The 285,327-nt window shown below is 47.3% G+C and overlaps 7 protein-coding genes across 20 annotated transcripts; 2 read left to right on the plus strand and 5 right to left on the minus strand.

The window, feature by feature from the left end:
- Nucleotides 1-20,055: 20,055 nt before the first annotated feature.
- Nucleotides 20,056-36,188, minus strand: RAB33A (RAB33A, member RAS oncogene family). 5 transcript variants are annotated; one of them, XM_086387199.1, is made up of 3 exons: nt 35,785-35,923; nt 31,407-31,503; nt 20,056-20,643 (listed from the first exon to the last, which is right to left on the minus strand). In XM_086387199.1, the coding sequence occupies exon 3, from the start codon at nt 20,596-20,598 to the stop codon at nt 20,188-20,190; it is 411 nt and encodes a 136-aa protein (XP_086243325.1). In that variant the 5' UTR covers nt 20,599-20,643; nt 31,407-31,503; nt 35,785-35,923; the 3' UTR covers nt 20,056-20,187. The 5 variants fall into 5 exon arrangements, with proteins under 5 accessions (XP_086243325.1, XP_086243322.1, XP_086243324.1 ...); XM_086387196.1 differs by lacking the exons at nt 31,407-31,503; nt 35,785-35,923 and adding exons at nt 29,230-29,305; nt 29,555-29,957; XM_086387198.1 differs by lacking the exon at nt 31,407-31,503 and having other exon boundaries at nt 35,785-36,188.
- Nucleotides 35,435-66,170, plus strand: AIFM1 (apoptosis inducing factor mitochondria associated 1). 2 transcript variants are annotated; one of them, XM_086387193.1, is made up of 16 exons: nt 35,435-35,655; nt 42,289-42,431; nt 48,374-48,473; nt 49,709-49,833; nt 49,961-50,091; nt 51,584-51,674; nt 56,398-56,482; nt 57,066-57,142; nt 58,033-58,141; nt 58,887-58,994; nt 59,327-59,415; nt 59,868-60,008; nt 61,631-61,773; nt 63,234-63,358; nt 65,379-65,575; nt 65,902-66,170. In XM_086387193.1, the coding sequence occupies exons 1-16, from the start codon at nt 35,550-35,552 to the stop codon at nt 65,971-65,973; spliced, it is 1,842 nt and encodes a 613-aa protein (XP_086243319.1). In that variant the 5' UTR covers nt 35,435-35,549; the 3' UTR covers nt 65,974-66,170. The 2 variants fall into 2 exon arrangements, with proteins under 2 accessions (XP_086243319.1, XP_086243320.1); XM_086387194.1 differs by lacking the exons at nt 35,435-35,655; nt 42,289-42,431 and adding an exon at nt 43,483-43,750.
- Nucleotides 66,171-70,161: 3,991 nt separating this feature from the next.
- LOC147341435 (uncharacterized) lies at nt 70,162-81,059 on the minus strand. The gene is made up of 3 exons (XM_086387165.1): nt 80,902-81,059; nt 79,923-80,496; nt 70,162-73,565 (listed from the first exon to the last, which is right to left on the minus strand). The coding sequence occupies exons 1-3, from the start codon at nt 81,057-81,059 to the stop codon at nt 73,527-73,529; spliced, it is 771 nt and encodes a 256-aa protein (XP_086243291.1). The 3' UTR covers nt 70,162-73,526.
- Nucleotides 79,883-119,528, plus strand: ELF4 (E74 like ETS transcription factor 4). Of its 2 annotated transcripts, none has more exons than XM_086387191.1 (9): nt 79,883-80,021; nt 104,882-105,161; nt 109,278-109,449; nt 109,847-109,939; nt 111,559-111,750; nt 112,530-112,613; nt 112,702-112,894; nt 113,559-113,936; nt 114,764-119,528. In XM_086387191.1, exons 2-9 carry the CDS (start codon nt 105,090-105,092, stop codon nt 115,566-115,568), a joined length of 1,989 nt encoding a protein of 662 aa, XP_086243317.1. In that variant the 5' UTR covers nt 79,883-80,021; nt 104,882-105,089; the 3' UTR covers nt 115,569-119,528. The 2 variants fall into 2 exon arrangements, with proteins under 2 accessions (XP_086243317.1, XP_086243318.1); XM_086387192.1 differs by lacking the exon at nt 79,883-80,021 and adding an exon at nt 80,173-80,311.
- A 3,914-nt stretch (nt 119,529-123,442) lies between these two features.
- Nucleotides 123,443-184,654, minus strand: BCORL1 (BCL6 corepressor like 1). Of its 7 annotated transcripts, none has more exons than XM_086387188.1 (15): nt 184,571-184,654; nt 182,320-182,399; nt 164,654-164,783; nt 159,863-159,950; nt 156,319-159,594; nt 152,381-152,546; nt 151,037-151,117; nt 148,566-148,955; nt 144,352-144,575; nt 139,677-139,898; nt 137,429-137,595; nt 136,534-136,679; nt 130,002-130,079; nt 128,849-129,002; nt 123,443-125,515 (listed from the first exon to the last, which is right to left on the minus strand). In XM_086387188.1, the coding sequence occupies exons 3-15, from the start codon at nt 164,737-164,739 to the stop codon at nt 125,233-125,235; spliced, it is 5,361 nt and encodes a 1,786-aa protein (XP_086243314.1). In that variant the 5' UTR covers nt 164,740-164,783; nt 182,320-182,399; nt 184,571-184,654; the 3' UTR covers nt 123,443-125,232. The 7 variants fall into 7 exon arrangements, 6 of the variants coding, with proteins under 6 accessions (XP_086243314.1, XP_086243311.1, XP_086243312.1 ...); XM_086387185.1 differs by lacking the exon at nt 184,571-184,654 and adding an exon at nt 183,687-183,852; XM_086387186.1 differs by lacking the exon at nt 184,571-184,654 and adding an exon at nt 182,965-183,132.
- Nucleotides 184,655-223,853: 39,199 nt separating this feature from the next.
- Nucleotides 223,854-240,435, minus strand: UTP14A (UTP14A small subunit processome component). 2 transcript variants are annotated; one of them, XM_086387200.1, is made up of 15 exons: nt 240,366-240,435; nt 239,352-239,430; nt 238,445-238,515; nt 237,905-237,969; nt 236,031-236,173; nt 235,582-235,737; nt 231,071-231,190; nt 230,878-230,972; nt 230,169-230,292; nt 230,009-230,086; nt 229,158-229,548; nt 226,984-227,381; nt 226,076-226,269; nt 225,847-225,946; nt 223,854-224,286 (listed from the first exon to the last, which is right to left on the minus strand). In XM_086387200.1, exons 1-15 carry the CDS (start codon nt 240,389-240,391, stop codon nt 224,014-224,016), a joined length of 2,313 nt encoding a protein of 770 aa, XP_086243326.1. In that variant the 5' UTR covers nt 240,392-240,435; the 3' UTR covers nt 223,854-224,013. The 2 variants fall into 2 exon arrangements, with proteins under 2 accessions (XP_086243326.1, XP_086243327.1); XM_086387201.1 differs by lacking the exons at nt 235,582-235,737; nt 236,031-236,173; nt 237,905-237,969; ... (1 more) ...; nt 239,352-239,430; nt 240,366-240,435 and adding an exon at nt 234,198-234,285.
- Nucleotides 240,436-268,682: 28,247 nt separating this feature from the next.
- Nucleotides 268,683-269,550, minus strand: LOC147341439 (coiled-coil domain-containing protein 169-like). Its single transcript, XM_086387202.1, has one exon. It carries the CDS (start codon nt 269,414-269,416, stop codon nt 268,775-268,777), a length of 642 nt encoding a protein of 213 aa, XP_086243328.1. The 5' UTR covers nt 269,417-269,550; the 3' UTR covers nt 268,683-268,774.
- Between the last annotated feature and the right edge of the window lie 15,777 nt (nt 269,551-285,327).

Raw genomic sequence — 285,327 nt, forward strand, 5'->3', positions numbered from 1 at the left:
AGCAGAAACATTTTGAAAGCCAATTTTAATTATCACTTCTTATGTAGTCTACTCCTTGTAACTCATAGTCAAAAGACTTTTTAATTTTCCAGACTGATTTCCGCTGTAAATAACTTTCCAAAATTTCCAAAAGTTGCTTGTTTATGAGTGGACTTGGTGATATTCTAGTCTTTAGTTCCATATCTGTATCTTAGGATACGTTTTCACTTACCATCTTAATACCTACTTTTTTTTTACTTTTCAAAAATCATGGTAAAATTATATAACAAAATTTACCAGTTTATTTTCAAGTGCATAATATATGTGTTAATTACACCAAGTTTTAAACTTTGGCCCAGGAATAACATGGTTTTAGTGTAGGTTCTCTATAAATTTTCTCTGCCTCTATCATAGTTTACAAATATGAAAACCACATTCTTGCTATAGCAATTATTTTATTCAGGGTTGCATCTTTGTGTTCTTCCATAGGATTCTATTTCCACAACATATGTTCATTTTCTTAAAAGTATAATGCTCTTAAAATTCTGTGTCCTATAGCTTTTTTTTACTTCATTTAAATATCTCAGTACTAAGCTTGCTTATTATAGTCAGATGGGTTTTAATTGATGCTAATGAGTTTTAGCTTGACAGTCTGATCCCTTTATTTTCAGGCTATTAATAATTCTTTAACCTTATTCAGAAATAGCCATCTCACACATGAATGTGTCTTGGTTACAGCTGAATAAAAGGTGTAATTGACTTAGTTTCTATTTATCACTATTAGAAAAATGAACTTAGCTACAAAGACTGAATTTCTTATTGTTTCCTCAAAACTTTGCCAAAACACCTCTTTGGGCCTCATTTATTGGTTTAGCAAATGTTTACTGAGCACTTACTTTGTGCCTGACACTATTCTAGGTGCTGCTGGTAAAACAGACTGAAATCTCTGCCCCTGTGGAGTTTTTCAGTGTTGGAAGACAACAGAAAATAAGAGAAGTATATAGTATGTTAGATAATGAACAGTACTCTTGAGAAAAGAACAGGAGGATAGTATGGATTAGTAGTTTCTGCTTCTGCTAAGTTGCTTCAGTTGTGTCCGACTCTGTGTGACCGCATAGACTGCAGCCTACCAGGCTCCCCCGTCCCTGGGATTCTCCAGGCAAGAAAACTGGAATGGGTTTCAATTTCCTTCTCCAGTGCACACTGGAATGGGTTGCATTTCTTTCTCCAATGCATGAAAGTGAAAGTGAAGCTGCTCAGTCGTCTCCGACTCCTAGCCACCCTGTGGACTGCAGCCCACCAGGCTTCTCCATCCATCAGATTTTCCAGGCAAGAGTACTGGAGTGGGGTGCCATTGCCTTCTCCAGGATTAGTAGTTGGGAGGTTGCAATTTTAAATCGGTGGCCCAGATGGGCCTTCATGACAGGGTGACAACTGAGTTAAAGGTGTGGAGGTGAGGAAGTGAGCCACTTGGGTATCTCTCAGAAAAGCATTCCAGAGAGAGGACAGCAAAGGGGAAATTGGAATCCTCACTCACTGCTGATGTAATGCAAGATGGTTTGGGCAGTTTGGTGGTTGCTCAAAAAGCTAAACAGAATTACTGTACAACCTAGTAATTCCACTCCTAGGTGTATACCCAAAAGACTCAAAAGCAGTGACTTAGTCGTACATGCATGTTGCTAGCACTATTTCCAATAACCCAAAGAGGGAAACTGGCCAGATGTCATCAGATGAAAGGATAAATTCTATATTCATGATGGTGGTAATATTCATGGTGGTGGTTTAGTCCCTAAGTTCTGTCCAACTCTTCAACCCCATGGGCTGTAGCCTACCAGGCTCCTCTGTCCATGGGATTCTCCAGGCAAGAATACTGGACTGATGGACTGATTGCCATTTCCTTTTCCAGGGGGTCTTCCTGACCTAGGAATTGAACCCAGATCTCCTGCACGGCAGGCAGAGATTCTTTACCAACTAAGCTGTGAGGGAAGCCTTTGTATGTTCACACAATGGACTATTAGCCATAAAAAGGAATGAAGTAATGATACATGCTACATCAAAACACATGATGCTAAGTGAAAAAAATCAAAAATAGATGGTTATGTAATTATATGAAATACATACAGTAGAGGCAAATCCAGAGAGACAGCAGATTGGTGTTTTCCAGGAGCTGTGAGGAGGAGGGAAGCAGGAGGAACTGCTCAATGGTAACGGTTTTCTTTTCAGGGTGATGACAGTGTTCAGGCACTAGAGAGATGAGGGTTGCACAACATTGTCAGTGTACTGAATGCCACTGAATTGTTCACTTTAGAATGGTTAATTCTACAGTATGTGAATCTTCTAAAAAAATCTTAGCAAACTAAGAATATGAATGAAACCTTAACCTAGTGTATACCTAGTAAAAACATAGCTAGCATAATGATGAGAAGAAAAAGAAGGGCCCTGAATTGGGATCATGCCTGGCTCAAGGAAGAGCAGCAAGACTAACGGAGCTGCAGTAGAGTTGAGGGGAGGGAAAACAGTAGTAGGAGATGGGGCCCGAGATGTGACGTTGCACTATAGAGCCTTACAGGCAATTGTGAAGATTTGATTTTTATTCTGGGGTAGGAAGCCATCAGTGGATTTTGAACAAAGGAATGTTTTTGTTTTGTGTTTTTTGTTTTTTATAAAAAGTATGAAAAAGCTGGCTTAAAACTCAACATTCAGAAAACTCAGATCATGGCATCCAGTCTCATCAGTTCAGTTCAGTCGCTCAGTTGTATCCGACTCTGCAACCCCATGAGTTGCAGCACGCCAGGCCTCTCTGTCCATCAACAACTCTCAGAGTTCACTCAAACTCAAGTCCATCTAAGTCAGTGATGCCGTCCAGCCACCTCAATATCTGTCGTCCCCTTCTGCCCCCAATCCTTCCCAGCATCAGAGTCTTTTCCAATGAGTCAACTTTTTGCATGAGGTGACCAAAGTACTGGAGTTTCAGCTTTTAGCATCATTCCTTCCAAAGAACACCCAGGACCGATCTCCTTTAGAATGGACTGGTTGGATCTCCTTGCAGTCCAAGGGACTCTCAAGAGTCTTCTCCAACACCACAGTTCAAAAGCATCAATTCTTCGGCTCATCACTTCATGGCAAATAGATCGGGAAACAGTGACAAACTATTTTCTGGGCTCCAAAATTAATGTAGATGGGGACTGCAGCCATGAAATTAAAAGACGCTTCTTGGAAGAAAAGCTATGACAAACTTAGCATATTAAAAAGCAGAAACATTACTTTGCCAACAAATGTCCATTATAGTCAAAGATATGGTTTTTCCAGTAGTCGTGTATGGATGTGAGAGGTGGACCATAAAGAAAGCTGAGTTGCCACACTCTTGTCAGCTTAAACACAAATGTTACCGCTTACTTTTTCTTAAAAAGCAATTTAAAATGTAGGTATTTTGAAGTACTGGGCTTCTACTTCATTGGACTAGATGTGTACAGCAATAAGCAGGTTTTCAAATCCAGTACTTAGTTTGTGTACAAATGTAATTATGTTCATTGTGTATATATTATACAATGAGCACACGTAATGTAAGTATTAAAGGCTACTTACTATTGTTTAAATGCAAATGTTCATATCTCATTTCTTTTTTATCATGTTAAATAAATGTTGATCTTAAAAAAAAAAAAAAGAAAGCTGAGTGCCAAAGAATTGATGCTTTTGAACTGTGGTGTTGGAGAAGACTCGAGAGTCCCTTGGACTTCCAGGTGATCAAATCAGTCAATCCTAAAGGAAATCAGTCCTGAATATTCATTGGAAGGAATGATGCTGAGGCTGAAGCTCCAATACTTGGCCACCTGATGGGAAGAAATGACTCATTAGAAAAGACCCTGATGCTGGGAAAGATTGAAGGCAGGAGGAGAAGGGGACAACAGAGGAAGAGATGGGTGGATGGAATCACCGACTCGATGGACATCAGTTTGAGCAAGCTCCAGGAGTTGGTGATGGACAGGGAAGCCTGGCGTGCTGCAGTCCATGGGGTTGCAAAGAGTCAGATACTACTGAGCAACTGAACTGAACAGAGAAATGTAGTTGATACAGCAAGGTGATTCACTTATATATATACATATATGTTTATGTGTATATTCTTTTTAATATTCTTTTGCTTTATAGGTTATTATAGGATATTGAATATAGTTTCCTGTGCTATACAGTAAATCCTTGTTTGTCTATTTTATATATGGTAGTGTGTATCTGTAATCTCAAATTCCAAATTCATCCCTCCTCCTTTCCCCTTTGATAGCCATAAATTTGTTTTCTATGTCTGTGAGTCTATTTCTGTTTTGTAAATAAGTTCATTTGTATCATTTAAGATTCCACATATAAGTGATATGATATTTGTCTTTCTCTGTCCAACTTACTTCACTTAGTATGGTTATCTCTAGGTCCATCCATGCTGCTGCAAATGGCATTATTTCAATTTTTTAATGGCTGTGTCATATCCAAGTTTGTGTCTGTGTGTGGGTGTGTACCCCACATTATCCATTCATCTGTCAATAGACATTTAGGTTGCTTCCATGTCTTGACTACTGTAAATAATGCTGCTATGAAAATTGAAGTTCATGTATCTTTTTGAGTTAGACTTTTCTCCAGATATATGCCCTGGAGTGGGATTACTAGAACATATGGTAACTCTATTTTTAGTTTTTTAAGGAATCTCCATACTGGTTGTTAGTTCACATTCCTACCAACAGCATAGAAGGGCTTCCCCTTTCCCACACCCTTTCCAGGTGAATACAGGAGTGTTTTATACCTCAATGAAAAACAAAAATTCTTAAGTACAGTCAACAGGATCACTCTACTGCTGATTTGAGAATAGGACGTGGGGGACCAAGGGCAGAATCAGGGAGATCAGCTTGGAAGCTACTGTAATAATCCAGGTGGGAGATAACAGGGATCTGGGTTAGGATGGTAAGAGTACAGGTTTATAAGTGGTTCAGTTGGGGCTAGATCGTGAAAGTTGAGCCAACAGAATTTGTTGATGGTTTTAGGATGTGAGATGTGAGAGAGAAAGTGTTTGGGGAAGAGCACAATCAGTAGCCTAAGCAACTGGGAAGAGAATGTTGATATTAACTGAAATGGAAAAGGCTAAAAGAGGAGCAGATTTGGGAGGGAAGGTAGGGACTTTGATTTGGGGCATGTTTGAATTTGAGATGCCCATTAGATATCCAGTTGGGGAGGTCATGGACATTCTCATGTGTGAGCTTGGAGTTTAGGGGACAGGTCCAGGCTATCAGTAACATTTAAATCTTTCAAGTCACAAGAGTGAGATCTCCAAGGGACAGAGTAGAGGTAGAGAACAGACAGAGTCCACAGATAAAGCAGAGAGATGAGAAGGAATCGGCAGAGGAGACTGAGGAGTGGCTAGTGATGTGAGGACACCAGGGAAATGGCTGTATCCCTGACTTCAGATGTACTATTTGTAAAATGTGGGTAATAACTTGTTCTGAAGTTCTTGGGTTTTATTATTCTGTTTTGGTTATACCTATATATAATTTGTTCTTAGAAGAAAGTGAATTCAGAAAGTGTGTTCTTGAAACTCTATCTTCAGCTGATTTTTATCTGCTGAGTTTCTTGTTCTGTAAATTTTACTTCCTATTTAAACAGCTTCAAGAGATTTTCCTTGATACTAATATTATAAGCTTCAATCCCAAACTCCACAGTAAAGCCTCCCTGTAGCTTAAAGGGGCAGTTTGGTGGAGTGGCTAAGAGCCCAGGGCCTGCAGCAGACTGCCTAGATTGGAGTTCCTGCCCAGCCAACGACTAGTTTTTACTTTGGGCTCTGTGCTTCAGTTTCTTCATTTGTAAAATGCAAGTAACACTACCTACTCCTAGAGTTAAGGGAATTAAATGAGTTAATATGTGTATATAGCACTTAGACTAGTGATTGGCATACAGGAATGTAAGTCATCATTGTTACTATTATTGTTAGTCTATTACTACCATTCCTGATTTTATTTCTACCTTCTTTTATTCAGATTGAACGGCCCTAATCTTCCCCCCTATTTTTCACTTCCACCTTCCAACACCACTTTTTTTTTCTTTTTCTTTTTTATTTATTTATTTTTAATTTTATTCTACTTCTAAACTTTATAATATTGTATTAGTTCTGCCAAACATCGAAACAAATCCACCACAGGTACACATGTGCTCCCCACCCTGAACCCTCCCCCCCTCCCCACACCATCCCCCCGGGTCGTCCCAGTGCACCAGCCCCAAGCATCCAGCATTGTGCATCGAACCTGGACTGGCAACTCATTTTGGTCAACTTTCTTTTTCCTAATCCAGTACCAAGTACCTTTTCCTAACCTAGTACCTTTTTTTCCCTAACCTAGTACCCAATGATTCTTTCTCAAGAATCATTGTTCAAGCATACAGTACTGAAGGTAGGCATACCATTAGCTTTCAGTGTCTCAAACTCACCAGACTTCTATTTTTAGGGAACATGTATGAACACTCCTAGGTCTGGGTCATAATTGTCTTTTATAAATAGTATTAGGGCATTTCCCCTAAATTAAACTGCCTTGTACTTGATCACACCATGGTTCTCCTCATACTCATACTCACACACCTCGATTCTCTGATTTTGAGGTCGTTCCACAACCTCACTTCTGTCTCTTTGGTATTCGACCACCTGGAAAGTCTTGCTTTCATCAACCAACTTGGAGAGCGTACTGTGCTCCTCTTCTACTGTTTTTAATCCTTCATACTGAAAAATATCTATTTATCCATACCAGTGGATTATATGGTGGTGTGAAGGGAGTTCAGCCTTGCAATAAGATAGTCCTAGATTTAAATCCTGGGTTTCAACCTAGCCAGCTGTGTGGCCTCCAGTGAATTACCTAAATGTGTCGTGCCTCAGCTTCCTCATCAGTGAAAGGTTGTGTGTGTGTGTGTGTGTGTGTGTGTGTGTGTGTGCATATGCAAGGCATATATAGAAATAATTTGGCACTGGCCTGGAAAACAGTAGGCCCTCAATAAACGCAGCTGCTTATCCTAATACCATGAATGTTAGTGTTGTTTCTGCTTACTGGGTGGATCCCAGTAAGGATCCCAGGGTTTCCTTCCAGCAGTAGTAACAGTGTAACAGCAATGAGAACAGTCATGACAGGGGCAGCAGGTGCCCGGAGCCAACGTGAGGAACTCCGCCTGTGGCAAAAACGTGAGGAACTCCGCCTGTGGCAAAGGGATCCTTACTGCTTACCCAGTGGATCCAGGGAACTCGAAGCAGGGACGGCGTCGGTGAACTGGATACAATAGCTTTAATTAAATATCAATTAGATATATAAAGAGTAATAGAATAAGGATAGCTCAGCAGGAAAATTCAGTGGAGAAAAGAGGCTGAATAACTTGGTTTACGTGGAAAGCTAATAAAATTCCAAAATAAGGAATTTGCATCACCTACATAGGCTGCAGGTGTCCTCCCATTCTCCTGAAGGAGAGGAGACACTAAGGCCTCCCTGGTCAGATTTTAGAAGCCCAGGCATAATTAGTAGGCTTGACGAGCCTCCATGCTACAGATGGGAATTCAGCCAGAAGGTGAGAGAAAGAACGACATGGGGAGACCAAGCTTCGGTGAACAAGGTCTGCACTTTATTTTCCAAAGTAGTTTTTATACCTTAAGTTGTGCATAGAGGATAATGGGGGAAGGGGTAGGGTCAGCAGTAAGCCAGGCTTCCTTCCTGCAAACTTATTAAATGCAAAAGTTTAGGTGATTTACATAATCTTCTGGCCCGGAAGCCTGTCAACATTTTAAGATCCTTCTTTCAGAAAATTTATTTTTCTCTAAAGGTGATTATTCTAAAGTCAGGCACCACCCTCCAAAAGCATTAGAAAAAGTTGCATTCCTATAGGGCAAAGGTGTGGTGGGCTATAACAAGAAAAGAATTAACTCAAGGGTCCAAGGTTACAAACACTAAAGCTATTACTTACATTCCTATACACCAATTATATTAATCAGTACACTCCCAGGGACACAGTAGGTAAGGGATATGGAAACTTAGGAGCAAACATTGGCCCAACAAGTGAAAAACCCTTCACCAATACAATTTCCAATCAATCTTTTAACTGCTCAAAGGAATCTGCATTTAGACAGTTTAGAACATTTCATGCCTCTCACGGTTGGGAGGCTCTGAACAATCACATGTGGCCGGAAGAACCTACTCAGGCAGGCTAGAGGACTTCCAAAGGAGTTTGTAGGTTGAAACACCCTTGGCATGCCCAGGAACTTTATTAACTGGAGCTGTAAGTTAGCTCTTTTTTAGAGAGAGAGATGGTGGTGGGGGACAGCCCCCTGTAAAGTCAGAGGTGTAGGTGAGAGCACAAAGCAGTAAAGTAGGCAGACTCTGGTTTTGGGGGTAGATGCTCGAGAATTTCCAGGGGGACTCCTGAGGCTCAATCCCGCCTTTGCGTATGCTGAGCCTCCTTCCTCATGACCTTTGCCACGGGCGGAGTTCCTCACATTGGCTCCCGGCACCTGCTGCTGCCCCTGCCATGACTGTTCTCATTGCTGTTACACTGTTACTACTGCTGAAAGGAAACCCTGGGAATACATATCAGTGGAATCTTCTCATTGACAGCTTTAGAAGCAATCCATCAGCACTGTGGTGATCTGTAACTTTGGCTTATAGTTCCCAGGTCTGGCGATACATTCCTCCAAACTGTTAGGTCGATAACATCTTATCACAGAGCTTCAGTTATACATGCTATAATTCTCTAATGTTGGAAATGAGGGTAGTTATGGCTTTTCCTGTCACAACAATGATAAGACACTGACTCATTAAAAAATGAGTACAGAATCCAATCTGCTTTGGAGGAAAACATTTCTTCTGTGAAAGAATCTCATGTTTACAGGAAACTTTTTAAATGATTATTAACAGGAATTCATTTCCAGGGATCTCAGCTGCTTGTCTGAGATGAGCAGTATTACTAGTATTATTACATTATTACTAGTATTAGTATTAACTAATACTAGTAATTTTATTAAAAAGTGTCATTGTATATACCAGCAGTAAAGTAGCCTTTCCTTTGGTGGTTTAGTCACTAAGTCATGTCTGACTCTTGTGACCCCATGGACAGTAGCCTGCCAGGCTCCTGTGTCCATGGTATTCTCCAGGTAAAAATACTAGAGGGGGTTACCATTTCCTTCTCCAGGGGATCTTCCTGACCCAGGAATAGAACCCGGGTCTCCTGCATTGCAGGCAGATTCAGCCTTTCCTTTAGTAAAGCTTTGAAATGATTAAAAAGTCCCTGCTTTTCTCAGAAATTTGGGATATTTTCAGTAGATCTGGGAACAGCTCTGTTTGCCCCTTATCTCCTCCTTTCCTGCCCTCCATTTCCTCCAATGTATCTACCTGGGCATGGAACAACAGACTGGTTCCAAATAGAAAAAGGAATATGTCAAGGCTGTATGTTGTCACCCTGCTTATTTAACTTATATGCAGAGTATATCATGAGAAACGCTGGGCTGGAAGAAGCACAAGTTGGAATCAAGATTGCCGGGAGAAATATCAATAACCTCAGATATGCAGATGACACCATCCTTATGGCAGAAAGTGAAGAAGAACTGAAGAGCCTCTTGATGAAAGTGAAAGAGGAGAGTGAAAAAGTTGGCTTAAAGCTCAACATTCAGAAAATGAAGATCATGGCATCCGGTCCCATCACTTCATGGCAAATAGATGAGGAAACAGTGGAAACAGTGTCAGACTTTATTTTTTTGAGCTCCAAAATCACTGCAGATGGTGACGTCAGCCATGAAATTAAAAGATGTTTATTCCTTGGAAGGAAAGTTATGACCAGCCTAGACAGCATATTAAAAAGCAGAGACCTTATCTTTCCAACAAAGGTTCATCCAGTCAAGACTATGGTTTTTCCAGTAGTCATGCATGGATGTGAGAGTTGAACCATAAAGAAAGCTGAGCGCTGAAGAATAGATGCTTTTGAACTGTGGTGTTGGACAAGACTTTGAAGAGGCCCTTGGACTGCAAGGAGATCCAACTAGTCTATCCTAAAGGAGATCAGCCCTGAGTGTTCATTGGAAGGACTGATGTTGAAGCTGAAACTCCAATACCTTGGCCACTTGATGTGAAGAGCTGACTCATTTGAAAAGACCCTGATGCTGGGAAAGATTGAAGGTGGGAGGAGAAGGGGATGACAGAGGATGAGATGGTTGGATGGCATCACCGACTCAATGGACATGAGTTTGATTAAACTCTGGGAGTTAGTGATGTACAGGGAGGCCTGGCATGGTGCAGTTCATGGGGCTGCAAAGAGTTGGACACGACTGAACTGAACTGAGCTGAACTGAACATAGAACAGAAAGAATGCTTAAAGTTGTGCAAGTTTCTTTTTCTTGACAAAAATGTTGGGAATAGAAAGGGGCATTTCTACCTAGCAAATCTTCAGTATCTTAAGTATCCTTGAGTAAATCAGTAAATATCTCAAGCTTAGAAAATTAGGCCATTTAATCAGTTGTCTATTTATTGATTGATTTATCCTAAAGGCCAGATTGATTATTTTCTTTGCAGCCAAAGATGGAGAAGCTCTATACAGTCAACAAAAACAAGACTGGGAGCTGACTGTGGCTGAGACCATGAACTCCTTATTGCCAAATTCAGACTTAAATTGAAGAAAGTAGGGAAAACCACTAGACCATTCAGGTATGACCTAAATCAAATCCCTTACGATTTTACAGTGGAAGTGAGAAATAGATTTAAGGGCCTAGATCTGATAGATAGAGTGCCTGATGAACTATGGAATGAGGTTTGTGACATTGTACAGGAGACAGGGATCAAGACCATCCCCATGGAAAAGAAATGCAAAAAAGCAAAATGGCTGTCTGGAGAGGCCTTACAAGTAGCTGTGAAAAGAAGAGAAGCAAAAAGCAAAGGAGAAAAGGAAAGATATAAACATCTGAATGCAGAGTTCCAAAGAATAGCAAGGAGAGATAAGAAAGCCTTCCTCAGCGATCAATGCAAAGAAATAGAGGAAAACAACAGAATGGGAAAGACTAGAGATCTCTTCAAGAAAATTAAAGACACCAAGGGAACATTTCATGCAAAGATGGGCTCGATAAAGGACAGAAATGGTATGGACCTAATAGAAGCAGAAGATATTAAGAAGAGGTGGCAAGAATACACAGAAGAACTATACAAAAAAGATCTTCACTACCAAGATAATCACGATGGTGTGATCACTGACCTAGAGCCAGACATCCTGGAATGTGAAGTCAAGTGGGCCTTAGAGAGCATCACTACGAGCAAAGCTAGTGGAGGTGATGGAATTCCAGTTGAGCTATTTCAAATCCTGAAAGATGATGCCATGAAAGTGCTGGATTCAATATGCCAGCACATTTGGAAAACTCAGCAGTGGCCACAGGACTGGAAAAGGTCAGTTTTCATTCCAATCCCAAAGAAAGGCAATGCCAGAGAATGCTCAAACTACCGCTCAGTTGCACTCATCTCACATGCTAGTAAAGTAATGCTCAAAATTCTCCAAGCCAGGCTTCAGCAATAGTGAACCGTGGACTTCCAGACGTTCAAGCTGGTTTTAGAAAAGGCAGAGGAACCAGAGATCAAATTGCCAACATCTGCTGGATCATGGAAAACGCAAGAGAGTTCCAGAAAAACATCTATTTCTGCTTTATTGACTATGCCAAAGCCTTTGACTGTGTGGATCACAATAAACTGTGGACAATTCTTCAAGAGATGGGAATACCAGACCAGCTGACCTGCCTCTTGAGAAATCTGTATGCAGGTCAGGAAGCAACAGTTAGAACTGGACATGGAACAACAGACTGGTTCCAAATAGGAAAAGGAGTTCGTCAAGGCTGTATATTGTCACCCTGCTTATTTAACTTATATGCAGAGTACATTATGAGAAACGCTGGACTGGAAGCAGGACAAGCTGGAATCAAGATTGCCGGGAGAAATATCAATAACCTCAGATATGCAGATGACACCACCCTTATGGCAGAAAGTGAAGAAGAACTAAAGAGCCTCTTGATGAAAGTGAAAGAGGAGAGTGAAAAAGTTGGCTTAAACTTCAACATTCAGAAAACGAAGATCATGGCATCTGGTCCCATCACTTCATGGGAAATAGATGGGGAAACAGTGGAAACTGTCAGACTTTATTTTTCTGGGCTCCAAAATCACTGCAGATGGTGATTGCAGCCATGAAATTAAAAGGCACTTATTCCTTGGAAGGAAAGTTATGACCAACCTAGATAACATATTAAAAAGCAGAGACATTACTTTGCCAACAAAGATCCGTTTAGTCAAGGCTATGGTTTTTCCTGCGGTCATGTATGGATGTGAGAGTTGGACTGTGAAGAAGGCTGAGCACTGAAGAATTGATGCTTTTGAACTGTGGTTGGAGAAGACTCTTGAGAGTCCCTTGGACTGCAAGGAGATCCAACCAGTCCATTCTGAAGGAGATCAGCCCTAGGATTTCTTTGGAAGGAATGATGCTAAAGCTGAAACTCCAGTACTTTGGCCACCTCATGTGAAGAGTTGACTCATTGGAAAAGACTCTGATGCTGGGAGGGATTGGGGGCAGGAGGAGAAGGGGATGACCGAGGATGAGATGGCTGGATAGCATCACCGATTCGATGGATATAAGTTTGAGTGAACTCCGGGAGTTGGTGATGGACAGGGAGGCTTGGCGTGCTGCGATTCATGGGGTCACAAAGAGTCGGACACGACTGAGCGACTGAACTGAACCTGATTCTAGGGTGATATCACCAGGTCAAGCCCTGGCATATAGGATCAGCTCCCAATTAATCTACTACTTTGTCCTGGATGCAACAGGAGTAGAGCCCTTTGTCTCAGGCCCAGGAGCACAGCTTCCTTCCAGGCTTGAAAGAAACAGAGACAAGAGAAGTTAGCGATGTGGTTCTGGCTCTGCAGTTAGACTTGGGTCACCCCTGCTCTGACACTGGGCAGCGGTGTGAGCCTGGGCAAGTGACTTTGCTAATTCCATGCCTCAGAGGTTACTGTGAGAATCAAGCATGATAGTCCATGTTAAGCACATAACCGAATACTTCAGCAGTGCAGAATAGACCGTAAAGTTTAGCTGCCATTAATAATTGTCATTATTTGAGTTGGAGGTAGAGAGCTTGAAAACTGGGTGAGATTTGACATCATCCTCCCCATGGAATAATATCCCTTGAAGGACAGGAAGGACCGAAATACCTGGGTGCCTGTGTGCATGCTAAATTGCTTCAGTCATGCTCAGCTCTGTGGGACACTATGGACTGTAGCCTGTCAGGCTCTGTCCACGGAGTTCTCCAGGCAAGAATATAATGGAGTGGGTTGCCATGCCCTCCTCCAGGGTATCTTCCCAACCTAGGGATCAAACCTGCATCTGTTATGTCTCCTGCATTGGCAGGTGGGTTCTTTACCACTAGTGTCACTTGGGAAGCCCCAATACCTGGATAATTCCCCTTTATCTGCAACGTCAGGGTTTCCACCTGGGATTGGTGGGTAAGGATCAGATAAGCCAGGTTTCTTATCCACGGTTGTATCTGATGCTTCCTCCAGTACTTTAAATGTAGCGGGTCATAATACATACTTATTTTATTGCTGGAGAAGAGATTAAGTACCAACCAGAGTCAGCTCAGGTCATAAGGTCCATTTGTACCAATTTCAACTGTGTCATGGCTTAGGGGATTCTCCCTGTACCCCCAGGGCTCTCTCTTCAGGCTCCCAGGGTTACTTACTTACCTAGATTCAAAATCTATCTCCCTGGACAGGTGAAATGCTTCTCAATGTCTTCCCTCCTTCCTTGCCACCAGACTGAGCATTCTCCAGGGGTCACAAATTTCCCTTAGGAGAGTTCAGCCCAGTGACTTAGTAAGGGAGCTTAGTTCTAAGAGTAACTCATAACATGAGATCTTTACTGTGGTGCTTTTGAACTGTGCTGTTGGAGAAGACTCTTGAGAGTCCCTTGGACTGCAAGGAGATCAAATCAGTCACTCTTAAAGGAAATCAGTCCTGAATATTCATTGGAAGGAGTGATGCTGAAGTTGAAGCTCCAATACTTTGGCCACCTGATGGGAAGAGCCAACTCACTGGAAAAGACCCTGATGCTGGGAAAGATTGAAGGCAGAAGGAGAAGGGGACAACAGAGGATGAGATGGTTGGATGGTATTATCAACTCAATGGACATGAGTTTGAGTGGGCTTTGGGAGTTGGTGATGGACAGGGAAGCCTAGTGTGCTGCAGTCCATGGGGTTGCAAAGAGCCGGATACGACTGAGTGACTGAACTAAACTGAACTGACCCTCTTTACAAATTTAAAGTACTAGGGAAAGTGTTCTTGACACAAAAACTGATGGTGGTGGTGGTGGTGGTTTAATCACTAAGTTGTGTCTGACTCTTGGGACCCATGGACTGTAACCTGCCAGGCTCCTCTGTCCATGGGATTCTCCAGGCAAGAATACTAGAGTGGGTTGCCATTTCCTTCTCCAGGGGATCTTTCCGACCCAGGACAGGAATTGAACCCATGTCTCCTGCATTGCAGGAAGATTCTTTACTGACTGAGCTATGAGGGAAGATAAGTTCGAAATAAAAAAAGTGATGGATATGTTTATTACCTTGATTGTGGTGATGGTTTCACTGAGTATGTGCATATGTCTAAACTCATCAAATTATATAAAGTCAATATGTTCAGTTTTTACGTATCATTATTACACCTAAAATTCTTTTTTGGTTAGTAGCCTTCCTAGCTCCAGGTGTCCAAGTGCCCACACTGGGACCAGGATTCACTCCTTCTGTATGGGCTTCCACACCAGGACATGGTCAGCACCCATTAGACATTAAAGAATCCACCTGCAATGCGGGGGACCTGGGTTCGATCCCTGGGTTGGAAAGATTCGAAGGAGGCCTGGCAACCCACTCCAGTATTCTTGCCTGGAGAATCCCATGGACAAAGGAGCCCGGCGGGGTACAATCCATGGGGTTGCAAAGAGTTGAACACGACTGAGCGACTAAGCACAGCACAGCAAACACTTTCCAGCCTTCACTAATTTTACCAGCAGAGGGCACACAGCAGACATGCAATCTCTATTGAATTATCAGTCTTGTGTCCAGAGTGGTCCTCATAGTGTTGAACTGTTAATGCTCCAAATTAGTTCTTCACTTTCCTCTCATGGTTAAGAGGCTCTTGCCTTCTATTTCAGACAAACAGCCCAAGGACATTTGCTATGTCTGGAACAGTTTCATTTATCCTAGGAAAGGATCACCAGGCTGGATTCTGTGGTTACCTAGATCACTAATTTTGAAAGCATGGCTCAGGAAAGGTAGTTGTAAACTTTAGGGTTTATCAGGATGCCTGCGGGGGTGGAGGGGGCGAGAGACACAGAGACCTGGAGGAACATCAGAATCAACTGTGCATGTTAAAAAAAATTCCTGGGCGTGGCCCCCAGATCTAATACATCAGAATGTCTAGGCTGGTGCCCTAGGAATCCATACTATAACATGTTGCCAAGGGATTTCATACAGTCAGCTCTGAATCAGCACTGGGGACCTACTGCTGCTGCTGCTAAGTCGCTTCAGTCGTATCCGACTCTGTGTGACCCCATAGACGGCAGCCCACCAGGCTCTCCGTCCCTAGGATTCTCCAGGCAAGAACACTGGAGTGGGTTGCCATTTCCTTCTCCAATGCATGAAAGTGAAGTCGCTCAGTCGTGTTCGACTCCTAGCGACCCCATGGACTGCAGCCTACCAGGCTCTTCCGTCCATGGGATTTTCCAGGCAAGAGTACTGGAGTGGGTTGCCATTGCCTTCTCCGTGGGGACCTACTAATCCAGGGCAATCTCTGGTGTTCCCATCTCAGTCCTGCTACCGCAGCAACAGCCCTTAGGGCCATGAGCGGTCATGGAGTCAGAAGTAGGTGTAAAGCACTGAGGCCTGGACCAGCCCTTCCTGAGGGAGCAAGGCCCCTCCCACTGAGGGGATGTGGAGGGTGGCCTCTAAAGTTAAGGTAGCAACTCTGTCCCCTCTGAGGGATTTTTTAATATTTATTTATTTGACTGTGCCTAGTCAGTTACCACACGCGGGATCTTCAATCTTTGTTGCAGCATGCAGGATCTGTTAGTCACAGAATTCAAACCCTTAGTTGCAGCATGTGGGCTCAAATCCCCTGACCAGGGATTGAACCTGGGCCCCCTGCATTGGGAGCATGGAGTCTTGGCCACTGGACCAGCAGGGACATCCCCTATACTCTCAGATGTGATCAGAGAATAGCCACTGCATTTGCCACTCACAGTGACAGGAGAAGCTGAACCTTGCTTCCCAGGGAGCTCTCAGCTTGTCTCCAAGCCCTCCGTCCCCACTCTGCACACAGGCAGGGTGGGCTGCAGGCAGCTACACTTGGGGGCCAGGTCTCCTCCCCAGCATGGCTCCAGATGGCGGTGCTTAGAGCAGCTTCTATCTCTCTGACTGAAGGGTCTTCCTGACAGAGTTCTCAGTCACATTGAGCTCAGCCAGAGCCCGTCCTCAGGCTGAGTCGGGAGCTGAGCACATGCTCAGATATTGGTGGGGGAGTAGTCCTGGGGGTCCCAGTGACAAGATTCTACAGACCCAAAGGCTGAGCTGCAGAGTCCAGCCAGCTGTGTGGTTCCCAGCTACTGTCCAAGCCGAGGGCATCTTAGGGACTCCTTTGGCCCGGAGCTGACACTTCTGTCCAGCACTCGGGTTTCCTGGAGGTGTCTCATTCAGGGAGGGAAGTCCCTCTCTGGCCTCCTGGATACTGAATGGCCTCCTGTTCAGGCCTCCCTGGGTTGGGGGACTGACTGGAGGGAACATGCCATCCCCACAAGGGGAGAGATCCTGGAGGTTGGAAGGGACTTGAAGATGGTGTAACATCATAGAAAGAGGCTAGACATGAAGTAAGACATTACTACCTCGGACAGGTAAGCATGCATATTCTTATCTGTAAAATGGAAGGTATTATCCCTATCTCATAGGGTTGAAGGAACATTAAATGAGCTACTGAAAGAATATAAAGTGTTTCAGCACAGCGCCTGGCATCCAGTCGGTATTGAAATGTTGGCAGTGACTTCTCCAAGTCTTATCTCTGTAGCACAGGTGAAGACTCAAGGGTACAGGTCTGGAAAATGAAGGCGAACTGTAGAGGGGAGATGCTGGCCATCATGGATTGTTTCAGAGCCTCACTGGGGCTGAACGAGAAGCCCGCATCCCTTGAAGCCCCCTGTTCCTTATAACCCTCACAGCAACAAGGGTGTCACCATTCTCTGGATTCCTGTGTCCCCTTTCCTCTGGGTGCACCCTGGTAACAGCCCATTCGCACGTTCTCTTGCTCAGTCTGTGGGAGACCTGGGGACCACCAGGCCGGCCTGCTGCTGCCAGCAGGAAGTTCTGGGGCTGGAAGACTGGGTGGAGCCTGGGGCTTCTCAGGATTCCTGGGGCCACTGTGGGGAGCCCCTGGACTTCTTGGCTGTCTCCAGGTCTCCAAGCCAGAGCAACATCATCCTGTGTGAAGGGCCGGGATGGCGCAGGTAGGAGTGGAGAGGGCCTGCTTTTGGCAGCGAAACTCCCAGAGCCTTGGAGGGACCAAAAGATAAATGTCTGGGGGCAGCTTTCAGAGTCTGACTTTTAAGTTCAGGCCCCACCAGTGTGAAAGTGGCAGCCACACCCTCCTCCTTTCTGTTCCTCAAATGCACAAAGTCATTCAGACAGTAAAGAATCTGCCTGCAATGCAGGAGACCCAGGTTTCCTGGGTTGGGAAGATCCCCCTGGAGAAGGGAATGGCTTCACTATTCTTGCCTGGAGAATCCCATGGACAGAGGAGCCTGGCGGGCTACAGTCCATGGGGTTGCAAAGTCAGAAAGGACTGAGCGACTAACACTTTCACTTTCACTAACTCCTGCCTCAGGGCCTTGGCATGCATTAGCTGTTTCCTCTGCTTGAGGTTCTCTTCACTCATGGCTGGTTGCTTTCTTTCATTTAGGTTTCATCTCAGGTGTCCTCTCTTCAAAGATGCCTCTTGTAAGCACTCTAATATGTTGCTCTCCTCCAACTCCCACATTTTCTGTCCATTTACCCCATTTTATTGCCCTTAGAGTCCTTATCACTCTGTCAAATGATCTCATTTATATATCTCATTTCTTGTTTAGTGTCTGTCTCCTTTATGAAAGTAGGATTTTATTTTGTTCACCTGTCTATCCCCAGGGCTGAGAACAGAAGCACATAGTAGGTACTCAGTAAACGTTTGTTGAGTGCTGGAAAGGTGTTGGGTCTAAGAGAGGCAGTCCTGATGGTGAGAGAGGTTTTGGAATATTGTCGTCCTGACCTTGTTAAAGCAGAAAGGGGCGTGATCAAGGTGGGCCAGGATTCAGACTAAAATGCACCCATTAGGGTGAATGGATAAGTGTCCTCGCAGCCACTGAGAGGTGGCCTGACTCTGCAGCCAGGTCACAAGAGCCAAAAGACATCACAGCAGTCGTCCATATCCTGGACGAGGAATTGGCATCTGAAGTCAGACAAGGTCCTGGGGTGTTCCACTGTGGAGAAGCACAGTAACGAGGGTTCAGCAGGCAGTTCACCCATAGACAACAGGACCCCAGCTCCTCAGGTGAGATTTGGGGGCAAAATGTTAGGTGGCAACAACTGGACAGAAAACACTGTCTTAACCAAGATTACTAGGGAGACTCCCAAAACCAGAATCCAGGCAGAAACCAAGTCATGAGACCCAGAGTGGGAGCTGGGCTGAGCCTGAGGTCAAGTGGGAATTGGGCTAGCTGGGGAATTAGCCAGTGAAAGAGGCAGGACCGGACAGGCTGTTTGGTTGGGAAACACATCTGTGGCCCTTTGCTGTCGGGGCATGGGGCAGAGCTGCATTTGCCTGCCAAAGACAGTGCTCAGCGGCTGTCTGTCTTCAACCCTCTCCCCTCCTCTTGGGCTTCCAACAAGAGAGCTGCCTTCAGCAGCACCCCTAAGCCAAAAAATATCCTTGGGACTGTTGTGGATATGCCTTCAGAGAGACTTTTAGTTATTTTAGCCATTGGACGAGGAGCTGTCATATCCACAGGACCAGACATACAAGAAATACCTATAGGACTTCTGCTGGAGAGTGACCAAAAGTTCCCATTGGCTCAAAAAGCAATAAACTGCCCTGCCTGGGGCATGGGCCTCTCCAAGCTTGGCTCCCCATGAGGGCTGCTCAGCTGTCAGTAGGCCAGACTCCTAGTTGCCCTCCTGCTCAAGCCACAGGCTCATTCCTGCCTCCCTACTTCTGCCCACTCCCCTCTTCTTTACCAATCCAAACATTACACTTTCTTCAACAACCAAAGTAAGTTCAGTGATTTTTTTTTTTTTGGTGACCCCTCCATGATGTTGAATACATAATGCTCTCAATTTCCATAGCACAGTCTTACACGTGGTAATACTCTGGACTAATTTTTGTTCCCAAGTAGTTTCGGCGTGTACTTTGTTCTCCTAACTAGATCAGAGGGCCCTTGAACGTAGAGGATGGATCCTCCTGCTATATTTCTTCCAGAGCACCCAGCAAAGAGCTGAGGACATCATAGATCGATGTTAACTTGAACCCTGCCCTCTTCAAGAAAGGGCAGCGGGAAAGAAATATTTTTGGTACCTGGGGCTGCTCAGTGAAAAATGGGGAACAGGAGCTAAGGGCATGGGAAAGAACTGGGCCTGTTGGGTAACCTACACTTTGTATTTTTAAATTTTGGAAATAAAAGGAGAGCAGCCTAGTCTCAACATCCAGGGAACCTAGGAAGTAATGATGAGTCAATGTCTCCTTTTAGAACTTCTCTATCCCTCCCCCTGCACTGGCTCTCAAGAACCATATACCTGGCCTGTATTCCACCCCCTCTGGGTACTTCTGCCCACTGATGACACCATATGAGAGAATGAATTAATCCTGAAGAAGTGACTCAAAGGATGAGCATTTCAGGTGGCATAGAAGACTGATAGGGTGCCTAACTAGTAGGGTGAGCTGCCTCTTCTGCTCATCACAGTCAGAAATGTCTTCTTGGAAGAAAGCAAGACATGAAGGCATGTGATAATCTATACAAATTTTATTTTAATATCAATTTGTATGGAAACAAGCAGGTGTCAGTGTTACGCAGGCACGGAAAAAAGGGAAAGAAAAAACCCTCCAGTGATAATTGCTCTTGTATTTATACCATTTGGTTTCAACAGGGACAGGAAGTTTTACTGTTAGCTTCCTGTGGGAACTCCAGTTTCTGCACCTTTCCCTGCTGCCTCTCAGCATCACGATAGAGCAGAGATTTCTGAGCCTTCAATCGGCAAGCCAGGCACATGAAAATTGACTCCACATTCTGGCTCTCTTTCGGGTCCTTGGCCGACGTCTCAAATAAGAGCATGTTGTGGGCATCAGCAAATTTCAGGGCTAAGTTGGAGGGCACCTGGATCTGTTCCCTCAAGTCACACTTGTTGCCCACAAGCACTTTCGGGACTAGTGGGGGCACAGCATGCCCATTGCATTCTTGGATCCACATTTTGAGGTTGGTGAAGGAGGTCATCTTCGTGACGTCGTAGACAAAGACCACAGCGTGCACGTTGCGGTAGTAGTGCTCCACCATGCTCTTGCGGAAGCGTTCCTGACCCGCTGTGTCCCACACCTGAACCTGGAAGATACGAAAGACCAACATTTGGAGTCAGAAGAGGAAACATGAACTAGAGATAGGACAAAACATGGTTCTGTGGCACTATAAAATGAGGCGACAAGCCGTGACACAGGAAGTGGTTCTTTGATAAATTGGCAGAATGGTCTTTTTCGAAGTAGAGAGAGAAGTTTCTCCCAGCGTTTATTAAGTCTTTCTTAAGATTTTGAGTTGGAAATCTTAAGGTTTTTAGTTGAAAACCTGGAGTGTAAATTGGTCAATTTTCCTGGAGGGCAGTTTGGCAATATTATCAAAAGCTTAAAAATGTACCAAATTTTTAGAGCCTAGAATCCCATCCAGAAATGTGTACAAAAGAAATAGCAAATAATGTAAATAAGTAGTTGAGATGTAATATACAGCATGATGCCCATAGTTACCACTGCTGTATGATATATATGAACATTGTTAAGAGAATAAACCTGAAAATTCTCATCACAAGGAAAAACTTTCTCTTTTCTTGCTTTTTCTTTTTATTGTACTTGTATAAGATGATGGGTGTTCACTAAAGTTACTACAGTAATCATTTCACAACATATGTAACTAAAACTATTATGCTGTATACCTTAACCTTATACAGTAATGTACATCAATTACATCTCAATAAAACTAGAGGGGGAAGCAAAAAGAGAGAGATGCGGTCAAAATTCTGTACAGAGATCTTAATCAATTTTTACAAAACAGGAAACAACCTAAATGTTCACTAGGAGATAAACAGCTAAAATGCATGTATGCATATATACAGGTGGGCTCTTCACCAGCTGAGCCACAAGGGAAACCCATCTACACAATGGGCTATTATGCAGCCATTAAAATATTCTTTGCAAAGAATAAATCGTGTATGGGAATTCCCTGACAGTCCAGTAGTGAAGACTGTGCTCTTTCACTGCCAAGCTCCCAGGTTTGATTCCTGGTCAGGGAACTAAGATCCCACAAGCTGCACAGCATAGCCAAAAAAAAAAAAAAAAATTAAATGGTGCAAAAATGCTCACAAAATACAAGCTTAAAAAGGATGATATAAAATATTTTGTACACTATGGTCCCAATATTAAAAAAAAATTTAAACATAGACATATGCATAGGAAAGATCAGAAGTGTACAAAACTAGAATATTAATGGTTATTTATGAACAGTGGGATTTTAGGTGATATTTATTTCCTTTTTTGTATTTTCCAAATTTTCTACTGTAAGCATACATCACTTTGGGGTTTTAAACTTTTTTTGTATGACTTTTTAAAGAAAATAAAGTCAGTGTTAAAATCTCACTTTGTGGCTCAATTTATTTTAAATTCACTTCTTTCTTATGTAAAAGGTAAATTAGCTCATTGGAATTTTCTTCTGCATCTTAGTTTTTGGGATAAATGCCAATTAGCAACATACATAAAGATGTATGTAGTTCCCAGGGGATGCTCTGGAGTCTACACACATTCAGCCCAATCTAGTTTCCTTTATATATCCAAAGTCTTGGACAAGGGAAATCATGCTGAGAACAACTGTCCCAGGGCCTTGTACAATTCTAAGTTATGAAAGAGAATGTGGTAATAGTCACTAATTGACTACTATGGTTCTTAAAATGAAGTATAGCCTTTATTTGGAATTAGCAGTCAGTAAGTTTAATCTAGTAAATACAATTAAATCTTTTTGCTGGGTAAACATCTTATAGGGCACTAGAGTCATCATTCTGAGCATCAATTTTCATCATCCAGGCTTTCCCTTCATCTCCTTTATGGAGATGGGTGCCATATTCCTTTGGCACGATCTTCAAGTCATCACCTTCTTCTATTCAGATTTCCATGTATTTTGGTCAGATTCTCCTCTCCTCACTTCTGGACTACAGCAAAGTCTTTTGGATTCTAGATGCCTTCATCCCAGTGGCTCTTGCATACTGCTTTCAAATCAGCCTTCCTAAATCGCTGCTTGTATCAGCGTGTCATCTTCCTCTTCAGCCAATTCCAACAGCCCTCTACTGCATATGGTATCAAAATAGAAACGTTTCTGTCTGCCATCATTCGACCCCACCCAACCTAGTTTCAGCTACTCAGCTACACCTGGTTCATTCTGTCCTTTGTACCTTTGGGTCTACTAGTCCACCTAAGTGGTTGCCCCCAGATTGCTCTACCCAAATCCCACCCACTCTTCCAGGCTCAGCTCATATTCCACCTTCTTCCTAAAACCTTCTCCAATTTTTCAGTTCTCTTTCCTTAGGAACGTTTATTGTACTTTGAGTCTCTACCACACCATTTAGAATATATTTATTTGTTCTCTGGGCTTCCCAGATGGCTCAGTGATAAAGAATCCACCTCAGTGGTAAAGAATGCAGGAGACTTGTTTGGGTTCAGTCCCTGGGTCGGGAAGATCCCCTGGAGAAGGAAACGGCAACCCATTCCAGTATTCTTGCCTGGAGGATTCCATGGACAGAGGAGCCTGGCAGGGTGCAATCTATGGGATCACCAAGAGTCGGACATGACTGAAGTGACTGAGCACACGCACATACTTGTTCTCTAGTCATTTCATCAGTGTTCTTGGCATCCCTCCAGATAGACTGTAAGCAGTCTTTTTCTGCATCAGGTCCCTCATCATCATGCTTGTCATTAATATTGTCGTCTTGATAAAAAAGCAGTACTGGCCCAAGTCACCAAAACTACAATCCATCTGACATCCTAGGTATCTGCCAAGGATTTCAGAGACAACATTCGACTTTGGTTACCCAGAAAAACGTTAAGTCCTCAAAGGCTGATTTGCTTTGGCAAGCAGAGACAGAAGGGATTCTCATTTCTTCCACCTCTCTGGTGCTCTGAGCAGGAAGAAAGAGGAGAGCAGGCCGGGAGAGGAATGGAGGTCAGTGGAAAGAGGGAAGGTATCGCCAGAGAATATCCTTACCACTTGGCTCCTGGTTTCCCCACCCCTACCCTCCGGTAGTCGTAACTCTTGCCTCTGAATAAGGCTGAATCCCTACCAGCTCTCAGGCGTGTGGCAGATGCTTTAACACCATGAGCTCAGGACTCTAAAAATACCTGCCACTAGCAGGAACACGGGTGGGAGTGTGTGAGGTGTTTGGGGATGAGTAGGTTGGCTGTTTGGCTTTTCTAAGGTAGGGCTTCAGAATGATGCACACCACCCAAGCCTGTGGGGACTTGAACCTTTGATTTTGGGGGCTTGGAATTTCAACCCCTCTCTGGTGAGAGGGGAGCCAGGAAGCAGACTACTCACAGCAGAAAATCACAAGAACCGGTGCTGTGGCTTCAAGAGCCATCACAAAGGGAGAGCACGACAGTCAGGCTCTCTGAAACAGGAATGACCTTGTTTTGTTTCAGGGTTTGGTGTCCCAGTCCTTCTTGGCACCCTCATAAACCCCTGGCCTCTGTTGGACAGTGAAAGCAGCTCCTCCCCCTTTGGCAGCTGGCATTCCCTCACCCAGTCCCCCTCTCCCCTGTGGGCACAGCATCCACACGGTGGCCAGCGCTGGCGCCTGCCCCTAAGCCACACACATGCCCCCAGGACCCTTTTTTTCTCTCCAAGGACCAGTGGGGTTTAGTGGAGTCAAACCAACAATGGTGCAAATCCCAACCCAATCACATCCTACTAGTTAGGTGTCCTCAGGCAAGTTACTTTATCTTCAGTGTCCTCCTCTGGAGACTAAGGATAAACACAGCAATCCTGTAGGGATGCTGTGAGGATTAGCATCCTCATAAGCACAGGACACAGTGCCCAATACAGTCCCCCTTCATCCCTGGCCTGAAACCGCCACCACCAAGTCTGGCCAGACAGCTCATTGAGTGGGCACCCTTGGAAATGCAGCAGTGGATATGGAATTGGGAGATGCGGGTTCCAGCCCCTTCTTTCATTAACTGAGTCAATGACTAGGCAAAGGAAATAACATGTGAGAAAGACCTTTGCACAATACAAAGTGTTCTGCAAATATTAGTTGTTGCCATTGTCTCAGGGGGCCCATAAGCCCTGTCCTAGTAGCATTGCTCCTTTAATCCATTGGTTCTCATCTTGGAAAGCAAGATGAGACAGCTTGGCTTCTTCTTCTTTTTTTTTTTTTAGCTTGGCTTCTTGACGATGAGCTAGAGCCAAGGCAAAGGCAATCAGTGGGGAGGGGGAAGAGAGAGGAAGGCCAGCAACATGTCCTGGTGGCTGGGGTTGGGCCCAAAGTGACGGGCACACTAGAGGAGCATCGAGGGGCACAGGGGAGCTGCCAAAGACACCTCTAGCCTTGTAAACCATTTTCCTGGGGCTACGGCTGCCTGAGCAAGTCCCTTACCCCCTGCACGTGCTCTTAGGTGACTCAGGTATTTCTTTTCCCTAGAGAAGATATCTGGTATCTTTCTACACATAAGGTATGAGGTATGAATATCCTTCTGTTGGAGGCCGGTGAGGGAGGGTAGAAATGGAGAAAGGGAGAAAGTATATCTGTAATCTTTGGAGGATGCCCAAGGGGGTCACGGGGAAAGTTTAAGACAAGTCTTTCTTCAGAGAGCTGGCCCATCCCATCTGCATCTAAGATACAACCAGCTTCACACGCCAGGCTGACACAGAGAATGGCAAAGGAGGACGGAGAGACAAAAAGAAACTCACACACAGCAAGAGAAGCAGCAGTGGAGACAGAGAAACAACCAAACTGATGGCTAATTAACCATTAAGCTAACTGGCAGAAGATGGAAGCTCAGAAGCCCTAAGGAAGACATGATGTCATTCTGACTGCAGGCAGCTTCTGAGGGAACACTTAGTTCAGCCTCCATCCACTGGGTAATGTAACACACATGAGGGTGTTTTTCCAAGTGAGTGCGGAGGAAGAGAAATCCACAGTCTTGAGTGGCACCTGTCCCCAGCCATGGCTGACCGCAGGATGCCTGGTCCAGAGGCTAGGTCAGAGGGTGTGCCTGGCGTGTAGGAGGAACCCAACTGGACAGGAGAAGATGCTTCCCTGAAAATCTACAAAGAGGGGCTCAAAAATTAGAACTGAGCCTCCCTTCTACTACCTCCCCACCCCCAAACACCCAGTCCTGTTCGGCATTTTCCAATGCTTTTAGACTGAGACAGGCGCGATATGATTTAGCTAAACCTGTAAGACGACACTTAATGTTCTTTCAAGGAAGTTCCACCCTTCCCTTGGGGGTTGGGGGAGGCCTCCATCCTTCCTAGGCTGATGTCAAGAAGGCCTGTCAGTTTTCCCCTATGATGTCTCACTGTATCCCTGTCCCAGGTAACTTTGTGGGTTGGATGGACCACGGTGCTGGCCCAGTGTGGGGATTTACAGACTCTTCTAAGCCACCCTGGTGGCTCAGATGGTAAAGCGTCTGTCTACAATGTGGGAGACCTGGGTTCAATCCCTGGGTCAGGAAGATCCACTGGAGAAGGAAATGGCAATCCACTCCAGTACTATTGCCTGGAAAATCCCATGGACAGAGGAGCCTGGTAGGCTATAGTCCATGGGGTCGCAAAGAGTCGAACACGACTGAGCAACTTCACTTTCACTTTCACTTTCTAAGCCAGGCAGCACAGTGTGTGGAAAGAGCACCAACAAGGGAATTAGGAGACCTGAGTTGTAGGCCGGGCCCTGGGTGATCTCAGACAAGTCACTTTCCCTCTCTTAGCCTGAGTTTCCTCTCTGTAAAACAAGGCAGTTGGATTGGAGATGCTCTAAGGTCTCTTCCATCTCTGAACATTCTCTGATTCTTACATTCAAGGTAAGACAGTCAAGGGACAGAAAGGAAAACCTAGGTACTCAGCACAACGTCTGCAGTGCAGCTGAAGGGGGCGTTCTTGAAGGCTCATGAGTCCAGGGGCTGAAACCCTGGGCCCCTGGGATCCCATAAGGCTGGCTGCCTGGCATGCCACCTCCCTCTGTGCACAATCCCTCCCAGCCAGATATTGCCTGACCGGAGGAGAGAGCAGTGACAAAACACATGCGCTCTGAATTGTGGCTGAATGCTGGCCCTATCACAGGGAAGGCAGGACAGTGAGATGGCGCAGTGCTGGGGCTCCAGGGTCAAAGACCGAAGCTCAGATCCATGTGCCTTGGGGCAAGTTATTTCATCTCTCTAACTTTGGTCTCCTTATCTATAAAACAAGAACAGTAATAATAGTCCTAATTTCATAGAGCTGCTGAGAAGATCAAATAAGATAGTACATGAAAAGTGCCTAGCCTGGGCTCTTTGTTTCTTCAATAAATAGAAGTTGCTGTTGTTGTTATTATGATAATTGCTGACTCGCTGCAGGCTTTTCTTGATGTTCTTGTGAACCAGGAAATACTGGATTATAAATGTCGTGAGGGGGTTCCAGACAGCTGACACCAAATGGGGCTTCAAGGCCCTACAGATGGCACTGGCATTTTGTTTGGTGTTGTAGTTTGTTTGGTTTTGGGCCATGCCTTATGCCATGCAGCATCTTAGTTCCCCCACCAGGAACTGAGCCTGGGCCCCCTGCATTGTGAGTGCAGAGTCTTAACCATCGGACCACCAGGGAAGTCCCAGCACTGCCATTTTAGAGCCTGACAGCCTTCTCCTGCTGAACCTGTGGTCTAGGGCTGCCTAAGTTTGGGGACTTTTCTCTCTCTCTCAAAAAGAGAAGCCTTTGACAGTCACCTCCTAGCCTGGGTTTGGTACCCGTTCCTTGAGACACTTCAGGCCAGCCAGAGTATGGGGCAAAACTGTCTCCCCTGGAGTGCCTGTGCTAGCTGCCATGCTCTGCCATCTCCCCAAAGACACTCCGGTCTCACCTGCCAGCTTGGGCCCTGGGCTTGCAGCAGCCTTGCTGGAGGCAGGGCCCCCATCCCGCTGCTCCCACACCCTACCCTGAGCCCCTTCAGAATCTGTCCTCAGAGGGCTCGCCCATCAGCAGTGTCACAAGGTTTCGTCCTCTTGAAAATATCATCTTCCCAAAAAAGCCTGTATTAAGCACTTATCTGCACGTGGTGCTGTGCTGGGCTCCATCTCTTGTGAGTCACACTGTCACAGGCTCTGCCCTCTGGGAAAAGGTCTGGAATCTTTGGTGGACACTGTAAAATCCAGTTTGACTAAGTACTGGATGTTAGAATGGAAGGAATCTTTGCAAAATTTCCCCCAAGGCCACTGGACAGTGACCCTCTTCCACTCGTTTTCACCTTCCACTTTCTGGCTTCCTCCTCTCCTCTTCCCCTCTTCTCCCTTCCTAGACTCCCAAACATTTCCTTTTTCTTTCATCTAAATTTCAAGTGGACTTCTTTCCCCCTCTCTTAAATGTAAACGACTCTTTGGCTCAATGTGACATGATGTTAAACAAGCGACAGCATTAAATTCGAAAGGTTTTGAGGGTTTAAGAACACATCCATAAGTATATTTCTATTTTGGATTTTAAAAGGCATGTTTTAGAAATTCCAGAGTCTTACAACCTTACATTAAAGAAGTTCTAGCCAAACAGACATTGACATAAGAGCCCTAGGAAAGGATGGAGACAGATACCTACTTTGACTTTGAAAAGGAAATGTAGCAATGCCCCCCGCCCTGCCCCTCCCCCTCACCGCCTGGCAAAATGAGAGGGGCAAAAAAGATCACTATTTCAAAACAGTACCTTATCTTCCTGATCCTGGGGTCAGTTGTTCTCAAGAGCACTCCCTTATCAGTACTGAGCTACCCATCTTCCTGACATCAAGTGCCTTGGACCAGTCCCTGAAGCCATTTTAAAACCTGTTCATTTTAATAACGAAGGAGTCGGGAATCTTGTACAGTTTAGAGCATTTCATCACCCTCCCCAGTTACTCAGCCCTTCTCTCTACATCACTCAGAAGAGAGGTCCTGTGGTCATTTGGGCTGTTTGCCCAATGGAAATGGAGGGTTAACTTCACCTGACAGTGTCTGACCACAGGCTTGAGAAAAGGCCAGATGTGGCTCTAGAGGAGTTGGTCTTCAGTGCCCAGTGCCTTTTGAGGTGTCTTTTCTGCCCATAACCCTGCCCCCTCTGCTCCCCTGGCACGTGAAGCTGCCCTTGCCAGGTCCTCCCTCCCTCCATCTTCTGCACATTGAAATATTCCTGTCCTCTTGAGTTTCCGCCTTTTCTGATCTGAGCACAAATGGTCAGACAAGAATATCTGTACTTATTGACAAACTAATGAGAGGGGGGCACCAAGATACTTTCCTTAGCCCTCAAACAAGTTGCTCTGCATCTTTACAAAGGCCCACTGAAGACAATACCAACAGAATGAGTAACAGGCATTAGGTACCCCAGACAAATAAAGAAGCTATCATTTGAGGGGTGCTCTTCCAAAAAAACTAGTTTTATCTGTTATGAAGTGCCGGCAGGTAACCCTGTGTCAATTTCTTTAAAAGGGCTCATGGCTTTGTGCCAGAACCACTGCACACCACTCCTATTCCAAACCAGCCCTAATCTCAACTATAAAATTTAATTTAAAATACAGCACTTTAAAATACAGGCCTGCCCACTGCCAAGGCCTGAGGGCTTAGCCAAAGCAGGTTTCTGCAACCTATTGGCATTCACGAGGTAGAAGAGACCTCAAGATATGTGAAGTGCTTTGGGATCCATTCCACAGACCAGGACGGAGATCCCTCATACCTCCCTCTGCCCACAGGTGCCGCTGCTCCCGGCTCAGGGTCGAGGATGGGTTTGAACCGGCTTTTCCTGGCAGGAGCTGTCAGGCAAGGGCAAAGGGCATGAATGCAACCACTCCCTCCAGACCTCAAAAAAAAAAAAAAAAAAGGTGGGGGGTGAGGTGGGAACTGGGCCACTGAGAGAGGCAAAAGGGGATGAGGACTTGCGGAGGGTCTTAGGCTCAGCAAGCGGCGACACGGCCACACGCCGGACATTTACAACCACGAGATACCTCTGGCAAGACCCCCTCCCAGATCCCTCCCTTTCTGGACCTGACCGTCCGAATCACCTTGATCTTCTCGCCCTCGATTTCCACCGTCTTCTCCCTGAAGTCAACGCCGATGGTGGCTTCAGTCTTGTCCGGGAAGGTACCCCCGCAGAAGCGGAAGGTCAGGCAGGTCTTGCCCACGTTGGAGTCCCCGATCACGATGATTTTGAAGATGCGAATCTGCACGTACTGGTCCAGCGACGAGTCCAGCTCCAGGGAGGCCAGGCCAGCGGCCGAGGCGGGCTGCAGGTTCCCATGGCCCAGGATGGGCTGCGCCATCTCCCCCGGACCAGACCGGGGCCCCAACCCCCCTCGAGGGCTCCACACAAAGAAAACGGCCACGTTAGTGCGCTCGAGGCGAGCGAGCTTTGTGCGTGTGTATGTGTGTGCGTACGTGTCTGTGAGTGTGTACCCGCGCGTGTGTGCGTGCGCCGGCAACGTGTGTGCGCGCGCGCGCGCGTGAAGGGGGTGCCTCTCACCCCAGCCCCCTTCCTCCAGCGCACCCTCCTAGCAGCTCAGAGACAGTGACACAAAAGCCAGGGAGGGGACGAGAGATGGAGGAGAGCGGGCAAACCTTCTCCTTGCGCCTGTGCCCTCGGGCTTGCGATCCTACGGTGCTCCCCAGGCCGCCTCTGCCGCCACCGCGCCTTTGCATAAACCCTCCCCTGCCGGGATCCTAGGGACACACCGGAGGGAAGAAGCCTAAGGAGGAGAGGGTGGGTGGGGAGATCCGCACACGCCAGCTCGGGATGGTCTTCCTTTCTCCTTGCACCCATTTATTTTATAGCTTTCGGGCTCCCCACTCCCACTTTCTCAGAGCGCTCGGGGTCAGCGGGCTGAGAGCACAGCTGGGGAGGACAAAGAAAGCTGCACCCTCGGGCGTCTCTAGAGCACTTTGGCCCTGGAGCGACACTACTCGGCGAGGGTGGGATGTGGGGCGGAGACACCTCTTTCACCTCTCCAGCGGCGGGCAGCTGCGCCCCGCCTCCGCGGCCCCCTCTCCCAAGCCTTAAGATAAAGGGATGCTCTGTCTTATTGAGAAAGCAGGTGCGCTCGCGCGCCCCAGGGAGCCGGGGAGGGCGCTGCCAAGACACGCCATGGGTTGTGGGAGCCCGCGCAGCTGAGAGGAGGAAGGCAGGAGCACGGGTGTGCGTGTGTAGGGCGAGTTACTGTTTCTGTCACAGACTTGCCAGATGTAGGGGGGCGCGTGCCAGGCGCCAACCTCCCCTCATCACACCACGAGCACCCATCCTCTGAATGTTCAGGAGAGTGGCTCCCATTGGCTGCTGCAGTCGGTTGTGTTTGGCTGGCCAATGGGGAAGGCCCGCCGCGGCAGAGGGCCGGTGTGTGGGGTAAGGGAAGGGGGAAGCTAGTGCTGGCAGCTTCAGCAAAAGGGGACTTTGTTTCCGGGGTTAACCATGACAGGTCCAGGTGGAGGGATCCTGGGACACGGCGTAAACCTCACAGTGTCTTGCACTCCTGAGCTCTTCGTACAATCACAAATCTTTGCAGAATGGTGGAGTTTCAAAAGGAAGTGGAAACCCCTAGGAGCGTTCACCCCTCTGCAACTGAATGTAGAACAAAGTGGTTGGTTCTAATTTGCCAGAAGCCTAGATTATGCTTGGAAGATGATAAATGAACAGAACTTTCTTACGGTATTAGGGGGCAGCTTCTCAAGGCTTAACAAGCATTACACATCTCGGTCAAGACCAATTCCCTCTGCCAAAAGTGATTTGCAGGTTCAGAATTTGTTTGAAATCAACTCTACTGAGGTACAACTTACATACAATAAAATGTGCCCGTTTACATTTCCTTTTAAGACTTTATCCCTCCTCCTGCATATTTCATATGCTGAGATATTAATGACACATACCAAGAGCACCGACTTTCGAGTTATTTGCTAATGCCATCAAGGTCAGGGATTCCAGCAGCACACGTAAGTTGCCATCTTATTTGGGTGTGAGGTTGAGCTGCAGAAGAGATGAACAGGACTAAATCCATTCCCACCATAAGGAAAACAATTCAGAGCATCAGTGACAGATCTGTAAGCAAATTGGAATGTGACTGCTCAGCCATTTCCTCGTTACTCAAAATGGCTGGGAAAATGGAGTCTTCTAGTTAGTAAACTTTTTAAGCTGAGTTAGCAGATATATTTATAGCTAACTCTTTTAGCACATATGTAGGTCACCCATTTCTAAAACCCTAGATTATACTATTCAATGTTAAAACCATTTCGAGAAGGACTCAATCTTCATTGACTAATCCAAGGTCATCATTATGAATACCTATTATCATTGTATAGTGTGAATAGCAATCCTCATTGTATTTTGTTTTTGATTGGTTGATGTCTAAATAGCTTGCCAGATAATTCTCCTCTGTATTTGAAGCTAATGCTCCTGGTGATCATTATCTACAGAAGAGTAGCTATTTAAAAAAAAAAGAGAGAGAGAGAGAGATAACTATTAACTAGGCTTCCCAGGTGGTACAGTGGTAAAAGAATCCACCTGCCAATGCAGGCAACCTGGCATCCATCCCTGGGTCAGGAAGATCCCCTGGAGAAAGAAATAGCAACCCATTCCAGTATTCTTGCCTGGAAAATCCCATGGACAGAAAAGCCTGGCGGGGTGCACTCCATGGGGTCGCAAAGAGTCAGACACAACTGAGTATGCACGCACGTGCGCACACACACACAAATATATCCAGGAGGTAAGAGTGAAAGTATTCCCTGGTGGCTCAGAGGTTAAAGCATCTGTCCACAATGCGGGAGACCTGGGTTTGATCCCTTGGTCAGGAAGATCCCCTGGAGAAGGAAACAGCAACCCACTAAGATCTGCTGGAGAAGGAAACAGCAACCCACTCCAGTATTCTTGCCTGGAGAATCCCATGGAAGGAGGAGCCTGGTGGGCTACAGTCCATGGGATCACAAAGAGTCGGACACAACTGAGCGACTTCACTTTCACTTTCAAGAGTGAAAGTAAGTTTTGCTAATTATAGCCATAATTAATGCTATCTTTCTGAGAGATACAAAAAATATTACATCCACATAAGATTATTTAGATGCATGCTTCCAGCAAAAACTTGTCACTGAGTCTGAGAGCTCTCATTATATTTGTAAGGTAGAAACATTGATTTCTGGGAATGTGGTATATCAAAATGTGCCCATGCCCTAATAAAAAGTCTGTGGAGTGAGATTTTGAGGAACTTTCACTCGTATTTTTGGAGTTACTCATATGTGTACATTGTTTTTGCCCCCCGCCAAAATGATAAAATATCATTTTTTATTAAGAGGCCAAGAAAAGTACCTCATTGCACCTACTGCAAAAGTATTAATAACTTTGCTGTACAATGCCTTTTTAAAGATAATTTTATTTATTTTTGGCTGTGCTGGGTCTTCCTTGCTTCCTGGGCTTTTCTCTAGTTGTTGCGAGTGGGGGCTACTCTCTAGTTGTGGTGCACGGGCTTCTTATGGCTGTGGTTTCTCTTGTTGCAGAGCACGGCTCTAGGGCATGTGGGCTTCAGCAGTTGCAGCACATGGGCTCAGGAGTTGTGGCTCGTGGGCTCTGGAGCACAGGCTCAATATTTGTGGCACACGGCTTATTTTGCTCCTGGCATGTGGGCTCTTCCTGGATCAGGGATCAAACCCCTGTCTCCTGCATTGGCAGGCAGACTCTACCACTGAGCCACCAGGGAAGCCCTGCACAATGTCTTTTTTGTGTTAATGTTGCATCATTAAATGATCGTCTTTCAAATACACTCAGTTGTTTTCATAAGTACCTGACTGTCAAGATTTTGAGTGTTTTCCGAAGTTTCTTTCACCACCAGATAGGATTAACTTTGTATTTAATCAATCCTTGTTCATTACTGACTTTTAGAAATAGTAATAAATGTCAATGTCTGCAAGGCCTTTAAATATGAAATAAATAGAAATTTTTTACCTTATTGTGGAATTGATATTTTCAATATTTATCCCCCTCAAACAGCCCTACTTTAAAAGAAAACTATTACCTGCACTTCTGGACATTAATCTATTCTTAATGAGTATGGGGATCCTGAATAATTTTCTCCCAATAAATATTGTTTCCTGGGTTAAACTTCCTAAAACGACGTTGTAATTTCATTCTCGATCCCTAATTCCACTAAAAATAATAACTTCATCACCTACAATATTAGGGCCAAATTTTTTTGCCTGTTTGAATCTGGCCCCACCACATTCACCTGTCCTTATTTACTTTCTAGTATGTACTCGCTGCCATTGTCCCATGAAAATGTGGTGGGTTTTGTTTGTTTTATTCTTCCAAGCATTTTAAACAGCATGGTTCTTCCTCTAAGATACTTTACAAATATTAGCTCATTTAATCTTCACAACAACCCTATGGGATTGGTAGATGAGGAAACTGAGGCATAAGTGACTTGCCCCAAGTGGCAGACCCAGGATTCAACCTGGAGCAGACTGGATCCAAATTCAATGATGCTTAACCACTGAAAATATTACTTTTGGTCCAAAGTATTCACCATCTGAAACATCATTTCTTCTCCTCCACTGTCTATGTTAATTTTACTATTCATTCTTCAAGACAGAGCTCAAGTAACACTTTTTACATGAAGTCCTTCCTTAGCTATTCCATCCCGTAAGATTTTCTCTTGCTCTGGAACTACATCAGATATTATTATTTAAATGACCAATATATCTCATCTCCCAACTAGACAGTGACCACTTCTTATACTTTTCATATCCCCCAGAGCTCCTTTCATGGCACAGTCCAAGTGGCAAGTGCTCAATAAATACTTGTTAAATGAACATGTAACTCAAGGGGGTGGGGAGGGAGGCTCAAGAGGTCGGGAAGATATATATATATATCTGATTTAAGTTGTACAGCAGAAACTAACAACACTGTAAAGCAATTATATTCCAATGTTATATTTATATAATAAATGTATTGTATTTATTATATTTCATTATTTACATTTCATTATTAAATTCATATTTATTTATATCATAAAGCAATTATATTTCCAATTATATATGCCAATTAAAAATATGTAACTCAAAACTTTGAAAAAGGCATATGTTTTGCATACTGCTAAAAATATATTCTTGCATTTGTATTTTTACATTTGGTGGAGTCAAAAACACCTATTTACACTCAGTCCCTCATCCTACTCCTCCCATAATTCTTAAAATCCTGCTTAGGATTTCTCTCACAGAAAGTTGGTGAAACACGAACTCTTTGCCAGCATCCTGCTCTCAAGCACGGAAGCCATAATAGCAGGAGACTATCCGCAGCACCTGGGACAGCGTCTAAGACACAGAACTGCACGACGACAGATTTGGAAAAGAGCCGTAATGATTCCTCCTCCAGGAAACAAGGGCTGGGTGGGAAAGCGCCAGCAACTTGTAAAAGAGGGAAGTCCACTCCGAATCTGCATAGCCAGGTGCCCCGGCTGGACCTCCGGAAAAACTGGAAGTGGACTACCGTCAGAGAATCCGGAAGGCTTAGGACCTAGTAATCAGTGGCTTAAACAGAAGAACAAACTGTGCTGGGGCCACGCTTTGTGAGGTTCCGTTACAGGTTCCCGCCATCGACACAGCGGCAGCACCGGCCACCACCTCCCAGCAAAGCGGCTTCACCGGTCCCTCCTCAGACAGCTTTCTGAGCTCGCTGAGTGGAACACGGTACTCCCAGCCCTTGGAAACTTGCAAGCAACTGCGCCTGGGGTCTTGCCAAGTGTTCGGACAGCTAGGCGCCTGCGCCCAGCTTCTCCCCGTGCGGGCCAATCGCGATGCGGCCTGGAGCGCCACGCCTGCGCAGTAGGCCTCCAGTCGCGAGTCCCCTTCTCCAGCTCTGGCAGGCCGGCTTAGCTGTCCAATGCACACCCGGAGCTGGGAGGAGGAGCCTGCGTAGAGTGCGTGTGAAGGGAGCTGGGGGAACCGGTCAGGGCCCAGGGTGTTTGACCCGTTGGTACGTGCGTAAGAAGAAAGGAGAGGAGGAGGAGGTCCAGGGTAGCGGTTGCCGAAATGTTCCGGTGTGGAGGCCTGGCAGCGGGTGCTTTGAAGCAGAAGCTGGCGCCCTTGGTGCGGACAGTGTGCGTCCGAGGCCCGAGGCAGAGGAACCGGCTCCCAGGTGACTGACCCATCCCGGGCAACCCCCACCTTGAAGACCAAGGGCCTGGGTTTCACAGGCTCCCTATGCCGCTCAGGGCTCCCCCCCACCCTACCCCCATCCCTGGGGAAAAAAACTAAACACACTCACGATCGATCCTGTGAATTCCGAATTGGCGGGATCCAAACCGTGAGTTTCGCAAGCCGTGCCGACCTGACCTTCAAAGGATCTGAGTCCGGTAGTCGGCTTGAGGCCTCTTCCTGTGAGAGTTTACTGTTCAGGGGTAACAGAAGAGCTGGCTGCCTTGTATTGTCCAGTGCCACCTCCTGGCCACCCCCAGTTCGCCTTTTTAGAGCAATGAGGTCAAGTAGACTTTGTCATTTGTCGATTGTGAGACTTGAAGCAGGACACAAGCCCTACGCCTCAGTTCTTCTGTAAATGAGCATGTAACCTTAAAAACCCCAGATGAGATTCACAGATTTGAGTCCCTTGGGAAACAGAAACAGTGCAATGCAAGTAAGAAGTCTGTCCGCTGTGTGCCAGCCACCAGAAAGAGTTGGCCCAGAATTAATTTGAGTTGAGTTGCCTGGTCAGTGAAATTCTTGATGGTCTCTAATCTTTTGAAGAAACAGTTTGCAGAACACGTTGTATTTACCCCGCCCGCCCGTGAACTTGTTTCAGCAAATTTTAGAGCTGGAAGGGATTTCATGGTAAAATTCAACCCACTCGTTTTATAGATAATAAACCGAAGCACAGAGAGGTGAAATTACTTGCTCAAGGTCATATACCTAATTAATAGGTAGAGCAGAGGATAGTTTGCCGGTCTCTAGGTCCCTAATCCTCTTGCCCCAACTCCACACTGTTTGCTAAAGTTTTATCTCAAAAGGATAAATCTGGTTTTATCTCTTTGCTAAAGTTTTATCTCTTAAGGATAAATCTGGTTCCCCTTTAAGCCCATTGGGCATCAGATATCCTTGAATTTATCTAAACATGTCTTGAACCTGCCAGTTTTCAACCTGCACAACTTCAAGGGGGTAAAGAATTATCCACCAGTACAAGGTGCTTGGTTTTGTTGGTTTATTTATTTTTTCATCAATAATCTTTGAACGGTCACCCAAGGATATTCATATTAGCAGTGTCAATATAGAACTGCCTTGAGGCCTTTTCAACATGGAACTGCTTGCTGGGTGCTTTTTAAAAAGTAGAAAATATTTCCCTTAGATTGTGAGAGTCTTATAAATGTACATTTGAATAGTTTTTCCAGTTGCTATCCCTCAAGAAAATGTTTCCTGATGGGTGTACCTGAGGTGTGTCCTAAGGCGTGTTGCTCTTGAAACTTAGCACTTCTGCCTTTGCAGAAGTTTGAAAAACTAGATTAGGTTTGAAAAACTAACATCCTGTCTATGATGTCATCTGCATGGGTTTTGTGCGTTAAATTGAGGATGCTGTATTTAAGTTGGACAGAAATTTACACAGAAATTTAGGTAAGCTGAAGATTTTCATGCAGACTGGGCTTTCAAACTCTGTGTACTTATTTTGCCTAAAACGCACAACTTTTGCCAGCATTCTGAAGTCTGAACAAACGTTCTCATCAATTAAGTGTGGATTTGCAAAGATGATAACCACCTTTGGTTTGAGATGGTTGGTGATATTAGAACTATTGAAAAATACTCACTAAAAGTGTTCTTTTCCATTGCATGACTTGTTTTAAGGCAGTCTGCTGTAGAGTATATTCTGACTTCTCGACAGATTCCATCCATCTCTTTGTATACAGTTATTTGTCCTTTGGCCAAGCACCAGAGGATAACCTTATTATCTTTAGCAGTGGGTGGGGGTTGGGTTACAATTTCAAAAAGAAATGATTCTGTCGTTGTAGGAATCAACTTTGTCTTGTGGCTTGATGACTAATTGCTCTTAATCTGAATTCTTTTGCCCATAGTAGCCATAGTTTACCATATGTTTTTACATAGATCAGGGAGAGGCATGTTTGTAGATAGGCCATTTCCCCTTCCTGTTTTCCCCTCCCTCCCCACTAGTTTTTGCCAGGATTATAGCAAACTTTAAACCTACTTTGGAACATGTCATCCACATCTGTCACTATTGTCAAGTTCATTTGCATTATATATTGCCTTTTGCCTTAAAACGATAATTGCTACTATCTGGTTATTTACTATATTTGGATGCTCTGCCTCTTTCCAGAAATGATTGAAGGTAATTTATAGTAACCACTTTGTGTCGGCATTCAGAATTGAGGAGCATATGGGTTAGGTAGGTAATAGATGTTTTCTGTTCTGTAGTTTTTTATTTGGTTATCAAACATTGTGCTATCGATGTGATCAAACTCATCACTGACCCCCCGACCTGAGGGTCAGATGTTTGAACATTTTGCTCTGTTCAGAACCCTTTTCACTCTCTTAAAAAAGAAACTGGATTCCTTGTGGGCAATGATCCAGACTTCCTGGACACTGCCAAATGACACTTTTTTGAAGCCTAGAAGACAAGCCTTTATCCACTCCTATTGCTGGGACAGAACTTTCCAGAAGAAAATTTTAGCAAGTCAACATTTTCTTATAGACATTTGCTATTATTTTAAGGGAGTTGCTGTATATTGTAACTTTCATGTTTCCAAAACTTGCCTGGTTGAATAAGTTAAAGTGGAAGGCCAACCCCAACTGTACCAAATGATAATCTTTGGAAGAGAGCCGTGGGAATTTATATTTAACAAGGCTGCTGATGTAATTCGAATGATCAGGCAAGTTTGGAAGCTGCTATTCTGAATGAATAATGACTCCCTTCTGTTCCACTGACCTAAGGATTAAAAAGCCAAACTGAGCAACCTTGAATCTCTTGTGATTTGTGTCAAGCCCATTTTTCTGATATTCAGAATAGTTATAGCCATTCTCCCCTCCTAAACTATACACTACCCGAGGACAGGAATTGTGTCACATTTAGTTTTGTGTCCTCAGCATTTTGTACAGTCTGGTACATGGTAAATCCTCAGTGACTGAACCCTAGTACTGTGAAGGACTTAACTTTGGAGAATAGAGTTAGATTTTTTGTGTGTCATCAAAATCATTTTTCTTCTGGTGCCGTTCTTCGGAGTGTTTCACACAAGAGGCATTTAGCTGCAATGGACAGATCACCTAGGCTTGTCCGATCCTGTGTTTTAGACATGTCAGAAGAGTAAGTTTGATGTTCAGAAAACAAGATTCAAGACAATATTAGACCTCCTAACCACTTGAAATTTCTGGGTGCCTCAATTGTATGGATGTATTTGTGGAAAAGGGCTTCTGGGTGTATGAAAAAATAGGAGATTATGAAATCTACAGCAGTGAATTTGTTGATTTAGGTACTATTCTAATGCTAGCCTGTGGTATTCAAAACTTCTTTGCAAAAATGTCTTCAAAATGTTCAGTCCTTATCAGTAGAACTGGGGTGAGTTTCTATTTATCTTATTCATTAATTCATGAAATATTTATTGAGCAAACTCCTACAGGAATTGAATCTTTCCATGATATAATGAATATAGACAATAATATTGTATTATAGTATCAGACTTGCTAAGAAACTAGATCTTAATTATTCCAACAACTACAAAGAAATGAAAATTATATGACATGGTAGAGGTTCTAATTACCACAAAAATGGCAATCATAGTATTATGTATAAATGATCAGTTTAAAAAAATCGTAAGTGTGAGGAAGAAAGCTCTACTTTGGTACATGTGGTCTGACTGCAGAAAATCTAAAATAAGTAGATTGGTGCAATGAGAAGTCAAGGAGTAAGGGGGCTTTCCCACATTAGTAAGACAGGTAAAAAGGCATGTTTCAGTCTTTATATAAGATTTCCTAAAATTCTGAGGCTGTGGTAGGAAGGGTGTGGGAATAATTTTATAGGTAAAAGAAAACTGGAGGGAAATATGAATATCCATACCATATTATCACCTTTTACAAAATTAAAGTCACTAGATATATAAAAAGTTGGTTTGTTAATGACTGTATTGTGTTATATTTCTTTTCAAGCAATAGTGTAAATGTAAACCCATTTCCTTTTTTAAAAGTCAATTTGCTTTTAAATGTCTTTTTTTTTCAAATTGAGGCAAAAACTGCTGAACTTAAATTATTATATTAAAACAAAGTTGTTATGGTTTTTAGATTTAGGATCTTCTAGAGGAATAAGTGGAATTTTAAAAACATTTATTTTTGGTTAAAAAAAAACTTGGGATGGAGGTAAGAGACAACTAAATTCATTGTACTATATCTAACCATGTGGAACTTTTTCTACCCAGTTTCATTTTCTAAGCTCTGAGATTTGTCAGTTTCTATTTCTGATGCTTCATCATTTTTATGGACTTCTGAAAATCAAAAGCTTGCCCAGATTGAGATAAGCTTCTCAACCCTTGCCCGTGTTTTTATTTTCATGATTTGTTGTTGTTCCCAAATATAAGCCATTTTATTTCATTCAGTGATGAAAGATTCTAAAACAGGTAAGAAATAAAAACAGTAGAGAAAAATACATTTCCAGTTCTAAGAATATAGATCCATAGTTTCTTATCTATAATTTAGCAAAGAAAATAGGACTAAAAAAATCAAGTTTTTGGAACCTGAACTGGAGAGAAGTTAACTTAGAATCTTTTGTTTATTCTCTTCATTGTGATCGGTCATAGAAACATTAATGCGTGTGACTGGGTTGCTGCCCCTTATTGTGCTGGGTGTTACTTACTATATGGTATATGTAATATATACTTAGCACCTAATAATTCTAAGTTCTGGGATGCCCGTGTTCCCAAGGATTTCAGGTAAGAGAATGCAGCTGCGTTTTGGACATGTTTATACCCCTCTGAGCCCTGTAATTTTGAAAGCTGGGGAAAAGCTCCCTATTTCGAATTTCTGCAAGTACATATGGACCAGCTACCAGCGCTGTTCTGTTTGTCTTTTAAAGCTTGGTCACATCAGAACATAGCTACTTGCCTCTAGACCAGTGATTCTCGAAGTGTAGACTGGCAGCATCAGTATCACCTGGGAACACATTAGAAATGCTATTTCTTGAGCCCTATCCCAGATCCTCCAGCTCAGAGACTCTGGGGTGGGGGTGGTGTAGGTCTGGCCTTCCATGCTTTAATAAACCCTCTGGGGGACTTTGATGCCCACTCAAGTTTTAGAACCACTGCTGTAGATCAGGATTGGCAAACTACAGTCCACAGGCCAAACCCACATGCTTTCCTATGCCCCTTGAGCTAAAATTGGTTTTTACATTTTTGAGATGGCTCAAAAAAATTTTAATAGACAATTTTTTGAAAATTATTTAAAATTCACATTTCAGTGTCCACTAACAAAGTTTTGTTGGGACACAATCACACCCATTCATTTTTATGTTGTGGTTGCTTTGGCACAACATCAGCAGAATTAAGTCGTTACAGCAGAGACTGTGTAGCCTGCAAAGCTGAAAATATTTTCTATCTGGTTCTTTTTTTTTTTTTTTCCCATGTCTTGTTAACTTTGGAGGAGGATCCCATCTATCCAGAGCACCTTGATTACTCCTGTGTCATCACAAAATGCAAAATAAAATCATATCAAACTTTTTACTCAGGAGCTAATTGTTTAATGTGCTGTAAGTTGTTTTCTTTTTATTTTATTTATTTTTTTATTTTTTAAACTTTACATAATTGTATTAGTTTTGCCAAATATCAAAATGAATCCGCCATAGGTATACATGTGTTCCCCATCCTGAACCCTCCTCCCTCCTCCCTCCCCATACCATCCCTCTTTACAGAAAAAATTTGCAAACCCCTGTTCTAGGTCAGTAGTCAACATGAAGACTGTCACAAGCAGGGAAGGTGCTGGGACCATCTTCCTTCATTTGAAAATACCAGCATCCTCCTGGAGAAAGAAGTCTATGAAACTCTGACATTTCCATGTGTGAACGCTGTTACGATCCTCAGATTCTTAATAGGCATTCTGAGTTTCTACATCAACATAATCTTTGTATTATTTTGGAGGACTAAGAGCCAAGTAGCCAGTGGATATTTTAAATTTTGTCATTCTAAAAAATAAAATCCAAAATTCTTCAGTTCTTTGGGGGAGATAAATTTACCTAATTTTTTTTTGTGGTTTTCTTCTGAGATTTAGCATTTCTGTCTTCCAGGACACATTGCCTTTCACACAAGGCTAAAGTCTTTTCTGGTTAGATTGTGTTGCTGGAGTCTATGTGTGCAAGGTTTGAGCCAGCCATTTAAATTACTCCTTAAGTGATTGTTAGAGTGTCCCAGGTAGCCTGTAGTTAACTTGTTATATCTGTCTATTCAGTCATCTCTCCATGTTTGCTTCATTTACGGTGAAGATGTGAAGAGAGACGTATTTGATGAACTGCCCGGGTTTTTCATTACCTTTTCTGGAAGTGATAAATTCCTCCCTGGACAGCATTAAATTATACTTGTAAAACTCCAACAACTTTAGAGTGTACATTCTGATATCTGTTGTATTTGTGTGTACAGTTTTAAGTTTTTTTTCCCCTTGGTCATTTAACAGTGAATATGACACAGCCCAATGTGCATTTAAGTCTTTACTTGTGCAATGCATTGACATTTAGTCATAAACATGTATTAACTATTTTATTTTTGTATGTGTGTGTGTCTTAATAAATTGTGTTCCTTAGGCAACTTGTTCCAGCGATGGCATGTTCCTCTAGAACTCCAGATGACAAGACAAATGGCTAGCTCTGGTCCATCAGGGGGCAAAATCGATAATTCTGTATTAGTCCTTATTGTGGGCTTATCAACAATAGGAGCTGGTGCATATGTAAGTAGAAAAGCACCTTGTGTAAAGAAGCTGCCAAACAGCTCCCATTAATAGACTCAGTACTACTCTGCTTTAAGACTTTTACAACTAATTCTCCTTTCTCTTTTTGGAAGAATTTCCAAAGAGCCTTCTTTAGAGTGCCTACTATCTAATAGTCTGTGAGAACCAATTTGAGAATGACTGAAATTTCATCTCTCATTGATGATCTTTGCTCTTTGCACTTGTCTTTTTACTCTTTACTTGAAAGCTTCTGCGTTTCCTTAGATTTGACTAATCTATGGAATTGTATATTTTCTCTTGGATATAATGCACTAACCTATGAATAAGGTCAAAATTCATTGCAGCTCCTTAGCACAATATTTGATTTTGACCCATTTGCCAAATATTGTATTTTTCCTTGGCTTGGGATAATAAACATTTAAAAACAATAATCTTCAGTTCAGCATTCCCTGAAAGAAAAACTTATCCAGGAACCTCATCCAAAGACTAAATTCTAGAAGTAGGTCTAGTATATCTCCAGGTTTAAGATGGAGTTTGTGTGAGGTGAGAAATGTGCTTTAAACTGTTATATAGTATTACCACAATAATATCCCCTTAAATGAACTGTGATCAGCTTAGCTGGTGACAGAGGAATTATTCTGTGGGCATTTTTTTTAACTTGGCAGAGTTTACTGTGACTAAGCAGATCAGTCTAAAGCTGGATCATGTAAGGTTGAGTGAACCAACTTAGATAACACTTAGTAATGCCCTTGATTGAAGGAAGCTGTTTATTTTACTTATTGAGAGCAAATGGTTGGACAACATTACAATTTTAGTTCTTTCTACATTGGTAAGAGGGTGAACTTATCTTTGTTACTGGATCACTGCATTAAAAAAAGGGGGGGACATGAAAATTATTTGACGTCACTTAGATGATCATTCTCTGACCTAACTCCAAATGCACAAGCAAAGTAGATAGTTCTTGCCAGCTGTGAGGTGAATCAGAGTAAGAACTAGGTGAGCTCTGTCTGGTGACAGACTTTGAGGATATATACATTCTCCTCCAATCCTGGAACAGCATTTGTTTTTCTTTTTAGCACAGGGTAACCAAAAACACTTCCCTGCCTTTATATTGAATGTTTCTTCATTAATACTTAGTGCTTTTTCTATTTCCCTTTGTTTCTTTCTTGGCCTTATCTTTACCTACAGTTGTGCAGTGTCATCATCTAGGACCCCCTTCTAGATCACTAGCGTCTACAGGTGCTTCTGGGAAAGATGGCAGCAGCCTAGTATACTTCTTAATTGTAGGAGCAACAGTCACTGGGGCAGGAGTTTATTATGTAAGATACTTACACTCAAATATATTTTGGGGGTAGGGTGGGTGAGACCATGGCACTAATGAAAACTTGATCCATTAGAACATGATGAAACATTCATGGCATGTGCTTTCTAGGTATTTATTAAAGGGACATTGTCAGTCACTAGGGAGTCCTTTATTCTTCAAACTGTTAAAGTCTTACTGGAAATATCTAAAGCCATATATTTAATGATTGCTATAAATCCTTGTCATCAACCCTGTCTTTGAAACTTTTGCCAATTTCATAATTCTTTTTTTATGATGCTAAATTATATTGTGCTTTAGTGCTGCATACCTAACAAGATAGTCTCAAAGAGTAAACACTGAGTAAGCAAGTAAAGATGACTTGAACATCATCCATTTTGAATCATTTTAGGTAAAATATAATTTCTGTGTTTTGTGGGAAACAGCAAATTAACCCTACTTTTATTGTGAAAGGGCATTTTATTGAATGCTTCTGAGGAAGTCCAAAAAGCCATAAAAATTGCAGTGTTCTCCACACTCACCCCCAGCCTCTATTTCAACTAAGTTCATTTGGCAGTGTCCCTTTTGTAATCTGTATGTAATTTGGTCAAACTAGTGGCTGAAGTGGTATAAGCTAATGCATTTGTGTCAACTGCTTTCTTAAATGCCTCTCTCATTATTTAGATACTACCCTCTAAGCCTTTAACTTTTCCATTTCATAGCTCTCTCAACTTTTCCCATCAGTTCCACCCCATTCATTCAGAAATAGATTTTAGGTGTTCATATCTGATATGTTTGTAACATTTGAAACCCATTAAACCTCTGGTTCATGTTGCTGTACCAGAGTTGGATGGCCTCCACAGAGCTGGCCAGGCGAATCTCTTAATGCCAGGCCACAGAACAGGGCCATTCATACTGTTGCTTCCTCTTGTCTTAGAAATGTCTGTGAAGCACAAGTTCCTCTTAAGCCATTCAGTTAAATGCCTCATTGCCCTCTGTGTTTATCCAACACTGGTAATAATAAAGCTGCTGTATTATGGTGGTTTTAGGTTAAATGATAAGCTTTTGTCTACCTACAACTTATCAAACTATTGTGTTTTGTTTTAGATTACATTTTAAATCATTTAAAACATGATCTGAGGTGACTTAGATTTGTCAGTGAGCAGAGGAGCCTGGTGAGCTACATACAGTCCATGGGGTTGCAAAGAGGCAGACACTGCTGAGTGTGCACGCACGCGTGCACACACACACACACACACCCAGAGCCAAAGTGGCCTTTAGAATATTTAATGAGATTTAGTATTTGAGCCATTGTTCAACTGATAGGACCACATTGCCTCACTCAGAAAATGAACTGTTACCTTTCATATTCGTTTAAGTGGAATAGATGCCATTATATTCATCTGTTTAGAACAGTTGTCTGCTAACGTATTTCAGGATTTTGTAGTTTTTTTTTTTTTTAACCTGACATGTATTCATGTCACTGACTGGAAATCTGCAAACTGGGGAGACAGAGACCCTTGGGGGAAAAGTTAATTTTTATTTAGTAGGTCTGTAACTTATTTTTATATCAGAACATTTACTTAAAAGCTAAATATATAAATATATGACAAACCTCTTTCTTGTTCTTTCCCCAGTAAACCTCAAGGTATTTCTTGGTCTCCTCTTCCCTGATGTGTGAAGCCAATAGGAGGTGTGAGAGGGCCTAGGCTATTATTGGATATCTGTCTCAGTGTGAACATGACCCCAGTTTACTTCTCTGTTCACTCGCAGTGATCAGCTTAAAGCCATCTTTTTAGGTAGAAATCCCTTTCTTAAATATTTTTTCAAGGAATGAGTAAATGCTGGACTTGTATATATTGCCAAGATTTAAAATAAAAACTCTTCCTGAAATTAGTGTTACTTGAATTCAGTTTATGAATTTGATGAATTTAGTGGTAAATTCAAGGAATAACCATTATCTTTTAACATACAGCACTTAATTTTCTAATCCATTCATGTTGTATATTAGATGTTTCCAGGCTGATAAATGTCAAGTGCAAATCTGAGAATTCAGGTTCCTTAATGCAGTACATTGCCTAGTGGATTACTCTGTAAGAGAATCATATTATTCTTAAAACATATTTTTATGCTACTTCCTCTGATTATCCTTACTTTTTCCTCCAATTAATTAATAATGTGGGATTTCAGCTGACATATGGTCACTTAAATTTCTGTCTTGTTGACCCTGTGGGTTACAAAAAGAGCAAAAGTGTTATAATGAAAAAAAGTCGTTCTTGCCTACTGCTTTTTAAAATATCTTCAATAAATTCTGATGCTGAATTAAAAAAAGAAAACTAGTCAGTTCTAATGCTGTGTTAAAAAAAAACCTAGCCCTTCAATTTGAAAGGATAGAGAAGATCAGTTCAGTTAGGTTCAGTTCAGTCGCTCAGTCGTGTCCGACTTTTTGCGACCCCATGAATCGCAGCATGCCAGGCCTCCCTGTCCATCACGAGCTCCCGGAGTTCACTCAGACTCACGTCCATCGAGTCAGTGATGCCATCCAGCCATCTCATCCTCTGTCATCCCCTTCTCCTCCTGCCCCCAATCCCTCCCAGCATCAGAGTCTTTTCCAATGAGTCAACTCTTGGCATGAGGTGGCCAAAGTATTGGAGTTTCAGCTTTAGCATCATTCCTTCCAAAGACATCCCAGGGCTGATCGCCTTCAGAATGGACTGGTTGGATCTCCTTGCAGTCCAAGGGACTCTCAAGAGTCTTCTCCAGCACCACACTTCAAAAGCATCAATTCTTCGGCGCTCAGCCTTCTTCACAGTCCAACTCTCACATCCATACATGACCACAGGAAAAACCATAGCCTTGACTAGATGGACCTTTGTTGGCAAAGTAATGTCTCTGCTTTTTAATATGCTATCTAGGTTGGTCATAACCTTCCTTCCAAGGAGTAAGCATCTTTTAATTTCATGGCTGCAGTCACCATATGCAGTGATTTTGGAGCCCAAAAAAATAAAGTCTATCACTGTTTCCACTGTTTCCCCATCTATTTCCCATGAAGTGATGGGACTGGATGCCATGATCTTCGTTTTCTGAATGTTGAGCTTTAAGCCAAACTTTTTCACTCTCCTCTTTCACTTTCATCAAGAGGCTTTTTAGTTCGTCTTTACTTTCTGCCATAAGGGTGGTGTCATCTGCATATCTGAGGTTATTGATATTTCTCCTGGCAATCTTGATTCCAGCTTGTGTTTCTTCCAGTCCAGAGTTTCTCATGATGTACTCTGCATATAAGTTAAATAAGCAGGGTGATAATATACAGCCTTGACATACTCCTTTTCCTATTTGGAACCAGTCTGTTGTTCCATGTCCAGTTCTAACTGTTGCTTCCTGACCTGCATACAGATTTCTCAAGAGGCAGGTCAGATGGTCTGGTATTCCCATATCTTTCAGAATTTCCCACAGTTTATTGTGATCCACACAGTCAAAGGTTTTGGTATAGTCAATAAAGCAGAAATAGATGTTTTTCTGGAACTCTCTTGCTTTTTCCATGATCCAGTGGATGTTGGCAATTTGATCTCTGGTTCCTCTGCCTTTTCTAAAACCAGCTTAAACATCAGGAAGTTCACGGTTCACATATTGCTAAAGCCTGGCTTGGAGAATTTTGAGCATTACTTTACTAGCGTGTGAGATGAGTGCAATTGTGCAGTAGTTTGAGCATTCTTTGGCATTGCCTTTCTTTGGGATTGGAATGAAAACTGACCTTTTCCAGTCCTGTGGCCACTGCTGAGTTTTCCAAATTTGCTGGCATATTGAGTGCAGCACTTTCACAGCATCATCTTTCAGGATTTGGAATAGCTCAACTGGAATTCCATCACCTCCACTAGCTTTGTTCGTAGTGATGCTTTCTAAGGCCCACTTGACTTCACATTCCAGGATGTCTGGCTCTAGGTGAGTGATCACACCATCGTGATTATCTGGGTCGTGAAGATCTTTTTTGTACAGTTCTTCTGTGTATTCTTGCCACCAGATAGTATATTTTAAATACAGTAGTTGTTTAAGTGAGATGTTTGCCCATTAAGTATCTGAGTGTCATTAAAGAACAGGCCTTTGAGGGAAAGATGGGTTGCTCTATGAGACTAGGCTTATTGGTGGTCATGCTTCAGGACGTTATCTAAGTCCTGTGATACTTAGATAACTTGGGACATCTTCCAAGATAACTTATGGCCCAGCTTCCTACCCAGGACCCTATAGGTTGGTTTCACAGCTAGTATCCAGCAGAGTCCAAAACCTCTTTTATAAAGTTTAGCTCTTCCTAGCACTTTATTCTTCCAGTATAAAGTATTTTTCTTTTTTCTTCAGCTGTACCTTCAGAATTAAACATGAGGAAAATTCTTCACATAGAGCCTAAGGAAATCTGAAACTGGAACATTTTCATCTGTTTACCTGTATTCTTTCCACACCAAGTGTGTACACACTAAATATTTTTTTTATTTCTTAAGAAAACATTTTTGCCTTAGTGATTCTAACACAGAAGAACTAACTTCATATAGACAAAAGCTTCTCATTTAATTGAAAGATAATGAATGTTACTTATGATGTGTGCTAGCTAGCTGTATGATGAAATAAATTTTCTCCGTGTTTGGGTCTACAGGCCTACAAGACAATAAAAGATGACAAAAAAAGATACAATGAAAGAATTTCAGGGTTAGGGCTGACACCAGAAGAGAAACAGAAAAGAGCCACATCATCTGGTGAGTATGATTTGAGACTCAATATATAAAGGGAAAATTATAGACAATTTGCTATGTTTTGCAGGTATCTTGTGGACATGATGATACTGTGAGATTGTAAACTTCCAGAAACTATGGTATTACAAGTGTTTGACTGTAATTTAGGTTTGAGAATAAACTTAGTGATTAGTGATTGGTTGTTTTTCTTTATATTAAACTCTTAAAAGGCAAGCTTTAAATTAAAAAATGCAAGCTTGGCAAAGATACTTATTGGAAAAGAGATGAAAGCCTTTTTTTCCCCCAGTGAGGATATTCTTTTGGTCTGTTTTGTTCCCCTTGTGAGTCTTTGGAGTTCAGAGTTGTTCAAGATGTGTTTGTTTGCCTAAAGCATGTAGCACTAGCCATCATTTCCATCCCACACTTCTGGCTTGAAAATGAATGAAAATGAATGAAAACATTCTCAGGAATGTTTTAATCCTTTAATAAACCCCACAACTCCAGGTAGGCCATTTCCATCACTTTCCTCCATAACACCTCCTTATTCTTGAACACTGTTTAGTAATCCCCAATTGATCTGCTCAGTTTTCCCCCATTATTACTAATAAAAGGTGAAACTGAACTTGATATTTTCCTGTTGGCCATTAAGAAATTAAATGGGCAGGACAGAAGCCTTCGAATATATACTTTCTAGTATATTTGAGAAATAGCTAAACATTGAAGCAGGCAGTGGCACCCCACTCCAGTGCTCTTGCCTGGAAAGTCCATGGATGGAGGAGCCTGGTGCACTGTAGTCCATGGGGTGGCTAAGAGTCAGACACGACTGAGCAACTTCATTTTCACTTTTCATTTTCATACATTGGAGGAAGAAATGGCAACCCACTCCAGTGTTCTTGCCTGGAGAATCCCAGGGACAGGGGAGCCTGGTGGGCTGCCGTCTGTGGGGTCGCACAGAGTCGGACACGACTGAAGCAACTTAGCAGCAGCAGCAGGTTCTAGTTCTCAGAGGCTTAGTGAGTCAATGACCTTGGCCACATCATTCACCTCTTTTTTTGAGTATTCTTCACTTATCACAGGGATGCTTCCTGTTCCTGTCGTTTCAGAAGATGTGACGTTTGTTAAGATTAATGTACTTGCAGTGTTTTACTAGCTTTTTATATAAAGGATTGAGTCAAGTTCAAGGTGATTTTTTTTTAATAGTGGCAAGGAGTCATCTGAGACTTAAAAAATACTCACCTTGTCTGATCTTCTGCTTATAGCTCTGGAAGGAGAGCCAGAACCCCAAGTGAGGATACCAAGTCATGTTCCGTTCCTGCTCATCGGTGGAGGCACTGCTGCTTTTGCTGCAGCCAGATCCATCCGGGCTCGGGATCCTGGAGCCAGGGTAAGGCACACACTGTCTTGCTTGACATGGAAGGTGTGGTCCACAAGCACTTAGCCAACATGAGCACTTTGACATTTGCCTCTTAAACAACTTGGCTGTGATAAGTATCATTATTTTGTGTCCAAAGGTACTGATTGTATCTGAAGATCCTGAGCTGCCTTACATGAGACCTCCTCTTTCAAAAGAACTGTGGTTTTCAGATGACCCGAATGTCACAAAGACACTACGATTCAAACAATGGAATGGAAAAGAGCGAAGGTGTGTTCACTTATGTAAAATGGGCCCAACCAGCAACTTCAGCTGGTTGTACTGTCTCTTCAGCACAGAGAGTAAGACAGGATTTAGCAGGAACTGCACACAGCACATAAGACAGGTGACTTGGCAGCACTCCGGAGTCCGCTGTAGTACACACTTAGAGCGAGTGTATAGCTTAGAGCGAACATCAGGCTGTAGTGGCAAGAGTCCTGGATTCTGTTAACCAGTGCTACCAATAGCTGAAGTTATAATGTTGGCCTCTGAAGTACTCATGCCCCTGTTCCCAGGACCTTGTATTAGACTTCGAAGAGCAGCTCAGCCTGTGTGGTCACGTCTTCACACTTGCCTAGGCATGTCCCATAAAAGCAGAACAAAAGACACTGTTCTATGGCACTTTCTTTGACACCCCAGGAGACATTCAGAATTGCAGGGATACAGTGGGAACACTAAGGAAGAAACTCTTTATTAAAATCTTTGCATGAGAGACTTAGGAATACAAGTCAAGAAGCCCTTTCCTTTAAAAGGCTCCTTGGATCTCCTGAGTCCAGTACCATGTTCTTGGGTATCAGTTTTTATCCTTGTTAGTGGATCCCTTTGACACTGGACTAAATTTTATAAATCTACCTACCTCCCTCACTTGTATCATGTCCTGTTATCAAGCAGGATGCATACTTCCAATTATGTGTGTATGCTTAATTGGTTAGTTGTGTCCAATTCTTTGCAACCCCTTGGACTAAAGTCTCCTCTGTCTATGGGACTCTCTAGGCAAGAATACTGGAGTGGGTTGCCATTTACTCCTCTAGGGGATCTTCTTGACCCAGGGATCGAACCCACGTTTCCTGCATCTCCTGCATTGGCAGGTGGATTCTTTACCACTGAGCCACCTGGGAAGCCCTCCAATTAGGTTGTTGTGCTCAGTCGCATCTGACTCTGTGCAATCCCACAAACTGTAGCACCCTCCTCAGCTCCTCTGTCCATGGGATTCTCCAGGTTACCCATCCCTTAATTAATCCCTCATAGACGGTATCTGCTATTTGATGTGAGATCATCTCAGGAGCTAGACCAAGTTGTCCAGTGATCAGTGCCATCCTGGACAGCTTGTGTGGGTGGATGTGAGTACCAGCACCTCGGCCACTCCTCAAGCCTTGACTTTGAAAGGAACCTAAATGCAGAGCACGATTTCTCAACCTCGGCACTATTGACATGGAAGGTTGGATAATTTTTTGTTTTAGGGGCCTGGTCTGCATACTGTTGGATGTTTCACAGCATCCCTGGCTTCTACCCCCTAGATACCAGAACCATCCCTCCAGCAAAGCTGTTGGAGCCAAGAATGTATCCAGATTGTTCCCATGACCAAGATTTAGTGCCCTTGGGCACCTACTTGAGAAAATATTCCTGAAAGCTTTCCGTGGTGGAACCAATTTTTCTGAACCTCTGGGGGAAGTTGATAGCCATTCCACGTACTTATAACTTTTTCTCTCTTTTCTCTGTACAGCATATATTTCCAGCCACCTTCTTTTTACGTCTCTGCTCAGGACCTGCCTCGTGTTGAAAATGGTGGTGTGGCCGTCCTCACTGGGAAGAAGGTGAGCTAGTAGGCTGCTTTCTTAGTCAAGCTCCACCTATGTGCCCACAGGGGCAGCAAGGATGGTGACTTGCATTCCCACTGGCCCTTCCGTCTGTCTGTCACTGTAGTTCATCAAAGAAAGAGCAAGTCATTTTAAGGTTTAATATTGCCAGTCGGTACTAATTAGTGTGTCTCCCAGGGGAAAGCACTGTCTCTAGCCTAGAGTAGCAGGCTAGCTAAACCTTCCCAGGGAAGTCAGGTCATTGGAGACCATGACTCTGAGGCTGTTCCTTCTCCTGATTGGCTCCTCTGCCTTTCCTCCTCCTTTCTGTTTTTCCACACTAACATTTCTTTGGGATTATTGATGACAGGAGATTGACAAATGTATATTATTCAGGATAGTAAAAAAAATTCAGGCATGACATCAGCATGGAAAATATTGTTGGATTTTACAAAGGTGAGTGCCTGAATACCGGGGTGGGCAGTGACTGGAATACGGGGGTGGGCAGTGACTGTTAGGGTTCAGGGAGGGTTTTGTTTGCTTGCATTTTGTTTTGTGTTTGTTAACAGGAGGGAAGTCTAGAATGTGTCTGTAAACTACTGGCAACATTCCAGTAGAGAGGGAAGGACTATCAGAAGTAGCAAGGCCCAGAAGAGATGGGATCCAGAGCTTGAGTGGAAGTACTGACCTTTGATAAGGACAGGTTTATTTCTCCTATACGGGGATGTTAGGTGGAGAAGATGGATATGGGTTGGTGGATAAGCTGGTAAGAAGACTGTATTAAGTATCCCCTATGTGTAGCACACAGGCCCTGCCTTCTAGGGGCTAACGGTATTAGGCAAAAATGTGAGCAGATAATCATAACATAGATTTGGAATAAGAAAGAAATTTGGTGTATTGTGGGAATTACTGGGAAGTGTGCCCAGTATAATGATGGAAAAGCTTCCTGGAGAAAGCAGTCTCCTTCTATAGAATGGGGAATATGATGAAATGAAGTAGCATTCACCAGCTTAGAGAAAAGTGAAGAACATTCAAGTGAAAAAGAATAACATAAGCAAAGGCACAAAGGGGTGAAAAAGCGTGTTTGGTGCAGGGAAATACAAGCAGCTCGGGACTGATAGAGCAGGAAGTTAAGGAGTGACAGGAGATGAGAAAGCAGGAAGTTAGGGGCCTGATGGTTGAGCTCTGTCGTGTGAAAGATCTTGAGTTTTATGACATTGACCCTGAGGAGTTGTTGAGTTTTAGACAAGAATATAAAGCAGTTGGGTTGAATTTTAAGTAATCACTCGGTTGGCTGTGAAGAGAATGGATTTCAGGAAAACAAGACTAGAAAGAGACCATTTCAAAGACTTTTTTAATAATCCATGTGAAAGATGGTGGGAGTCCACATAAGGGCAGTAGTGCTGATGGTGATTAAGAAGAAGTAAGCACAGTATGAAAATGCTTTATGTGCGTTCAATTACATCATGGTGCCCTTCACAATAATCTTATGAGGTGGGCACTATTAATATTTCCATTTTACAGAGAAAGAAATGGAGATTTAAAAGAGGTGAAGTATCTTGCTTGAGATTACATAGTTAATAAGTAGTAGAGGCAGAATTTGAGCCCCAGATCTCTCTGATTGGAGAATTCTGATTCCAGAGCCCAAGCTCTTAATACCATCATTGTATAGCTTCCTAACAGAAAGGTGATGAAGAGTAGGGAACAGACTAAAAGCATAAAGTCAAACTTGGTGGGGTGTGGTGGTGACCGATTGGAGGAAGAACATGAGAGAGGAGAGAGGCGAAGATGACTTTCTGATTTTCAGCTTGTGTGGTAGATGGTAGTACACCCCCACATAAGAGAGACATTGCAAGAGGAAGACCTAGTTTAAGGGGGACATGACATTTCATTTGGGACTGTTAAGTATTAACTAGAATATCTGTGTGGATATGCCCTAAGGGCAGTGTTGAAGACATGACTGTAATGTTCAGAGTAGAGTTCTGGGCTCAGATATGGATGGGGAATCGTCCACGTACGAGTCAGAATTGAGACCATGAGAGTAGGTGAGGCCCCCCCATGGAGAACTGAGGTAGTCATGTCAGAAGAGGAGTGAAGGAAAGATGGAGCCCTGTGGAACCCAAATTTCAGGCAACAGGCTTAAGAAAAAGTGTCCTAAAAGGAGACTAGGAAAGAAGTATTAAAAGGGCAGGATGAGACGAGCCCAGGGCCGGGGCCAGGGTTGGAGAGAGTTTCAAGGAGGAGGATGTGAGCCAGGGTATTACCACAGCAAAAGAATCTGCTAACAAAGGAATTCTAAAATGACCCATTACATTTAGCTGTTCAGATATCATTGTGAAGTTAGAAAAGAGGAGAAACTACTCGTTCAGAAAGTTTAAATGACAAAACGGAGATGGCATTGGGCAACAGCTGGAGGAGGACATACATAGAATCAAAAGTGGTACATTTAGGATGGGGCAGACTTAAACATGTCAGTGGGCTAAGGTAGAAGATGTCACAAGAGAGATGGGGGAGTGAGTGGCTGACTAACAGGAGAGAGAGGAAGGGTAAGAGTCAGGCATAGAAACGAGACAGAAAGGCCACCTCATCCCAGTAACTGGCAGAGAGGAAGTGAAGTCTGTATTCAGGGGTTAGGAGGTGGGAACTATTATGGGAAGCTGAGGAAGTTCACATCTAATGGCTTCACTTGAGTTTGCAGTAAACTAGGATACCAGGTTGGAGAGGGCAGTGGCACCCCACTCTAGATCTCTTGCCTGGAAAATCCCATGGACGGAGGAGCCTGGTAGGCTGCAGTCCATGGGGTCGCTAAGAGTCGGACACGACTGAGCGACTTTACTTTGACTTTTTACTTTCACGCATTGGAGAAGGAAATAGCAACCCACTCCAGTGTTCTTGCCTGGAGAATCCCAGGGACAGGGGAGCCTGGTGGTCTGCCGTCTATGGGGTCGCACAGAGTCAGACACGACTGAAGCGACTTAGCAGCAGCAGCAGCAGCAGGATACCAGGTAGGTTACCTGAGAGGTTTGAGTCAATGGGTTGGATTGAGGAGGGAGCTTACCCAGGACAAATCAAAGGTGGCTAAAGTAGCTACTCACCCATCCCATCTGTTTATATCATGGCCCCCTGGACAGCTTGACCCAGTGCACCTGTCATATGTTTCTAGCACTACTTGCACTGTCCTTATTAGAGCGTTTCTCATGCTTAATTACAGTGCTTATTAAATTATCTGTCTTGGCTGCTGCACTCTGAAGGCAGCAAGGTATCAGTTTTTCTCAACATTGTGTCCCCAGCACTTAGCACAGCACTTGACACATGAAAGTGCTAGTCACTCAGTCATGTCCAACTCTTCATGACGTCATGACTATATAGCCCACCAGTCTCCTCTGTCCATGGAATTCTCCAGGCAAGAATACTGGAGTGGGTTGCCATTCTCTTTTCCAGGGGAACTTCCCGGCCCAGGGATCGAACCCATGTCTCCCACATTGCAGACAGATTCCTTACCATCTGAGCCACCAGGGAAGCCCAACACATACTAGGTGTTTAATAAATATGTCTTGAATGAATGGTCTCACTGCTCGTAAGGAGTGGAGTGGAGCCAGAAACCCCAGTCTCCCTGACTGCAAAACTCAAGCTCTTCATCATAAGGAGCAGGGTGCATGGAAATGAGGGATGCTGGCAAGAGCACAGTTTGAGAAATCTACCATTGGCCCAGATTAGATGGAATGGAACAGCCCACTGGGTAAATGGAGAAAATCAGAAACAAGGAAAGGTGCCAGTGGGACTGAGAGAAAGCTGGAAGGATGGCAGACTGTGACCAAAGAGTGAGATATTTGATGTAGAAGTTTGAGAGAGAGGATTTGGATGTGGCTTAGAGGAAAAATACGAGCCAGGTGCCGAGGACTTCAGTGACTGAGGGGTGACCAAGAGCAGGCCGGATAACACTTGAGTTGTAGGGGATATAGGTCAGTGTCCTTCAGAGGGGATGAGGGCACGAGAGTACCTTGGAACCATCAGCAGCTATAATCCTTTCCTTGTGATGGGGAGAAGTGTGAGCGAGTGAGCAATCTCTACATATGAGCTGTCCTGTGCAGGCGGGGGGAGCTCAGGTTTAGTGAAAGCTAGAAATTGGGAGAAAGCATCCTACAAGAATGTTAAGGATATGAGAGAGTTGTTAACAAATAAGTAAGGGTCCCTGGACTTTGCTGGTGTTCACCGTGCTCCCAATGCAAGGGGCCCGGGTTCAATCCCTGGTCACGGAACTAGATCCTCCGTGCCACAACTAAGAGTTTGGAGGCCACAACTAGGACCCAGAGCTGCCACTTTTTTTTTTTTAAAGAAGGGTTCCAAAGAGCCAGGCAGAAAAGTCTGTCCCTATTCTCCATTCCCACAAATTGGGCATGAGCTTTGGGACACTAGGAACTTACTGTGATGTTGGCCACTTAGGAAATTATGACTCCTTGAAGAAATTGGTACCAGTGATTAGGTTTCTTAAGGATCACTTTAGGTCAAGAAGTAACTCTTCTCATTGGGCTGATGACTGCCAGGTTCAGGTTTTTTTGGAGGGTGATGCAAGTGTTCCAGAATTATATAGTGATGATGGCCACACAACTTATGAATATACTAAAACCCACTGAATTGTACACTTAAAAATGGTGAATTGTATGTTGTATGAGTGATATCTCAATAAACATTTTTAAAGTGAATTTATCCCTTTCTGTGTGTGTATGTTTGGCGGGACCAGGTAGTACAGCTGGATGTGAGAGGCAATGTGGCAAAACTTAATGATGGCTCTCAAATAACCTACGAAAAGTGCCTGATTGCAACAGGTGAGTACTTCTGGAGATAGCTTCATTCCCTGATAGAGCTCCCTTGAGTTTTACTGTAAAGACATTACTAAGAAAACTGAAACCCAGACTCTGAAGTGGATGTCTTCCCTTGGTGCAAAGCATGGCTATCTAACTACAAGCATCTGAGCAATAGCCCCTCTGGACAGTCCTTACTGTTCCCTCTGCTAAAGGCAGGGATGGCTATTGAAAAGGATTGCCTTTCCCTTCTTAGCCTTTGTCCTCTGCCCTGAAAGTGATATAACCTCATGGCTTCATTGCCACTTTCAACCAGAAATCAAGAGAGGGGTTTGAAGCAGTTGCTTCAACAAACATGACTGTGCTTTCTGGTGAATCCTCATGAAAAAGTAGGAGAGAATGGGAGCAAAAAGTGAGGCCTTCTGGCCATCTACAGGGAGGGTGGGCCCTTTGAGGAGAGACTCTCAAATCTGCTTTTCAAAGGAAATTGATATAAGCCTACTGCGGGGACGAGTGGAAGGAAAACAAAGCCTTGTTGCGAGTTGATGCTTCTGTTGGGCCAGCTTCTGCTTGTTGGGCTAAAGGGTTTTTCTCCTCTGATTTCCAGGAGGCACTCCAAGAAGTCTCTCTGCCATTGATAGGGCTGGAGCAGAGGTGAAGAGTAGAACAACACTTTTCAGAAAGGTAATTGTCAGCTTTAGTGCTTTTGTCGGTTTTGAAGAGGTAGCATAATCTCGTGGCCCCAAGTACCCACCTGGGAATTGGGAGATCTGGGTTCTATCTATGGCTCTTCCACAGACTTATTATCTGGCCTTGAGCAAATCACTTCCTCTCTCTGCACCTCAAATACCTCACTCAAGAGTTTTGAGCTCCTAGGTAAAAAATACATTTAGCGTTTTTTATTGCTTGTTATAGTTCCTTCCGATGTCCCTTCCACAGTTGTTTTTTTTCTTTTTTTCTGATGCACTTGAGTCATTGAAACTCCTTAGAGCCCCTTGGCATTTTTCACTGCAAATGCTATTGTGGAGACTTTGGGGAGAAAAGTTAAGAGTACCTAAGTGAAAAAGAGGAAGGAGTTGCGTCTTAACACAATGTTCTACTTATGAAAACTGAAAATTTCCAGCCACTTCTATAGGTATTGGGAAAGATTTTTACTATCCTTTAAATTCTTAATACAACAAGGTTTGTCAGCCTTGGCACTCTTGGCATTTTGGACCGGATAACTGTTTGTGGTGAGGGGATGGACTGTAGGGTGTTTAGCAGTGTCCATGGACTCCACCCACTAGCTTCAGGTAGTACCTGTGACAGCCAAAAACGCCACAGACAATGTCAGATATTCCCTGGGGGAGAGGGGGCATGCCTGTCCCCAGTTGAGAACTACTGTTAATAGAGTGTTACATTGGAGAAAGAAATTTGCATCAATAAAATAGAAGCTGTAATTGAGCCACTTCATACAAGGAGAAGATTTTATGTGCAAATTACTGTTGTCAAAGATTTATCAGAAAATATTTCCTAGTATTATCATTGTATACCCCTTTGGGAAATCAATGGATTAAACTGGTGTGATTCTACAGATCGAAGACTTTAGAACCTTAGAGAAGATTTCCCGAGAAGTCAAGTCAATTACGATTATTGGTGGAGGCTTTCTTGGTAGCGAACTGGCCTGTGCTCTTGGCAGAAAGGGTGAGTATTGGGGAGTGACCTCCATTTTCTTTCTCTGGCCTTATAGCACATGCTTTTCAGAGATGCATTTGCCAGCATCAGTAGAAAGGGGTCGATTAATGTTTACATGATGAAAAACTAATCACAGAGCTTAGCTCTGATGTGGGTCACCTTAGTGATTGAAAGGCTTTCATCCAAGCAGCTGAGCAGTGCTGCTTTCTTTCCTTTTCCTCTCACCTCTAGGCCAGAACTGCTTAGAAATAAAATATTAAGGAAAGTGAGTTATTAAGATGGTAGGGGCAGTGTAGACTAAAGAACTGCATGTATCTTTGAACTGCTGCTCCCCATAAAAGTCAAAGACTTCTTTCCGACACATGATGGTTCGCAGCTTGACTTATCTGTGAGTTCCAGTTCGAATGTTTCACAGCAGTCATTTGTTTTCTTACCGTGGTTTTTCAGCTGTGTGAAATCAGAGCATCTTCTCAGGAGGGTGCATACTATTCAAGCTTGGAAGGCACTTGTGTAAGCCTGGGTGTATGTGCACCGACTTCACTGTATGTCCCTGAATCCAGGGACAAGTTCTGGCACCTGTTGTGTTTGCCATGTGGATGGATGCCCTTGTGCCCTAGTGGCCCAGAAATGGGTGCTCTGGCCCAGGTCGCGGCCTTGCCTTGTGTGCAGTAGATGGCTATCGCTGGCCCCTTTACTTCTCTTCCTGGGGTTGGCCTTTGCCTCCTGCTTTACCTACTCTGTTTCTTCTTCCCAGCTCGAGCCTCAGGCACAGAAGTGATTCAGCTTTTTCCTGAGAAAGGAAATATGGGGAAGGTCCTCCCCGAATACCTCAGCAACTGGACCATGGAAAAAGTCCGACGAGGTAGAGACACTCTTTCCATATGCTCCCACTCTTGTCTGGAGTTAGTTAGAACTGGCAGAGTTTGCTTCTTTGGGAACCCCCTGTACATAAGCCTTACCGGCTGCCAGGTGAAAAGTTTCCACCATTCTCCTGTCAACTGGCTTCATGTAGGTGTTATGAATCTGATGCAGCAGATTCCTGGAAGTGCCGGAAATGAACTGTGGGTGTGGGTGCCTGTGGCTCTCCAAGGCCGCCCGTGTGCTGACGAGTCCTGGTTTTGTGGGGGATGCCTCTCGTCTGTTGTGAGGGTGGTGGGCTCACAGGCTCAGCCTCATGTCTCGTTTGCCTTCCAGAGGGGGTTAAGGTGCTGCCTAGTGCTATTGTGCAATCAGTTGGAGTCAGCGCTGGCAGGTTACTCATCAAGCTGAAAGATGGCCGGAAGGTAAGGAGGGGAAGACAGGCTGCCAGAAGACCTTCCAACCCTGCCCTGCCCTGCCCTGTTTCCTCATTCTTACTCCTTCATTTGATACCCATAGATTAGTTGTCTTGGCAGTTGCCATTGACCTGTCATAATTTTCTGAATGAACTGTCCTCTACTAAAATAAAAATGATGGGAGCCGGCATAGACACCTGGGAACCATTTCCCATATCCCCTTCTTGTGTATGTCACACACTTTTGAGACCTTCTACGGTGGCAGATTTCTGTTCGGATGGAAGGGGGTATGTATGTGTGCAGGCGTGACACTTTATGAAATGGAACTTAGAACCTCTTTATCAGAGTTAATCAGTGATTTTTTGATAAAGCCCCAATTTTTAGTGACGTGATATACAGTTGCTCCAACCATAGGTATATGAGGAAACTGTGATCATTGACTGAATTCTTTCTGTCCTCAGGTAGAAACTGACCACATAGTGGCAGCCGTGGGCCTGGAGCCCAATGTTGAGTTGGCCAAGACTGGTGGATTAGAGATAGACTCTGATTTTGGTGGCTTCCGGGTAAATGCAGAGCTCCAGGCCCGCTCTAACATCTGGGTGGTAAGTGTGCGGTGATGGCCTGACCAGATGCAGTGCGTTGGCTCGGGCCTGGGCGCAAGTCTGCCTGGTGTTGCTCAGAGATTCAGCAGCAGCCTGCTCAAAAAGGGTCTCTGTGTTTGGAAGCTGAGGGTAGACAGCAGAAGCTTGTGAACTGTTCAGTTTACAGGATCAGGTCTGGCCTCATGCCACAGGCTTCTGGAAAAGGAAGTGAATGGTGCACATGGCCACAGAAGTAGGCCTCTCCCGGTTCCGCTGTTGGCAGCAGCCATCAGCATCCCCTTGATAGGCGTGTGTGCAGCTTTCAGACTGATCTGCTGTTCCTTTTGCCTGAACACGAGTCCAGTTTTGTAACATTCTCTGGAAAGGAAAATTACTCCATTTTCATTTTCCTTGAGTACTATTTTTAGGTGTTTTTAAAAATCTGTTACAACACAAACAGGACTATAGTATGTAAGAACATGAGGTAATTTCCCTATTGTTAGATCATAACAAGTGTATTGTGTTTGATTATGGACTCTGCAACCAAGGACGTAGGAACTTTGAAGGGTGTTTTTCCCTTAAAGCTCTTTTTTTTTTTTAAAGATACATTGTACTGGATTTTTTTACAATTGTTATAAAAGCCATACATGCTCTGTGTGGAAAACGCAGCCAAAAAGAAGAAAGGGAGTCCTCAGCAGCAGCCACGGATATTTGGGTGTATTTCCTTCCCTTCATTTCCTAGCACATAGGTGTTTTTCTTTGTTGTAGACAGTCATGGCAAGCATACTACGTATAAACCTTTGTATTCTTTTCTCTTTCACTTAACGTTCAAATGTAAGTTTTTTCCACATTGCTTCCAATTCTGTGAACAGTGTAATGACTGTATAATACTCCGTTTGGTGGATCTCAGAATTTATCTCCCCACTGCTCATATGTTGGATTTTTAGGTTGCTTTGGGGGTATCTGAATAGCCACAAAGATGAACAAAGAGTGAGAGAGCTAACAAGCCACCACATCCTCCGTGAAGCTGGCCTTGTTCACCTCCAGCCAGCAGGGGGTTCTCTCTCTGCTTGAAACCCTGAGCTCACTCACTGCATTCCTCTTGTATGGCACACCATCAGTGCAACAGTGCCACACCTTCCTCAGTGCTTGTACACTCCATGTGGGCAGGGTCTGTGTCAGGCATGTCTCTGCAGCCCAGACAGTATGATGCGCTGTACACAGTAAATACTCTGGAAATACTTGCTGAATGAATGAATGAATATTGAATGATCAAAAAAAAAATCTCACCTTGGAAAAGATTTCTAGGTAAGAGGCAGTCACATCTAAAAACTGGTTTCCACACAGGAAAAAATATTCTGCAAATCCTGGTTATTAAATACCCTGTTTCTGCTAAAGGGCAGAACCAGAAGAAAGTGCAAGCTGGAGCATGCAGAACTGAGGTTAGCTTTGAGGAAGCATCTGATGTTTTTTTAAAAATGGAAGCGTATCTGTTTTTGATACTGTAGGTATGATTCCAACCTGTGGATGGAAAATGTTAGTTAACATCACAAGCATTTTTTTGAACCCCCAAAGTTTATGTTCTGTCCTTAACTTGCTTTTTTTCTTTAATCATATGTCATGTAACATATTTGTCTCCAAAGGCAGGAGATGCCGCATGTTTCTACGATATAAAGTTGGGTAGGAGGCGGGTAGAGCACCATGATCATGCTGTTGTGAGCGGAAGATTGGCTGGAGAGAATATGACTGGAGCTGCTAAGCCGTACTGGCATCAGTCAATGTTCTGGTAATAGTTTTGTGCTTTGAGGACTCAGTCGGTTAGAACACAGAATTAATGGAGCCAGAATCATATGGTTTGGTTTCCTTGTGGGCCAGTTAGCTTCATACAGAGGGTAAAAAAATTGCATCTCATGTCTGTGCTTTCTACCCCTGAGCCATCTTCTGGTAAAAGGACTCCATTCGACCTAAGTTTGAACAGGTGAATGAATGGAGATGGCACTAGAACTTCTGCTAAAATAACTCAGAGTTGGAGCTACAGTAGGTAGGACAGAAGTGTGCTCTTAGATAAAGACAGAAGTATATTTTCTTTGTTCTTTGCTGCTGATGCTCAGGAGCCCAACCTACAAACAAAGACAGCCCACTCATGTAACTCTTAAAATAAGCAATTCAGAGTCAGACAAATATAGGCAGCTTTCTGGATAATGAAAAGTTAGTGATGGATATTCCTGAGTACTGGAGCTGGCCCTGTTTGGCCCACTCTCATCTTGTTGATTTGAAAGATGGGATACATTAAAAAAAAAAAAAAAAAACTTAAAGGTTTCAGAAACCTCTAAGCCGTTTCTGTTGAGAAAATTCTCAGCTGATGGCAGTACATTTCAGGATGATCACGCACAGTTTCATGAGTGGGCAGCAAAACAAATAATAGATGGATCTCGGGGTCAACATGTGTAAGATAATATACTTAGGAAAAGAATAGCTCTACAATTGTCAGTTTCCGTGAACAGAATCCAAGAAGTCATTGTAGACTGTTCCCTGAAGACACCAGTCCAATGAGCTTCTTTGGCCAAGAAGATAACAAAATATAGGGCCCCAGAAACAAAACAGCTCAAGTCACTGAGATGATTACAAAACCATGGCGTGCCTCTGCCACCAATATTCCATGAACTTCCTAGCATGATGATGATAGGAAAAGTTTCCAAGAAGAACAAAGAAAATAAAATGACCAAGTGAGCCAAGGTGCCTCTGTATAGAAAGCATTTCAGCTTTGAAAAAATGAAAGCTAAGAGGAAATGATGCAAAGTAAAGTAAGGAAGTTTATCAGTTAATAAAACCACAAAATATCTCACATTCTGAGTTCCATAGATATGGAGCACTCTTTAAAGTTTCAAAAAGGCATCTTTGAAAAGAGGTAAAGGGAAGTAGTGAATAGTAAATGTGGGGATGTCATCCCGCCCCAGATGTGGTGTATGGTATAAACACATGATAAAATTTTAAAACATATAGATTACAGTATGGATCTGCAATATGCATAGTGGCTTGTTAAGGAAAAATAAAAACTGTTTGGGATAATCGTGCTTTCTCACAGTTGTCCCCAGATGCCCTAGCAGGCGAGAGATCACTTTGGGATTTCTCTTGCCACCAGGTTCTTTGGTTGGCACGAAAGCATGGTTGTTGTCATAGAGAAAACATTCTGCCACACCATTCTTGACAGTACTCTGACAGAATACCTTCTCTGTCCTTCCTCAGGAGTGATTTGGGCCCCGATGTTGGCTATGAAGCGATTGGTCTGGTGGACAGTAGCTTGCCCACAGTCGGTGTTTTTGCAAAAGCAACTGCACAGGACAACCCCAAATCTGCCACAGAGCAGTCAGGTAAGGAAGCCCAGCCTCTTCTCGTGAAGAGTATTGAAAAGTATTGAAGAGTATTAAGCTGTGGTCCAAATCCTCCCAAACAAGGGCTTTCTGTATTGGCCAGGGGGAACCTGTGAAAGCCACTCTTCATGGTGTGCTTTAAAACACACCAGACCCAAAGTCCTTACTCTTCAGTGGTCTGAGAGCTGGTGAAATCAGGTATCCTGGTCAGAGCATAGATGGTTACAGTGGGTGTTATCCTAGACTCTGGACGGTAGGTAACTCAATGACTGAAAGTCTAGTTTTTCTGGATGGACTAGGAAGACTGGTGTGATGAAGAAAACTTGTACTTTTTCAGTGCCACCCCCTCTTTTTTTTGCTTCCTGCTGATCCCAAGAACGAGGCCCAAGAACCTTAGTGTGGGACCTGCTCCCTTCCTTGTGCCTTGGACAGTGAAGAACTGGGCTGAGTAGTTCTTCCATACTCAGTCGCTCAGTCATGTCTGATTCTTCACAACCCCATGGACTGTAGCCCGCCAGGCTCCTGGGATTTCCCAGACAAGAATATTGGAGTGGGTTGCCATGCCCTCCTCCAGGGGATCTTCTGACCCAGGGATTGAACCCATATCTCCTGTATGGGCAGACAGAGTCTTTACAGGGCCACCTGGGAAGCCCAGGTAGTTCTTAAGCCGCCTCTAGTTCCAGTTGTCAGATCTGAACACCAGGTTTTCTTTAGACAGGAAGCAAAGAATATCTCTCTTGAAATGAATGTCTCTCCCACACACATCTCTTTCATTAACTCCCAGGCCTCTTCTCTCTCCCTTCGTGACATTGGCTGAAGTTATTTAACCTCTGTGTCCTCCTATTAGAGGCATTTTAAGGACAAATTGCTCTTTAAGGAGAAAGCAAGACATATGGATATAAGGGTCTTGTTCATGTATAATCTAAGTGGATTACATTATTACTCCTTAATTTGGACCTCTCCTGGGAAGTGGATCCCCGGAGGAGGACCCAGGGACTTATAAACTGCAGGTCACTGCTCTGTCCACCAGGCAGTATTACCTGAAGCCTGGTTCTCAGAAGACAAAGTACCCTCTCCCCAGGCTGCTGCCACCACCCCACCCAGGAGGAAACACTTGCACTACGGTTTTTCCCTTTAGAAGTGCCTTCTGCTTTGGCCAGAGTGTCTCTAATGATGCTAAGAGAACTTTCTGCCATAGTGGCAGTGTTCTGTCTTCTGTCCGAAACATTAGCCACTTGGCACATATGGCTCTTCAGCACTTGAAATGTGGTTAGTGCAAACGTGCTACATTGCTTCAGTCACATCCTAGGAATTTCCCAGGCCAGAATACTGGAGTGGATTGTCATTTCCCTCCTCCAGGGGATCTTCGCAACCCAGGTATCAAACCCACATCTCTTATGACTCTGGCACTGGTAGGCAGGTTCTTTACCACTAGCGCCACCTGGGAAGCTCAAGAAGAAAGGCTTCCCTGACCGGGAATCAAACCGGAGCTTCAGTGGTGAGAGCAGCTAATCCTAACCACTAGACCACCAGGGAGCGTTGGGTTTCACAAATGAACTGGTTTGGCAAATGAGGAACTGGATTTTACATTTTTTGTTCAATTTTAATGAAAATTAAACTTCAATTGTGAATTAATTTTAATTAGGATAACTATACCTAACTAGTGGCTATTGTACTGACCGTAGCTCTAGGATGTTTCTCAGACGACAAGAATAAGTCTTCTGTAATTTGAAAAAGATACCAGGAAATATCCGTAGAGTCAATTTAAAATGAGATAGAAAGTTTGGGGTCAGACTGACCCAGTGCCCAGCAACTGGCAAGGAAGAGCTTTTGTTGGCTCTGTCAATGGAGAGGAGCTGGAGAAGACCAGTGTTTACTGAGGCAGCATAGAAAAACAAATCATCTAGAAGCAGCCTGAAGCAGGTGTTGAAAGATACTTGCCTTCTAGAATTTCCAAGCGCATAATAAGTGACTTTGTTTTGTTTTGACTTTGCTTGTTTGTTTGGGGGGTTGACCACAGGCACTGGTATCCGATCAGAGAGCGAGACAGAGTCTGAGGCCTCGGACATCCCTGTTCCTCCCAGCAACCCTGCAGTCCCCCAGGTCCCCACCCAAGGGGAGGACTACGGCAAAGGTGTCATCTTCTACCTCAGGGACAAAGTGGTGGTGGGGATCGTGCTGTGGAACATCTTCAACCGGATGCCAATAGCACGGAAGGTAGGTGCCAGCACAGCTCTGAGAGGAAGATAGGGGTGTGGGCGGAAGCTGCTCCTGTGACTTCATCAGCTGTCCTGCCATGCACTGTCCTCCCAGGTCAGACTGGGCCTGAGCAGAACAAGGTGTCGCCTTGGCTCAGGAATGTTTCTTTCTTTCTTTTTTTATAAAAGGAATGTTTCTTTTTCACTCAGGACACGGTTGGGTGGCGTCCTCACTTGGGCTTTGCAGAAAGCCCTTCCCACAACTCCCTCCCGGTGTGGAGTGGGGGCTGGCCTGGCCCGCACACACACGAAGTGAGTTAGACTCCTTGTTCCTCTGTCCCTCAGATTATTAAGGACGGTGAGCAACATGAAGATCTCAATGAAGTAGCCAAGCTCTTCAACATTCATGAAGACTGAAGCCCTCGCCCTGAGTAGCAGGCAGGCTCTTGGCTGTCCCTGAGAACAGCTTAGATGAGTAAAGGAGCATTTTTTTTTTATTCAGCAGACTTCCTCTGAATGTATGGGTATGAATGATCAAGTCCTTTGTGAATATTTCAACCATGTAGGCAAATTCTTAATGTTCACATCATTAAATAAAACCTGATTCTTCTAAATTCTCTTCTCTTTGAAAGGGAGCGAGTGGGTGAAGGGAGGAAAGCTGTGCGAATGAGAGAGCAGGCCAGTTGGAAGCATTCCCAAATAGACCATCTTTCTTGGCCTCCTTCTCCTTGCTTCACACTCTCAGCTTCTTTCAGTTTCCTGAACTCCCTCGCCTTCCAGACCTCTTTGTACAGACCTGCTATGGCCTCTTCCCGCAGAACTTGACCCCTCTCCCCTCCTCTGGGGAAAATCGCCATCTCTGAAGACTTTCCTGATCCTCCCAAGCCTGTTCCTTGCTTACATGTCCCCCTGCTGCTCTGCAGCTCCCTGGAAGCCAAAACTCTGGGTTTCCTGTCTTCTCACGGTTCTCTCTCCAGAGCTGGGCATAGGGCTCATAGTAGGTGCTCAGTGAAACATTGAATGAGCACACACATAAACATGTGGACTCCACTCTGCTCTACCTGGGGCACCTCCCCTGTGTACCCCCCAGCCCAGAACTGAATTGGTCGTGGGAGGGGAGAGCAGAAAAGACATTTACTGCAAACGGAAACAGAGGTTCGGAGACCAGTGCTTCAGGGCTAAGCTTGGAGTCTGACTCGTGGAGGGATCTTGGTCTCTTCAACTCCTCCACTCACTGTCCCCCAAACTAGAAATTTCCCTCCCCTATCCCCTTTTATCTCAAATAGGCTTATAGGCATGCCTCACCTTATAGATGATTTCCTGGGAAGAGAAGTCAAAGTTTCATAAATCAACTCATATTTTACATTTCAAATTACTTAACTTTTAAAAATCAAATCTTAATTTCTATTAAGAGGAAAGTTTTACTACTTTCAAGAGTCCTATTGGGAATCTTTTTCTAAAGAGAAAATAATTACCAGGCTGGATTTTGTTATCGGTATTGGGTTTGTTTAAAGGGAGTAGCAGCTATAATGAAATCCCTTCTGGACACTAGAACGGGACATATGTCCACTTTAAGAGTTAGCTGCACTAGAACAGCTTCTTACCATATATATACACGTTTAGTGAAGTATGATCTGAGGCATGACATACCTAAATCCATAGGTATAAAACTCATCTAGTATTCTGTGAAACGGGACTTATTATATAGTGATTGCTGCTTACAGAGATGGTACCAAGACACTGTAAGACCCTGAAGCATTTAAATCATTTTTTAAAAAGGTCAAATTGTGATTTGCCTTGTTTCACTGTTAGGTGCAGTTTCGTCTAATTCTTTGACAGTTGCCATCCTTGCATGGAATGTCATAATAATTCAGTTAACTAAAATGAAAGGATCTGTTCTTCTATTCAGTGTTCATTGAATACCTACTAGGAGCCATGTAGATGGCAGAATAGGAAGATGGAGAAAACATGGCTACTTCTCCTAAGGAGCTGCTGGTGGCAGTGAGGAAAGCAGACACATGAACCCAGAAGCATAATATAGTCAGTTGTGTCCACAGGAAGATACAAAAAGCCCTGTAGGCACGAGAAGAATGGAGATCAGCCAGAGCACCCGTCCTTTGTCAATCACTGCTGCTGGATCACTTCCTAAAGCATCACTTGGTCCACGTCCCCCGACCCTACAGCATAGGACCAACATACACTGACTTCCTGTCATTAGTCATATCAAGTCCCAACCTCGGCCCCCTCTGCCCTGTGGGCCACCTTTGAACATGCATATGCGCAGACACATAAACATCTGGTTTATCTCCACTTTTAAACTTTTGTTTGTGCTCTTCACATCTGAAACACCGCCCCTGTTCCCTTCTACATATCTAAATCCCGCTTATCTTTCAAGTCCCGGATGAAATCCCACCATGGTGACGTAGTACCAGCTGGACTAGTGCCCACACATGATTTCATCTTTGAACTTCAGTTGCACTTACTGCCTTTGAACTTGATTGTCCTTTAAGTAGTCTCCTCATTATTAGTGTTCACTCCCTAAATTGGCTGTAAGCTCTCCCAGAGCAGACTTTTTCCTCAGGATGGGGACAACGTTCCCTATCCCCCTCGAAAACCCTGGCAAAGTGCTGACCAAGTCTTTGGTTGCTGGATGATGCTAGATAACGGGGCTTATTGTAAAAGTGAGCCTCTGCCTTGGGGCCTCAGTTCTCTGTAATCCAGGTTATCAGACCTCCGTTACTTCACCCACTGCTACTTAGCCCAGGATGTGTTTCATCCTGGGATGAAACCCAGGATGTGGGATCCTGGGTCTCCAAGGATCACAAGGAACAAATCCAAGGACCAATTTCTGACTACAGACAAGCAGTGCCAGCTGAGGTTTGGCCCTTGATAGCTGGCCTGTGATTAGCTGGGCCGCAGAACAGGGCTGGTCACACCCTGTGAAGTTGGGGCTCTGCCAAAATATCAAGCTTTTGGGGCTCACCCACTTGACCGCAGCCTCGCTTCTCTTTGCCATTTTACAAATGATACCTGGTGGTGCCTTGGCCCCACTTCAGGATGGTGCTGACGTTTGCCCGGCCACCTGTAGGACACACATGGTGAGAGATGTCCTCGTACTTGAGCTGGCAAGATGGACCTGAGGGGAGGGAGTGTGTTTGATTGGAAAGGGGTCAGAGTAAGCCTCTTAGTGGAGGATGAGGTCAACATGTGGGACTTTCTTCTTGTCCTAATCAACAGGGCCTGTTTTGGAGACAAGAGGCTTAGGGCAGAAAGGGATGGGGGTGGGGAACCCACAGTGATCTAGCACAGGCTGCTTCCTTGAAGGAAAACCAGCAGCTCCTCTAGAGACCCGTTTATACAAAGGAACTCTCCCCTCCCTTCCACTACTGCCCCTTCCCGTTCCCGCTCCTCACTCCTCGCAAGTTTGGCTGCCACAATATCCCCTCTGCCCTTCCCTGACGCCACCTGAAGCCTGGCACCCTTGCTGCCCAAGAGATTGCTGGGGCTCCATCCCAGTGCCCTGTGCTCTGGGCAGAGGGAAAGTCCTGCCGGCCCCAGAGGTGAAGTAAGACTGCCTCTGGCCTCTGTCCCATCTTATCAGGGAATTTCTGGCGGGCACGGACACATGTAAACAAAACCACACACAGAGACAGAGCCCAGGCCAGTGATGACGTTCCCCTGCCTGGCTGGTTCTACAGATGGGTGTGACTGGGTCAGAGTACAGGGAGGGTCTGAATATTTAAATACTGGACTGCCAATTCCTGGTTGGAAAACGGACCATCTCAAAATGAACATTTTGAGAAAGAGAAACACGGCCCCTGACACCTGGAAGCTGGCCTGGGACTGTCAGCAAGGCCTTGGTGTCGCTAAAAACTCCCCACTGGGCCTGGGTGTGCTGTTGAATGTAAACAGGTTCATGGGACATTAGCAGCATATGAGGCCACCCTGACCATGGTGGATGGAGCCAAAAACAAGACTACTCCAGAATCATGTGTGAACAGGGGCAAAAAAAAAAAAAAAAGCCAAACACTGCCCAAACCACAGAAATGAGCAACCACCACCCTCCATCCTGGCTAATCTAAGTGACTATTGCTTCCTTACCAATTACAGATTGAGCCACACTCCAGTCTGCCCTCCTATTGGATATGATTTATTCAGTAAGACACTTCCTGACAGCATCTAATTCAGAGTAAAGCCTGGCTTCCTTAACCCCTCCCCCAAATCACCCAGCCTGGCCTGAATTCTACAAGTCCTTCCCAGCACCCTCTTCCTGAGACACCCCACAGGTCGCCAGGGCGCATACCCTCCCTCACTGCAGCCTTTGGCTGGTAGGTGTTGACAATTTGGTGGTAGCCCAAATACCTTCAGGAGGCCCACCATGAGTTTTGCCTAGTCTCATACTTTCTTGAAGATCTTTCCTGGTCCTGGTGGAGTCTCCAAGGTCTGTGTCAGTTGGAGAAGCCCAGGAGTCACATCTGGTGTGTGGACAGAGCTGCCTGGCTCCCAGGCAGGTTCCCACCTGTGCTCTTGTGGTATTTGCAGTGCAACACAGAAATGCTTCTGAAGGAGCACTCAATGTGGGTGTTGAATTTATGAATACATATATACATTTGTAAATGGATTTATTGGTCAGCTAGCAAACATACAGCATAACTTACTGCACGCTGTGGGACAACAGGCCCCAGGGATAAGACAATGACTAATATACAGTCCCTGCCCTCAGTGGCTTTATAACCTAGTGGCAGACAGACAGGTCATCGGGAACCATCAGTGCAACAGAGGTGCTGGGAGTGTGATGTGTGAGTTCACATCAGATCTTCATCACTCCTCGCATTACTGTTCTGCTTCCATCTACTCCAAGCTTTTCCTCTACTGACCGAATCATGGTTCTTCCTCCATTCTCTTCTTGTATTTTCTCTCATCTCTAGGAACAGAACATGAGTCTGTTTACTTAAACTCTCGGCAGCCTCATTTGTAAAATGAAGGGAAACAGATCATCCCTCCACCCTCAGCTCTAACCTCCTGTGTATGGAAAAGTCTCTCAGATGCTCACCCAGGACTTCCTTCAGCCCTCCACAGACTCACTTGCCTTTCATCTCTAGGGTCTACAGCAGATGCTAATGGGACCCCAAACCCTTGGCAAATGTTTCTGCACATTGCTTCTGCTATCCCTTTGACTCAACAGATTGTTTTTGTGGTTGTTTTAGTTTGAGGCTTATCACTTAGCAAGTTACATGTAATCAACATAGCAAGTTACATGTAATTGACATAGCAAGTTACACCTAGACCTAGGCCCTTAGACATTGCTCCTTGCCTGATTTGCTCTCCATGGAGAGTCTGACAGCCTTAAAACTGCTTCATGAAAGGTGGCATCCTTTAGCCCCTAAAAAAGGCTGGCTTCAAGCCCAAAATTGCCCCAGGAAGGCTTTATGGTGAGATTGTTCTCAGCCATGATCTTAGCACTATGTTCCTACCCAACCATTCAGTGGCTCCCGGTCCCCAACAAACACACCCTGCAGAGCTGGCTGGTGAAGAGCCACCTTAACCAAGCAGCTTTCAACTTGAGGCTGAGATAATGAGCACAGAAAATCCCCTTCATGCAACATTAAACCTCAAGTCTGAGACTAGTTTGCAGGCCCCCTTTGCTTGTTAGTACATTGCCATTTCCACATCGGCCATGGTCTTGGCAGAGCCCTGCCCCCAAATACAGCGACAAGTGGGCCAGGAAGCTTGCAAGCTTCACCACCCAACCCTTACTGTAGAGACAAAAGGAAACTGCATACAGGGTAAGAAAGAAAATCAGCACTGTGATTTGCTGGGTGGGAAAGGATGCTTAGGGCTTCCCAGTTGGTGCTGGTAGTAAAGAACCTGCCTGCCAATGCTGTAGACTTAAGAGATGCACGTTCAATTCCTGGGTTGGGAAGATCCCCTGGAGGAGGGCACAGCTACCCACTCCAGTATTCTTGCCTGGAGAATCCCATGGATAGAGGAGCCTGGTGGCCTATAGTCCACTAGGGTCGCAAAGAGTCGGGTACAACTGAGGCAACTTAGCAAGTACCTACGTACACATGCAAATAATGCTTAAGGATCTCTGTCTTTCCAGAGGGAAAGGGGAGCTTTAGGTGTTTCAGAGCAGGCTGCAGAGTCCTGCCAACTTGAAGCCTTCCCTGGCCCAGGCCTGAGGTCCTCTGCCACCTTTGTTGAAACTAATTTCTGGTGTCCCACTCCAGTGGGAGTCCTCAAACCAGCGGCACAGTACAGGGGCAAAGACTGGTGGTGAAAACAGGGAATCCTTGGCCTCAAAGTCACCCCCAATTCAGCCTGGCCTGCGCCAGTACCAAGTCATAGGAGGAAGGCCACAGCGACCTCTCAGGCATTTGATCAGCTTAATGGACGAAGGAACCAGGCAGGCTATACAGTCCATGGGGTCATAAAGAGTGGGACACGACTGAGCGACTTCACTAATGCCCGGGTCGAGGGCAGCTCAAGGCTCAGAGCGCTCCGCGTTTGTCCCCTTGGTGGCGCCAGCCCTTGTGCTGCGGCTGTTCACGGGAACAGGAGGTTCCAAAGAGATTTCAGCCTCCAAGCGAACTCCCCAGCCTGTCCTGAAGCCCCGAGGCCTCCTGCGTAGGTGAATAATTGCAAAAGGATACCCGGATGGGAGTTTTGCCCACCGTTGCAAAAGCGCACTTCCCTCTGGGGCAGCCCCCATGCGCCCCAGAAGAGCGGGGCGGGCAGGGGCCGAGCGCGGAGGTCTTCACGCGGACTCCCGCCCGCCCTTCCTCTCTCAGCTACCCCAACAGGCCCTTCCCTGGGAGTCCGGAGCCGCCCCTGCTCGCCCGACGGGGCGCAAGGAAGGGAGGGAGGTGCGGGAAAGAAGGGATGGCGGGGAAGTTTCAAGGGGTGTGCCGGGGACGGGGGAGGATTCTCATGAGTCAGCGGATCGAGCTCGGTGTGACTTCACTGCTTCGCGAGAAGAGGCGCCTGGGGCAGGAGACCGCAGGAGTGGAAGGTCCGAGCGCCAGGCGGGGCGCGGGACGGGGCTAGGCGCTGGCCGGGCCGCTCGAGGCTGGGCGGCGCCAGGAGGCAGCGGGCGAGCGAGGAGCGCTCGGGGCCAAGGAGCCGACCTCTCCCCTCTCCTCCTCCGCCCGCTCGGCCTCCGGTTCCCGCCTCGGCCCGAGACGTGGCGCGCGTTCCGCCTGCAGGTGGCGCTGCAGAGGCTCCCTGGGCGCACTGCTGGGGTCGGGGTGGAGAGCTCGGGCCCCCGCCGGGAGCCCAGGGGTGCGGGGCGAGGGGAAAGCTGCAGGGGCCGCCACGACCCCACTGTCCCTCGGGCCCGGCGCTCCCACCCGAGCGGCAGTAGAGTCCGGAGAGCCGACCAGCAGCGCTAGCGTCCAGGCGTGGGGCTGCCTGGTGCGCGCTTCTTCAGGGTCCCTCGGGCCACCTCCTGGGCCCTGCAGAGCTTGGGGAGACTCGCCTCCAGCCAAGAGACCGCGGTTTAGGGGCAGCGTTTGCTCTCCAGGGACGGCGCTCTTGACCCGCGGGCAGTAGAATGGAAACTCTGAGTCGCGTCTCAGGCGTTAGGAGTGGGTTTCCCTGAACAGCCATCCTCCAGCCTGGCTCCCATGAGACCAAGGATGCGTCTTCTGCAGAAGGACAGGCTGTGGCCGGGGCTGGGGAGCAGTCTGAGACCAGGGCTCGTGCTGGAGGAGGGACACGGGCTCGGCCTTGGGCTGGATGGAGAGCGACGGTTAGGGATTCCGTGCTTGTCAATCCGGAATTCAGCAGCTATGTAAGAAAAACGGCCAAGAGGCCCATCTGGAGCTCAGACTTGCAGCCTCGGCCTCGGTTGATCGAGCTTTGTGCCCCACCTCTGTGCAGGCCCTGAGCTCTAGAAGTCATGATGCCGCTGACCTTCCCGTGTTGGTTCATGGTTATGTGGTGGCTGGTTAGCTAACGTATTGAGAGTATCAGGGCACAAAAATAACCTGTGGCCAGACACCTTTAAGCTGAAAAAAAAAAAAAAAAGCTGTTGGGGGGCGCAAGCCTCACCCTTTCCAGAGGCTCCAGTGGCTGACTTTTCCCATGATACAACTTTACATATAAATGCCTGGGTAGAGTATGTCTCCCTTATCCGTACAAAGATGTACACCCTGTGCCCTGAGCTAGGGTTCTGGGTGCATCTTGTCCTCTATCAGTACAGCTCCCCTGCTTTCAGGATGTCCAAAACCATCTGAGAAAGTTATCTAAGGATTTTCCATGAAGAAAAGGAAAGGGAGAAAAAAAAGAAAAAACCCCAAAGGATCCTAAACGTTCCCAGGTTTCACTGTGTGCCAGGAGAAATACCGTCTGTCTCCCGCCCAGACCTCAGAGCCCGGGCCTCCTTCCTACAGGGCGGTGCCCAGCTATTCCTGGAAACCCCCTCCTTTCTACCAACCCCCTCCCCAAGGTGTCTCCTCCCAGAGCACGACCTAGGAAAATGATCATATTGTCCAAGCTTGATGTCCCTGTCCCTCTGTCTGACCTGCCGCAGTCCTCAGCCTGCCCCCTCCCTTGATGCCCACATATTGGCTTCTCCTCCCTGAGCTAGTGGGGCCTCTCCCTCCAGCCTGGCCGTGCGCCCCACTAGGTGACTGGGAGAGGATCTGATATACTAATTTGTGTTAATGTGATAATGGGTGCTAATGGGGTCACGTGCTAACCACGGCCTCAACCCCAAGCCGGGGCTGCAGGAATGGGAATTCCAGGCTGACTAATCTCCACGGCTGGCTGGAGAAGGGGGAGCGTGGGACCCGGGACCATCCCAGGGTGCTGCCGCTTCGAGCTGCCGCCTCGGTTTCAGTTTCATCCTTGGCTGACACTTTCCTCCGACGAGAGGAATTGCTTTGGTTTCCCTCCAACCCCTCTCCCCTCTGCGCCTCCCTCCCTTCCCTTCAACTGCTAGCTTCCCTCAGCCAGCCCTTCGCTTCGTGAGGGGAGAGATGGGAAGATAATTTGGCAGCAATGAGGAAAAAATGTACACGTGGACACCCTCAGATGCACAGGCTCACACACCACACTGCCTTGCAGACACACACATGCACACTCCCTCCACAAACACACGCGTGCTCGAGGGGACTTGACACACCCGAGTCGAGTGCATGTGTACGTACATGTGTGTGCGCACACACACGCACACCAGCCCCAGTTTCTCCCTCACTCTGAGGGACACACAGACTCACACATAGGCAGGCAAGGCCCTCCAGAGACCCATCCCACATACAGACCCACACGCACACTCACTCACTCACACAGAAACCAGCAGCAGCAGCCCAGTTGGATGGCTTCCTCAAAAGAGGGCTGGAAAGTTTGTTTGCTGCCAGCGAAGGGGCCTAGACATTCCGTGAAATGACTCATACTGCACCTTTATAGACATTAAATGTTGTATTTTTCTGAATTCAACAACAACAACAACAACAACCCTCGCCCCCTGTCCTGGGGGCAGGGTGGGTGAATTGAGGAGTGCCTGCAGGCCTCACGGGCCTCCGTCTAGGGTCCAGCCTGTGGCTCAGGCTTGTCCTTGCCTCCCTGTGGGATGGGGCGACCTTGAAAGGGCAGAATCCTCTACATCCTGTTACAAGCCTCAGCCCAGAACCGCCCCTTGGCAGGATGTGCAGTGGGTGACATTGGGAGCTAAACCCCCCTCATAGCATCTCCCCATCACTCTCCTGCATGTCCAGTTCTGAGGACCTGGAGTCAGGCCCAGTGTCCCCACTTCGTGTTCCAAAACAAGGCTTTCCTTTTCTCTCCCCCGCATTCAAGCACCCCTGCCCTGTGCTCGCCTGTGTCGGTCCTTACTGCCCTCTCCCTGCACAACTCCAGGGGGCGCCATTTGCCATATATAATACCAGCACCCCATGTAACGTGACTGGGGCTCCCTCCTCTCTCCTGAGCCTCCTTTCCATCTAAGGAGGGAATGCCCAGTTCTGTGGCTGCTTGTGACCCTGTCTCCCCCCGACACCCCACACACTCAAGGGCCACAGAAATCACTTGGTGCTCTCTCTGGCAAGGCCTCCACAGGCTGGCGTCCATCTGCACCTCTGTTTCACTCCCTGGTCCCTAGCAGCAGCTCCTTGGGCCAAGGCCTCCCTAGGCCCACTGGTGTTTCCTGCAGCACTGAGGGGTGGCAACTTCAGAGTGTAACTTGGAATCCCCGAAGGGCTGTGGGCACAGCAAGGTGGCCTGCCACACAAGATGGGGGCTGGGGCAGCAGATGCCGGGGGTTGAGGGGTTAACTCTGGTTCCACTGGACGATTGCCAAAAAATTCTGGATACTGCGCTGCTTCTGATAGGTGCCCCAGAGCAGGCGCCTGTTCTCGGCTTTTCTCCAAGGGACTTTTCCAGGCTGAGCCTAGGCCCCAAGATAGGGGCTAGGGACCAGTGGGATTAGAGACTCCAGAGGCCTTGCCCTCAGTTACTGAACTCTGCCTGAAGCCAGTTCTTCCTTGTTTTTTTTTTTTGCAAATGAACCAACAGGATTGGGTTCCTCCCCCTCCACCCACCCTCCAGATCTCCGCCAACCCAGAGGCACAGAATCTGTTTTCCCCAATACTAGGCCGGCTCCCCTTGCTGTGCGAGCAGTGGGGACAGCGCCTCCCAACAGCCCCTGGGCCCAGAGCAGACACGCAGAGCACTCGCTCAGGGCCCATGGCACCTCCTATGTGGGGCTGTCATCTTCCTCCAGGCAGGCCCCTGAGCTGCTGTCCGGCCTAAGAAGTGAAACCCAGCACTCCTCTGAAATGTTGTAGGGGCTCTCAGGATGCCAGGGCCTGTCCCAGTAAAGATCTGGAGGGGAAAGGTAAAGCTCTCCATTTTAATGAGAGCAGGGGTCAGGGAAGGGTAGGACTGAGACAGGCTTTCCCAGAGCCCCAGCCAAGGAAGGTGGCTGGCCAGAACATGATCTGTGAAGTTGCTCCCAACTATATCCTCCCACTTGTATGCCTGTGCTTTGACCTAGGCCCCTCAGCCCGGCTGCCCCCAGTATGAGCCACACAGGGAGCAATTTGGTATAACCTATCCCAAGGAATTCTTCTTTTTTACAGCTACTCAACAATCTTTTGAGAACAAAAACTCCTTATGAGGCCCAACCACAATCTGTCCATCATTTGCACCTAAGACCTCATCAGGTCAATCCAATAGAGGTGAATCTGAAGTTACTGAACAGAGGAACGACTGCTGGCTGTATAGAAAGGATTAGAGGGGACATCTCAGCTTTACAGGGTAGAGGGTTCCTCTTAAACCATAACTTCTCTCCTGCCTTTCAAATATGGTTTACATTCTGAAAGTCTGATGGACAGGCGACCTTCCTAGCATGTGTCTGTGATGGAAAGTAAGGGCTATGGCCACAGAGGCTGCAGCACTGTGGTATTTAGTTCTGGCCACAGGTTTGAATAGAAGTTGTTGAGGCTAAGGGATTAAGGGAGGCGGGGCGGGGGGGGGGGGTGGAGAGGGGGGAACTAGCCGGCCACCTTGTCCCCAGAGCACCTGGGGTGATCTGCAGGATAACATAGGTCATCACTCGCTGCTTAAAAGAGGCGACATAGAGGGGCTGAGGAAGTGGCCAAGGTGGAAAGGCAAGTGGAGCGCAGAAGTGGGGAGGTGGCCCTACACAGGCTCTGGGCAGCCAGGTGGTCCCACCTCTCCCCAGGGACCCCAGTGCTGAGCCTCGAGAGGATCAAACTGGGGCTGGAAAGTGAGGGGAAACAGGGCTGGAAGGAGAGAGGCTGAGAGGGCACGCTGGATGGCACAGCCTGGGCATACACAGGGAATTCCTGCCAAGTCGGGGAATGAGCGGTTGGCAGAGACAGGGTGGCTGTCGTCAGGAGTGGTGATCTCAGCCGCTGGCCCCACCTGGCTGGGGCTCACCCGACGTCGAGGGCTGGGGAGCAGCAAGGTCATCGGAACGGCAGCCTGGCTGACCTGGAGTCAGGAAGGTCATTCAGGTGGCCTAGGGCTCCCTCAGGCGAGGTCAGCACCAGGTTTCCCTCAAGGGGGTGGGGTTTGCTTTGGCTGCACCTCCCAGGTCACGGGGCTGTGGTTAGTTCCTAGTGGCTGTGGATGGTGGGAACTTCTGGGATTCCCACAAGCCATGGGCTGCGGGTCACTGGGAGGCATCAGGGCTGTGAGCAGGTCCTCATGGTGCCCGTGTCATCCTCTCTCTCTGCCCTTCCCAAGAAGACCTCTCCTCTAGCACTTCCAAACCTTGAGGCCTCGAGCTTGGTTTAAACCACAAACACTCATAGGAGGCAGCCACCATTCTCAGCAGCTTCCAGCCCTGCACACTTTCTCCCAAGAGCTGGGTTGAGAAAACCGAGATGAGACGGAGATGATGCTAAAGGCAGCTAACGTTTATTGAGGGCTTACTAAGCACCAGGCACTGCCATAGACAGACCATCTCATTCAAGCCTCCCCACAGCCTTGGGGGATAGATTCTTATTTTCCTCAATTTAAAAATAAAGAAAGTCAGGCTCCGAGAGTTTAAGCGACTTGTCCAAAGACACACACAGTCAGTAAATGGTGAAGCTGGAATAGGAACCCAGGTCTGTCTGATGTTAGAGACCTCTGAACTCTTAGCAAAATGGGAAAGCCTGTGCCCGCCCCCTCCCCCAGCGCGCGCCTGTGTGTATGTGCGTGTGTGAAGGTCAAAGTAAAGGCCCCTTAGGGATGGCTGAGATCTACCACAATTTTGAGAGGGGAGCCTCACTGGCAGGAAAATTGCGTCTTCAGACCCAGAATCCCCTGGGGAAAGTGTGTTCATTTACAAGAGAAAAGGAGTGGAAATTTTCTCTGGGCACTTCTTTCAAGGACTTAGCTTTAGGTGGCCAAGAGGTCTCAAGGTGTTCGGGTGCCCCAGTCCAGCCCCTAGGTCTTTCCTTGGAAACCGGTAATCCACAGCTACCTTCGGCAGCGTCACCCAACACTCCTGTTCCCCAGTCCTGTGCCAGGGACTCTCCTTTCCCAAGGCTGGGGAAGCGGACATGCTGGTGGCTGAGCAGGCCCCTGGACCTCAGGTCCTTAGTCCACCCCCACCCCCGCAGAGGGCCCCCCTCCCCTGGGGCCTTTTCCGCTTTGCTGCGTTCTGCGGAGGAGGGAGATGCCGGCTGAGGCCTAGCAGGGCCCCTCCTCCAGACCATGTTGAGCCAGAAGTGACAATTCCCAGTCAACTCCCTCCTAGGGCCTCCTAGATGGGGGAGGGGTGGGGTGGGGTGGGGTGGGGTGGGGGTGGGGTGGGGTGGGTGGGGGTAGGGTGGAGCGGGGGCTGGGATGGATGCTGAGGCACGTGAGAGGACAGGGTTAGGGGGAGGTAGAATGGGCTGGATTCAAATAGATACATCAAGCAGAGAAGCCTGGCTCTGGACAGAAGGGGGCACGAGTTTTTCTGCAGCACCCTAACTCGATACATTTGCACCTGCTGCACCAGCCCTCTCCCCCCAGTCCTTCCCCACATTCATATCCTCCTGGCCTCCCTCATCTGGAGCCCTAGGCTCGACCTCCCTAAGAAATCCCCAAAACTCTCTAGTCGCGCCAAGTGCACGAGGCATTTGGCCCGGGATTCCACGGTGTCTGGCATATAGTCCCCAAACTGGATCCTCCGGGCATCTCCCGGCCTCACCTACCCGCTCGGCCCGCCCTCGAGCAGGTCCGCCGCACCGCAGGCGCTCAATAACAATCGGGAGCGCGGGGCTGGGGCCAAAGCCGGTAAGCGCGAGGAACCGAGGGGGCCGGATATAGCCATCCGGAGTCCCCCGGGAATGGAATGGTTTTGTTTTTGTTTTTGTTTTTTTTTCTATGAGACACGGTGTGGGGCATCCCGGCGGGAGCTGCGGGCCCCGGGACGCGCCACGTGGGGGGCGCTGGGCGCGCGACGTGAGCTCCGCGGGAGCCAGGTTCTCGCCGGCCCCCGGGGGCCAGCGAGCCGGGAGGGGAAGGAGAGGCCGCGCGGGCCCCTGGCACGGCTCCCCCTGCCGTGCTGGCGACCGCGGCGGGCCGGGGGTGGAGGGGCGCTGTTTCCACCAAGACGCCTCGTCCCTCCCTCTCGCCCTCCTCCACCCCGCCCGCCCGCCGTCCCTCCCGTCGGTCCCTCCCTCCGGCTCTTCCCTCCCTCCCGCCCTGCCTCCTTCGCGCCCGCCCCAGCCGCCGCCTGCGGGGACGTGTGTGTCTCTAGCGCAATTTCCCCTTTCGCTCGGTTGTCTCGGCGCAGGTCTCCGTTGGCTCGCGCCCCCTCCGCGGGCGCCCCAGCCGCCCCCTCCTTCGGCCTGGCGTCTGGGCTCCCCGGGCACTCCACCCCGCCCCCCGGAGTCGTTTTATAAGGGGCGCCGTCGTCTCACCTGGTATTTGCATCTCGCCCTCCAACTTGCCATTGGCGGCGCGACGTGTGGGAGAGCCCTGCGCCTCGCCCGCCCGGACCAGCCTGCCCCGGCGCCGAGGTGAGTCACAGGCGCGGGGCCGCGGGGGCCGGCAGGCAGGGAGGAGAGGAGGGAGGGGAGGAAGGAGGGGAACGGTGGCCCCGGCGGCCGCGGGGACCGACCCGGCGCTGCGCTCAACTTCCACTTCTCCTTTCGCCGGCGCCGAAGTCCCGGCGCCACTCGCCCGGCCCGGCTTCCGAGGGGGAGAAGGCGGGTCGGCCCGGCTGGGGACCCCGCGTCTCGGCCTTCCGAGTAGGGAGGAGACCGCGGCGGTCGACCCCGGCCCCGCGACGGAGCCCGCGCAGTCTCAGGTACGTCGATGGCGCCGGTTCTCCGAGCCTTCGGGGCCCTCAGAAAGTTTACCAGAGAGCGGGAACAGGGACGCCGGGGCCCCGGGGCATTAGGGGCTGAGGGGCCCAGGGAAGGGTGGGAGAACTGAGGCGTGTTGCGTCCCGCCCTTGCCTCGCCCCACCGCGTGTGCTTTGGGGAACCCGGGCTGCCGGTCCCGGGTTAGAAGCCCAGTCGATTTCCCCTGTCGGGGTGGGGGCGGGTTTGCCCGCTCCCCGGACAGCCCGAGGTCCGTGACAGGGCCGGTTGTGACAGCCTGCCCCAGCAGCTCGGTGCCCGAGGGCAGGCGGTCGGCCTCCTTGTGGCGGGGCTGCTAGATTGATCTGGCGGCCCCTAGGGCTTCTGGGACCAGGCGCCTTAGGGTAACACACACACTCTCTCTTTTTCTCTCTCTCTACACACACACACGCGCGCCCGTGCGCGCGCACACACACACAGACACATACACAGACACACACACAGACACACACACACCTATGACTTGGATAATTGGATCGCCAAAATAGAGACCTCTTGGCAGGGGCCGGAGTTTCCGTGTGAGCCGGCCGCCAGCCTTCCCGCTCCCGCGTTCCCGCTCTCCCGCCTCTGTGTTCCCTCCTCTGCCGCCGGCTCGTGGACTCGGCAGCCGCGCAGCGCCGGGTCCCCTGCCGACCGCGCCTTGCTTTGGGAGACTGCTGAGGCGGCTGCTTTTCGGATTGCCTGTCCCTCCATCGCACCCTACCTAACTCTGTCGCCCTGCCCTCCCTGCCCGGCCCTCCTGACCAGGGTGACCTCCTAACCCCCTAATCCCCTCCGCGCCTCAGCCAGCTTCTACCTCGCCGCCCGCGCCCCCCATCCCGACCCCCCCAACTTTCCCCCCACATCCCAGCCGTGGGATTTGATGGTCCTGACCCTCATCTCTGCCCGAGATAGAGGCCTGTTTGGTCCTGCAGCTTCTTCTGGTTAATGTTTGACACTTCATTGTGGCTAATCATTTTAATTAGCTCTTAAAGTGGGGAGGAACAGTTAACCTTGGACTTCTCGATTTTGGCCTGGTGGGGCCTCATAGGGGAGGAGTGCTGGGGAGGTTGGAGCGGAAGTGAAGTCACCACCCCAGGGCCTGAGCCACCACTGCTCGGCCCCAACAGCTGGTGGGCACGCCCATGAGGGATTCACCCCCAGCGAGCTGACCCCTGGCCCTAGTGCTAGGTTGGGGGGGGTCGGTGAAGGGATCAGATCTGGATCTCTGCTTTGGGGAGACAGGATACATTGGGACTGAAAATACCCAGGGTCCCATTTGTACGACTAGAATGCAAATTCCTCCTCACAGTGAACAGTAAGGTTTTACTGGTTAGAAGGTGCTTTCTCAACCATTAATTCAGCGGACCCTTGGCAGTAACAGCCTGAAGGGGAGCTCTCTTGAGTTAAGTGAAGGACTTAACTATCCTGGAGGACTTCCTCTCCTGGTCAGTGTGGGGAAGAGGCTGCCTTACAAGTGGTTGTCTCTGGGTTCAAGCCGGGGAGGTGTGTGGGGGGGGGGCGTTGAGCAGGGTCCACGTTGCCACCCTCACACAGCCTCTAGCTGTGAGCGGGAGGAGTGGCTTGTTTGCAACTATGTCTGGCATTCCTCCCACTGCTGCACTGTTTGCTCCGCCGTTGCTCAGGAACTGGCGCCCACCCCTGGACAAACTGGAGGCCTGAAAGCAGCCCTCTCGGTGCCTGGAGCTAAGTGGTGGGCTTCTGTCTCCTCTGTCCTGTATTGGAATCTCAAAATGAGGGTGCTGTGACCTCTCATTCATGGGCCTGATTAATGGGATGTCCAAAATGTTCCTAGCCTGCAAAATTCAGGGCCTCCCTGAGAGGCCCAGCCAGACACAGGCTGAGGGGATTGCTTTCCCAGGGAAATCCCTGCACAGAAGTTTGGCCTTGGTCCTTGCCAACCCCCTTCTCTCCCCTCAACATTTTCATTTTGCCTCCTATCCCTAGAGCCAGACTGTCTGGGTCTAAATCCCAGTTCTGTTATTTACTAACTGTGTGATCCCATTTAATTGTATGCCTCAGTTTCCTCATCTGTCAAATCAGACCTACCTCATAAGGTTTTGCCAAGGATCAAATACGTCAAAACACATAAGCTGTTTATTTAGAACCATAAGTGCAAGCTAACCTTATGGTATTGTCTAATATGGGGCCTAAAACTCAGATTTAACTCAGCAACCATTTGCTGAGAACCAGTCCCAGCACTGAAAGTAAAAAGTGAAAGTGAAAGTCACTCAGTCGTGTGCGACTCTTTGCAACCCCATGGACTATACAGTCCATGGAATTCTCCAGGCCAGAATACAGGAGTGGTAGCCTTTCCCTTCTCCAGGGGATCTTCCCAACCCAGGGATTGAACCCAGGTCTCCTGCATTGCAGGTGGATTCTTTACCCACAGAGCTATGAGCGAGGGGAATGCAGAGGTGAAGAAGACACCACTGTGAACTGTGTGTACCTTCCGGTGTGGGCCAGAGTCAGGGTGGGGGATGTGGGAGAAGACCAGAGAGGATGGCTAGGTCATCTACATAAATAACCATAATTCAAAGCCCGTGTGGGGAGCCAGTTACCCCAGACTTGGAGGCTTCTCCATGTGTGGGGACCCAGGCTGGATTCTGGTCAGGATTCTACCCCTGGACAGAGGCTTGCCCTGAGATTTGGGTGAACAAGAGGGACGAGGAGACCCAATTCCTGTGTGGACCACAGGTGGCAAGCATCTAGTGCTGTGATTTGTTGGGTTCCAGGACAGGATGGCATTACTTAGGGCCACCCCCAGATGCCCCTCTAACCCCCTACTTGCTATGCCCCCAGCCCCCACCCTGAGATCCCCCACCAAGCTCAGAAGGGCCTTGGGCAGCCTTCTTCCTTCAGTCTTGGGCCTGACCGCAACCCAGGCTTGGTTCTCTCTCCAGGATTTCTAAGCTGCAAAGAGGTTTCTGGCTTCACTGCCAATGTATTCCCTTTGTGGTTCTCAGACTTAAAACTAGTTCTGCAGGGGAGAAAAGAAACTCACACAAGGTACCCAGAATCCCATGGGCGCTTTCCTAAGGGTCAGGGGCTTTTCTCATCAACACCAACCTGCCTGCAAATCTCCAGCCGCTGAGTCTTGTGTGGCCTGTAATAGCGGCCTCTCCACTCATGCCCTGTAGCTCGGACCCCAGTGCTGGTTGCCAAGGAACTGCTGGTCGGGGTGCTTATGACGGTTCTGACCTCATAGGAGCCGCTGAGTTTCAATTCAACAGACATTTATTAACACCTACTGTGTGCCCAACCCTTGCTAGGCGCTGTGGGGGAGACAAGGGAAGAGGGTGGCGGGAGATGACTAAGACATTGAAAATAATCCGAGGTGAGGACAAGCTGCCAGGACTGTGGCTGGTCAGGTGCTAAATTGTGCTCCTTGGAGCAGGGGCCAGAGGCGGCCTGGCTCAGAGATCAGCAGCAGCTGGAGGAAGAGCGAGGACAGGCTTTGTGCGGCCTCGGCTCTGAGCTAGACCTTGAAGGGGTGGGGCACTGTGGGGGAGATCCAGCTAGGCAGAAAAGGGAGAAAAGCTGCCTTTCTCTTCCCTGGCTACCTACTGACCTTTGAAGCCTCGGTAATCATTTGGGACATGCATGTCACATAAAAGATCAGGACAGCCAATGTGGGTGGCTCAGTGCAAAGCCCGAGCTCCACTCTGGGAGATACACAAAGTGGAGGGCCCAGCGCGGATGGATGAGACACAAAGGGTGGCCAGGCTTTTCCAGGCGGAGGGGATTTCATTTTGAACTTCCCCTCACCACACACAGGCCCTGGAGGGGAGAGAGGAGGAAAAGAGGCGGAGGGCAGCAAAGGGACAGGATGACTGCCCTACCACAGGTGTGCACAACCAGCACCAACTGGTTGAGTCTCACTTTCCCCAGCGTCCTGGGATTTCTCTGGGAGCCCAGAGGTTCAGGTAGAGGATGGAGATTTTCATTTTCTCAGCCAGCCAAGAGCTAAAAGGTCTAGAGAGTCCCACGTGTTTCTGTCAGGACCCCCTGGGCAAGGGCAAGGACTAGCCGTGTAGTTGTTCTGTGACTTTTGCATCTCTCCTGGCTGGACATGCCGAGGAGACTTGATCCTTGTTAGATTTAACTGGATGAAAACAGCTGGACACATGTATACCACCCCCTCCCCACCACCCCAGGCATCAGTCTTCCTCTCTCTGCTCTCTGGGCATGTGCCCTCCCCAGCACATTGCAAAACCACGGAGACACACCAGAGTACCCTGACTTCTCATCCGGGGAAACTGTGTCCTAAGGTGAGTTTCTTGGCAGAGACCTTACCCAGCCTTCTCACTCAGGGTGATGAGGAGGGTCAAGCGGCAGGGAGCGGCACTTTCCCTGGCAGATGCAGGAGGGTTGACTAGGGAAAGTGCCAGAACATTTCTCAGTCAGACCAACAAGAAGAAAGAGGTTAAACAACTTGCCCAGACTGAGGAAGCTTTGCCCTAGGTCCCAGTGCTGCCATTTCCCACTTCTCACTCCACCTGCCCTTCCCAAATCTCCCTTCCTCTTCCAGTCGAGCCCTGTATTCTTCTCAAGAATGCTATTGTGTGGTATTGTCCCGAGGAGGAAGAGCACAGGCTCTCTGAATTCATATCCCAGGCCTGTCACTTACTGGCTGTGTGACTGTGGACTGATCACATAATCACTCTCCCAGGGTTGCTGAGGGTTAAATGAAATAATGCCTATAAAGCACTTTGCATGATGCCTGGCACACGGAAACCACCCAGTAAGTGTGAGCTGCTATTATTCTGTGGCTATTATTATTGTTGTTGTTGTTCTTATCGTTTCCTCCTCCCACACCCTTGACTTTACCAGGCTCCAGGGATCAACTGCTTCTCTGGCAGTGCTGGCAGGGAACGCGATGCTCATTCATAAAAGCAAGAGGGAGATTTTCTACATCTTTCTGCTAACTTTTTGTTAACTCTGCCATCATACTAGATAAAGAGGGATGTGGAAAAAGATGTGTGTGTGTGTGTGTGTGTGTGTGTTTGTAGTAAAATATTTCTGATTAAAAAAAAATCAGAATAAAATCTTTCTCTTTACTACAAGCAGTGCTGTAGTAAAGAGCAGAAATCAAGTCTTGAACATTTTTATTAACTTTGCCATCTTTATCTCGTCACCATGTTCATCTTGATATTCATTTGCTGCAGGAATAAGAGTGAATTTGTTCCTTTGAGAGGAGGCCTCATGTTCCACCCCTGGCAAGTATTTAGCAATCATCAGTTTGTTGTTCTTCGGAGAAGGCAATGGCACCCCACTCCAGTACTCTTGCCTGGAAAATTCCATGGATGGAGGAGCCTGGTGGGCTGCAGTCCATGGGGTCACTACGAATCGGACACAACTGAGCGACTTCACTTTCACTCATTGGAGAAGGAAATGGCAACCCACTCCAGTGTTCTTGCCTGGAGAATCCCAGGGACGGCGGAGCCTGGTGGGCTGCCATCTCTGAGGTCGCACAGAGTCAGACACGACTGAAGCGACTTAGCAGCAGCAGCAGCAGCAGCAGCAGCAGTTTGTTGTTCTTACCCTACTGAGTGTAGAATTCTGGGAGCCGACTGGCCAACCACTGCTCACTTTCTCCCTTCTTTCACTAGAACTGAGGTCTTGGGTTGGGGCTGGGACCCTGCCTTTGCCCAGAAGAGTTCCTGGGGGGCTGGGAGGCCATTCCCATTCCAAAGGCCTCCCAGAAAGTAACTTGGAGGTTTCATCTGCTCGCAAATGGGTTGGCGTTTGCTTGAGGTGCCTGTGGCCACCCACAGGGGCAGGAGGCCCTAGACCACCCTTGAACCACCCCTGAGCCACTTCACTCTGTCCCTTGGTCCCCGCCCCTAGGCCTTGAGGGATGGGAGAGTGGGCAATTAGTCTTAACCTCCCCAGATTCCTGATGACCTGACAACAAGGAGGTACTTAAGACATAGATTTAGCAGATAATGCCTTTTTTCCATAATGCCCCCAGAGAGGCTAGTTTAGCTCTACTGATTTTGTGAGAATCCATGCACAGAAAACACCTGTCTCATTAAGTGACCACTTTCTTGGCGCCACCCTGATCCTAAAAAAAACACGGTAGGCCCAGGCAAATCTAAACCTGATTCTGGAGCTCTGGTCATACACATGCACTTAGCTTCACAGCAGGCAAGAGCTGAAGTGCCAGCAAGCCTGTGGCACTTAAGGTTTGGAGAATAGGTAATAATGGGTTCAAGGAGGGCATATCTAGAGGAAGATCTTTCTTCTCCCTCCTCAGCTTAATTGGGGAAGGCTTCCTGGAGGTGAGAGGGCATTTCAAAGGAGGAAAGAGCACATGGGCTGAGCTCTAGGGGCCTGGAAGGCTCGGTGGGACAATGAAGCAGGCATGGGAGCGAGCCAAAGATAAGACAACAAAATACATTCGAGTCGGCACACTCGGTAACTTCCCAGGTTCAGAATTCGTCTCCACCGGTGGCACCAAGGAATGTGTTTTCCAGGGAAGATGCGTATTCTTGCTTCTTTTGTCTTCACTGCTGTCATATGATATTACTGCATAGTTAAATTATGCAATAATACTATTTGCTAAAATTACATAGTAAATGCTGCAGTTGTTATTTTACCCAATCTGAGGACCTTTTTCTTTCTCTTTTACAGTTTTATTGAGGCAATGTTGACACACAATAAACTGCACATATTTAAAGTGTGCGCTTTGATAATATTTGACATATGTATATACTCATGAAACTAATCACCCCCAAGAGTTTCCTTGCACCCCTTTGCGATCCCTCTTTCTCATCCTGAGCAACTACTTATCTACTTATCTACTTTATGTGACTGTCGATTAGTATGCATTTTTTAATTGAAATGTACGGATCTTCTTTGACTTATGATAAAGTTACATCCTGATAAACCAATCGGAAGTTGAAAACACATCTAATACACCTAACCTGCTGAGTGCCATAGCTTAGCCTGCTGCTGCTGCTGCTAAGTCGCTTCAGTCGTGTCCGACTCTGTGTGACCCCAGAGACGGCAGCCCACCAGGCTCCCCTGTCCCTGGGAGTCTCCAGGCAAGAACACTGGAGTAGGTTGCCATTTCCCTCTCCAATGCATGAAAGTGAAAAGTGACTCTTAGCGACCCCATGGGCTGCAGCCCACCAGGCTCCTCCATCCATGGGATTTTCCAGGCAAGAGTACTGGAGTGGGGTGCCATTGCCTTCTCCACTAGCTTAGCCTAGCTTACATAAAATGTGCTCAGAACACTTATATTAAATTACAGTTGGGCAAAATCATCTAACACAAAGCTTATTTTATAATAAAGTGTTGAATATCTCATGTAATTTATTGAATACTGTTGTTGTCGTTGAGTCGCTAGGTTGTGTCTGACTCTTCATGACCCCATGGACTGCAGCATGCCAGGCTCCTCTGTCCATCACTATCTCCCAGAGTTTGCTCAAATCCATGTCCACTGAGTTGGTGATGCTATCCAACCATCTCATCTCTGTCACCCCCTTCTCCTCCTGCTCACAATCTTCCCCAGCATCAGGGTCTCTTCCAATGAGCTGGCTCTTTGCATCAGGTGGCCAGAGTATTAGTGTTGAGTAGCTCATGTAATGTATTGAATACTGTACTGAAAGTGAAAAACAGAATGGTTGTCTGGGTACAGAATGGTTGTAAGTATATTGGTTGTTTACTCTTATGATCACAGAAGATCAAAATTCAAAATTTGAAGTAGGGTTTCTACTGAATGTGTAACGTTTTTATGCCATTGTAAAGTTGAAAAGTCTCGAGTGAACCATCATTAAGTTGTGGACCGTCTGTATTTGACATATAACATTGTGTAAAGTTAAGGTGTACAGCATTGTAATTTGATATGATTATATATCATAGTGATAATTTGCAGTTCTATCGTTGTGTAATTATCCTCTCTATTTAGTAATTGGAATGATTAAGTTCTAGTCTCTTACCAAGTTTGATGACTGTTAATACAATATTGTTGTTTACATTTACTACACTGTGCATTTGAGTTCTCGGGCTTATTCAGTACTCATTGTAATAGTTTGCGTTTTCTAGAGTTTTATATAAGTGGAATCATATCGATTGTATTCTCTCCTTCTTTGGTTTCTTTCATCCAGCACATTTATTTTAAGATCCATCCATGTTGTTTTCTACATCAATATTTCATTCTTTTATTGCTAAGTAGAATTCCATTGTCTGGACAATACCATATACTGTTGATCTGTTCATCAGTTGATGGACATTTGGTGGTGGTTTTGATTTTTTTCTAGTTTTTGGCTATTACAAGCAAAGCTTCAGTGAACTTCTTTGTACAAATCTTTCTATGGCTATATGTGTGTTTTTCTCTTGGTCAAATACCTAAGAGTGGAATGGCTGGATCATATAGTAGTTGTAGGTTCAACTTTTTAAGAAACTATCAATCTGTTTTCCAAAGTCATTGTACCATTTTACAGTTCATCAGCGATTTATTAAAATTCCATTTGTTCCACATCCTTGCTAACACTTGATGTGGGCAGTCTTAAAATTTTAGTTCTTCTAATAGGTGTGCAGTGGTATCTCATTGTGGTTTCAATTTGTATTTCCCTAATGACTGATGATGTAGAACATCTTTTCATGTTGTTATTTGTCATCTATATATCTACTTTGGTGATGTATCTGTTCAATTTTCTGCCCATTTTTAATTGACTTTTTTGTTTTCTTATAGTTGAGTTTTGAGAATTCTTTATATAGTCTAGGTAGGAGACCTTTATCAGATACATGCTTTGCAAAGAGTTTGTCTGAGTATGTGCCTTATCTTTTCATTCACTTCACAGTGAAGAGCAGAAGTTTTCAATTTTGATAACGTCCAGTCCATTTTGACTTTTATGGATCATGCTTTTGGTGTTGTATCTTGGAATGCTTTACTTAGCCCTAGGTCACAAATATTTTGTCTTACAGTTTCTTTTAGAAGTTTTATAGATTTAGGTTTTACATTTTGGTCTTTGATCAATTTCAAGTTAATTTTCTCTATGGTGAGCCGTAGAAATCCATCTGATTTCTTTTAAAATATGGGTGTACAGTTATTCCAGCATCACTTGTTGAAAAAGCTATCGTTAGTCTAATACAGTTGTCCTTTCATCCAGCTTACATAAGCTTATTTCTGGACTCTATATTCTGTTCTGTTGATCTATTTGTTTATCTTTAGGCCAGTACCAATTGTTTTGATTACTGTAGCCTTTATAATCATTCTCAAAATCAGATAGTATTAGTCCCCCAACTTTGTTCTTTATCCAAGTTGTTTTTGGGACTTCCCTGGCAGTCCAGTGGTTAAGACTCCGAGCTTTCAATGGAGGGGTCGTGAGTTCAATCCCTGGTTGAGGAACTAGGATTCCACACTCTGCATGGCACAGCCAAAAAAAAAAAGAATGAAGAAACCAAAGTTGTTTTGCCTATTTTAAGTCACTTGCAATTCCATATGAATTTTAGAATCAGATTGTCAGTATAATTTTTCATTGATATATTGTTGTTGTTTAGTCACTAAGTTGTGTCTGACTCTTCTGCACCACATGGACTGCAGCCTGCCAGGCCCCTGTGTCCATGGAATTTTCCAGGCAAGAATACTGGAGTGGGTTGCATATAAGTTTCAGATGTACAACATAGTGATTCACAATTTTTAAAGGTTATACGCTATTTAGAGTTATTATAAAATACTGGTTATATTCCCTGTGCTGTGCAATATATCCTTATGGATTATTTATAATATCATGTTCTTTTAATACTTGAGGATTTATTCTATTTACATTAATTGTTATAACAGATATGTTTAGCTGTGCTATTGTGATCTTATTTTATAATCATGGATGAGCCTGATGCTACTGTCATTTTCAGAAGATGCTTAATCTTTTCATTGATATCCTTCAGTAAAGAGTTCCTTAACCTTACCATGCATTTGCAAAATAGGACCATTTATTATTTGCCCTTCATTTATACCTATTTTTGGTGCAGTGTTCCATGATTATCATTTTCTAGATGCCAGTCATATCCCTTTTCAACCTTGTCTGCCTAGCAAACAAAAGGCCTCTTTTAAAAAAAGTTATCCTTGAATCCCATTCTCTTGAATCATTTTAGCTCTTAGAACTGATCCAGTGTTTTGAAGTCTTTCCCGAGGGTTCAGTGATCAGACCAGCACCCAATATTCACGGGGTAGAAACACTGTGGTTTGTACAAAGAGAGAGTGCTTTGATGATGACCTGATTGATCAACTGCCCTCTTGATGATGTTTGGAATAAATGACTCTAGCTGGTATGTGTTTTCCTTAGTAGAGGCCTGAAGCAAGAGAAGACAAGTAATATTTAAGCCTGGGGACCTTTGTTCCCTAATTCTATTCTTGTCCCCACCCCTAGACTATAGCCCTCAGATCTAGCAGGACTCGGGGTCTCTATTCCAGAGATTTCACTTGGGCTGAGAATTTACATGGGCTTAGTTCATGAATGCCCAGACCTGTGTTAGAGTCAGGAGAAGATAAAATAGACCTTGATCCCATGAATTTTACAGCCTGTTGGGGAAATAAGACATACACATGAAATAATTAAAGAGAAATTCGAGATTGCCTGGGATTAAGAGATCTTGTGGTGGAATTTAAGGGCTCTGGGAGTTTAGAAGGGGGCCCCATGGGTGTGGGCGCTAGTTATCAGGGCAAAACCAGCTCCATGGATTTGGGGAACTTGGTTGGGACCTTGCTGGATGGGCACTGTTTGATTAACTAAAACAGAGCAGCAAGGGCCTGGCAGGCCTGAGAAACTCCGTGAATGAGCCTGGAATGTTCCCTCAGGGGACCATGAGGAGACCACTGGGCTTGAAGCCCAGGCTTGAGTTGGGAAATCATGGGAAATGAGGCTGAGTAGGTAGGGTGGGGTCAGACTGTGAAAGACCTTTGGAAACCAAGCAGATGAGCTTGGACTGTAAGGCCCTGCTGAGCATGGCTGGTGTGGCCACAGCCATAGATCTAAATGTGTGCCCTGGAGTAGGAGCTGGTGCCAGCTCAGAGGCTGGGGGAGGAGCTCAGCAGAGGCAGAGCCCTGACTGGAACTTATTCTTCCTCATGCCCAGTCAAATGGGCTTTCTGCTGCCCCAGGCCTGGTTAGCTTTTCAAAGACTTTCACATCCCCTCTATACAGCTTCCCAACAGAAACTACAGGCATGGGGAGGAGATGGGGAAGGCCTGCTCCAGAGTTAATGGTATGACGGGAGGCAGAGTCAGCAAGAAACACTCTTTCGCTCACCTGCCCCCCTATTAACCTGCAGAGCCATTCCTTAGGTTAAAGCAGGGTAGCTCCAGATGGCCTTTTAAAATGAAAATGTGTTGAGGAGAGAGGTGACACATTAACCCAGTATCACCCATTAACACATTAACACTAAATGGTTTATTATTTTTGAGTGGTGGGAAGCTGTTCCTGGGGAGGTGGGATGACCTGTGGAGCCCTGACTGCTACTAGGGTCAGTAAGCTTGTGAGGAGCTCTGAGTAGCATGAAATCTATGGTGGAGGGGGCGGGGGAAGCCCGGGGCTGTGAGAGCCATGTGACATGGCATGCCTGTGGTTACATAGCCCATTAATGGCAAAATTGCCTGAGCAGAGTTTTTCCAAACTTTCCCACCCAAGTGCCCCAAACTATTAAATTCTATCTCAGAGACCTAGAAAAACACAGTTTCATAAAAGTTCTTTGAAGTATGGCATTTTTTTTCTATACTGTGAATGCCTGAAATCTACCGCCTGAACATATTTTAATTGACTTCTCAGTGAAGCAACCGAAAGATGAGGGAGGATCCGGGTTTGGACTGTGGCTTTGATTCTGGCTATCAGGATTGGTCAGCTTTAGCAAGCAGGCTCTGTCCCTGTGGGAGCTGCCTAGGGACAGGTCAGAACTTGAAGTTTCAAGGTTTTAGCCCAAAGTGCTGGAAAAGAAATCCATCACCTCCTGCATGCTCATTCACCCAGTGGCCCCCACTGTCTCCTTCCTTGATTCAAACTCATTTAATGGAAAAATCTAAGCCGTTGTACTCTGAGGGGAAGTCATAGGACCTGCTCAGTGGTTAGCTCAGGCCTCATCCTAGCCTTTGGGTGGGCTGGAGACAACAGCAGAACCCAGGAGGCCCTCAAGTCTGTGCCCACAGTTTCCCTAGCCTTCCCGCCTCCCCGGCCTCACCTGGAACATGGAGTACTCTTCAGTTAAAAACCAAACAGCCTCAGAGCCTTCCACCCTCGTGCTGCTCCCCGCCCCGCACCGCTTATTTCTGGGTGGCTGAGAACAGAAGAGCTGTCGGCGGAGTCTCTCCAGGCCAAACTTGGCCTCCTCTGCAGCCCGAGGGCCCCATTTCTATCCCCACAGCCTGCAGATAGAGACCGTGGTAATAGAGAGAGAATGCCTGGACCAAGTGGACGGCTCGCTATGAATATTCAGGTTTCACTCTGGGAGGCCGCAAGGCTTCATCCACACCCCCGGCCTGCCTGCGGTGGGGAGGGAATCGGGGGTGCCGGCCTGGAGTGACGAAACCACAGCAGGTAGGGCCCTGGGCGGGGCGGCTGCGCCGGGCGGGGCGGGGCAGCCGATTGGGTGAGGCCCAGATTCCCCAGGCTGATAAGGCAGCCTGTAAACACCGAGCAAGAGGAAGGGGCAGAGGGCAGGCGACCAGATGGCAGGAGAAGGGGGAAACCGGAGCCCAGGCCTAGCTGCAGGAAGTGGGGCTTGATGTGGAAACATCCTGTCCAGCGGGGACTAGATTGGTGGCCAGCAGCGATCGCTCCCTCCACCGCGGAGGCAAGCTCCGCGCTAACTGGGGGTGGCCTGGGCACTCGGCCAAGAACATGGTTCACGACATCTCCAAAGGATGTGATCAGTGAGTCTTATGAAGGGCTATTCTACCACCTAGCACCGCCGGTGGGCAGGGGCAGCGGGTGGGGAGGAGTGAAATCAGGTCCAAACCACCCCCATCCCCCCATAGAGAAACCGAGCTGCGGAATCCTCAGAGAGCTTGTGATTTTCGCAGGAAAGTCCTGCTTGTCACCATGCCTGTGAGGAGCATCAGCTGGAACACCTAGTCGCAGCTAGCTAGCTCCCTGCAGCACTCCAAGAAAAATCTGGTATCCGACATGCCAGTCTCTTCCATCCTGCAGTGCTTTATAATAAGAACCACAAAGGGTCAGAGCTGGTAGAGCCTTTTGTGAAGGAAAACCAAATTCACCCACTTCACTTAACAGATGGGGATGCTGGGGTTCAGAGAAGGGCAGGGACCTGGCCATGCTCATGGAGACCTAGGTTAAAGGCCCAGCTCTAGAACATTTTCTACTCCTACCATGTTGCTTAAGACCCCGCCACCATGCCTCATGCTGCCTTGCACACTTGCCGAACTTCAGCAGTTATGGTTGCTCAGGGTTATGGGGGAGGCTGATGGGAGGAAGGGAGCCTTGGAGTCAGAAGTAAGAAGACCTGGAGTGTGGTCTGAGCAGTTCTGTCTTCATCACCCCATAAAGAAACTATACACAGTAGCAGTCACTCGCCCTTTTCCCCCAACCTCTGAGCCTCAATTTTGAAGAGACACTTCCTATGGAAGTGTTTTGAGGGGAAAAAACCCCAGCAATATCGTTTAGGCAGATGCGCTAACCCAGCTTACTGGGGGGACTTACATGCGAATAGACCTTACCACAGAGAATAGGGTGGGCCCAACGATAGGCCCCAGGCCACAGACCTGGCACCTATGAGGTGTTCAGCTCTGACTTTCCATAAATATTTGAGTAAACATGTGAACCAACACCCTGAGATAAGAACCCAGACTTAAATTATGTGTAAGTTGAGAGCCAGTGTGTATTTATGGGGCAGGGACCATGCCTAGGCCACTCCGGGTCTGGAGCCAGGAGCCCTCTGGAAACAGGCTCCTAAGGTACAGGAATAGCGGCAGACTCCTTCATCACCAGAAACTTCATCACTCCTACTCCACAGTACTTATCCTCCACAAGGGCTCAACTCATCTCCATTTGGGTGCATCTTTGCCCAGGGAATTAGGTTTCACCTATCACATGGAGCCTGAAAGGGACTGGGACATGGGAAGCCTTAGTTGAAGGATCTTACAGGGGCTCTGAGCCTTCAACCCTGGGTGTAGAATTAGGACTCTGAGCAGATGGTCACCAGCATGGGGCTGCATGGGAAGAGCACAGACATTGAGGTCACACAGACCTGGGTTTGAGTTCTGCCTCAATTCTTGACAGGCAGTGTGACACTGGTCATGTTACCTCATCTTTGCTAGGTCTCACTTGTGCTGTTTGTAAAATGGAACTATTAAAACAGGATTACTACCAAAATACATGTAACTGAAAACAAAGTTCAAAGACCACAGTAGTTGGAAATAAACCTGGCTTCAAACCTGGGCTCTGCCAGTGACTAGCTACTTTGGGATGTTGTAAGAATGAAAACAGATAGCCTATGGAAAGTGCCTGGCGTGACATCAAGCCCACGCTCATACTCAGTAGATGTAAATCTGTGTTGTCCTGTCTCCCTGTAATGGTTACTCTTTGGTCCCCTGCCCCAGAAGCAGAGGAAGCAGCCTGGAGTGATATCTGAGGGCACAAAAGGAAAACCTTGCCCGCTTTAAACAAGTACCCATGCCCCCCTGCCCCTCCCGCCACAGATCCACGGCCGAGGCCACGGCGGCCACACCCACCACCCTGGGCCCAGCCCTAGCTCAGATTGGTGCCAACCCCGCAAGCACTGGCCCTCAGCTGGCAGCGATCTCAAGCGCTTCCACCTCCTCCGCCCAGTCAGATGTGCTTTCCAAACACGTGCCACCAGTTCTGAGTTGGGCTCGTAACCAAGCCCTGGCCCTGGGTTTGCACTGCAGATGTAGGGAGGGGCTGGCAGGGGCCCAGGTGCACATCCAGATGTTGTCTCTGACGCTTCCTTGGCATCTTCCATACCAGCTGTGAAGCAGTATTCACTCCAACTCGCGGGGCGGAGCAGGCAGTCCCCTCACAGGCAATGGGTCCTATGGCAGGGGTGCTGGCTCTTTCTGGCCCTGGAAGCATAGAGGGAGAGGGCAGAGGGCAAAGCCAGATTGCTGTCTTGACAGGAGGCCTGCTTGGTCTGGACTCTTGGTCAAAAGCCCAAGAAGATGATCTCTCAGAGCCGAGAGAGGTAGCAAGACCATCTTCCAATCCATTTTTGTTGGTCTTCTCAGAGCCACCATTTCTATGGGTCCCCTTAGCTCTGCTCACTGTTACTTGAACCTCATGGAACAGTATTACCACAGGGGGCTGAGGTGGTTGCATCTACCCACTATGAGGACCTCATCCCAAGCACTGAGGCTTCTAGAACCATTGTCATGTACTTCTAACCTGTCTTCAGGAGAACTAACAACTGGGCAGACGTGCAGAGCCTCAGGCAGCTACTGCTCCTCTGACCCATGGCCTTGGGTCACCTGCCCTGGTCCCTTGTGGGCATCCAGCCCCACTGCTAGGAGCACCACCTTGCAAAGGCAACTGGGAGGCATTTACAAGTAGAAGTCACCACACCAAATCAGCAGTGGCTATGGAATGTGATAGCTTCCTGTTCCATCACCTAGAAAATGCCACCACCCTTGACTCACCCTTGACTCAGTACTTTGCTCTCCATTTTTGCCTCTGTCCCTCAGTGCTAGGGACAAAATCATGCAAAGTTACGATGTGCCATTCATTTCAGTGTCACCTGCTCCTCTGAAATAACCCCTGTGGTTGGCCTGGTTTCCCCAGGCATTCTTGCTTCAACACATCTCCCCATGTGAAGCCGCCCAGGGCTAGCCCTCAGCCCAGGTGGACATTGACCTCAGCATTTACAGCCCAGTCTTTTACCCAGCAGGCGCACTCTGCTCCCCGAGGTGATCACCAGGTGAAGTGATGAGCTCACGTCTATGTATCTGCTAACAGGAGAGGGTTTATGGAGGCAGCTCCACCTCCCACCCAGGTCCTGGCTCTCCTGGCCCAAGCAGGGTAGCAGAAGAGCTGCTGGGGCGTCCCCTTGTGTAGACAACTGTCTCCTCAGCCTTCCTGTGAGGGATCGTCCCCACTCACTCACAGGGCCCCTCCCTTCTCTGCACTCTCTGACCTGTGTGGGGCAGGGGCGGGGCTGGGAGGGCCAGCAGGCCCTGAAGGGGAAACTGCTGAAACCCCTGGGACAGGAAGTGGCAGAGAGGGGCTGTTTCCTCTGGTAGAGCAGGGGTGCGGAGAGGGCTGGCCCTGTCTCCTGCCTGTCTGCTGTGGGCTCTGGGAGCCAAGGAGAGCTGAGAGTCCCTCTCTCCCTTCCTCTACCCACCCCTACCCCCGCAGTAGAAGCTCCTGGACCACTGAGGTAGGGGTGCTTCCTCAGAGGAGGCCGTCTTCATTTTACAGGGAGAAGAATTCAGAGAGAAGGGCAGCAGAAGGGAAGGGTCGGGGGGGGGCAGGTGGGTATAAATGAGGGGACCCACATGGTAGGGAAAACCACAGCTGAGGAGGGGCGCCTTCTGTGAGGTCTTGTCCTGAGAGAAAATGATCAGAATGGTGCCTGCTCAAAAGTATGTGAGTTGGACATGCAGGACACTGCTGAGTCTCTAAATCACAGGGCCAGAAAGGGCCTGAGGCCATGCCGGCCAACACTCCCCCCACCCCCCCCCCTTGTTGTGTGGCTGAGGAAACTGAGATCCACAAAGCAAAAGTGACTTACTCAAGGTCACATCGTGGGCCAGAACATTCTGATGAAAATCTAGAGTTTGTATTTGATGTTCCACGGCTCCCTCCAGGCACCTCTGAGTCTGTGACATTCTTTTCTGAAAGGAACTTGATGAATGTATTCCCTCTGAAGGGGAGTGAAGCCTTTAGTCCAGGAGTCAGCAAACTTTTCTTTCAAAGGACCACACAGTAAATCATGTAGGCTTTATGGCCCATGGGAACTCTGTCACAACAACTCATGATGCAAAACCCACCCAGACAACACATAAACGAATGCGTGTAGCTGCGTGTCAATAAAACTTTCTTTGTGGACACTGAAATTTGAACTTCATATAATACTCCTGTGGCATGAAATATCATTCTTCTTTTGACTTTCCCCCCCCCAATCATTAAAACAAAGTGTAAAAACCATCCTTAGCTCACCAACCACACAAAAACAGATGGTGGCGTGAATTTAGCACATAAAGCATGAAGAAGAGGAGGTGGTGAGGGAGGTGAGCCTTCATCAGGTGAGGGGAGAGCAGGTAAAGCTTTGAACAGGATGTGATATTTGTAGTGCCGGATGGGAATCGGAGCTGCAGAAATTGAGGAAGGGCATATTGGGCCTGGGGGATGGTGTAAACAAAGGCGCGGAGGTGGGGAAATAATTGCAAGAGTTAACTGTGTTCTGCACACGTGTGGCCTGGTTGTTGTTTGCCAGCCCTGAGTCTCGGGCTGCTGTCTGTCACCGGAGGAAAGGGTTGGCTCTTTTGAGGCTGCCTAGAGACAATGAGGAGGAGAGGAAGAAAGGTCACCTAGGAGTCACAGCGACTAGCTGTGTGACCTTGAGCAAGTCACTTCTTCCTCAAGAACCCTGCAGCCAGATGACAGGAAGGATGGATGCGCTGATCTTTCAGGGCCTTTTTAACTTTCACATCCTGAGACTGAATCAAGGAGAGGTTTTCAGTCGTGTGGGGAGGAGTCCTAGGAGCTCACAGTGACACCGGGGCTCAAGCTGCCCTCCCTGCCTGCCCACCCCCACCCGTGGGCTCTTTTCCACCTTATCCTTTGTGCACAGGATGCTGGACTGCCCCTTGCTTCTGCTCACCTGTAAAGTGGCCCGCAGGGGAAGGAGGCATTTGGAAGAAAGCAGGTCTCAACCTGGAGCTGCCCCTCCCAACTGGGGGAGCCCTCGATCTGAGCGGGGAGCCTCTGCATTTGTTTCTAGGACACATGCTGGCAGGGACCTCAACAAAGAACACTGTCCCTCCAATAAAAGATATCTGACTTAATATCCTGTTGGTATCTACTCACAGATTGCCCCAGCTTCTAAAAAAAACCACTAGTAACTTTAATTAGTCTCTGGTCAGTGTGTCTGTCCGCGCCCCGCCCCGCCGCCATGGATCAGGTAGACTTCCTAGGGGCAGGGCTCGGATGGCAGAGCATCTTCCGTTCAGCACATGTGGCTTTCCTGCCACAGCGTTCGGAATGCAAACCTCACCAGGCCAGGCCTGTTCCTCTGGCCACTGAAGGTTCATGGAAACTCCTCCTGCCAGGGGATGTGTGTAGATGTGTGTGTTTAGCAGAAAATGACTCTCTGGGCTGTCTTTTGTTCCATCATTAATCCTGGTTTTTTTAAGATCACCCCGACTTCAAAATGTCCGAACTGAACTCATGTTCTTACCATAATTCCTGCCTTAATCTCTGTCTTTTTACCATTCTCATAGGAAGAACTGGCTGCAACCTTGGGGTCTCTACAAGTCTATATGACCCCACCCTCTGTCATTTTATCCCTTCAGGGTGGACCTGGGAGTCACCTCCTTGGTTCCAGCCACTCATCTGGTCCCCTTCCATCTCCTCCACTCAGTCAGATCAAACTGATCTTCCTAGAAAACTGCTTGTTTTGTGCCCCTGCCTTGCTCAAGAATCAACCGTGACTTTGAGTTGCTTTCTGGATCGAGGCCTATGCACTCATCCTCCTGATTTCCCTGTGGTCCCCCCACCAGCCAATCTCATACATACCCTCCCCATAGTCAAACTTGTTTCTGCTCTCTACCATGTTTGATAATTGTTGGTTATGTCCCCCTCAGTGTCCATGTCATCCCACTACCTCCATTTCCCTTTCTTCCTGTCCATCTAGGTAGAGATATCATGAATGCTTAATGCATGACCTCAGCCTGAAAGACACAAATCTGACCCGGAAATCTAAAAACACACTTGGAATGTAACAGAGCTTTCACCTATGTTAACTTGCTGGCTTTCCACGACGACCCTTTGTGCTAAGGAGAGTGTCCCCATTTCACAGAGGAAGAAGGTGACCTACCTAAGCCCCAAGGCAAAGCTTCTCGCCTGTGCCCTTACGGTTTGCAGAAACTTCTGAGGTCTTCACCTAGGCTGTTGCTGGCAGTGCGCCCCCCTGGGGATTCAGGAGCTGCCTCAGACTTGGCTTTGGCCTTGTTCCTGAAGCCTGTCCTCCCCATCACTGACTTGTTCTCTTCCCCTTCCCAGAGTACTCCGCCTCCTCCTGGTTCCTGGAGCTCTGGAGATGAGGGTGTGGTGGCTGCAGGCACCTCCAGGGGGTGCTCTTTCAGCTTTCTCAGGCCAGGCCCCTGGGAGTCAGGGCAGCTGAGAAAATAGGTTCCCTTTGACATAACCCTTCCCCCACCTCTCCTCCCCTACTGGGGCTTCTGTAGTGCTCTTCTTGCCACATAACCACAACCCAGAGGGCTGGGGCCGGGTGGAGGTGGTGAGGACAGGGGACTGGGAGCACCCCTCCAACCAAAGCTGCCTGTCCCTCCTGCAAGGCCCCCAACCTTAGCAAAGGAGCCAGCCCCCTCCAAGGTGACAGCTGGCAGCCTGCAGCCCACCCTATGTTCTAGAGCCATGGGGGCACTTCTGGGAGCTTAATGGGGTCCCCAGTCCCCTTTGGTCTCTGGGAGGTCACCTGGAACTTGTCATCTGAATGAGTGTGTTTTAATTTTCAAAGCACTTTCCCACCACCATCTTCATTCACCCAAGACAGGCTGGTGAGCCCCTACTAGGCCTGGATTCCCCTCAGCCCTCACCCACTTTAAGGATGACAGAAAGCACAGCTCAGAAAGATGGCTGACTTCTCTGTGGGCCCACCTCTTGTTGGGATGCAGCCGGGAGAAGGCTGGTGGGTCTCCTGGAGAAAGAGGAGCATGTGTCACTGTGCTTGCAGCCTGGAGCCTTAACTGCCCCTCCATGGGGCCAGCTGTGGGGCTCGAAGGCTGGAGCAAGCTTGCAGCTGAGAAAGGGCAGGGACAGTGGGAGAAGAGCTCCAGGCCTGCCCCACCGTGAGAGCTCTGACAAACCCTACAAGGAATCAGGCAGTGACCGAGGGCCAAGGAAGGAAACTGGGTTTCTTGTAAATGAGCACAGAGAAACCCCAATCAACAGAGCTTGCAAAACATTTATTTTTTTCCCTCCCTCTTCCTGATTTCATCTCAGATGGAGGGGGTGGTAGAAGGCAGGAATAGAGGAGAAGAAGCTGACAAAATCGCTGTGGCAAGGCCCCCTTCACTGGGCATTTTGCTCAAGGAGGGGGGTTCGGCTGGCTGATTGGAGTCCAGCCCTAGTTGGACCAAGATTGCAGGGGAGTCCCACACTTGGGCTACTTCTGCTTGGTCCATGGCTACAGACTGGACCCCTGGGTCTGAACTTCTGTCTCTTAAACACACGCCACTGATCACGTGGTGCCGCGTGCAAATATGCTGCTTGATGACTATTAGCCGGAGGAGGGGCTGTTTTTAAGTGGAGGGTACAGCTATTCCTGGGGTAGTTTCCACTTTGTTTGTGGTTGTGGGGGAGGGGTGTTGAGGGAGTGGGAAATGGCATGAAGGAAATTGTCACTTCCTTTCCAGAGAATTCCAGAAAGGTTTCAGGGAGGACGGGGTATTTCAGGAGTGAGGGCTGGCTGTGAGAGGACGAGGAACGTGAGAACGCTGCTCTGCGGGCCTGGCTGACCATCTGGCCCCCATGTTTGCTGGCGTGTGTGAAAATGCCACGGGTGTTATTAGCGATTCTGTGAGAGCCATTGGCTCGGCTGAGCGGCTGTAGATTTAAACTTGCTCCACGGAGACTGCGGACGTGGCTTTCACATTGGGGCTGTTTCCTGTGGAGGAGGCCCCAATGGGTGAGTGCTGGACACCGCTTGACGTGTTCCAGTGACAGCCCCAGAGAGGGTCTGAAGGGGGCCCAGCTGTGATGACGCAGAAACAGCCCAAACCACTTCTATTTTGCTATTTTGGTTTTGAAATGCAGTCACAACCACAGAGAGCCAGAGGTGTGCATTTGCAAGCCCGGGATGTGGGCGCCCTCGCTTGCTTGCTCCCTCCTGTGGTGTGCCTGCACACACACGTTCACACACACACGTTCAGTAGCTGGGGCCAGCCATATGCTCTCACAGAGGCTTTGCTTTCAGCCCAAGCAAGACAGGCCCTGGGAGCCAGGGATACTGCAGTGGCCTCAAAGGGAGCAGAGCTCTTGCCACTCTGGGCGTGGACTTTGACTGGAGCCAGCTTTGAGCTTTGCAATGAAGGGGTGGGTGGGAGGATCTCAGCACCAGTTACTACGGGTTACCAGGTGAGCCCAGGGTCCTTGTGGACCTCCCTAGCCCCCCACTCACCGATAAGGCAGTGTCCAGGCCTCTAGGCAGCTGAATCTGTGTTCCAGAGCGTCTCTGAGGACGCCAGAGAGGGGAGCCCCTGTGTGGGCCTCTCTGGCCTCCAGCAGGGCGGGCCTTCTGTGCTCGTGGCTTCTTTGGTTTCAGGTTCCTGGGAGAGGGAGGTTATTTTGAGGGACTTGGGGGAGAGTGAGTGAACATGCAAATGACTGCTCCCCACCTCTCACTTTCAAATCCTCAAACATCTGAAGGGGGAAGGGTGAAACCTTCTGGACTGGAAGGTTCCATAAGGGTGAAGGGAGAGTTTTCTTAGCCTTGACCAAGAGAGTAGGACAGCCAGTCCCGCCCTACACACACACACACACACACACACACACACACACACACACACACAGTTCACCTTAGCTTCAGACTTGAAGAATCCTGAATTTGGATACTGAGATATGCTGATACTTAAAGAAGGCAACTGGATTTGCCTTTCTTTTATTTCAAATCTCTCTTTGCATTGATGGCTAAGGGCTCCATCCAGTCTAGTGCAGAGCTGCCTTCCCTCTCCTACCACACCCCCCCTAGCAGAGTGGGCCCTGGGGGCTCACCCCTAGGATGCATGGGCCACATATACATTCCGCTCTGGCATGCTCTCCCTGGGAAGCAAGAGGATTTTGAGTTTTCCATGTCAGGGGGTTGGGTGGTGGTGGCCGCTAGGCCCCGCCCCAGCCCACTTCACCACAGCCAGCCTCTGCCAGCCGGCAGCAGCTAGTATTAGCTCGAGCTTGCCATTCTCATGAAGGCAGGCCTGGAGGAGGAGGAACCAACGACTGTGCTTGTGGCTCTGCTGGCCCGACCAGGACCAAAGCCCTTTGACATACAGAGGCTCTCACGCACTTGTCCCCACACCCGGCACATACATATATATCTGCAGTGTGCTCGCACACCCACAGGGAACTCCCTCCCCAACTCCCGCTCCTGGTTGTAAATTACCATGCAAAAATACACAGACATAGCACACACACAGGGCACAAGTTTCTCTCTTTCCTGTAAGCTAGACCACTGGACACCCACCCCACACCCAGCATACACATGCGTATACTCACAGGCCAGAGAACACACCCCACCTCACTGGTACCAATTGACCAGTGTCATTCATTCATGTGATCGTTCCACCAACACACATTGGGCATCTACCACATGCTAAGCTTCATCAGTGAGCAGCACCGGCGTCCCTGCCCTCAGCGAAGCTGCTTTCTAATGGGGGAGGTAAGGAAGGCGCCCAGAAGTTCCCCAGGCAGAGAGCTCACAAACATCACAAACACTGATCTGCGAAGAGAAGCCAGAGCGATGAGCAAACCTGCAGGGAAAGGCCATGGTGGAATGACCTTGGAGGGAGAGGGGCAGACACAGGAGTTTCATGTTTAGACAAAGTGGGATTAGGTGAAAGTGATCACCTTTCATTTGATTAGTATGAGAACGCTTCCTGGGGGCAGACAGCCGGCCTGTGGGAGGGCGGGAGCTGCGGAATGCAGGCCTTGGGGCGCTTTGGCTGGGGGAGACAGACCTTCCAAGCATAAATGGCCCTGGAAGGCCTCTCTGGGAGGCCACAGACACCCGGTCACGTGGGTCATGTGCAGGTGGGGTGGGGGTGGGCGTCGGTGGTGGAAGGCCATCCTAGCCTCGCTGTGCTGGGCCTCTCGTTCACCCGAAGGGAAACTCAGACCTGCCAGGTTGATTCGAATGACTTAAAGTTTTTTGGTTGGGGGTGGGTGGCAAGGTGTGGGGGTGAGTGTGGGGGTGGGGAGAGGGCGGAGCCAGTCCTGTGGGCTAACGGAAAGGAAGTGGAAGAGGCCTGGGTGTCTTCTGTGGGGGAGAGTGGTCATCTGGGAGGGTCATCCGTGGTCCCCCTCCCTTTCCTCCCCTTTGCCCCTCTCTGAAGTTCCTCATTTCTTCCTGGGCCAGGAGGAGGTTTTGCCACCCTGGCACTGGCAAAGGAGTGCCAAGGAGGCAGGGGTCTAGTGTGTGGCTCCTCTGGTGCATGGAGCTGGTTCTTCAGGTGCTCGTGATTGAACCAAGCTGATCATAGGCCTGCCACACCAACACACATGTGGACACCACACAAAGCCAAACCCTCGAGGCCAGAGCCATGGTACCTGGAGATGGAGAAGCCTGAGTGTTAGGGTGGAGACGCTGAGAATGCTTTGGTGGGAGGGGCGTGGGAGGGGAGCTGGGGCTTTGGGAGCCAGGCCGGGGTGCGGCGCCGACCACTTGAGAAGGGCAGGGAGCACAGGAAACAATCAGAGGCCCAGTGCCATGTGAGCGCCGGAGGTGCAGGCTATGAGTGCCAGAGGCATTCTGGGAGAGGAGAGACATGTGGGCTGCAGCAGACAGATTTCCTGGAAAAGGGGGCCCTGAGCTGGCCCTGGAGGATGGGGAAGGTTCCTGTGGGCCCCTCCCCCAGCTGGGGCTCTCCCAGGGTGACAGTTCACTCTTGAAACTGAAACCAAAGCTAAACCAAGAGCCCAAGCCACATACAGCACAGAGGCCATTGTGCCCGGCATCCCCAGCAGGTGGTGGTGGCTGGGTGGTGACTAGAGCAGGGCATGTGGCCCCCCCCCGGCCCTCTGACATCAGGCTCTCTGGAGGCGTGGCCGAGTCTGAGAGTGCCATCTGCTGTCACTGGCCCTGACAACACAACCCTTATAGTGAGAGATCACTTCCTCTGTGGAGTCTGCCCTTCAGAACTAAGCGGCCCCTACTCCCGAGGTGGACCAAGTCAGGCAGAGTCTAGAAGACCATCCTGTGTACCCAGATATCCCCACCCCAGATCCTTCACAGGGGTCCTTTCCCCAGCCAAGGGAATTGTAGGGTTCTTCACGCTCCATCCACAAGGCCACTTGGGCTGCCCTGGCTTCCCCTATGGCCACACCCTGGGGATTAATCTTCAGGGTGGAGAGTGCACCAAGTCCCGCTGTGTCTCATCTTGTCCACATGGGGCAGTAAGTGAGGGAGACTACGTATCTTTGGGGTCCGCTCAGGTGTAGGTCCCCGTGACCCAGACTGGCACCAAGGCTCAGCCCTTCTGTTCCCACTGTCTTCCCCTTTTCCTGCTGTCCCTCTTCTGGCAGTCTGTCCTGGGAACAGGACCCAAGGAAGGTGACTGGCTCACTGCCCCATCTCTCCCTTCTCCGTAGGTCGCTCCTGTGCTTGGCCCAGCCCAGCATGCAGCCTTGAACCTGGGTTAGGCCACCGCCTACTCCAGTTCTCTACGGCCCCTATTGTACTGTGACTCAAGGAGTAGGTGCTAGGCTCAAGGTATCTGAATAGCATCTTTTCATCAAGGAAACACCGCGGCTCCAGTGGGCCCTGCAGGCCCCACAGTCAGCTCTCTGAGGAGACAGCATGGCTGTTGCCCTGCAGCCCAGTGACCTGATCTTTGAGTTTGCAAGCAACGGAATGGATGACATCCACCAGGTATGGCCCCAGAGAACAGAGCCTGGTCAGCCGGCACAGATGATCAGATAGATAAAGACAGGCCGGCAGATAGCCAGTAAGCTGGCCGGCTGGCTAGCTACCAGTCAGCAAACACTGATCAAGCACCTACTAGGTTCAAGGCATGGCGGCTGTGGGCCAGGCAGACTGTGCCATCAGCTAGTCCCATGTGGCCAGGCAGTAGTCATCGGGCGGTCACTTAGTGAGCTGGTTTGGCCAACATGCAATTATAGGGCACGTGTAGTTTCCAAGTCAGCCAAGTAGCTGCTATGCACACTAGCTGATCTGTCAATCAGCAACGGGGGGCTGAGTGCACACGTGTACACTGACCTCCGTGTGCGTTCTCTGGCCACTTCACCCCATGTCACAGTGAGAAAGGTGCTGAGACAACCACACAGTAGGACGGAGAAATGCCAGCTGGCACTGCAGGGTACAGTCCATCCCCTGGCACCTTCAGACTCCTGTCCTGGCATGGTTGTCAGGCCCTTCCATAACCATCTTTTCAACCACCATCTAAGGATTCAGAATAAACTGGAAATTGGGTCCTCTGGTCGGAGGAAATTGGGAACTAGGACAGAGTTCTGGCACTCAGGCCTCTGCTGCTCCATACCTTGCCCAGCACCCTCCTTCCACACACTGGAGAAGAGGAGGCAGCCAGGTACTGCAGAAGGAAGGGGGGATTAGTGGTCCGAAGCCCTGAGTTCTCATCCCAGTGTGGCCACAGTGTCCCCTGGGCAAGAGCTGTCCCCTGCCCTACCTGGCTGCCATCTCCCCATCTTCATCAAGAGGAGACCCAGCTGGATCATCTCCAAGGGCACCCCAGCCTAGTTCTGATGCGGTCTCTCTCAGATCCCTGTGAGGACAGGAAACTTCGTCCCATCTCTAGTGACCAGCCAAAGGCTGCCCCCTAGTGGTCTTGGAGCACACGGTGCTTTCTGTCCTGCTAGATGTTAACCTGAAGTGGCTCAGTTTATCCAACACCTCTGGCATGCCTAGCCTCCTGAAACAAGGGAAGAAAAATCTAACCTTACCTGGGTTCTCAGTGTGGCTAGTCATCTTTTACTTGTTTCTAGACCACTCAGCAATTCTTTCTATTCTTCCTAGAAGCTGCTCTTCATAGAAGCTGTTCTTACCTCCTGAAGCCACAGCTGCCCCTCCACCCTCTGAGACAGCCTCTTCTCCAATCCACAGAGGAGCTCAAAGCCAAGGATGCCCTCACTTTCCCTCCTCCCTCCCTCTTAGCAACAACATCACCTGTTCTTATTTCCTTTCTGCTGGCCTGGGAGAAAGAAGTGGCCCTCTTCCTTCCAAGGGCAACACCTACCCTGGGGCTTAATCTCTTCTCTCCTGCTGCCTTCCAGACCTCACACCATCCTTCACCTCCTCTCTCTCTTGTGTCTTTCACACCTCGCAGACCTCTCCTCAACCTAGAACATCTTCATGTCCCCCTAACCCTAAGAGAAACCCTCCCTCCCTTCTGCCCACCTCTTTAACATACCGCCTCCTTAGCGCTGTTCTTCTCCCCAATGTGACCTCCATCATCTGGGTTTACATTCTCACCTCCCTTCTCTCACTGTTTTTAGGATACACTTTTTGTTGCAAAATACAGTATGAATATAAAACAGATAACCTGTAATTGAAAAGAATCTGAAAATATATATTTTTTAAGAATAACTATAAAATTAACACTCATTAACTCACCACCCAGGTTAAGAAATTAAATGTTACCAGTCTCCTAGGGGGCTTCCCTGGTGGTTCAGATAGTAAAGAATCCACCTTTAAAGCAGGACCTGGGTTTGATCCCTGGGTTGGGAAGATCCCTTGGAGAAGTGCATGACAACCCACTCCAGTATTCTTGCCTGGAGAATTCCATGGACAGAGGAACCTGGTGGGCTACAGTCCATAGGGTCACAAAGAGTCAGACATGACTGAACGACTAACACTACAATAGTCTCCTCGGAGTCCCTGATGCCTAAAGCACATAATCAGAACCTACTGTATGCCAGACTCTGTTCTAAGTGCTTTATGTACATTGATCCATTTAAACAACCATATGTGGTCAATAATATGATCACCCCAGTTTTATAAAGGAGGAAACAGATGCACAGAAAGGTATCTTGCCCAAGATCACACTGCTCATAAATGGCAGAATTTGGTCTCAGACCCAGGCAGTCTGGCTCTAGATCAGCATGGTCCAGTAGAGTTTTCTGATATTCTAGAAGTGCTCTTAGCTTCCCTGGTGGCTCAGACGGTAAAGCGTCTGCCTGCAATATGAGAGAATTGGGTTCAATCCCTTGGTCGGGAAGATCCCCTGGAGAAGGAAATGGCAACCCACTTCAGTACTCTTGCCTGGAAAATTCCATGGACGGAGGAGTCTGGTGGGCTACAGTCCATGGGATCACAAAGAGTTGGACATGACTGAGCAATTTCACTAGATTTGTGCTGTCCAGTATGGGGCCATGTGGCTATGGAGCACTTGAACTATGGCTGATGCAACTGAAGGACTGAATTTTAATCTTGAAAAACTTTATATTTACATTTAAATAGTCACCAGTGGCTAGCAGCTACTGTGTTGGACAGACAGCTCTAAAGTGAAGTGAAGTTGTGGAGTCACTCAGTTGTGTCCCACTCTTTGGGATCCCATAGACTATAGTCTACCAGGCTTCTCTGTCCATGGGATTTTCCAGGCAAGAGTACTGGAGTGGGTTGCCATTTCCTTCTCCAGGGGATCTTCCTGACCCAGGGATCGAACCCAGGTGTTCTGCATTGCAGGCAGACACTTTACCCTCTGAGCCACCAGGGAAGCCCACAGACAGCTCTAAACTCTGGCCTTAATCACTATACCCACCTGCCTGTCTCCGTCCATCCGTCCTCTCTGAGACCCCAGCACTCCCCTGAAACTGCTCTAGCCAGGTGACTGGCCAGCAGCCAAACGCAAAGGCAGTTTCATCAATTTTTATTCTTCTGGATCCTTCAGGAACATTAGGTAAAACTGAGCATTCTCATTCCTTTTTCATGAAGAAAGAATTAATAGCCCTATGAAAGAAAATTCAGAAAAGTAGAAAGGGAAAAAAAAATCACCTGCAGTCCCACAACCAAAATATAATTCTTATGAACATTCCAGTACATTTCCTTCTATAATTTTTAAACAACAGTTGGAATCACACTTATTTTTAAAATTTACCTTTGTTTGATTTTAGAATAACTATGTCCTCTGGGGGTCAAATTCTCATCCTGATGATTTTACCCACTCTCAGTGATGAGCTCATGGATACATATTTTTGACTCCTTCATAGGTATCTCCATTTTAAATATCTCAGTGGTACCTCCAACTGACCATATTCAGACACTTGCTCCCTTATCTTTCTCCAAAAACCTGCTCCTCTTCCTTCTGGCTTCCCCCTTAACAAGAACAGTACCCCCATGCGCCCACCAAATCAAGCCAGAAATCGGAACCCTCTCCCCCATCCAGGCCCTTACCTTTAAAAAAAAAAAAAAGATTAATTTTGTTTTATTTATTTGGCTGCATCAGGTCTTAGTTGTGGTGCATGGGCTCTAAAGCTCGAGGGCTTAGTTGCCCGACTAGGGTGGATCCTTAATCACTGGAGCACCAGGGAATTCCCAGCCCTTAACTTTCTATGTCTCTAATTCCTCTGTTCTTCCATCTTCATTCCTACTCTCATCACAAACTGAGCCCTAAGATGTTCATGATCTGAGCCCTTCACCCTGGTACCCAACCCTGAGCGTAGGTTGAGTCCCTTGGCTGGCTGTAGATTGAGCCCCTTGCCCTTGACATTGACAAATCCTTTCCCACTGGTTTCAGAATGAGCCTAACTAACCCTGGCCACAGCTTAACCCATAGCTGTAACCAGTTAAAACTGCCTGCCCTTGGTTGAGTGAAGGTGGTACAGAGCTAACCCATTTCTACCAATAAAGACCCCACTAGTGAGTTTGGACCCAGAGCAATGTCATGCCCTACAAAGGACAGCCCCTGAGGGATCCAAGAGTTAGGAATTGCAAGAAGGGCCAGATTCTGGTATGGAGGGCTTCCTGGGAGAGGCGGGTGGGCCTTGAACCGGATCGCTGTCTTCTCCGTAGCTAGAAGATCCCTCCGTGTTTCCAGCTGTGATTGTGGAGCAAGTTCCCTACCCCGAATTACTGCATCTGTACTCAGGCCTGGAGCTGGATGACGTTCACAGTGGCATCATAACAGATGGGACATTATGCATGACACAGGATCAGATCTTGGAGGGCAGTTTTTTGCTGGCAGGTCTGTTTCCTTCCTGGGCAGGGAAGGTGTGGAGGAGGGAGGGGTTCTGTCTTCAGGTAACAGTAGCCCACAGAGGCTTCTCGTGACCCCATGCAGCCAGGAGCAAGGCCCCCAGTAGTTGGAAATTAGACGGGGTGACTAGGATAAGCAGAAGGTAGTACCACTGTAGAGAGGAGAAAGCCACCTAAATGGATCCGTGGTCTCCTGAGATGCAGTGGAACAGTGAGGGGAGACCAGCTCTGCTGGGATGGCTGTAGAGAAAGGTGGAGAGTCAGGGTGGGAGGCACGCTGCTACCTTCCCGCTGCCCCTGGGCTCCTTAGCCTCGTTCTGGCGGCACCCACTGCCCTATGTCCTGAGGGAATTTTCTTCTCTCCCAACCATGGAACCTGGCACCAGATGACAATGAAACCACCTCACAAACCGTGTCAACCCCTGAAGTCTTGCTCAACGTCGAGTCTCCTAACAACATCCTGGATGACAAGCAGATCTGTGAGTTTGAACTGTGGCGCCTCAACTCGCGGCAACACAAAATTCCATTTTAAAGTATCACATCTGTGTATTGGACTCTCAGGGGCCTGTGTGTGCCCGGCTAATGCACCCACACCACCCCTACACCTGTTAACACGCTCTTGAGCTGTGAGTGGAGTGGGATGGGGCAGAATGGCCCCTGCGGATGAGGAAGAAGATGGAGTGACTTTTTGTAACTCTTTATAAAAATAACCAGGTTGACTGGTTACTTTTTCCAATTTTTAAATTACAGTAAAATACGCATAGGGCTTCCCTGGTGGCTTGGTGGTAAAGAATCTGCCTCCTAATGCAGGAGACACAGGTTTTGACCCCTGGGTCAGGAAGATCCCCTGGAGGAGGAAATGGCAACCCACTCCAGTATTCCTGCCTGGAGAATCCCATGGACAGAGGAGCCTGGTGAGCTATATAGTCCATAGGGTCACAAAGAGTCAGACATGGCTGAGCGACTGAACAACAAACTACACATAACATAAAATGAACCACCTTAACCATCTTTCAGTGTTCGGGTCTGTGGTATTAAGTACATTTGTTATGTTGTGCAGCCACCATCATCCTCTCCAGAACTCTGCATTTTGCAAAACCTGAAGTCTGTTCCCATGAAACACTAACTCCTTATTCCCCCTTCCCCTCAGCCCCTGGCCACCACCACTCTACTTTATATCTCAATGAATTTGACTCCTCTTGGGGCCTCAGATGAGCTGAAGTATACAGTATTTGTTTTTTGGGGGGACTGGCTTATTGGTCCGTCCACGTGTAGCATGTGTCAGAACTTCCTTGTTTAAGGCAGAATGCTATTGGCCAGGGTAACGTCAGGCCGCTCTGCTGTCTCGCTGAGCTCCCAGGATGACTGTGCCAGATGCGGCTTAGTTAGAAATGTACCGGGCTGGAGCCTCCTCATCCCTTCCCTGTTCTAGGAGGTTGGCCCCTACCTCCTGCGATGGCCCCTGAGGCAGGCTCTTCCCCCAGCAAATACCCCCATCCAGGCATCTGCCATGACTCTACAGGAAGATTCCTGGCTCCAACTGACCTTCGAAGGAGGTGCTGGGATACAGGGTGGCAAAAAAGCCATGAAGCTGCAGGTTCCAATTCCTCATCCCACCTCTGGCACTAATTTTCACTCAGGATTCAACAGATATTTACTGAGGACCCTCACATACCAGGCATGTGTGACCAAGTTGCTGTGTGACCCTGGGCACATGCCCTGCCATCTCTGGGTCTCAGTCTCCTCATCAGGGCTAAACGAAGTCTAAGGGCCCTTCTGCTTGTAAAATGAGTAGACGACTAAATGAAGGTGGCCCTTTCCCCGGGTGTCACCTGGAACTTCCCACCACCAGCGGCGGGCTGCACATGTGCATGCTGTGATTGGGGCCAGCTTGTGCCCACAGCTCTGCAGATGTTTCCTCTCCTCGTGCCGTGAGACACAGGAGGCATTTTCAGGTGTGTCCTGTGTCTGGGGCTGTGGGGAATGATGCTTCGCCCCCACCCCCACCCCCCAGGAACCCACTGTTCTCTTGAGCACGGGGAGACCACACTCCTACCGTGCCCTGGACCCATGCCACCTCAGGCCTTTCTTCTTGCAGTCAGCACCTCCGAAATGCTTCCAGAGCCAGACCCTGCTCCAGCCATGACACTGCCCAACTACCTGTTTCCTGTCTCTGAGCCCGACGCCCTGAACAGGGCTGGTAACACTGGTGACCAGGAGGAGAACTGTCTGGAGGAGAAGGTCCCCAGAGAAGAGAGCGCTAAGAAGACTGGAAAATCCAAGAAGAGAAGTAAGATAGGGGGGGGAGAGAGAGTGTGTGTGTTTCCTCAAGGGGCTGGGCAGTAGGAGAGGGCTCAGGGAGACCACGGCTAGAGGTGAGTCCCATGCTTTACAGACATGTTCAGAGCATAGCTCTCTGGTGTGGCAGAGACAGATGGAAAGTCCTCCCTTCTGGAAAGCCGGGCCTCATCAGGTAGCTTGCCTAAAGCCTGACATTTTCCAGGCTACTCCTGTCTGCCCAGCAGATATGTAAATGCTTATTAGCAAGCCCATGACCTCAGTGGATTGAATCCTGCACTGAGTGTTCAGACACCAGCCTTGGCCCCCTGGCCAGTTCCTGCCCTCTGGGGGCCTCTGCCTCTGCTCTTAGCTTCCTTCTTGGAGCTTACGGAGCCGAGACCGTATATGGTAGAGGACTTTGGGCTTTCCCAAGCCCCATGTTATTGATTTACTCAGATGATGGCTGGTCGATACTGCCGTGTCAGTGTGGCAACCAAAGCCTGGTGCCACACTTATCTGCACAACAGGCACACCTTCAGATGCCATTTTGTTTCAAAAATTAGGCAAGGCAGATTCTGTGCTTCTAAAGGTGACTCATTGGCAAGCACTCCGTGGCCCCTCATTGTTTGGGGCCTGAAATGCAGGAGGGCCCTTGGGGGGTGGAGCTACCTGAGTGCGATGCCTCTTCCTTGTCGCCGGGTGCCCCTCAGTTGGTAAGCGCCTGGGCCCTCTGTCTCGGGAGCCCTGCCCTGTAGCCTCAGCTCACTCCCACCTCCCCCCCACCCTCAGTCCGGAAGACCAAGGGCAACCGCAGTACCTCACCTGTCACTGACCTCAGCATCCCTATTCGGAAGAAATCGAAGGATGGCAAAGGTACAGCAGGGAGGCGGGTGAGGTGGGAAGGGAGCCGGCAGGGGTGGGTGGGGTCTGGGCACCCCATCACCACCCTGCTGCTCTGCAGGCAGCACCATCTACCTGTGGGAATTCCTCCTCGCACTTCTGCAAGACCGGAACACCTGCCCCAAGTACATCAAGTGGACCCAGCGAGAGAAAGGCATCTTCAAGCTGGTGGATTCTAAGGCAGTGTCCAAGCTGTGGGGGAAGCAGAAGAACAAGCCTGACATGAACTATGAGACGATGGGCCGGGCACTCAGGTAGGAGCCCCTGCCCGGAGGGGTCCCCAAGCTTCTTCCTCTGTCCCAGGAGCCCCTCGCTAAGGGGCCTCCAACTTTCCCTGGAAAGATCAGGCTCTGTGTGGGTGATGAGTAAGTACCTTGCTCCTCCTGCATGGGTCACCTAGACACTCTTCTGAGGCGCAAATTCCTGGGCCCATCCCCACAAGTCTCCTGTGACTCTCCCGTTTGCTTACCCCCCAGCCCGTTTCCCAGGTCCTATCTGGGAGGGACAGTCCTCTTCTTGTGTTTCTGTCCTAGCCTTTTCTCTTTTTAGAGTGGAAAGAGAATTTCAGGGCCTCCCCATCCCCAAGAAGGGCTTCCTTCACATTCTGCAAGCCAGGGACCAAGGAAGATGGGTCTGACTTACCCACAGTCGGTCTCTCAGGCTGGGGGATGGCTGAACCCCCATCCTCCACCCCCTCCCATCCTTCACTCACCCCATCCTCTGCCCCAAAGCAGCATGAGGGTCAGCATTGGAAATCCCCTTTCATGGACCCTTTGAGTCATCAGAGGGAGATCTCAGAAACTTCATAAAAGCCTTCTAAGTCCAAAGTGTCCCTTCCCTTGCTCAGGGCGCCCATCTGCATCCCCCCACCGGTCCTGGAGGGCACTATGTCCCTGACACTCCCTGCTCTTCACCCAGATATTACTACCAACGAGGCATCCTGGCCAAAGTGGAAGGGCAGAGGCTGGTGTACCAGTTTAAGGAGATGCCCAAGGACCTGGTGGTGATCGAAGACGAGGATGAGAGAAGCGAGGTCACAGCCACATCCCCTCAGGCCTCTGCTCCCTCCACCTCCTCTGGTGGCAGCTCCCGGAGAGCCAGTTCCCGGGTCTCATCTAGAGCTGCCCCGCAGGGCAAGGGTGACACTTCCTGGGAAAAGCCGAAGGTGCAGCACGTTGGTCTCCAGCCATCTGCGAGTCTGGAATTGGGACTGTCTATAGACGAAGAGATCCCCACTACCTCCGCCATGCTTGTCTCTCCACCAGAGAGCCAGGCCAAAGTCACCAAAGCTGTGAGGTAAGGGCGCCCAGGTCGTTCTAAGTCTTCCCCTAGGGATGGTGACATTTTCAGCTTCTTGCAAAGTTGTGCTCTGTCTCTGACTCCTGGGACCCTCACAGCATCCCTGGGAATCCAGTGGGACACTCGTGGCTTAAAAGAGGGAAAGGTGACTTGACTGAGGTCACACACCAAAATAACAAATGGCCAAGCCAGTCCTTGACCTGGGGCATCTTCTGTTGCCAGCTGGGGCTACTCCTGTTACCCCAGGGTGCTCCTCAAGAACCTCCTCTCCTGGGCACATCCCCACAAGTCTCCTCTACTCCAGAAAAGGGGTAACAGAGAACGTGCCATTCTGCCTTCCTCAGGCCCTACCAAGCCCACCAGGAAAGCTCTTGTTACTAATTGTCCACACTAAGGTCCCTCCAATTTTCCCTGAAAAGTTTGGCCTTTGTCTGGGTTATACGTGTGTACCTGTTACTATGCTGATGTGGGCCACGGGGATGCTCTTCTGAAGAGGGATGTCAGTGCACTGCAGTGGTGATGAACACAGTCTCTGGAGGCAGAAAGCCTAGGTGTGTCCCTGTTGCTGGCTGTGTGGTCTAGGGCAAGTTACATAACCTCTCTGTGCCTCTTTCCTCATGCAGGAAAATCAGATTGTTAATCTTATTCAACTCATGGGCTGATCAGAAGATGGAGTGAGATCCCACATGCGAACCATTTAAATGATCCCTGACCCAAGCTAAGGGCCCAACAAACAGTGGCTGAAACACCTTCTGCCCCATTCCCCCAGTGCCCTCCTTCCACACCTCCTCCCTGAACCAAATGTGCTTTCTGCTTCTCCTCAGTACTTCTGCCGTGCCCAGCAGCATCCACCTAGGAGTGGCCCCCGTCAGGTCGGGCTCGGCCCTGACCCTGCAGACCATCCCGCTGACCACAGTGCTGACCAACGGGCCTCCTGCCAGTACTACTGCTTCAACCCAGCTCGTTCTCCAGAGTGTTCCACCTGCTTCCACCTTCAAGGACACCTTCACTCTGCAGACCTCCTTCCCCCTGAACACCAGTTTCCAAGAGAACCAGGTGGCAGCACCAGGGGCTCCGCTGATTCTCAGTGGCCTCCCCCAGCTTCTGGCTGGGGCCAACCGTCCGACCAATCCGGCACCACCCTCAGTCATGGGAGCTGGCCCAGCGGGGCCCAGCTCTCAGGCCCCTGGGACTGTCATTGCGGCCTTCATCAGAACTTCCGGTGCCACCACAGCCCCTGGGGTCAAGGAGGGGCCACTGAGGCCCTCGTCCTATGTGCAGGGCATGATGACTGGGGCCCCCATGGAGGGCCTGCTGGTTTCTGAAGAGACCCTCAGGGAACTCCTGAGGGAGCAGGCTCACCTTCAGCCACTTCCAAGCCAGGTAGTTTCAAGGGCTTCCCACAATCCGAGCCTTCTGGGAAACCAGACTTTGTCTCCTCCCAGCCGCCCCACTGTTGGGCTGACCCCAGTGGCTGAACTTGAGCTCTCCTCGAGCTCAGGGTCCCTGTTTATGGCTGAGCCTAACGTAAGCACACCTGGGAGCCTGCTGACTAGATCCCCAACCCCAGCCTCCATCTCCCCATTCAACCCCACTTCCCTCATTAAGATGGAGCCTCATGACATGTAAATGAAGGGGGTCAGGGGGAAATGTGACTGCCAGGCAAAGTTGAGCAGCATTTGTACACGGACTTCCTCTAAGAGAGACTGACTGAAGTAGTACACCAGCCCTTACATTTCAGCAGGGTGTCAATACACCAGACCCCCATGCCACCCCTGCTTGGTGTCACCATGGCCAAGACAGGCCCAGTTGGAGCATCCCTGGTGTCAGACCATGGCTTTTAAGAGTACTAGGGGATATGCTCTTGTCGGGGTAATGGGCTGACTTCCTGATGGAGGCAAACCTTCTGAGATGTTTGTAACCAGGGCTGGGGTAGGGGCTTCATGAGAAGAGTCTTTTTACCTGGCTGTATTCCACCATCTTCGTTCCCTCTGCAGAGTATTTACTATGCCATATGTGAATATCTCTGTATGTATTTGTGTGTACTTGTGCGTCTTCTTTGGTGAGGATGGGGGTGTAGCTGTGAGGTCTTCAAGGGTGTGTGTCTCTCTGAAGGTCAGCCACAGAGATGGGGAGTTTTTTGTTTGGAGGGAAAGCATTCTCCAGTTCCCTTTGTACAAGCCAAGATTTGTTCTGAGACTGTGGGGTACAGGTTTGAGCCCCCAAATCTGGAGAGATGTCACAGAGCTGGGGTAGGTCTGGGGAGGAGAGCTTTGATGGGTGTGTTTGTTGGGGAAGACGGAATTGTAGGGGACAAGGAGAAAGCCATGTGGGATAAAACCCTGAAGAGAGGGAAGGAATTCAGCCCTGTGGAGCAGCCCCACAGGCTAGACCGAGGTCTTCTTGGGCTCAGCCTCATTGCCCACCAGTCATTTGCTAGCAGGCCAAATCCTTAATCTCCCCAGAGTGTTTTGTGCCCCTCCAGGGTTAGACTCAGCCACAAGGTCCCCAGGGGAAGGGGACTAAATAATGGATGTTTGCACCCAGGGCTTGGGCTGTAATTCTAGCCTTCACGGCCACCCTGCTCTGCATCCCAAATCCTGGCTTCCGTCTTGGTTAATTTCGCCCCTGCCATCCATTGCTGGCAGGCGGTGCAGGGGACGTCGGGTAACCACATGCTCGGGGTCTGCCTCCGTCCCTGCTCGTGCCTCCTTGCTGGTCAGCCTGCTTTCTATTCCCCTCACAGGTCTGCCCACGTACCCACTTCCTCTATGGCTGCAGTAGACCTCCTCCAGTGGGCCGAGGTCCTTGACAGCCAGCCTTCTCACTTCACCCTGACTCCTCCTCCACGAAGATGGGGCCTGAACCTGTGAGCTCCTGTCCTTTCTGTCCTTCCGCATGCCTTCCTTCCACCTTTCCTCTTTCTGAGAAGGGGGTCAGCCAGTTATCTCTTAAAGTCCACCCCTCGGCAGGGGGCCTTGATCCCCTCCCCTCTCTCTTCTGTGAATTTGCCTTTGTCTCTCCTGCCAGGTTTGGGAGCAAGGCTGAGAGCTCTACTATGTCAGCCTCAGAAACAGCGATAGGATCTGGTAAATGTGGTTACTGTGAATTGGTGCCTCAGGACCCTTGCTGTGTCCTTGACACAAAACCAGCCACTTGATCTCACTACCTCCCCTGGTTGCCCTTCTCTCTCTCTCCTTCTGGTCACTGCCAAGCCCATTATCATGCTCTGTCACCTCTTGTTCTCCCCCTTCTCCACCCTGGGAGGGAACCATGTATGGTTGTGCGGGTATATTTCTTACATGTCTCCAGCACTTGGCATTAATGTCCCTTTTTCTAATAAAATCAGCTTATGATGACAGCTTCCTGGTGGTGGAGAGCAAAACATCTTGAGAAAGGGTCACCTTTGAAAACAACTTTACACAAAGGTGCCACATGGGTTAGGAGTGGCCCTGCCCCCTCACCTGAACCCCATAGGACTCTTCATCTGAAGTCACTGATACCCTGGAGATGATGTCAAATTTCTTCTTCATAGTTCTTGGCCCCTTGTAAGTCCTCACAGCACATGACACTACTTCCCCTTCCTCTGTCACCCTCTCTGTGCCCTTTCTAGCTCCACATCTACATTCACTGTGGGCACCCCACGAGCCTCAGCCATCCTCCTGGCTCCAGTGAGGCTCTTCAGGTTGGGTATGGAATCTAGAGGCCCAGCCCCTACTCTTCTCAGCTTCTGGCTCACATTTCTCCTGGATAGTTCTACCTAGATGATTGTCAGACCCTCAAAGATTGTCCCTCTATCAAAAATGGATTTTTGGAAGTCTTCCAACACACAAAACCATTCCAGACAAAAAGGCCGTCATGACTTGCCTACTTCTGTTATTGTCCTGACCTTCTAAGCTTGACATTTCAGAGCCATCTGCTGGCCACATTCACTTGACCCTGACCCTTACTCGTTGCCTCAAATCCGGTGTGGTTTGCCACGTCTCTCCAATCCAGCCATTCTTCCACACTTGAAGAGAGCCTCCAGCCTTGTTCAGCCTCCCCCAGAGCTTATCCCCTTCCCTGGACATATCAGCAGTCCCCCAGTGTGATCTGAGTCACCCCCTCCAACCTGCCAGGGCCCCAGCTCTATTCTTCCTCTGCCAAAAAGTCTCCTGGGGCTTCTCACTGCCTACAAATGGGGGTAATACTCAAAATCCTTAACTTCCAATCTGTTCTTAGTGGCTGGGCATTAACCCTTTATTGTCTGACTCACAAGGCAATCCAGGGGTCCTGGAGGAGGGATTTGGGAGCACTTGATGGCTCAGGGCAGTTGTTCCAGGAGTATTTTGCACTTTACCATCACGTCCTAGCCTACTTCCCCATTCACCTCCCACTGCTCCCCTGACCCCTTGTATTGCTCCAGTCAAACGGATGGATTCACTAACCTTTGCACCTGCTTCTGTTGGAGTTGCCTCCCTCTGTACTTTTACTTTTCTTGCTTCTGCTCAACCACAATGCTCTTCCCACCCTGCTGCTGCTGCTGCTGCTAAGTCACTTCAGTCATGTCCAGTTAAGCTTATGCGACCCCATGGACTGCAGCCTACCAGGCTCCTCCATCCATGGGATTTTCCAGGCAAGAGTACTGGAGTGGGGTGCCATTGCCTTCTCCGTCCCACCCCGCTAGTACTCATCAAATTATACCCATCCTTCAAGGCTCAGTTCATTGACACTGCCTCCCCAGACCAGCCTACCCTTAAGTGAGTTCATTCGAAGTATGTTGCAAGTGCCATTCTTTGGTAACTGACTGTGAGCAGCCTGTGACATCGCCTCTATAATAATGACAAACTGTTACTTAAATCTTCAATGGCCTGGACTTATGTAGTCTCCCCAGTTAGTGTGTTACCTTCTGAGGGGAGTGGGACTGTCGCCCGTAGCAGGGCACACTACGAAGCATCTAGTGAGCGTCAACGGACGGTTACTGATTGAGCTGGGGAGAGAGGGGGACCAAAGTGAGGTAGGTGACCTCCGACCTCCCCTCTGCACAGACACTCACCCCGGGTGCTCCACTGCCCAGGGCCGGCCCTCCCTGGCTCAGTGCCCTCATGGTACCCCCACCCCACCCCTGGCCTTAGCACCCAAGAGTTGTTACTACTTTGAACATCCCCTGCCTCTCAAGAAACTTCCCTGTCCAGTTTCTTTCCTATTCAAAGTGTTAAATTAGCTAAGCTGATAAACTAACCTGTGCTGATGTAGTTATGGGAGAGGGCTAGAGGAGAGCCTCAGGAGAAAGGTTCATTTCAACCAGGGTCGTGTAGCAACAGCGCCCCTGCCTTTGCAATAGTTTGATGGAGTCAAGAGACTGGCTCCTCACCCCCAACAGCTGATGCATTACTCCCTCCTCTGAGCTCCCACAGCACTTTGTATATACCTCTTATTGTAGCACTTAGCACATGGTAGCGCCTTAGCTATGTGTTTATGTATGTTTCCCCTCCAATAGACTGTGAGCTCCTCAAGGACAGGGACTGTGTGTTAGTCACTGATGTATCCCCAGCGCCTAGCACAGTGCCTGGCACACAGTAGGTGCTCAATAAATGTTTATTAAAAGAATGAATGGGTCCTGTTTCTAATCATGAGATTCCAGCGCTATACTAAGGCAGGCCAGAGAGGCCGGGAAAGGACACCCACACGGGGCCTACCACGGCTTTCGACCCCTCATAGAGCATGGCAGGCAGCTGCCTCCCTTGCCCATGTCTGTGGCCACCCCAGGACAACAGGAGCCCAAGGCTGCTTCCAGCAGTGCCTTGCTGTCACTAGGTGCCTGGGGCGGCTCTGAACTGCCCTTCGCTGCTGCCTTCTTCCTGGGACAGACTCATCGCTATTTCCTCATACCTGGGTGGAAATGTCACTTGAGTGGTGGAAATGTCAGCCCCGGTAGGAGGGACAGAACAAGAAGTGATTCTCACGATCGTCGTTCCTCTGACCCCATCATGTATTTTTAAAGAGGCGGTTGCCTCCGGCTCCAAAGCCGCTGGATCCGAAGTGAGTGAACTCATTCCCCAGCCATCCCAGGCCAGGGAGGCCAACGCGGTCGGTCCTTTGAGAGCCTCGGCCTCGGCACGCCAGGCGCGCGGCCGGAGTCCAGCAGGTGGCGCTATGGAGCCGGCGCAGGCGGGCGTGTGGCCCAGCGGAGCCCGGGAAGGGAGAGGCGGTCAGGGCGGGGCCTGCGGCTCCCGGCGGATGCGGCCGCAGCCGGCATCTTCCTGTCCCTCTATCCTGACTCTGCGCCCCAAACTGTCCCTGGGCGGCTCTGGTTCCCAAGCAGGCCTTCCATTTCTCGGGAGCTTGGAACTTTCCCCTCAGCCCCCTCCCCCTCCACTTTCCAGGGGGAATTTAACAGTCGAATAGCCTCTCCCCATTGGCCGGTCGCGCCCTGGCCCCGCCCCCGTCGCCCCCTACCCGTAGCCTCCAGGACCAGCAGGTGAGCACGCGGCGGGCCTGGCCTCGGTTGCCGGCCTGCACTCTCTCCCGGGTGGCGGGAGTGAGCCCGGGCCGCAGCCACCAGCCGCAGGGCTCCCGGCCTGGCCCACCTCCCACCGCAGCCTGCCTTTAGCTACAGATACACGCAGCGCCGCTTTCAACCTTGAAATCGGAGAGCAATTGAGGCGCCCGCGACAGCCTTCTGCCCGCGGAGGGCCCCAACCGCCCGTGGCGAGACCCTGAGCTACGGGGGACCAGCGCGCGGCCCGGGAGGCATCCGAGCCCGGTTGCCCAACGCTGCGGCTTGCCAGTCCGCCTCACCGGGGAAACCCGTGGTCCAGGGGAACACGTGGAACCCGCCCCGCCCCGCCCCGCCCCATGGCGGGGTCCAGAAGGCCCGAGCACTTGGCGCCTCCCGCTGGCTGCTAAGCAGACTGCCCTTGGGGCGGACTCCGTCCTCCCTAAACACATACACGCACTTGTCTTAGCAGGGAACGTGAACGTGAAGTCGCTCAGTCGTGTCCGACTCTTTGTGACCCCATGGACTGTAGCCTACCAGGCTCCTCCGCCAATGGGATTTTCCAGGCAAGAATACTGGAGTGGGTTGCCATTTCCTTCTCCAGATCTTCCCGACGCAGGGATTGAACCCGGGTCTCCCGCATTGTAGGCAGACGCTTTACCGTCTGAGCCACCAGAGCAGGAATGGGACACAATAAAATGCCCAGCAGTCTTCCCCGTCGTGGGTTAAAGTATGCAAGGGGCAGGAGTTTGCCGCCCAATTCGCCGCCCTCCCCCAACCCAAATAGGGCTGCAGTGAAAGCGGATCGTCCTTTCTCGGAGTATGGAGACTCCGAGAGCCTCCCTCTGAACCCAGCACCTCAAAGAGAAGCACTCTGGTAAGACCATCAACTGTAGGCTTGCGACCTCAGCATGTCGGAGGAACTAACTTCAGCTAAACAGCCATGGTTACTCAGTATGTTTCTCTTCCATTGGCGGTAAATTGGGCCCCATTTGGCAGATGGAATAATGAAGGCTCGAAATACTAGGTTCTCTCTCACCCGCTATAAGCCTAGGTGGGAAGTGGTGGGCTAGCTCTTTCCCTGAGACCGCACTGAAAAGGATTAGATCATTTAATAAGAGGTGATCGTCCTCTCCCCAGTCCGAACCCGGGAATGCAAACTCATCTCCTGCTTTATGGGATTCACCCCCACTCCTCCATCTTTGGTCTTCCCACTCTGGCAGAAGAGCCGTGAGAAGGCTCCGGGAAAGGTGTGGAGAAGGGAGCCCAAAAGCAAGGAAATAAGAAACTGCTGTTTGGCGTGGCTTTCAACTCACTTCCTTTCTCCAGAGAAATAAAGGGGTGTGTGCAAGCCCACACACTCAAACGCCCAGGGCTGTCCAGGAGTCGCAAAGGACCATCACCTATTCCTTTGCAATCACTCTGACTTTGCCCACTGCATCTCCATCCTGCTCTAAATGGAAATCCTTATACCCCTAAAGCTCTCCCTTCATCCTTTGTTCTGAATCAGGCAATCACCTTTTCCCCTCCCTCTGCCTGTCCTACCTCCAACATATTTTACCAATGTATTAAAAGAAAAAGGAAAAACCTCTGTCACTACCTGGTTTAGAGTTCTCATGGTTCCCCATCACCTCAGGCAAAAGTCAAAGCCATACTCCTTGGCATGGCTGGCAGGGCTCCTACACTCTCCTTCCCCACCTGTACCTTCCAGCTGCAGTGAGACTGGAGTTGTAGTTTCCTGCACATACTACCCTTCTTCTTTGTCTCCAAGCCTGTGCTCAGATGTCCCCTTAGTTCAAGGGTTCCTCCCTGCCACCCCAATTCCCATTTTGCTACTTGTCAATTAGGCATTACTTCTGACCACCTCTGTGCCCTAGCCCATCCAGCTGAGCTCCCAAAGCATCCTGGGCTTAGCTGGATCCTCGCATTCACCACGTGGCCTCAGGTGTTGTTTGGGAAGCCTTGAGGCCTCAGGATCAGGAGGTGGGGAATGAAAGCCAATTGGGAGGATTAATGCTGCTCCTCCATCTGAGCAACTCAGGGGTCACTCCTGGGGCAGGATGGCTGGATTCCTGTTGGCCAGACAGACAGACCCCCTGGCTGGTACATGACATGGCTCTCCAGACACGGCAGCCACAGTGAGAGATCCCAAGAGCATAGCTTACAAGGGCCTCATCCCAGACCTACAGACATCCCCTTCCCTTCAAACAGTAACAGGCTCATTCTGGAGCCAGCAGTCACAAGTCACAATCATACTTTCTACTGCTGGTTTTCAGAAGAAGGGAGAAAAGTTGTAAAGTCTAGGATGGGCATCTTGCCTCCAAAGCTGGTGGGTCTTAGGAAAGCAGAACCATGGAAGGTCTGCACTATGTAGGGGGGCAGAGGGGACACCGGCAAGACAGTGAGGGCAGTGAGTAACAAGACCATGAAGTCTGCTGCTCACACAGGGCAGGAAACAGTGCTGGCAGGCAGGTGATTTCCTTGAGTTAAAGAGGATCATCCCTCACAGCCACCTCAAAGAGGGCCCCTCCCTCTGACCACACTCCTCTGGGGATTGAGCGATGTGTGCACATGTGCAGGGGCACCCCTACGCAGCCTACCAAACTGACGCAGGTACTCACTTCTCCCCAGGATTTGTACCTGCCTTTCCTTTCCAAATCTTGCCAAGGTGACCCAAATCCTCACTGGTCACTCTACCTGCTCTCAGTTGCCGTGCTGATAAGGACCCCAAACTGCAAAGCAGGGTGAGGGCTTCCCTCACTGACTTCATAAGGATACCCATCTTTTTTAAACTACAGAAAAGCCAATACGGGGAGCAGAGAAAAGAGACAGGAGACAGAAGCCCTGACACAGGTTTTTCAGTATGCAAGTGTTTTTGACTCCACAGCCAGTTGCTTAAAATGAAACATAAAGGGCAGCCAAAATACACACCCAAATGCAAAAAAGTAAAGGCAAACATAAAATAAACCACACAATACCATGAACCCCAACAAAACCAGAAAATTAAACCCAAAAAACCCCTCAACTTTATATATATATATATATATATATATTTTTTTTTTTTTAAAAAGGGAGAACAACTGTTCAAAACCAACTGGGCAGTATGGTGGAGGTGGGTAGCAGTCCTACAGAAGGGGGCCTAGAACTTCCCCCCGGGAACAAAGAACAAACACAATACAAAGAAAATAACCAACAATCCTCCTGCGAGGGTCAGGAGTCTCCGGAGAACAGATTGTCCCATCCTCAAACTGGCTTTTTTTTTTTTTTTTGCCTTTTTTTTGTCTTTTTTTTTTCCATTTTCTTCTTTTGTTGTTGTTGTTTTAGCACCTGTACAATAAAACTGTACCATCTCCAACCAGAGCCGGCCGTAGGGAGGCCCTCCTGCTTTTGGATGGTACATACTCTCTACAAGGATTGTTCGGAAAAATAGCAATTGGTAGAAAAATAAGAACAAGAGTGGGAAAGACAATGCCACAGAGGGGGCTGGGGCAAGGAAGCAGCCCAAACCCCTCCTTCTCTCTCTCCACCAACAAACCCAGCGCTGAGAGGGAGACCTGGTAGGGCCGGGCCGCAGGAAACCAGTCTCCTGCCCTCACCTAGGAAACAGCTGAGGCCTGGGTTCAACATCTGGCAGGAAATCCCAGAGCCCTCTGGAAATTCCAAAGGAGAACTGGGCGGGGGAGGGGGGGAGCAGAGGGAGAAGGAGCTGAGGACAGAGAGAAGAGAAAGGGATGCTTCAAAGGCAAGGAGGAGAGATGGGGACAAGGGTAAGAGGGAGCTGAGAGGCTCAGTATCAGGGAGGGCAAGGCCCGGGTGGGGTAGGGTGGCCAGGGGTGCAGGGGAAGAAACTGTGGGAACAAACCTATATTGTGCACTCTGAGGGCAGTGAGGACGGTGAGGAGGAGGTGACCTTATCCTTCAAGACCCATTCTCAACTCTCCATTAGAGTAACTTATTAATAACCCCTTACTCCCACAATCCTCCCCTCCCTCAGTAAACAAGCATCTCCAAACAGCAGGGCTGCTGCAAAGGGCAGGGGGGGTGAACGGGGGTCGGGGGTGGGATTGGGGGAGGGGTGAGCACCAAAGCCTCAGGATTCACCCCCAACCCCCCAGGCCTGGGCCAGCACCAACCACCTTCATTACTTTTACAAGTCAATGGCCCCCACCCTTCCCTGCCTCCTCCCCAGTGGTGGAAAAAATCCTGGGAGTAACTTTTTCAGAGGGAGGAAACAGCTTCAGAGCTTGATCAAGAAAGACAAAGAAAGGAGGTGAAGAAAGTCCCTCAATACAACAAGTTGTCTCAAATCGTCACAGTGATACAGACTTATCAGAAACCAATGAAACAATACAAATTAAATACTAATAAAATAAATACTATGGAAGACAAAAGAACACAGGGGAACGGAGGGGGCGCTCAGAGATTCGGGCTTTTCTCATTTCTCTTCCGGACAGGCCGTGGCCACCCAGGGCCCCGGGTTTGGTCTTGGTCACACACAAGGAGGCCAGTCCAAGGGACCCTGGCGCCACCTCCCACCACCCCTGGGACCTCTTGTCCTCAGACGTGGAGTTCAACTTTCCACCCCCATCACCAACCACAACAACAATGACGATGACAGGGAGATGAGAACTAACTGTAACCAAAAAAAAAAAAAAAAATCCAGTCACTAATGCTGGCATCGATAAGGCGGCTTCTTGTTGGTCCATATTATTGCCTCTTTCTGCAGTCTGGTGCTCGGTGGGGGAAAAACATGGGAGGTGGGGGAGGGGTGAACTTGGGAGGAGAAAGAAGAAAAGGGAGGGGCTGTTTTCCCGGTCAACTGTTCCAAGGCTGGAACTCTACCTCGGACCCTAGGAGCCGAAGCAGCTCCACCTCGTACCGCACCAGCTCCACAGTCTCAGAGGAGCCCGGGGCAGAGGTGCCATCCATGCCTCCAGGCCTCTCGGCGGGGGTCAGCAGCTGACTGGAGGCCACTTGCCGGTAGAACTCAGCCTTGGGCAAGGTGGCGATTTCAAAGTGCGGGAACCGAGCCTGAAAGATCCTTGAGGAAAGCTTCAGCCTCTTCAGGACGTCGGTAAAGAGAAACCAGTTGCAGGGCCTGGAAAAGGCAAGAATGAGAGTTAAGGGAGGGGGCAGAAGAGACAGGGTGGGGGGCGGGCACTGGGCGCTGGCCTGGCTACCCCTCCGCTAAGCCCCTGACTGCTTGGGTGTCGCAGAGGTGACAATTTTCTCCTGTCCCCTACGCTGGCAGGCCCCGGGCTTTTAGCTCAATGGCAAGCCCTCAACCCATGACTGACCCCTTCCAAAAAGTGGGAATAGGGGGGAACTGGGCCTTCCAGAACCATAAACCCTGAGCAGGCGTCCCAGCCTTTGCAGCCCAGGTGACCTGGAATTTACCCTCTGTGGGGACCAGTTCTGCCCCCCAGAAAGCCCTGCCAGCCTGTCTGGTTTCCCTTTGCTTGTCTCACCCCTGCTTCCCCTGCCTCCTTCTTCTCCAAGATCTTCCCCAGCAGAGGGGGAGCCATGGAGAAAGGCCTAAACTGCGGGTAATCCAAAAGGCATTTCTCTTTGGCTCTGGAATGCATTAGACAAGTTTTTTCTCCAGCGGCAGCACCATCGTTTCTGCAGGGCTGCAGCTCACGTTACAGCTACAGCTAGTCTGACTTTGCTGAGCACACCCGACTGGGCGGCAGCCTGGGGACAGCTGGGAGGGGGGCTGCGAGGCTGCCCAGGGCCAAACGCTAGCTTTGACTAAACCAGGAAGAAATGCTGCATCCCCATGTTAGTGGCCCCTGTTTCCAAGGCTGTCTTTCCTCGCCATCCGCCATTCCACTGTCCCACTTCCAGCCTTTGCCACTTTTAGCCTGGACTATATTGCATCAGCCTTCTAACTGGTTTCCCTCTGCCAAGAGTCACTCTTCCACACCCCCACCCACCCTCACTGGATCCTCAGTTACTCTTCGTTTTCTAAAAAGAAAATCAGACCTTTTCACTCGGTCACTAAACCACTTTTAATAGATCCCTAGTATCTCCAGCAAAAAACCCTTCAAACTCTTTAGCATGATTATTATGCAAGACCTTCCAAACAAACCTCACTCAATCCCTTTGGCCTTATCTCCACCCAATCTCTCTCTCTTACTCACACACAGACACACACACACAGGCTGTATACCCCCACCCCACCAAGTACCAGCCATTTAATGCAGGACAGCCCTGTTTTCTGAACTTGAAAGTCTCAGTGCCTTTGCTCATGCCATACCCTCCCTCCTTGTCTCCTCGGCAGCCCAGTGCAGACACCCTGTCACCCGTGAAGCCTTTCTCTGATGTAACCAGTTACTTGTCCCATCTTCCACAGTCTCCTGGCACTTGGTTTGTACCCCTATTATAACCCGGTAACAGAGCCCATTTTGGAAAGAATATAAAAGAAATGCAAACTGTTGTCCAGGAAGGGGAACTTGGGGGTGGACTGGAACTTATATTTTTCCTTTGACACCTTTCTGAACTATTGTATGATTAACAATAATAAATCTGCTTAGGAATGTCGTCTTTTATTAGAGTTCATGGTATACTTGTCTGTGCCCTATACCAGACTGGAGAGTCTTTGAAGGCCAGAGCTATATTCCAGCACTCTGGGTTTGACCTGGTGCAACTGCTTAAGACATGATTCTGGAATTGAATGTTCTGTACACACCTAAAAATTCTCCCCAGACCCACAGTCCTAATCTTAAAAGGCAGCATTTCTTCCGAATGACAGTGACCTCTATCATCTCACACAAGCAGGGAATGGGGTGTTCTGGGTTAAGAGAAAGGGGGTTCAGATGCCAGATCCTTGGACATAGCTTTCAAAGAATGGAGGAAAACCCCCTCAGAACACTGACAGTGCTGATCAGAATTCAGTCTTGCTTTGATGAGTCAGGAGGCACTTCTGAAGCCCACAGGGCCTCAGAGTCATCAGTATATAACACCCTACCCACCTTTTAAGACCACAAATTCTTACACGATGTCACATTTGTGTGGAAGGGCAGATTCAGAAGCAGTGCTCGAGAATGTAGCATCAAGAAAACCAGCTCTGCTGGGACGAAGCTCTCAACCAAATACCCACCTGCCACCCAGTTTGCTTACTGACGCTCAGCCCCTGGTTGCCCCTGTTCTGTCTGCACCTAAAGCACACTACCCTGGTCCTTTTACCGCCTGGGGCCCAAGATCCTATTTCAGAGAAGGAGGTGCTGAATATGTTGGAGGAATTAATTAACTGTGCAATACTATATCCCAGAGGCCCAGCCCCGCCCTCGGGGATCAGCTTATGCCCAGAAGAATAAGGACCAAAAGCCCCTGAAACTTGATCCCTACTAGTGTCATCATAGAGGCTATTTTTATTCTTATCAGGCCAGGGGGGAAGGGATGCAAAGAAACTGTGGTCTAGTGGTTATAGTCGCCAAGTGAGGGGCTCCCTCAAAGGGTTCCTAATTCATTGTCCACCGCCCCCCATTATGTGCACTTCATGTGCTTTCACTTAAAAAAACACAGGGTCTGATATTTCAAAAACTGATCTCAAAGAACAAGTATACTTAAAAGTGTTTGCAAAGGTTTTGAAATATGTGAAGACACCAAGAAGAGGACACTTAATGATGGAGGCCAAGATCCTTGGAGGAGGGCATGGACAACCCACTCCAGTATTCTTGCCTGGAGAATTCCATGGACAGAGTAGCCTGGTGGGCTACAGTCCATAGGGTTCCACGGAGTCAGACACAACCGAAGCAACTTAGCACTAGCACAGGAACAAAAGGACAGTGTATTCTGTATCCTCCTAACCAGCATGGCCATGGCCCTGCAGACTGCTGAGCTTTCTTCTGAATCATCAAATAAAGGTGACATTGGGTCCACGCTAATGCTAAGTACCACATATATTCTAGTCTTTGAAAATGGGTGATTCTCATTATAATATGTGTGGTAATCTGAGAGGACAGCAGCAATGCCATCACCTCACCAACATTAAGGCAATGAGCAACCAGCCTGTGGATTACGTAAGGACTCCAGTGGCCCCACAGCTATGGCAAACATATGTCCTGGCTTTTCCAAGAATCTCAATTTCAAATATTCTGTCTGGCTGTCCCCAGAAACCACAAAAATATTTCAGAGATTCTAATAGTTCACCAGCCCAAATATCTCCCAGATTATCTGTTACACCCAGAAACAGCACAAAAATTCTTCAGAGTGAATCGAGATTTTGGTTTTGGAAAACACACATAGTCAATGCATCTAGAGCTACTCTGAACATATCTAATCTGGGCTGGAGAGTCAGGCTGGGCTGGTCATATTTTCTCCTTCCTGTGCTCTAACATTTGTTCTCCAGGTCTCAGCTTCCTGCAGGAGAACTCCATCCATCCCAGGATCCTAGCGCTCGGTCCCCATAGACCACTCAAACACTTACCCGCGGGACACTGACACTTGGAGGTTGTAGCAAGGGAGAAGAGGCTTATCTGAGAGCTCAAACATAAAATTATCCTCTTCCACATCATCTCCTTCTTGATCAGAGCTCCCAGGAGGATTATGGAGGAGGTCACAGGCAAACCCATCTTTTTCCTCTGGAAAGACATCATATAGGGAATTAGTACTTAGCTACATACATGATACCACAGAAAAGAAATGCTCCAACAAGATACAGATCACTGGTTGGGGTCAAATGTCTCTCATCCTTGGGAGGGCATGTGAATGTTCTAGACCCGGGAGGTAGTGCTTAGTGGCCACAGATTCATTATACTCCTCCACCTTTCAACTGAGAAAAAAGCAAGGAGGTGTGAAGGATGTGCTGCCCAACTGCTGGAGACAGAAGCCTGAAGACACCATCAGCAGTCAGAGGCAAAGGAAAATACTTGCCCTTCAAACCGCAGCTTTGAAAGCTGCCTGCCTGCCTGCATGGGTCCCCAGAAACCCAGTGGCAGGGACTAGGCCTCTGACCTTTTCTAGCTGCACATTCATGTGTGGCCTGTTCTCCTGCTCCAGCTTCCCCCAAACTTAGGAGTGGGCACCTTCCTCAATCTGGGAGAGCGCTGGATGACAGCCTCAGAGAAAGGCTCACTACTCTTTTGACAGAGGAAGGCTCAGGCAGAGCTAAGGACTCGGGAGCCGGCAGCTCTCTCAGAAACTCTGTGTGCATCCTGGGGAGAGGGTAGGGAGGGATGGTAGCTACCAGAGGGGGGACTGGGTCCCTTTTGAGTGTGAGCAATACCAGAAGAGGCGACAGTGCACATGGGGGCCTCCAGCAGGGTTAGGACAAAGCAACAGAGAAGAAAGGGAGCTTGGGAAAGAGAGAATTTACAAAGTACCCAGGGTGGGGAGTGGTAGAGGGCTAATGACGGATGGCTTTGTCCAAATCAATGGCATCTCTTGATTTCGGCCACCAAGTTCTGAGTCTGGGAGAAGCACGGGCTGGAGTGGGGGGTGAAAGGGTCTGTAAGCTACTAGCAGGTGAAGAAGGGCTCCATTGGGTCACTCCTGTCTTTAAGAAGAATCAGTGATCCCCAAAGCAGATCCCATACATCTGAGACATAGACCAGGGCGGGAAGCATCCGCTTAAAGCTTACCCAACACAGAACTGCTGTAGAAGTCCCAGGAGACGCCAGGATCACCCTCTGCTCGGCCCTGGAGATCTGAGAGGTGATCTGATGAAAGAAGAAAGGGCAGTGAGAATAGGGGGTAGACGAAAAGAGGAATCTAGAAGCAAAGTATATTCATCTGGCATTAGGAGAATGGGCGATGGGAAGGAAGGACCACAAGAAGGGCCAGGAGCGACCCCAGAGAGATCTGCTATCCATCAGAGGCTACAAACCAGTGCCAAGAGCCAAATCTAGCCCACTGACCACCTGGGTTTTGGCCCAGTGTTTTAAACCTCCACAATTTAATTACCTTCTAACATTTTAAAGTTGGGAGATTTCACTTAAAAATTCAGATTTCCAAGTTTTCTTGAAAAAAAAAAATCAAGAGATCTGGCAACACTGTACCCACATTACTGCATGTCGTCAGCTGGCTGGAGGGAGAGGCGACATGTGCGTTCTCCAGCTCAGCAGGCCCCGCCCAGCCTGCCTGCTCTCTAACATGATCAGCCTGAAAGCATTTAGGCCTGGGACCCCTTCTTCAAATGATGTAGGGCATTACTCTGCAAGCAGAATCCTAGATCCATCCCAAGATTTCAGTCCCCTGCTGGTCACAATGTTCATATATCCAATCGTGATCTTGCCAATTCAAAGGAAGATAAAGGAAGCATAATTCCTTCTGTCTCGTCTTTGAAAATATGGAATGGTGAGGGGGGGGGGATGACCAAGTTTATCCTCATGAAAACCTATTGCTTCCACAGCAATACCCAAAAGAATTAAGAACAGGTATTGAAACAAAAACTTGTACATGAATGTTCCAGAGCAGATCTATTCACAATCTCCAAAAAGTGGAAACAACTCAAATATCATTCAACTGATGAAGTGAGAAACAAAATGAAGGTTAACACAATGGGACAGTGATCGGCCATTAGGAGAACTGAATGCTGAGACATGTTACCTACAGCATGGATGAAACTAAGAAACAAGGAGGCTACGGGGTTAGGATTTAGCGCTTTTTCTTTTTTTGGGTTTGTGGCTTATAGGATCTTAGTTCCCCAACCAGGAATTGAACCCAGGCCCTGGCTTAAGTTGGGTTAAGCTCCAAGTTCTAACCACTGGACTGCCAAATTCCCTCTCCCTAAAAAACCATTTCAAACAACCTTTTGCTTACACAATCTGAGAACTGACATCAGGCCACCTCTTAGCCTCCCTGTTTCCTAGTTAAGCATCATCTAGATGAATTGTTTCACCTCTTGGCTCCATGTGGACAAAAAGCAGGATTCCATGACAAATTCAACTGTATCATCTGTGGGCACATGGCCCAGTGGTTGCCAATGTGCCACGTAGTACAGGTGGCAAGCTGATTTAGCTGTGTATGGCTGCCACCTGCCCTCAAGTGACACCTGGGTAACAGGACAGGAGAGAGTCCAAAGGGCACAGGTTGGGTGAGGGTGCCCCCTGAAAAGCAAATCCCAGGAGGAAGTTGGTAGCTACTCTTAAAGGAGCAGAGCTAAGTCCCTGGATGGAAGGCACCACCACATTCCAGGATACCTTCCCTTTGGGTCACACATTCTATCAGCAAAAGTGCCCATCAGCTGTTGTGAGCAACTGAAAGTAGTTTGTTTTTTGGCAACCCCCTAGGAGATGAGGAGTTTCTTCTGAGAGGAAAAGACAGTCAGAGAGAAGCTTTCAAAGTAATGGTGGAGGAGCCAGAGTGGAAAATCCTTCATCACATATATTAGATCCTTTGAGTATTCCATGAAAAACTCATGAGGTCCCAGATGCCAGCTTATCTCCTCTTCTGTACCCTATGCCATTTGGGAGTTGGAAGTAATTTCTTCCAAAGGCATCTGTCAGGTAGGTGAGTATATTTGGTGCCTCGCCCTGCGCTAGGTGTCCTGGGAGATAAAGGAATGAGATTGTAAGTTCCCCAAAGTCAGGGACTACATCTGTCCTGTTCATCACTGTCTCCCCAGTTCCAAAGCCCAGGTGCCTGGCACAGTAAGAGCATAATAAACACCATGGGGGAAGTAAGAGCGTGGGGAAACTACTACAAGGCGAGACTATAAAGTCAAGGGCTTGTTTAGCCTGTGTGCTGGCACATAAGCATTCAAGTGACTATGGTCACCAGAGGCCTCCAGCAGAGCAGCCCTCGCTCACCATACTCCTGGGGCTCCTCTCTCGGACCTGCCTTCAGAGGCTGCCAGGCACTCATCTAATTCTCCTCACTGACAACAGATCTCTCTCACTTGCAGGTGAATGTGCCTTTTGAGATAGTCCGAAGTCAACTGGCACAGACAAAGATGCCAAAGTCAGAACTGGCCCACGAGTGGTGCACAAAAGGAACTGTCGAAGTCTGCTTGACAGGGCAGCTTCGAGGCGCATTTCCACACGTGTCTTCATGTACAGTCAGGAGGAAGAGTGAGTCCTTTTCCTTAATTTTCCCTTGTCCTCCCTGTAACTTTGAGTTCTTTTCTCTTACCCTTGCCTTCAAAAAGTACCCTCAGCCCAGCAATCCTGCTTCTAGGTATATACCCCAAAGAATTGAAAACTTGTATTCAAATATTTGTTCATGTGTGTTCACTGCAGCACTAGGTACAGTTGCCAAAAGGTGGACACAACCCAAATGTCACTTGACTGATGAATGGATAAAAGAAAATGTGATCTATCCAGATGAGGGGATAGTATTCACCATTAAAAAGATGCCACTAAGTGGACAGACCTTGAAAATATGATGCTACATGGAGGAAGTGAGCCTCAAAAGGCCTCATATTGTATGATTCCCTTTTATACGAAATGTCCAGAATCAGCAAATCCATAGAGACAAGGCAGACAGGCGGTTGCCAGGGGCTGGGGTTAGGGGTGGAGAACAACCGCTCACTGGGTATGGGGTTTCATCTGGGGGGGGATGAAAATGTTTTGAAGCTAGATAGAGGTAGTAGTTGTCCAACATTGTGAACACACTAAATGCCACTGAACTGTTCACTTTTAATTTTATCTTACATGAATCTTGCCTTGATTAAAAAAAAATATTTTTAAGTATTCAATGTGAGTGGTGGCCCTGGAAATAGAAGTTTCTCTATTTCCTAGGGTCCCATTGTACCCCTGCCCATCTCCTACAACCAAGTCACCAGCTGAGGGACATGAAAGGGGAGAAAACAAAAAACAAACACTCATCGACAGGGGGGTCATATGGCCGAGGTCTCTGGCAGGAAAAACAAAAACCTGTGATTCAGTGACCTCAAGTGGTAAACTACTAACCCTTTCATTGGTGGAAGGAAAAGCAGTCCTGAGAGTTCCTCCAATGCCCCAACCCAAACTGCAACAACTACCCCCAGCTCCCACATTCTTTGCGACAGAGGACGAAAAACCAGTCTGTTTTCCCTTGGCTAGGCTGCATATTATTCTTTTCCTCAAAGGGTCAAAGGGAAATCAGTCACATGCCTGCCTGTAATCTGGCCCAAGAAGGAGCTCTTCCAAAGGCCTCTTGGAAGGTTTGGATGGCTTGGTTCTCCAAGGACATGGATGAGAGACAAAGGGTTCACTGTCTGACCTCCAGTACCCAGAACTGTACCTGAAACTTAACAGGTGCTCTATAAACACATGGGTGAATGAACACATGAAGAAGCAGCACTATACTCTCCAGGGTCTCAGGAGACGGGGGCCTCGTGCTAAGCAAAGGCAATGGAGGAATATCCACATTGTCAACCCACATGAATCACCAGCATCTTCTGCTTTACAAAATAATTCACTACAGGATACCACTCTGCTGTGTATTTAAATGAGGATTTGATTCCTCGCGTTTTCCAGGAGAGGAGACTTGCACAAAATGAGGGATGCTCTACACGAGGCACAACCCTGATACTGGCTCACCATTTCCGCCCTTGACACCCTACAGGGACTCACCTTCATCTGCTGCCCAGTGGGATCCCCACTAGGGGAGGAAGAAGACAATGAATCTGTGGGGAATTTGGTCAGGCAAATGCTTGGGGATGAAAGTAAAGAGCTTTTTAACTACCTCAGCCAGACAGGCAAGGTAAAAAGAAATCCAGAAGTCCACACTGGTGTGTTGAGGTGTAGTGGTTGGGGAGGTGGGGCAGAGGAAGGAACTGCCTCCCCAATCTTCAACCTCATGGCGCTTCCAGCAGCCACTCTACCCAGTCATTTCTTGAGATTCGGGACAGAGGAGACGTAGGGAGCTGATACGAAACAAGAGAGACACTCCATTGGAGGAATTGAAAAAGCTCCTGGTGATGGTTACTCAACATTGTGAATGTAGGAGATGCCACTGAATTGTTCACTTCAAAATCGTTCTGTTAGGTGAGTTTTCCTCAACCTTAAAAACCTTAAGTGTTAACCTCTTATCACCTCCAACAGCCTTTGAGCTCAAGTCCCCCCTCCCGGAGCCTACTCACTGCTGCCAGTGCCTACTTCCCCGGCTGCCAAGGTCCTAACCAGCTTGAGCACTTTCCCTAATGGCCAGTCAGAGCTCTGCCTTTAATTGGCACTCAGTATTTGCATGGAAAAGAGGTGGCCCAGTTTTAACACTCCTTTCAGCTCCTGGCCCCCATTATGAAGTTATAGCTCCATGCCCATAAAGTTGAGAAACAATGTCAAGAATTGAATGAAGGTGTTCAGCCTGGAGAGGCTAGGAAGTGCCAGAATTCAGGAAAGTCTTCTCTTGTGTCCACAGCACAGACTAAACTCGAGTTAGTTTAAGGAGGCATCGAAGGCTTTCCAGTAGTTGGGATTAGGTAACAGACATGAGAAAAGAGAAAACTGTTTACTTCTCATTTTTCAAATGAGAAGTAACTACTTCAAATGGTTTCAACATTCAAACTCCTTGGGGATTTTGGAGAAGGGGTCCACGAAGAAAAGACTTTGTGACCACGGAGGTTAGAGACAGCTTTATTTGCATCCAGAGGGCCCCAAGCCCTCAGGAGGGTGGTCTCCAGCCCAAAGAGGCCTCTGGATGAGACCTTCCGGTCAGAGGAGTGCTTCATGAGGCGCTTTTATCATGTTGAGATGCTCTGGGTGTTCCTGTGTGCCAGCTTCCCCTGGGAATTGAGTGGAGTGCAGACAACAACACACATTTGTGTGGAGGAGAGTGCAGAGTGGTATGTGGGAAGAAGCCACAGAGGGTGGCCTGCCCCGAGCCGCACGCAGCCCAGTTAAACTGAACAAGAGTCCTCACTAGCCCAGAGCAAATGCCTGAAGGAGTGTCCCCACATGGCTCTGCCCTCACAGACAGGCCTGGGCCCCAGAGCTGGTGGAGGAAGGAGGCAGTCCTCCTGCCCCAGCCGGAGAGGCTGGGTCTGGCTGTGGGGCAGAAGCCTGGCTGTGGACTGGATGGGGGCACCCATGCAGGGGTCAGGGCCTCCCTGACCCATCATTCCCCTTCCTTCAGTACCTAGAAGGCCCTTCCTTCAGTACCTAGTCCTCCTTCCACGGGGACCTTCGGCTCAGGCTACTACTTCGTTTCCTCCTCCATCATCAGCTGCCTGGTTAACCTATATTCCATAAACAAATGAGCTCCTGCTTGGGAGCCTAGGACTGTACCTGATGGTGGGGTGGGGGTGGGCGTACTAACTGAGGCCACAGCCTGGGAGACAGGAAACAGCCTTGGGCAAACCCTTGGTCCTGCCAGCCTCCAGGGTAAGAGGAGCTCTACCACCATTGAAGCCTCCGAAGAGGATCAGTGACACAACCTCCAGCTGCTCCATCCACCCAACTGCGCTTAGGCAGGCTGAAGAAGTCACTGCTGGAGCAAGGGCCAAGCTGTAATATCACACAGGAGGTAGGGTTCCTTTATTCAGAGGTCAAGTCTGAGGAGATTTCCACTGAGCATGCCCAAGCCAGACTTCCCTCCTCCCACTGCCCAACTCCGTAGAGCTATCTAACTGCAGACAAACAGCTGTCATCCACTAATGAGAAAACAAATGCAAGTTGGCTTGTGGTGCTTGCCACGGGCCTTAACACTACTTTTCCAGAGGGGGCAAGTGAGGGAGGAAGAGCAAAGAACAGGAGGATGCACAGGGAACATCACAGTTACCACAGGGTGTGAGGAATAAAGCAAGTGGAATGGTCCTAAGGGCTGAACTTTGATCACCAACAGAGATAAAGTGCAGGTGCAAAAACAAAAGCAAACTGTTAAGTGCCACCTCTCTGCAACTGGCAGACCATTCAAAGCACAAGTCCACACATTTTGCCCCAAACTCAAACTACTAGTGGGGCCACTGTCCCACAGAGAGGCCTACCTCACACACGGAGCGGGAAGAGGGGGCCCCAAGGGCGACCGGGGCCCTGAAGAGGATGCATGCAGTGAGAACACTCACAGCACAGGGACGAGACGAAGCTGCCTGCTGACTTTTTAAAGTTCAGAGAGATCTCTGAGTTGCCAGAAAGAAACATGTGAGGAGAGCCGATGCCCCTCATAGGAGTCGCTTGAAATGAGTGAGATGATATCTCGGGAGCTCAGGGTCAGAGCCCCGGTAATGAGGTTTTGAGTCTGGGTCATACTCACCACTGAGAAAGCGCTTCATGGTGTCACTGCTGGCCAGCTTCATGGCTGTCTGTCCTGAGTAGGTGGCCAGCGTGGGGTCAGCCCCATAGGACAGCAGAAGCCAGATGGTCTCCAGGTTGTCGTTGACCACTGCATCGTGAACTGGCCTGCAAGGTGACACAGGGTGAGAACAGCAGGATCCAAGTGGGAACCTGGGTGTCTAGGCCTCAGGCCACCTTGGCAGGGAAAGCAAAGTAAGACGAGCCCAGCGTAACATGGGAAAGAGGGCACGGAGCCTGCCTGGCCTGCACTGCCCTCCATATTTCCCTGCCTCTTTCTCCTCCCTTCCAGTTCTCTCTCTTCTGTTCCCCAATGGCACTCTGCTGGTTGTTCTGGAGCTCAGGGGAGAATAGGCCCCTAACTGAAGTTAAACTTAAGAGAAAATTCTGGGGGATATGACTGGAAAACCCAGATGACTGCCCCAGAGCTGCTCCGCACACCCAGCAGGTGGCCCAGCAGAGCCCACAGCCTCTGACCCAAGCACCCCCCCACCACCTGGTATGCAGTTCAGGGGTCAGTTTCGCCCAGGGAGCAGGCCCTCGGATACAGCACAGGAGAATGGGTGCAGTTTCTTTAAGACACGGCAGGTGTCCCTTTTTTAAGTATATAGAGATCAAATCAAGAATCAAATCTGGGATGTATGTCAAGATCAGCCTTCTGATTCCTAAAGCCTGAGATTCTACCTGAAGACAGGTGCCAGGGATGATCCCCAGAGAACCCCGGCCTCCCACCAGTGGGCAACATGGACTGGCCAGCCAGGGATTCACGCAGCCTGGCCTGAAGCGGGGTGGATTCTCTTGAGGGAGGGGCTGAGCAGGGGAGAGGGGTGGGGGAAACGGGAGGGCAGCCTTCTTGCCTGGTGCCATCCTGTGCGCTACAGTTCACGTTGGCCCCGTGCTCCAGCAGGATGTTCAGGATGTCAGTCCAGCCCCGGGAGCAAGCCTCATGCAGGGCTGTGTAGCCGGCATTGTCGCGGTGGTTCACATCTTCACTGTCTTTTTGAAGGCAGTAGAGGACAACGTCCTGTGGGGACAGGGAGGGTGCTGTGAGCAAAGAGAGGCCAAACTCTTGCAGTCACCTGGGTTAGGCTTGAAGCTCTCCACGTGTCCGAAGAGTCTCAGAACGTGCTCTTTAGTCCAGGGACTGATGGGCAGATCTCAGAATCTATTGTCAACTAAATCAATCCTGAGGTGCCAGCTTTGGGCAGTGTCCTCAGCAGAGCAGAGACATTTCTAATGGCTGACAACACTGATCAGGGTGTGGGCTGTGGGTGTAAGCCCCTCAGAGAGGCTCACCTGCCCACCCAGAGCTCACACCCTCAGGCCTCCATGGTCTGACTGCCCGTTCCCTCGTCCGGGGCTTTGCGAGACAGCCCCAGACCAGAGAAATGAGACTTGTGCTGGCAAACACTGCCTCTGGCAGTTATTTGAGAACAAGGAAGAAAGAACTGGTGTAAGTACCATCCCTGGATGTGTATCCCAGGGCAGTCAGTTCCAGCCCTCCCCTCAAATGAAGACTGTTCTGAGTATCATCCAGGGTGGGCAGTCATCCATAGTAATAAATCAGTGTTCCTGGGCTGAGATGACAGGACGATAAGTGGGACTCCAGGCTGAGAAGCAGTCTAGCTAGCTATGGTGGATAAGCTGAGGCAGAAGGGAGAGGCAGTCCCTCTTCTGAGGGAAAGAGGCTGACAGCAGCTACCAGCGGCCTCTTGTCAGCTCCCCCAGGCCCCTGTGAGATGGGACTCAGCCGTCCTGACTGACAGCTAGCACACCGGCTGGATGGCTAGAGCCTGTGTGCCTGCGTCGGGATGCTGCCTTCTGGACACGGAACTGTCACATTGTCTCTAAGCAAGGGGTCACGAAGCCCCCACCCTTCCCACCACTACAGATATCGCCTCTTTGTCCTAGCCTCAGACACCTCCTCCTTCCCTTCCTCCTGTCACAGGCTGTCCAACCTGCCCTTGCCCTGTCCTGACTGGTTCACCTATGGTCTCCTGCTGCCTGCTTTGGCCCCAGGTAAAAAAAACTCACTTAAAGGGCAAGGGTTGGTCATCATTTTTTCTTTAGATCTCCCTTACCAGCTATCCAGGCCCCCACACTAGGTGCTCAAGACAGATAGGTGGCTTGCCAGTGAGACAGTGTCAAGGTGGCTCTCTTATGCCAACCCGCCTGGCTGGGAGTCCAGCTGTCTTTAAATGAGTCAGTTATGGGTATTGGAAACCTTAAAAGAAAAAAAAAAAAGAGGACCTACTCTATAGCCCAGCATTTCCATACTTCAGAGCAAATCCTGGGGAAATAACTGGTGTGGCTGGCAAAGGCACATGGTCAAGGAGCTCATATCCACAAAATACGCTCATATCAACAAAAATGTCCAACAATGTCATTGAATGAATCTGGCTTCTGCCCCTACCTTTTGGGGATCAAGAAGACGCTGGTGTGAATTCAGACTCATATACACATAGTGCTTGAGCGACTGTGACCACATCACTTAACACAGCTAACCCCTGATTTTCTCACCTGTAAAACAGGCTTAATAAAACCCACCTCCATAGGCTCACAGTGAAGATGAAAGGATATGAAGTAACGAGAGCTCTTAACATGACCAAAGAGGTGCTCAACAAACACCAGCTTCCTTTCCAGTCCATACGGAAGCAGCATAAGGTGGGGGTGAGCTCAACTCTGCCCTCCAATGTACTCGACCCTCCACTACTGGAGGCCAAAAGGAGGGGAAGCTGGAGGGAGATATAAAGAGCGAGCGATGATCACCCCCATTCCTCTCTGAGTGGGGAGCCATGGCACAGGGAAATTCAAGATGACATAAAACCCCCCAAATCCCATTTCTGGCCTATGAAGGTACTGGATGATATTGTCTTACCATTTCAATGCTATTCATCCTAAATTGACATCCAATCGGGTTTGCAAGCCCACACAGCACGTCGCGATGAGGCAGCCCCATAGACCATATACACAGTAGGAGGGGGCCATCCTGGACTTAAGCCCCAAACAAAGGCCTGGCCAGGCCACAGAAGAGCCAATGGGGAGAAGATTATCCACAGATGCTGGGGTAACAATATCCTGTGGATATGAGGAGGTGTTCCTTACCTTATACCCAAGGCGGGCCGCCCGCTGTAGGAGGGTCTCGCCAGCATTTTTGTTCACTATGAGACGACGAGCCTCTGGGGGAATCTGCCGGGCTGTGGGTGACTCGGAGGCCTCCTCTGGGCCAGCACTTCGGGACTTAGAGGGTGTGCATGGTTCTGTGGGCTTCGCTGGGGTGGGAGATTTGGGAGGGCGTGTCTTCTGCTGGCTCCAACGCCCTTTGCTCTGGAAAACGGAGGCACAGATCAGCACAACTCACCACCGCATTTCTACCCAGCGAGCAGATGCAGAATGGCTCAAGTCCTCAACCCCAAAAACCAAGCAATAACGAAGGGATTGCACACACAGCTCGAGGGGATATGCCAGCTTCTCTCACACACTCTGCACGCCTTCTTTACCTGCCTTGATCCCCATTTGTTGAAGTTTTTAACTAGTCACCTCGATAAATAAGCAGAAGCAAATTCTCAGAGTGAAGAGAGGTGGAGACAGCTCGCTGTGATGAAAGAGGCACAGCTGTGGAAGCCTTCACTCTGTTGCAAAAACCTTCCCCCAACATCCAGCCCTCACCAGGCTTTCCCCACCTCCTAGCACACTGTCCCCCTGGCTCACACTCGTGCCCACCTGGGCTGGTGGAAAGTGCTCAGGCTCTCAAATCAGACAGACCAGCTTTTGAATCCTGCCTCTGCCAGCCACTAGCTGCAAGACCTGGGGCAAGACCCAACTTCTCAGAGCCTCACTTTCTCCCCAACAGGGTCTTTGAGATAATGAGCTAGAGCAGCACAGAACAATGCACACGGTGGGTGCTCACGAAACATTACAGTCCTTTCCTCATGAATGACCCGTGCTTGTCTCCTTTCTTCTCCCATTTTGAACTAGAATATCCAGAACAGGTTCTCATGTCTGGCACACCATGGTTCATTGAGTCCATAGGGGCAGGTTACTTGTCTCTTTCAGATGAGAGGAGGGGACTTCAGACAGAGAGTAACTGCGTTTGAGGAGCTGTACTCAAGGAACCAGACCCAAGGTGCTTCATGTTCACCTGGATCTAAGTTTGATGATGAGATTCTAAACTTGTAGTTAATGCCGTAAGTGGACAAGACTTTGGGGGAGCCATGGGAGAGGAGGGTATGACTTGCACGTGGAAGGAACATGAATCACCGGGGGGCCAGAGGACAAGAATGCCCCCATCAGACTCTAAGATGACTGTGATGATCCCCACCTCCTGATATTCATGCTCTTGTGTAGCCCCTTCCGCACAGGAGAAGGCAGAGATGATGGTGTGTGACCTCCAAGGCCACGGCCTAAAAGATAATGTGGCTTCTGCTTCGCCCTCTTTTGAATCACTCATTCAGGAGGAAGCCAGCTGCCAGGTCATGAGGATAGTCAAGCATCCCTTAAGAGGGCCAAGGGGCAAGCAAAGGAGGTCCCCCACCAACAGCAAGCCTTGACTTGCCACCTATGTGAGGGAGCCACTCAAGAAGCAGATCCTCCAGCCCCAGTCGAGCCTTTGCATGAATGGAGCCCTGGCTGACACCATGACTGCAATCTCATGCATGGGAGACCCCAAGTCAAACACAGCAAAGCTGCTCCTGAATTCCTGACCCCAGAAACTATGAAATAATACATGCTTATTGTTGGGTTAAACTGCCAAAGCTTAGGGTAGTTTGTTGTGCAGTGCAATAGATAACTAGGAGGGCTTCCCAGGTGGGTCACTGGTAAAGAATCTACCTGCCAATGCATGAGACCCACATTTGATCCCTGGGTCGGGAAGATCCCCTGGAGTTCTCCCCTAGCTACCCACTCCAGTATTCTTGCTTGGAAAAATCTCATGTATAGAGGAGCCTGGTGGACTACAGTCCATAGGGTGGCAAAGAGTTGGACACGACTGAGCAACTGAGCACAACAGATAATGAATACATCCTACTTACCTAAATCCCTGAGAACATCAAGGGCTCCCTTAAATCCTGTCGTCTACAACACTGTGGTCCCCACTGCCCTTTCTCTACACACCCAGAACACCAAGTCTGAATCACATAATCCCATGCCTTATGCCTAACTGTCAACTTCTTTCTGTTGTTTCATGGGCAAGTCTGGCCTCCCCTGCTACATTTTAAGCTCCCTGGGGTTAGGGTTCATATTGTAGTCATCTCTTTTGTTCCTTACAGCAATTAACTTGGGGTTGGGCATGTCACTGCAGCAAACATTTGTTGACTTGATCCAGCTACACATAGAGCCCTGGGCAGCCAAAAGAGTTGCCTAGAAAGACACGAAGCCAGAAAAGAAATTGCACCAGGGAAAAGACATTGACCCAGGGCATTTGTTTCCTCTGGTAAACTGCAAGAAAAGAGCTGCTCTCTGTCCACGTCCCAAAAGGGCAGAGAGGTATACCAGCTAGCAGGAAGGCCCTGGCTATGAGGGTAGAGTGTGGCTTTTTTGCCAGGAGAACAGAGGTGTACAATGGTAATACTGGAGGATGCTGGGTAAAATGCCCAGGTTGTTGCTAAGCCAAGTGAGGAGCCAAAGGGTGATTCCCTGTCAAGGGGCCAGAGCTGGCAGAGAAAAGGGAGCCTGCCAGAGAGAGGGAGGAGCAAGACCCCCCTGCCCTGCCCCTGGCTTGGAGCCCCTGTGGGAAGAAGCCTTTGGCTGATGTGCCAGCTTCACTGTTGCAGGCGCGTCTCCGCCCCCCCTGCCTTGCTTCTCACTACAAAGCACTGTGCCATGGGGCAACTGGAGCAGGTGGTGGTGACTGGGAAAGAAAGAAAGGCGGGAGGGAGAAAGGGAGACCCTGGGAAGGCACAAAATCTCTCTGGGAGAACATTCCAGTGGACACACTGCCAGGCAGAATTACCAGACAGAAGCATCAGCATGTGCTGCTGAGTGTCAGGTGGCTCGTCACCTTTGTGTGGGATGGAGTCATGTGAGTGGGGAAGAGCAGGGGATGAGGACGTCCACCTTCCACCAGAGCTGCTCCGGGTGGCACCGTCTTCCTGCCTAGCCTCGCCCTACCCCAGCATCACCTGAATGCAGACAGAAGCCACCCATTCACAGGGTGGAGGTATATGGAAAGGGTAGGTGCTGGGGGTGCCCCAGGGGCAGCCAGGCCTGCCTCATGCCCCAGGTCTGTGACTCGGACCACCAAGTAACCTCGAGCAAGTCCCTGAAACTCCCCAAACCTTGGTTTCCTCACTATAAAATGACGACAAGAGGGCCCACCTCTGACAGCTGCTGTGGGACCTGAGTGTTTGTGTGAGCAGAGCACCTGGCCCAGAGCAGATGCCCCGGTTCCTGCCTTGGCCCCTCTGGAGTCTCCAGGAGCTGGCCCTGCTACCTGGCGTTCCTGTGTCTCTGTCCCCTCATTCTTGCCTTGGTCTAAGCTCAAGGGTTTACACCAACCTCAGAGACAGCACTTGACCATTATCAAAGCCTTTCACATCCATTGCCTCCTTTGCTCCCCTAAGCACCCTTGTGGGATGGAAAGGACTGGAAGTATCATCTCCTTTTTTTTAAAGATGAAGAAATAGGCTTGAGCACTTTGTTTGCGCTGAAATCAGATTCCAAAACAAGGATGGGGGACTTGAGCACCTGGGTCTCCTACCTTTTGCCAGTGCCACTCAGGGACCCTGCTCTGGAGCTGGAAAGAGCCATTAGAGTCACAACCACCTAAACCAGCTCATACGACCTTTTGATTTTTGGTTATCAAGACAAACACATATTACAGGCAAACATCTGAACCTGAGCCTCGCATCTCTCAAACATCCTCGCACCTCCAGGATGAGAGGATCGTGGGAGTTTCTTTTTTTCAATTGCATGGTGTGGAACTGAACACCAATGCCATGAACATCAGAACCCAAAGAGACATCAGTTTTGAACAGGGGTTCTAGTGCCCTTGCTTGGCTATGGATTGGTAGGCACTCATGAGAAGCACAGAAACTGAGGAGTGGAGTTGGGAAAGTACAGATATGACCAGTCCAAGTGGAATTCCTTCAGCCCCACCCTCAGGCAACCTTTGTCTGGATATCAACATCCCTGCTTCTACAAATTGTTTTCTACCTTGATTGACTCAGAAAAGTTCCTAATTGGTTTCCAGTGAGTTAAGCCCAGACAAAAGCTTTTTGATTGGACGTTAACAAGCTATTCAGGCTAACATTCTGCCATATTCTTTAACTCTTCCCTTACTCTAAGCAGATCCAAGGATTGTTGAGGCAAATTCATCCTGGGCCAAACCCTACAGTTTGTAGATGCTTATTATTAGCTCTGACTTCAGTACCCGTTCTTCAAGTCTACAGCCCAACCCTTCTAGAATTAGTTTAAAACACTGTAATAAATATGAGTTAATTCAATCCCCCCATGCACTCACTCGGGCTTCCCTGGTGGCTCAGACATTAAAGAATCCGCCTGCCATGTGGGAGACCTGGGTTCGATCTCTGGGTCAGGAAGATCCCCTGAAGGAGGGCATGGCAACCCACTCCAGTATTCTTGTCTGGAGAATCCCATGGACAGAGGAGCCTGGTGGGCTATAGTCCATGGGGTCGCAAAGAGTTGGACATGACTGAGTGACTTACACTTTCACTTTTTCTGTTCATGCACTTACTCACTCGCTCAGAAGACTGTTCCTCAAATGGGAAACACGCCACCCTAGCCCAGTCTCCACCCCCAACTTCTCTGGCTGATAACATACCTTTGCATCTTCTGAGACCGTCACCATGTGCTTGGTCTTGCACTTTCGTTTTCCTGATGGCTTTTCTGAATTTTCAAGGCAGGCTGGCTCCTCAAGGTTGTTTGGGAGGAAACCATTTGGTGAATCTGAGATCCCCTGGGCTTTGTTGGGCAAGAGAAGGTTCCTGTTCCGGAGGCGGTGCTCTGGGCTCTGGGAGGAAGTCTTCTGCTTACGGGCCTTTAAATCTGCAGGAAAGAATGGATGTCAGGGAAATGGCACACAGAAAAGCAACGTCTTCCTCTAAGTTGAATCAGAGGACTTTGGGGATTAGAATCTCAGGACAAAGTTGTGTAACTATTCCCTACCAGTATCTGGTGCGGGGCTGCCTATTCCACTAGATGCTTCTCGAACAGACACTGTGCTTCCACATCAATGTCCCTCCCCTCCAAGCAGAAGACAACTCCCAGCCTTGCTAGCAGGGGGCAGCCCATCTGGCTGTCCCAAAGATGAGGGTCTATTTAAAAGGAAATCAGAACTTTCCCAGCATTTCCCCCCTTTGTCTCTTTCTCCACTCCAATATGAAACAAAGCTAGCAGCTCTCCTGAAGTGAAGCATGTAGTACACTAGGGGCGAGTAAATGGGAGAAGGCGTCCCTCACAGCCTTAGCTCTACCCGCCTGTCTGCCCTGTTGGTCTCTCTCCAGGCACACAAAGATGAAAGTGGCACAGAAACTCCCTGAAACCATAAGCTGCCATAGGCCAACTTAACTGAGGGGCAGTCACAGAAACCTGCTGCCCTCTGTAGCTGGAAATCAAGTCACTGGGGCATACTGAGCAACATCTCTAGTTCTAGTCATAGCTCGCTGAAGAGAGCACATTCCAATTTCCAGAAGGCCTGCTGGGAACTCCATACCAAGAGCTTCATAAAGCAGGGTCAGTCCTAAGCCCCATGGGGTGGGGCTGGACAGATTGAGTTGATCCTTATCTCTTAACATGACTGTTACATGGCATGGCCATTAGCTGTGTGGTTGCTGAGGGCAGGTCATAATCTCCGGGAGCCTAGTTTCCACGTCTGTAAAATGAGGAGGATAGAATCCACACCATCCTTTTATAAAGTGTAAGGCATCATTACTGTGTTAGTTAAGTGTAAGCATTTAGGCAGGACCATGCCCATGTAGTCTTTATCTCCCCGCCAGGACTGGCCACCATGCCTAGTGAACAGTGAAAGATGAATATGTCTCTGAAGTAACTGCAGCCTCAGTTTCTCCAAGTTGTGAAATGAGGGGGTTGTGCAAGATCCAAGAGTTCTCAACCCACCTCCCTTGACCTTGGCTTCTCTTATGTGTGACATTGCCAAGGGCAGACCTAGATGGAGGAGCCATCATCACAGCATGAGGAATTCTCCACAGGTCACACAGAGCTCTCAAAAGGCCAGCTGTCACAGCCCCCCATTCTCCCAACTTTCCCTAGTCCACCAGTGGGTCCCCACCTCTGCCTAAGAACTGCTGTGCTGCTGTTTACAATAGCCAGGACATGGAAGCAACCTAGATGTCCATCAGCAGACAAATGGATAAGAAAGCTGTGGTACATATACATAATGGAATATTACTTAGCTATTAAAAAGAATGCATTTGAATCAGTTCTAATGAGGTGGATGAAACTGGAGCCTATTATACAGAATGAAGTAAGTCAGAAAGAAAAACACCAATACAGTATATTAATGCATATATGTGGAATTTAGAAAGATGGTAATGATGACCCTATATGCAAGACAGCCAAAGAGACACAGATGTAAAGAACAGTCTTTTGGACTCTGTGGTAGAAGGCAAGGGTGGGATGATTTGAGAGAAGAGCATTGAAACATGTATATTATCATATGTGAAACAGATCACCAGTCCAGGTTTGATACATGAGACAGGGTGCTCAGGGCTGGTGCACTGGGATGACCCTGAGGGATGGGATGGGAAGGGAGGTGGGAGGGGGGTTCAGGATGGGGGACATATGTACACCCATGGCTAATTCATGTGAATGTATGGCAAAAACCACCATAATATTGTAAAATACTGAGCCTCCAATCAAAATAAATTTTTAAAAAAAGAACTGCTGTACTGGATGGCTTCTAATGGCACTTCAAGCCAGCACACTATCAACCAGGCCTTTTAATGTAACCAGTTTGGGCTGAGGCAAAAGAGGAAGGAACAGAAGCGAGTCTTGTGAGGACCTCAGGAAACATGGGGAAGCCATATTACAGCATTCAATGCCGCAGGAAAAGCAGCAGCCCCTTCCCATGTCCTCAGGGCAGGGTAGGCTCTGGAGTTTATCCGACACTGGTGGAGCACCCTCATGGTAGCACCGAAGGGAACTGGGAGTGAAGGTAGCAGGTATGTGAGTGGCAATGGTTCTTCTTATCCCCTCTGCAAATCAAGGAGAGACCCAAGCCCAGGATGAAAAGAAAGATCATGAGGCTCACACGGGAGTTGTCTGGTCTAGTTTGGTCTCTGCCTGACTCTGTGATGTCAACCTGAAAGAGGGGAGTAATAGGAGGAAGTGGAGCTTCTGGAGAAGAGAGATGTTTGCCAGGCAATTCCTTCAAGAAGAGTTAGCATCACATATAGAGAAAATCGTAGGCCAAACCCAACAGACTCAACTCAAAACCCATAGATACACACATGGAGGGAGAATGATCTGGTTTCCAAACACTGGAGGTGACCCCACAACCAGTAGGATGCCTTGCCGAGTGAGTAGTGCTCCTATGCTTCTGGGGGTGGTTATGTTGAAGCTGTCAAGAGTGCTGTGGTTATACAAAAGTGAAGTGAAGTTGCTCAGTCATGTCCAACTCTTTGCGACCCCATGTTTTGTAGCCTACCAGGCTTCTCTGTCCATGGCATTTTCCAGGCAAGAGTACTGGAGTAGGTTGCTATTTCCTTCTCCAGGGGATCTTCCCGACCAAGGGACTGAACCTGGGTCTCCCACATTGTAGGCAGATGCTTTTACTGTCTGAGCCCCAAGGAAGTGGTGATACAAAAGCTCCTCTTTATCCTAACAGAAGTGGCTGAGGCCAACTGCTTGACAACTCACTCCTGACCAATCAATCCATCATGGCTCTGGCAGAAAAATGGGAAAGTCATCCCTACTCTCACACGGTTGACAAAAACTGGCTCAATTACTCTCTTAAGTGTGAGGATAGATATAATATACATCTCTACTTAAACAGGGCCAGAGATGAGGGTTAGCCTTCTTGGCATTATAGCAAACCCAGAATATACTACCCACTCCAACATGGTTGTTCAGTTTTCACTAATAATGAGACTGCAGATATTTACTAGCAGCTCAGGATGAATACATTATAGGAGACAATCAATTGTTGCTTCAAGGGCAGAGGTCAGAGAAAGAGAGTGAAAGACAGAAGTGTTTTCACTGAACCCAGAGATGTGCTTTTCGCTCATCTAGAAATCCACTACAGGAATGGGCCTGAAGAGCACTTAACAGAACAAACTGGTATCGGCCTTGGTGACAGTCTGTGCCTCCGTGATTGCGTATTATAGCATCTGACGTGGCCAAAGAGAGCCTGGTGTTCTCCTCGGGCTCCCCACCTTTCCAGCTCAGGTCCAACAAAAATGATGCCACCTCGGGTCATGTCAAAGCTTCACTCTGCCTCACTAACCTTTGTGGCTTTAACCAAGAAAGCCAAGTTGTGCCTGCTTCTACTTGAACTTCTTACGCTGGGTTGAGGAAACCATTGTACTTCTTTTTAACTTTAGGGGCTGGAGGCATCCCAGGAAAGGCAGCCAATGCCCTCTTTCTTCTCGGACCGAGGATTCTAGGAGAGAAAACCCAACCTCCCACGAGACCCGACTCCCTCAAGCCAACCAGAGAACTGCCTGGTAACCAAGGACATCACTGTGGCCATGCCCACATGTTCAGATTTATATATCTATATATATACATAAAACTGGAGGGCTTGGGCATACACGTCCTCAGCTCACCTGCAGGTCAGTGGGAACTTATTCAATCTCAACCCCAAGCCAAGACCTTGGGATTGCAGTTGAGTGACCCCCTCTGGCAATTGGCACTCATAGCACCAGGTTTCTCTGGGTGCAGAGGCCTTTGGCAGGTGGAGAGGAGGCAGGGGTGGGAGTACCCATGATGCCTGAGGGTCCCCAGAAGCCAGAGTCACTGTGGCTTGGGGACAGGTGACAGCAGCTGCCTGGGGCAGCAGCCCCTGGCCAGCCTTACCTGCTCTCCCTTTCCGCCGCTGCTCTTCCTCCTGCTCCGTCAGGTACTCCCCAGTCTGGTATTTTCGGCTCTTCTGCCGTCTCCGTTTCTTCCTCTTCACCAGGCCCTCCTCCTCGTCCTCCTCCTCCTCCTCATTGGTGTCCCACATTTGCCGGGCAGCCTCTGTTCTCCAGGGCATCTCCCGGGCTCGCCATAGGTGCCTGCGGCCCTGGCTTAGCAGGGTCTTATCTTGGGCATGGTGGCTGCGATACTGGGTATCCCGCTGGGTCTTTCTCACCTTTCGACGCTTGGCCGGTGTGGGAGTCACTTCCTCTTCCTCCTCTGTGGGGAAGACTTCCTGGCATCCCATGTCACTGTCTGCCATACCAGCAAAGGAGCTACAGATGCTTCCTGCGGGTGGGATGTACAGAGGACGGTCATGCATCTCTTCAAAGGACTAAGAGTTTGGTGTCGAAGCAAGTGCCCTGGATTAGGAGCCAGCAGGTCTGGGTTCGAGTTCAGACTCTGCCAGTTATTGGCTGTATGCTCTGGGAAAGTTCCTTCACTTCTGTCTCCTTGTCTATAAATTGAGAATACTGTTCTGAGCCTTACTGACCTCACAGGACTGTTCAGAGGCTCAAATGAGATAATTCACTCCAAAGCGCTTTACACAGTCCAATAGTTACACAACTGTCGAGTATCCAAACCACACACCCTTCCTCATCCGTGCTGCCCTGCCACTTTCATTCATTCCACAAACTCTTACTTAGTGCTTACGAGGTGTCAAGAGTTGTGTGAGGGGCAGGAGAGGGCCACAGGGTTTAGTAGAGGGTAAGGGAGGGCAGACTGACATGGCACCCCAACCCGGCTCACTATGTGACCCCCAAACTTGCTGACAGATCCACCCTGCGCAAGTCGAGTTATCTCTGAAGGCTCTCAGGAAAAGTGAAGCAAGGAGCCCCTTTCCTGTGACAGTCTGGCTTAGGCCCGCCCAAATGCTCCAGAGCCAGGCCCTCTTCCCTTACATTGACCCCACCTTCTATTGAGCAGCCACGAGTCCAGGGGTGGAGCTTTCTCCCCAGCTCAGCTCCACCCCCACCCCGCTGCAGCTGTGCCTCACCGCTGGGCAGGCACTTCCTCTCCTCTCACCACCACCCCAGGACGATGGGACCTTTCCTGCCCTCTTCTGCCACTGGCCGAGAGGCCATTTTCCTCTCAACTCCTACCCTCAACTCTGCTGACAAGCGCAGTCCTAAGCTGGCCCGGCTCAACGGTCCAGGAGATCTGACATCGTCCTTGGATGTGGCTCTGAGACACCACCAGTTTTCTCTTAAGACCCAGCTATTAACTCAGCAATCCCCAAACCCAAGTGAGGTCAGCAGAAAAGAAATGGTTCAAGGGAATTCCCGGGTGGTCCAGTGGTTAGGACTCCAAGCTCTCACTGCTGAGGGCCTTGGTTCAACCCCTGGTTGCGGAACCACACAGAGCAGCCAGAAAAAAAGAGAAGAAATGGTTCGAGGCAAACAGAGTGGCACTGGACCAAAGCTTCAAGTCCCTCAGTCAGACCACTTAAAGACAGCAAATGTCCAGCAAACTTTCCATTATACAGACCAGGCAGGGAACGCAGTGTTCTAGTTAATCTAATATTCTGGTTAATACAAATCACCATAGAGATCACCCAGGGATCACCAATTTCTAAAGAACCAAATACACTATGCTGTGTTTAACACTAAAATGGCAATGGCTGTAACGTAATGGCTCTTTGATGATTCAGAGGACACTTCAGGATTTGTCAAGGCCTCCAGGCTGTCATTACAGACCCCAATTACCAGCGTGCTCTCTGTGTGCGGAGGTGCTCGTTAACAGAATGTCAGATAACTGAGTTTACACTGTGCCTGCTTCTCCATTCCATTCACTTTGCCTGGATATCTGGGTGAACCCAGGCAACCATTTCTAGCGCTAAGTACCAACTTGGAGGCTAGCAGACAAGAAGAGCGCCTGACAAGAGCCATCCTTTCTTAGACACTGGGGGCTGACTAGTACAAATTCAGGGGACCAAGTGTGATTCTCCTAGCCCTGACGACTCAATGACTGTTTCCAATTTTGATGATGCTTGTCACATGGGGCAAGAGGAGAGAGGCCCAAAGATTAAAATGTCTGTGCTGGTAACTGGCCCCAATAATCAAGAGATGCCAAGGCCTGGAGTAGAACCAGTTTTCCTGAGTGGCACAGGCTTTTCGTCTTTCCACCACTGGCTGCCAATAAGAGGTGTCAAATCCCTGTTCTCAAAAGCTAAGCAAATCGTCCTAAAATTGTGGGCAATGACCCAGCTCCTACCCTAGCCTCTCTTGTCTCTGCAGAGAGCTGGGCATCTTGGCACAATGAATGAAATTCCCACCTCTCCACTTAGGCCGATGGCAAAATGGCTCCACCAGATTTCTACCTCTCTGCGGAGAAGTACCAAGATGGGCCTCAGCCTCAGACTCACTCACCAGACTGACTGCGCGTCCGGGTGCTGAGGACCACAGGGATGAAGTCACGGAAACTGCTCTTTGCTTTCTTCTCTAAGGAACCTGGAGTGGTGTGCAGTTTCAGGGCAGAAGGCAGAAATATCACAATCAGAGTCTCAGCACAGGAAAGCCCCCCACCCTTGCCCTGAAAGGCTCAGATGGAAAGCTCAAGGGAGGGTTTGTGTTCTGCCTGCATTACATTTATTAGCTCCCCCTATGCTGCTATCAGGGCTTCCCTGGTGGCTCAGTGGTAAAGAATCCATCTGCCAATAGAGGAGATGTGGGTTTGATCCCTGGGTCGGGAAGATCCCCTGGAGAAGGAAATGGTAACCCACTCAGTATTCTTGCCTGAAGAATCCCATGGACAGAGAAGCCTGGTAGGCTATAGTCCATGGGGTTGCAGAGTTGGACATGACTGAGCACACCTACATGCTGCCACCATTTAAGTATCTCTTTTAGAAAAGGAGCTTTTCCTGGCAGTTTTTGAAAACTGGGAGTTGGGTCATTTTGGCTGACACCAAAAAAGGAAATGCATGGCATCAATGACCTGGCACACCACAGAGTGGAAGGCCTGGCTGCCTGGACAACTGTGAGGCTGCTGCACCACCCCAAAATTCTAACTGAGCTGGAATAGGTCCCAGAGAAGGGATCTTGGGGGACTGAGCAAGGCAGGAAGATGGGAGCAGGACGTGGCGGATGGCAGAAAGCTGCTATATAAGAAGAGACTATAAAGGGGCAGGCCATCTCAGACAGGAAGGCTGTGAACACAGGCTACTATGGGCGGGACTACGCGGGCTTCTCTCTGCAGAGGATGCCAAGGAACTATCACTGGCGTAGCACATGCATTACGTACACACCTCCCTGCCCAAAACATCCTGTATGTCCCTAAACAATAAGGGTTTACGATTTCTCTAGCCATGCTAGCTAGTTAATTTTTTAACCTTTATAATGGGAGTTTCCAAATATACCAAAGGTAGAGAAACAGTGTAAATAATCCCCCTTCGGCCTCAATCCTCATTAAAGCCGTTTCTTCTCTGAGCCTAGACCCACCACAGGCTAATAGGCTGGCTACTCTGGGGTTGGACTGACTCTTGTGTGTCTGAAAAGCACCACTTCAGAGTGTGCCTTACTCCAGCAACCAGGGTGAGCAGCCCTGCTCCTGTCTCTCTTCTCCTTCCACTTTCAGAGGTGTTAATGATCTCCCTCTCCTCGAGTGAGCAAGCCCCACTTTCCTGGTCAGTGTCAGAGGCCCTCCTCCCCACCCCAGTCTGCCATAGGGATCCCCCTGCAGCCCAGAGAGAGGGCCAGGACACGCGCCAGGCCTACCTTCCTCATGGCCGTCAGCTCGTTTTCCTGGAGACTGGGACTCTGGCTTTGTTGGCTTCCGGTGCTTGTGCTTTACCCTGACTCCATTGTGCTCTTTTCCTGAATCTGGAGCCCCCCTGGGGCTTTTCTTGGTGGGTTCCTGGGGGTCACTAGGTGGCTTCCGGCACTGCGGAGAGGTAGATAGTGTCAGGTCCAAGGTCAGCTTCCCATCTTAAGAATGTTCTCTTAATGTTGAGCCCTGTGCCCTGATTCTGAAACACAGACATGAGCTGCCCAGGAATGGGCTGGGGGAAGGGGCAGCCCTCTGCCTTCTACAGTGGGCTACAGAGGCTTTTTGGACCCAATCCAGTGCCCTAGCTAATCCCCATAGACATCCATATCCCACCATTTTAAACAGGTCCACAGAGTCCGCATTCACAAGCCGAGTAAACGCCCAAAGTAATTTGAAAAGGTGCAAAGTCAGGCCCCATACTCTATCCGAACAGCAACAGAGAGACCGACAGAAAACAAAAATGCCTCTTCTGCAAGTTGGGTGACTACATTGTTCAAATAACTTCACTGTGAATAGTATCGACACCAACAACTGAAAATAATTCTTGCGTGGGCCAATTCAAGAAAAATTATCTATTTTCATGTATAAATTAATACTAGAAAAAAGATTCCACTAAGGCAAGAAGAAAAGTCTGCCACGGGAGCCATTCTAATCTCCCCGTACTTAGGAAAGACAATGAAAAGCCTCAGGCATTTTCAACAATGCCCCCTTACACTTTGTGGCCCTTTCACCTTTTCCAAACACTCTCTCTACCATTCGATCTGTTATTCTTAACAACTCTGCAAGGAAAAGCTAATAATCACCCTTAGTGAAGAGATGAGGAAACTGAGCCTCCAGGGTAAGAGGTTAAATCATTTGTCCAGGGCAACACAGCCCAAGGTGTCCACTTGCCTCAGGGGCCACCAGGAACCAGGCCAGCCTGCAAGTTAACTGGTGTGTGCCTGTGGTGAGAAAATGGCCAAGCTGGGACCAAGACCCAGGGCTCCTAGCACCCAGGGCAGGCCCCTTCACCTCCATTCTCATTCCTCTCTTCTTCCTTCTGTGCTTGTGTCTCCACTGACTATGCTTGGCTCCACGCATACCTACTGCCTGGTGCCTGAGACAGTCACCATGGTCATGCTTATGCACTGTTAGGATACTCTGAGCCTAGCAGTCACATATTCTCACAAGCTCTGAGATCTCTCCACGCCATCCAGCAAGAAATAGGGCAGAATTGCAGTGTCCAGGGAGTGTGGAATAAGCAAACCATTTTAACAATGACACAAGGAAGAAAGGCAGAGTGGTTTTCCCCTTAAGCAGACCTGCACACCACCTTCTAGAAGATTATCACGATCCAGCTCCAGCTAAGGGGATGGCAGATATCTTACTGATGGAGCATCTTCTAGCAGTGGTTGGCAGGGGGACTCCACAAAGTCACCAATCCCCGTCAAAGTCCAGGGAATCCTGCTATCCCATCAACTCCTCCTGCTTCTTACCTAGTGGAGGGCTGAGCTGGAAATTCAAGTTCAGTTTCTCCCTTCACTTGCTGCAAGTTCCTACAAACCAAAGTGTTAGGAGAAAGAAAGACATAGGGAGGAAAGAAGATGGGCACCAGCTGCTTCAAGTGTGCCCTTCAGGTATAGTCAGAAAACAACTCCTTCAGGTCATGGGGGATAAAGTTCAATGCACATCAATTTGAACATGTCCTATTTATTTCTGTATATCATTTTTAGCTGGCTCTTTCAAGTACAGATCATTAACCTTTACTTCCTAAGATAAGACAAAAACAAGCAGAACAGAACATCTAGACGGGATTCCTGTCTGCATGTTCTGCAAGGGCACACTTCAACTTAGGCAATAAGTTGGGATGGTGAGGAGACCATGTAAAATGAATGTTCTGGTCAACAGAGTGTTGAAAGGTTTTCTAAAGAATTTTCCAAATGATAAGGAGACCACCAGCACCAGACTGAAGGAGAATTTTCTTTGCTGATGATTCAGAGGTCCTTCAGGAGTCTCCAGGCCTTGGGGGAGGTGGTGTAGGAAACAGGAGACTGTGTTGTTTCTTTTTAAAAAATAACTTTCTTTTTTTTAGGTCACATTGGTTTATAACATTGTATAAGTTTCACATACTTAACATTATATTCCTACTTCTGTATATACTCCAGAGACTATTCTGATTCTTGGCCATACCCTGAAAGGGGCTGTTTTGAACTGACCCCTGATTTTAGTTTTGCTAATCAATGGTTTCTTCCTCAGGAAGATGGAACGTAAGAAAAGAAAGAGCCAAGATATTTGCTTTCCAGAAAAATGGACATTTACTAAATCATTACAGGCAGTTGCCAAGGGCTGCTTCGAGGCTCCTGACCCTGTAACTTTATTCTCTGCTCTCTGCATCTGTCAGTGCACCCTGTGAACTCTTCATTTTATATAGGAAGGGGTGGTGCCTGTCTGCCAGTGAGTCACCTGTGAGACATAAGCTCCAGGAGGGCGGGGACCACATCTATCCTATTTGTAATATTAACAATATCAATAGCAGCCACCAACACTTCCTGAGCACTTAACTATCTGCCAGGTACTGTTCTAAGCATCTACACATATCACTTCATTTAATAATTTTTTAACAACAGCTTTGTTGACATAATTTATTGAGATATATCATATATTAGTAATGTTTGTAATTCAACTGTTTTTAGTACAGTCACAAACATGTGTAAGGATCATCACTATCTAGTTCCAAAAGTTCTTTCCTCACCCCAAATGGAAACCCTGGACTCATTAAGCCATCTCCAGTTCCTTGTTCTCTCCAGCCTTAGGCAACCACTCATCTATGTCCTGTCTCTATCAGTTAGCCCATTCCGGCCAGTATACATCATCACTGGGTGAGAAAAACCCACCCAAACTCTATCCCCAGTGTTCTTAACCTGGAGTCCATGGGTGGGCTTTGGGGCATGGGTTGGGTCTTTGAGCCCCTTGAAATTATCGGCAAAATTATGAGGTCATGTTTCTGAGGACAGGGTCTGCAGCTCTCATTAGCTTCTCAAAGTGTTCTATGGTCCAACAACAACAACAACAACCAACTAAGAACTTCTGCACAGACAAATTCACAGTGCTCTAGCTAGAAATCTATTCAACATTCAATTTGAAGGCTTGTTAACATAACCTCAAATTGCTCCGTATCTTGAATAAGCCCTATCCTCAACTGCTTCTAGAATCTCCTTGATCACTAGTGGCCTTCAGATACTTTTTGGAGGAACACCGGATTCAGGTCAAGTCCTCTTAGCCCCGCTTTCTGCCTAGAACCCTGCCATCCTCCTTAACCTATTAAGAACCCAGATCCAGATGCTCTGGACATCAAATCTCTAACAGGCTGAAACCCAAAGCTACCACCCCAAGCATTAGGGGGATAGGAAACTGGTGGATGAGCCCAGAAGCTGAACTGGCTCTGGCCCCTCAAAACTCCAAGCTAATCCTAAGCAGGTTTACCCAGTGGTGCAGGGAGCAACCCTGTCAAGGGCTCCTTCCCTCCCTGGGTCCCAAATTCTCAAGGCCATCAGTTATCTTAGAAAAGGAAAAGGAAGAATGGCTATGCAGCAAAGGGCCTGTTATTAATTTCCCTCCCTGTATCGTATCATACTCTTCCGCTTTCCATCCTCATCTGGGACAATGGTTTCCTCAGCTGCAGGGATCATTTCCCACAGCCTATAAGATGCAAACTCCACCCCCACCACACTAAAACATTCTATATGGAGAATGTACCTTGGTTAAGTGTCATGATTCACTTTGCACAAGCCTTGCAATCACTTTGCTTCACAGATCTACTCAAGAACACTGCATGAGGTTGACATCTGCAGGACAAAGCAGACCACTGGTATCTCGGCCCTGCCCTCAAACTCAGCCCAGCACTCACCTTGGGTCCGTGGGAACTTCGGACCAGGACCTTGGCTTGTGGCTGCTGTTCCTCACCATCCTTCTCTTTGCCACATTTCATTTTCTTGGGTGGCGGAGATTCGGACGCACCATCACTCACCACAGAGTCTGGTTGCCACTTGTTCTTACAAGCAAAGACACCTATACTCTCCTGTTTCACTCGAGCCTGCCCTGCCTTACTCCGCACTTCCACTTGGCCCCTCGGGGTAGCTGCTGGGAGGCCATCGGCCCGGAAGCAGGTGGCTAAGTTGAAGACCACGTCACCATCCACCTTCTCCATCTTCACCCGGCCCAGGTCCACCTGGCTTCCGAGCTGTGGAAGCTCTGTGCTAGCGGCCCTGGCACTGCTGGGAACCACGTCCAGGATGAGCTCCTTGGGGCGGCTGTCATGAGGTAGCAAAGGCAGCTCGGGCATCTTGTGCAGGTTCTGGGGGGTGGCCAGGACCAGCTCGTGGGACATGTAGGTGGCCAGCACTTGGTTCTTAGGCTTTGTCTCTCCGGCCAGCTTCAGGCCACAAGCCCCCTGGGGGCCTTCCAGCTTAGGAGTGCTGTCGGGGCAGAGGTGGCTCTCTGGTTCCCCAGGCCCCTGAGTCACTCGCAGGTCCCCACTACTAGGCTGCACAGACAGCGCCAGGGTCCCTGTCTGAGGGCTGAGAGTCAGGAGGACAGGGTTCACTTGTTCCTCGTAAGGCTTGGCAGCAATGCGGCAGGTTTTGTTCTTTGTGCCCGTATCCTGCTCGGGAGCAAAGGGGCCCCCGGGCCGTGGCGGCTGCCCCTCAGGAAGCCCATGCATGGCCTCACTGGGGCCAAGGGATGGCACACCAGAAAACTCAGAAACGACGCTGGTGGGCCTGATGGGCACCCCCTGGCTGGGGGTCAGCTGCCCAGCACTGGAGATGCCAATGGAAAGCAGAGACGCCTGGTGGTACGGTGACCAGCCAACAGGCAGGACCTGGGTGCTGGTGGGTTTCCCGTTGACTGAACACCGTGGGTAAATGTTTGCCGGCCCTGTGGGCTTCCAGAGTGAGAGCTCCTTGCTTTGGCACCCTGGCAGCCCAGGGGCGATGCGGGCAGGGGTGTAACGTTTGACTGTGCTTGGCGGTCCCTCAGTCCCAGCCTGGCTGCTCTTCTTGCCACAGGGGGCACCAGTGCCCTTGGGCTCACCCTGATCAATGATGGAGATGGGTTCCTGCTTGGGGAGATGGCGGGGATCTCGGGTGAGGCCCAGGTTGGGGTCTTTGTTCAGCAGGAGGGAGGCGGGCACCGGGTTGGCCACACCCACATAGGTGCCCGGAATGGTGCTGATGAGTGCAGTGGAGTTCTTCACCCAGGTACTGGGGTCCCCGTTCCTCACAATCTCAGGGAAGATGACAAAGGGTGAGGAAGTGGAGCCCAGGCATGAGGTGACACTGCTGCCAGCAGCTTGGGTCGTGCGCTGGGACCTAGACAGGACGGTGGAGAGCAGGGCCTTGCTGCTGGTGTGCACAGGGGTCAACACGGGCATGGGCGGCGTCTTGCGCTGGTTCGGCAATGGGAGCTTCTGTCGGTTGGACTTGGAGGAGAGGTCGAGGGGCATCTCGCTGCACTCAGGTGGAGAGGCCATCTCTCGCTCCAGCTGTGGAGGTGACTTGAGGGGAGAGAAGGTGACGGAAGTCCCTTCTGTTTGCTGCTCCACGCTGCCTGGCATCTTGGTGGGATGCGGTGGGGCTGAGCTCCCGCTGGGGGCTGGCAGCAGAGGCTGCGGTGGTGGAAGCACCTTGGCAGAAGCAGTAGACAGGGATGTGTCTGCCAAAGGCCCGGGGACCCCATCGGGCGCAGGCTGGGTGCTGGTGCTGCCTGATGGGGAAGCGCAGGGGAGCCTGTTCACCTCCAGAGACACCAGCTTGGACTCTGATGTCAGGGGCCGGGCCACAGAGAATGCATACGGGTAAGACCGCAGCTCTGGGGAGGCCAGCACCCCAGGAAGACACCTGTCCTGCAGGTAGGATGGCAGGACAGGGAGCGTGAGCGTGGAGGAAACTCCCAGGGTGGTTGGCAGTGTAGCCACGCTGAGTGGCTGCCCACAGCTTGGAGGCGGGATGTATACCAGCGGCTGGCTTGGGGTCAGCACTGTCCCCGGCTGAAAGGACAGGGGGACTTTTTGCATAGCTGGTGCCTGAGCTGCAGGGAAACATACTCGACTCAAACTGAAGGAGGCTGGGATGGGGGCCGAGGTGGGAATGGCAGTAGGTGTGGCAGGCGGCATGGGCGTGGGGGCTGGAGTGAAGATCGGGGCAGGGGTGGGTGCGGGCACTGGCGTGGGAGCAAAGGCAGGGATGAGGGTGGGGGTAGAAGGTGGGCCGGAGGACGGGGTAGGGGTGGGCATCGGCACCGCTGGAGGGGCAGGAGCTGCCGGAGGGGTGGACGCTGGCATGGGGGCCAGAACTGGAGTGGGGACAGGTGCAAGGACCAGGGTTGGAGCCGAAGGGGGCACAGGAGCTTGGATCAGAGCCAAGGGAGGAGCCGAAACTGGGACTGAGAGGGGGGTTGGGGCTGGAGCCGACATGGGGACGGGGCCCGACGGGGGGGCAGAAGCGGGCACAGGCACCAGGACCGAGGCTGAGACCGAAAGGGGGTTCGAGTCAGAAATAAGCGTGGGCACTGAGGGTGGTGCTGGGGCCAGAGCCGGGACTGGCGCTAAGGGAGGGGAAGGAGCTGGGACCGAAGCGGCAACCTGGACGGGAACGAGCCCGGAGTGGGGGACCGGGGCGGGGACCGAGAGGGGCACCTGGAATGGGTCTGGAACAGACGGGGGGACGGAGGCCGAGCTGGGCGCCGGCGGGCAGATGGGGGCTGGCAATGGACTGAAGTTAGTGGTCACCAGAGGGAGGGTGCCCTCCACGGGGACGCCAGTTCCCAGAGTTGCCAGAATGAAAGTATTCTTCTCCCCGACGCCATGCCGCGAGTCCAGAGCCTTGGCCCCAGCTGGCGAGCAGTCCACCTGTTTGCTCATTTGGCTGCTAAGGGGAGTCCAGGAGCAGTCAGCAGTGTCGTTGCCAGCCTCGGGGCCGTCAGGAGCAGAAAGCTTGAGCCCGTCTCCTGGGCTGCTCAGGGACACCAAGGGGCCCCCTGTCTCAGCCACACTCCCAGTATAGTCCATCTGGGGCTGGGCGTCATCAGGCCTGTCTTCTGACTTGGGCCCGAGTTTTTCTGTTGCACTGCCATCTGGGTCTGCCCCCCGGGCATTACTGCCACTTCCAACTGTCGTGAGCTCCACCTGCAATGACAGAGTAGAAAACCTGTCTTAACTAGCTCTCTGTAGGTCGTGAAAGGCTCCTGAGGCCTGGAAGGGGCGACTGCTGGTCCTCTTTGCAACTTGGCAGAAGCAAAGCGCAGCAGGCTGATTTTTGTCTCACATGCACCAACTCCTGGGAAGCACCCCGGTTCTGCCTGGCCCCGTTCAGGGAAGGCAGGCTGGCCACCATGCCTGGGTGGTTCAGCTCCACCCTTCAGCAGGTGGCATGTGGCTCTGCATGGCCCCTTACCTTGGAAAAACTGCTGACACAAAACTCCTGAGATCCAAAGCGCTGGCAGTCACCTGTCGTGGACTCCTCATCAGAAAGAGGTGCTCTTCTAGCATGGGAGACACAAGCAGAAAAACGACATGAGGCCAAGCCTTCAGGCCACCACCATCTGCCCCAGAACACCCCCTGCCTGCCTGGGTTCACAGAAATCCTTCTTGTCTCACTTCCCTTATTGGCTTGAGGGAGACCACAATAAACTTGGGGGAGGGGGTCCAGGCTGCAAACCAGAGCCTCCATGCCCAACTTTTCAAGTTCCTACAAAGGAAAAGTCCCGATCTGACCAGACTCCCCTCTCTGGGCTGTGTCCAGTTTTCTAGGGCTCTCACCAGCGGTTTGGAGGACCCCAGCACCTCCGCCTTGTTCCTAGAGCTTATCCATCAAGGTGACCATGCAGAAAGTACTGAGCAGTGCCAAGAGGGGAGAGATGTAACTCACAGGAAATCTCAAAAGGCACGCAAACTGCTTTTCTCATAAATGTAGTCTTATTTAAGTCTGTAAGGAAAGCTGGCTGCAGGCTTCATAAGGGTAACCCTTTCCTAAAACAAATAACCACCTCCATTGTGTTTCAGGTTCTAAATCCAACTCTCACCTGTCCACCTGACAGGCTTGCCTACAGCAGATGCACGTTTATTAGCACACATAATGACACTGATTTGAGGCAGGTCACTGGGTGTCAAGGGGCATCTCAAGGGCATGACTTCTTTCCCTCTAGGATACCGGTGAACTCAGGCCAGCACCCTCCTTCCTACCTTTCTGCTCTTCCTTGCATCCCATTCCCCACCAGCTTCCCCCTCTCCCCTTGGCCTCCCAGCATCACTGCATTTTCTCTCATCCCAAAGGGAAGGAAGCCTTCAAGACAACAGACCCTAAATTCAAGCTGGTATATTGCAGGGGGAAATGCTCAAGGCCAAAGCAAAGGAGGTTCCCAAAGGCCAGGTTCCCAAAGGAGATAAACTCCACTGTACTCTCACCTTCTAAAAAGTCTTCTGTAAAATTTGGGTAAGAATCTTAGAAAATGGGATTTGTTATTATTCGGTTGCTCAGACATGTCTGACTCTGCAACCCCATGGACTGCAGCATGCCAGGCTTCCCTGTCCTTCACCATCTCCTGGAGTTTGCTCAAAGTCATGCCCATTGAGTCAGTGATGCCATCCAACCATTTCATAGAAAATCGTGTATCCTGACCCCCTCCCTGAAAAAAGGTCAGCCTGGGAGGGTGACGTTGGAGAGAGGATAAAGCCCACAGGAAACTTGGTGTCTGAAGTACAGAATGTGCCTCTGTTGCCCTAGGGAAGACACTGGTGGGGCAGGGGTGGGTGGAGTGGGTGAGTGGAAGGCTGAGGTGCAACAACAGAGCTCTAGCACAAGCACTACGATACGGTTCCCAGGGCGCAAACACAGGAATGCTCTGTGCATCTCCGGGGAGCCAGACTGCCTTGGGGTTTGCCATCCTCCTATTTCAGAGCCTCTTCCTGAGCTCTGCCACAGCCAGGGAAGAAGCCAGCGCCTGCCTCACCAGCCACCCTGACCAAAGGGCAGTCAGGGTGTCCCCAACCCAAGCCCCATAAGAACTAACTCCTTCCCTTGCACTGGAACAGGGAACCACTGACACACCCCCAAACTGTACCTGGGGCAAGAGGAGCAAAAAAGGCAAGGGGGTCGCCACAGGCCTCTCCTCATCTTTTCAGGGCTGCAGAAGGGACTAACTGAGGGGAAAGGCTTGTTCCCTTTAAAAGGCAGCCAGGCTGGCAGAAGTGGGAGGGTTTCACTGCTGGCAATGGACTGCTGGTGACAAATAGCAGGGATCAAAAGGAGAGACAGGGCTGGAGACACAGTTGGGGGTCTCGAGGAAGGCGAGGAAGGGGGAGCCTGAGGGAAAGGGAAAACATGCTTGGACATCAACCCCTGAGAGCCCAGGAAAGCAAGCCCAATCCCCAGCTTCAGGCCAGGGGTGAAGCAGGGTTCCAGGGCTGGTTCTGCGGGGACAATGGTGGTAAGGGAAAAGGAGCGGCAGGGACCCACGCTTGGACAACCCCTCATGAGGTATTGCAGAGAGGACACACTGTTTCCATATCCCCCCTGCTGATGATACAGAGGGGAGCTAAGCTGCATACTCGGTCCTGCTTGCTCGGCTTTCACCCTATATAAAGTCACCCTGAAAGTAGAAACTCTGCCTTCAAAGATAGCCACCAGAGAAGTGTGGAGCCACTGGCCCAGAGACTCTCGAGGTGGCCGCAGCAACAGCGATCCTGCCGACCAACAAGGCTCTGGGAAAATGTCCTGAGGCCACGTTTCAAGCCTTCTGAGGAGAGGAGTGTGTAAAGCCAAGCAAATGTTAAACTGCTCCATTGACAGAAGAATGTGAGACATGGGAGGGGGTGCAGGGGAAGAGCCAGGTCAACCGAGCAAGATTAGGAGGGTGCAGGTAGCGGGGAGAAGAGAACAGGAGTCAAAGCAGGCTTCAATCAGGACTGAAAATTGATCCCACTGTTTCTTCCCAACAGAGATGACCCTAGGCTGTTATGCTCAAGGCTTTGTTGAACTTAAACCAGAACCTGTCATAACCTTTCAGGGCTGTCTGCCTAATTATTAAGGGCTAGCACCAGTGTCAAACCAGACCTTTTTCAGTTCCTGTTGGGCCTTAACTACATGGCACATATCTTGCTCCTTGGATCCCAGCTCCTGCAGACTTTCCCCGCCTCAAATCCCATCACACCCCAAGACTGCCTTTATTCCAAAGTTCCCCACAAACACACGGTGTGACAAACAGCCCTCACCTGAAACTCCTACTCATCCCTCAAGCCCTGGCTCAAATGTCACTGCCTCTGGGAAGCCTTCCCTTCTTTCCCCAGGAAGTTTTTGATTCTTGCCTCTAGACTCCCACTGTACACGCCACTCGACAGCACTTAGCACCAATGTCCCATGACAAATGGTTTGCTCTGACTGAGTTTAAAAAATGTTTGGTGAATGAAGTCATGAATGGGTACAAGAAAGGAAGCAAGCAAGCAAGCAAACAGAGGGATTTAGCTGGAGGCTGGTCTAGAGTTGGCCAGCAAAAAGCCCTGTCCCCTGTTTCTACAGTCCCCAACTATATCTGAGGAGCTGGGTGGGCTTCTCAAACCTAACTTTAAGAATTAACCCCCAGATGTAGCTTTATATTCCAAATAGCTAAATTCTACAGGTGGTAAAGGGCTGATGAGGAAGATGGTTTTAAATAAGGTGAGATCACCTTTTGGAAATTAGCTGTAGCATGGCCTAGGCTGGAGCAGGAAGGCAACAATAATGGGTAGACAAGGTCAAAAGTTACAACACTTAAAAGGTCATCTTAACCACGTGGAATATTTGGTACTTGAACATCCCAAGAAAGGTCCATAAGAAGTGAAAATCAAGTTTGGTTCCAACTCATGGTCCTTTTTCAGTGGGGATTTAGAATAGACAGTAAACCCAAGTAACTTGTCCATTGATTTTTTTGAAGGCTCTAGTCTAGATCTCTACATCAAAGTCTCATCTGCTTATAACTAGTTGCCAATGAACACTCACACAAATCAATACCACCACTCTGCCTTCCCCACATCATCTCTTAGTTATTATCTAAGGACACACCTCATATGCAAAGGAGAATATCTTTCTTGCACAGATCCTAGAAGAATTTTGTCTTATTTTCCTTGAACTTGACTTTTATATTCTAAAATTAAATTCCTTTTAAGTCCATCTCTAACTCATTCTTCTGTGTAGAGAGCATTAAACCATCAAACACTAATGGCTTCAAAAAAAATAAAAAGGTCTATTCTAACCTGAACCTCAGACAAGTACACACTTCTCCAGTTAAGAGCAGAAGAAGGAAGATAGCCATCCCTTTTCCTTTCAAAATTACCCATACCCCCTCCATGCACACACCTCCAAGATTTCCCCAAGGAAATGCCAGATCTTGAATCCAATGAAAAGTCATATTGTTCTGTGTTCTAGGTGATTGATTTGACATATTTGGATTTCAGCAGTCAATATATTGACTAGCATGGGGGAGCCATACCTTCTCTAAAAATGGGAGAGACATTGCAACCAACACACACAGCTCTTTTGCCAAGAGTTAGGAAAAGTCAAATGTAGAATCTGAAGCCCATTTTGAGTGTTCTTCATATGGGGTATGATCAGAAATGGCACAGCTTGGTCAACCCAGTATTTGGTGAACAGAAAACTGAAAATGCACACAGATCCAGCAGGCATCACCAACTTTCAGTTTCCTACGAAAACTACGTTAAGCAGTCTGATCGTCCTTTGATATTTTATAAGTATCTCACTGCAAATCATCACTAGCCAGAAAGTGCTGATCGCCAGAATACCCACTAACCATTTCCAGTATAAAGCTGAATAATAAAACTGTCTTTCTTCCAGGCTTAGATCAAGGACCAAAAATATCTTACATGTATCCTTGAGCACAGAACATGGATGCAGCAAACAAAAACTGCAATTGCCTGAGCATCCCTGTATTCCACAGTCTGACAGTTCTTAATGAGTAGACAAATACTAGTTGGCACAAGGTCATCTCTTGGCTTCCTCACTTCCACCTGAACAGGGACGGCATGGCAGAACAGGCCACTCTCACCGCCCAGCCCCAGCCCACCTCAGGAAAATCAGAAACAACCAACAGTCTCCTTCCCAGGGTTCTTCCTCTGGCCCTCTCACAGCTACCCTGCTGGGGAGCAGGGACAGCTCACTGGAAGCTGGCCACAGCCACCTTCCCAGCCTCCTCACCTCTCCTCGTTGATGCCACACATGCGAATCCGGTCAGAACTGGTCCAGTTGTGCACGCCGCTGTAGAGCGGTGCTGTAGAGATCATGACAGCCACTCACCACCAGCTAGGACCTGCTGTGGCCACTCCCCCTGGGGAAAAAGAACTCCCAAAAATCAAAACTTGTAACACAGACGGTGCTTTAACCACCTTTTAGGCGGAAACACTGAAACAAATAAAGGTAATTAGAGTGCCAAAACATTAAAGCCATCTCTCTCGCAAGCCTGACTGCTGTGGGAAATTAAGGTCCAAATGGGGACGAGGGAGCACCAGCTTTCCAGGAATCCATAGGTTTCAGGATGGAGATGAGGATGCTGTTAATCACCTAGAGTGATTTTTAAATGATCTGAAAGACAGATATGCATGAGTATTTGAGGAAATTCAATCTATTTCAGACAAGTGAGATGACAGTATATTTTTCTACACACATTTAGCCTAACCAACTACAATTAGAGGGTCATTCCCATATATGAATAGTGCATTGAAAGACTACTGGGGAATCTTTTTCTCGTCAACTCTCTAATCCATGAGTACTGAAGTATTTGAGTGACATTGCCAATTTAAGCTCTCCAGAGGAAGCACATGCTTGCTTTATAAGCCCTTCCAAACTATTCTAATTTCAAGTTAGGAGTCATATAGATATAATGCATATACCTAAGCTGGTTTAAAGCGCCCTTCAAATCAGATAACATACTCCTTGTGCTCTGACCACAAACAAGCAGACGGAAGACAATGCTCCATTAAGACTTGCACATGTCTGCCCTTGTCTCTCCTATCAGTCTGTCATCCCTATGACCTGCCACCCCCTTCACCAGCCGGTGTTGGGCTCTCACTACTGACGACCAATGCAAAGCCAATTCACCTTCCAGAGAAATCGAGGCATCAAGAGAAAGATGTTTATCCAATGAGCTTGTCTTGAGATCCTCAAATTCGAGTTAACTTATTAGCTAAAAGCCTTATTCATCAAAGCTCAACTGAACAAAACCCTATGGTGATCAGAATTTTATGCTGTTCTCCACTGTGCAAAGAAGTAAATCATAGTAAAATACAGCTACCTTGGGGATTTGTTTCATTTATCCTTTATATGGGCTTCCCTAGTGGCTCAAATGGCAAAGAACCTGCCTGCAATGCAGGAGATCCAGTTTTGAACCCTGGGTCAGGAAGATAGCCCACAGAAAGGAATGGCTACCCACTCCAGTATTCTTGCCTGGACAATTCCATGGACAGAGGAGCCTGGTAGGCTACAGTCCATGGGATCGCAGAGTCAGACATGAGAGAGCAACTAACACAGAAATAACACATCCTTTATACAACTTTTGGAGATTGTCCATATGCAACACAATATCACTTATTTATTCAAAAAAATATTTTTCAAGCACCTACTATGTGCCGCCACTGTCCAAGGTACCAAGGATGCAACAATTAAGAAAAAGGACAAGAAATCCCCGTGTTCATGGAGTTTATATTCTAGTGGGACGAGATAGCCAATAAACATGTTAAATGACTGTGTTACAGGATGTTAGAAGGTGATATAACAGGCTAAGGGGCAAGGCAATAGTGGGGGGCAAGGAGCAGAATGGGCTACAATTTATAAGTGGGTGATCAGAGTAGGCCTTGCTGAGGAGACATTTAAACATCCTGAAGGAAGCAAAGATGCGAGCCATGTGAACATCTGGGGAAGTGCATTCTACAGAGGAAACCACCTTGCACAGGTCCTTAAGGCAGGGGGTGCCTGCTAAGATCAGAAAAGAGCCCAGAGGCTGCAGAGCTGACGCAGAGGGAGCAGACAAGGGAAAGAGTCAGTGAGAGGAGAGCAGGGCCGCATCCTCTCCTTGGACTTCCCCCTCCTCCTACCCCTGTTGCACAGGATAGCATAGGACACTCCTGCTTCGCCTCTTCCTTTATACTTGCCCCTTACCTGGCTTTACAGACCCTGCACCTGTGGGCTTCTCTCCTGCCACCCCAGAAACCTGGCCCTCATCTTACTAAGTCTCTCCTCACCTCTGCCATGTTCTTCCATCCCTTCCCCTTCCCTCCCTCTCTTCCTACCCGCCTCCTCTCTCTCCCTTCCCCCTCCTCTCTCAATCCCACTCTCCCATTTCTCTCTATTCCTCCTCATCATTCCCCTTTCCCCACTATTCTCCCCACTGTCTCTCTCTCTTCCCCTCTCCTCCGCTTCTCTTCTCCTTCTCTCTCCTTCAGTGTTCTTCCCTTCCCCCGCATCTCCTGCCCCAGTCCTTTCCCTCCTTTATCTCCCCTTCTTTATTTCCCCTTTCTCCCTCCCCATTGCCTCTCCTCCCCTCTATTCTTAGACCTCCAACCTCAGCCTTTAGTCTCCCTCTCTGTCCTCCTGTCTTCCCTGCCTCTCCAGCTCAAGTCTGGCTCTCACTGGCTCTCCCCAACCCCCCCCCACCCTGCCTCCTTGTGTGTATGTGTGTGTGTGTGCACGCGTGCGTGTGTGCACGCGCGTGCACATGCACCCCACCAATCCTTCTCTCTTAGCTCAAGACCTCCCAGTTTCCGTTCACCCCTTGGGCACTGATGACTCCCAAATCTGTATCTCTAGCCCTGACCTCTCTCCTTAGACCCAGACCAGAATTTCCAGCTGCCAGCCACTTGCTGTTACTTAGATGTCCACCAAGCCCCTCAAACTCAGTGTGTCTCAAACCGAACTCGTTATCTGTTACCAAAAACCTGCTCCCCACCCCCCATGCCCAGCATGTTTCCTATCTTAGTTAAGAGCACCACTATCCCCCAGCCTGGAAATTTCAGCGTTCAACTCCTCTCCCACACTACCCACATCCAATCAGGAGTCAAGCCTTAATAACACCATCTCTGTCCTCTCCTTCTAGCCCTCTCGCCCCTGCCCTGATGTGGTCCCTCATCATCCCTCACCCAGAATATTACAAATAGCCTCTTAACTGGTCCCTCTGCCTCTAATATCTTGATTCTACAATCAATTCATCTTCTAAAGCACCAGTTCTATCACATCGCCCCCTCTGTCTGCCAGAGCTTTCAACAGCTTTCCTCTGTCTTCAGAGTCAAGACTACATTTCTTAGCACAGCCTTCAGGGCCTTCCATGACCTGGCCTTTAGCCTCCTGTCTGGCCACATCCTGCGCCTTCACCACTCAATTCCTGACCCCTCCCTGAACAGACCATCCAGTTCCAGGCTGGTTCCTCACCCTGAAATGGCCTCTCCTGTGTCCCCTCTTCCCCTGTGTCCCCCATCAAAGCCTAGCTTGAATGTCACCATGTCATCTCCCCAGCCCCCGTCCTTGGTCAGTTAACTCCTCCCCGTCTGGTCCTCCCTAAACATTTCATTCCCATACCTACTACAGCACAGATTCTTAGTCCCTCTGCTGTGTGATTAACTGGGCATATGGCACAGATGTCTTTCCCCCACTCCCAAACAATCAGCTACTTAAGGTAAGAAATACCTTCTTTTCTGTCTCTGGTTCTTCTGCAATGTCTTATACATAGTAAGTACTTAGTAAATTCATGTTATGCAGAAGTGAATCTTGGGTGAGAATTGAGGTGGTGACCCTGAGAAATTATAAAAGGCAAAAGAACCCCCCCCAAAAAAAGTACTCACCATGCTTACTATTTTTTAGAAACTGTACTTTAACAAAAGAGCTCTGCCTTACCGACAGCACACCCTTCCAAGCTGCCTGATTCTAGCCCGGTTCATTGCCTCTGAGCGCTTTTGCACCTCTGTAAATTGCAGGTAACTGATGGATATGCAAACTCTGTCTTGTCCCATGCAGTTTGGATTGACTTCTCTCCCCACTGTGGAAAAACCAGTTTTGCCTCCATTTGCAATTCAATTCCTTTACTCCATATAAATTTGTGCTTTGGGGACTTTTTCTTTGAACCGACTATAAACATCTGTCTGGTTCCCTTGTTAACTAATGAGTAAAATAAAATCTTTAACGTGTGCTCATTCTTAAATCTGTAAGAGACTCATGATTTTACCTTTCCGTGAAAATTATCTTTAACATTTCTAAAACAGTTACATGGATTCACACATAACTTCAGAGAGATTTCAGCAAGGGGTAAGATACCTCAGTTCACTAGGATCCCACTTCCTAAACAACCTGGTTAATCAAGTTTTGACTGTTTCTTACAGTATCTTGGAATATCCTACTTTAAGGAATAACAGCTCAGTCTGTTGGCTGATCATCTTTTTTCATCTTTTCTTTCTGTGAGGCATTAGAAGACTCAGGCAATGTAACGGGCCATTTTGTCATAGGACAAATTTTTAACACGAATTTTAATGCACGTTTTAGTGGCTACCTGAATATTGTAGGCAGCGGATATGTCAGTCACCATGGCTTTTTCACCCTTAGGTTAATTTTCCTTCTGTTTAGAGGGGATTAGTAGTTTGTAGGATTGGGGACAGAAATCAAAGGAGAGAATCCTAACATTTGGAAACAGAACAAGGTATAGAATATCATTACCTAGATAAGGGAGTTTTTAGATGGCCCCAAGTCCCCAAATAACAACAAGAAAACCAAGTAAAAACCAAAATAATTAGCATAAAATATATATTTTATGACTACCTAGAGGGCAAACCTGATCCTAAAGACCTCCACTTGCACAAGATCCTGAAGATAGAGCATCAGCTTAAATTTCGGCCTCCCACTCCTCTATTATGATTTTGTCAGAGCAGCGCCCCTTCCTGTGTGAAGTCCTGTGCTGCTAATTAATAGTAGCCTTTGCAGGGGTGGAGAGGGAAGGAGAAGGGTGGAAAGCGCGGTCAAGAGAACATCAAACTAAATGGTCTACACAAGAAGTTAAGAGAGTAAGCAAAGGTAACTTCTAAAGAGGTACCCATGGCGTCAATGCCCACACAGGACAGGAGGAGTCAAGATGGACCACGCACACCAATATTTTTCAAGTCAGAATCACCAAGGTGCTGGCTCAAAAGACAGATTCATAGGTCCCAGCCCTGGAGATTCTGATCCAGGAGGCCGAGGGTTCTGTTCTAAGTCCAATCAAGTTAATAACCACTCAACGGTACACAACTTCCCAGGAGAGGTGAGCACAAAGGGAAAATCTTACAGACATGTCACCCTTGGCAGGCCCCACTGGTGTACACACTTGGGGCCCAGCTTTCTTTCACTCATAGTGCCTGCACTCATGTGTGTGTACAATTCTCCATCGTCTCTCACTCCCTCTCTGATGGCAACCATCACATCAAAGGTGAAAGGCGAAGTTCCTGAAAGGAACTTGGAAGAAACCTGGTAATCTCAAGTGACCCAGGAAGCACAGGCACAAGGATACGAAATACCTCAAAGGATTTTCCCAGATGTCACAACCATGTAATTGTTAAGAAATGAACAGCTGCAGGGCCGCAGAATCAAATGCAGCAGGACCACGGCAAGCCGTCCCCACTTTGGGGGGGGGACTCAAAAGGCACATCCAACTTGTGGTGAGAACAAAGAACACATGTTCCACCAACCTGAAGTGCTAAGCGGTGCTGAAAAAATAAAGAAAAACGTCTAGATTTAGCAGGCACATGTATGTATCAGTAGAAGGACTGACCAAAATCCAAGGGACTGAATCCAACAAGCGGGCAGCAGAAAGCAGGTAGCCAGTCAGGATCACCACACTATGAAACAGGGGAAATCAAAGAGAAAATGGATAATGGGAGAGCAATGACCTTAACATGGTGAGAATAGCAGCTAAGCTTAGGGCGAGCAGGGAGTAGAAGAAAAACCGTAATGAAGCAGAACACTTTCCCCAAAAAAAATCCAAAAGGAAGAAAGAAAAACAAAACCCTCGAAGACAAGTGCAGGTATAAATGGCATAAAAGAGAAGCCCATAGAAAATAACAACCAAAAAGGAAAAAAATGAAATAGGGGAACCTGAAATATTTCACCATCGTGGGCCAAACTGAAACACTGTGGGGAAGCACTGAAGACAGACACATTAGAAAAGTTTAGAGAGAATGTCTTCTCAAAAGGGGAAGAACATCAAATTGTAGCCCAAATTAGGGCTGGGGGAGTTGGTAATAGGGGACAGTCAGCACTAAAATCTCCAAGAGCCTACAGATTGGGTAGACTTTTTTGGTTCGGTTTTGAAAGGAAGATGCCAAAACAAGGAGATTTCACAACTACAAGCCAAAGCATGGTCACCCTGCATAGGAGGAAGAGGAGAACATGACAGGAGGTAACAGAGCATCTGTCTGACATTGTTTTAAATGAAAGTAGACATTGTTAAAAACTTTTAGTTTCCACCCTTGAAAATGACCAGACAGGGTGTTTGTGAGGCTAGTGGACAAGTTCCCCAGAATCATGTGGCTCCTTCTGTGGTCAAAGACCCCTTACATGAAGAACAACTGCTGCTGGCAACGCATGTGACACATCCAGGGCCCTTACACATAGCATGAAACTTGCCCACTTACTCCTGCTTGGACTCTACCATCAAGACAGTAAATTAGAAACTCAAGATTAAGAAGGCCTCAGTTAAACTAAATCTGGTAGTACTCCCCCAGGACTCTTGGTTCACACTGCCTTGTGACCTGGAAGCAATTACAACCTTAAAAAAAATGAAAGCGCCGGAAAATATTCATCTTTAAGCCTGGCCCTGAATCTGTCCTCAAGAGGATAGGCGTGGTCAGCAGACAGTTAAAGAAGGAGGGTTGGGTCAGTGATGACTAATAAGTAAAGAAAATCAACTTTGGGACCTACTGCTCCAATAGAAATTCAGAACTCTGGGGAAAGTGCCCATAGACAGAGAGAGAGGTATTCACATTCTGATTTCACTGAAGCAAAGGCATGGCCACCCCACTCTGCACTTTGGGAAAAGCGACATCTAAGATACCCGCCCCCACCCCCACCCCAAGGAGATCCAAGAGCTCACTGGCATTGAGATCCCAGGGAACATGAAAAGGCCATGACTTCCACCCAGTCACTGGGGTGCCTTTAGAGAGATGTCAAAATATCTCAAAATCATTGCTTTCAATAGGAAAGTTAACACACACCCAACAAGGATAACTTCACCTGGCTTTAGATATGGAACCCCTACCATGGGTCTTACCCTCCTTGGCCCTCTGCCTTCTTTCATGTGTAGGACTAACATTCCTATTTCCCTCACTTAATATCTGAAACCTCACCCCCAATGAGGAAGTTCTTCCAACTTACATTCTTCTAATTTAATGATTCTCCATATAAGGATATTCTAATATTCTCCTCCAGCTTTTCCCTCAAAATCTATATCCCCTCATCTTTCCCTACCATTAACCAAATACACTCCTTGGAACTCAAAGGGTTCCATAAACACGCCCCAATCACTTTGCTTCCCTTCATGCAAAACAGGTTCCTCTACCACCATATACCACCACACACAAACATACACACAGATGAAATCAACCGAAAATAATCTGCTGGGCAACTGGAATGAGAAAGGGGTCCTTTGCCCTATTCATCCCCATCTTGTATTCTCGCATTTCCTAGTTACCCTGAGGTTTTTGGTTTTTTCTATCCAAAAAGTTCCACCAGTTCTACTCCAAGGCATCAGTCCTATAAGGGACATGGCATCCTGTTCTCAGATACATTCATTCCTGTGTTTACTGAGAAAGCTGAGGCGTTGCCTGCAGACAGCTCTAGCAGAGACACCTTCATAGACTCCTTTAGGTACCTCTATGTTTGAAAACTTCACCTTATAAACATTTATGAGACTTGGATACAAAGGAATGTTAACTATCTGCTAAATGCATAAGAGCTTACTCACTCAAATGAATGTCATTACTTCCAAAGTAATCACCTTGGGAAGCTAGACATTGATCCCAAAGGAGTGACCAGGGCTTGAGGTCTGGATCTTGATGTCCTTTGACATTCACAGCCAGTTGAATCCAGGGATGCGAAACTTGTGTGGCTGTGGAAATTTCTTTCTACTCTGCCATTTTGCATCAGCGACTTGAGAATTGCAGGATCTGATAGCCATTTTGACATCCGAGGAGGTTCCTGGAACCACTCACCTGCAGATACCAAGGGATGACTATACGCCACTACCCAAAGCCTCAACTGTGGGGGAACAAACTTGGAGGGCATTTTCAGCACCTACTTCTCAACCATCTGAGACATCTTACTCTTGTCCAGTTACAATGTCATCTGCAAAAGTTGAGAATAACACAAAAGCACTTGAATGGACCAAAGGTAATCAATTCCAGCAGTGAAGTAGGCAAAAGTAAAATATTTTAATCAATCACGTACATTTTCATATCACCAGATCATTTTAGTTTTCCACCCACTGCCAAGACATTTTTTTCCCTATTATTCAAATAGTACTCACTTTTATTTCTTACTGTAAGGACATTATTTTACTCCATTTAAAGAAAATTCCTCACCTCATCATAGCTTTAAACTGGACCTAGGCTCTAGGAACAAGATTTTATACAACTTCTAGATGTCACAGATATCCAAAAAACCTAAATATCAGGAAATTAATCAATCCTTTTCCAAATGCAAACCACCTTAAATGTCACCCTAAGTAACTAGGGTCATCCTTTAAGCACCTCTCGTTTCTACTAGATCAAAAAAAATAAGAGCTGGCTTTCCTCAATTTGGTCTTCAGCAGGACCATGTGAATATTGCAGGTGTTTTTCACACTCCAAAGCTGAGTCAATGTAACCTGAGACTTGGATCCCTTTTGTGATGCTTTTGGGTCCTCCCTGCAATAAACTGTGACAGCGGCTCTCAGGCTCCTCATTTCAGTATACAGCATTCAAGATACGGAATTTTCACTTCAAGGATTCCTCCTCACCAAGCTTTAGCCTTTCTTAAAAAAAAAGTCTCCTGGACCTCTTACACAAATATTTGGAAAGGCCATGTCAGCCTACTTTTTTTTCCCTATTCTCTCACACCAGACTATGGGCTTAACTCATTTTATAGACATTACTCATCCAAAGGTATACACATACATACATACATTTAGCTCACAGAATTTCAAACTCTCAATATTGGCTCAATCTGCTATCCATCTATAGAGTTTTCAAGGCTAGGAAGATTTTCTACCTCTTTCAATAGCTCCTCCCAATAGTGCCTAGCATGATACAAGGCATGCAACATGCACTTGATAATTAAATACTTGCTAAACTATGGGTAAAAATGGAAATCCCCACTACCCACTACCCCATACAGAAACCAAGAACAACCCCATGTAAAAAGCATTGGGCCTATGAATTCTTTTACTTCCTGTGCTTCTCTCATAAACTTTCTCTTCTTTCTTCTCCTTACTTCCATGATAAAGAAATCACAGAAATAAAATAAAATTGGACTGGAGCAAAATAATAAAGTCAACTTCCAATTATCTGAGGGTGGCTTAGCCACAGCTAATTTTTAAAGCCAGCCAACTTATGGACTGCCTTCTGCCACTTATAGTATGTGTGTGCTCAGGGAACAACTCATTTTAATATTTGCCTAAGCAGAATATAAACAGGAACGTAAATCTGCTGGGGAGGGGGATAGGCAGAGAATAATAATGCATTTCCAAAGTCAAACAGAAATCATTAATTTGTTCACTGATCTACTGTTTTAAATTGGCCTGATATCACACTCTCCCTATATCGGCATAGTTGATTGTTGGCATCAAAATCCACTTTGGCTGCAGAGAGGGACTATAGTTTACAGCCCATCATTTTCCCTACCCAGAACTTTGGTTTGGGGATACCTGAGCTATTTGAGACGCTAATCTCTCCCATTCAATGCTGATGAACATCCTTGTCATAGAGCCATCCCAAACCCGGGCTCTATCCATCAGCTCTTGTAGAAATTCCAGATGTCAGAGACAGCTGGAAAGCCCAACGAGTCATAATTAAACACGGAAGCCCTTTTCAGAAAGCAATGGATTTTTAAAATGTCACCCTGGTAAACTACTTTTGGGTCATTTTTAAACCATGGCCCAAAATGTGCCCTGAAGTTTCGACTGGATATACACCCTTCAGTTCCTGCCCTGAAACACTGAGCCATGTTACAGCACAGCTGTTAAAGAAGCTGCCACTTCCACCTCAAAGGTGGATGCAACAATGCAGTAATGAGCCAAGCTATTTCTTCCTACCACATTGTAAATGCTAAATATGTACTAATACAACAGGAATATGGAGAAAGAACACAGAGCATCAAGATATAAGAGGAGCACTCAGGAGCTATTGACAGTTTTCTTTCTGCCACCACATTTACCATGGCATAATAAAAAAGATAATGTGATAGGACACAATTGAATAAGAAAAACTAGTTATACTATAATATGAGATTATACTACTAGATTATACCATAATACTAAATGCCATTATTGGACACTTGCTATGGACCAGGCACTAGAGACACATCATCTTGTGTAATCCTCACAGCCCTGTGAGACTGGGACCATCATCTCCATTTTATAGATGAGAAAACTGAGGCTCAAGAAAGTTCCACACAACTAGGAAAGAGAAGCATGAGGACTCTAACATAAGGCTGTATGTCTCCCAAGGCCTCCAGGTAATTCTGATGAAGGCTAACGTCTGAGAACCACCGAACCACACTAACCTCTGTGTCGTACCACCAAGTCCTGCTGAGTAAAGCTTCGTCACGGTAAGATACCTAATCACCTCTCAGGTCAGGTACAGGGTGCATCTGCTCATGCGGGGTTCAGGGTCACATGTAGAGCACTTCTCTAGAGAACTTGGAAAAATGAAAACCTGCTTGTTCTCCTTGTCCCTGGACACCAGCATTATAACAAAACTTAACTGTACCCTTAAATGGCACTAACACTAAGATTTCTAGGCATACCTTAGCAATGAGGTAACCAATTTTTGTTTCTTAGCAGACAGTCAAAGAAGCCTGAAACACAAAGCTTTGCCTGCCCCTCAGTACTCTCGATTCTTCACGGATACTTAGCCTAAGGTCTTCTTAAAATCCAAATGAAGATGTATCCTGTGACACATACTCTCACGAATAAGCTGAAAATCACCCTATTTTACAAACAATAAATCATCTCTCTTCAAATTCATCACAATTCATTGACCAGGGAGAATATGACCTTGACATGGAGCCTGCAGCCACTTTTTAAACAATGATCCACTTTTTAACATTTTATGGGGAAAGGGTGGCTTCTGCTTTAAAAAAAAAAAAAAAAAAGAGGGAACCAGAACAGCATATTTGAATTATGGGGATAGAAACAAAGTTAAATTTTACTCTTGACCAGAATTCAACTTCAGTTCACCAAAGAAAGTTTTCATCATAAAAGAGTGCTTTTAAGTTATGAACAGTAGGAAAGCGTATGATTTAGAAAGAGAACAGGTTCTACGTTATTTTAAGGATGATCATTCAAAAACTGGCGTTAATAAAGCCTAGTTTGTATGTGACATTACATAAAATACTGTATAGCATCCTACTGCAAGGGCACCCCACTCCAGTACTCTTGCCTGGAAAATCCCATGGACGGAGGAGCCTGGTGGGCTGCAGTCCATGGGCTCGACAAGAGTCAGACACACTGAGCGACTTCCCTTTCACTTTTCACTTTCATGCATTGGAGAAGGAAATGGCAACCCACTCCAGTGTTCTTGCCTGGAGAATCCCAGGGACGGGGGAGCCTGGTGGGCTGCCGTCTCTGGGGTCGCACAGAGTCGGACATGACTGAAGCAACTTAGCAGCAGCAGCAGCAGCAGCAGCATCCTACTGGCCAAAAGGTAGATTACTTCTTATTACCTCCCTCTTTGGCCAGTCAGACGCTAAACCTTCTGGCAAGCAGAGACTCACATCCAACTGGAATGTCAGCATTAAGAAATTTCCTCTCTGGGACTTCCCTGGTGGTCCAGTGGCTAAGACTCTGCCCTGCCAATGCAGAGGGCCCAGGTTCAATGCCTGGTAAGGTAACTAGATGTTGCAACTAAGAGTTCATATTCTGCAACTAAAAACCCCACATGCCACAGTTAAAACCCCAGCTAAAATCTGGCACAGCCAAATAAATAAATAAATATTTTAAAAAGAAATTTCTTTTCCTTTTGAAAACTGAAAGGTGTAGGGTCTTCCTTCCGCCCTTAATGTAGTCATCAGTGGCTTCTCCCTTTCACTGTCTATTTTACCCTGACAATTTCCACTTTCCTCAGCACTCTTTCCATTCCACTCTAGTGTTCACTTTCCCACCAAACTCAACCATGAACTTCTCTCTCTATCCTGGAATGCTGGTTGATGCTGGAAAACAGCTCTCTATCGTCTGAGGCCGTTCTAGCCCATCTCAAACTTAGCTCAGCCTAGAAGCAATGAACCGCTCCAGCTGTCCAACCCCAGATTAACGCCTCTTCTCCCTGCTCCCACCCCACCTTCCCATTCTGGCCCAAGGCTCTCAGGCCACTGCGCTTTATCCTGTTTCATTCTGGAATTTCCATCATTCACCTCCCTATATCTAGTATTCCTCCCACTTGCAGACTGGAAAAACTGGTGTATTCCCTCTTTCTCCTTCTTTCAAGGCCATTCTACTAACAATGGTGAATTCCTACCCCCATTCTGTATACTTACCTTAGTTGAGATTTTATAATCAACGCTCAGACTTGTAAGCCCTGGATCCCAGCTAACCTCTGCTTCCTGGGCCCTCCCAGGGCAGTGGCCATCAAAGCAAGTTTTTATGTTTCTCACACCAACTCCAGATGACATTTGAATAAACTCTGGCTCATTATCCCACTCTCTTTCTCTATTCTGCATTTTTCAGTCTGTATAGTATCTCTAAACTTCCTATTTCCTTATGTGTAAATATATTTGTTTCTTCCCATATATCAGTTTTTCTCCCTAGCCCTACTTTTACCCAAGATCATCCTTCTCTCATGGGGTCACAAAGACTCAGACATGACTTAGCAACTGAATGACAACAATATCCTTCTCTCTTGCCCAAACCTTACTTATTCTAGCATGAAAGTTAAGAGTCTTAAAGGGTCTTCAAACTTTACTTTGGAAACATTATCCTGGAGATTTTAAGGTTCCACTTTTTCCTAGTTGGCCCTAAAATGGGACCAGTGATAACCACCTCTCTTCCCTCTTCACTGCCTATCCAACCCACTTCTGACTTCTCTTTTTGCCTTCCTTCTTTCTAATATTCAAATCCTTTCCTCCTATAATTCTGTTCCTCTAAAAGAATATGCTCTCTAAAACCCATAATCCAGACTCATCATGTTGAGAACCTTCCCTCCCCACCCCCATGTAGTGAACTATAGCACGAATAAGGCAAAGAGATGTCTGGAGGAACCCCTTTTGCTTCCCAAGAAAGTTTACACTCCTGAGAAAGAAAGGGATCCTCCTTCCCTCCCTATCCTCTCCTGGTAAATCAACACAGCCAGATCTACAAGTGCCCTTGGTACAGCCACCATTTCCTGTGGAACTGCCTTCCACTCTGCCCAATCCAGACTCCAACTGCGGGGCTTGACAGGGACTCAGCTTTCCTCTGCCCTAGCCCAACAATCTGCCATCTCCTCCTTGTGACCTAAAGAACGAGCCCTCCTTAACCCAGACATCAAAGTCCACCCCACTTCCTCCATCAGCGACTTCTCAGGGCCAGAACATAAAGAAACCTACCTACCTTTGCTGCAAACCTAGCGATAGGGTCAGCCCTCTTATTAATGACGCCAATGTGAGTAAGGCTCTGTGCCCCATGGCCTGTGCCTCTTGTCCCTTACATCCACCCCCAGGGCAGCTGCCTCACTTGCCGTGTCAAAAGATAAGTCTGCCTAGCAATGTCCACACAGCTTAGTCAAGATGGCCATGTCCCTCCTCAACTCCATCAGCCTTCAGATTGTCTTAACTTCCATAACCAAGCCTCCTGCTTCTCCTAGCTCCCCCAGTCTCTCCTACTAACTTTGCTGCTCCATCAATATTTAACAGGTTCCTCACTCTACATTTTGCTTCTATTTGGAGTCCCTGGATGATTTATAGGATTAGGTTACCCCCATTTAATCCCCAGTGGAATCCTCCAAATTTCTTTCCTACATAACTGTCCTCTTCAGTACTACATGGTGACATCACCATCCAATTTAAGTACCCCTAAACTCTGCTCCATTGTGCTACCTACCGTCTCTCACAAAATAAAGCTTCCCCTCTCCCAACATTCAAGGACAGGACAGGTAAACAGAAAATTAAGTGGCCTTTAAAGTCCCTTCCAATGCTGTAATTTTATCATCAACCTAATCCACTCCCAACCCCAAACGCATCCTGCATTCATTTCCCCTGAAATACGTTTCAGCGGAGTGACTTTGATAGCCTTCTAAGCTGAAAGACCCACGGGCTAACCAGGGTAGCACAAACCTACCAATGCACCCAAGAAGTGTCACCAAACATTTTTGCAATTGTACTCCACCTCTGTGCCCAATCGCCTGGAGAGTATTCATTCGGCTGTCACAGAAGTTACCAGGCTCCCTTCCCACGCTAGCATAAAGAGCCCCTAAACTGGGCTAGACTCCTGGGCTAGCCTCGTCCTCACCAAGATACGCTTGTCCTTACTGTCTACTCCAGGAGACACCAAGAATGAGTAAGTATCACCGCATCAACAGCTTCATTCAAGCAACGTCTAAAATTTTCAAAACAATAAAACAAAAACAGTGCTTCCACCGCGGGTGGGGTGGGAGGGTGGAACAGAAGCCCCCACCCCCCACACCGGCCTCCGGGGTTTGCAGTCTGCTTGCCTTGTGCCTTCCCCTTGACCACGTCTTTCCCTACAACGATCTCCCCCACCTCCATAACTCGAAATCCCCAGCTGAGGTGCGGCCGGCTCCTCCCAGCCTTGCCCCGTACGTCCCTCTGGCCCAGCCTTCCTCTCGGCGGGACCCCGGCGAGCAGGGCCCCCTCCATCGTCCAGTTCACCTCCCGGTCCCTTCCCGGGCCCCTGGGCACCCCCGCAGGGCTCTGTCCCGAAGCAGAACCTCGACGAGCCAAGCCCACGAGGCCCGTCGCGGGACCCACCCCCCGCTTCCTTCTCCCAGCACCTCGTCCTCCATGCACCCGGCCCCCGGGGCTCTCCGTCGTCCTCGTCCGGGCTCGTACCGCCCCCCGTCGGGGGCTCCACCCCCCGCCTGCCCCCGCCCCCAGGCCGGCCCCCTCCCCACCGCGCGCCGCCGGCGCCCTCTGCCCCGGCACGGGACTCCCTTTGGCCTCCGTTCCCCGCCCAGAAGCGGCGGCGGCGGCGGCTACGGCGGCGGCGGCCCCAGCAGGAGCAGCAGCGGCGGCGGCAGCGGCGGCGGCGGCAGCAGCGCCGCCCCGGCCCCGCCCCGCCGCCCGCCGGAGCCCCACGCCCCGCCCGCCCGCCCCGCCGCGGGACTGCTCCCCCCGAAGCCCACCACTAAGCCCCCCCGCACTCCCCAGCCGCGATCTGTTCGAATCCAGCTCAGCCGGGCCTGCTGTCCGTTCCTTACGCCCCTCAGGACCCGGGGTGGGGGAGCCCTGGGGTTCGTGGCCATACCTCTCCCTCCTTCCCCAAGGGCTGAGGGATTGCCCCTGATCCCGAAACCCGGCCCAGTAACCGGAGCCTCCCTCCTTGCAGCCCTCGGCTTTGCTCTCAGACCCCTCGCCTTCAGGCCTGGCGCGAAGCGGGTGGAGAGCTTGCACGCCGGGATCTCCCCCCTGGCTTGCCAGGGCTAGTATGAATTACCCCCATCTCATCCTCCTTCAATTTAAGCCCCTTCCACGCCGCGCCCGGCCCGGCGGCCCCCGCCCCTAGAGCGAGGGCAGCGGAGCCAGGGCGCTCCGAAGTCATCCCCCGCCTTTTTTCCAGGGACTCGGATAATTGCCCCTGCCCCCATCACAGCACTCCCACTCCCGAACCCAGGCCCCGCCGCCACCTAGGGGTACCCCTTACCCTACGGTTCCTGCACCCCGACACCAGGGAGAAAGCAGCCCTTCAGAGCACCCGTCGCACCTCCCCTCTGAGGTTGGAGGGTATTTTCTCCTGCTCTCTTCAGGACTTCATCACGGACAGCCCCCCCCCCCTCAAAAAAAAAAAAAAAAACAAGCCCTTTCTCGCCCTGCCCTGCTGGCCAGCCTCCCTTCGGATCGTCGGATCCTCGGAGCAGGGGGTTGGGGCCAGGTAGTTAACAAGACCGATGCCTCCACCTCCCTTTCCGAGGAGTGGGGTAATTCCAATGGTTTCCCCCCCCAGGATCAACCCGACCCCCGTTTCCATGGAGACCCCCGCCCAGCCAGGAAGAAGACTCTCGGATCGTGGTGAACAAGTCTCACCTGGCTAAGGGAAGAAGGGGTGAGGAGGGGGTAGGGTAGGGCACGGATGGGGTACGAAGGTGGGAAGTGGAGGGGAGCTGTCCCAAAGGGAGGGGCGAGGGCAGATTGAGCTCCAGGGAGCGCTACGTCCGGGGACACGAAGAGGACGGCGCCCCCGGGGGACATGCAGAGCGGCCGCGGGGCGAAGAAGGGACAGGGTTGGGGAAAAGCTTTAGGTAGAAAGGAGCGGGTGGGGGATATGAGAAAGCTGGGGAGTCAAAAGGGGTGGAAGGGTTGGGGGAGAGAAAAAAAAGACGCACCTGTTCCCGACTCGGCTCCGCGGGGAGGCTCAGGCCGCCACCCGGACTCCCTCTAACCCCTTCAGAGCCACCACCCGCCTAATACTGCCCCGATCTGATGCCCCCTCCGCCCCTTATTGCCACCGACCTCCTTCTCCTCTCTCTCGGCGGCGGCGGCGGCGGTCGGACTCTAGGAACTGAGAGGAAGAAGGGAGGGCTCAGCAAAGCGGAGGAGAGACAGAGCCACACACTGGCAGCAGCCGCGGCGAGCGAAAGAGTGAGGGGGAGAGCGGTGTGTGTGTGTGTCTGTGTGTGCGAGCGAAGCCTGGTGGAGTGGGTGCCGGTCGCAGGGCTCGACGGGAAGTGGAGTCCGGTCGGGTTCGCGGGTGGCGCCGGCCCCCGCTCTGCGGGACTACAACTCCCAGAATGCTGCCTGCTCGGGGGGAGGAATAGGGAGGAGGAGGCGAAGGGAGGGAGCAAGCAAGAGAGGGAGGGACGAAAGCAGGGAGCAAGCGGCGGCGAAGGGGGCAGAGCCAAGCAGCCCCGGTGACACTGGGAGGGGAGGGGAGGAGGAGGGGATCGCTGCGAGGACCGAGCGGATTCCGGAGAGGGAGGCAGCGGTGGCTGCAGCAAGCCGGGCAAAAAGCTAGACTCCCAGGAGAGGCGAAGGTGCTCAATTCGAGGGGCTGCAGGAGCCCCACGCCCCCCCACCGTACGCTCCACCAAGGGGGAGGTTGAGGAAGGGAAAAGATCAGTGCACCACGGTCAGGGGTTTCTCTCTTTCTTCCAACGCTCTCCACCTTATGCCCCGACCTGACTTTCTCAGGCCACCGGTGCTGGATCCAATGTGCAAATCCGGAGACCCCCGATCTCCCTTGCCCAGCAGCACGGAACAGACGCATTCAGTCCCCTTCTCCCAGGGGCCTGAGGGAGGCTCCCCTTGCTGGCAGGGCGTGACTCCCCCCTTCTTCCCGCCCCCCCTCGTCGCCACCCCTCATCTCCCTCCCCGGAACCCCTCCCTTGAAGCCGGGGCTCGCGTCTCCCTCCCCGCCAAGAAAGGGAGTCCCTCGGGGGCGACTACCCAGCCCCCTCCCTTATACTGGGCCCTTACCCACCAGTATCCCCTTCTTTAGTGTTGCCCCCCCTCACCTAAGTAATAGTGGGGGCGACCTGAGTTGGACTGGTGGCTACTTTTCCTCCGAGACCAGCCGTCCTTGGCCACGCCGACCCTGTGTAAAGACAGAGAAGCACATTAATACTGCCGTTCCTCCCCTCGAGTTCGGATGCCCGTGGAAATGGCTCACAAGGAAAGAGGGGTTGGTAGTGGAAGTGAGCTGGGGGTGAATCCCAATCCTCAAACCTCATCCCACGCGTGGAAATCCAGAGATTCGTCCTCTTCCTTAAAAACCATCAAATCGCTTGGGGAGGGGGGGCGTTAGTTGGGGTAAATTAGCTAAACCCCAATGTCCATGCGACTCGAAGCGACGCTACATGTAGGAATAAAGATAGGAACTAGGCTGCCGCCGCGAGAGGAAAAGTATACCCACCCCCCGCCGTCGTCCACCCCCAAACACACACCCCTAGAAGAGTCAGATGGCCGAGTAAGGCGGGGGAGGCGGTGGGAGTGCTGGAGAGTAAAAAGGTTGTGGCGGGGAGGGTCCGCGGCCCCCTGAGAGCAGAATCCAGATGCCAAAGAGGTTGGGGGGGGGGTGTGCGGCATAATTGCAGACACTGTCTCTCCGAGCTTTTCCCGGAATCGCCGCCGAACACCGTCTAACACTCGTAGTTGCTTACCAGTCAATCCCCTAGCCCCATTTGTGCGCGTGAGGCGGCCGGAGCCCGGGAAGCCCGGGCACAAACTCCGCGGAAGCTGGCCTTCGCCGCCGCCGCGCTACCACGGGCCTCCCTCCCTTTGCTGGCGGCCCCGCCGATCTACCTTCGCCCCCGGCCGAGGCCAGACCCCGCTTCCAACTCCACGCCCCTACTCCACCCCCAGCCCCCCCTCCCCTCGCCCTCTCCCCGCGAGTCGGGCCCAGCCCCTAGCACCGCCCCGCCCTACCGCTCGGTCCCGAGCCCAGCAAGTGCCCCGAACTCGCCCCCCGCCCCCACGCCCAGGCCAGTCCGGCCGGGCCTGGTTTCCCCCTCCCGCCGCGCCCCGCCCCCGAATCCACGTCCTACTTCGCCACCCAACTCGGCCCGGTCCGGGTTCGGCCCGCGCCCAGGCCACTGGAGTCCCCGGTTCGGTCCGGTGTACGGCCACCCACCCCGCCCTTGCCTGGGTGCTGGCCTGGCCCGCTGCCTGCGCCCGCCGAGCCGACTCAGGCGCGCGGTCCGGGTCCTGGTCCCGGTGCCGGCCTCGGTCCCGGCGGCGTTGCCGCGTCTCGCCACGAGGGCTGGGTCCACGCAAGATCCGAACCCGCGCGGGGTGGGGGCGGCGGAAAGCAAGTTTCTTTATCTCCCCTCCGCCCCCGCCGCAGGGCCGCGCCGTCCCCCCCCTCCCACGGCGCCCCCTTCACCTGGGCAGAGCCCCTCGCCGGCTGTCGCAACTTTGCTCTTCTCCACGCTGCCGGGGAAGCGGGCGAAGCGCGAGGAGGAGGGAGGTGGCGGGGGGTGCTGGATCAGGCCGCTGGGCTCCGGGAGGACACGTGGGGGAGGAGGGGAAGGAGGAGGAGGAAGGGGGGGCGGGCCTGCAGTTCTCGGGGCTCCCCCTGCCAGCCCCGGGGAAGCCGGAACCTCGCCAGGCAGCCGCAGACCCCGCACTGGCCACGGGGGAAGAACGGAGCCACCTTCCCCGGCCAGCCCTTGGCTCCAGGAAGGAGGGGGGGCGAGCAACGCCGCTCGGGGTCGGAGAGCAAGCGTTTTCGCTCGAGCTTTCTGTGTGACTCTCTCTCTCGGTTTAGCCTCTGTGTAAGCGGGTGGTGGTTAGGGTCTTGCGTGCGCGGGGTGGGGGGCGCCCTCGCCGGACGCCCCGCCCCTCCCCCGGTCCCCCACTTCCCTAACCCGGGCGACCTCGGTGCGTGGCTCCGACGCTTGGGCACCGAGGCCGCCCGCGGGTGCAGCCCCAGCCCCGGCGCCGAAGTGGGACAGGTGCTGGGGAAGGGAAAATGCCGGGGCTCGCTGCCTCGCTTCGCGTCTCCGGGGCGTCCCACCCTTCGTGGCAACCGCCCCGGCTGCAAACCTCCCTAGGCAGACCTCAAAGGGCAGCCCCCGGCCTGGGCGTGGAGACATTGGGGTGGGGGGCGGGAGTGAGAGGCCCGAGGGAGGAAGGAGGAGGGGGCGAAAGGTCTGTAAAGGGGGAAGCCTGCACGACTCGGGCCAAAAACCTGGCTCGAAGAGGATTCAGCTTCTGCCCGCTTTCTCTGGGCTCCTCAGACACCAAACTGAACCCCTTGACCCTTACCCTTTACCCTAACGACTCCTTTCCTAGCTAAAGGAATAAATCCTCCGACGTGTTTACATCCCAGGCTATCCCTGGGACTGAAGGGCTGAGAAGCCTGCGGTCCGCACTGGAACTCTGATGACTTTAGATTAACTCTGAGGAGGAGAGCAGCTTGCGATGGATCTCAAGCTGCTGGCCTTCTTGCTTTCAGTCTTTGGGTGTTTCTTAGCAGTTCCAGCCCTGAGTCCCTGGTGGGGACTTCAAAGGCATGGCCTCAACCTAGAGGGTATTAGGGGAGGTGCCCAGCAGTTCCTGGAGGGTTCAGGGCATTATTGTCAATGGAATGTGAAATGAATAGCAGGAATTTGAAAAAAATCTTTATGTGCAGATATATTGATATTATTTATTACATATTTATCTATACTAAGGAAGCCAGAGGGTGATTTGGACTAAAAGGAAGCCCAGCAGGATTAATGTCTTCCTCCTCCTTCTCCCCGCCCCCCCCCAACCCCTGCCTTTGTCCTAGGCCCAGAGGTTCCATCCCTAAGCTATGGGGTGTCTTCTCTCCTTTGGAAGGACTTTAGAGATGGGCGTTGAGACTTGCCTGGTATGTCTGCCTCACCTGGTTTGAAGGATGCCCGTGAGTACTGTGAAGGAGGGCAAGCCATGAAGGCTGCAGTGGTTTTGCTTTTGAGGCCTGGCCTTCTGCGACCCCTCTTGCTTGTCCTCACCAACCTCAAAATCTATTGCCAGCAGTGAGGACAGACTGCTTGCCATTTTACTTTGCTTGGGGACCCTCTTCACTAGCTGTTTTACTTGACCACTCCCATCCTGCCATGCACCCCATGCACATACATTAAAAAGTGCTTGGCCTTAGTTGCACCAAGGGAAAGTGAAGATTTGGAAATGATTTGTTTAAGCTAATCAATATATGAACTCAGAATGCATTCTTAAAGGGGGGAAATTGCCTCTATCAGGCCTGATAACGCAGACCCCACCAATTCTGCTTTGATTCACATTGGCCGTCTTCAGTGATTTTAATTAACCTGGTAATTACTGCATCTCCACGTGTCTTAAGGCCTTAGGGCTACTTTGCTCCTTGGTTTGAGGCTGAGATGGATTTTGGACATCTCCATTCCCTCTCGTTTGTGTCTCACCATTTGGCTGCATCATTTATCTGGCGAAATGAAGGTTGGGGCAAGATGGTTATTTCCTGGCTGAAGCTCTAGCTTTTCTGAGCCCTTTCCTGTTGGGGGCCACACTTCCTGCCCTACAGGAGATGATGGGAAACCAAGGAGCAGGGTAGGGAGAGCTGTGGGAAACCTTGTAAAGAATGTAGATTTAAATGATTGTTTTATTTGAGGCTAGAACCACGATATCATCATCATAATACCTTACCTTTGTACAACATCAGAGTGTTTACAAAGCCCTTTCGGTTGTGTTATTTCATTTGTTTCTCACTACAGCTCTTAATTTTGTAATTGAGGAAACTGAGGCCAGGAGCGGCTATGAGCGGCTAGCTGAAGGTCACATGGCTAGTGAGTTCCTGAACCAGGATTCAACCTCAGTAATCCTGTTTCCACATACGGAGCTCCTTTTAATATGGTATGGGGCCTCCATTTCATGTCAAAAATATTCCCTTTCAGGCAGATTTGTTTTTCTAGTTGTTTCTCCCATCAATAACAGCTGGACTCAGAGAGGCAGCTTGTTGTAATGGAAAGAGGATTGTTTGGAGAGTTCTAAGAATCCCATCCCAGTTCTGTCTTGTCGATAGCTAGCAGTGGGACCTCAGGCAAGCCCTTGCATTTAAGCAGTGCCAGCCTTGTGCCAGGTAATGTGTTTTGGGTCTTCCCCATGCTCTAAAATATAGAAATCAATGCACCTATCATACCTCCCTCACAGGCACACACCTGAGCATCAAATGAAATAATGGATGGGAAAGAATTTTGTACACTGTCAACTACTAGGCTCATACAAGAGTTTTTATTATTAGCGTTGGCACCACCAGCCCCCTTAGATGTGGCACAGAGATTTAGGGGTGACACTGGCCTGAGCCCTGTCTTTGTGAACTGACCAGACAAAACAGGGCATTGGGAGGTGGTGTCCCAGGGTAATTTAGGCCCCAAACCAAACCTCTGGCTAAATTCATAGGATAATTGCTTCAATTCTCTGCTTTGTTCTGCAATCACAGGCCTTGTCTCTCTGGTAAAACAGCCCAGTCCTATGACAACAACAACAATAAAATCCCAGTGGTTTAGATCTTTAGACTGTCAGAATGAAGCAGATTTGCAGCTTCTGGTCATCCCTTCAGTCCCTGCAGTTGAAGGTGAAGTCAGGTGAAGGTGAAGTCAGGTTTGGAATCCAGGGTCTCAAGCCTGTCAAAGGACTTATGCTAAGTCACCTTACTTGAAAGCAGACCAGAGGAGATCAGGGTTCAGAAAGAGACTTGCAAATATGGGGAAAGAATGGGGCTGGTACTAGATTGACTGTGAGTTACACACACTATGTGCTCTCCAGTGTTTCACTTTATCTCCTGGGTAGGGCCACAGAGGGCAATTCATTGCCAGTATTCGTATAAATTTCAAATGCACCTTATTGCCGCAGGTTGCTGCTGGAGATGCGTTCCAGCAGCTCACTGCAGCTGAGGAAGGCCTGGTCTCTGGCCTCTCAGAGCCCCGGGTCTAGATGGGGAGACAGTGTGTCTGGTTAAACTTAACTCTGTAAACAACTAACAACCTTTCTGGATTTTATAGCTGGAGGGGGGGAAATGAGGAAGGGGGCTAAAATCACCCCAGAGCCCTCTCCAGGTCAAGCCTCCTCCCTTCCTGAAGACTCCTAGGCACTTAACAAGGTTCTTAATCAAACAGTGTTAGAGGTGGAAGGAACTCTAAGAAATCAACTGACCTCCTGAAAAACTGGCTGTGACAGCAGGCTGCCAACAAAATCAAGTCCATGAGTCCTCACCTAACTTTCAGGGCCCTCCCCGATTTGATTCCAGCCTTCTTTCCTTCTGTGTCCCTCACAGGGCTTCTGTTCTCATCAAACTGGCCCTCTTGGCATTCCTTGGACAAGATGAGCGCTTCCTTCACTGTTCCCTCAGCTTTATCTATGCCCTTCTCAGCTTGTTGAAATGGCACTCAACCATTACTCAAGCCTGCTCTTTCCTGCCACCTCTTATCCCCCACTCCCTGACCCCACAGTACTGAATTGGTCCCTTTACTTAGCACTTCTATGCTCTGCCTATCTATCTTTCCAACCAGATTTTCCCTTCCTTGGATGAAGGAACCCAGTATTTCTCATCTGTGTATCACAGCCTGCGTCCTCCCTTACCAATGTTGTCCACCCTTGCATGGAGTTGGCCCTCAACAAGTGTTTGTTAAGTGAATGAATGAATGGATGATCTAATCCAACCTCTTTATTTTATAGTGGACAAACTGAGGCCCACAGTTAGTTTTCTTTCTAGCCAGTTATTAAAGACTCAGTTTTAGCAGAATTCTCCAGTGGTCCACTGGTTAGAGTCACAAACTTCCACTACAGGGGGCATGGGTCCGATCCCTGGTCTAAGAACTAAGATCCCTCATGCCATTCAGCCAAAGAAAGGAAAAAAAAAAAGACTCAGTTTTAAATCTTGGTCCTTTTTAGTCTTTCTCTTCCCATTTAGTGGTTTCATACAGTCTCTGAAGTTAGACAGATGTGGTTTGAATCCTGGCTCTGCCACTTCCTAGCGATATTACTTTGGACACTCCACTTCTTTCTGAGCCTCAGTTTCCTCATGTATAAAATGGGACCTAATAAATATCTCCTGAAAATGTTTCGAGGGTCAAATGAATTCTTGTATGTTAAGTACCTCGTAAAGTGCCTTACCTCCAGTAGACATCCCGTAATAGTTTTCTGGTTTTTGTGTTTAACGTGAGGAGTTTTTAAAGAGTTCAGAACTTGGGAGCACCTGCTGAATTCAAGCCTGGAAATAAAAGCCACAACCTGAACGCAGAGAAAAAGAGAGGTGTATTTTTGAAGAGGAGAATGGAATAAAATTTAGCTAGACTTTTCAGTCAGTCTGAAGAAGCTCAGGAACAGTTCTCAGCCCAGTGGCCCACATTCAGTGGGAACTCCCCAAATTCCAGTTCCTGGAGCGGTGCATTCCTCTGGTTGTAGTGGTGATTCTGTGTTGGCTTGGGGATGCTGACCCAAGATTGACGTGCCCTACTGAAGCTACACATGCTATTCTCACCCCTATCTGTGTGCCTACAGGACACCCTTCACCTGCCCAAATCCTTCAAACCCCATTTCCATGAAGCTTTTGCTGAATACTTTTGCCTCTGAACTCTTGACCCCATAGGTAAGCCCTGCTTAGCAGTTAGTTCTTTTCTGTGTTCTGTTCTACCTCTCCATCTGAGGGCAGGCACCTTGTCATAGGCATAGAAGGTGCATCCCTCACAATACCCAGCAGCATTCAAGGAGGCAGCACTCCAGGAATACTTTGGGATTGTTTGACTGTAGGTGTTCAGTGGGGGCATGGGACCCTTCAAGTCTCACCCACACTCTATCATTTCCCACCCCCCCTCAACCTACCCCCCTGTACACCACACTTCTCAAATCATCCACCCCCAGGATACCCCAACCTTTTCAGTAGCCATCTTCTCTCTTAGAATTTGCAAATATCTGGAGGGCAAGGGCCGTGTGTTACTATGTCCTCTGCACAGCCCAGCATAGCACTTCCGACATTAACAAACTAGAGTAAGCACATGGTTTTGTTACTATAGATAACTTGGTAAAGATACCATGCTTATTTCGGGACTGTGTGTTTATATGTATTCTTGTGTGTCTGTTCTTGCTCATTAAACTTCAAGGGGCTCCAGAGGAAGAATTGTCCATTTTGGGAAGGCAGTCGCAAAATAAAAACGACAAGTTGAGACCTGGGATTTAGATTTTTTTTTTTTTTTAAAGCTAGGAAGCCAGTGTTTTCTCTTCAGTACATACTCAGTTTAAATGCTCATACGGGGACTTATCCAGTGGTCCTGGTGGTCCAGTGGCTAAGACTCCATGCTCCCAATGCAGCAGGCTCAGGTTCGATCCCTGGTCAGGGAACTAGATCCCATGTGCCACAACTATGAGTTCACACACTGCATCTAAAAGGCTGACATAAAGAACAGCCTTTTGGACATAGGAGGAGAAGGAAAGGGTAGGATGATTTGAGAGAATAGCATTGAAACATGTACATAATACCATATTTAAAATAAATAGCCAGTGGGAGTTTACTGTATAACTAGAGGAACCCAGAGCGGGTGCGCCACGACAACCTGGAGTGGGGAGGGAGGTAGGAGGGGTTTCAGGAGGGAGGGGTCACATGTATGCCTATGGCCCATTCATGTTGATGTATGGCAGAAGCCATCACAATATTGTAATTATCCTCCAATTAAAATAAATAAATTTTAAAAAGAAATGCCAAATACAATTCCTAAATATGCCTCTAAAAAAAATAAATAAATAAAAGATCACAGGTGCCACAACTAAAAAAAAAATCCCACATGTCACAACTAAGACCCAGTGCCACCAAATAAATAAATATATATATTTTAAAATAGCAACACCAAAATTTCTCAAATTTAATATACACAAGTCTTGTGGGCTGTGCTGCCAAAATTCAGATTCCAAGGCACCCACCCACCTGGGCTCTAATTGAATAGGTCTGAGGTGGAGCCTTATACTCTGAATTTCCAATAGTTGCTACCGGGAAGTTGGAACCAGAGGATTCCTAGATGACCCCTTGAAAGACATTGAGCACTCTTTCCATTGTCATTTTCACCCAGTCAGTCAGTTCAGTCCCTCAGTCCTGTCCAACTCTGCATTTTCACCCAGGGGCCCCCAAAATTTTCACTGCCAAAGGTTTTATGAGTTTTCCCCTCACAGGCCCCATTTTAAACACATGTAAATTAGTGTGTGCTATACATTGTTGCAAGGATCTTACAAATAATAACTTAGTATAACTTCTTTTTTTAATTTTTTTTTAGTTTGCTTTTTTATTTTTTTAATATAAATTTATTTATTTTAATTGGAGACTAATTACTTTACAATATTGTATTGGTTTTGCCATACATCAACATGAATCCTCCACGGGTGTACACGTGTTCCCCTCAGTATAATTTCTTGAGGTAAATATTATCATTTTCTCCTTTTACAGATGAAAAAATTGAAGCACATAAAGGTTCAGTGACTTGCTCAAAGTTGCCCAGTTAGTAACTTTTTTTTTGACCACCCCCCATGCCATGTGATACCTTAGTTCCTTGACCAGGGATCAAACCCATGACCTCTGCATTGGAAGGCAGAATCTTAACCACTGGACCACTGGTGAAGTTCTAGTAAGTTTTTTAAATGGAGATCAAATTTACGTAACATAAACTAACAACTTTATTTTATTTTACTTTTTGGCCACACTGTATGGCATGCGGGATCTTAATTCCCCGAACGGGGATTGAACCCACTCCCTCTGCAGTGGATGCCCAGAGTCTTAACCACTGGACCACCTGGGAAGTCCCTAAAGTAACTAATGTGTGCAATGCAGTGCGGAGGGGGGAATAAATTAGTAATTAGGGATTAATATATACACACTACTACATGTAAAATAGGTAAACAGCAAGGACCTACTGTATAGCACAGGAAACTACTTAATATCTTGTTAAAATCGATAATGGAAAAGAATCTTTAAAAGAATATGTATATATGTGTGTACATAACCAATATACTTGGTGTACACTTGAAACTATCAAAATACTGTAAATTACCTATAGTTCAGTAAAAAAAAGAATAAATGAATGTTCTATAAAAACATTCCATATTAAAAAATTAGAAATCTAGAAAATATTTGTCGATGTTGGCATTAACAATAAATTCAACACTGAAAAATAATAAAGTATGCAATTGCCTGGTATTTAGTACAGTCACAGTATTGTGCAACTACCTCCTGTGCCTAGTTCCAAAACATTTTCATCACCCCAAAATGAAACTCCATACCTGTTAAACAATTGCTCCCCTTTTGACCTCCCCCTAGACTCTGGCTACTTCCTATCTGCTTTCTGTTTTGACAGATATACCTATTCAGAATATTTCATCTAAGTGAAACCATATAATATGTGGCTTTTTGTTTCTGTATTCTTTCATTTCAGTATCATGTTATTGAGGTTCCTCTGCATTGAAGCATGTATCCTCATTCTTTTTTATGACTGAATAATATTCCATAGTATGGATGCACCACAATTTGTTTATCCACTCCCAGCTACTAAGTTTTGAAATTGGGATCTGAATCCAGGCAATCTGGTTTCAGAGTCTGTGTTCTTAACCCTCTGTATTCAAAATATTTATCTCCTGGTGGTCCAATGGCTAAGACTGCATGCTCCCAATGCAGGGAGCCTGAGTTTGAGTCCTAGTCAGGGAACTAGATGCTACATGCCACATCTAAGAGTCCTCATGCTGCAACTAAGTATCCTGCATGCCGCAACTAAGACCCACCCAGCTCAGTCAAATAAATAAATCAAATCAAAAAATATTACAAAATTATTGACTTAAATGGGATATATTTTAAGTAATAATTTTTCATTGAATAATGTATCAGATACATATAAAATTGGGCCAGAACTTCAGCCCAAGCTAGTTACACCAAGGTCATTTAATTCTGGCCAAAGCTAAAAACACTCTCCTTTGTAGTTAACCTCTGCAACCACCTGCTGGTATGTTTCACTAGACCTTATGAAATACCAGCGTAATGCATTGATTCTCTCTCAGGCTATTATGGGTTCAGGGACCCCAGTTTGGGATTCACTGATTGCAAATCCCTGTAAGACACCCAGTCAATGGAGAGATTCTATTGAGTTGCTCATTAATGTCTACTGACAGTCTAGGAAGTGGGCTCATACATGTCAGAAAGGTTTTCCACACCAAGAAGCTAAATAAGAAAGGAGTTGAAAATTAACCTTTACTAAATTGGCAAATTCCGGGTTTCCCTAGTGGCTCAGTGGTAAAGAATTCACCTACCAATGCCAGAAACACAGGTTCAATCCTGGTCTGGGAAGATCCCACATGCCATGGAGTGGCTAAGCCCATGTACCGCAACTACTGAACCTGTGCTCTAGTAGAGCCTGGGAGCCGCCACTACTGAGCCCATGTGCTGCAACTACTGAAGCCTAGAGCCTGTGCTCCACACGAGAGAAGCCACTGCAACGAGAAGCCTGCACACCACGGCTAGAGAGTAACCCCCGCTCACCACAACTAAAGAAAAGCCCTTGCAGCAATGAAGACCCAGCACAGCCAAAAATAAATAAATAAATAAATAAAATGTTTAAATTGGCAAATTCCAAAATCTGGAAAATCATTCTGCTTCAATGTTCTAGTTAACTAACTAGAGTTTCCCCACCAAGGGTGCACATGGCTATGTACTGGGGACCAATAAGACAGCCCTTTAACTGCCCCCACCGAATGCAAACTAGTACAGCCACTCTGGAGAACAGTGTGGAGATTCCTTAAAAAACTGGAAATAGAACTGCCATACAACCCAGCAGTCCCACTTCTGGGCATACACACTGAGGAAACCAGAATTGAAAGAGACACGTGTACCCCAGTGTTCATCACAGCACTGTTTACAATAGCCAGGACATGGAAGCAACCTAGATGTCCATCAGCAGATGAATGGGTGAGAAAGCTGTGGTACATATACACAATGGAGTATTACTCAGCTATTAAAAAGAATACATTTGAATCAGTTCTAATGAGATGGGTGAAACTGGAGCCTATTATACAGAGCGAAGTAAGTCAGAAAGAAAAACACCAATACAGTATATTAATGCATACATATGGAATTTAGAAAGATGGTAATGATGACCCTATATGCAAGACAGCAAAAGAGACACAGATGTAAAGAACAAACGTTTGGGCTCTGTGGGAGAAGGCAAGGGTGGGTTGATTTGAGAGAATAGCGTTGAAACATGTATATTATCATATGTGAAATAGATCGCCAGTCCAGGTTTGATGCATGAGACAGGATGCTCAGGGCTGATGCACTGGGATGACCCTGAGGGATGGGATGGGGAGGGAGGTGGGAGGGGAGTTCAGGATGGGGAACACATGTACACCCATGGCTGATTCATGACAATGTATGGCAAAACCACTATAATATTGTAAAGTAATTACCCTCCGATTAAAATAAATTAATTAATTTAAAAAAACTGCCCCCACCAAAAGGTGACAGCCTAAGCCGGACTTCCCAGAGAGACCTTCCAGACCCAGAGTGTCTGCCCTGACAAAACCTGAGGTGAGAATGCTGTTCCAACACAATGCTAATCGCCTGATTTTTCTCCTGACTCTTCAAGGCTGTGGAAAAAACAAAACAAAACAAAACAAAAAAGAATCAGGCTTGCATCTCCTCTGGAGGTTTATGATACCTGAGCCACGTGTCTGAGAGCCCATTTGATGTTCTGAGCACTGCCCTCTCCAGAGGAGCCCCTTGTTGCCCAATCAGAGACCCAACAACCAGGGCTGGATTCAAAGCCATTAGCCCTGGCTTCTCTCCACAGAATAAAATGAACAGCAAGGAGAGCCTGAAGGGGGAAAGATGCTACAAAACATGTTGCTTGCAAGGCAAGAGGTGAATGGTGAGCAATGAAGGCTTCTTCATTTTTGTTGCCCCAGGGTCTAGCAGAAGGCCTGGCACTGATGGGAAAGCACTCAAAAACTGTTTGTTGATTGAATGACTGACTGAAAGAGAGCCTTCTTCTTGGTCTGGAGGTCATTATGGAGGCATTGTAGAGCCGCTCTGTGGGGTCAGAGAATGGAGGGAAGTTGGCATGGGTCTCACGCACCCTGCCAGGACCTACACAGACTATGTTTTTCTCTGCCTGAAAATTTCTCCCAGGCAAAGTTCTCAGAGCCTGCAAGTCTCAAAAGTAGATTCCTTGGAGCTCACTGTGTGCTTTATTCTGCTGAACTCAAGTCGGAGGGACTTAACAGTGCCATAGTGTTGTGCAGAGAATCTGATGAGAGCACCTATATAGAAGTATATTGAGAAAGACAGAAGGCCAGGGAATTCTTGTGAACTTACCAATATGGCTCTACACAGTCTAAATGACTCTTCGTATTACTTGGCCAAGTAGGTTTCTATCTGTGGGTCTTATCACTGAACATGCACTTGTGCAGACACCCCCCCAACACACACACACACACACACACACACATTTTATAATGTGGTAAACTCCTGTTTGGCAAAATCCAAATAACTACAACCCTCAAAGTGTCAGAATGCTCTTTATGAGATGTAATGCAATAATCCCTTACATTTTTAGAGGGCTTTGCAGGTCACAAAGTGCTTCCCCATCCATGACCCCATTTGTTTTTTGATTGATGTTCAGAATGGTCCTGACGCTTTGCAAGAGCCTAGGAGAGGGTCTTGTGAAGCATCAAAGAGTGATGACGCGTAGTGCCAGTGGCCTTGGCTGGGTGCAGGGCCTCTGAAGACCATGCCCCTAGTTGAGGCAGCGACATCAGGGGTACAGTGACTGTCACAGACTCGCAGGAACGTACCAGCACTTGGGGGATGGGGCTGGTGGACATGACGGCTAGAGCTGAAAGCTGAGACTCTTCTTCCCACAATCAGCATTAGGACACCAGAGGAGGCAGAAGGATGGGTGCACCCATCACTCTTTCCTTCCAGCAGCCTTTCCATCACTCAGAAGGAGTTTGTTCTGGGTGTTGAGAGTACAGAGACGAACAAGACTTGTCTCCTATGGCACTTCCCTGGCTGTCCAGTGGCTAAGACTCCCCACTCCCATTGCAGGGGGCCTGGGTTTGATCCCTCGTCGGGGAACTAGATCCCACATGCCACAACTAAGAGTTTGCAGGCTGCAACTAAAGATCCCACATGCCACAACTAAGACCTGCTGCAGCCAAATAAACAAGTAAATAAAATATTGCTTTAAAAAAGTAGGTGCATTCATAACACAAAATAAGACGTGTCTCCTGGTTCTCCCTGGCCATGTGATTTGTGAGGTCTTTTCCCCTTCAAATTGCTCCTCGTTCAGTAGAACCCTAGCTTTCTAAGAGAAAATGTTGAGGGAAGAAGTTCCACCCAATCACTCCCTCCCATTTCCCTCCCTCTCTGTCTCTGAATCTCTTTCTCACACACACACACACACACACACACACCCCTTCATTCAGGGCTACAAAAGCCTCAAGGCTAACCTGGCTGTGTCATGCTCCTCTATTAAGGAGAGAGCACTGAATAAATCAGATCCATGGGAGCAAAATGAAAATTCATAATGTGTAGTAACAATAATAGTAATCCCTCATATCTATATAGAACTTACTAGTTTACAAAACACCTCCATCTCTATTCCTTTATTTAATCCTGTGTCTAGTCATCATCTTTCATATTCACCTCCTGATTTTGATCTCCATCTACGATTGAAGCAAGACTAAGGCAGGGCTAAGAGTCCCTCTGCCCCTCACCTCCTTAGGTAATGAACCTGCTACCTGGTTTGTCTTTTTGCACCTTTTTCATTTTCTCTTCCCCCTTTCACTTGCTGTGTTGTCTGTAGAGCATGAAGTTGCCTATGACTCAGCTTCCCAGTCTCTTGGGAGCCTGGAACCCCATGGGAAAAGGCTGCTGATCAGTAGCCCCTCAAATTGGTCCACAAAGCCTTTGGCTCCTGCCAGGATGAGTGGGATGGGGAGGGGAGACTCTCTTCTTTGGTAGTTCCCAGATGAGCCCTAAACTACCTCAACGGACTGGGCAGCCTGGCCTGGGAGAGAAGGAGTAGTTTCCATAGAACAAGGAAAGGAGGATGCTGTGAGGTTTTCAGTAGGATGTAAAGGCAGGCTCTGAAGCTGAGAAGGCAGCCACTGAGTGCCGACATACAGAAGGAACCTGCTTCGTGCAGGAGAAGATGCTAGTGAAGGTGGAAGAGGAGCCCCCATTGCATCCACTGGGTTTTTAGGCCTTTTCTTTTTTAACCCTAATTAGTTCACTCACTCTTGTTCCCTCCCATGCTCCCATATTCCCTTCATTTCTCCAGTCTCTTCACTGACCCGGTTCTCCCTCCATTCTTCTCAGGCAGCCCCAATTCGCTGAGCTAAAAATGCCCTCAGTGAAAGCCCACTCCAGGTTGTTCTGAAGCTGTCCCAGCCACACATTCTGGCACTCTCCCATCCCTCTCTCTACGTGGTACTTAGCACATGGCTCTGGCCACACCAGTCACACCCTCCACCTGGCCAAGAGCCAGCCCCCGATGGGAATGCCCGAGAAACTAGGGAGGAATAGGTGGTATGCTCTGGTGATCTGCAGCAGTGGAGGATCAAAGCCTGTCCTCCCCTGGTAGGAGGGGTCAGGGCCGTCAGTCCTGGCGGTTGCAAGCAGGGGGCCCAAACAGCAGGAGAAAGCTGCTTTTAGCAAGTGGCCAGGTTTAAAAGGGACGATTGTGCCTAGTGGTTGCCATGCTGGGATGGGTACAGAGACCCACGATCTCCTCCCTTCAACCCTGGATGTGACCAGGAGTCAGTTGAGGCTTCCAGCCTTGCCCAGCCTTGGAAACTCCCTGCCTTCAGGAAAGGAGATTCATTCCAGCCCAGGAGCCCCTGGCCGAGCCCTCTTCCAGCTCCTACCCTGACGTTTGGGCCCGGCCGAGTTAGCATTGTCGCTCCGGCAGTGGCAGCCAGTGCGGGGCGGGAGTGTGTAATTGCAACCACTTCCTGCCCCAGCTTGCCCTAGGGCTGGCCCCGCCCCTGAGGACAGTCGGGGCGGGGCCCAGGTACAGTGAAGGAGTCCGATTGGTGGGGGGCTGGGGGGAGCTGCCGAGGGGGGCGGCCCTCAAGGGAAATCAGCTGAGACTCATAAAGGCCCGAGGGGGGTGCGGGGGTGGGGGGACGCCCTCGGTTTGAGCCTGCCGCACGAAAAGGGCTGGAGCCTGGGGCATTCTATTGGCACAATCCGTCCCTGCAGAGAAGAATCCAGACAACAGTCCCTCTTGAACTAGTATACGACTAGCTCCAATATTAGCTTTATTCATGAGCACTGCTCTCTCTGAGCAAGTTAGGAGTGAAAAGAGGCAAGGGATGGGGGCTGCTGAAAAGACTTGGGTGGTACACAACACCTTGGTCTGCAAGAGTCTTTCCCTTCCTGGAGCTTCCAGGATTCTCTGGCTGCTGGCATCATCGTCTGTCATCTGCGCAGGCCTCAGAATACCCATTGTGTGCAAAGTCTGTGCTACATCAGGTACCCTAGAGGTCCAAAAGAAGCAGAAAGCCATCTCCTTCCCCTCAGGGAACTGGACATTAGGGTGGCAGAGTGGGCAAAACGTGCCTTTGATAGTCAAAGATGTGCCATCCTCATGTATTAGCTGTGTGATCTTGGGCAGGTGCTTATCTTCTCTGAGCTTCAGTCTCCTGATGTGTCAGAGGAAGCTAGGGGTGGTGGTAAAGGTCAAATAAAACACACTTTGAAAGCTCTAAAGCACCCTACAAAGGCAAGGAAGGGATGCTCACGTTAAGTGGGGTGGAGGTGGGAGAGATGACCCTGATGGGGGGAAATGAATGGGCACCAACGATGAGGGCACAAGCTATCCACCGAAATGTTAAAGGAGCTTGCTGCAAAGGGGCTAGCAGAGGCAGGCGCGGGATGGGGTGGGTTAAGTCCTACCCGGGTTCCACTTGGAGGTGGGTCTGAGAGGAGAGCCCCCTAAGAAAAGGTGGGCAGGCAAGGTGGAGAAAAAGCCATAATTTCTCTCCTTTTGAAAAGGGCTTGCGATGGTCCTGGTTGCCTTAATCATGCCCATGTGAAGAGAGGCCAGCAGTGGGTGAGGAGTTTTGTCTGGGGGGAGGGGGTTGCCTGTCAGCCCTCGAAGGCAGCAGCTGGAAGCGCGCCGCTTGCTCGCATACCACGCCTGCAGCATGCACACGGCTCGCTGGAATGAGCCCGGAATGTCTCCTCTCCTCGCCCTCTGCAGACAGAGGAGAGCCGAGGGGAGCCAGGCACGCTAATGGCAGCTGCAGACCTGTAGGCTTTTCGGTCCCCTTGGAACTCTGGCGAGGGCTGCCTAGGCCCAGATGACCCCTGCCCTGCCTTCCTTGCTCAGCAGCTACACGGAGGTGGGGTCATCCTTGTTTGCTAGGTGGGTGTTGGGAGGAGGGTGTACCCGGGTATAGCTAGTGATGGCACACGTTTCAGGGATGCACCCATGCTGTGCATGTCGTGTCTGCATACAAACATGTATCATACATGTGCACGCTCCAAGTGGCATGAATGTGGGATTGCCATTTCTGCTCCTGTCTGACTTTGGACCTTCTCAGCTGTAAAATGAAGATACTTGTAGCAGAGCCTCTCAGAGGGCCCTTTCAGCTCAAATGTTCACTGTTTCTTCATGTAGGGCTGTGGCTGCTTAAAAAGTCAGGAAGGGCAGTGAAAAAAAAATCAGCCAAACCAGTTGTGATGTTGGTTGCCGACACTTCAGATGTTTAGGTTTGAAGATTCAACTTTCAAAAGGCCAGTTACTTGGCATCATGTAACGTCTGTTCGCTTTCCAAGGAGTGGTCTTACACTAACACCCGGACTGTGGCATGATAGTGTTTGTCGATTTGGTCTGTGTTTACATGTATGTGAGTGTAACTATGGGTGCGGGTTTAAATTGCATCACAGAATATTAGATCCTGGAGGTCATCTAGTTGAATCCCTTCCATTTCTGGTTCATTTATTCAACAGCCTTTTTGTGAGCCAGGATCTGTGTGGGGAGCTGTAGAGATAAATAAGACATAGTTTCTGCCCTCCAGGAGCTCACAGTCTAGCAGGGGGGAGAAACATGTAAACAAATAGTTACAATACAATGTGATAATAGAGGTATAAATCCTACTCTATGGGAGCCCAGAGGAAAGACCAATTAATTCTGCCTGGAGGTGTCTGGGGCAGAAACTGCAGTGAAGTCTCACAATCATTCTACATCCAATGAGTTTTTACCTTCACTTCCAAAATATTCATCCTTGTTCTCCTAACCAGCCAGCTTTCTTCTCAGGAAATCTAGGAACTCCTAGTGAGCTGGGAGAGAGAAGTTCCCGGCTGGGAGCATAAGGCTATGAGAGGAGAAAGAGCACTGCGGGCCATTCTAATGGCCCATCTGCACAACCCGAATAGGATTGGCCAAGTGGCATGCTAGGGTCAGTACCGCCCACTGGGAGCCACTATAACAAACCCCTCTCAGCTCTAGGCCAGGAAGAGACTCAGGTGGGGATAGCTGAGTGAGGAGATGGGTCAAGGATGGGGACTGAGTGGGAGACCAAGGGCACTGAGACTCCAGCCTTTCTTGCCTGGCCAAAGCGGTGTGTGGATGGAGAGCGCCTTCAACAGGGCGTGCCCTTCGCCTTTTCTGGCCTGAGGAATGGGGCTGCGCTAGGCATCCTGTCTCCCTGGCCCCAGGCGGCCCTGATGAACAGCAGTGCACGTTACTGAGATGGTTGCTAAGGATAACGGGGCAGCCTTAGTCGGTGCGGAGGGCAGATTAGAGAGAAGCTAACTGGCGGAGGGGAGGGGAAGACCGTAACCCTGGTTCCAACCTCTGCCCTACCTGCCCAAGAGATAGCTGCGGGAGGCTAATCTCCAGCCCTCAACCTCCACCCCACCTAGCGTCCTTCTCCCTCTCCGCGGGCAGAAGACAAACCACCCTCCGGGCCTACCCACCCACCCGCGGGGCGGGAGCACTCCCTCCCGCTCCTACCCTTGGATCCCTAAAGCCTGGAGATGCTATGGCGAAGGAACCCTGGGAGTGCGCCTTGAATGACCCCCAAACACATCTGGATTTTTGGAGTTCAGGCCAGCCCCCGAAACGGACCCCAGGGAAGTCGGCCAGAGGGAGGAGGCGGGGGAAGGGAGCGGCAGAGCCAAGCAAAGGGCCTGGCGTTTAGGACTCCCGGCCCCACGACTAGGACCGTCCCAAACTTCCTGTTTCTTCCGGCCGCTCTGACCCCGGGGCTGCAGCTCCGAGATAGCTCGGGGCCTGGAAGTGCATGCTGGGTAAGCGCAGACGGACGGAGTAGGCGAGCTGCTCGCTGTCGCTGTCGCTGTCGCCGCGGCGCAGGGCCGGTGTGGGCGCTCGCCCGCCTGCCTTCCCCGGCGGTCACGCTTTGCATGTGGGCTGGGCAGCGGGCAGGTGGCAGGGAGGCCCCCGCGCCCAGGGCTCTGGGAGGAGCCTGAGCCGGGGCGGGGGCGGAGGGGGAAGGGGAGGAGGCGGCCGGGGGGGGGGGCGGGGGTGTGGGCCGGGAGTTTCTGCATTTTAAAGGGAAGCCGAGTCGGCAGCTTCGGAGGCCGAAGTTCCAGCCGGCCTCGCAGCGCCGAGTACGCGGACTCCTGGAGGGGCCGCGCTGCTGGCTCGGCCCCGGCCGGGCCCCGGGCTCTCGCGTCCCCTGAAGCCCTGGGCGGGGGGTGGGGGGGGGCGCTTAGGACGAATAAAAGGAAGTCCTTCTTTACTCTACAAGGAGGAAATTTAACGGAACGGGTGACCCCCCTCCCCGCCCCCGCAAGATGAGCCAGATTTATGGGCAAATACCTGACTCCAGAGAGAAACCCAGGCGATCCCAATCGTGGCAGGGTGACGGCAGGAAAGGACAACATTTTCCTCTGTGCCTGCATCCTCAGGCTAGACGGCATGAAGGTTGGGGTGGGGGGGGGCTGAAACAGACGACTTCTATCCTGAGGCGCCTTCTCCCCAGCAGCCCGTCTCCTCCCCGATGCTGCTACCTAGCTCCCGCTTCGAGACGCCAGGGCAAAGGAGGCGCCAGGGAAGGATGGTTAACTATGTAAAGATGAGAGTAACCCCTCCGCACCTGAACCATCGTTTGTGGCCAGACCCTCTGGATGCCATCGCATCTCCCACTCCCGTCACCTCTCAATAGTCCCCACTCTCTGGATCCGCCACAGATCTGCGTGGCACGTCGATGAAACTGGTAGTTATGCTCTCGGTCTGGAGTCGAGGTTGGATATAGGACGGGTCAAGGTGGGAGGTAGGACAAACAGGGGCCCACTTCACAGATTATTGCTCCCATTATGAAGATAAAGAAACTGAGGCAGCCCAGAGAGCTTAGACCTTTGCTGAACTCACACAAGGGATTAGTAATAGAGGTTAAAACACACCTTGGAGATAGGGAGCAGGGTTGATGTTTAAGACTCAGATTAGGCAACCAACAAATCTCTCCAGACTCCATGTCTCCCATAGCTAAGTGCTGCCTTAGCAATCCTCTCTTAACCTCTCTGATGGCACAACGCACTTAGGTTTTTGTTTGTTTTGTTTTTTTTTTTTATCACGTTTCTGTCACCCATGCTATGCTGGACTATGAGTGTCTCAGTGACAGGGTCTTGATATGTATTATGTTATCTCAGTGCCTAATAAAGTGTTTGGCACATGGACATCATTCAATAAATGTTTCTTTCTTGAACAGTAGAAATCAGGAGTCCAGACTCCCAACTCTTTTCGAGTGAAAATGCTCTCTTATCTACCCATCTACCTACACACCTGGCTTAGAAGTACTCCTTAAGGGGTAAGATCTTTCTATTGTCACATACCCCTGATGCTGGAGTCTGCACTTAGAGGGGCTTTCAAAAGTAGACACAGAGGGTGGCTGGTTAGCTCACCTTGCCAGGGGCAGGGTCAAGCTGCCCAGTTACAAATCTGTTATGTATGTTCTGTACTCCGGTGCCCTTCTCCTGAACCAAAATATAGCAGGCAGTGCAAACATTTATGCAAATGAGCCAAGAGCCCTGCTGCTTTCAAAAATAAATGATGAAGCCCGTATCAGTAGTTGCAGTGTGTCTTGGCAGGGCTTGGAAGGGGCCCTGCCCGCCCCTTGCTAGTTCTCTCGGGAAGCCAGCACAGTGAGAAGCAGTGTCCCCTACCCCTGTAGTTTCCCCCTCCTTTCCAAAACTACAAACAGCCACAAACCACATGGCCCACAAGCAACAGAGATTTGTGGCCTTTGGAACCTCCCAGGGCAGGGGTCAGTCAGGAGGTCAAAGGGGGTGTAGGCATCACACAGTCCAGAGTCATTACTCTAATGCCCTCTGGGAGAGTTTCAAATCAATGGACCTATTTGTCCTCCCTCCAGGGAGGACTGGGGGTAGGGCAGTGGGGTTCCATTATTATGCCCACCCCCACCCCCCATAACACTGCCTCCATGAAGCTCACTCTAGGCCTGGTATCCTGCAAATCTCCCCACTACCAGAAAAAGCAGAAACCGGAAGTGGGACAATTTCTGTGGGGATGGGCAGACAGGATGCGTTCTTTGGATTCTAGGTTTAGGAATCTAGGAGTCTGGACTTTTATTTGGGAGTCTGTGGCATTTGGAACGGCAGTGCGGTGACCTATGGGCCACTGTTGACCTGCCACATTTTTGTAGCCAGCCAATTTCCAGCAGGATTGTGCCCTGGCCCATGATTATCCCTGTTCCTTCTGGGAGAGTTTTAGAATCACTCCCTGTGGGAAAGAGGTGAGATAGTACAGTGAATGGTTGAGGGCCTGAACTTGGGCGTTGGCCAGACCTGGATTCCAAACCCAGTTCTGCCACTAACCAGCTGTGTGGCCTCTTCAAGTTACTGTCTCTGAGCCATAGTTTCCTTATGTGTTAAACCAGGATTATAATAGTACCCACTATAGGAGACTGTTATTGGGTTAAATATGATATGTACTGGGCTTCCCCGGTAACTCAGAGGGTAAAGAATCCACCTGTAGTGTGGGAGACCTGGGTTCAATCCCTGGGTTGGGAACATCCCCTGGGGGAGGGCCTGGTAACCCCCTCCAGTATTCTTGCTTGGAGAATCCTATGGACAGAGGACCCTGATAGGCTACAATCCATGGGGCCAAAATGAGTTGGACACGACTGAGCGACTAAACACAGCACAGCACATGATGTGTACTATGCACTTGGCAATTTCTTTTTTTAAACAAAAGGTATTTATTTTACTTTTGGCTGTGCTGGGTCTTGGTTGCTGTGCAGGCTTTTCTCTAGTTGTGGCACGTGGGCTCAGTCCTTACGGCTCGCAGGTTCTAGAGCACAGGATCAGTAGTTGTGGCACACGGGCTTAGTTACTATTTGACATGGGATCTTCCCAGACCAGGGATCGAACCCCTGTATCCTGCATTGGCATAGGGATTCTATCACTGAGCCACCAGGGGAGCCCTTGGCGCTTTCTTAAATGCTCAATAAGTTGTAGCTGTGGTGACCATTCTTATTTAGTGTTTTAAGTAAGTAATGTTCTGCCTGTTACCTATCAAACCTAGGGCGTTTCTCAAGTCACTCCCTAAGATCCTGGAGAGATGGAATTGCTCCAGGCACCCCTCCCTTTCCAGCATTTGGGTAATCATTATCAGGATTGACTTGGGATGTACCTAAGATGCTGCAAGGATGGCATTGGCTACAGGTAGTATCCTCTGAGGGAATTTAGCTTTGTTGACTAAAATGGTTTTAAGTGGTCAGCTGCGGGCTCAGGGGAACTCTCCCTCCCTGGGCTCTAAAACACAGGCCCGTGTTTTAGGTATCTAGGGCCAGGCTAGTACCTCGGCTCTAGGCACCAGCTAAGTGTGTATTTACAATGAGGCAGTTTTGAAAATGTTTTGCCTGATTTACTTGATAACTTCGATCTTTAAATGGCCTTTGTTTAAAAATTTACCCTGGTGTGGAATGAGAGAGAGAGAGAGAGTTCACTTTTAATTTCAAATTTTGGAGGCGGGCACTAATAGGCCGGGGAGCAGCGGCTCCCTCCGTGCTGGCCAAGATGGGCAGGGACACACAATCTGGTTCTGCCAGAAGTTCACGAATATGTAGCTCCAGCGCTGCTTTTGCAGGGCACTTTCATGATACTTTTGGATTCATCCTTTTTTTTTTTTTTTTTTTGGTGAGTTTGTACTGCAAAAGGGAGGGAGACTGAGTCCCACCAGCCTCTAGCTCCCTGAGGTTGGAGACCTTGTCATCATCCCCCATAGGACCAGGAGCCTTCCGACGGCGGGGTCCTAGTCTCCCCAGTTAGGCTGGCGGTTCCCCAGAGTGGGAACCGAGAGCGCAGCCTTGGTCCTCGGAGCATCTTCCCCCCACCGGCGTCCGGTGCCCTCGTTGGTATTCGAGGCGCCCAGAGGCTCAGCACCCGCGGCAGAGCAATTGGCGCGAACGAAGCCCGGAAAGGATGATGCCTCGGGGGCCCTAACTCCCCAGACCTCTGCTGGGGTTGGGAGGGGGGAGCTGCACGCCGCCCGCGGAGGGAGGGGCCACGTGGTGGGGAGCTGCAGAGGGGGCGCCCCCGGAGTCCGTCCAAGACCTTTTGTCTGTCCCCCGCGCAGAAGCCCCCTCCCCAAAGAGGGATGGCATCGGGGAAAAAGGGAGGCAAGGCGGTGGCGGGGTGGGGGGTAGGCGGGGGCGAGAGGGGAGGGGAGAGGAGAGGAGAGGGAGGGAGCACCATGGGGGCTGGGAGAGGCTGGAGGGGTGGAGGGCCGGAGGCCGAGCCGAGAGGAGCGGCCGGAGCTGCCCCAGAAGGCGAGGAGGAAAAAGCGAAGGAAGGAAACCCATCCTGCCCCCAACCCCCGAGTGTCTCCTGTTACCAACCGAAAGGTGCTGCCTCAGGAAGAGGTGATCGGAGCCGTTGAGAGCAGTCGGTCACGTGAACCGAGCCGAGAGAGAGCGAGAGGGCTGGAGAGCCAGTGCGAGAGCGAGCCGACAGACAGACCGACCGACAGACAAAGAGCCCGAGAGGGAGGCCGGCGGGGACCGCGAGAGGAGGAGGAGCCGGAGGAAGGGCAGCGCGGCCCCGGGCCTCCCCCTCCCCTTCCCTCTCCTCCTCCGCAGCCTCAACTCTCCGGTCTCCCACTTGGGGAGCCCAGTGATCAAGGGAGGCAGCCCTTTATTCCCTTCGCTGTCTCACTCTGCCCGTGCAGCTAGGCTTGACGCTTCCCGTTCCCGGAGCGACAAAATCAGCTGTAACTGGGCCTGGTAAATACTCCTTTCTAGATTGCAAAATAAGGGCAACTCCCTGTTATCCGCAGGGGGGCTTCCCAGGGGATCTGGGAATCCGGAATCTGCTAGACCTCGGAAAGTCCGTTGGGACCCCGCGGGGTGGGCACTGTTGTCCATCGGCAATGAGAAAGGAGGCTTGGGTGAGGAATCCACTGGGCCAGGCACTGTACTGGGTCCAGGGGGTCGCTGAGATGGAGAAGGCTGTGCCCTCCCTTCTGGGAGCCTCCACTCCAGAAGGAGAGGGGCTCACAGTGGGACAGTCAGAGCTGACCCTGAAAGGGGCTCTACAAAGCGCTAGCAAAGAGCTAGAGGGAGTATGGAGGAAGAAGTGGCCGAGGAACTGCAAAGCTTCTTGGAGGAAGGATTTGAACATGGCCTTGAAGGCAAAGGAGGGGTTTGGGGGATGTAGGTACAGGTGGAGAAATTATTCTGAGGAGAAGGGCTGGAGCCAGGCTGGGTCCTTCTAGCAGGAACATGCACTGCTTCATAATTATAAAGGTAAATCTGCTGTTTTAAAACAAATTGGATTGTAAACATTGCTATTTTTCTTTATCTAATTGCAGGCCATACTGCTGGCCCCTTGTTCATGCTGATTACGGGGAATTGGCTGTAATTTTACAAAGTGCTACCAGTTCAATGAAAACTTTCCTCAGCCTGCTTTGTCCATCGGGGAAGCACGGGCTAGGAGGAAATTAAGTCAGTATCCTGTTCCCTGTCCCCCTGCCCCACAGGGCTCAGAGGGTGGCCACCCACTGACAAGTCTGGACCAAGGGCACAGAGAGATTTGCCTTGGCCTGCCCTCACCTCTCACTGCCCACTGGGCCTCACCACTGGGCTCACTGGGCAGGGATTCCAGGTCCCTCTGAGCAGCTCTGGCTTTCCTTGGCTATCCTGGGCCTTTCTTATTGGTATATTAATCATGTAAATTCCTTTATCTTTTTTTTTTAGCTTGCAAAATGCAGTCAACTCCCTGTTATTCTCAGGGTCTTCCAGGATGCTCTGAGATTTCAGTATCTCCCTGACCTTAGACCCCCTCCCAGGTCCAGCCCGCTAGGAACTGGGGCCTGAAAAATACAGGGGTGTTTTAGTGGAAGGAAAGACGTGGTAGCTACAAGCCTTGGGTGGCAGGCCCTGTACATGGAGTTCTCAGGATTAAGTATATCACTTGAGATATGGCTGACTGGGTTGCTCAAAGAGACCCAAGTCTCATAGGAAGGTTATGGTCCTAATGGCACCCTCCTCAACATTCCGGTGAAAAGGCTATCCCTTCCCCAAGCACTTTGCAGACACAGGGCATTTACATCATCAGCATGATGAACTTCTTCATGACTGTTACTCATTTGTTCCTTCATTCAGTCCTTTATTCCACAAACATCTCTTCAGCATCTGTGTGCTCCTCTGTGTTCCGGGTTGGGGACCGAGTCCCTCCCCACCAGGAACTTCTGCTCTACTGACAGGGAGATCACAAATTCTGAGAACAGGAGAGAATGTGTCCCTTTGTTCCTGATCCAAGAAGGATTAATTAGTCGAAGAAAAGGACAGTTGGGGAAAGGTAGAAAGCACATGTTCTTTGTAAAAAAAAATTTGGAAAATAGAGAAAAGAAACATAACTTTTATTTTTAAAATACATTTATTTATTTATTTATTTTTGGCTGTGCTAGGTCTTCCTTGCTACACGGGCTTTTCTCTGATTGCAGCGAACGGGCCTACTCTCTGTGGTGTGAGCCTCTCATCATGGTGGCTTCACTTGCTACAGAGCACAGGCTCTAGGGCACATGGGCTTCAGCAAAATGAAGCACGTGGGCTCAGTAGTTATGGCTCCTGGGTTCTGGAGTGCAGTAGTTGTGGCACACGGGCTTAGTTGCTCTGTGGCATGTGGGATCTTCCCAGACTAGGGATCGAACTGGTGTCTCCTGCATTGGCAGGCAGATTCTTTACCACTGAGCCACCAGGGAAGCCCAGAAACATAATTCTTAGCCAATAATTTTATCATACTACTCCTCCTGAGCTGTATGGCATTGAGTCTCTGGGAGACTAAATTTTTTCACCTGTAAAGTAGGAGTAAATGCCTCACAGGGTTGTTGTGTAAAGACATGTGGTAATTTATCTAAGTAGAATGCCAAGCCCAGGCCTGATATTAATAGGTCCTTGATAGTTTGCCTGCACCTAGTATTGTTTTTTAATATTCATTTTTATTTATGTATTTATTTGGCTGTGCTGGATCTTAGTTGTGGCATGCGGGATCTAATTTCCTGTGTGCTCGTGCTAAGTTGCTTCCGTCGTGTCTAACTCTTTGCACCCCTATGAAGTGTAGCCTGCCAGGCTCCTCTGTCCATGGGATTTTCCAGGCAAGAGTACTGGAGTGGGTTGCATTTCCTTCTCCAGGGGATCTTCCCGACCCAGGGATGGAACCTGGGTCTCCTGCACTGCAAGCGGATTCTTTACCACTGAGTCACCAGGGAAGTCCCATTGTTAAATAACTACCATCCAAAGACAGTTAACTGTGGTTAACATTTGGGTGCATTTTCTTCTAGTCTTTTTAAAAATTCATAGTTTTCCCACACAGTTAGTGATTCAACTCAATATACCATTTTATAGCTGGCCTTTTTTTACTTTTACTTAAAATTATAAGAATTTCCTCATGTTATTAAAAAAGTCCTTGTAAACATCATCTTAGTGGCCATGTAATAGCCCATTGTGTCGAGTCCTGTTGCTTTTTAAAAGCTATCAGGTTATGTGTCAATTATTTTCAATAAAGCTGGGAAAGAGAAAATAAAGAAAATAAATGAAAGCTCCCAGGCCTACTGTCTCCTTTGTCCTTTACCCATGACCAGCCCAGCAACACTGTCTTTGCTGAAGACAGTTAGGAACCACCTGTTTCCCACCCCTCACATTCAGATCTAGTTACTTTCTGTGACATGTATTGGTCCTTCCACAAGAGTTTGTCCTTCCATACACTCACACCCCACTCCAGTACTCTTGCCTGGAGAATCCCATGGACCGAGGAGCCTGGTGGGCTGTAGTCCATGGGGTCGCTAAGAGTCGGACATGACTGAGTGACTTCACTTTCACTTTTCACTTTCATGCATTGGAGAAGGAAATGGCAGCCCACTCCAGTGTTCTTGCCTGGAGAGTCCCAGGGATGGTGGAGCCTGGTGGGCTGCCGTCTATGGGGTCGCACAGAGTCAGACACGACTGAAGTGACTTAGCAGCAGCAGCAGCACACTCATTGGCAACCAGACATTCTCAGGCCTTGTGGTACCATGTTGTCAGTCAGCACAGTCTCTACCTCAGAGGACCCTATCTTCTTCCCCCTCACCACCTTTGCCTCCCCACTTGCAACTCTCTGGATGTCAGTTCCATTTTCACCCTTCCAGCCAAAGATGGCACCTTCACTGCATTACAACCTCAGTTTCAGGTTGTTTTGGGTTTTTTTTTTTTTTTTTTTGCTTTTTTATTTTATTTATTTATTTATTTTCTGTGGCCATGTGTCGCAGCTTGCAGGATCTCAGTTTCCTGACCAGGGATTGAAACCCAGTCACAGAAAGCCCAGAATCCTAACCACTATGATACCAGGGAAGTCCCTACAACCTCAGTGTTGATGTCACCAAGAAAGTAGGCCAGGAGGCGAGCACTGTAGCCACTGGTCCCCTTCTCCCCTGGGCTGTGCTGGCATACAGTTATACAGAATAAGGGGCCAGTGGTTATGGGGGAGTGTGGAATGGGGAGTTGGTGCTTGTTTTGGGCCATTTATTTTTTCATTAGGTAAGGCCCTCTAACCCCTCTGAGTTTCTCCAAATTGGGGCTGGAATCATCAAATTGATGACTTGCTGTGGGGAGACCTAAAGTCAGCAGACGTGTTTCTTAATGCAGTCCTCCAGCTTAAAAACAGGGACATTCTTAGATATCTAGAGTATTTAGTATAAAGCAGGCAGTCTGGGGTTCTAAAACAGGAGATTTCCCTTGGGGAGAAGAGAATGAAAAACTCTCTGGGGTTCTAGGAGAGACAAGGAGTTGTAGTCAATGAGAGAGTTTCAAGGGCAAGGGCTCACTCAGTGAAAAATCTCAGGCATTTCAAATCGGTGGGAAGAGAATGGATTATTTAACAAATGATTTGTGGATATCTGATTATTTCGGGGGGGGGAGTTACCACCTCATGCCATCTGCCAATGTAAATTTCATAGTTAATCGTAGTAGCCTGATGAGTCAGGTTCTTGGTTGCAAACCACATAATCTGATTCCAACTGGCTGAAGCAGGAAAGGAGTTTGTTGGAAGGCTGTTGGAAATCTCACTGTGACTATGTTAAAGAACCAGCCTCAGGAAAAGGGTAGGAAGCAGGTGAGGCAGGCTCGGTTGGGATCATGCCACAGGACAGGCTTGCTCAGGATGCTGTGACTACATGGTCTCCTCCAAGGCTTGCTGCTTTTCTGGATGTCTGGGTGCTGAAACCTCCAGGAATAATTGCTGTTCTCCTCTGCAGTGCTGTATGCTCAAGTTCCAAAGTCCAGGGGGAGAGAAGGCATCTGACTGGCAGATCCTGGGCTGCATCCCTGCTACCTAGCTGCCGGTGGGTAGAGAGACGGAATATCTCCCTTCATGTGTCTTAGAATTTGCTTCAAACCATCAGTGCTTGTATACTGAGCAACTAAAAAAAATGTCCAAATACAGTTGCTGATGTTGCTTGAGCGTTATCAATTTGCTATACATATTCCCCTCACCATCTTTGCCTCTCCCCACTCCCTAACCTGCCCCCTAAGCCTGGGATGGGGGTTTTTTAAGGACTCTTTGGATGCCAGTCTCATTTCCATTCTTCCAGCCAGAGATGGCACTCTCGTTGCTCTACAAATTCTTTACATATACTTTTTCATTTAATCCTGAAAACCACCCTGTAAGTTAGAAACTATTATTATCCTCATTTTATAGTGGAGGAAGGTGAATATGCCCTTGGTCACAGGGCTAGTAAGTTGATTTTGGTTCCAGCTCCATCTGACTTCTGAGTCAATGCTTGTACTACCCAGTCTGCTCCAGAGTGGAAAAGAATGGCGAACAATAAGACCAGAAGAAACCTAGAAGAAAATAAGGGAATATTCTTCTGGTCTTGAGAATAAAAGTCTTTCTAGGCATAAAAATAAATGAAGATACAATAAAGATGTGAAAATACAGATTTTGTTATATGTGACATGTATGTAAAAATGTAAAACTTCTGTATTAAAAAACTAGTAACACCACAAGGGCTTCCCTCATAGCTCAGTCAGTAAAGAATCTGCCTGCAATGCAGGAGACCTGGGTTCGATTCCTGGGTTGGGAAGATCCCCTGGATAAGGAAATGGCAACCTACTCCAGTATTCTTGCCTGGAGAATACCATGGACAGAGGAGCCTGGCAGGCTACAGTCCATGGGGTCACAAGAGTCAGATACAACTTACCAACACCACAAGCAAAATTAGAAGGCAAAGAATATTTACAATATATGACAAAGTTTAAGAATCTTTGGTGGAGAAGGAAATGGCAACCCACTCCAGTGTTTTTGCCTGTGAAATCCCACGGACAGGGGAGCCTGGCAGGCTACAGTCCATGGAGTCACAAGAGTCAGACGCAACTGAGCAACTGAGCACAAGAATCTCTGGTGTATAAAGAAGTCTTACAAATCCACATGAAAAACACAAATACCTAGTTTGAAAACTAGGCAAAGGACATGAAGTGGCAATTTGCAAAACAAGAAATACCAATGGCCTATAAACTAGGAAAAATATTTAATATTGCTGAAGAAATGCAAATTCAAATTCAAATCCTGGTATATCAACACAGAATATTTCACCCATATAAATGTTTACATTTTATTTTAATAATATTTATTTAAATAATACACTGCTGCTAAGAGTCAAGGGAAGCATATTTTAAAAATCTGCCTGATTGAAGGATAATTAGCTACAATTAATGTCCATTTAAATTGTGTAATTTATTGAGTTTTAGTATGTATCCTGACCCTGAAAGTCACTCAAGTCATGTCTGACTCTTTGCAACCCCATGGACTGTACAGTCTGTGGAATTCTCTAGGCCAGAATCTTGGAGTGGGTAGCCTTTCTCTTCTCCAGGGGATCTTTCCAACCCAGGGATCGAATCCAGGTCTCCCGCATTGCAGGTGGTCTCTTTGCCAGCTGAGCCACTAGGGAATCCCAAGAATACTTGAGTGGGTAGCCTATTCCTTCTCCAGCAAATCTTCCTGACCCAGGAATTGAACTGGAGTCTCTTGCATTGCAGGTGCATTCTTTACCAACTGAGCTATCAGGGAAGCCCTATCAGTATATATAACTACCTATAAAACCAGTGCCACAATCAAGATACAAAACATATCCATTGCCCCCCAAATTTTGCTTTTTATAGTCCATCTCTTCCCATACCTCTCTCCCCTGCTTTATGTCACTTTTGTGTCATAGTTTTGTTTGTATTTCCTGGAATTTCACATAATTACATTCTACAGTATATAGTATTTTAGTCTGACTTCTCTCAGTCAGAATAAATGTTTTTGAAGTTCATCCACATTGTTACCTGTATTGGAATTTATTCCTTTGCATTGCTGAGTGGTATACCATTGTAATAAACATACCATTAAAAAATTATTCACCTGGTGATAGTTATTTGGGTTGTTTCCAGTTTGCAGTGACTGTGTTATTGTGAATAAAGCTTGTCTGAACATTCTGGTGGGAGCCTAAACTAGTAAACTCTTTTAATAGGTCAATATGGTTCTGTATGTCAAAATATTAAAAATACACCTACCAAAATTACATGATGTACAAGATTTGCTTGTAAATAATCTCCATTGGCAGGAAGAAATAAGTGAGGGTGTAGGTGAAAAAATATTGGTCATCACTTGATAATTATTGAAAAGGGAAGATGGGTACCTGCGGTTTGTTAAACTATTTAACTTTTACACATGTTCCAGTCATAAATTTTAACATGCATACCTCTTGATCCAGTTTTTGTAAAGTCACATATGCACAAAGAATGTTCATAAGAGATTATATTTATTTAATGGAAAAAGCTAAACAATCTATACACCTAACAAAAGAGTGGGTAAATAAATTATGGCACATTCACTGAACAGAATACTATAAAGTCTTTAAAAATCATGTTTTCAAAAAATATTTAATGACATTGAAAAATAGACTGAAATGTTAGCAATGGTAGGCTATGTGGTAGGATTATGAATTTTTTTTATGATCTTTACAGTTTTCTGTATTTAAAAAATTTCTACAATGAGATGTGATAATTTCATAAAGTTTTTTTTTCCCCACCCCTCATAAAATTTTTAATGGAAGAAAAATATTTCATTTTTCTCTGGTATTTTGCATTCCTTCCAATTCTTTTCCCCTTCATTGTCTTATTTTTAATCCTACAAGATCAATGGTGGTGGTTTAGTTGCTAAGCTGTGTCCGACTCTTGCAACCCCATGGACTGTAGCCTGCCAGGCTCCTCTGTCCATGGGATTCTCCAGGCAAGAATGCTGGAGTGGGTTGCTATTTCCTTCTCCAGGGGATCTTCCCAACCCAGGAATTGAACCTGGGGCTCCTGCATTGCAGGTGGATTCTTTACCCACTGAGCTATGAGGGGGGCCCAGAAGATCGATAGAACAGCTTTTTTTAATACTCCCACAGGCTTGAAGTAGTACATTCTCAGAACTAGATGGAACCTTAGAGACTAAGACTGATCCCATTTAACTGAAGGTTAAAGAAGGGAAGTGGCTTGTTTAAGGCCAGCCACACAAAAAGTGGGTATCAGAACCAGGACTAGAAATCAAGCCTCCTGAGGCCAACTCTAGGGACTTTTCACTGCCTCCTCAAGGAAAGGATCCCAGTTAAACCCAGCTGCTGGCAGAGCAGGACTAGGCATTCTTTACAGGAGGCTCTAAACAGGAGACACCTGCTCTGACTTCTAACGCTGGCCCTAATGCTGGCCGAAGACTGAACCCTCCCCCATTATTCTAGGCCTCAATGGACCTCCCAACTCCACACACTGACCAATCCCCATAGCCGTTGCCAGAGGCTAAATTAGGATCTGTGCTGCACGTAGAGACTTTTGTCCACTCCCACTTCCCAGTATACAGATCCGTCTGATGGAAAGGTGGACAGGGGCAGAGTAGGGGTGAGTCCATAGAACATCCTCCTTTCAAGGGTCAAGGGCAGCACTTTCCACATAGGCAATCAGGCAGGCACCTTTTCACTAGAAAGACAAGGGCAAGTCCAGATCTCCAACGGAGGATACTCAGAGCCAGCGTTCTAACTAGGGGCGAGTCTGGATTCTCTTGAGACATCTCTCCTATCAGCCCTCATGGTTCTTTGGGGCCCTCAGCCTGCTGGATCAGTAGGGCCAGGCCTGGAGGCCCTCCTGGGGTCCCCGAGTTAGCTGAGGGAAGGGAATGGCCCAGTGTTGGGTGGTTCTTGAAAGGTCTTTGGGAACAGGGGTGGGGCGCCAGGCACGGGGAGTGTTGAGAGCTGCTGGAGGAGAGCCAGAAAAGATCGAGGGAAAAGATGCCACCCGTGACGCCCGGTTAAAGGAATTGGAGTGACAGAAAGGAATGGACCATCCTCTCTTCACCTTCATTCCCGGAAGCTCTGTCAGAACTCCTGCGTGCTGGGAACCCCAGCGGAGAGGACGGGGACTCCCTCAGGATTAAGGGGGGTCCCCAAAGCTGAAAAGGAATTTCTCTTCCTGTGAGATAATTGGACTTGCCCTGTCTCCCTCGGCACCTCAGTTCCCCCCTTCAGTAAGATAGAGCAGCAATAGCCTTCCTGGCCACACCTCCTTGGGGAGAGAAGTGAGAATGCATGAGAATCAGGTACAACATTGTGGAAGCATCTCTGGTTTCAGGCTCAGCACGAAGGGAGGGAGGCGTCACAGTAAGAGAGTTACAGCCCATTTTGGTGCTTTTACTAACAGGTACTGCAAGGCTGGGCATTTAGCTCTGGCCTTTTTTAAGACTAGGACATTCCTCACCACCTTCACTCTTAAATTTTCAGGGTTGTTTTGGGAGAAAGGGAGGGGGCTCAAAACTTGCCTCTCCACCCTCCCTGGCCCGGTAGGGGGAACTTGCTCAAAGATGAAAGTGATCCCTCAGTGCTCAGCATCTTTCCAAGTGGAAAGAATTCCTTTGGTGGCATGAGGTGACCCTGTCTCTAAGTCTGTGGAACATTGTCCCAACCTTCCTTGCTTGGAGTTCCTGAGATCTGGAAAATGAGCTGTCTCTTTCTAGCTGTAGTATTGTGTGTGTGTTGGGACAGTTTGGGGAGAGGAGGGGGAGAGGGGCAGGCGAAGTAGATAAAGGGGAGGGAAATGGGAAGTGATGTTGCAGGTATTAACCTGCCCAATAGATTTTGTTTCCCCTCCCACAAATGCTTAAGGAAAAAAAGACCCTCAAAGCCAGAGAGTAGCTTCAGGGTGAATTTTCTGTGTTTAAGGCTTTTCAGACCCAGGTAGCCCTCTGCCCACCAGAGCAAATGAAAGATAAGAGTGAAAAAATAAAAAGAAGAGGTCAAGGTAAACATGTGACTCTCCTTTTTACCTCATGATCTTTGTAGAAAGGATGCCAGTGGCAGCAAAGCTAGAAGCCTAAATGACAACGTGGAGGAAGCGAGGACCAAGGGAAGAAAAAGGAAGCTGACCACATGTCTTTCTTGAAAGACTTTCCTTTACTTCTCTGTAGCCAAAACTGTGAGCTCAAGGGACTTACAGTGTGGGCAAGGAAACAGATGATAAGAAACAACTAGAGAACTAGGCATGAGAGCAGAGCATCAAGATTTAGCAAAAATTGAAAACAAAAACAAAAACAAAAACAAAATCAGACTGGATGAAAAAGCTGAGAGATGGTCAGAATCAGGGGAGACTTCTGGGAAGAAGTGAGTCTTGAACCTTGACTTGGAGAATTCAGGTATGGAAAGAGGTGGGGAGGGTATCTCTGACTACAGGAACAGGAGGAATCTGAATCTGTGTGTAGTGGGAGATCAAGGAAACCAAGTATTTCCCTTTTGAGAACACGAAGCTCCAGGAGATGGTGGGGGAGGCTCTCCCAATTTCCTCAACACCTGGAACACAAACACTGCTCAGGCCTCTGCCCCCTCTTCCCTCCATGCTTACAGGGCTAAGGGGTAATCTATAAGGTAAGGATACTGATCCCACAGACAAAAATCAGTGCAATTATTTTACAATCCCACTGTGAACGTGCAGGTCACTGTGTGGGTGTGCATGCTTGTGTGCATGCACATGTGTGTGCGCTACTCTACAAGGACACACACGTGTCTTGTATTCTGTAAAGCTGAAGCAGAGCAGGTGGCAGTCTGTCTGGCACTCTGAGGCAGGCTGCACAGCATAGCGAGCAGGGCACAGGACTTGGATTAGAATCTCGGCTCTGCCGTTGTCCATCTGGGGGAACTGGTTAAGTCTCTTCACCTCTCTGAGTCTCATGGCCTCACCTGTAAAATCAGGATAACAGTACCTGCTCCATAATGGGAGGGTGAAATGAGATCAACCGTAAAGCACATGGCTCATGTGAAAGTCGCTCAGTCGTGTCCGACTCTTTGCCACCCTATAGACTATACAATCCATAGAATTCTCCAGGCCAGAATACTGGGGTGGGTAGCCTTTCCCTTCTCCAGGGGATCTTCCCGACCCAGGGATCAAACCCCGGTCTCCTGCATTACAGGAGGATTCTTTACCAGCTGAGCCATAAGGGAAGCCCGATTCATAACCTGGCTCATAACAGGTGCTCAAGCATGGACAACTTTCTATATTAGTTACCCGCTCCCCCAGCCTGCATCACCCCTGGGAACCTGTTCTGGAAACCTAAATGCCCACTACTTCCCACCCACCAAGTCCCAGCTCCTTTGTTGAAAGAGCTGTTCAAGGCAGTACTAGGCACTGTTTGAGTGGGATGGGGGATACAAACATGAAGCAGGCAAAATCTTTATAGCTGTGGGAACTAGGTGATGGGGGTTCACTGTACAATCCAGTCCTTTCTAGGGAATTGAAAAGTTTGAAACCCAAACAAAGTATAAAATGAAGCAGAAGCAGTCCTTGTCCACAAGAAGGTTACATCCATCCCATATTTACAGCAAGCCAGCAACTCACTTGTACACCTGTCCAGCAGAATGTGCAAGGAGGCCCTTGAAGAGAGACTGCTGAGTGCTGGGCTTCACCTGAGACACCTTTCAGAGGTGAGCAGCTTTCTGGAGCTGGAGCTGGGGTGTGGGGGGATGGGGGTTGGAGGGACAGTTGGGCTCGTCCTTGGAACAAGGAAATTTGATTTGCAGAGAACAAGGTGGGAGGGGGGCACTGGTTACAGGGGTCCGGAGTCAGAGAACAGTTGCCAACAGCGTGGACTCTGGCACAGATCTGACTAGTGTGCTCTGAGAACTGCAGTCCAGTTGGGTGTGGCTAGAGGGACAACACATTAACCCCTTAGCGCTCAATAAACAGTTGTGGAGAAGGCTTAATTGATCAGGTTAATCTGCTTTTGGCTAGTGAAGTGCCCAGCCTGGAGGGGGCCTATTTCAGGGCTCCAGCTGGGAGCTGTGGATGAAGGAGCATGGGGCTTGAGGAATGAATAACATGGTTGCTTGGGTGTGGGAGGTACTCCAGGTGTAGAACTGGAGAGGATAGGGCCTGGTGGAGTTGGGTGGATCTGCTTGGGGCCCAGAGTTCAAGGTAGAATTTATAAGAAGGCTAAACAGAGCATCATGGACAATGAAGGGTAAAATATGTCTCCTGCCCAGGCCACCTCGGCCTGTTGCAGGCCCAGAAATCCCCTGCCATCTGTCTGCATTCTTTTCTAGTCACCTTGAGGCTTTGTTTTCCAAATTAAAGAGGTTCCTACAGAAACTCCAAGACCTGGGGAGGGAGTGGCATGTTAAACCACTACTAGCTTAACTCCTTACCTGTGCAGAGAGAGAGCACGTTCTAAAGCAGTACTTCCCAACCTTTCAAACTGAGAGCAAGATTCTCCTGGAACAGGAAAGGACAAAGGGAGATGCGGTGTCAGTGGAGCTGGCAGGTGAAGAGGGAGACTATTTGGCTGAGGACAGACTTCCTTGGCAGGTGACAGGGAAGACAGCAGGCTTCAAAAGGAGAGGCTGGGGCAAGAAGCAAAGGCCACCAACTTTGACTGGGTCACAGTTATTTCTCCTGAGGATCTTGTGGTCCCCCCCCACCCCTTTCGTCCTCACCCTGGCCCCTGTCAGTACTGTGGTCCCCACCTGTCTTGACACACAACAGGAAGAAGGCAACCGAGAACAGCCTAGAGTACTCTCTACGGGATGGGTCTCGTTGGCTGGGGAAGGATGCCCAGGACACTACGAGGCTGGTCTCCACTTGGAAAGGCCAGCATAACTCAAGTCTCTTAGTCAGGTGCCAGGACAGAAGGCCCTAGAATCCAGCAACCATGAAACAGGGCAGTGATCATTAAGGACTGACGCTAATCCCAAGTTAAAAAGATAGCCTTAAGAAGTTATAATTAATTAACCAACAGCATGCCTTTGCCAGCTGTATCTGGGAGGTTCTGGGGACAGCAGGGGTCCAAGCTCACCTTTCATGGCTATTATCTAGCAACCATACGTCATTTCTTTTTCATCTTCACTGCTACCACTTTTGGAGTGTATACCATGTGCTAGGTACTTTATTGTTAACAGTGATAGCTAACAGGCATTGAGCACTTAATGGTGTGGCAGGCTCAGAACTTGACTTGTATTATCTCAGTTCATCCCCACAACAGTCCTGTGATACAGGTACTGTACTGGTCCCCATTTTACAGAATGGAACACAGAAATTCAGAGAGGTTTAGCAACTTGACTCATTGAAGGCCACACGGTTAACAACTGGAAGAGACAGGATTCAAACTCAGGTCTAATGGGCTCTAAAACCACGTAGTGTGTGCTTTAGCAGCCCGCTCCACAGTCCCCAGCATGCTTTGCTTCTGACTGGTGATGCCTTCTCCCAATTAGTAGATTAGTCATGTGTTGACACTTGTAGTCTCGGTCTAATGGCTTGTTTATTTAACTGATGGATGCTGCTCCCCATTTGAGGCCATTAGCATTTAAACAAAACAAAACTCTTGAGCCTGGCAAAGTGACACTGTGTTTACTGTTTTTCTTCCAGTGTTAATTGTGGGTATTTTCCAAATATGTATTTTGGTGTGCTAACGGTCCCTAAAGAGAACTTTGGAACAGTGTAGTAATCTCCTCATGTAGAGCTCCAGCCCCACTTTCCTTAATCTCCTTGGTGAGGGGGACAAATGGTCCAGGGGGCCAGTCTTGACTAGGATAAGGAAGAGAGATGGTGACTGTTCCATTATCAAGAGTTAGGGGGCAGAGAGACTGGGTTGGGCTAGCAACTCTGTCCTTGGGGGCTAAGCCCTGGAGCAGCCCCCCTCCACAGCTGGGTAGGGAATTTCGTATTTCTTTCCAGGACAATAAGAACATTTGTGCCAAGGCAGAGGAGGAGGCCGGGCGCTCCGAGGCATCTCTGTCCGACTCTCTTGACACTGTCCAATTGTTACTGCTTGAGTTTCTGCTTGGATCGCTGACCGTGTCCATTTAGAGCAGGCTGGCTCGGGTAAAGACAGTGTAGGGCTGAGGAAGGACAGAGAGGACCTGTTGGACTGTGGTCAGGGGTGTGAGGTGGGCAGGGAACTGGACTAACTCTAAAGTGACCACATTACAAATAAGCTACTGCCAAGTACAGGGTGAATCTTGCATCCTTAAATGAGAGGAAGGAGCACTTCCACTGTCCCTCCTCCCCTGGGGTTGACTGCTGTTGATTGGGTCCGGTTTGTTTGTAGCTTCCTTCCTCTGACACAGTGGGGTTCTGTTTGACCTTGGGGTAAATGGATGAAGAGCTATAGGTTTGATCCTTATATGGGACAGTTAGCTTCACACTGAGAAAAAAAAAAAAAACTGGCTACCTCCTCCCAACTCCACCTGCAAATGGATGGGGATGGGAGTTAAACTGGGAATTTTGTGGTTCTCTGCAAACCCATTCTCAGTCTTGGAAAGGCACATCACCCAATGTGTTCTGATAACAAGTGTAGTGTTATGAATGGGAATGAACTAAGGCCGCTCCTTATTTTCTTCCTTACTCAGGCATCCAACTCTGGAACTGGGAGTTCTCAGGACTAGGAGGAGGTAGGCATCTGCCTCCTGCATAATTAACTACACCAGTCTCAAAAAACGTTGATGGCCCATCTCTCTGGGCATCATGCTGTGCCTGGCACGAGTTAGTAATCCGGACCCGGTCCTGTCCCTCCCGAGTTTACAACCTTAAGTCACACGATAATGACAGATCCCAAATGCGGGCAGGTAACAAATACATCCACTTGTCCGTCGATCACAAGGGATCCATTGAGGGAGCCACAGAGATAAACAGGGCCCCCTTCAAAGAGCTTCCAGTCTAGTGGGTAAATAGGTAAGACTGAATGGGGAGTGGGGTGGGGGGAGAGGTTCAGGCGAGGAAACGCCTTCAACGTGGGCATCGCAGGATAGAATTTTTTTTTAAGTGCCCATTGGCCTGTAGTTGGGTTTTCTCTTCTCTTGAGCCGCGTCTCCCGTCCGACTGAGATTTAATTTCAGTGCTCCACGCGAGTGGGGTGGATACAAAAGGCTAGAGACAACATCGCTCTACGCCGCGAGGTGGGCAGCCCGGGACTGGGAGGCGGGGGCCGAGGCGATCGTCGTGGGCTCGCCCTTTCTCCTTGGGTGGCCGGGGAGTGTCACTGGCCCTCGCCTCTCTGAGCCTTACGGTCCCCTGCTAAGGTCCCTCAGGGTATTTTCGGGACAGTCCCCCTCCCACTTCATCCCGCTCGCCGCCGAGTCCCCGCTGTGCGCGTTGAAGGGACAGGTTTGAGGCGGGAGCCGGGAGGAAGCTCCGGGTAAAATCATCCCGGTCGGTCAGGTCGCAGCGTGTCCCTGCGGCGCACTGGCCAGGCCCCGGTTGCGGGAGACGCCGCGGCCCACCGGGTCCCTCAAACACTTTCGACGGGCGCCTGCGTCCCGGGCGGCCGCCGGGGGCCGGGCTGGGTGGGTAGGGGAGCGACCTGGCCTGGGTTCGCGCTCCCGAGCGGTGCGCCCGCCCGAGAGGTGCCCGTGGCCGCGGGACGCCGAGGCTCCCCCGAGGGCAGGCTGCGCGCCTCTCGGGTCGGGCCACCGCAGGGCCGCCCGGGCGAAGTGAGGCGGAGGGAGTGCGTGTGTGTGCGGGGGGGAACTGCGCTGAGGCGCGAGCCGCCGGCCCGGGAAAGGTGGGTCGGGGAGCCGCGGCGGCGGCGGCGGCGGCGGCGGCGGCGGGAGGAGCGAGCCGGGAACCCGGGAGGTCGGCCGGGCTGGCGGGCCCGGAGCCGCGGGGGGGAGGGCGGAGCGCCGAGGGCGGAGATGGGGCCGCGGGAGGGAGGGGGCCGGCGGGGCGCGGCCAGGGGGCGGGACGCCGGGACCCGGGGAAGATAAGAGCGTGCTCGCGGGGAGCAAGGGCGGGAGTGAGGGAGGGGCGGGGGACTTAGAGACCAAAGAGGAGACAAAAGGACGGGGTGGGTGGGAGGGGCGTGGACAAGCGGGGGTAGGGGAGGGGCGCCGGGGGACGCCTCGGAGGGAGGGGTACGTGTGTACGGGTGGTGAGGGGGGGGGCTGAGGAGGGAGGGACTTAGCGAGGGACGTGAAGGGACAACATAAGAAGGGAGCGCGGGGTACGGAGAAAGGCGGGGTGGGCCTGGAGTGCTCCACCACGCTGGCCACGAAGGGGAGGGGAAGCCGCGAAGGGGAGGCCGCTGGGAGGAAGGGCCACACACAGGGAGGGGGATCCTGGGGAAGGACAGTACGCGAGGAAGGCGGGCCGGGGCTTCGGCGGGCTTGGGAGGGGAAGGGTGAGCAGACGCGGGGAGAGAGTGCTGCAAGAACCCGAGGGTGGAGGCGGATGGGCGTGTGTGGAGCGCTGAGGGCAGCGATTTAACGCTGCCGATCGGGATGACCTAAAGACCACGGTGGGGGCCGCACAGACGGGACGGGACTACTGAGGCTGGACGAAAACTGCCCAGGGGAAAGTGGGACCTACGAGGGCTGCAGAAGGGTGGCGGGGGCGGTCTCGGGCTCGGCAGGAAGGCGCCACCACCGCCCTCTGCCCGTCCCCAGCGTGCCCCGCCCCGTCCGGGGGCCCTAAGGGCAGGGGCCTGGGCCGTGGGGGAGCCGAGCCAGGGCGGTACCATTCGGAACAGAGAGGGGGGCTGGGAGGGAAGGGAGGAGCCAGGGGTCAGAACCCTGTTGGGGGCGGGGGGGGCCACACCCTGGGAAAAAGGCTTGGGCACATCCAGAATGGACCAATCAGCGAGCAAGGCCAGGGTGGCGTCAAGGGGCAGCTCTGGCCAATGGGAAGGGAGAACACTTCGGAGGTTCGGAGGAAGAAAAGAAAAAAAAAAGCCCCAAGGAACAACAATCGAATCCGTTTGGGGGCTTGGAAGGCAGGGAGTGGGAGTCGTTTATAGCACGTTCCAGCGCCTGCCCTCCCCTTGGAAGGATAGGGTCGTTTGCATCACTCGTGGGCCGCGGGGAGCACACGGCGCTGAGGAGGGTCCCGAGAAAGTAGAAAGGGATTGGCCGTTTACTGGGGGCACTTGATTGGGTGCTTCGATTTTGGGGGGGTGGGTGGGACAGAAGTGGGAGCTTTGTGCTCAAAAGAGTGCAAGAGAAGGTTAAGGTCTCTTAAAGAGAGGCAGGAATTGGCAGGGGTCCCCCATTCCTCCATACAGGCAGTGTCCGCCAGCAAGTGGATCGCAGATAATTTCAAACCGGTGGATAATATAAAAATAACCCTTGAGCTCTGAACACGATCAACATACTCAGTTCCCTTCCTAGCACCGGGCAGGTTCTTGAGAGGATGATCAGTGTTAGCCGGGGTCCACAGCTGCCACTGGGAATTTGAGACATGTGTGGCGTGGCTTTTGGCTTCAGAGTTAAGTCTAGGGTCCCAGTGCTTACTCGGTCACTAACTGCAATCTTAAACCTATAAAATAAAGGCATTGTGACTAGTTACCATTGAGGTAGAAACTGACTTGGGGAGTGATGGGCTCAGAAAAAAAGAGCCATACTGGTGGGGAGAATTGCAAAAGAAAATTCGTGGAGGGGAAGAACTTTTAACCCAGAATTGCAAATGTCTGCAAAGCTCCTGAAGCTGCATTTAAAATGGTGTAGGTGTTTGTGTTTTTCTGGTGAGGGTTCATAATTTAAAGTTCTCATAAGATTGTGACATAAAAATTGAAAAGGTCTAAAAAGGCTGTGGGGACCTATCTCCAAGACAGTAGGTGAAGTGCCCTAGTGGCTATGTCCTTTCCGTATCAGAGGGGGTTTCTCCAACTTCTTGTTAGGAATCTCTGGCTGCAGGGGCCCTTTTGATACATATTGTCATCCAAAGAAAGGCAGGTTCCTCAGAGCTGAGAAGCTGACCATGAACTGCCATATAACAAAGTAACGCCTGAATAAATCATAAACAATGGTGAGGAGTTGGCCCTTCATTAGGAAGTAAAAGGAATAGAGCTTTATTTCTGAAAGCTCATTTACCTCATCTATAAAGTAAGACTAAAAGTGCTAACTACTCTAGACTGCAGCCTGTGAGCTGGGAGGCTCACACATAAATTCTCCATACTGGAGTGGTTGCAGTGCCTTCCTCCAGGCAATCTTCCCAACCCAGGGATCAAACCTGTGTCTCTTACATCTCTTGCATTGGCAGGCAGGTTCTTTACCACTGGTGCCACGTGGGAAGCCCAGAACTAGCCCAGAGCAGAATCCAATTGTCTGATTTGTGCATACTGCTGCTAGGTTCAGAGGTTGAGAATATACAGTATTTAGTTACTATCTCTCGGAGAAGGCATTGGCACCCCACTCCAGTACTCTTGCCTGGAAAATCCCATGGATGGAGGAGCCTGGTAGGCTGCAGTCCATGGGGTCGTGAAGAGTCGGACACGACTGAGCGACTTCACTTTCACTTTCCACTTTCATGCATTGGAGAAGGAAATGGCAACCCACTCGTGTTCTTGCCTGGAGAATCCCAGGGACGGGGGAGCCTGGTGGGCTGCCGTCTATGGGGTCACAGAGAGTCGGACACGACTGAAGCAACTTAGCAGCAGTTACTCTCTCTGACTTATTAAGCTGATTATTTATGGTTATATCTGACATGGACTTAAGGTCATAGGCTAGGGTAACTTCCCTCCAGTCCAATTTAGGACAACTTAGTCCTTGGTAAGAAAATAACAACATAGTAAACATTCCAGTTAGATAAAAATGCCTTTATTTCTAAAATGTGGCTTAACTACACCCATGGTGTGCTAAGCTTGTTTTGGAATCATCTTGCAGCTCCAAGTAAAACCAGGCCAGTGGAGGAACAGTCAGGGCTATTGGTTCCCGGCACTAAGGTGTCACTACTTCAGCAATTCAATCCACACAGTTATTCTCCAGGTGTTTTTTGTGACGTATGGAGAGTCGTTTTGGATTCCTCTGTATGACAGAGAGGTCCGACCTTGAGGAAGATCGGTAGCCCACATCCTCTGCTTTGATAGGCTTAATGATATGGCCTGGCTTGGTGACAACCTTGGGCATGGTCAGCTTTTGGAAGGCCCTCTGGGTGTTCCAAGTAGATCCTACGGGGGTCTGGATGGTCCTTTCAAATTGTTGATGGTGTGTGAATGGATGTGGAAGCACCTGCACCTGGAAAAGAAGGCAGAGTGACTTGGCCTGATCCAAGGCTGTAAACTCTAATGGCAGCTGGCCAGGTAGGTTTAGCACATAAGCCTCAGTCCTACATGATGGCCGTGGTGAGTGGAGCTACCGAGCGGCCAAGGTATGCCCACGCACCCATCCAACCTTAGGAGTGCCAAGCTGCTTGATGACACTTGGGAGGGGCCTAATTGGGATCAGAAACTCCCTTCCCCCAAGCTTGCCCAACAATGGAGGGATGAAAAACCATCCCAACAAGGCCCCTGTGGCAAGAGGAACACTAAGTAGCTGCAGGGTTGCTGGCCCCCAGTGGGTCTTCCTATAAAGCATTGTGACTACCAGACATCTGAGTACTGGTTTATCTGTGCCTCTCCATCCCCCTCCTTTTCCCCCCCTTGATTCATAGCATTGATGTTTTAAGGAACCCAAAGATTTACTCCCAAATCCTGAACTCCACCAAGCTACTACACTCAGCTTCATGCTCTTCCCAAGTCTCATTTCTTTGCCCAGGACTCTTTTGCATTCCACCAAAGTGCTGGTTTCAGACTTAAATAATCTTTAAATGCTTCCCCAAAGGCCAAAGAGGAGGAAAAAGACATAAGCAGAAAAAGGGGGAAGTTACAATCAGTAGTCTCTGGAGATACTCAATGGAACACTCAAAGAGAAGCTTGAGTACTTTCAGGCAGTCCTGGTGGTGGTGAAGGACACAGATTCTTTAGGTTAAGGGAGGGTCTTAGTGGGGTTGACAGAGTATTATTGAAATCATATTTTTCTCCTCTCTTCTGTACCTATTAAATAGCTCCCCCCTCTTTAGAATGAAAAATACAACTTATTTGAATTTTAAACTGACTAGGGTAGATCTCAGGGTCATAGATTTTCAGAACTGAAGGGAATGTAAAGGTCACTGAGTCCCATCTCATTCCCAAGTCCCCTCTATGCATGCTCACACCCCCAGAGCAATCCCTTCTCTCTTTGGACCAGCAGAAGGTTTTTCCTTGAATGGGAATCCTGCCTTTCCTCGAACTTCTATGTTATGTGGCTGCACTCCACATGAAAGCCTTCAATAGAGTTGAAGGCCATGATGGTGCTCAAGTTTGCTCTTCTCTTGGGTAAACATCCCTAGCTCATTATCATATGATACAGTTTTACATCCTTTCACTGTCCTGAACAAGTTGGTCATTTTTCTTAGGATGTAGGTTAAACCTAAACTCCAAACATTACCTGGACTATAAGCACAAGCCTGAAGAATAGCAACTCTGAGTTTTGTCAGACCCATTTGCATCAGCATTTACTGGGGTATTGGCTGGAAATGCAAATTTGGGGGCCTCACCAATGCTACAAAGATTCAGTTTTAACCCACCCACCCAGTAATTAAAACAGCAGAGTCAATCTGGGGAATTATTCATCTCAGAGCCAGTGAAAATAAGAATAGATCTGATCTGTGGTCAAGATCACACACCCTTCTTGACCACAGAGCACTAGAACACTCCTCCCAAGGAGGAGAGCCCGGCAGCGGAAGAGGAGGCTGCTAAATTGCTCTCTATCCCTCACCTGATGAGCTGCTGCATGGGTGTTCCGCTTCTCATTGATAATCACGTTTGGCAAATTCTTGTCTTTCCTTGGAGGACCCTCAGGGGCTTTAATGAGAAACCTGGAAAGCAGAACAGCAGGGTGTCTGACTAAGAGCATTAAGGACTTAGTCAAAAGGGCAGAGAGGACACATGAGGGTGAAGTGGGAGAACCTGGTGCTCTTCTAATGGGGTTTCTTTCCTGTTCTTACCGGCGTCTCTTCTTGGCACTGGGCTTCAGGCCTATACCACCCCACTCGCCCCAGCCAGGCAGAGTCAGGTCCAGGTCCTTTGGCTTACTCGCCTCCACAGCTTCCCTCTTCTCTTTCAAGAAATCTCTGATGACATCATCCCCAGCAAAAGCTTCCTTTATTATCTGCCTTTGATCTCTCTCTTCTTCATCTTCCTGGGAAGAAACAAGAACAGTTACGGCTTGCCTTCTGAGCCAAGGTTTGTGGCAAGATGGTTGGTTGTGACATTTTAGCGCCCTCTAGGGGGAAGTGCGGAACAACGACGGTCTTGCGCTACAAACCAATCGGCAGCCAACCAAGCTCTGATCTCTCTAGGGTAAATATCCCTAGCTCATTATCATAGGACACGATTTAAAACTTTCAAGAAGGAAGCTGTAGGGTGGAGGAAGGAACCAGTCAGTGTCAGGAGGGGGAGCTCCAAGTGGGCCTGGCCAGAATGTGGGAGTCCTTCAGTTTATATCCCTGAAAAGACAGGTGCCAGGGCTCCTCACTTGAGCAGTTTCAATGACTTAATCAGGGAGCCCCAGACCATTTGAAATCCCACTGAGTAGAGCAAAACTCACTCACCTTTGAGTTGTCCTGCCTGGCATCTGGCCAGAGGTTTGAATGAGTCCCTCTGTCCTGTGAGGGCTTTAGAGTCACCCCAGGGAGGATGTGGTGGCTCAGAATTTAAGATGAGGGAGTCTCAGCGGCACTCACACATTTTCATCTATTAAGCTGTCGCTGGGACCAGCCTGGCAATACTACTCCGGACCTCTCAACTACCGCCATGTGCCCCCCCAGCACAAAACTTTCGATTCTATTGCTCATGCAGGAAGGACACTTTCCACACCAGCTCTGATTCCCCCCGTGACCCTGGCTCTGCTCACCAACTCCTGTACGGTTGTGGGAACTGCCAAGGACTTCACGGAAGGCGATTTTGTGGTTAGGAGGTTCTGGAGATCAATCATTTGCTCCTTCCTTTTCTTCTCCTTGGGGGCGCCAATATGATTACTTAGATTCTTCTCCAACTGCAGCCCTTCTACTGCAGTTCTGGGAAGCTCCTCGTTTTCAACACACCCTTCTCTGCCCAGCTCCTCCAGCTCGTCCAGAGTCCGAGCTCTCTCTGGCCTCTGCAGCAACATGGGCTCCTCTTCCTCCCTGGCAGGTTCCTCTCTCTGAGCTGTCCTCGCTGAACTCAGTTCTTGCTTCCCTGACTGATGGTTCTCCGTGCTGAGTTTCTGACACAGTGCCCTCAAATCGGACAGCACCTCCTGGCTGCTAGGATCTGCAGGAAGCAATGAAAGGTGTCAGAAAAGTAAGGTGGGTGGTGTCTCACAAGCATTTATTGACCTCTTGCTGGGCATGGGGCACCAGGGGAGACAGGCTAATGACGACAAATGGGTAAGACAAGATGCCATTCATTGGATCTCCTGGTGAGTTCACTACCTGTCAAGTCACAGGCAATGGAGTTTAGGACTTAAATGCAGCATGTTAGGAAGCAGATGTTCTGGGTCCTGTTCCCAGCTTTGCCAGTGACTCTGTATAAGTAGAGCTGTGGCTTAATTTGCCCAGAGAGTAGGCTCTACTTGGGAGGATCACTCCAAATTCCACATTTTTATTAAAAAAGCTGTTTTAGCAACTGGCTTCTAAAAGCAACTTTGTTGTCATTTATTGAGTTGGCCAAAACGCTCAGATTTTTCTACTGCAGCTTACGGGGAAAACCCGATGAACTATTTGGTCAACACAATATTATTTGTAATTTCTAAAAACTGTGACATCCTATTTGTAATTTACATTGTAATTTTCTACTTGTAAAAACTGTATCCAGCATTGTTTTGTTTGGGGTCCATGCCTTCCCACTATTTTAGGATACTATTTCCCCAAAGTTTGAGATCTTTCATATTTATCATCTGCATGTGCTAAGTTGCTTCAGTCATATCAGACTCTTTGCAACCTCATGGACTGTAGCCTGCCAGGCTCCTCTGTCCATGGGATCCTCTAAGCAAGAATACTGGACTGAGTTGCCATGTCCTCCTCCAGGAGATCTCCCTGACCTAAGGATCGAACCCACATCTCTTATCTACCTTCCATTCCACAACCAACTATTTGATATATTTCACTAGGGGTCTGGGAGGAACCATCCTGGCCCGTGGCTAGTGCTTTCTACAATCCTCTCAGAAGTGACTGCTTATAATTACTAACCCTCGAACTCTTTAGCTGAAAACCCCAAGTAAAGGTCCCCCAATACATTCTAAACAACAGATCTAAAAAAAATTTTTTTAAACCATGGAAAAACAGAATCTTGTTGTCATGTAAATGCATTCATTATTCTTATAGGAAATATAATTGGACCTGAGAATCTAACCAGACCAGGTGATTTCTGAGTGCAGTTAGTTTCCTGAGCAGGCTTTGTAACACCCTGCTTTGTCCCCAGAATGCAAACTCCAACCTGCCTCAAGGGTGCCAAGGTTGCTAATACATATAATATGCAAATATATATAATATGCTCGAGTCTGAGCATGGGCTAACAATTCTAATTTACCCTGTACCTTGTAGTCAGTCATTCATTCCTATCAAGAAAGTCGCACCGCACATCAACATATCAACCAGCATTAACAGAGCGCTAAAAATGCCACTCCTCCTCCCCAAACAAAGCAGACAACTGCAGTGATGATCTGAAGACATTTCATAAGATCTCAAAATACACCTTCGCGCCTATGGGTGTGAACGATTTTCAGATTTGCCAGCCCACCACATGCACCGCTCTCTGGCTTGCGGGTCCCAGTGATGTCAACTCCCGCCCCTCCTTCAAGGATGGCGCACTTCTGTCTTTCTGAAGACTGAACACATACTCTAGAGCCATGCGGATGCCCGCTTATGAAATGCCTTTGAAGAAAAACGGTCATTACAAATGTATTTTCTCTTCAGGGACCCATGGCACTCTCTTGAAAGGCCCTAGAGCCTAATCTCTGCAGCGCGGGTGGGCGGGCACAGTTTTCCTCTCAGTTGGCCAAGAGCACCAACACCAGGCAGCACCCCCCTGTGGTGTACCACTGCTCACCCTTTGTTACACGTCTGTGCACAGGCTCTGCCATGTGATTGAGCTCAGACTTCTGTCTAAGTGATCGCCTTTCCTCAAATTCTTTCAAGAGAGTTTCTTCCTCCACCACTGCCTTTTCTTCCTCACTTTCAGAAGTCTCCTGGGCTTCAGGCTCAGCAGGATCTTCCAGGTCTTTCTGGACCTCAGCCTCTTTGGCATCAATGAAGTGATTCCGGAACATCCAGGGGTTCAGTCCATTTGCCTTTATCTGCACCTCATTCACCAGGTCAGGGACAAGAGGTTCTTCCTCCTCCTCCTGGCCTTCCCCCTCTTCCTCACTCTCAGAGGCCGCCCGGACCTTCTGCGTCAGCTCTTTGTTCCTGGCCAGCTGTTCCTGCATAGCCTGGCGAGCCTGGGGGAAAGTCATAGCACGAGCGCCTGTCATTAGTGACCACAGTCACACCTCTCCCAGTCCACTCCTCAGAGCTGCCTCCTCTCAATCTTCCTGGTACCTACCGTTTAAACTGCTTATACACCATTGTGTTAACAGGTATGGAACAAAATGCAAGACAAATTCTTTGTCCTCAAGGAATCGACATGTGAAACAAGTTTTTTTTTTTTTTTTAACACACAATTCCTCTCTTCTTTAACTGGACTTGCCTTTGGTGCTGCTTCCCTTTCATCTCTCCTAGGACTGCACATAATTTTCCTCTCTGCCTTAGAAATTTTCTGATGCCTTTTTAGATTCCTGGTTTTCCATTCATCCACATGGCTTTTTTTCCCCCAACTCTGCTTCTGCTAGCATCCTTATGGACTGCTTTGCCTTTCTTTCCTTTAATTCCGTATCTCCTTTCACTCTGACGGTGTCTTACCTCCAGGTCATATTTGGCCATAATTGCCTTTGATTTTGCCCATTTCCCACTGTTCTGGTGCTTAAGGCTCATTCGCTCCTGGAAAGAAAGGGCACAGTGAGCTCCTTATTGCTTTCTAGGGAGAGCAGGTTCAAGGGTTGGGGGCCAGAGGCAGCCTCACCATCATTCTGGCCTTGTCAAGTTTTTCTAGTTCTTCTAGTGCTGCAGCAGGATTGACCTTCTGCAACTTCTCAAAATCTTTTAAGGCTTGCTTGGCCTTTCCTTTCTTCAGAATTCTGTGATACCTATAGGGTGAGAGAGGTATGAGGGAAGAGATACAGCTGAACCACTGGTGCCACACATGTAAGTGCCCCCATCACACGAGGGGTCTCCTAATGCCAGGGATGGACTGGACATCACAGAGCTAGACCTGCGAGGCTTGGTGGGACCCTCAGTCCCTGCAGCCCCCAAGGGCAGACCTCCACAAATGAATCCCCTCTGCTTCTAGAGCACAAGCACAAGGGAAGAGCAGAACATGATCCCAAAAGGCAAAAAAGGCAGGAAGGAAGCCCTATTGGCTTCATAGCTGTTGAAGTCAGAACTCATTCAGCAGAACCACTCCATGATGCCCTGGAAGGAAGTCAAAGTAACTGACAGTCCTGTTTTTAGCAAATTCAAGATGGAAAGCCAAAGAGAGAGGAGCAGGCACCACTGAAGCAGGCAAAACTCTCTGAGGTTGGTTTGAGGAAAAAAGAGGCCCGTCACTCCTCTTTGGGACTTTTCCTACAGGACCCCACAGCTGCCATGGGAAAGGTTCTCTCCTAAGGACTTGTGATTAGCCATGCCACTTTCCCATGGAACCCAAGGCTGGTTCACAGGGGCTTCCTTACTTTTTGCTTTTGATTCTCTTCTCTCTTCGAGCCCTGGCCTCATAGTAGGATTGCAGGGCCCGGGCCCTTTGAAGCTCTGCTCGGCGCATCTTTACCTACAACGAATGACATTTACAGTAACCCCTAGGGTTGATGGTAAATGCCGGGAGAAACAGAGCATGCCTGGGTGGATCAAAGGGCTTAGCACACTTACCTCTTCCAGGCTCATAGCTTTGAGAGAGGCCTTTTCCACGGGAGTCAGTAAAGGGTCTGTCACGGGCTGCTTGTTCTTATGGAGAAGATTAAAAATCTCCTGCTCCAGGGGAGTTCCTGCCTTAAGGAGGTAACAGAACACTCTAAGTCTTAAGTCATGCTCCTAGAGTCTCCCTCTTTACAATCCTTTGGCCATCTACACAGTGACTGGAATCACAAACTGGACAGGATGGGCTGTTACAGCAAAAGAAGGGGGTTCTAGGCTTGCTGTTCAAGGGTGCAGATAAAGCCTTACATTTTATTCTGATTTAAGGTAACTTCAGCAAGGGGCCTCTGAGGTTACTCTCTAATATTACCGAGGGAATCACTCTGTGTTCAGATGACCAATATATATAAAACAATACCATTCTCTTAAGAATCAAAGCAGGATGCTCTTAAGGTAAATGTCTGCAGGACAGAGGAACAGCAGTACCAAACTGTCAGTCTACAGAATTGCAAAACAAAATGGTCCCTGAATTCTTATGTATATTTGAAGCAGATTACTCTTAACACAAAGTTAGGGACCTCAGATCTGTATTAGCCTCCCTTTAAGAATATTTATAGAGGAAAGGGGAGGTTAGGTCTTAAGATGAGCACAAAAAGACACCGCCTTTAACAAAATGACTTCCAGGTAATTAGCCTGCTTCCTGACAGTTCAAATTTAACTCTAGTCAATTTTTAACTTGGCTCTGATGCTTCACTTTCCAGATAACTTTGCATGCTAGGTGGTGTCTACGCTAATGAAACGAAATGGACTGTGAACCAGTGACTTCACATGTCAACAAAAGACCCCATTTGCTGCTTGACTGATATTGTAAGGATGGCTAAAATAATCAGGCTGATCATGTCATGGTACACTTTGGCAAGGCATAAAGATAGCCCTGGGCAAGAGCCAGTTTCAAACCTCATGCGCATATTTTATGTGGCTTTCTTGAAACACCATATATATCACAGTCAGTGTTAAACTTACAAATATCTGGACAAATGCATAAACACACATCATCCCATGTTACACTACCCTGACAGAACCGTACAACTATTCTACTAAATAGTAAAGGTGCACTTCCACTTTTAGTATTTGCAGTAGTGACCAATCACAGGCTAGAAAATGATTTATATTACAGTGTTGTAATCTCCCTCTGATTCAATTCAATTTACAAACACTTATTGATTGTAGCTACATTCCAGGCACTTGTGTGGGGTGCTAGGAATACACAATTAATTAAGATAGTTCCTGTCCTCAGAGAGCTCATAGCCTTTCAGAGGAAAGATACACTGTACCATCACCAACATGATGGGTTAAAAGTCCATAGGAGTAATCACAGAGGAAGGAACAATTCTGATTAGGAGATGGGGTAGGCTTGGGGAAGGAAGAGACTTTTTGAATTAGGCTTTGAGGCATCAGCACAATTCTACAAGGAGGGGAAAAAAATCTAAAGGGAGACATGTGTATAAGCAAAACACAGATCTAGAGAAGGGAAAGATATGTTGGGAACAATGCACTGTCCAGTATAGCTAAGATGCCAGGTACTTCTGTCTTATTCTGTAAGTGGAGAGCCTTTTGAAGGATTTTAAGCAGAAAAGTGACAACTGGTGCTGTGTTTTGGAGAGAAAAGCCTGGTGACTGTGTAAGGGGTTCTATGAAAGTGTCAAATGAAAATGAGACAAGGAACCAGGGCTGTGAGACAGAATTACAGGACTCACCCCCTGCGTGGGCTGGCAGTTGAGGGGAGGAGTTATGTCACCGACTGAGGTACAGCATGAAGGTCATAGTACAGTTTAAGCATCTGGGGAAGGGAAATACTAGGCGTACTTCGTCGTGTGTCAAGTTTAGGGGCACAGGGGAGACCCAGGTGAGGCCTGTGAGTCATGTGGAACACGCGTCCGGAAATCAGGAGTTGACAGTGATCTGTACCATGTTTACAGCCCAAGAATAAAAAAGGACTAAGAAAGTCAGATAAAAACCAAAACAGACACGAAAACAACAGCAAGCCTATGTTCCAAGGCAGCAGTTTTAACCACGATATGTTAATGGTGTCAAATAGGCTGAAGACGCAGAGGACCTGGGATGTGGCCATTGGGAAGCCCCTCACTAATTCATTCTGAAAGAAGTTTCAGGAAGGTAGTAGGGAAGAGGGTAACAGAACAGGGACCAGCTCTTTCCAAAGCATGTTCCTCATCAGCTGACAAGGTTTACTTCATTTTTGTAAAGTTTAAAATTCAGTGGATTTGATTAATAAAATTAGTTTGTCCTCTAAGTCAAAAGGATTTCTTTACCATCTTTTCATAGCATTTAAAAGGCTGTCTGGCGTACACTGTGGTCTGCCCAACTCTCAGAGCGGCATGTGCTATATTCTAGCAACCAGACCCTGCCAATACCCCCCAGCCCCACCCCCAGGCACACTGAGAAAGGAAGGTTTTGAGGAGCACACTTCTGGAAATGATGGTGCCAGCTGCTAGGGGAGGGAAGAAGGAAGTGGGTGGTAAGTTACCTTACCTCATTTCTAGCACTTTGCCGTTTACAAATGCTTTCTCACACATTATCCCCTTTAATGCTTCTCAGCTAGAGTCAAATGGAATTTTAGGTAGCTGGACCAAAACTGTAAGTGCTGACTTTTTAGATTCTTTATTTCCACGAATACTAGTATACTGCTAGCCCCTGGGCTCTGCCTTCTAAGGTGCTACTAGCCACCAAGGACCTCCTGACTTCTCTGTGCCATGCTGGTATAATTTCTCAAAAATGAACTTCAGACTGGCTGCACCATTCTCAGTGCAACCCCCTCCCCCACCATCTCATCTTTACTGACCAATTCGGCATTTGCCTGCCACCTCCAAGATCACACCAGCATTTGGAAGAAGCAAGGTGCAGAACAGTGTGGAGTAGATTACTACTACTTTTTTGATTTTAAAAAGTGAGATAAACATAAATATATCCATAAAATTTTTAATTTAAGAAGAACAAATAACTTGTAGGAGTAGTGACCTCTGGGTGGGAGTATGGGGGTAAAAATGAGCAGATGGGGGACAGGAGTAGGGTCAAATGCTACATTTCTTCTATACTTATTTTCAAATCCTGCAAATTGTATTACCTCTTAAAATTTTTTTCCTAAAGTCTCCCTTCCATCCTGCAGCCACACTTTAAACCTGATCTCATTTTCATGTGGAAAAGGAAGCATCCTAGAAAGAGAATGGTGGTGACTTTCAATAACAACATCAGAAACAGAGTTTATCTCCATAATAAGCAACACCTTGCTCAATGTCTAGCTATGGCGGCAAGCCATGTTTACTTTGATGAGCTTTAATTATCTCAACTTCCTGACACATACGACCCCATTTTGGGATTTACAGAAAGCAGAGAAACCATCTATCCAGGGTTTGGGCACTGCTGTTTTGGACTATCTTTCTGCTGAAGACAGAACACCCCCTTATAGACTCCATAACCAATGGTGTATTGGAAAAGAAAGGCTAGCTGTTCTGAAGTTGTTCAGACTAAACACTGACACTTCAGGTACAACATGGGATTACTAACTTTTTAATTTTGCCATTGGCATAACTAGTGTTCCACCTCTGGACCCATCATTTACCACCACCACCATTTCATAACAGATAAGCTATTTTAACACCTTTAAAGTGGAAAGAATAACTTCATAATAAAAAATAGCTGACAACCCCACACCACCATATTCACAATTATCCTTACAGTTCAGATGATTGAAAAATTTGCCTGAGATCAGTGTTTGGGAAACCAAGCTCTAAAATATAATTTTTATTTTCTGCAGCTCAGTCATAATGAGTTACTTGCTAAGATTCTAGTCATTATCACCAATCTGCTGTATTTTAATGTGGTGTTCCTTTTCAAGTAAACTTTGGTCCTGCTGCTCATATATCCCGCCTAAGGCATCATTAATGCTGCCAGGTTCCTAACTCTCCCCAGATCAGAATGCTGGCTGTAAAAGCTTTTAAAAAACCAGGGTGTGAAAAAGAAAACATCATGATGTTCCTTCTCTATTGGCAAATCAGACGTCGTCACACAAAAACATGGAGATAATCATGTGTATGTGGGGGAGGAGGGCTCCCTGGTGGTAAAGAATCTGCCTGCTACTGCAGGAGACGTGGGTTCGATCCCTGGGTTGGGAAGATCCCCTGGAGAAGTAAATGGCAACCTGCTCCAGTATTCTTGCTTGGGAAACCCCATGGACAGAGGAGTGTGGCAGGCTACAGTCCATGGGGCGGCAGAGTTGGACACAACTCAGGGACTAAACAACAACAACCACGTAGGGGACACTCCAAGCTGAGGAAGGGTGAGCTACCTACCGCCTATGAACCTTGCTCTCCCACCCGCCCCCCTCAACCTTTCTAATCACTCAACTAAAATGACCACAGCTGCCATTCCTGCTTAACATGTCTAAGGAGACCAACTGCAGGCTCTGCAATGTCCATGCTGTGTGACCTCACCTTTCAAGGGGCACTAACCTTCCAGCCATTGACCACATGTTCAATGGGAGCAAAGGCTGATTGGGGCTTGCTCAGGGGAAAAACCAGCTGCTCTGCTTGCCGATTCTTCAGAACGACAGGATCCCATTTGGAGAGGATTTGGGAGCTTTTATTGAATGCCACTTCTCTGTGGATCTGAAACAGGCAAAAGCACACAGAAAGAAAGAGCCACGAATTGAAGCATTAAACTCAAAAGAACCAGCAGGAAATTAGGAGGCCATGTAAGAGTCAGGATGCTAGAGATTAGCTCTTGCTTACTTACTTCTCAGGACTGCACTTGCCCTGAGATTAGTTTTAATCTTTTCCAAGGTGAGGCAACCACAACTTGCCCCCCTCCCACTTCTCAGGCCTTTCTCGCTTCTCATCTTGCCCTTTTTTTTTTTTGGTCAGTTTCTTCCCCTTAGTGGACCACATTTTCTTTGACTTACCCGCTCAATCTCTTCTCTGTGAAGTGGTAGCTCCACAGTCTTCTTCGATTTCACTCGATTCAGCTGCTTTTTCACAGCAGCCAATGAGGATGAAGTTTTAACAGGCTCAAGCAGATCTGAAAGGACCAGCTTTTCTCCTGATCCTGTAGAAAGGCCAAACTTTCTGGTCAGACTGAGAAGTGAGGCAAAACCTCAGCATCACCTCAGCAGAAAGTGCTGGTAGCCAGGCAGGTGTGCAGGGAAGCAGGAATAGCCCTCTTACTTCCATCACTAGCCAGTGTGATGGCACTGCTTTCCTACATCCCCAAACATGTTGAAGTGTAGAAGACAGAAAACTATTTAAAACAATCATTTGCTTTTCTCCTGGTCTTTCTGGTTCCACGCTTGCCCACTGGAATTCATTCTTCACACAGCAGCCAGTGTTTTGAAACTGTAAATCACAGGATGTCATGATCCTGCAGAAAATCCTCCAATGACTCCCCATCATCCTCACAGCTCAGTGGGTCAAGAATCTGCCTGCAATGCAGGGGACACAGGTTTGATTCCTGGGTTGGGAAGATCCCCTGGAGAAGGAAATGGCAAACCACTCCAGTATTCTTGCCTGGAGAATCCCATGGACAGAGGAGCCTGATGCTGCTGCTGCTAAGTCGTTTCAGTTGTGTCTGACTCTGTGTGACCCCCAGACCGCAGCCCACCAGGCTCCCCCATCCCTGGGATTCTCCAGGCAAGAACACTGGAGTGGGTTGCCATTTCCTCCTCCAATGCATGAAAGTGAAAAGTGAAAGTGAAGTCGCTCAGTCGTGTCCGACTCCTAGCGACCCCATGGACTGCAGCCTACCAGGCTCCTCCATCCATGGGATTTTCCAGGCAAGAGTACTGGAGTGGGGTGCCATTGCCTTCTCCCCAGAGGAGCCTGGCAGGCTACAATCCATGGGATCACAGGAGTTGGACACGATTCTTAGTGACTAAACCACCATCCTGTCTGCCTCTCCAACCTCAAGTTATCCTTAAGTGGAGGATGGTCCAGCCACACTGACCTTGCTCCTCTTCTTCAAACATGCTGACCATGTTATCTCTCTCAGTGCCTTTGCACCAGCTGGTCCCTCACCTGGAACACTACTCCCTGTCTCTGCATGCTTGACTTTTCTTGTTATTCAGATCTCAGTTTAAGTTTTGCCTCTTCAGAGGGATTTCATTCATGCCTAGCCAAAGGAAAGTAGCCGCTTAGTCACCTGACTGTATCATTTTGTTATAATTCACTTACTGTTTCACTGCCTTAGAATGTAAGCCCCAGGAGGTCCATCACTTATTCTTTACTCTGTATCTAAACCAATCCTGAAACTCATACATAGTAGAGGTACAGTATTTGCTGAATGGGTAAGCCTGGGAGAATACATTGTTACCAGTGCTGAAAGGTTACATTAATGATTACTAGAAGTGCCTAACTCATTCAGGTTGCCTAAGTTGTGAATACAGTGGGAAATATTTGGCACCTAGACTCAGTGTCAAGTGAAAATCTCAACTCTGTTATTTATTAGATCATATATTCTCAATTGGGGTGATACCATTTCCCCACCTAGGGGTAAAAATTGGTTCTTGGGTGAGCGTGCATAAGGGAAAAAAAAACCTTAGATACAGTTAGCTCATTAAGCTCTATGGCAGATCTTGACTGTGGCCTTTTCATTTTCTTTTAGAAATGGAAGAAATTCAAGAGCATCCGATTACCCTTCTTCATTCACTCATGGGTAAGTATGTATGGTATGATTCACTAACCACATCAAAAATAGCTGGAAAGAGGGCACCAAGGGGAAGTAGACCATTATGCTTTTGGAATTCCACAAGGTCCATGCAGACAGTTTCCTTTGTTAACTTACCTTCAGAACTTACACTGAACTCTGACACCTTCAGACTAGCCTCAGACCTATCAGCCAATTTCTGCCTGAAATTAAGCAAAACAGAATACATAAAGAATGGATACAGTCTGCTGGGGAACAAACACCTCTCTTCAAACAATGCTTTCGTTTCATATTTATTCTAGAATTAGGTTTTGTCACAAAATAACCAGGAAATCTATTCCTAAGCTGGACCCAGTAGTTTAACCATCTCTTAATGAAAACAGCCTCTCAAAAACACAAGGCAATGCAAGGCAGGCATAGTGAAAAAGGTATTGGACTTGGATTCAAACATGTCTGGATATGAATACCCTATCTGCCACTTATTCGAGTGACTTTGGGACATGTCAATCTTATTTTCTATTTGAAGAAGCCGATGTGCAGAGGATTTACCTACAGTCTCCAAAGTACATGCTCTTAAGAATGATGCTGAAAAATGTTGTCTTCGGCACTGAATGTTAGCTGCAGATAAGTCCCATGGAATCAGCTAGTTAGAAATGTCCATATTGAAGGGAATGTTACCTATCCTTTCCATTAAGTGAACTGATTGATTCCAGAAGCTTCTGATGCTTTCTTTCTTCATCTTTGTCCCCCTGGAAACAGAAAAAGGAAGAACCATCAGATTGATGAGGGGAGGGAAAAGACAGTATGGAAATTGAGGCCCATATAAAATCTCCCATTCTTTTGGTCAGTGGAGAACTGGGAAATCAGATGAGGTCTGGCGTGCAGGCATTCCAGCTCAAACAGGAAGAACTGCTTCAAAAACCGAAATTTCCCAACTGTAAGGAATATAGATCCTAAGTAACCAGGAGCTAATGCCATGCTTCTGTCTTAACTGGTTTTAAGAAAAGTGCCATGAGAATAATATTTCTGTATAGAATATATAGTGTAATCTGACATGGGAACCTTGACATAAAAAAGCCAATCTAAGTAGTTTTCTCAAGAGAATAAAGAGCTGGAATTCCTATAGCAGCTGCCCAGCTTAATTATGCATGTGTATATTTCAGTCAGAAAATCAAGTAACTCTCTATGGAAATCCAAACTTGGAAACAGGGAAATCATATGGCACACACACTCCAAGTGGCACCACTGAGCCCCCTCCCCAGACACTACACTTAGCATCTCAGCATCAAGCTGCCATAGCTTTAGGCAGCTTTAACTGTGTTTGTGAGCATCTATGCTTTATCTTGATTTATTTTGTGTTTTAATTAGCAGGGCATGTCCTAAGGTAATCACTTCTTTGCTTTATGCCATTTGGCTTAGGTTTAGTAGGAATGCTCTAATTTGGAAAATTGTAACTAATTTATTTGTGAGACCTGAACAAGTATAAACAATGTTGCCACCCCTTTTCCTTCCATGAAGTGTGCCCTTTACCCTAATTTTGAAACAGAAGGGAACTGGAGAAGGCAGTTTGGCAGGTGTCACTCACCTCATCTTCACTGGTGCTCAAGGGGTAGTCTTTTGGCAAATCCTCTAGTTCTTTCTGTTGGTTCGAAGCCAGAAGGTTGCTAAAGGAGATAAAAGAGAAATACTATCACTTGAAGGAATTTTTCTTATATTGAAATGATCTCTAAAACATAACTTCAGTTCTCAGTACAGAATAGTCTTATCCCCTGGAAGAGGTGCAAACCAAGTAGTATTGAGCATCTTTGGAAGTTTTCCAAGACATCAAATCTGGACTGCAGAAGGCAGGCATCACCTGTTAAAAGGTGAGCAGTGTTAGTAATACCCATACAGAACTGCATGAAAATGGAAAGATCTAACACTCTTCAGTGACTGATTAGCACTGCATTTCCCACGGACCTCTGGGAGGCTATAAAAATGTCAGACCCTAGGTAAGGTGGCAGAAGATGCTGTTGCTGCCCCTTGAGGCAAGGCAACTTCACCATTAATATTTCTAAGCATCCGCCACATGGAAGACACCTGTATAGGTGCTGCTTACTCAAAAGTGACATCTTGATCACTTGTTCTCCGAAATCGAAAAACAGGGAATTGGAAGAAAGCCGCTGGAGCTTGCTCAGCAAAGCAGGCACTTTAATTAAAATGTCGTGGATGACTCCAATTAACAAAGGTTTCCAAGATAAGGCGAGTTTAGAACAAAGTCACTGCCTGCGCAGTAGGCGGAAACGCTCCGCACCAGCGGCATCAAAAGGAGTCACGTGATGAGGAAAGTGCTACATATTAACTTCTCTGGAGCGGGAGAAACCGCAACAGGATCAACAGGGATGAGACTAAGAAGATGGAGAGCGGAGGGGGCGAATTAAATTAATAGGGCTTTAAAGGATGGATCATGGAAACAGTAACGAATGGTGAGATCCTGGGAGGGGAACAACTGTCGCCAGCTAAAAGATGGCCTCTGTTTCTCGAGAGCCGGGAAAACCGACCCCCAGCGAGGCTCAGACCCTGCCCTCCCCCCTCCCCGCCCCGGATCGCTACCCCTCACCTCTCCGCAGCCTGGTTCGCGTTCATCTCAGCAGCCTGTCTCACATGGACCAGGAGCGGAAGTCGAAAGGAAAGATTTCCGTACCGGCCGCAAAGCAATTTAGGCTTCCGCCAATCACGCGCGACTAGTGGCGTCACTTCCGGCCCGCCCCGAGGTGTGCAAGGAACTAAGCAGTTTGGGAGGCGCCCGCGGGGAATCGGGAGTCTGGAGGAAAAATCCTGTCAGCGGGTGGAGCTCTGCTCTCCCCACCCACCTCTCAGCTCTTTGACGCGTCCGCGTCCGTCTTCCCTGGCCCGGGTTTCCAGGCGGCCCGGGCGGGTGAGGTTAGCACGAGTGTGCCTCGCTGTCGGGGACCTGGCTGAGCCTTCGTGGCTCTGCCTGATCCAAAAGGAGAGGCTCCAGCGTCTGTCGGTGATCGACAGCGTCCTGCGAGCCTGCCGCCAGCCAGCTCGAGGCGTTATTGACCGCCGGGGAAGTGGCCAGCATTGTGCTAAGGTCCTGGCGATCCGCCGGTGGACAACAAAGCAAGTTTCCTGCCCTCTTAAGGAAAAAATCCTTTGTCACCCTGCGCCCCCTTGTAATTGCAGCTCTGGGTTCCTACTTCCTACATAACAAAGTTTCATTCAAGAATGGGCTGTGTCTGTGACTGCAACTTCCTCCTCTCCCGTCAACCTTTAAGAATTTTTCTTTAATTAAAAGTAGAAAAGTAATACACGGAAAAAGACACTTATTTTTCGAAGCCACTCCCATTTTGTTTTCACCCCCACCGTTCCGCTGAAACTATTCTGGACAAGATCATCTTGTTACTAAATAAAAGGGACACTTCTCGGTCTTTGTCTTCCCAGAAGTCTGTGGTATTAGACACTGTTGGTTTGTGTTCTTAGGGATATTCAGGGAATGTTTTTGAGTAACTACTGTATGCCAGGCCCCTTGGCACTGGCGATACACTGGTGAATAAAACAAACATGTTCCATGGCCTTATACAACCTACTTTCTACTGGGGTTAAAGACAATTTTGTCATGGTTGCAACTCCATCCTGGGCTCCCGTGACTCTACTCTCCTGGTATCTTAGCTTTATGACCATTTCCCAACGTCTTCTCTGCTGGATACCGTTTATGTACGAACTCCCTAAATGATGATGTTTCTTAGGTTCTGTACTCGGTGCTCTTTGTTTATACCATGTGCTCTTAAGCCTTTAACACTTGTATCAGTTCAGTCCCTCTGTCCTGTCTGACTCTTTGTGACCCCATGGACTGCAGCAGGACAGGCTTCCCTGTCCATCACCAACTCCCAGAGCTTGCTCAAAGTCATGTCCATCAGGTCGGTGATGCCATCCAACCATCTCATCCTCTGTTGTCCCTTTCTCTTCCTGCCTTCAATCTTTCCCAGCATCAGGGTCTTTTTCCAGTGAGTTCCTTCTTTACATCAGGTGGTCAAAGTGTTGGAGTTTCAGCTTCAGCATCAGTGCTTCAGTGAATGTTCAGGACTGATTTCCTTTAGGATTGACTGGTTTGATCTCCTTGCTGTCCAAGGGACTCTGAAGAGTCTTCTCCAGCACCACAGTTCAAAAGCAGAAGTTCTTTGGTACGCAGCTTTCTTTATGGTCCAACTCTCACATCCGTACATGACTACTGGGAAAAACAATAGCTTTGACTAGATGGACCTTTGTCGGTAAAGTAATGTTTCTGCTTTTTAATATGCTGTCTAGGTTTGTCATAGCATTTCTTCCATGTACCTGGAAGATGGAAAGACTACCCACTCCAGTGTTCTGGCCTGGAGAATTCCATGGACTACAGTCCATGGTGTCGCAGAGTTGGACACGACTGTGACTTTCACTTCTTCCAAGGAGCAAGCATCTTTTAATTTTATGGCTGTAGCCACCATCTGCAGTGATTTTGGAGCCCAAGAAAATAAAGTCTGTGACTGTTTCCATTGTTTCCCATCTATTTGCCATGAAGTGATGGGACTGGATGCCATGATCTTAATTTTTTGAATGTTGAGTTTTAAACTGGCTTTTTCACTTTCCTCTTTCACTTTCATCAAGAGGCTCTTTAGTTGCTCTTTGTTTTCTGCCATAATGGTGGTTATCATCTACATGTCTGAGATTATTGATATTTCTCCCTGCAATCTTGATTCCAGCTTGTGCTTCATCCAGTCCAGCATTTCGCATGATGTACTCTGCATTTAGGTTAAATAAGCAAGATGACAATATACAGCCTTGACATACTCCTTTCCCAATTTGGAACTAGTCCACTGTTCCATGTCCAGTTCTAACTGTTGCTTCTTGATCTCCTGCACCTCAGGAGGCAGGTAAGGTGGTCTGGTATTCCCATCTCTTTAAGTATTTTCCACAGTTTGTTGTGATCCACACAGTCAAAGGCTTTCGTGTAGTCAATGAAACAGAAGATGTTTTTCTGGAATTCTCTTGCTTTTTCTATGATCCAGAAGATGTTGGCAATTTGATCTCTGATTCCTCTGCCTTTTCTAAATCCAGCTTGAACATCTGTAAGTTCTCAGTTCACATACTGTTGAAGCCTATCTTGGAGAATTTTGAGCATTACTTTGCTAGTGTGTGAGATGAGTGCAATTGTGTGGTAGTTTGAACTTTCTTTGGCATTGTTTTTCTTTGGGATTGGAATGAAAACTGACCTTTTCCAGTCCTGTGGCCACTGCTGAGTTTTCCAAATTTGCTGGCATATTGAGTATAGCACTTTAACAACATCATCTTTCAGGATTTGAAATAGCTCAACTGGAATTCCATCACCTCCACTAGCTTTGTTCATAGTGATGCTTCATATGAGGACTTGTATCAGCACTTGTATCAGGACTCCAAAAATCTACATTTCTAGCCCAGATCTCTTTTTTGAACTCCAGACTAGTATCTTAGATTGCAATCTGGCAATTATTTTTGTTCCTCAGGCACATCAACTGTGAAGTATGTGGTGATTTCTCTCTTTTCCATCAGAATTTTGTATTTCCCATCTCTATGACTGGCACCATCAACTGTCTAGTTAGGCAAGTCAGAAATCTGAGTCACCTTACATTCTTCTCTCCCTGATGATTACAGTGATTCCCTCTCATTGCCAGTTCTGCTTCCTAAATCTCTCTCATGCACCTCACCACCTTTCTGCCATTGGAAATCTAGACATTGCCATTGTGTCAGACCCTTGCAATGTCAAGCCTGTGGTATTGCTGTAATCTATTGTAGAAAAGGGGAGCTTAAATCATACTGATGAAGAGCATGGGTTTTGAACTAGACTCTGTGTTTGAATCTTATCTCTGCTGCTTGCTAGTTTTGTAATTCTTGAGTAAGTTATCTCTCTAAGCCTTTGTTTCCTCATCTTTAAAGTGAGAATTCTAATAATACATTGGATAGTTGTGAGGACTAAGTGAATTAATATACATAAAGCACTGGAATAAATGGCAAGCCCTTAGAATAGTACCTGTCACATTAAAATGCATGATAAATATTAACTCTAATAATTATTTTTTTGGTGGCTCAGATGGTAATGAAACCTCCTGCAATGCCAGAGACCTGGGTTCGATCCCTGGGTTGGGAAGATGCCCTGGAAGAGGGCATGGCAACCCACTCCAGTATTCTTGCCTGGAGAATCTCCATGGATAGAGGAGCCTGGCGGGCTACAGTCCATGGGGTCACAAAGAGCTGGACACGACTGAGTGACTAAGCCCAGTACAGCACAATTATGTTTTACTGGCTTTTCAGTTGTTAGTTTCTCCTCATCTAGTCATATAAGTTGGACCATGTCATGCCCCTACTTAAACAATGCAAATAGACCCTCATCCCTTTCAAGATAAAATGAAAAAACTCTTTAGTCCTGTCTACTTCTTCAACTAGTTGGAACTGCTTGCTCATTCCCCCAAAGCAATTCAAATTATATTTTTATGGGCAGATGATGCTCTCTTAATCTTACATAAAGTATGAATAAAAGCATTTTAAGAAAACATTGACATTTTTTATTGATTTATACTTAATCTAAGTAAAGACAGTGTGTTTGCTATGCAAATGCAGCTTTGAGACAAGTCCCCTAGGTACTCCTCTTTCGTAGCTCTAACCAGATTGCTGCGCCATTTCCCGCTTATGTGAAATTATGGCACAGCTGAGACCTAAAGGAGGAGAGGGGGCCAGCCCTGGGGGAACCTGAGGATGAGTGTTTGGGCAAAGGAAGCAGTGTATACCCAGGACCTCTGGATTGGGAAGAGCTTGTTATATATTCTAGCAACTGAAAGGCCAGTGTGTGACTAAATGGTGGTGATAAAAAAAAAAGGTAAATATAACAGCAGATGGAGAGGTAGGCAGGGTCCAGGTATTGTAGGCTATGGTACAATTTGGATGTTACTCTACATAAAATTGGTCACAAATAAAGGGGTTATGTAGGAGAGTGACATAATTTATATTTTGATAACATCACTTTAGCTGGGGTGTGGAGAATGGATAAATGGGGCACCAGTAGAAGCAGAGAGACCTGTCAGGAAGCTATGGTGTAGTATAGGGAGAGAGGATGATGGTTTGGAATATCATGGTAACTGTGGAGATGGAGTCATTGGTGGGTTCACCAGAGACATGTGGGAGGTGAAGGAAAGAGGAAGATTATGCCTACCTTACTGGATTGAACAAGCACAGTAGATTATTAAGATGCAGAAGACTAGTGATGGAGAGACAGATTTGGTGAGTGAGACCAAAAGTTCAGTTTAGTACTTTTGAGGTTTGAGAGCAAGATATCTAAGCGGAGAAATCAAGTGTGTAGCTAGGTAGAAGGGTTGTGAAAGATAATTAGTCAAGAACTCTTGATCTTTTTTTGGAGGTGGTGGGCTGCACCACCGGAGAAGGCAATGGCACCCCACTCCAGTACTCTTGCCTGGAAAATCCCATGGATGGAGGGGCCTGGTGGGCTGCAGTCCATGGGGTCGCCAAGAGTCGGACACAACTGAGCGACTTCACTTTCCCTTTTCACTTTCATGCATTGCAGAAGGCAATGGCACCCCACTCCAGTACTCTTGCCTGGAAAATCCCATGGACGGAGGGGCCTGGTAGGCTGCAGTCCATGGGGTCGCTAGGAGTCGGACACAACTGAGTGACTTCACTTTCCCTTTTCACTTTCATGCGTTGGAGAAGGCAATGGCACCCCACTCCAGTACTCCTGCCTGGAAAATCCCATGGTCGGAGGGGCCTGGTAGGCTGTAGTCCATGAAGTCGCTAAGAGTCGGACACGACTGAGTGACTTCCCTTTCACTTTTGACTTTCATGCATTGGAGAAGGCAATGGCAACCCACTCCAGTGTTCTTGCCTGGAGAATCCCAGGGACAGGGAGCCTGGTGGGCTGCCGTCTACGGGGTCGCACAGAGTCAGACACGACTGAAGTGACTTAGCAGCAGCAGGGCTGCACCACATGGCTCACAGGATAGGATCTCAGTTCCCTGACCAGAGACTGAATCCAGGCCATAGCAGTGAAAGTGCCGAATTCCAACCTCTAGACCGCCAGAGAACTCTCAGGAACACTTGATCTTGATTAGAACTATTAGTGATTATCAGTAAAATAAAAATATACCACCCCCACACACAAGTTTGTTTATATTTCAACTGGTTGACATTTCATAAAAAAAGACCCAGGCTCACTCGAAAACTGCAACATGGCAACAGTTGTGATTTTACCATAAATTCATGATGTTGTGTGTCCTACAGTATCTAACCTATTCCTTGAATATAGTGGGCTCAATAAGTGTTTTTGAATTAGTGAATGAAAAAAGTCATGCTAGTCCATGTTATTTATTCTTGTAAAAGATATATAATAATAATAATGATAATAATTTTTAACTTTAGAATTTACAGAGTGCTTGCTATGGTCTGAATGCTTGTGTCCCCTCAAATTCATATGTTGAAATCCTAATCCCCAATATGATGGTACTTGGAGGTGGGGCCTTTGGGAGGTGATTAGGTCATGAGGGTAGAGCCCTTATGAATGGGATTAGTACCCTTATAAAAGACACCCCAGGGAGGTCCCTTGCCCTACTCCACAATGTGCGGACATAGTGATAAGGCGCTGGCCCTGAACCAGGAAGAGGGCTCTCACCTAACCATGATGGCACCTTGATCTTGGGCTACCAGCTTCCAGAATGGCCAGAAATAGGTTTCAGTTCTTAATAAGCCACCTTGTCTGTGATCTTTTGTTTTGCAGGCTGAATGAACTAAGACAGTGCTTTTATATCCCTTATGCCATTTTATATTTTTTGTATTAAACTTTGAATTTTAAGATAACTATAGATTCACATATAGTTGCAAGAAGTAATACAAAGATTCAGTGTATCCTTTACCCAGTTTATCCCAATGGTTATATCTTGCAAAACTCGAATACAGTGTTACAACCAGGATAATGATATTGAGATAGTCAAGGTGCTGAAAACTTCCATCACCACAAGTATCAGTTATGTTGCTTTTATACAGTATACCAGCTTTCCTCCCACCCCTGACTCCTCCTTAACTCCTATCAATCACTAGTCTGCTCCCCATTGCTATAATTTTGTCATTTCAAGGATGTTCGGTTAAGTTCAGTTCAGTCACTCAGTTGTGTCCGACTCTTTGCGACCCCATGTTATATAAATAGAATTATATAGGATGCAACTTCTTAGATTTATATTCTTTCACTGGAGATTTATTCAGATTATTCTGTATATCAGTAATTCATTTCTTTTTGTTGTTTTTTAAATGTATAATTCAATGATTTTTAGTATAATTACACAGTTGAGCAGTCACCATCACAATACATTTTAGAACAATGTCATCACCTCCCAAAACAGACCTTGTACCCTTTAGCCATCATCCCCTTGTATAATCGGAAATATATTTGATCTTTGTCCCTGGATCCTGGCACAAAGCTCCCAACCTCCTTGGAATTTTCTGAGCAATAGGAATGCCTTTTGCCATTCATAAGGAGCCCCTTTCAACCATATCTGAGTTAATGTTAGTGAGGTGACTTTTGGAAGTGTGTTAGTTGCTTAGTCGTGTCCAACACTTTTGCAACCCCTTGGACTGTAGCCTGCCAGGCTCCTCTGTCCATGGAATTCTCTAGAGAAGCATACTGGAGTGTGTAGCAATTCCCTTCTCCAAGTGATTGTCCTAAGCCAGGAATCAAACCCAGGTCTCTTGTGTTGCAGGCAGATTCTTTACCATCTGAGCCACCACTTTTGGAGAGCCCCTAAGTAACCTAAAGGTGGGGGCTGGTTTCCAAGAAATCAACCATGGTTAAGGAGTTGGAACTTTCAGCCCCACTCCCTGACCTCTGGGGAAGGGATGGGGGCTGGAAGATGGAGTTCGATCACTAAGAGTCAATGATTTAATCAGTTATATCTATGTAATGAAGTCTCCATAAAACCCTGAAAGGTCAGGTTTTAGAGAACTTCTGGGTTGATGTGGGGAGATAGGTGTGTCTGAGAGCATGGAAGCTCCATGCATCTTTCCACATACCTGGCACTTAGCATCTCTTCCAATCTGTCCATTCCAGAGTTACATCCTTTTTACAATAAACCAGTAATCTAGTAAATAAACTGATTTTCTTAGTTCTGTGAGTCCCTCAAGCAAATGAATTGAACCTGAGGAGGGGGTTGTGGGAACCTTCAACTTATAGTCAGTGATCAGAAGCACAAGTAACAATCTGGATTTGTGATGGGTATCTGAAGTGGGGTGAGAACAGTCTTGTGGGACTGAGCCCTTAACTTGTGGGATCTGACAGTTTCTTAAGGTAGATAGTGTCAGAATTGAGTTAAATTTGTAGGACACCCTGTCAGTTTCCAGGTCTTCCCCGTAGCTCAAATGGTAAAGAATCTGCTTGCGACACAGAAGACCCAAGTTCAGTTGCAGGGTCGGGAAGATCCTCTGGAGAAGGGGATGGCAATCCACTCCAGTATTCTTGCCTGGAGGATCCCATGGACAGAGGAGCCTGGCAGGCTACAGTCCATGGGGTCACAAAGGGTTGGACACAACTGAGCTACTAACACTACTACTACTGTCAGTATCTACTGATAATTGGAAAATTGCATGATGGTGTGGGAAAAAACACACATTCTGGACTCCTGCCCCAGACCCTCCCAGCTGTAGGCATTCACTTAACCTATTTTTTGTCTCTATAGATTTCTCTATTTGACATTTCATATGAATGGAGCCATACAATATATGGTATTTTTGTGACCGGGTTCTTTCACTTAGAATAATTTTCAGGGCTCATCCATGTTACAGCATGTCTCAGTACCTCATTCCTTTTTACTTTCAGAATAATGTTCCATTGTATAGATGTACCTACCCTATTTTACTTATCTAGTATTCATCAGTTGATGGATACTTGGATTACTTCCACTTTTGACTATTATGATGTATCAAGATGGCATTATTTTTTACATTATATACATGGTGAACATTTGTGTACAGGTTTTTGTATGGACTTCTATTGTCGTTTCTCTTGGGTATATACCTAGGAATAAGATTCCTAGGTCATACAGTAATGAACTGCCAACCAGTTTTACAATGTGACTGCACAATTCTACAATGTATGAGGCTTCCAGATTTCCCACAACCTTGTCAAAACTTTATTGTTTTTTGATTATAGTTGTTCTGGCGAGTGTGAAGTAGCAGTAGCAGTATCTCAATGTAGTTTTGATTTGCATTTCCCTAATGACTAATGATGGCCATCCCTGTGGCTCAGTCAATAAAGAATCTGCTTGGCCCCAAATATGGTATATATTGGTAAGTGTTTAACATGCATTTGAAATATATATGTATTCTGCTGTGTTGGTTGGAGTGATAAACATCAGTTTGGTTAAATTGGTCAATAGGTCAAATTGATATGACCCTCAGTCATACAGCCACAGGAAATAAATCCCAAGGTCACAAAGAATTTTTCCTATGTTTATTTCTAAAAGTGTTATAGTTTTACAGCTCATACAATTCAATAGCAAAAACCCAGAAATCAAGAAAGAAATAAAAATATGCATAGAAACTAATGAAAATGAAAACACAACGACCCAAAACCTATGGGACACTGTAAAAACAGTGCTAAGGGAAAGATTCATAGCAATACAGGCTTACCTCAAGAAACAAGAAAAAAGTCAAATAAATAACCTAACTCTACACTTAAAGCAACTAGAAAAGGAAGAAATGAAGAACCTCAGGGCTAGTAGAAGGAAAGAAATCTTAAAAATTAGGGCAGAAATAAATGCAAAAGAAACAAAAGAGACCATAGCAAAAATCAACAAAGCCAAAAGCTGGTTCTTTGAGAAGATAAATAAAATTGACAAACCATTGCCAGACTTATCAAGAAACAAAGGGAGAAGAATCAAATCAACAAAATTAGAAATGAAAATGGAGAAATCATAACAACAATAAAGGAAACTATAAGCAAGGTGAAAAGACAGCCTTCAGAATGGGAGAATAATAGCAAACAAAGCAACTGACAAAGAATTAATCTCAAAAATATACAAACAACTCCTGCAGCTCAATTCCAGAAAAATAAAAGACCCAATCAAAAAATGGGCCAAAGACATTTCTCCAAACAAACAGACATTTCTCCAAAGAAGACATACAGATGGCTAACAAACACATGAAAAAATGCTCAACATCACTCATCAGAGAAATGCAAATCAAAACCACAATGAGGTACCATCTTATGCCGGCCAGAATGGCTGCTATCCAAAAGTCCACAAACAATAAATGCTGGAGAGGGTGTGGAGAAAAGGGAACCCTCTTACACTGCTGGTGGGAATGCAAACTAGTACAGCCACTATGGAGAACAATGTGGAGATTCCTTAAAAAACTGGAAACAGAACTGCCATATGACCCAGCAATCCCACTGCTGGGCATACACACCAAGGAAACCAGAATTGAAAGAGACACGTGTACCCCAATGTTCATCGCAGCACTGTTTATAAGAGCCAGAACATGGAAGCAACCTAGATGTCCATTGGCAGATGAATGGATAAGAAAGCTGTGGTACATATACACAGTGGAATATTCAGTTCAGTTCAGTTCAGTTCAGTCACTCAGTCGCATCCGACTCTTTGCGATCCCATGAATTGCAGCACGCCAGGCCTCCCTGTTCATCACCAACTCCTGGAGTTCACTCAAACTCACGTCCATAGAGTCGGTGATGCCATCCAGCCATCTCATCCTCTGTCATCCCCTTCTCCTCCTGCCCCCAATCCCTCCCAGCATCAGAGTCTTTTCCAATGAGTCAACTCTTCACATGAGGTGGCCCAAGTACTGGAGTTTCAGCTTTAGCGTCATTCCTTCCAAAGAAATCCCAGGGCTGATCTCCTTTAGAATGGACTGGTTGGATCTCCTTGCAGTCCAAGGGACTCTCAAGAGTCTTCTCCAACACCACAGTTCAAAAGCATCAATTCTTCGGCGCTCATCTTTCTTCACAGTCCAACTCTCGCATCCATACATGACCACTTACTCAGCCATTAAAAAGAATACATTTGAATCAGTTCTAATGAGGTGGATGAATCTGGAGCCTGTTATACAGAGTGAAGTAAGTCAGAGAAACACCAAAATACTATACTAACGCACAAAAATGGAATTTAGAAAGATGGTAACAATGACCCTATATGTGAGACAACAAAAGAGACACAGATGTATAGAACAGTCTTTTGGACTCTATGGGAGAAGGTGAGGGTGGAATGATTTGAGAGAAAAGCATTGAAACATGTATATTATCATATGTGAAACAGATCGCCAGTCCAGGTTTGATGCATGAGACAGGGTGCTCAGGGCTGGTGCACTGGGATGACCCTGAGGGATGGGATGGGGAGGGAGGTGGGAGGGGGTTCAGGATGGGGAACACATGTACACCCATGGCTGATTCATGTCAATGTATGGCAAAACCCACTACAATATTGTAAAGTAATTAGCCTCCAATTAAAATAAATAAATTTTAAAAAAAGAAAGAAAAAAAAAGAAAAAACCCAGACAACCTGATTTAAAAATAGGGAAAAGAACTGAATAGGCATTTTTCTAAAGAAGACATATAGATGGCCAACAGGCACATGAAAATATATTGAATATCACTAATCATCAGAGGAATGCAAATCAAAACCACAAAGAGATATCATCTCGCATCTGTCAGAATGGTGATCATCAAAAAGACCACAAGTAACAAACGTTGGCGAGGCTGTAGAGAAAGAGGAACCCTCATACACCGTTGGTATGAATGTAAATTGGTGCGGCAACTGTGGAAAGCAGTATGAAGATTTCTCAAAAAACTAAAAATAGAACTGCCATGTGATCCAGCAGTTGCACTGTTGGGTATATATCTGAAAAAAACAAAACCACTAATTTGAAATGATACATGAACCCCAATATTAACAGCAGCATTATTTATAATTGCCAAATATGGAAGCAACCTCAGTGTCCATCAAAACATGAATAGATAAAGAAGATGTGACACACACACACACTGGAATACTACTCAGCCAAAAAAAAAAGAATAAAATTCTCCTATATCCAACAACATGAATGGATTTGGAAGGTATTATGCTAAATGAAATAAATCAGACAAAGAAAGACAAATACTCCATAACATTACTTATATGTGAAATCTAAAAATATATATAAAACAAACTAGTGAATATAACAAAACAGAAACAGACTCATAGATATGGAAATTAAACTAATGGTTACCAGTGGAGGAAGAAGTGTGGGGCAAGATAGGGGTAGGGGATTAAGAGGTAGAAGCTACCATGTATAAAATAAATAAGCTACAAGAATATATTGTACAACACAGAGAATATAGTCAATATTTCATAACTATAAATGGAATGTAACCTTTAAAATTATAAATCAATGTGATGTACACCTGAAACATATGATATTATTTATCAACTATACCTCAATAAAAAGTTTTATGACTATAGCTTTTATTTTAGCTCACCCATTTTGACTTCATTTTTTAAATGTATGGTGTAGATAAGGGCCTAAAATTATCTTCTTGCTTGTGAATCTCTAGTTGTCCTAGCTCTATTTGTTGAAAAAACTGTCATTTCCACACTGAATTGCTTTGGCACCTTGGTCAGAAATATATTGACCATTATATAAGGGTTCATTTATGGACTTCATTCTGTTCCATTGATCTATATTTCTATCTTTATGTTATTATCATACTGTCAATAACTGTGACTTTATAGTAAGTTTTTGAAATATGGAAATGAAAATTCTCCCATTGACTCTTTTTCACCATTGTTTTGGCTATACTGGATCCTTTGCATTTTCATATACATTTCAGGGTAAGCTTATTAATTTCCAAAAAAATAAAAAAGGCTGGTGGGCTTTTTTGGGGGGTTTTGTTTTGGCCACGCCTAGCGGACACGACTGGAGTGACTTAGCAGCAGCAGCAGCAGCAGTGGCATACAGAATCTTAGTTCCCCAACCAGGGATTTGAACCCACCCCCATGCCCCCTGCAGTAGAAGCATTGAGTCTTAACCACTAGACCACCAGAGAAGTCCTGGACTTTTTATAGGGATTTCATTTTATTGATTTCAATTTATAGATCAATTTGGTAAGAATTCCCATCTTTCATGACATGGAATGTCTCTTAATTTATGTAGATCTTCAACTTCTCTCAACAATATTTTTTATAGTTTTTTGTGTAAATTTATTTCTAAATATTTTATTCTTTTTGATGCTTTTGTGAATAGAATTATCTTTCTTTTTTATTTTCACATTTTCATTGCTTGTGTATAGAATTGCAATTCATTTTTTTTTTTTAGTTTTTATCTCACATCCTTACTGAACTCATTAATCTCATAGGTTTTTTGTGGCTTTCATTCAACTTTTTATATTAATGATTGTTATCTGCCAAAAAAGCCACCTTTACTTCTTCCTTTCCAATCTGGATGCTTTTTATTTCTTTTTCCTTGATTGATTACCCTGGCATAGAATCTCCAGTACAGTATTTAATGTAAGTGACAGGAGTGGGCATCCTTGACTTGTTTCTAATCATAGAGAGCATTCACTCTTTCATTGTTGATGCTAAGATGATGTTATGATGTGAGCTATAGACTTTTCTCATCTCCTTTATCAGTTTGACAAATTTACTTCCTATTCTTTGTTGATAATTTAAAAGAAATTGTGGTAAACTATACATAAGATAGAATTTACCATTTTAACCATTTTTAAGTGTATGTATGGATGTGAGAGTAAAGAAAGCTGAGCACTGAAGAATTGATGCTTTTGAACTGTGGTGTTGGAGAACACTCTTGAGAGTCCCTTGGACTGCAAGGAGATCAAACCAGTCAATCCTAAAGGAAATCAGTCCTGAATATTCATTGGAAGGACTGATGCTGAAGCTGAAACTTCAATACTTTGGCCACCTGATAAGAAGAACTGACTGATTGGAAAAGACCCTGATGCTGGGAAAGACTGAAGGCAGGAGGAGAAGGGGACAACAGAGAATGAGATGGTTGGATGGCATCACTGACTCGGTGGACATGAGTTTGAGCAAACTCTGGGAGATGGTGAAGGACAGGGAAGCCTGGCGTGCTGCAGTCCATGGGGTCATAAAGAGTTGGACATGACTGACTGACTGAACTGAACTGAGAGGGTATACTTCATTGGCATTAAGTACATTCACATTGTCATGCAGTCATCATCACCATCTGGCTCCAGAACTTTTTCCTCTTCCCAAACTGAAACTCTGTAAACAGTAACTCCCCACTTCGCCTCCCCGAGCCCCTGACAACCACTATTCTATTGATAGTTTCTATCTCTGGACTTTGATTATTCTAGGTCCCTCATATAAGTGGAATCATTTATGTGTCCTTTTGTGATTGGCTATTTCACTTAGCATAGTATCTTCAAAGTTAATTCATATTGCAGCATGTGTCAGGATTTCCTTCCTTTATAAGACCGAATCATATTCCATTGTGTGTATATAGCACGTTTTATTTATCCATTCATCTGTTGATGTATACTTGGTTTGCTTGCCCCCTGTCAGTCCATTCAGGATGCTGTAACAAAATACCACAGACTAGGTAGCTTATAAACAACAGACATTTCTTTCTCACGTTTCTGGAGGCTAGAGGTCCAACATCAAGGTGCCAGTATGTCCAGGTGAAGGCCCTCTTCCTGGTGACAACTGGCACCTTTTCTCTGGGTCCTCATATGGTGGAAGGAACTAAGGATCACTGTGGGATCTCTTTTATAAAAGCACTGATATCACTCATGAGGGCTCCACCTTCATGAACTAATCATCTCCCAAATACTCATCTACTAATAAATTAATATGAATGGGGGAGGCGATGGACTCAGCCATTCAGCCCACAGCACCGCCTTTAGGCTATTGTGAATAATGCTTGAATATGGGTGTACAAATATCTGTTGGAGTCCTTGCTTTCAATTCTTCTGGATATATACACAGAGGTGGAATTGCTGGATTGTATGGTAAACCTACGTTTGATTTTTTTTGAGGAACTGCCATATCATTTTTCACAGCAGCTGCACCAGTTTACATTCCCACCAACAATGACATAGGTTCTAATTTCTCTAAATCCTTGCCAACACTCTATTTTCTTTTCCTTCCTTCCCTCCTCTTCCTCCTTCCCTCCCTCCCTCTCTTCTTTTCTTCTTCTCCTGCTTCCCCTGACCTTCTTCTTCTTCTCTCTCTTTCTTTCCCTTTTTCTTTTTCTCCTAAGTGCCATCCCAGTCAGTATCACATTGTTCTGTGCCTGGGTCTTCATTTATAAAGGCAACTGAATGGTGGCACAGAGAGAACAATGCCATTGAAGGAAAAGTTTAATATTACTTACAGTTCCTCTAGAAACAAGAAACAATAGTCCTCTGCCTTAATCATCCCAGGGCTGGATACTAAGCAACTAGAAATCACCACTATAGTTTAGGACCCACCAAAATTATTCAAACTAGCCAATTGGAAACTGTTTTCCCTCCCCTGTCTTGCCTTTCCCTCAGAAATCCCAATAAAGGCTGTGGCTGAAGTCTATCCCTCCCTCAACACTCAGTCACCTTTATAAATTAAGACTTTGGCAGAGAACCATTGGTGCAGTGTGCAAGGTGACTCAGCGTTCATTGGAGGGGGATTGCCTTTAGACTGCTCTTGGTTTACTAACCGGATGGGAAGCCTGGTGGGCTGCCATCTATGGGTCGCACAGAGTCGGACACGACTGAAGTGACTTAGCAGCAGCAGCAGAGTCCTTCCCAGGTGGCGCTAGTGGTAAAGAATCTGCCTGCAATGCAGGAGATGCAAGAGACAAGGGTTTGATCCCTGGGTCGGGAAGATCCCCTGGTGAAGGGAATGGCAACTCACTCTGGTATTCTTGACTGGAGAACCCCATGGACAGAGGAGCCTGGCAGGCTACCATCCATGGGGTCGCAAAGAGTCAGACGCGACTGAGCATACACACACTGAGTACTGCCTGGGAAGGCATGGCTGGCTGTTGGCACACTGGCACTCTGGCTGCCACTGCTTCATGCCGTATCTGCTGTATGCTGCCATGACCCACCAACTAAATCTAAGAGGATCTCAAAGGCCTCTACGGTACTCCTCACTTAGTTTCAGGTGCTGAAGTTTCCATTGGTTGTTGCCAAAATTCCATATTTGTCATCTTACCTTGGATAGCTGGGTCCACTGAGTCAAACCTGGTTTCCCTGGTTTGACATACCTAAGTCCTGGGCAGTGACATTGGGGGTGATTAGGATCACTGGCTAATTTAGAAGATCCAGCTCCCTGCCCAAGGGAGTGAAGAAAGGCTTCCTCTGATGAGACCGTGTTGGGTGTCACTCTGATCCATTGACCCAACAGGGCTGAAGTCAGCAGTGGGCTGAAGTCTTCCCTCCCAATAAGTGAGTAGACTCTAGGCGTTGGTCCCTGGTACACTTTACAGATGTACTGGCAGTACAGCTCAGGGTTCCTTTTCACAGCAAACCATGGTATATGTGTATAGTTGCTTCAGTTGTGTCTGACTCTTTGCAACCCTAGGGACCCTACCCCACCAATCTCCTCTGTCCATGGTGATTCTCCAGGTAAGAATACTGCAGTTGGTTGCCATGCCCTCCTCTAGAGGATCTTCCCAACCCAGGGATTGAACCTGCGTCTCTTACACCTCCTGCATTGGCCGGGAGGTTCCTTACCACTAGCATACCTGGTAAGCCCCAAACCTTAAAGTTCATTTCAAAGGCAAATCCTTTTGTTGTTGCTTGCTTTGCTGCTGTCATATTTGTTCTTCAACTAAGTGGGATTTAAGAAATCCATCCTTGGAGACCAGTGGCTCAATGTTTGATTTAAAAAAGGGGATATGAAGGAAAAGGGGCACTTTAATCCCACTCCCTATAAAACACATGAGGAGGAGATGGTAAATGTCCAGGTCCATGTGCTTGGGCTGTTTATGGATATGCTGAATCTCCTCTTTATAACAAAACCACCACAAAACAAAACACTGAAAAGGTAAAGCTGAGGTCACCATTGCTGTCCTAGATGTCACCCCTTTGAGGTGGGGTACCCTAGGAAGAGAGGCCACTACTCACAGCAGAGGCTACTGGGGATCCCCAAAGAGCTTATCAGGTAAATGTCCAGAAGAGAAAAAAGAAGGGGAGAAGTTTAGCTGCCTATAAATTCTACAGACCATTCTAAAAAAAAAAAAAAAAGTCCAGTGGGGATACGGGTGGTCCCAGGGAGTGGTTGCTTAAATACAAGGGGTCCCCTTTTTCTCCCCTCTTTCTCTCTTCTCAGTTGGAAGCAAAAACTAGACTGTAGCTTTGGTTGGGTGGCGACAAGCCTAAAACAGAAGAGAGAAAAAAGATAAAGATAAAAGACTGCTGCTTTAGGTGGCTACAATCCCGAGGGAAAATAAAGGGGAACTTTAAACCTTATGTACTGAGCAAATGCCAGTTCTAACAAGCATAATGCTAGTCCTAGATTACTTATTGATTTTGAAACAAATCCCTAGCTAGACACAGGAGGAGAAAATAGAAGGTAATTAAATTAGGTAAACATAATATTTTAATATCAATAGATAATATATGAATTGTGGATATATAAAATATATAGCTAAATTAAAACTAAATCCCACAATTTGACCCAATTGGAAATTTGAAATGTATACATTAAAGAATTTATGTAGCAAAATGATAGAAACAATGCTGATTGGCTTTTGTGCCTCTATAGCCTTGGTTCTAAATTAAGTTTAACATTTGCTAAAATACATCAATTGACAAGAACTTTTATGAACTTAATCCAGATGGGGCTTAAATTACAGTTGTGCCTGGGGATCCCAGTAAATTTACACATTGTGTCCCCTAAAAATCTAAAGAAGGTAACTAAATATAAAATGAAGAAAAAATGGGTATACCTCACTCTAATCGTAGCCTTGGCTAAATTTCCAGTCACAATATCTATTGCCCTGAAATATTCTATATTGGGCATAGATGCTCGATGGAACATAATAAATTCAAACTAAAGTAAGTCTTTGAGAACTTACAATTTGGCTTAATAAAATGGGACCCATGGACCCCCAGATAAAATAACTTGGTTCAATATAAGTTGAAACAAGGAACTCAAGGATTAAAACTTATTATTTAAACTTATTAATGAGAAAAGCTAATTAATAAAGGAGTGGTTATCCCCATTTCTTCTCCCTTTGATAGTGCAATTTTGCCCGTTCTTAAATCTTAAAAAATAAGAGGGGATGTACCTCAAGGTGGATTATCACTACCTTTATGCTGTGGGCCCCTCCACCAAGGACCCCATACAAGTTATCCAATATTATCAAAATCACTGATTGTATTCATTTGACAACTGGGAAATATTTTAAAAAAATATTTTGCTTTAGCTCTGGCTACCATTTTCTGTCCAGTGCCCATTCAACAGCCTCTGAGTGGTCATTTGCCTTTACCCTAAAGGGACATTATACATCTTCTCCAGCCTACCCATGGGGCACCTCAGAAGCTTTGCCATGACATGCAGTCCTTACAGACAAGATCTTAACTACATCCACCTTTCTCCAGGAGCACAGGTATGGCATCCCACTGATAACATGCTCCTCCAGAGTAATTCATTAGACATACTCATTAAGGACATACAAATCCAAATATAAATTTAGCCCTTCTTGGGTTCTATTGACAACATATATCTCATTTACAAATTTTACTCCCAAATGAAAATCAACAGGTACTCCTGTTAATGCCCCCCTGCAAGTGCCTTCACTAAAGGGACTTTGGCAACCTCTTCTAATACCTCCCATCATCTATGCACAACTTGTTTTTTGAGGGGATGTGGTGTCTTAGTTCCCTTACCAGGAATGGAACCCAAGCCCCCCTGCAGTGGAAGTGCGGAGTCTTAACCACTGGACCGCCAAGGAAGTCCTGTCTGTACCATTTCTGATGGTCATAGGTGGCCCAAGGGTTTCTGGTGCAACATACGTGCGTGAAATTGTTTCAGTTGTGTCCGACTCTTTCCAACCCTATGGACGGTAGCATGCCAGGCTCTTCTGGCCATGGGATTCTCCAGGCAAGAATACTGGAGTGGGTTGCCATGCCTACCTCCAGGGGATCTTCCCAACCCAGGGACTGGACTCACATCTCATGTCTCCTACATTGGCAGGCATTACCACTAGCGCCACCTGGGAAGCCCTCTGCTGCAATATACTGCCCCTGAAAAAAGTGCCTGGCTACCTACCAGGATTTTCTAAAAACAGGTTCTCACAGATCTTGAGCCTGTAACCCTCCATACTCAGTAGCCCATTATGCTTTGAGTTATGGAAACAGCACCTCACCAACTCAGCACAGCTATGGGGGCCTTCTTAATCAAGACGCCACCACACCTGGGCCCTGTGACATGTTCTACTTGCAGGAGGGGATGGCTTCCTCTGTGCTTAGTCCCTTGCCAGATTCCAGGGTGCTAGAGGAAGTCACCCCTCCCCCAGGCCCTTGGCTACCTGGGAAACCCCTTGGGATTAACTGTACAAGCAACAATAGACTATGCAAATAGCCTTGCTAACCATCCTACAAGATGGAAGCTCAATGGAATGTTGCTGTTTTCTGTCCCTTAACCAGAATGGCCCTAAAAAAGGACAGGACTCCCCAAACCACACACTTGGCCAAACTTCAGGCAGCCATTTTAGCACTGGATGCCCTGGCTAGCAAATAGTTCCATCTTTAAATTTATTACAAACTGGTGGGCATTGTCTAAAAATCATATCTGTCAGGCTAAAGAACTCTGCAAAATCTTGCCTCACAGATAGCCAAAATATAAAATCGCATATTTCTCTATATATTCAGTTCAGTTCAGTTCAGTTGCTCAGTCGTGTCTGACTTTTTGTGACCCCATGGAGAAGGCAATGGCACCTCACTCCAGTACTCTTGCCTGGAAACCCCATGGATGGAGGAGCCTTGTAGGCTGCCGTCTATGGGGTCACAAAGAGTTGGACATGACTGAGCGACTTCACTTTCACTTTTCACTTTCATGCATTGGAGAAGGAAATGGCAAACCACTCCAGTGTTCTTGCCTGGAGAATCCTAGGGATGGGGGAGCCTGGTGGACTGCCGTCTATGGGGTCACACAGAGTCAGACACGACTGAAGCGACTTAGCAGCAGCAGCAGCTACAGGACTACAGCACGCCAGGCCTCCCTGTCCATCACCAACTTCCGAAGTTTATTCAAACTCATGTCCATTGAGTAGGTGATGCCATCCAACCATCTCATTCTCAGTTGTCCCCTTCTCCTCCCGCCTTCAATCTCTCCCAGCATCAGGGTATTTTCAAATGGGTCAGCTCTTCTCATCAGGTGGCCAAAGTATTGGAGTTTCAGCTTCAACATCAGTCCTTCCAAAGAAATCTCAGGGCTGATCTCCTTCAGAATGGACTGGTTGGATCTCCCTGCAGTCCAAGGGACTCTCAAGAGTCTTCTCCAACACCACAGTTCAAAAGCATCAATTCTTCGGTGCTCAGCTTTCTTTATAGTCCAGCTCTCACATCCATACATGACTACTGGAAAAACCACAGCTTTGACTAGATGGACCTTTGTTGACAAAGTAATGTTTCTGCTTTTTAATATGCTGTCTAGGTTGGTCATAACTTTCCTTCCAAGGTCACAATATAAGGCTTTGCCAAGAGCTCAGTACTCATTATCAACACTATTAATAGTAACCAAGGCACAAATTTCACTACTCAAAATGCACAGTGTTGGGCTCTTGGAAAAAACAATAGAAATTTCATGTCCCTCCTGCAGAGTCAGACATGACTGAGTGACTAAGCACACACACACACATATATATATCATGTACCCTATTTAAATTACACTGCTCACTCTTCTCTAAATATGATATGCATTTCCATTCTTCTGTGTTATTGATTGTGTCTCACAAATATGTAAAAATATCAAATATGCACAGCTTTCTTAAGTGAAAGTATCAGTCGCTCATTCATGTCCAACTATTTGTGACCCTATGGACTGCACCCTGCCAGACTCCTCTGTCCATGGGATTCTCCAGGCAAGAATACTGGAGTGGGTTACCATGCCCTTCTCCAGGGAATCTTCCCAATCTAGGGATTGAACCCAGGTCTTCTGCATCTTCCTGCATTAGCAGGAGGATTCTTTACTACTGCACCACCTGGGAAGCCCACCCCTTAAGATATTTGAATGTTAAACCAACTGGACATTCCTGGGAAAAAAATCTCATTTAGTCATGATGTCATGATGTCATTTAGTCATGATATATCAATACTCCTGATATATTGCTGTGCTTAGTTGCTCAGTCATGTCCAACTCTTTGTGACCCCATGTACTGTAGCCTGCCAGGCTCCTCTGCCCATGGAATTCTCCAGGCAAGAAAACTGGAGTGGGTTTGGCGTGCCCTCCTCCAGGGGAATCTTCCCAACCCAGGGATCGAACCCACGTCTCCCATATCGCAGGTGAATTCTTTACCCTGAGCCACCAGGGAATTTGGTTTAATTTTCAAAGGCATTTTCGTCTCTATTCATGAAGGATATTGATGTATAGTTTTCTTTTCCTTTGCTATCTTTGTCTGGCTTTAGTGTGACCTAATATTGGGCTTGTAGAGGGAGTTGGGAAGTGTTCTTTCCTTTTGTACTTTGTAAAATATGGTTATTATTTATCCTTTAAATGTTTGATAGAATTCACTAGTGGACTCATCTGGTTCTTGGGTTTTTCGTGTGGAAAGAATTTAAATTACAAATTTAATTCCTTTACCTATTACAATCTTTCAGATTTTCAATTTTTTCTTGAGTCAGTTTTGGTAAATTATGTCTTTCCAGGAATTTGTCCATTTCATCTAAGGTATGTAATTTGCGAGTATAAAGCAGTTAAATAATATTCTCTTATAAACTTTAAAAAATTTATTTACTTATTTATCTATTTTTGGTTGCACTGGGTCTTTGTTGCTGCGTGTGCGCTTTCTTTAATGGTGGTGAGTAGGAGGCTAGTCTTCATTGAGGGGCACGGGCTTCAGCACTTACAGCATGTGAACTCAATAGTTGTGGTGCAGAGGCCCAGATGCTCTGCGGCGTGTGGAACCTTCCTAGACCAGGGATTGAACCTGTGTCCCCTGCATTGGCAGGCAGACTCCTATCCACTGTACCACCAGGGATGTCTGTCCATCTTATAAACTGTTTATTGCTGTAGAGTCAGTTGTGATATCTGCTTCTTCCTTCTTGATTTTAGGAATTTAAGTCTTTTTATCTTCATTGTCTATTTAGCTAAAGGTATACCAACTTTGTTGGTCTCAAAGAACTAACTTTTGTTTTCATTAATTTCTCTCTACTGTTTTTCCATTTTCTACTTTATTGATTTCTGCTGGAATTTTATTATTCTTATCTTTTAAGAAGCATATTTATATATTCTTATTATTTTTTGGCTGTGCTGGGTCTTTGTTTGGGTGTGCGAATCCTCTCCAGTTGTAGTGCATGGGCTTCTCACTGCAGTGGTCTCTCTTGCTGTGGAGCACAGGCTCCAGGGAGCCTGACTTCAGTTCTTGCCACACATGAGCTCAGCAGTTGCAGTTTGTGGGCTCTAGAGCATGGGCTCAGCCCCATTGCCCTGTGGCATGTGGGATCTCCCCTGATCAGGGATTGAACCAGTATCCCCTGCATTACAAGGCAGACTCAACCACTTGACCACCAGGGAAGCCCCTATTATTCCTATCTATGCTGTGGATCACAACAAACTGGAAAATTCTTCAAGAGATGGGAATACCAGACCACCTGACCTGCCTCTTGAGAAACCTGTATGCAGGTCAGGAAGCAACAGTTAGAACTGGACATGGAACAACAGACTGGTTCCAAATAGGAAAAGGAGTACGTCAAGGCTGTATATTGTCACCCTGCTTATTTAACTTATATGCAGAGTACATCATGAGAAACGCTGGGCTGGAAGAAGCACAAGCTGGAATCAAGATTGCCAGGAGAAATATCAATAACCTCAGATATGCAGATGACACCACCCTTATGGCAGAAAGTGAAGAGGAACTAAAAAGCCTCTTGATGAAGGTGAAAGTGGAGAGTGAAAAAGTTGGCTTAAAGTTCAACATTCAGAAAACGAAGATCATGGCATCTGGTCCCATCACTTCATGGGAAATAGATGGGAAAACAGTGGAAACAGCGGCAGACTTTATTTTTGGGGCTCCAAAATCACTGCAGATGGTGATTGCAGCCATGAAATTAAAAGACACTTACTCCTTGGAAGGAAAGTTATGACCAACCTAGATAGCATATTCAAAAGCAGAGACATTACTTTGCCAACAAAGGTCCGTCTAGTCAAGGCTATGGTTTTTCCAGTGGTCATGTATGGATGTGAGAGTTGGACTATGAAGAAAGCTGAGTGCTGAAGAATTGATGCTTTTGAACTGTGGTGTTGGAGAAGATTCTTGAGAGTCCCTTGGACTGCAAGGAGATCCAACCAGTCCATCCTAAAGGAGGTCGGTCCTGGGTGTTCATTGGAAGGACTGATGCTAAACCTGAAACTAATACTTTGGCCACCTCATACGAAGAGTTGACTCATTGGAAAAGACCCTGATGTTGGGAAAGATTGAGGGCAGGAGGAGAAGGGGACGACAGAGGATGAGATGGCTGGGTGGCATCACCGACTCGATGGACATGAGTCTGAGTAAACTCTGGGAGTTGGTGATGGACAGGGAGGCCTGGTGTGCTGCGATTCATGGGGTCGCAAAGAGTCAGACACGACTGAGCGACTGAACTGAACTCAGCTGATGCCTGCCTTATGTTTAGTTTGCTCTACATTTTTCTAGATTCTTAAGGTGAAAACTTAGCCATTTTAGTTTCCATTGTTTATTCTACTTGTTGAATTATTTTTTAGTGGTTGCTCTGGGTTTCCCTTGTGGCTCAGCTGGTAAAGAATCTGCCTGCAATGTGGGAGACCTCGGTTCAATCCCTGGGTTGAGAATATGCCCTGGAGAAGGGAAAGGCTACCCGCTCCAGTATTCTGACCTGGAGAATTCCATGGACTGTATAGTCCATGGGGTCTCAAAGAGTCGGACACGAATGAATGACTTTCACTGAGGATTGTAGTAGATATTTTAAAACAATGCCCTTCACATTGATGCTAATTTATTTCTCGTAGTGTATTGAAACTTTGCTCTAACATTGCTCCCTTTCCTCTGCCCTCCTTTGTGCTATTATTGTTATATACACTACATCTTATATATTCTCAACACTATTTTTTTAGGCCCTAACCTGGCCACCTTCACCCCCTACAGCTAAACTTGGGCCCCTGGCTCTCCCTGCCACTAATTCATGAACAATGTTTTAATAATATTGGTTCATGCAGATATCTTTTAAATCAGTTTTGAGAAGGAAATAAAAACATATTTGTATTTTGTTTTCCTATGTAATTAACATTGAAGTGAAAGTTGATCAGTTGTGTCCGACTCTTTGTGACCCCATGGACTATTCAGTCCATGGAGTTCTCCAAGCAAGAATACTGGAGTGAGTAGCCTTTCCCTTCTCCAGGGGATCTTCCTAACCCAGGGATCGAACCCAGGTCTCCCGCTTTGCAGGTGGATTCTTTACCAGCTGAGCCACAAGGGAAACCCTAATTAACATTGCTTATGCTTAGTCACTTCAGTTGTGTCTGACTCTCTGAGACCCCATGGACCATGGCCCACCAGGCTCCTCTGTCCATGGGATTCTCCAGGCAAGAATCCTAGAGTGGGTTGCCATTTGTCACTCTATTTCTTTGTGGGGACTCCAGTTATAATTCCTCTTCAGCCTGATCAAGCAAGTCTGATAGCAATTTGTTTTCTTAGGCTTTTTTTTCCCTCTGTCTTTGTTTGTGGGGCTTTTTGATTTTTAAAGGTTATTTTTCTGCATATAGAATTATTTTTTAAATAACAGAATTATTGAGACATCAATCATATTCCATATGATTAACCCATTTAAATTGTACAGTTCAATGGTTTTTAGCAGTATATTCACAGAGTTGTGCAGTCATCACCACAATCAATTTTAGAAATTTTCATCATTTGAGAGAGAAACCCTGTACCCTTTGCAGTCACTCTTCATCCTCTCAGTGATTCTACCAGCCCCAGGCAACAGCTCATCTCCTTTCTGTCTTTATGGATTTGCCTCTTCTGGACATTTTATGTAAATGGAATTATGCAATGTGTGGTATTTTTTGTGACTGGCTTCTTTCACTTAAGATATTGCTTTCAAGGTTTGTCCATGTCATAACATATACCAGTACTTCATTTCTTTATACTGTTGAATGATATTCCGTTGTTTGACTATACTACATTTTGTTTATCCAATCATTAATTAGTAGACATTTGAGATGTTTCCACTTTTTGGCTATTATAAATAATACTGCTATAAACATTTGTGGACAAGTTTTTATGTGGTCATATTTTTTTCTCTTGGCTGTATACATAGGAGTGGAATTGCCTGGTCATGTGTTAACTCTATGTTTAACCTTGTGAAGAATTGCCAGACTGTTTTCCAAAGTGGCCGTACCATTTTCCATCTCCACCAGCAATGTATAAGGGCTCCCATTTCTCCATATCCTCACCAAGACAATTATTACCTATCTTTTTTATTATAGCAATATTTGTTTTATAAATGGTATTTCTTCATATTCTGTGATACATATAGATATTTTAGATTTTGAAATATATTAAATATTGTTTTACTGATTTTTTTGCTTAATGAATTCTGAGCTTAAATACTGATATTAATACACATTTCAGTGTTAAGCCAAAAGGGACCCCAAATTTTCATTTTTTCTCTGATTATTATTGCTATTTTTAATTGAAATATAGTTGACTTACCACATTATATTAGTTTCAGATGTAGAACACCATGATTCAATATTTTCATAGATTATACTCCCTTTTGTATTTATTACAAAATAATGGCTTTAATTCCCAGTACTGTACAGTATATCCTTGTTGCCTATCTATTTTATGCATAGCAGTTTGTATTTCTTAATCCCATTCCCCTATATTGGCCCCTGCTCTGATTATTGCAGTAAATAACTGCATTTTCTCATAAAACCTCACATGGAAAATTATCTTCAGAAATAGAACTAGATCAAACTTTTCATTTGCTTGTATATTCCTTCTACAGAAAAGAGAGAGAGCTGTTTAACTTGTTCCTTCTTTGTACTGGCTGCTAGAAACCTTAAAACGAGAGTTTTTCTCAATCTTGAATTCTTGCAAAACTTTTATTTTCATCTTTTGTCTTACGAGTGTTGTTTTTATACCTCTAAATTTAGTAAAAACTAACTCACTTTTTTTAAAGTGGTAAAGAAGTTACAAAGAAGTAAATAAATAATTATTTACTAAATATCCTTGACCTGCACAGCAATTACAAGGCAGTAGTTAGAATAAATATCCCCTCCCAATTCTATAAATGATGAAAGTGACTCAATGAAAAGTGATCTACTCAAAGTAAAAGCTTAGAAGTGGCAAAACTTCTAACTTCTGATACCAGAACACAGATCTGAGAGAGTCTCCCATTTCAGTTCTTTATATTATCCCACGAACATCTCATCACTCTGGTTAAGACAGAGACTTAAAAAAAAGATAATTTGTCACATATGAAAGTATTTCAACATAGCTCTTGCAGAGCTAACACTTAAATGTGATAGAGTCCCCATGATAATATGTTCAACTAATACAACCATCACAATGATTGAGATAATTTTAAATGTTCCTCAATCTAATCCCTATAATAGCCTACCTTCCTCTGCATGATATTAATAGAAACAAGCTTGTTGATTCTTCAGTGATGATCTGTAATATTCAGAGTATTAATTTGCTGCTAATGATATGAAAGATAATATAAAACATAAAAATCTAGTATTTGTTTAATAATATAGGTCATAGTGGGCTTCCCAGGTGGCTCAGATGGTAAAGAATCTGTCTGCAATGCAGGAGACCCTGGTTCAATCCCTGGGTTGGGAAGATCCCCTGGAGAAGGAAATGGCAACCCACTCCAGTATTCTTGCCTGGGAAATCCCATGGACAGAGGAGCCTGGCGGGCTATAGTCCATGGGGTCACAAAGAATTGGGCACGACTGAGTGACTAACACATCAGTTCAGTTTCAGTTCAGTTGCTCAGTCATGACCCCATGAAACGCAGCATGCCAGGCCTCTCTGTCCATCACAAACTCCCAGAGTTTACTCAAACTCATGTCCATTGAGTCGGTGATGCCATCCAACCATCTCATCCTCTGTTGTCCCCTTCTCCTCCAGCCTTTAATCTTTCCCAGAATTGGAAATGAGTCAGTTCTTGGCATCGGGTGGCCAAAGTATAAGAGTTTCAGCTTCAGCATCAGTCCTTCCAATGAATATTCAGGACTGATTTCCTCTAGGATGAACTGGTTGGATCTCCTTGCTGTCAATATATAATATTTGTAGTTAGCTTAAGAACGGGGAAATATTTCCAAAAACTCCAATGTGGAATAATTAATAGGAAGTTGCTTTATATTTCACTGCATTGCATTTTAAAGTCATATAAAAGAATTATTTGGCTGTATGAAATTTATGCATTCTTCCTTAAAAAAAAGAAAGTGAACGTCTATAGAGATCGTTATAGAAATGTATTTGGTATTCAATACTGGCAATTCTGAATAGAAAGAATTTAGGTTTTAGGATATCAGGTGAGAACAACATAAGCTAGAAACTATAATTGCCATTGGATGATTTCTGGAAATTTAAAGGCTAACAGTTTCGTTTATTATTAAGTTGGGAGAATAAATTATATTTATGTTGCAGACCTATGTGACAGTTGCAAAAATAGTCTAAACATGAATAAGAGAATTCAATATATTTTCTAAATGCCTTAAAAGAACCTTTTTTCCTATCTTTATTCAATCTCCACTTCTTGAATATTGTGGACAATTGCAAAGTTTGCTCCAAAAAACTAGGCCATCACTATGAATTAATAAACATCCCAAAATGACATATATCACCCACCATATACTAAGTGGCAAGTCCTTGCAGTAGTTGAATAAGCATTCATTTTCTAGAATGGTAAGAAGCCTTTGAAGTTGCATAGTTTGCCTCATTTAATTTACAGGTGTGGAAAATAAAGACTAGGTGAGGAGACTTTCTCAAGTTCTCATAATTTTACAGCAGAAGGGGACTGTGGCTTCCCTGGTGGCTCAGTTGGTAGAGTCTGCCTGCAGTGCAGGAGACCTGGGTTGGATCCCTGGGTCGGGAAGATCCCCTGGAGAAGGAAATGGCAACCCACTCTATTCTTGCCTGGAGAATTCCAGGGACAGAAGAGCCTGGTGGGCTACAGTCCGTAGGGTCACAAAGAAAATAAAGATGAGGTGAAGAGACTTTCCCAAGTTCTCATAAATTTACAGCAGAAGGGGACTATAGCCAAGCTGACTCCTGATTGGAGACTATTTCCACAATACCATGATGCTTCAAGTCAAAGTTGAAAATGCTTTGGGTTTGTAGCTTTACTTAAACCTTGGGTTTTAAAAAATGAGCATGATATAGCCTAAAATAGCACACAGTTTTGATGAACTCACATATTTAAGCTAACAGCCAACTATAAACCAATTATAATAACAATATTAGTATCAGAGTAGATAAAGGATATATTATTAAAATCAAGTGTAAGATAACAGCATTCAGGTTTCCTAGGATATTTTATGAATCACAAACACTGCTACTACATATTTTAGGGTCACTAAAATTCCTTTCTAAAATATTTTTTGTAACTAGACTAAATTACTAAGAAAATTTCTTTTAGGCAGACAAAAGAACACACTACTGGATGAGGAGCTTAAAGAGGTTTAATAGCTCTTTCTCATCTACCTCATTTCTTGAAAAATGTGTTGAACAGTAACTTCACAGTTTGAATATTACAAATGAAAAAAGGGAAGACATAGAGAACTCCATCCAGTTTTGGAATCATGGATTGAGTTTTGGAAGATGATTTGATCTTGTAATCTTTTTTGCTGGGCCTCTCTTGGCATTTACCATATTCTGATTAGCAGGATTAGATCTCCCTATTTTCACTGGATCCTCTTTCATTCTATGCAGATTCACTGGTTGTCCTTTAGAAGACTGGGGTGAGTCAGAGAGCTGAGACATTTTAGCTAGGTACATACGATGTTCATCCTTCACCTTGCGGTAAGCCTTTGATTCTCGTTCCAGTCTAAGTGCACACTCTCTCACTTGACTTTCAAGCCTCCTTTTTTCTTTTTCTAGCTGTTTAAGTAATGTACTTAATGATTCCACTGACATCCGTTCATAGACACGAATAGAAGATAGTCTATCTGAAGGATTTCCACGGATTTTTTCCACTTTCTCTCTGAGACTAGCAATTTGCTTTTGTAGTTGATCATTCAGTTCAAGTTGTGCCTCATAACGGGCTTTCCATTCACTGCCTTCATAGTTAGAATTGAGTTTGTCTTCCAGTTCCACTATCTTTTGTCTTAATTCAAGTATTGAGATTTGCACTAAGTCTTTCATATGGATTTCTTCCAGTAACTCCAGTTTAAGGCAGTCAGTGCTCATACCTTCGAATCTGTCACCTCCTCTGTCCCCCATAGTGTCAGCTCAAGAGCTCTCCCACACGGTTCCCTTCAGCAGAGCTTACAGCAGAAGACTTGAAGGGACACTTGGAAGTTGGGGAGGACAAAGTGTTGTCATGAGCTGTTGCTATGGTGAAATGATTCTTAGAATCCTAGGTTGAATTTCTTTCCCTCAGCACTTTGAATATGTCATAAGATTGCCTTCTTGTCTCCACTGTTTCTGATTAGAAATCAGCTATTAATTTTATTGTGGTTTCTTTATATAAGGAATATAATTTTCTTCTGGCTGTTTTTGGGCTTCTCTCTTTGGCTTTGGCTTTCAGTAGTTTTTCTATGACCTCTCTAGCTGTAAATATCTTTGAGTTTGTGCTACTTGGAATTCATTGAGCTTCTTGAATGTGTAATCTTTGAAATCTGAGAAGTTTTCATCCAATGTTTCTTCAAATACTTTTTATGTTCCTTTTTTTCTCCACTCCTCTTCTGGAACTTCCATTATGCATGAGTGGTGTGTTCGATGGTATCTCAGTGGCCTTTGAGGTTCTTCAATTTTCTTCATTCTTTTTACTTTCTGTTCGTTAGATTGCTGCTGTTGTTTAGTTACTAAGTTGTGTCCGACTCTTTTGCGAATCTTTTGTGACCCCATGGAGACACAGGTTTGATCCCTGGGTCAGGAAGATCCCCTGGAGGAGGACATAACAACCCACTCCACTCTTCTTGCCTGGGAAATCCCATGGACAGAGGAGCATGGCAGGGTACAGTCCATGGGGTCCCAAAGAGTTGGACATGACTGAACAACTAAACAACAACAGTGACAGCAATTTGAAGTCTTTATGTACTAAATCTATCACCTAGGCCCTCTTAGAGACAATTTATATAAGCTTCCCTTTTTTTTTTTTCTGTGTAAGGGCTGCCCCTTGTTTCATTGTTTTTTAATTTTAATTTTTTGTTTTTGTTTAGTGATGTGCTTGGACTAATTATGTAGTGTCTATTTCCCCTGTAGTGTGTGAGAACTGCCATCTGTGCTCAGTTGTTTTTTAGAAATTCTTGTTCTTATTTTTAATTTCTTCTTTCCCTTGTTCTCATTTTTAAGCCTAGATACCTAGAGTTAACCCTTGGGTTACCATAGTTTAGTGGTCAGCCAACTATTGGTCCAAGATCTTGTTTAAACACTCTGAGCCAGTAAGATTGTATATTTGTCAGGTCAAGTTGATTGAGCATGTTGTTCAATCTTCTATATGCTTAACTGTTTTTTATTTGCCTTTTATGCCAATTACTGGGGGAGATGTGTATGAATCTCCCAATCTGATTGTGAATTTTTAAAATTTCTTCTTTTAGTTCTGTTACTTTTTATATATTTTCTGACTCTGTTATTTAGGGTACATATAAATTTAAGATTGCTATCATCTCCTATTGAATCAAATCTTCTGTCATTATGGAAAGTCCCTGTTTATAATGCCAGTTCCCTTAAACTCTATTCTGTCTGATATTCATATAGTTATCCTGATTTGTTGTTTGGATGATATTGTTTTGTTATTTGTTTATTTTTGACCATTTTGAATCATGTCATTTAAAATGTGTTTCTTACAAATAAAATGAAATGTGTTTCTTGCAAGCAGCATGTGGGTGACTCTTTCATAAATTGAACTATATTTTTAATTGGAATATTAATCCAATTACTATAATTATTGACACATTAAAGTTTATATCTGCCATCCTTCTGTTTGTTTCCTGTCTGTCATATCTATTGTTTCCTTTTTTTCCTTTTCTTATCTACTTTTGGATTTATTAAGTTTCTTTTAAATAAGCTTTTAATTTCGGAATAATTTTAGATTCACAGAAAAGTGGCAAAGTAATACAGAAAGTTTCCATACACCCTTCACTCAGTTTCAAATTCCTGTAATGCTATCATTTATTGAAATTTTTAAAATAACATTGTTAACTAAACTTCAGATGTTGTTCTTATTTCACTAGTTTTTCCATTCATGTTCTTTATCTGCTTCAGGATCCTATCATCAGTACCACATTGCATTTAGTTATCCTGTCTTCTTAATCTCCTCTAATTGGTGACAGTTTCTCAGTCTATGTTTTTCATAACCTTAACAATTTTGAGCAGAATTTGTCATATACTAAGTAAAATATCCTTCAGTTTGGGTTTCTTTAATGTTTTTCTCATGATTAGATTGGGATATTGGGCTTTGGGAAAGAATACCTCAGAGATGAAATGCCTTTCTAATCACATCATATCAAAGGGTACATGTTATCAACATGACTTATCATTGGTCACATTAACCTTGACTAAGGTGGCGCCTGTCAGGTTACTCCACAGTAAAGTTACTATTTTTTCCCCTTCCCATGCTCTATTATTTTAAAGTAAGTCACTAAGTATGATGTGTTTTTTATTATTCTAGTTTCCATCTTTTCAAAGAAGGCAATGGCACCCCACTCCAGTACTCTTGCCTGGAAAATCCCATGGACGGAGGAGCCTGGAAGGCTGCAGTCCAATGGGTTGCTGAGGGTTGGACACAACTGAGCGACTTCACTTTCCCTTTTCACTTTCATGCATTGGAGAAGGAAATGGCAACCCACTCCAGTGTTCTTGCCTGGAGAATCCCAGGGACGGGGGAGCCTGGTGGGCTGCCGTCTATGGGTTGCACAGAGTCAGACACGACTGACGCGACGCAGCAGCAGCAGCAGCAGTAATACATTCTTTTTCTTTCTTTTTTTTTTTTCTTTTATTTTTTTTTCTTTTTATTTTTTCTTTTATTTTTTAACTTTACAATATTGTATTGGTTTTGCCATATATCAACATGAATCCGCCACAGGATGGGGAACACATGTATACATTCTTTTTCTTAACCATTAAATATTTTTCTTCCAGTTTTATTGAGATATAATGAATACATAGCACTGTATAAGTTTAAAGTGCACAGCATAATGATTTGACATACGTACATCATGAAATGATTATCACAATAAATTTATTGAACATCAATTATCTCATATAGATACAAAATTACAGAATTAGAAAAACACTTTTTTGTGTGTATGATAAGAACTCTGAGGATTCACTGTTAACTAACTTTTGTACATACAGCAATGCTAATTATATTTACCATGTTGACATTACATCCCTAGTGCTTATTTATCTTACAGCTGACAGCTTGTACTTTTTGACTGCCTTTATCCAATTCCTTCTTTCCCCACCCCTTGCCTCTGGTAACCACAAATTTGACTTCTTTTTTCTATGAGTTTGTTTTTGAAGCATAATCGGCCTACTACACTATGTTACTGCCTGTTACACAACATAGTGATTCGCTATTTTGGTACATTTCAAAATGATCACCAAGATAAGTCTAGTTATTGATATGATACGTCACCATACAAGATATTAGTTATTGACTGTATTCCTCACACTGTACATTTCATACCATGACGTTTATTTTGCAGATGGAAGTTTGTACCTCTTAATTTCCATCACCTATTTCTTTTCTCCTCCCATCCCTCTCCCCTCTGGTAACAACTTGTTTGTTCTCTGCATCTATTACTGTTTCTGTTTTGGTATGTTTGTTTATGTATTTTGTTTTTTTAATATTTGACAGATAAGTGAAATTATACAATATTTGTCTTTGTCTGACATTTCCCTTAGCATAATACTCTCTTGTTGTTGTTTAGTTGCTACATCGTGTACAACTCTTTTGCAACCCCATGGATTGCAGCCCACCAGGATCCTCTGTCCATGGGGTTTCCCAGGCCAGAATACTGAAACGGGCTGCCATTTCCACCTCCAGGGGATCTTGCTGACACAGGGATTGAACCTGCGACTCTTGCATTGGCAGGCAGGTTCTTTACCACTGAGCCAGCAAGGAAGCCCGTGATACCCTCTAGGTCCATCCATATTGTTGTAAATGGCAAGGTTTAATTCTTTTCTTGGCTGAGTTACACTCCATTGTGTGTATATATACACCCCACATCTTCTGTATCCATTCATCTATCAATGCACAATTAGGCTGCTTCTGTGTCTTGGCTATTTTAAATAATGCCACAATAAACATAAGGTGCGTACATCTTTCCTAATTAATGTTTTGTCTTCATCAGATAAATACCCAGAAGTGGAATTACTGGATTGTATGATAGTTCTACTTTTAATTTTTTGAGGAATCTCCATACTACTTTCTATAATGGCTTCACCAATTTACATTTCCATCAACAGTGCAAAAGGGTTCCCTTTTCTCCATGACCTTGTCAACACTTGTTACTTGTTGTCTTTTTTGATAAAAGCCATTCTGACAGGTGTGAGGTGTAATTTCTTTGTGATTTTGATTAGCATTTCCCCAATGATTAGTGACGACTTCCCAGGTGGCTCAGTGGTAAAGACTCTGCCTGCCAATGCAGGAGACACAGGTTCGATCCCTAGGTCAGGAAATGGCAACCCATTCCAGTATTCTTGCCTCGGAAATCCCACGGACAGAGGAGCCTGGTGGGCTATAGTCCACGGGGTCACAAAGAGTTGGACATGACTGAAGTGACTGAGTACCCATACACACATGGTGACTGGTGATATTGAGTGTCTTTTCATGTGCTTGCTGGCCATGTGTATGTCTTCTTTGGAAAAATGTTTACTCAGATCCTCTACCTATTTTTCAATCAGGTTGTTTGTTCTTTTTGATGTTGAGTTAGTACATTAATTCTTTGTATGTTTTGGATATTAACCCCTTATCTGATGTATCGTTTGAAAATATCTTCTCCCATTCAGTAGGTGGCCTTTGCTGCTTGATAGTTTCCTTCACTCTGCAAAGATCTTTTAGTTTGATGTAGTCCCATTTGTTTATTTTTGCTTTTGTTTCCCTTGCCTGAGGAAATATATACACACAAAAAAATTACTAAGACTGATGTCAAAGAGCTTACTGCTTTTTTTTAAAGAAGTTTTATGGTTTCAGGTCTTACATTTAAGTGTTAAACTGTTTTGAATTTATTTTTTCATATGATGTGAGAAAGTAGTCCAGTTTGATTCCTTACCACGTAGCTGTCCAGTTTTCCCAATACCAGTTACTGAAGAGGTTGTTTTTTTCCCTATTGTATATTCTTGCCTCCAGTATTGTAGATTAATTGCCCATGTAAGTGTGGGTTCATTTCTGGGCACTGTATTCTATTCCACTGATATTCGTGTCTGATTTGTACTAGTATCATACTGCTTTGATGGCTGTAACTGTTGTATAGTTTGAAATCAGGGACCGTCATACCGCCAGTTTTGTTATTCTTTCTTGAAGTTGTTTTGTCTATCCAGGGTAATTTTTGTTTCCATAAACATTTTAGAATTATTTGTTCTGCTTCTGTGAAAAATGTCATTGGTATTTGATAGGGATTACATTGAATCTGTAGATTGCCTTGGGTAATATGATCATTTTGACAATATTAATTCTTCCAATCTATGAGCACAGTACATCTTTCCATTCATTTGAGTCCTCTTCAGTTTCTTTCATCAGTACCTTATACTTTTCCAAGTACAGTTCTTTTACCTCTTTAGGTAGGTAAAAGATATCGCAGATATCTTATTCTTTTTGATGTAACTGTAAATGGAATTGTTTTCTTAATTTCTCTCTCTGATTATTTGTTGTTAGTGTATAGAAATGTCTCAGATTTCTGTGCATTAATCTTGTATCTTGCAACTTTATTAAGTTCATCATGAATTCTAGTAGTTTATTGGTAGCATCTTTAGGATTTCTATGTATAGTATCATGTCATCTGAAGATAGTGACAGTTTTAGTTCTTCTTTCCCAATTTAGGCTCCTTTTATTTCTTTTTCTTGTTTGCTATGGCTAGGCCTTCCAATATTATGTTGAATAAAAGTGATGAAAATGGACATCCTTGTCTTGTTCCTGATCTTAGAGGAAATGCTTTCAGCTTTTCACTGTTGAGTATAATGTTAGCTGTGGGTTGGTCATATATAGCCTTCATTATGCTGAGGTATGTTCTCTCTTCTTTGTTGAGAGTTTTTTTTTTTTGTTTGTTTGTTTTTAAACTGATTATATTTTATTTTTTTCTGTGCTGGGTCTTTGTTGCTGCACACGCTTTTCTCTAATTCTGGACAGCAGGGCCTACTCTCTAGCTGAAGTGTGCAAATTTCTCAGCGCAGTAGTTTCTCTTATTGTGGAGCAGGGCCTGTAGAGCACTCAGGCTTCAGCAGTTACAGCACATGGGCTCAGTAGTTGTGGCTCCCAAGCTGTAGAGCACAGCTTCAATAGTTGTGGGACACAGCCTTAGTTGCTCACGGCATGTAGGATTGTCCCAGATCAGGGATCGAACCTGTGTCTCCTGCACTGGCAGGTGGATTCTTTACCACTGAGCCACCAGGGAGCCCAAGAGAGCTGTTTATTTTTTATTTTTATTTTTTTAAATCATAAATTGATGTTTAATTTTGTTGAAAGCTTTTTCTATATCAAGATGATCATATGATTTTTTTCTTTTAATTTGTTAATATGGTGTATCACATTAATTGATTTATGGATATTAAACCATCCTTGCAGTCCTGGAATAAATTTCAGAATATTTGCATCTATGTTCATCAGTTATATTGGCTTGCAATTTTGTTTTTGTGACACCTTTGGTTTTGGTGTCATATATATATATGAAAAATTTAAATTACTGATTTCTTAAGTTCAAACGCATTTTAACTCCTGCATTTTTACTCCCTCCTCCTGCACCATTTAACATTTTTAATGTCATATCTTACATGTTTGTTGTTTTGTGTATTCCTCAATTATTTGCTGTAGATATAGATGATTTTATTACCTTTGTTTAATACCTTCCTAATACCTTTATACACGGTTGATTTTCTACCTTTAACTATATATTTGCCTTTACCAATGAAATTTTTCCATTCATAATTTTCATGTTTCTAGTGTGGTCTTTTCTTTTTCCTGTAGAAGTCCCTTTAACTTTTCTTATAAAGCTGGTTTGATGATTCTGAACTCTTACATTTGCTTCTCTGACAAATTTTTGATCTCTCCAGCAAGTCTGAATGAAAGCCTTGCCAGGTAGGGTATTCTTGGTTGTAGGCTTTTCCCCTCCATCACTTTAAATATAACATGCCACTCCCTTCTTGCCTGCAGAGTTTCTACTGAAAAGTCAGTTGATAGCCTTGTGAGAGTTCCCTTGTATATAATTTGTGCTTTTTCCTTGCTGTTTTTAATATTCCTTATCTTTAATTTTTTGCCATTTTAATTATACTCTAATTATACTATAGTCCTCTTTGGTTTGATCCTGTTTGGGACTCTCTATGCTTACTGTATTGGGATGTCTCTTTTCTTTCCCAAGTTAAGGAAATTTTTAGTTTATTATGCCTTCGAATATGTTTTCTGCCCCTTTCTTTCTCTCTTCTCTTTTTGGGACCCTTATAATGCAAATAGTAGTATGCTTGATGTTGTCCCAGAAGTCTCTTAAACTGCCCTCATTTCTTTTTATTCTTTATTCTTTTTTCTGTTCAGCATCCATGATTTCCACTACTCTGTCTTCCAGTTTAGTGATCCATACCTCTGTATCATCTAATCTACCATGGATTCCTCCTCCTAGTGTATATTTTATTTCAGTTATTGTATTCTTCATCTCTGTTTGTCTCTTCTTTGTATTTTATAACACGTTGTCAAAATTTCTAACTTCTCATTCTGTTCATCCAATCTTTTCTTGAATTTTTTAACATCTTTACAATAATTGCTTGAACTCTTTATTGGGTAGATTGCTTATTCCACCACTTAGTTCTTCTGGGGTTTTATCTTGTTCTTTCATTTGGAAAATATTCCCCTGTTGCCTCATTTTGCCTAAGTTGCTGTTTTTATTTCTGTGTATTTGGTAGTTTGTTTATGCTTCCAGACCTTGGATAAGTGACCTTTTGTAGAAGGCGTCCTATGTGTTCTAACAGCACAATCCTCTCTGTTCACCAGAGCTATATGCTCTAGGAATGCCTCTTATATGGGCTGCATGGGTCCTTCTGTTGGGCTGAGCTATACTATTATGCATGGTCTGGTAGATGTGTCTGCCCCCACTCTGGTTAGTTACTGCTGTGCCTGGTGCAAAGGCTTGCTAGCCTTGGGTGGGTGGCATCAGGTCACGAGGTGGCTTTCTGCAGGGCCGCAAGTGTCCTGGATCTAGTGTCAGCCCACTTGTGTGTGGGACCAGATTCCAGAGCAACTGTCTGAGAGGCCCAAGTTGTCCCAGAGCTGGTGTTCAGGCCTTCTGTGGTGGGGCTAGTTCCTGACATGGCAGGCTGCATGGTTGTGGTAGTCTTGAGGCTGATGGCTGATCCTTGGTGGGTGAGATCAGGTCTTAGGTCGAGTGTTGGCCTACTGGTGGGCAAAGCTGGTCCTGGGGTCTCTGGCTGCAAGGCCCAGGTGCCCTGGAGCTGGCATCAGTACAATGGTGGGCAAGACTGAAGCCAGTGTCCTAGGACTAGTGTTAGCTCACTGGAGGGTAGAGTTGGTCCCAGGGTTTCTGGCTGCAGGGTCCTAATGGTCCCAGAGTTGTTTGACCTGCTGGTGGGTGGGGCTAGGCCCAGGAGGTCCTGGAGCTGATGCCTGCCCACTAGTGGGTGAGGCTGGTCCCAAGGCTAGTGCTGGCCCAGTGGTAGGCTGAACTGAATCACAAGTTCTCTGGTTGCAGGGCCCTGGATGTCTCAGGGCTTAGGCTGGTGCACTGGTGTGCAGGGCTGTGTCTGGGTCCTCTGGTGGATGGGACCCTGTCCTGTGGCAGCTGTGGGTTCAGGAGGTCTTAAGCCAGCAGGCCTGCTTGTGGGTGTGGCTATGTCCCTGCCAAGCTAGTTGCTTGGCCTGAGTTGTCCTAGCACTGGGTGCTGACAGGCTGGTAACAAGCTGGAGCGAGGATCCCCAAATGGGTCTTGCCTGCACTAGAGTCCTTATGATAGAATGAGCTCCCCTAAATAGCTTCCATCAATGTCTGTGTCCCCAGGGTGAGCTGCAGCTGCCCCCTGCCTTTTCAGGAGGTGCTCCAAGATCAGCAGGTAGGTCCCACTCAGGCTTCTTTCAAATTACTTCTGCCCTGGGTCCCAGAATCGATGAAATATTGTTTGTGCCCTTTATGAATGAATAGAATCTCTACTTCCCACAGCCCTCTGGCTCTACTGAAATTAAATTCTGCTTTTCTTCAAAGCAAGATGTTCTGGGGATTGCCTTCTCAGTGCAGGACCGTTGGACTGGGGAGCCCGATGTGGGGCTCAGATCCTTCACTCCTTTAGGAGAACCTCTGCAATTCTTATTATCCTCTATGCTGCATCTCTGCCCCTCCTACCCATCTCATTGTGGTTTCTTTATAGCTTTAGTTTTAGAAGATCTTTTCTGTGAGTCTCCAGGTCTTTCTCATCAATAGTTGCTCTGTGAATAGTTGTCATTTTTGTGTGGGAGGAGGTGAACTTGGGGTTTTCCTACTCTGTCATCTTGGCCACTCTCCTAACAACACTTTCTTTTATTACTCTTTTAGTTGTTAACCTAGAAAATTACAACATGCATTCTTGACTAAAGCCTGCCTGCAATTAGTACTTTTACCACTGCTTAGTGTAAGCCCCTTTCAACATTTTAAGTCACTTCATTCCCTTTTAAGTTGAGTTATTGTCATGTGCAGTTAATGTCATAAATTTTAATTCACTTAAATTCACTTTAATTTTTTTAAAACCTAGACATTTTTTAAAAAATTTGAAACAATCTCAAACCTACAGAACAGTTTCAACTACACTACAAAAACTTTTTTCCCTGAACCTTTTATGTGTAAGTCACTGATATGATTTCAAAATATTTCCATGTGTATTTCAAAGAAAGCAAAGACCATTCTCTTACAAAACTAAATATAACAATCAAATCAGAAAATTAACATTGATATATCATTAATATCCAGTATTCAAATCCCATTAAAGTTGCTGATTTTGCCAATAATATCCTTTATAGCCAAAGAATACAATTCAGAACAAAACATGGCAGTTTTTGGTCATGTCTATTTAGTGTTCGTCAACCTGAAATGGTTCCTCTCTTTCCTTGACTTTCATGACCTTGACATTTGAGGATTATTATTTTGTAAATGTCCTGGTTATTTCATAAAATGTCCCACAACCTGGGTTTATCTCATATTTCCTCATGATCATATTAATTTATAATTTTTTGGCAGGAATATCACTGAAGTGATGCTTTGATCTTTCATTACATTAAGGTGTATCTTCTGGGCTATACACATCTATTTAGCCCCAGTTCCTAATCAAACTACTTATTCATTCATTCAGATCAATATGGACTCACAATTTCTCACTTTATTCAGTGGGTTTTAATCTAATACTATCATTATTTACTGTAATTTTTAAGTTTAGCCAGTGGGAGCCCTTTTAGGGAACTTCTGTGTCCTACTGATGTTTCCCCATCTTTCTTTGAGCAATTCTTTACTTTTAGGGACAAAAACACATTTCGAGCTGCTTATTCTCAGTCCATAGTTTACACCGGGCTTCACTCTTGATGTTGTAAACAAGGGATTTATTTTTTGCTCTGGCAAGCGCTCAAGGTAGGGATGGATCATCTTAATTAGATTAGAGATTGAGACTGACCTTCAGTCTTTATTAGGGTTGATCGGTTTCCCATTCCCTTTTACCCCTGCTAACTGCTAAGTCACTTCATTCGTGTCCGACTCTGTGTGACCCCATAGACAGCAGCCCACCAGGCTCCCCCGTCCCTGGGATTCTCCAGGCAAGAACACTGGAGTGGGTTGCCATTTCCTTCTCCAATGCATGAAAGTGAAAAGTGAAAGTGAAGTCACTCAGTCGTGTCTGACTCCTAGCAACCCCATGGACTGCAGCCCACCAGGCTCCTCCGTCCATGGGATTTTCCAGGCAAGAGTACTGGAGTGGGTTGCCATTGCCTTCTCCGCTTTTACCCCTAGGTAATGGCTATTTGGGGGAATCAGCTGAAATTCTGTGGTGTTTATCAGGGCTCCTCCTCCTTCATGGGCACTCAACTCCGGTCTTAGCCCTCCCCTCTCCACTCCCGTCTTTTACCCTTCTCTTGTCCACGATGTCTCTGAAATCTCTGCTCGGCTTCTCAGACTCCCGACCACTATTTTCTGCACTGTTTTCTGCTTGGCTTATTAGCTTCTCAGTTGACAGCTTTCACACTGGCAAATGTCCTAAAAGCAAAAATGCAGCCAGATGTCTGGCTCATTTCTCTCTATGTAGATTCTCCAGAATCTCGCACTCTCAATTCCTTGCTGCCTTGCTGGCCCTTCGAAATGACCAAAAAATGTTTTTTCCTGTGTTGATCAGCTTTTGTAGTTGTTCTCAGTTAGATGGTTAGTCTGAAGCAAGTTGTTTCACCACTGACAGAAGCAGAAATTGCATTAAACTTATAAGAGATCACTCTGGCTATTGTTAAGGGGGGCAAGAATGGAAATAAGGACACTAGTTAGGAGGCTTGATAAGATGATGGCTTGGACACGTGTGAAAATAGAGGTGTAAGAGAATGGACGTAGATTGAGAGATAAGAGGGAAAAGAAGTAGAGAGAACTATGGGAGACTAGTGTCTTTATCTTGCAAAGTGCAGGGAGGGAGGGAAATACCTCTGGTTTGGTCAAATAAGAAATACATGTTTAAACATATTATTTAAAGTAAAAAAGATAATCATTAGCAGAAATAATAATAATGTGAAAATTATATTGCAAAGATGGATGGGAAGTGGGAGCGGTGGAAGTGAACTTCATCTTCGTCTTTCATTGCGTTATGTAATAGGTAATGTCAAAAAAGAAATATAGAGAAGGGGCCAAATGTGAAGAATTTTTAGGAGATAAGATTTGCAGGGCTTGGTGCCTGATTTAATTTAGTGAATAAGGGAGGAGGGGAGGCAAAGGTGATCTGTAGATTTCTTGTCTTGAGTGATTGGATGCATGTGGCATTACAACTGAGGTAAGGAAAATGGAGGAGTATCTAGTTTCAGAGAAGATGATAAACTCAGTTTTAGTTGTATGTGGTACATTGTGGTTGAGAATGTATAGTTAGGTACACACACACACACACACACACACACGTGGTCGAAGTTCCTTACCACAGTAAAGTTAAAAAGAGAATTAACTGTAAAACTATAGCAAAAAAAAAAAAAAATCTGACCACTTGGAAATTTAAAATGACTTGTCTAAGAACACTTGGATTAAAGTGGAAATGAAACAAATTGCAAAATGTTTATAAATACATGATATTTAAAGCAAACAAAGAAAAGAACCCATGCTACTATTAAAGATAAGCATCTTTGCTTTGTAGACTGCTTTATATCTCTGCTATAGACTGAATGTTTGTGTCCCCCACAAATGCATATGTTGGAACCTAACCCCCAAGGTGATGATATTAGGAGATGGGGTCTTTGGGAGGTGCTTAAGTCATTGGGTGGGTGCCATCATGAATAAGATTAGTGCCCTAGAGAATTCCTTGGTGGTCCACTGGTTAGGACTGCTTTCACTGCTGTGGCTGGGGTTCAATCCCTGTTCCATCCCTGGTTGGGGAACTAAGATTCTGAAAGCCATGTGGCACAAACAAACAAACACAAGTATTGGTACCCTTATGAAAGACACTCCAGAGAGCTCCCTTGCCCCTTCCACCATGTGAGAATGCAGTGAAAAGATGTTAACTGTCTAGGAGGCAGGTTCCCACCAGACACTGGATATACTGCCTCCCTGTCTTGGATTTCCCAACCTCCAGAACTGTCAGAAATAAGTGTTGGTTGTTTAAAAGTCCCTCAGTTTATGATATTTTGTTATAGCAACACCGATGGACCTAGACAACCTCATTGATAACTACAGCTGGATTTCTGTACACAGAATGGGCCAAGGAGATGAGCCTTACCCCTTCTGTGATGCTAAGTGAGGACCGCGTTTGTCTGATAGTGCCACACATTTCATTCTGTCTTGCATTCATTTATAACCCTCAGCAATAACTCCCTCTCCCAATAACCTTGATGTGAATTGGCTTCATACTCTAACAGAACTTGGGAATGTTGATATGCTCAACTATAGCATCCCAATGTTTCCATAGTAACTAATGCACAACCAGGGAGAAAAGATGGAAAATAAATGAGAATAGCATTTTAACAAAATAAGTGAGGGCGAAGAGCCTTTAGACATGTGATTACCTCTGATTTAGGAATATGAAGATATTCATCTCCTTAATAATGGGGTTATAAAAGTTGTTACAATGAAACATGTCAGTAGCCATTTATATTCCATTTTTCTCTATAATCATCACCGTTGAAAGCATTTAAATGCCTTTTTCCCCAATAATGCTGTAGAAAGTGAGTTAGAAGGACATAGTTGCTGTTCTTCCGTGAGCGTGCAATCAGGATGAGATAGGTTAGGCCAATGTTCATAGTCCAGCCTGCCAGACAGAGCTTTGCCCCTGTGAATATTGGGAGGAGTGTGTACTCAAAGCAGTTTATTCAAGCCTGTGGAATTTGTTTGCTTTGATGCAAGGCTTCGCTAGCAACTCAACACTCTCCTGGTTAAAGATTGCCAGTATAGTTGCTGCCCCTCTTCCTTTCTTATTCCACCAGTTGACTTTTCCCATTCTTCTCTAACATCCTTATTCTTCCCTTTCCAAATGCATTCTATGCACCATCTTGACCAGTTCCAAAACAATCTGTTCACTTTGCCTCTTGCCCAGTTGTAATGTTCTCAATGTGTGTATATATGTAGGTAGATACGTTGAATATTCAACCCTGAATATTCATTGGAAGAACTGATGCTAAAGCTGAAACTCTAATACTTTGGCCACCTGATGCGAAGAGCCAACTCATTGGAAAAGACCCTGGTGCTGGGAAAGATTGAAGGCAGGAGGAGAAGGGGACTACAGAGGATGAGATGGTTGGATGGTATCACTGACTCAATGGACATGAGTTTGAGCAAGCTCCAGGAGATGGTGAAGGACAGGGAAGCCTGGTGTGCTGCAGTCCATAGGGTCACAAAGAGTCGGACACGACTGAGCGACTAAACAACAAGGTAGATACATGTTCCCTATAATATCTCCAATAAACTGATAATTTCCTAAAATATGAAGCAGTCTGTTTTAGTGTTAAACCAGTTGGTAAGATCTGAATTGTGTCCCTCCAACTCATCTGAATTGTGTCCCTCCAACTCAATTCACATATTTTTAAAATGTATTATGTATTTATTTTTGGCTGTGCTGGGTCTTCATTTCTGCACAGACTTTCTCTAGTTGTAGTGAGTGGGAGCTACTCTCTAGTTGCAGTGTTTGGGCTTCTCATTGCCGTGGCCTCTCTTTTCAGCTCCCAGGCTTTACAGCACAGGCTCAGCAGTTGTAGCATGTGGGTTTAGTAGCCCCATGGCATGTGGAATCTTACCAGACCAGGGATTGAACCCATATGCCCTGCACTGGCAGACAAATTTTTAACCACCGAACCACCAGAGAAGTCCCTCAGTTCACATATTGAAGCCCTAACCTTCACTGTGACTATATTTGGAGACACGGCCTCTAAGGAGGTAATAAAGGTTAAGTGAGGTCATAAGGGTGGGACTGTAGTCTAATAGGACTAGCATCCTTATAAAAAGAGGAAGAAAGACCAGATCTCTCCCTGCCCCTGCACCCCCTTTCTTTCTCTTTCTGCATGCCAGAGAGGAAAAGACCACGTAAGCACACAGCAAGAACACAGCTGTCTGCAAGTCAGGAAGAGAGGTCTCACCAGGAACCTAATCAAGCTGGCACCTTGATCTGGGACTTCTAGCCTCTAGAATTGTAAGAAAATAAATCTCTGTGTTTAAACAACCCGTCTATATATTTTGTTACGGCAGACCAAGCAGACGAACATACCAGAATGACATATACAATCAATTAAACTGTTATCATGTAGGAACAGACTTTGTAAGATTGAAGAGATACCTTTCTAAATTTTAGAATAGCAGAGATCAAATTTCTAGAGATAAATATAGTAACTAATGGGATATTATTCAACCCAGAACAGAAACACAGAGTGTAGAAGGGCAGAAGTAGACTGAACCTGTCCAGGTCATTAGATAGCCTGGTTTAGCTGATTCAGCTTGGCCTGATTTCTTCCCCATTTAGAAGAGAAGTTAAGAAGCACACTCCAGTATTCATTTTTTTTTAACACACTCATATCACCTTTTGAAAATTAGTCTTCAGTTTACCTTCTATGCAAAAGATTTCAAGGGTTAAAAGCAAGATGTGATAGGAGCTGCCAGTGGGGAAGAGGTTCCTCAGTGGGAATGAAAGTCAATTTCCTGGAGTTTCCAGGGGAAGATACATCAGAATAGTAAAGACTATTTATCTTGGATGGCCAGAGATCTGGTAGACATTCTTAAGTCCAGAAGAATCTTAGAAGTCAGATTAAAAAAAGGAGTATATCTTCATACTAGAGGCTCAGTTTGGACAAGGGATGTTTCTATTTTGTTTCGTTTTTGACTTGTGACATTTGGTTTTGCAGTCCCTGGATAATGTGGAAATTTTCAGGAAATGAAGTTCTCAATAAAGCATTCTCTCTTCCCAAGGGATTTGGTCTCTATCATTATTATATCCTAATTAAAACAAGGCAGAGACTATTTATTCCTGGATAGAATGGCCTTCTCTTGTCATCTATAACCAACACAGAGTGCTAAAAGCTCCTGGCCAATCAATTACATATCATTAAAATGTAATTAAAATTTTGTCACTGCGTTTTTTCAGACCTCTAAATATCCTTAAAATTAATGCTTTAGTGACGTAGATGAACATTATAGTTTACTATAGACAATTTTCTTCTGCCTATATCAGGGCAATTTAAAGAAAAATCATATCAACAGGGAACATATCTTTGCAGACATTAATTTCTTTTTAGTTTTTTTCTCAGTGTGGGATTCAGTCTAACAGGTTGTCTGAATATATACATAATACTTCAG

The sequence above is a fragment of the Bos grunniens genome, chromosome X (genome assembly GCF_055505025.1).
Source record: "Bos grunniens cultivar Pamir isolate PY7600 chromosome X, Bosgru_T2T1.0, whole genome shotgun sequence".
In the NCBI taxonomy this organism is placed as follows: Eukaryota; Metazoa; Chordata; class Mammalia; order Artiodactyla; family Bovidae; genus Bos; species Bos grunniens.

What these genes read in the sequence shown, in the direction of transcription:
- BCORL1 (XM_086387188.1), bottom strand. Translation starts at nt 164,739, where the DNA reads ATGATCTCTACAGCACCGCTCTACAGCGGCGTGCACAACTGGACCAGT. An exon ending in CGGTCTCAGAAGATGCAAAG is followed by an intron (nt 139,899 to 144,351) that starts GTATGTTATCAG and finishes TCCGTTTTCCAG; the next exon opens with AGCAAAGGGCGTTGGAGCCA. An exon ending in CAAGTGTCAGTGTCCCGCGG is followed by an intron (nt 125,516 to 128,848) that starts GTAAGTGTTTGA and finishes TGCCTTTTCCAG; the next exon opens with GCCCTGCAACTGGTTTCTCT.
- RAB33A (XM_086387195.1), bottom strand. Translation starts at nt 29,812, where the DNA reads ATGGCGCAGCCCATCCTGGGCCATGGGAACCTGCAGCCCGCCTCGGCC. An exon ending in TCGAGGGCGAGAAGATCAAG is followed by an intron (nt 20,644 to 29,554) that starts GTGATTCGGACG and finishes CGTATCTTCCAG; the next exon opens with GTTCAGGTGTGGGACACAGC.
- ELF4 (XM_086387191.1), top strand. Translation starts at nt 105,090, where the DNA reads ATGGCTGTTGCCCTGCAGCCCAGTGACCTGATCTTTGAGTTTGCAAGC. An exon ending in TGGAAAATCCAAGAAGAGAA is followed by an intron (nt 111,751 to 112,529) that starts GTAAGATAGGGG and finishes CCCCACCCTCAG; the next exon opens with TCCGGAAGACCAAGGGCAAC. An exon ending in GAAATCGAAGGATGGCAAAG is followed by an intron (nt 112,614 to 112,701) that starts GTACAGCAGGGA and finishes GCTGCTCTGCAG; the next exon opens with GCAGCACCATCTACCTGTGG.
- LOC147341439 (XM_086387202.1), bottom strand. Translation starts at nt 269,416, where the DNA reads ATGGGGGACAGAGGAGGTGACAGATTCGAAGGTATGAGCACTGACTGC.
- AIFM1 (XM_086387193.1), top strand. Translation starts at nt 35,550, where the DNA reads ATGTTCCGGTGTGGAGGCCTGGCAGCGGGTGCTTTGAAGCAGAAGCTG. An exon ending in CTCGGGATCCTGGAGCCAGG is followed by an intron (nt 49,834 to 49,960) that starts GTAAGGCACACA and finishes TTGTGTCCAAAG; the next exon opens with GTACTGATTGTATCTGAAGA. An exon ending in GGATGCCAATAGCACGGAAG is followed by an intron (nt 65,576 to 65,901) that starts GTAGGTGCCAGC and finishes TCTGTCCCTCAG; the next exon opens with ATTATTAAGGACGGTGAGCA.
- UTP14A (XM_086387200.1), bottom strand. Translation starts at nt 240,391, where the DNA reads ATGAACGCGAACCAGGCTGCGGAGAG. An exon ending in TTGACAAGGCCAGAATGATG is followed by an intron (nt 230,087 to 230,168) that starts GTGAGGCTGCCT and finishes CTTTCTTTCCAG; the next exon opens with GAGCGAATGAGCCTTAAGCA. An exon ending in CCACAACCGTACAGGAGTTG is followed by an intron (nt 226,270 to 226,983) that starts GTGAGCAGAGCC and finishes GTTTCTTCCCAG; the next exon opens with GAAGATGAAGAAGAGAGAGA.
- LOC147341435 (XM_086387165.1), bottom strand. Translation starts at nt 81,059, where the DNA reads ATGGAGGGACAGGCAATCCGAAAAGCAGCCGCCTCAGCAGTCTCCCAA. An exon ending in GGGAACGCGGGAGCGGGAAG is followed by an intron (nt 80,497 to 80,901) that starts GCTGGCGGCCGG and finishes CGGGACCGGCAG; the next exon opens with CCCGGGTTCCCCAAAGCACA. An exon ending in GGGCGAGATGCAAATACCAG is followed by an intron (nt 73,566 to 79,922) that starts GTGAGACGACGG and finishes TTTTTTTTTCAG; the next exon opens with CTTAAAGGTGTCTGGCCACA.